This window comes from Osmerus eperlanus, chromosome 15, assembly GCF_963692335.1.
Source record: "Osmerus eperlanus chromosome 15, fOsmEpe2.1, whole genome shotgun sequence".
NCBI lineage: Eukaryota > Metazoa > Chordata > Actinopteri > Osmeriformes > Osmeridae > Osmerus > Osmerus eperlanus.
This window is the reverse complement of record NC_085032.1, coordinates 2929765-3182522: the sequence shown is the minus strand read 5'-3', so window position 1 is coordinate 3182522 and position 252758 is coordinate 2929765. Positions and strand designations below refer to the sequence as shown.

General features: G+C 44.0%; 8 protein-coding genes and 2 long non-coding RNA genes across 23 annotated transcripts in view; 5 read left to right on the top strand and 5 right to left on the bottom strand.

Moving 5' to 3' along the window:
• The first annotated feature begins 9198 nt into the window (after positions 1–9198).
• LOC134035328 (V-type proton ATPase 116 kDa subunit a 1-like) lies at positions 9199–28485 on the top strand. Its single transcript, XM_062480327.1, is given in 11 exon segments — positions 9199–9218; positions 9752–9866; positions 9868–10080; positions 10156–10264; positions 18522–18563; positions 18737–18870; positions 21193–21311; positions 21391–21595; positions 21729–21849; positions 27952–28065; positions 28308–28485. Coding segments are annotated over 11 exon segments (1308 nt in total). The 3' UTR covers positions 28424–28485.
• An 8876-nt stretch (positions 28486–37361) lies between these two features.
• LOC134035265 (melanoma receptor tyrosine-protein kinase-like) lies at positions 37362–132382 on the top strand. Its single transcript, XM_062480225.1, has 27 exons — positions 37362–37669; positions 95885–96036; positions 96115–96322; positions 96406–96543; positions 96664–96732; positions 96805–96923; positions 97178–97319; positions 97499–97615; positions 97687–97813; positions 97916–97989; positions 98079–98169; positions 98277–98479; positions 100598–100730; positions 100841–100931; positions 101010–101167; positions 110405–110443; positions 110626–110770; positions 110951–111073; positions 111170–111268; positions 113967–114152; positions 114794–114949; positions 115971–116046; positions 116545–116691; positions 116811–116908; positions 117038–117196; positions 131180–131273; positions 131381–132382. Exons 1-27 carry the CDS (start codon positions 37597–37599, stop codon positions 131728–131730), a joined length of 3567 nt encoding a protein of 1188 aa, XP_062336209.1. The 5' UTR covers positions 37362–37596; the 3' UTR covers positions 131731–132382.
• Positions 132383–132535: 153 nt separating this feature from the next.
• On the bottom strand, positions 132536–139305 carry rmc1 (regulator of MON1-CCZ1). Of its 2 annotated transcripts, none has more exons than XM_062480250.1 (19): positions 139113–139305; positions 138734–138810; positions 138548–138632; positions 138293–138349; positions 138081–138167; positions 137826–137966; positions 137560–137663; positions 137369–137458; positions 137079–137293; positions 136954–136998; positions 136751–136804; positions 136025–136153; positions 135795–135901; positions 135585–135704; positions 134754–134831; positions 134321–134425; positions 134063–134131; positions 133751–133976; positions 132536–133534 (listed from the first exon to the last, which is right to left on the bottom strand). In XM_062480250.1, exons 1-19 carry the CDS (start codon positions 139209–139211, stop codon positions 133476–133478), a joined length of 1947 nt encoding a protein of 648 aa, XP_062336234.1. In that variant the 5' UTR covers positions 139212–139305; the 3' UTR covers positions 132536–133475. The 2 variants fall into 2 exon arrangements, with proteins under 2 accessions (XP_062336234.1, XP_062336235.1); XM_062480251.1 differs by having other exon boundaries at positions 139184–139253.
• A 307-nt stretch (positions 139306–139612) lies between these two features.
• riok3 (RIO kinase 3 (yeast)) lies at positions 139613–146064 on the bottom strand. Its single transcript, XM_062479567.1, has 13 exons — positions 145628–146064; positions 144688–144803; positions 144445–144587; positions 144245–144352; positions 143992–144101; positions 142954–143097; positions 142740–142867; positions 141434–141616; positions 141173–141332; positions 141013–141093; positions 140776–140865; positions 140549–140656; positions 139613–140466 (listed from the first exon to the last, which is right to left on the bottom strand). Exons 1-13 carry the CDS (start codon positions 145661–145663, stop codon positions 140356–140358), a joined length of 1518 nt encoding a protein of 505 aa, XP_062335551.1. The 5' UTR covers positions 145664–146064; the 3' UTR covers positions 139613–140355.
• Positions 146065–146521: 457 nt separating this feature from the next.
• LOC134035395 (uncharacterized) lies at positions 146522–147008 on the top strand. Its single transcript, XR_009932357.1, has 3 exons — positions 146522–146587; positions 146681–146703; positions 146789–147008. It is a non-coding gene; the product is annotated as an uncharacterized LOC134035395 (long non-coding RNA).
• Positions 147009–152185: 5177 nt separating this feature from the next.
• LOC134034961 (clavesin-1-like) lies at positions 152186–158604 on the top strand. The gene is made up of 6 exons (XM_062479700.1): positions 152186–152520; positions 153231–153813; positions 153983–154157; positions 156019–156129; positions 156525–156748; positions 158422–158604. Exons 2-6 carry the CDS (start codon positions 153425–153427, stop codon positions 158501–158503), a joined length of 981 nt encoding a protein of 326 aa, XP_062335684.1. The 5' UTR covers positions 152186–152520; positions 153231–153424; the 3' UTR covers positions 158504–158604.
• Positions 158605–159539: 935 nt separating this feature from the next.
• unm_hu7910 (un-named hu7910) lies at positions 159540–198115 on the bottom strand. Of its 10 annotated transcripts, XM_062480246.1 has the most exons (30): positions 196392–196580; positions 188921–189082; positions 187179–187223; positions 184435–184503; positions 181784–181963; positions 180506–180550; positions 180352–180390; positions 179740–179787; positions 174381–174437; positions 173955–174017; positions 173835–173867; positions 173720–173761; positions 173333–173377; positions 172809–172850; positions 171947–171979; positions 171811–171846; positions 171686–171739; positions 171481–171588; positions 171027–171068; positions 170843–170928; positions 170642–170728; positions 170406–170556; positions 169950–170086; positions 169012–169110; positions 168852–168941; positions 168640–168777; positions 161719–161854; positions 161545–161636; positions 160912–161045; positions 159540–160789 (listed from the first exon to the last, which is right to left on the bottom strand). In XM_062480246.1, exons 1-30 carry the CDS (start codon positions 196438–196440, stop codon positions 160639–160641), a joined length of 2493 nt encoding a protein of 830 aa, XP_062336230.1. In that variant the 5' UTR covers positions 196441–196580; the 3' UTR covers positions 159540–160638. The 10 variants fall into 10 exon arrangements, with proteins under 10 accessions (XP_062336230.1, XP_062336226.1, XP_062336225.1 ...); XM_062480242.1 differs by lacking the exons at positions 159540–160789; positions 160912–161045; positions 161545–161636; ... (17 more) ...; positions 173955–174017; positions 174381–174437 and adding exons at positions 176566–178016; positions 178062–179221 and having other exon boundaries at positions 196392–196561; XM_062480241.1 differs by lacking the exons at positions 159540–160789; positions 160912–161045; positions 161545–161636; ... (18 more) ...; positions 174381–174437; positions 196392–196580 and adding exons at positions 176566–179221; positions 197853–198115.
• A 509-nt stretch (positions 198116–198624) lies between these two features.
• LOC134034879 (WD repeat-containing protein 48-like) lies at positions 198625–212569 on the bottom strand. Of its 4 annotated transcripts, none has more exons than XM_062479558.1 (20): positions 212416–212504; positions 211950–212085; positions 211445–211585; positions 210913–210991; positions 210679–210761; positions 209794–209923; positions 209555–209643; positions 209134–209235; positions 208826–209050; positions 208661–208735; positions 208396–208498; positions 208167–208264; positions 207951–208058; positions 207696–207792; positions 201151–201243; positions 200959–201064; positions 200794–200881; positions 200591–200667; positions 199939–200128; positions 198625–199839 (listed from the first exon to the last, which is right to left on the bottom strand). In XM_062479558.1, the coding sequence occupies exons 1-20, from the start codon at positions 212487–212489 to the stop codon at positions 199744–199746; spliced, it is 2190 nt and encodes a 729-aa protein (XP_062335542.1). In that variant the 5' UTR covers positions 212490–212504; the 3' UTR covers positions 198625–199743. The 4 variants fall into 4 exon arrangements, with proteins under 4 accessions (XP_062335542.1, XP_062335543.1, XP_062335544.1 ...); XM_062479559.1 differs by having other exon boundaries at positions 210913–210988; XM_062479560.1 differs by lacking the exon at positions 211950–212085 and having other exon boundaries at positions 212416–212569.
• Positions 207058–207677, bottom strand: LOC134034881 (uncharacterized). Its single transcript, XR_009932285.1, has 2 exons — positions 207453–207677; positions 207058–207343 (listed from the first exon to the last, which is right to left on the bottom strand). It is a non-coding gene; the product is annotated as an uncharacterized LOC134034881 (long non-coding RNA).
• Positions 212570–215249: 2680 nt separating the features above from the next.
• LOC134035327 (sodium channel protein type 5 subunit alpha-like) overlaps positions 215250–252758 on the top strand; it is a 214378-nt gene continuing 176869 nt past the window's right edge. Inside the window, exons 1-6 of the mRNA XM_062480326.1 lie at positions 215250–215773; positions 234908–235063; positions 242139–242285; positions 243308–243426; positions 245720–245809; positions 247325–247453. Of these exons, the coding sequence (XP_062336310.1) occupies positions 234944–235063; positions 242139–242285; positions 243308–243426; positions 245720–245809; positions 247325–247453 (605 nt within the window). The 5' untranslated portion in view covers positions 215250–215773; positions 234908–234943. The remainder of the gene's footprint in view (positions 215774–234907; positions 235064–242138; positions 242286–243307; positions 243427–245719; positions 245810–247324; positions 247454–252758) is intronic.

The following is a 252758-nucleotide window of genomic DNA, read 5'->3' as shown; positions in this document are numbered from 1 at the left end:
AACACAGACACACTTGTCAGAGTAAAGATCGTCGCCCAAGCGTCGCCCGAGTGTCGCCGAGTGGTCTTTCGGCCAAAGTAACTTTCCTATATTATTTAGACATGTAAACGTCCATATATGTTCATGAAATTTTACACGTAGATTGTTTGGTATGCCTAAAATAATACTACTTACACTTTGCTGGCGATAGCAAAAGAAAATGCTGGCAAAAAGACCGGAAACTGAGTGTCCAAACCCCGTTCGGGTTTGGACAATAGTAGTTTACAGCGGTCGGGATTGGACACAGTGACGTTACTGCATAGAAAAGTAATTAGTTACAAGGGAAAGTAACGTTTGCGTTACTTTTAATTCCTGCTTCTATTATCAAATTAACGCACACGGATAATTATAATATTTTAGTGTTGCAGTGGCACAGAGTGGGACAAGACGACTGTAAAACGTTATATCATTGTATTGTAGCGTCGGCTAGCAATTAAGAATGGAGAAGGAATATTGCTCTTGACTCTTTATTAACATACTCGGCCCTTCACATTGGACTGTTCGTATAGCCCTCAAACTAGCCAACATTCACCATCAGAGTTAGCACTCAACCTATCCAAAACACAGATTAACACCTTATACACATCAAAACAGAATGAACACAACAATAGAACTGTAAACAATGCTTATGTAACCACGCTAAAACCTTATAATTCTTAGCGTTTCTGCCTGCCGCAGTGCATTCTGGGTGCCAAGAGCATGGTCGCTACATGGCCCCCTTTAGCGTGTTGCTTGTCCACAGCAACTAAACGCTAACTCAAAACAAAGTCAGTAAAGCGACGTGGAAGCTGTGCCCTCCGTCTTGGTGCCTGTGGAGTGACAGTCTGTTGCCCACCCCCAACAGTTGCCAAGTCAGGTAGGATGGGCAGGGTGTTAGGTGGTGGTGAAGCTGCGTCGGGTGAGCAGGGCTGGTCCCCAACAGTATGTCGTTCAGCCAGGGGGCGGTAAGGTGCCAACCGATCCCGATGCAACACCACTATCCGCTTCCTGATGTTCAGTTTCACCCGATACACTACATCTGAAATCTGCTCCAACACTTCACAGGGCCCCACCCACTGGCTCGTGAGCTTAGGAGAGACACCCTTCTTTCGTATTGGCTGGTAGACCCAGACCTTCTCTCCAGGTGAGAATGCGCGGCCTCGACAGCGGGTATCATACCCCCGCTTCTGCCGTACTCCCGCGTCGGCCTGGTGCTGTCGAGTGTAGTCGTGCGCCACGGCCAGGCGCTGTTGCAGGTCCCGCAGATATTCGTACCCAGGTATGGTGGGCAGTTCAGTGTTGGGGGGCGTTCCAAAAACCAGGTCTACCGGCGTCCGCAGCTCTCTCCCAAACATCAATGCAGCTGGTGTGCACCAGTGCTCTCTTGTACTGCTGATCGGTATGCCCACAGGACCATCGGCAGGTGGCGGTCCCAGTCGCGTTGGTGTTGGGAAGTGACGATAGCTAGTTGTGCCACCAGTGTTCTATTAAAGCGTTCGACGAGCCCATCGCTCTGTGGGTGGAGGGGTGTTGTCCTGGTCTTTTTCACCCCCATCCGCTGACACACCTCTCCGAACACCTGTGCCTCGAAATTTCGCCCCTGATCGCTGTGAAGCTCTTGTGGAGCCCCAAACCGGCAGAACATCTCACACACCAGCTTCTCCGCTGTTGTAATGGCACTCTGGTCGGGGACTGCATATGCCTCAGGCCACTTGGTAAAGTAGTCCATTGCCACCAGGACGTACCGGTTTCCGGCATCAGTGGTAGGGAAAGGTCCAAGGAAGTCCACCCCAATCCGTTCCATGGGTGCCCCTACTTGGTACTGCTGCAGGGGAGCATGTGACCGCCCGGAAGGGCCTTTCCTGGCAGTGCAAGCATCACAACAATGCACAAACAGTTCAGTGTCCTGCCTGCACCCCGCCCAGTAGAACCGTTGCCGCAGGCGGTTCAGGCTCTTTGCCACTCCAAAGTGGCCTGCTCCCACGGAACCATGGACGGCTCTCAGCACCCGCTGACGCCAGTTCTTGGGCACCAATAGCTGCCATGTGCTGCCCCCGAGACCCGGGGCCCGCCAAATCCGGTAGAGCAGCCCGTTTCGCCTGGCCAGGGAAGCCCACTGTGAGTAGTAAGCCTTGGCCTCAACAGATGCGGCGGAGACATCTTGCCAAGGAGGGCGCACTCCAGTGTCAACCCAGCGTCCCACTGCAGCTAAGATGGGGTCGTCTGCTTGCGCTGCCTGCCACTCCGGGTCACTCACTGCTGACAGACACCCTTCTACTGTCTCATCCGTTCGAGTCATGGCCACCCGGGGAGCTTGGCGATCCCGTTCTTCTTGGCGCTGACAATGACGGCAGTCTGCTTCTTCACAGGGGCGGCGGGAGAGGGCGTCCGCATTGCTGTGCAGCCGTCCCGCCCGATGCTGCATCTCCATGTCGTAGCTCTGCAGTGCCTCGATCCACCTAGCTAACTGTCCTTCCGGTTCCTTGAAGTTGAGCAGCCAGGTCAGAGAGGCATGATCAGTTCGCAGCAGAAAGGACTGACCGTAGAGGTAGGGTCGAAAGTGATGAAGTGCCGAGACCACCGCCAGAAGTTCTCTCCGGGTAACACAGTAGTTACGTTCGGGGCGGCTCAAAGCCCGACTGTAGTAAGCCACGGCTCTCTCTCCGCCATCTCCCTCCTGGGAAAGCACTGCCCCAATCCCCACATCACTTGCGTCGGTATTGACGATGAATCGACGTTTGGGATCTGGCAGCGCTAAGACAGGGGCATCCGTCAAGGCGGCGCGAAGTTGAGTGAATGCCAGCGCACAATCATCGTCCCAGATGAATTCCCGCCCCTTGTCGGTGAGGCGGTGGAGGGGACTGGCGATGGATGCGAACCCTTGGACAAAGCGTCGATAGTACGAGGCGAGCCCCAGGAAGCTGCGTACCTCTCCGACGTTTCGAGGTACTGGCCAGTTTCTCACTGTTTCCACCTTTGCCGGGTCGGTGGCCACACCCTCCTCCTTGACCACGTGGCCCAAAAACTTGACCTCTCGCCGCAATAGGTCACACTTCTTTGGGCTGAGGCGCAGTCCGGATCCCCGGATCTCTTTGAAGACCCGGTGGAGGTTCTCCAAGGCCTTCCCAAAGTCAGTGGCGTGGACCAGCAAGTCGTCGAGGTAGACCACACACTGGCTCCGGGGAACATCTGTCAGGACCCGCTCCATTAACCTCTCGAAGGTGGCAGGGGCATTGCAGAGGCCAAACGGCATAACCCGGAACTGCCAGAGCCCTTGGCCAATGGTGAATGCCGTCTTGGGCTTGTCCTCAGGTGCCAACTCTATCTGCCAATAACCGCTCCGGAGATCCAGTGAGCTGAACCACCGTGATCCAGCGATGCAGTCCAGAGCCTCGTCGATACGGGGTAGAGGGTAGGAATCTTTACGAGTCACGGCGTTCAATCTTCGATAATCGACGCAGAACCTCCACGTCTCATCCTTCTTCCGGACTAGGACAGCTGGGGCGGCCCAAGGGCTGTTGGAGGGCTCGATCACACCTGCTGCTGCCATCTCTTTGATTTTTAGCTCGGCTGCCTCACGCTTGGCTAGTGCCAGCCGATGAGGGCGGAGTCTAATTGGTGCGGCAGAACCAGTGTCTATCGAATGTTGTACCAGCCCTGTTCTTGTGCATTCCTCATCCCGTGCCGCAAAGATATCAGAAAAGTCCCGGAGCAGGGCTCCCAGCTGTTGACTCTGCTGTGGGTCCAGTCCTTCACTGCTGCGCCGCCACAGGTCCTGTACTGCCTGGATTGTGACGGCAGAAGGCCCCGGAGCCACTGACTCGGCAGATGTAGCTGTCAAAGTCATTGTTGGAAGCTGGTTAGGAACTGCCCGAGCATGTGGTCCGATTGGATTGGATGACTGATCCGAGTGGTGGTGTGTAGCTTCTGCCGCAGGTTCCCGGAGTGGCACGACAACCAGGGCCGCCGGCTGAGCTTGGTCATGCACGTCCTCTTCTCCCTGGCAATGCTGAAGAGCCACAGTCTCTGTGTTAAGGTGGATGACATTCTTCAGCACATCCACCCGGGCCTTCAAACTAATCAGGAGGTCCAACCCAATGATGCAGGGTTCCTGGATATCAGCCAACCAAAACTCATGGGTCACAGTGGTAGAGGTCCCAGTCTGCACCCTCAAAATTCGTTTACCCCGCATCCCTGCGAGCCCCCCTGTCACTGTCCGGATTTTACAATCAGTAGGGGTCCACCCTGGCAACTGTTGGCCATTCGTCTCCGGCAGCACTCCAGGGCGCACAAGGGAGATGGTGGCCCCGGTGTCCACCAGAGCCCGGCAGGGAAAACCATCGAGGGAACAGGGAAGGTAAAGTCCATGAGCATGGCCCAATCTGCCAATTTGAGCAGTGCAGTTGTTGGGGACTAGAATTAATCCTGTGGGTGGCATTCTCCCCGCAGTGCCACCCCGCTCTAGTTTCCCGAGTGGGGAACGTTGAGTTGGCGTGGCGCCGGGGCAAGACATTCTCGTGCGATGTGTCCAGGTTCTCCACAGCGGTAGCAGGGCTCAGCCTGTCGACGCCTCTGGAACCGTTGTGGTGGTTGCTGTCGAGCCAGACAGGCAGTTTCACAGTCGCCCTCGTTGTCGCTGATATCCGCTTGGCGGATTCGAGGCTGGGGTAGAGGTGATGTGGACAGCACAGCCTCGACCCTTTCAGCTTCCTCCAACGCGGCGTTGAGGTTTGCAGGGGCCAGGATGCGTAAATGTTCTCTCAGCCGCTCGGGAGCAAGCCCTTGAATAAAGGCATTCAGTGCCAGCTCCTCCAGGGCTGCAAGGTCAAAACTGGGGTACCCACGCCGCGCATAAAATTGAATGTCAGCGGCATAAGCTCCCAGTGTCTCATCCTGCTGCCGGCGGCGTTGGGCGAGCTGGTTCCGCATACCCTGTGTCGAGGTTCGTTGCCCAAACCTTCGCTCTAGGGCTGTTGCCAAGGCCGTGAAGTTCCTCTGTTCAGCTGACGTCAGGTCCATCAGCACCTGCAGTGCCTTACCCTCTAGAGCCAGGGCTACGTGACCAGCCGTCTCTTCAGTGCTCCACCCATTATGTAGGGCGGCTAGTCTGACTTGGACGAGATAGGGCTCCGGAGAAGCTATGCCGGCATAACGCGGAAGCTTGAAACCCATTTTTGGCCGCGGGTTACTAGCTGCTGCTCCATCAGGAAGTGACTGGGCAGGAAGTGAAGTGACTGGGCAGTGACTGAGCCTCTCCGCTGAGGCTCGTTGAACAGCAGGGTAGACAATCTTTTCTGGCCTGTGTCCTCATGAAAGCCTCCACGTTGTAACGGGGAGCAGACTCTCCCGCCCCGGATCTTCTTCCGCTCTTCTCGTGCCGCGGCGGGCTGTTCCCGTCGTAGGGTTGGGCGGACTCTCCCGACGCTAGTCCTCGCATGCTGGGTCGCGCTACTGATGGGCCATCTTCTCCCGCCAGCTGGAGAGTTAGGAGCTCATTCCGCAGCCGCTGGACGTCTTCCTCCATCCTCCACAATTCTTCATCGAGTGTTCGTTTCGTTGTCATGGTGATCCCACTTCTGACACCAGTGTAGCGTCGGCTAGCAATTAAGAATGGAGAAGGAATATTGCTCTTGACTCTTTATTAACATACTCGGCCCTTCACATTGGACTGTTCGTATAGCCCTCAAACTAGCCAACATTCACCATCAGAGTTAGCACTCAACCTATCCAAAACACAGATTAACACCTTATACACATCAAAACAGAATGAACACAACAATAGAACTGTAAACAATGCTTATGTAACCACGCTAAAACCTTATAATTCTTAGCGTTTCTGCCTGCCGCAGTGCATTCTGGGTGCCAAGAGCATGGTCGCTACAGTATGTTGCTAATTACTTGCCTGAAGGCAACGGACTCAAATGTTGACATAGGTCGCATGTCTTGACAACTACCTGGCAATCAGTCTGTTTAGTTCTGACTGGCTTAGAGACTGGAAATACTTCTGTTTAAAATCAAGCCTCGGCTGTTTTGATGAAGTGGCTCCGACTGCTTGATCAGCGGAGCTAGCACTGGGTTCTTTTACGATTAGCTTTGTAGAAGCGTGTTGTTTTAGGTGCTTGTGAAGATTATAATTACTATTCCTCGCAGTGGATAAAGTTCTCGCACCTAAACACAAACTACAACTAACCAGTATATTTTTTTCCTTGATCTGGACAAGGGAAAAATAATGTCGATATTTCCATGACAAAAAGCTTGCATGGTCCGAACTGTCGGCCATTGTGTGAGCTAGTCTAAAATGCGGATTGATTCATTCATACACTGCGTCGCCGTAAACTTGTAAATTAGATGAAAAACAGGAAATTGGGGAATTCATGCAAGAAAAAAGTAACGACTAACGAGCCCATTTAAATTTCAGTAATGTAACTGCGTTATTTAATTAAAAAGAGTAATTAGTTACATTACTAGTTACCGCCAAAAGTTGTGGAGTGCGTTATTCCCAACTGGCTATTATACAGAAAATGTTCATTGTATAATTAAATTAATGTATTTTCTTTACAACTTTGTCAGGTGGGAAGTCATCTTCTCAACCGACTGCAGTCGAGATTGGAGCAGGCCTCAACGACAGCCCATGGATCTGGATTATTTGGAGTTAATTTGTTCAAGTGAAATGACTGATAACCTCACTTGAGGTAGATTTCATGGTCTTTGTTCCATGTGGCTTGATAATGCCATAGCATTGCAGATATAGACAACACTTTAAACTAACCAATTTTCAGACAATCAAGGATTAGCATGTTTACCTAACCATGTCTTTCCTGTTAAGTAAATATAGCTGTAATTAATGTCTTTTTTTTTTTGCTGAATTGTTCCACCCCCAACACTGATCACTTATAAGAAGGGCCATCAGGCTTTTGAATGAACATTGATATGGGCATTGATACACTGTCAACACTTCTCACTAGTCACTTTCAGCCACTTGTTGCTCTTTCAGCTACTGGTTGCATCAGCAATATTGCACTAATTGTAGGTAACACTTGTCTTAGGTTAGCTTAGGTTGTATATTAGACTTATATTGTATGTATATTAGAGGTTTAGTATACCGTTTTGTATATTATTTTGTATATTAGGAGGTTTATTTTATATTTTGGCTTATCATAGGTGTAATCTATGTTCTGAGTACTCATGTTATGTTATGCCTGGTTGTCTTGTCCTAAGAATTTCAGTGCCCAGTCTGACCCTGTGTTGTTCTGTGCATCTGACAATAAAAGACTGAAATAACAGTACTAATCACTATACTATACACTACACAATACTAATCCTCTTTTTAAGATGGTGCTATATTAATCACTAGTCTCATTTTAAACATTGCAGTCTAGGCCGTACATTTAATGGGCAACTCTTACTTGATAGAGTAAGGTTAGCATTATGTGAAATTGTTAGCAATATCCATGCTGCATAACCAGTATGTAAGAGGAGAAACGTATTACTCACACAAACACACAATCTCAGAGCACAAGAGCAATGTGAAGGTTATGAATTGACAAAATAAGTTACTCAAATCAAACGTTTGATCTTATTGATGTAACCTAGACCAGACTGAAGCTTGGCTAAGAATCAGAGGTAGCTAGGACAAAGGGGTCATGGACTCGGTATTCCCCACTATGGGTTATTCAATTAAATGAATGAGGAAGGAGACAGCGTACGAAAAGAATGCACTTTATTTTCTGATGTCTTGTTTAAAGGTAAAGATTTAAATAGATACATCAATCATTACTTAAGTTAGTGTGGCAACAATTCCCATAAAGTGCTCACACAAGCCACTAAGCAGCACCAAAGCTGCGGTTCGCCTACTATGCCTGCTACAACCGTACCACCAATTACCACACCGTACCGTACCACAGCTTTGTCTCCTGTCCATCCTGAACAGGTACAGTAATCTGCAAAAAGTGTGTACTTCATGGACAAGTAACACTGCGCCCTGACAGTGACTGTCTACCAACTCAGATACTATTGTACAAAACTGTATTAGGCTATATCACAACACAGTATCACATCGAAATAAAAAGGCATCTTTACCTGTTGGTGTTCTAGCATTTTTTTACATTATGAATTTCATTACGCTTTGGTGAGACCTCTAGGTACCCTGTTAGCGTTAGCCATCAATACATTAATTTTCCAACATGAAATGCAGTTTTACAGGTTTGTGTGTACAATTTAAAGTATAAACTCAGTACATTCTTGAAAGCAAATTTAGATTATGAAATTAGGATGCATGTTTGACTGTGGGTAACATTCAAAATGATTTTCGACAATCTTACAAACGTTGTTAGTGTGAGGAAGATCTCGAAGCGTGTAGTCAACCTTTGTGTGTCCATATCTGCTGCGGTCGGTGATCAGCATTCTGATTGGCTACTCAACAAGCAACGTGCTGATAGGACACCTTTTTGACCCGATTTTGACACAGCAAAGGATTTGCAGGCGCAGAACACGATTAGCAGGAGCAGAAAACGATCCTGCTAATCGTTTTCTGCGACTGCGAATGTTTTTCTGCGACTGCAAATTATTATTGACCCTAATTTGACTCCATACAATTTTGTCATCTTAAAATATTGGTGGGGACTAGTACCTAGCGTCCCCCCCTAAATCTACGCCCATGCTTGTCACAGTTGAATAACGACAGTTCAGTGGGTAAAATGGACATACAGTGAACCTCAAAGTCCATTGACACCTCTTTCCTATTCAAATATCAAAACAATTTTTGCTGTAAAACGGTCGATTTTGAAAAATCCCCCGTTGTGACGTCACGTCTGGATAAGAGCGTCTGCTAAATTACTAAATGTAAATAGATATACATACATAGATATATATATATTTATCTATAATCTGTGAAATCATATATATATATATGATTTATAGTATCTACTGCTGTACACTCTCTTACTTGTTTCTCGTCGATCTCAAGGCGGGCTTTGGTTTGTCGTCTCCCCAACGTGACGTAATGCAATGCATTGTGGGGGAAAGGAGAATCATTGCAAACCCCTGTAAAATAGTACCTACTTTTTCATATTATATTCCGTTTTGTGACACCCAACAACATCAAATACAATGAATAACAATTTAAATGTTTATTATCAACAAGCAAATTGTGCAAATTCGTTGGAAAATTAACTCTGCAACATGGCCTTTAAGGTCCTGGAGTAGCCTAGCCACTCTCCAGACCTTAATCCCATAGCAAATCTGTGGAGGGAGATGAAGGTTTGAGTTGCTAAACGTCAGCCTCGAAACCTTAATGACTTGGAGAAGATCTGCAAAGAGGAGTGGGACAAAATCCCTCCTGAGATGTGTGCAAACCTGGTGGCCAACTACAAGAAACGTCGACCTCTGTGATTGCCAACAAGGGTTTTGCCACCAAGTACTAAGTCAAATACTTATTTCACTCATTAAATGCAAATCAATTTATAACATTTTTGACATGCGTTTTTCTGGATTTATTTTGTTATTCTGTCTCTCACTGTTAAAATAAACCTACCATACAAATTATAGACTGATAATTTCTCTGTGAGTGGGCAAATGTACAAAATCAGCAGGGGATCAAATCATTTTTTCCCTCACTAAATCAAGAGCTGGCAGACCGGTCTGGTTCCGAGGCTAAGAGAACACAACTACTATACACATTCTTGTAGAGAATGGATGATTCTGTATATTTCATGTGAGGGTATGTTCCTGATAGGTTCCATTCCAGCATATATCCTTGCCCTAACTCAATGTATGCACGCAAGGAGATGAGGTCCCATGTCAACACTCGCATTGCGGACCTGGAAGTGGTAGGACATCTGACCCTTGCAGGTTCTGAGTCGTACGGAGGAGTTCAGGTCCAGTGTGTTGACGGGCGCCGCTGCTCAGCTGAGGGAATGGAGCACCAGGGTCAGGAGTATAAAGGCCATTTACTACACCCTCAACCTGTGTGACATCGACATGACACCCAAGCTGATTGTGGCTGAGATCTGGTGTCTTGTGTCAGACCTCAGCTCTGTTCATGCTGCTCTCATCAAGGGCTTGGTAAGTGGACACAGCCTCGGCCTGGGAACCAGCGGACCACGTCAGCTCAGACCTTATAGTTTTCTGTGTGTGTAGGAACAGAGTGGGTCCAGTCTGTGCCCGGTGCTCAACAGGATCCAGACCCAGCAGACTCCTCCCACCTTCAACCGAAACAACTGCTTTACATCTGCCTTCCAGAGTGTGGGAGCAACTTTCCTCCTATGTTTTTGTTCCTTTGGATTGCGCTTAGGTCGACGCGCTTTACAAGACTCAGACTCACTCCACAGATTCCTTTTCTTTGCTGTATTTATTTACCTTCAGTCTTCACAATCAGATACGTTTCCACAATTCACGAATTAACGACAGCAGAGCAAAGTAAAGATATAACAAAAAAAACAACTACCGACACACGTATCTGTTCTGAGCGGGTCTTGAAACAGCGGTCAAAAAACCGTATGACTACCAAACCAAAGGCCACTAACTGGAATGACAGCCCGTCGTTTTATACCCCAGCTGATGCAATTACCGCATTGCTCAGCTGACTGACAAAATGCCATGCCTCAAAATCGACTAACGCGCGCAATTCATAACAATTTTGTAAAGGCAAAAGTTTAACACTGAAATCATAATAAAGATAATTTTGGCTCCAACATTCCGGCCCCTAATAGTACATCACATGACTATTACAACAAACACAACAAACAGAGCCAATACACATGAAACAATAAAGCATACAACTTATCAGGGTCCTCTTCTTCTTGTCCCTCCTTTTTGCCTTGCATGTGAGCATACAGTCCATAGTGTGTGTGTGTGTGTGTAGTGAAAAGGAAAGGGAAAGGGGGGGTTATAGTCTGTTTTGGGCCTCAACCAGCAGGACCAACTTAGCGATGGGTCTGCGGAGTGTGATACTTTTTGTCCGCACTTGCACCTGCCGTACGAAACCCTTTGAAATCTGGCAAGACTTGAGTGATTTGCCCCATGATCCACGAGCCTCTTGGAGCAGTGTCGTTGATGAGGACAACGTCTCCTGTGGCGAAATTTCTCCTTTTCTTGGCCAATTTTTGTCGTTCTTGGAGTTCGGGTAAGTACTCTTTTGTCCACCGCTTCCAAAATAAGTCGGTAAGTATTGCACCTGGCACCATCTTCTTCTTCCGTAACAGTCACTTGGATTGAACACGCCAGGCGGTAGGTAAGGCTTGGATTTCAGCAGCAACAGATGGTTAGGTGTAAGTGGCTCCAAGTCCCCAGCGTCGTTCGAAACCGTAGTGGTTGGGCCTGTCATTTACGATGGCCTCCACTTCACAGAAAAGCGTGGTGAGTCCATCTTCATCCAGCACTTGTTGGTGTACCAGGGCGCTCAGAATGCGACGGACAGTCCATATTTGTCTTTCCCAGATTCCTCCATGGTGTGATCCTGTTGGTGGGTTAAATATCCAGCGTATTTCCTTGTTCAGAAGATCGTTGTGAATTTGAGTGTGGTTTAAACTTTGTATGGCTTCCTTTAATTCACGCTCGGCTCTAACCAGGTTGGTTCCGTTGTCGGATCTCATGACCTTGACGGTGCCTCTTCTTGCAATGAACCTTCTAATAGCGTTAACGCAGGAGTCAGTGTTGAGACTGTGTGCGAGTTCCAGGTGAACTGCTCTGATGTTTAACCCTCGTGCTGCCTTCGGGTCACATGACCCAAAGGTTCATAACGAACCATCGTTGTGTTTACCCAATTTTACCCAATACAAAAACAAATACAAATAATTTTCTTTTAACCTTCGCAATGTGGGGGGTCTGAGACAGCCCAACGGTTAAAAGAAAATGCTTCACTTTGTTTTTGTATGCGGTAAAGTTGTCGCAATAAGACGGTGGGTCACAATGACTGATGGGTCAGAACGAACCGAAGATAACACAAGGGTTAAACAGGTAAAGATCACACCATATCGCTTAACTGTGGTTCTTTTCTGTTTCATCTGGAATGGGCCAAAGAAGTCCACACCCACATTTGTGAATGGTGGATCGTCAGGGATGACCCTTTCTTCTGGCAAGTCTGCCATGAATTGTTCACCTTTCAGTCCACTGAGTCTCTTGCAGGTCACACACTTGGATATGACCTTTCTGATGAGTGTAGTTCCTTCCACTGTGCCCTACGTTCTCGTGAACATGCCTCATAAGGAGTAAGGTCACATGATGGTTCGTGGGTAAGATGACTGGGTGTTTAGCCTCAGATGGCATAGCAGATTTCGACAACCTACCGCCGACTCTTATCAAGTTGTTCTGAAGAACAGGGGAGAGCTTGTAAAGATGGCTGCTCTTTTTTATTGAAAGTCCTTTTTTCAGTGCAGTCATCTCCTCCATAAACGACACAGACTGACAAGAGTGAATGATTGCTGCTTCCGCTTCCTGCAGGTCTTTAACCGAGAGAGGTCCTTTGTTATTTCTGGTCTCCTTGTTAGTCAGACCTGCATTTGTGCAAGCTTTCAGCAAGGCTTTGACACGTAGGATCCATGCAACAGCTCTTTTGAGGCGATGCCACTGTGAGTGATACGTGAATAACCTGTTGACTGTGTCAATGCAGTCTTCCTTGGTGGCAACACTTACTGCAAGTACTTTCATGTCAGGGTTGCTGGCTGTGAGGCGCAAATCCGGAGTTTTGGGCCATTGAGACTCAGGGAGACAGAGGAACTCTGGCCCTGACAACCAGACTTCATCTCTCAGGAAGCGACTTGTGGAGAGGCCTCTTGATACACAATCGGCTGGATTCATGTAACCATTTACGTACCTCCACTGGGAAGCCTCCGAAGCGGATCGAATAACTGTGACCCTGTTGGTAACAAAGGTTGTGAATCTTTATGTTTCATTGTTTATGTATTTTAGGACTGATGTGCTGTCAGTCCAAAACACAGATGGTTCAAGTGGGAGTTCGATCTCTTCCTGCATCATCAGAATCAGAATGGGATTTATTCGCCATGAAAGTTTGCACAGACAAGGAATTTGCTTTGGCAGGAAGGTGCATACAGTAAACATATAGGGACCTAAAATTTAAATATGTGGACTATCTATACTAAGGGTACATAAACTAGCAGTATTAAGTGGGATTAGAATTAAATTAAATATACAATAAAATATAAGTTGCCGTAAATTACAATATAAAAATACAAAAATACAAATATTACAAAAAATACAAATGTACAAGATACAATTTTGTAATGCAGTGCAAAAAGCAGTGTGTTTTAAGCAGGAAGTCATTAGAGTCAGTGTGGTCCCTTGGCCTTGTTGAAGAGGCCAACAGCGGAAGGGAAGTAACTGTTTTTGTGGTGTGAGGTATTGGTCCTGATGGACCGCAGCCTTCTGCCGGAGGGGAGTGACTGAAACAGGGAGTGTCCAGGGTGGGAGGAGTCGGCCACAATCTTCTTCGCTCGCCTCAGGGTCCTCGAGGTGTGCAGGTCCTCGAGGGTAGGCAGATTGCAGCCAATCACCTTCTCAGCAGTGCGGATGATACGCTGCAGCCTGCTCTTGTCCTTGGCAGTGGCAGCAGCGTACCAGACGGTGATGGAGGAGGTGAGGATGGACTCAATGATGGCTGAGTAGAAGTGCACCATCATTGTCTTTGGCAGGTTGAACTTCTTCAGCTGCCGAAGGAAGTACATCCTCTGTTGTGCTTTCTTGATGAGGGAGCTGATGTTCAGTTCCCACTTGAGGTCCTGGGAGAGGATAGTGCCCAGGAAGCGGAAGGACTCCACAGTGTTGACTGGGGAGTCACACAGGGTGATGGGGGTGAGTGGGGCTGTGTTCTTCCTGAAGTCCACAACCATCTCCACTGTCTTAAGAGCATTGAGCTCTAAGTTGTTCTGGCTGCACCAGGTCACCAGGTTGGCCGCTTCCCACCTATAATCAGACTCGTCTCCACCAGAGATGAGCCCAATAAGGGTGGTGTCTTCAGGAGTTTGACGGACGGATGACTAGAGGTGCAGCTGTTGGTGTACAGGGAGAATAGCAGAGGAGAAAGGACGCAGCCCTGAGGTGATCCGGTGCTGATGGACCAGGAGTCAGAGACTTGTGTTCCCAGCTTAACGCACTGCTTCCTGTCAGACAGGAAGTCTGTGATCCACCTGCAGGTGGAATCAGGCATGTTCAGCTGGGAGAGCTTGTCCTGAAGCAGGGCGGGGATGATGGTATTGAAGGCAGAGCTGAAGTCCACAAACAGGATCCTGGCATAGGATGCTGGGGAGTCCAGGTGCTGTAGGGTGAAGTGGAGGGCCATGTTAACTGCATCGTCCACAGACCTGTTGGCTCTGTAGGCAAACTGCAGGGGGTCCAGTAGAGGGTCAGTGATGGATTTAAGGTGTGCCAGCACCAGGCGCTCGAAAGACTTCATTACCACAGAGGTCAGGGCGACGGGTCTGTAGTCATTATGTCCTGTTGGCCTTGGCTTTTTGGGCACAGGGATGATGGTGGAGGACTTGAGACAGGCTGGCACATGGCATGTCTCAAGGGAGGTGTTAAAGATGTAGGTAAACACCGGAGACAGCTGGTCAGCGCAGTGCTTGAGGGTGGCTGGAGAGACAGAGTCCGGCCCAGCTGCTTTGTGGGGATTCTGCCTCTTGAAAAGTCTGTTAACTTCACCCTCCTGAATGGAGAGAGTCGTCACTGTAGAGGGGGGGAGGTGGGAGGCCTCCTGGGTGGGAAGGGGTAGTTCAGGACTGTCCAATTGTCTTTCAAATCTGCAGTAGAACTCATTCAGGTCGTTGGCCAGGCGGGAGTCGTTAGTGGAGTGGGGGGCTCTGGGCTTGTAGTTGGTAATCTGCCTGAGCCCTCTCCAGACAGAAGCAGAGTCGTTTGCAGAGAATTGGTGTTTTAGTCTATCAGAGTACAGTCGTTTAGCCTCCCTCACCGCCTTGCTAAACCTGTTCTTCGACTCCTTGAAACTGTCTTTGTCCCCACTCCTAAACGCGGCCTCTTTCTCTGACCTCAACCTTCTGAGTTTAGCTGTAAACGAGGGTTTGTCGTTGTTGTAGCTTACCCTGGTGCGTGTTGGTATACAGCAGTCCTCACAGAAGCTGATGTATGATGTCACAGCCTCTGTGAGCTCATCCTGAGTATTGGTAGCAGTCGTGAACATGTCCCAGTCAGTGCAGTCCAAGCACGCCCGCAGATCCTCCGTAGCTTCACTGGTCCACTGTTTTGATGTCCTCACAGCAGGCTTACAGCGCTTTAGCTTCTGCCTGTATGCAGGAATCAGGTGGACCATGGCGTGGTCAGAGTGACCCAGTGCTGCTCGGGGGACCGCATGGTATGCTTTGCTGATTGTAGAGTAGCAGTGATCCAAGGTGTTTCCTTCTCTGGTAGGGCATTTGATGAATTGTCTATATTTTGGGAGTTCTTGAGTGAGATTGCCTTTGTTAAAGTCGCCTAGCACAATAACCAAGGAATCCGGATTTTCATGCTCCACACTCAGTATCTGGCTGGCGAGCACACGTTGAGCCTCGTTGACGCTAGCCTGCGGAGGCATGTAGACGCCAACCAGAATGAATGATGCAAACTCTCGTGGCGAGTAAAAAGATCTACAGTTAATAAAAAATGATTCCAGATCCGGAGAACAGTGCTGCAGAATCACTGTCACATCTTCACACCAGCCACTGTTAATGTAAAAACAAATACCACCACCTTTCGTTTTGCCAGAGAGCACAGGGTCACGATCCGCTCTCAGCAGTTTGAAACCTGCTAGCTGTAGCGCAGAGTCTGGGATCAGTTCACTCAGCCATGTCTCCGTAAAGCACAAAACAGAAGATGAATGAAAGTCTCTGTTTTTACACACCAGTAGCTGAAGTTCATCCAGTTTGTTGCTCAGTGAACGCACGTTGGAGAGAAATATCCCCGGTAACACTGTGCGTGCCCCACGCCGACGGAGTCGCACCAGAGCACCGACTCGTTTGCCTCTCCTACGACGCTTCGCTGCTAGGACAAAGCCAAGGGTGGCTTTGACTAAATAAATCCACAGGAGTTGTAGTCCTGATGTTTAGAAGTACTTCTCTTGTTAGAGAACCCCGGAAATCTTGGCAGAACACTGAATTAACAGACAAAACAAGACAGAAAAGAGCGCACCTAACGACCGAGGCAGCCTTCATCGGCGCCATCTTGGATTATTAAATCCGGTCCATCCGTACAGCTACAGTGGCAGCTGTAAGTTCCAGTCTCGGGATGGTCACAGATTTGAGTGGAGCCACTCTGGCCTTACCCATGATGAAAGAACAACAAACCATTTCGGCTTTGTTCTCCATTCACAGGTAGGTGACCGTCCCATAACCACTCTCGCTTGCGTCTCCAAAGTGGTAAAGTTGTGCCGTTACTGGTCGCCCAAAGTTATGCGGCCTGATGCATCTGTTAACCTTGTAGTCCTCTAACAGATGCAAGTCGTACAACCAGCTGGACCATTTTCCGTGGTATTCTTCGGGAATACATCCCATCCAAGTCTCATTCCAGTTAGTGTTTGTAGGATTTGCCTTGCAGGGAGAATGACAGGAGCTAGCATACCCAGTGGGTCGTAAATGATGCTAACAGTAGATAAAATACCTCTCCGGGTAAGTGGCTTGTCCTGTAGATTAAGTTTAAACTGGAAGGAGTCCGTCTCAGTACACCATTGTACACCCAGAGCTCTTTCGATGCTCTTAGGAAGAACTGGTAGTCCAAAGGATTCCCATTAAAAATAGGAATGCTGAGCGGTGGCAATGAAGAGAGTTTCTGTTGTTTCACAAGTGTATCTGTGATCACATTCTGCTTTCCCATGATGTTTATCAAGTTGCTTATGTTATCCTCTCCAGGGCTGAAAGACTGGCTACCCGAAGGACTATGGTGACGTTGAGTCCCTGTACCTTGTGGTGTAAACTGGTTCTCATCAGTGGCGGCATTGGTCATACCATCAGCAGAACGGTTAGCTGCCAAAGACCAGCTACATCCCTTTGAAGCAGCCTTTTTGGCATCTGGTTTGCCACGTTTACTCACTCTGTTCTTTGACATGTGTTTGTCAACGTCCACGTTTGAATTACTGTGTCCTGTTGCCATGGTTGTGCTAGCAAGCAGTGCTTTGCCTTGGGTAAACACACCTCTCATTTCATTGTATGTGCCATTAAATCCACTTTCCAGATATTCATTCATCCCATCTCCTGATGGGGGTAAAACATCATGTGGATCCTCATATCCCTCAACAATCAACAGTTTCGCAGCGTTTGCTGCCATTTCCGTTTCGAGCTGTTCCTTCTTGGCTGTTAGAATAGCTTCCTCCTGTTCCAGAGCTTGTTTCTGTGTCAGCCTGGAAGCTCGTGCCAACAATTCAGCCCTTATACTTTCCAACTGGAGCTTCACAGAGGCAATAGAAGATCGGGAGACTTGTGAGGACCTTTGTGAACCTTGTGAGTTTTTTGGGATGGATGTTGGGGCTTTATCCACCCAACTTGCCACTTCCTCAATGAATTCCTGTAAAGCAGCCGCTTTGGGTACATACCATTCCACTTTATCCTTTTCCATCTCCTCTTTATCTTTAGTGGAAAGAAAAGCTTGAAATGTGTCATTCCAATCATCCACCTCTTTGCATTGTGGAACAAACTCTGATTCCAATTTCATTTCACTAGTACCACGTTGCAAACATTTTCCATTAATTGCCTGATTTCGTTCATCTTTCTGGTTAATGCACCCAGTCTTGCACTCCTTGAAGCTTTCAGTTGCTTGAGCTTTTCCTCAAACACAGAATAGGTATCACTCTCATTTTTTCTTTTTTGAATTTCACTTTATGGTTGTCAAACTTTCATTGACTTGCCGCTAGTGTCCATTGTTTTTTTGTCCGGTGAAAATTGTGTGTTGAGATTACAGAGGCAGAAGCGTGAGCCGTGTTAATGCTCCAGTGATTGCTTGTTTCCAGCAGTGTTAAGCTGCTCAGCGTTTTGTCCACGTAGAAACCCACAGCACAGTCGACCGGTGGTCAACAAACAGCCAGGTTTTTTGACGAATTGTGGGAGCAACTTTCCTCCTACGTTTTTGTTCCCTTTTTTGTCCTTTGGATTGCGCTTAGGTCGACGCACTTTACAAGACTCAGACTCACTCCACAGATTCCTTTTCTTTGCTGTATTTATTTACCTTCAGTCTTCACAATCAGATACGTTTCCACAATTCACGAATTAACGACAGCAGAGCAAAGTAAAGATATAACAAAAAAAAAAACTTCGACTCACGTATCTGTTCTGAGCGGGTCTTGAAACAGCGGTCAAAAAACCGTATGAGTACCAAACCAAAGGCCACAAACTGGAATGACAGCCCGATGTTTTATACCCCAGCTGATGCAATTACCACATTGCTCAGCTGACTGACAAAATGCCATGCCTCAAAATCGACTAACGTGCGCAATTCATAACAATTTTGTAAAGGCAAAAGTTTAACATTGAAATCATAATAAACATAATTTTGGCTCCAACACAGCAACATTGATGCCTATGGGGTGGGCAAATACCAGGAGATAAACCCAGGTCAGCAGTTCACTACGGCACATCACCACTACACTACTACACCATACTCTACCACCATACCCTTCCTAGCCAACCACTAAGCCTTGTAACAGAAATATACTCTCTACTGTGTTTATTCTCATCTTTATCCCTGTAAACATGTATGTTGTATGTTGTACTGTATGCCCCCCCAGCCCCGTACACCACGGTGACATTCCCCTTCCTGTTTGCGGTCATGTTTGGCGACTGTGGTCACGGCGTTGTCATGTCCTCGCTGGCTCTCTGGCTCATCCTGCAGGAGCACAGCTTCAGGAAGCTCCAGAACGAGGTAGGCCCTGGGGAGGAAAGCTAGACCTTCACCAGTGGGGGAAACTTCTAGAACACAATGAACACAAGTCCTACACTGACAAAATATGAATGTTGCTTCTGCTTCTGCTCTTCACTGTCATCCAGACCACCTCTATTATAAGACTTGTATCTAGTGTTGTTTTTTGCGGCCTGTTTTAATTTGAGTTTTAGTCTAGTCTTTTTGTAAAGCTGTCGTTTTCGTTTTTTATTAGTTTTAATCACGTTCATACTCTTTTTAGTCCAGTCAAGTTTCAGTCGACTAAAAGTCTCAGTATTTTAGTCTTATTTTAGTCAGACTTATCCATGACTATTTTCTCCTAGTTTTAGTCAACGAAAACTGATGACATTTTAGTCTAGTTTTAGTCGACGAAAACTGATGACATTTAATCTCGTCAATGAAAATGTTAGGGTTTATTCTGTTTTTAATCAAACCAGAAATAGTCTAAGCAGTAGTCTCGGGAGGTTTTAATTGTTTTAATTTAAGTTTTAGTCTAGTCTTTGTGTCAAGCTGTCATTTTAGTTTTGATTAGTTTTAGTCATGTTCATACTCTATTTAGTCAAGTTTCAGTCGACTAAAAGTCTGAGCAATTTAGTCAGATTTTTCCATGACTATTTCCGTGTAGTTTTAGTCGACGAAAACTGATAACGTTTTGTCTAGTTTAAGTCAATGAAAATTGTATTTTAGTCTCTTTTTAATCAAAATATAAGTAGTCTAAGTCAGTGTTTCCCAACCCTTTTTCAGTCATGGCACTCTTAGAAAAGTTAAAACATTTTGTGGCACCCCCCCCCCCCCAAAATGAAAAGGACTTCACTCTGCATATCCCGAATTCTCCTGATTGAGGAACGTTTTTAACTCTTACCTCAGTTCGTAGAGTCGTGCTAAAACCTCGCCGCGTGATAGCCATTGAACGGACGTATGTAACAACAATCTCTGATGTTCCACTCCCATTTCCTCATATAAAATCGAAAATAGACGGCTCTTCAGTGGGCGTGCCTTTAAATTTACTATATCTACTGCTCTGTCCAGTACATCAGAGTTTCTTCGGGAGCGTCTTTGCTACCAGTGCCTCCCTATGTAAAAAGCACACCATCATTCTGTGTTTGATGTAATGCAAGTTTAGGGAGTGTCACAGTTCAAGCGAGCGCACAGGGCCCGCGAGCGAAATCTTTTGGCCTTTATTTGAGCGCAAAATCATTTTTTGAGCTTTAGGTAAAATAAACATAGCCGTTTTTCAATTGGTAAAACGTTGTCTAGTGAAGATGATGTCTTTTTGTCTCTTATTTTTCAGCCCCTTACGTTTCTTAGCCTGGTTTTCGATCGTTATACAGTATAGTCTCTACTAGCTAGCTTTCAATCTCAGTGTCACAGTCGTGTGTAAGCGAGACAAAGGGGGCAGAGTAAGGGCTGCACAGACTTTCATTTGGAATAGACCAACCGGCCTTGGGGAAAGGGGGGTCGGCCAACCATGTCGCTCAATCTTCTGCCGACATTTTATTAGTCGTTAAAAAAAGTATAAGGCAAGCAGCCCTCCGACTTTTACACGGCACCCCTGCTCTCATCAGACGGCACCCCAGGGTGCTGCGGAACCCCGGTTGGGAAACACTGAAGTAGTAGTCTCGAGAGGCATGTTAATGCCAAAACCATTTGTTTAAATGTATGTATTGGTCTAAAATAAGGTATACAAAGTCATGTTGTTGATGCCAAATTCAGTTCAGTGTCATTGCTATGTGAATGACAAAACTAGCTACAGTATTTGGCCAACAAGGGATGCTTAGTACATGCAGTCAGTCACGTAGGAACTAAGAACCCACTTTACACTCTCTCATACAAACAAATACACGCACTGTACACACACAGTAACACACATTAACCCACTTTACACTCTCTCACAAACAAACACACCCACGCTAGTCACACACGTTTGTCTCAGTCGTTTTCAGCTCCAGTGGCTAACGTTTAAAGCAGACATCTAAAGCTAACCTTAAAATGAGACACATTAACCACAGCCTCATGAGTTGGCTAATAATAATAACGCGACTAAACAAGACTAAATAACTTTATAACATTTTGTCTCGTTTTTATTTTGTAAACCACATTTCGTCTTGTTTTTATTCGTCAACAATATTGCATTATACATTTAATTATAGTCATCGTCACATGACCAGCATTTACGTTGCGTCTTGTCTCATTTTCATCACGTGATAAAGGTTTGTTGACAACGATATTTAGTCATAATTTTTGTTGACGAAAGCAACACTCAAGTGCAAGACTGTTATTCTTAAAGGTATTTGTTAATTTCAGGTCTGGAATGTTGCCACCAACAAACTATCATTCCTCAACCCCTACAAGATGAAGATGTCTGTGATCCTGGGAGTAGTCCACATGCTGTTTGGGGTCTTGCTAAGCTTGCTCAACTGGATGTGAGTATGGACCTTGATGCAGTAGGTCTGACACAGTGAAAACCCTGTCTGGATCTACATGAACGTCCTGTGTTTCCCGATTCTTCCAGAAGCACCAGGACATTATGCTACAGTTTGTCCCTGAGCTGATCTTCATGCTGAGTCTGTTTGGTTACCTCATGTTCCTCATCCTCTACAAGTGGTGCGCCCCCATGCCCTCTGAGTCTGCCCCCAGCATTCTCCTCTTCATCAATATGATGTTATTTGACTACAGCTCCCCAAATGCATTGCTCTTCAAAGATCAGGTACTGGAAAGTGGAATCGATGGGTGCTTTTTTAACGGTTGGCAAGGAATTCAGCAACAATGGTCACTCAACAAATTTCCTGTAAAAATGTGTCCCATTAAAGTTCATGAAAGTGTGTGCGTTTCTCTAACAGAAGCCTCTTCAGATCTTCCTGGTGGTCCTGGCTCTTCTGATGGTTCCATGGCTGCTGCTGCTCAAACCCCTGCTACTGTACAGAGAACACACACTGTCTCAGAGGGTAGAGAACACACACTGTCTCAGAGAACACACTGTCTCAGATAACACACACTGGCTAAGAGGGTTGAGAACACACAATGTCTCAGAGGGTAGAGAATACACACTGTCTCAGAGAACACACTGTCTTAGATAAAACACATTGGATAACACCGTGTCCTAACTGGATGCGAAGGGACGCGAGCGACGTGACTAAAAGCAGGTCGATCTCTGTTGGAATTGTAGAAGAACTTTACTTCTTCCAGAAGGATTATCAAAAATGGAGTGAGACAGAATATCTTTCAAAAAGTCAAGGTGGCTCTTGATGGTTTATTTCAGCACGGCAGTTGTACACAGGTATAGACAAAACGACAAAAGACAAAAAAGGCACTCACATTTCCTTGGACATCTCATTATATAGACAAAAAGGGATCAGACCCCCACCCTGTCTGATACAATGACCTAACCTTCTAGAAGGTTCTTTAACCAGTTCCTATCCACCCCAAAACTGTGTGCGCATCCCCTGGCTCTTAAAGCGTTGATCAACTTTTCTCTCCTCCAAAGCCCCCAGAAAGCCCCCACTCTCATTGTCCTCGTTTCATCTCAACTCCAGTTCACCCCAACTCTCAGTCTCCATCCACGTCATGCTTAACCCGTTCCTACATAGGTCTGTCACGATAACTACTTTTTGTTGTGCAATATATTGCACCAAAATTAATTGCGATAAACGATAGTATTGTAATTTTCTGACCATTGTATGCCACTGATTACATAATGACCCCCCCTCCCCCCCAAGGCGAGTTTTCACGACTGTTTGCAAGTCTATGTCGCTTCACGCAGTGAACCTGCGCATCGTCCGTTAATGTTTACAACGTTAACAGGGCTACTTGGTGGGTGTTATGTTTTAGGTGAGATGTTAGGTTAGTTGCCTCTTTTCGTTTCCACTGTTTTCAAACCAAGTCGACATACTGGCTCGTTCACGTTAATTGGCTCTCATCTCATTCGGCTTAATGACAAAATGTTCCCACACCGGAGCTGAAGATTGCGGCTTTGAAACCAAGTCCATTTTTAATTGTTCTTCCTAACTAGCTGTAGATCACGAAACAGAACACTTTATAACATAGTGGGTTCACGCCTTCTCTTCACCTGACGGTGTCCGCTCTGTGTGTGGAGACGCTAGCCTACGCTTTCGAAACAGAAAGCAGACAAGATGACAGAGGCAGCGGGATCGACTAAAATGTTGGTGACATTCGTTTTTATGTAAAAATGTATATAATCATTATTTTTTATTATAAAAATGATCAGTTGCAATATATCGCAGCACCAAAAATGATTGCTCTCATTTCCATATATCGTGCGATAAGTCAATATATTGACTATCACGACAGGCCTATTCCTACATCCTCCATCTCTCCTGAATCTGGCTTAGGTCAGCAGGACCTGTTACTTGGGATGCGTGACTTCTACTCCTAATGCGTGACTTTGACCCCTTGGGAGTAGATACAGCTACCAGATTCATCCCTTCAGACCCCCTCCTCTTTCGCGACAGGAGTCCATCCTGTTGATTCGTCTAGCAAAACCCCTGTTATGCAAGTTCTTACTTATAACAGGCCACACTTATCAAAACACACACTCTTTCCCCATCCTAAGATTGCCAAAGTCCGCCATCTTAGGCCCCAAAATCTCTGACCCCATGTACACTTCTCCGATTGCCACCTTTCCAATAATCAATTTCCCACCACAGAATGTCCTAACTGGACCTGAGCAATGCGATACTGTGCGACGCAGCACAACGTTTTGGCTGAACTTTTTGTCGGACACCCTGTTTCTATTTATTTTTTGACGCTTGCATTGAAATCTCTGTAAATACATATAGCAAATACACACTGTCTCAGAGAATACACACTGTCTCAGAGAACAAACTGTAGCACAGTCAACAGACAAAGCACGGTATCACACCTTCTCCTCCCCCCGACAAGGAAAGGGTCTTCCCTCTTTGTCCTTATCTCCCAGAGGAGAAGCTTCAAAGCTTCTGGCCCAGCATGGGGTCAGAAACAGAGGCCACATGGCCTCAGTATCAGACAAAGGATTTCTGAGGAAGAACCTTTCTGTTCTGGATTTACAAACATATTCTCAAGGACTACATGGCTCATGGACACTATTTCAATGACAGTAGTTGATGTGTTATAATGTGTACTTTTCTCATTTACTTAGAACGTTGTTTAATTGATGTTTGACTATAACTTCCCTTCAGGTATAGTTAAGTCAGTCAATCTGGATATCAAAATGTTTGTACCACACTAACAAAACCATTTATGAATGTTGTATTGTTATATTCTGAAGTTTAAGTATTCCATGGACAGTTGAAATAACGGAACGCAAAGCTAAGAGCCACTTCACACCTGGGCAGATCTCAGGACGACGCCTAGGTGGGGAGTAACTGACCAATGAAAGAGGTCACCTTCACGGGGACCCCCCCTGTTCTTTGGAGTATAAAACCCCCAAACGTATAATCACCCCCGCTTGTTCGTAGGATTAAACTGAGGTGAACGCGTCACTCTCTAACCTATTCCTCTCAACCTGCACATTCACTGAGCGCCCGGAACTTGACGAGAGATTCCGCTTTCTATTCGTTGGACATAACGAACCATTGACTCCTTTTCTTCAAACCGACAAAAGTAACTGCGATTTGCAATATTTCTTACTTGTGACATATTGGCATGTTGTGATTTAATTGATGATGTTTGATTGTATTTTACAAATGATTTAACTTAACCATCGTTAGGTCAGTTGGCATTGATCGTCCATTGTTACTAGAAAGGCCTACCTTTCCCCCTATACCTCTCTTCCACTCTCTCTCTCCCTCCCCCCTTCACACACGCTCTACACAGCCATTGTGTTGCTCGCTCTCATTAGAATCTAGCCACTGTACTACTCTAGCCAAACTAACCCATAACGTATCTGGTATTTGTTCATTATAATTACATTTTCCTAAATAAATCATTGTGTATAATATTCGCGTATCTCTCACGTTATCTGATCTGCCCTACTTTCATAGAATTCACTACTTAAGATTAGACTGATTATTACGAAGGCTATTATTCAATAAGGTTAAACAAGGTTTCCTCTGTCCCTTTAACAAATAAGAGGTGGTGCCCCCAAGAACTACATACTTTATTATAAATTAAGTATTGCTAATCTTAAACGAGCAAACCCCGCTACAAAACTCTCAGAGAACACACACTGTCTCAGAGAGTAGATAACACACTGTCTCAGAGAACACACACTGTCTCAGAGAGTAGAGAACACACACTGTCTCAGAGAACACACACTGGGCCTCATGTACTAATGCTTTTGCACCCACTTCAGGCGTATTTGTTTCGCAACGTGCGCATAAAAGCATGGCGAGGTATGTACAAACATGCCGCACTGAGGTAAAAGCGCAGACTGCCTGTCGCGGGAACTGAAAATTACAAATTGCGCTTTTCCGTGTCATGCATATGCATTCACGGGAGGGTCAAGGGGAAAGTGGGAGTTTCCCATAAAGAGATGGGATGGGATGCGTAAATTGCGCCTATTTATGTATTCCGTGGTATGTACAAAAACCGCCTGTGAAAGCGCACCTCTATTTTGCGGTGAACATTTTCCGCCTGTTAAAAGCAGGCGTAAACCAGGATGCGCATATGCCTCCTGGTGAAAAGGCAGCAGTAACCTGAGCAAGATGAAGACATAGGCCAAAGGATTTTTGCCACAAGGATCACACTTTTTGAGTTGAGTGAACACAAAATCATTACGCGTTACAGATTAAGAAGCCATGCAATATTACAGTTACTGGAATTTGTAATTTCGGTCCAGATTGCATTTTTTGTGTTGATGTGGAATTCCGGCCTTGTATAATATTTAAATTCGCTGTTACCTCATGAACAAGCACATCAATTTTGTTTTCACTAAATCTTTGTTTTCGCTGTTTTGACTTTGGTGGCTGATCCATGATAGAAAGAGAGAAGGAGGCCCATTCAATTGTGCGTTTAAATGCTCGCAATTTATTTACGGTATAGTGGGTGGAGGACGGCGCTGATTACCCGATGAACTGCAGGTTTTGTAAATACGACGTAAACTGAAGTATCACAGCGTGCGCAATCTGCGGGTTGGCCATAGCGCTAATAACGCTACGTTTGCAAATGTACAGTTAGGTCCATAAATATTTGGACATTGACACAATTTTCATCATTTTGGCTCTGTATACCACCACAATGGATTTGAAATGAAACAATCAAGATGTGCTTTAAGTGCATACTTTCAGCTTTAATTTCAGGGTATTTACATCCAAATCAGGTGAACGGTGTAGGAATTACAACACATTTTATATGTGCCCCCCCCCTTTTTAAGGGACCAAAAATAATTGGACAAACTAACATAATCATACATCTAATTGTCACTTTTAATACTTGGTTGCAAATCCTTTGCAGTCAATGACAGCCTGAAGTCTGGAACCCATAGACATCACCAGACGCTGGGTTTCGTCCCTGGTGATGCTCTGCCAGGCCTCTACTGCAACTGTCTTCAGTTCCTGCTTGTTCTTGGGGCATTTTCCCTTCAGTTTTGTCTTTAGCAAGTGAAATGCATGCTCAATTGGATTTAGGTCAGGTAATTGACTTGGCCATTGCAGAACATTCCACTTCTTTGCCTTAAAAAACTCTTTGGTTGCTTTCGCAGTATGCTTCGGGTCATTGTCCATCTGCACTGTGAAGCGCCGTCCTATGAGTTCTGAAGCATTTGGCTGAATCTGAGCAGATAATATTTCCAGAAACACTTCAGAATTCATCCTACTGCTTTTGTCAGCAGTCACATCATCGATAAATACAAGGGAACCAGTTCCATTGGCAGCCATACATGCCCACGCCATAACACTACCTCCACCATGCTTCACTGATGAGGTGGTATGCTTTGGATCATGAGCAGTTCCTTCCCTTCTCCATACTCTTCTCTTCCCATCATTCTGGTACAAGTTGATCTTGGTCTCATCTGTCCATAGGATGTTGTTCCAGAACTGTACAGGGTCTTTTAGATGTTTTTTGGCAAACTCTAATCTGGTCTTCCTGTTTTTGAGACTGACCAATGGTTTACATCTTGTGGTGAACCCTCTGTATTTACTCTGGTGAAGTCTTCTCTTAATTTTTGACTTTGACACAGATACGCCTACCTCCTGGAGAGTGTTCTTGATCTGGCCAACTGTTGTGAAGGGGTTTTTCTTCACCAGGGAAAGAATTCTTCTGTCATCCACCACAGTTGTTTTCCGTGGTCTTCCGAGTCTTTTGGTGTTGCTGAGCTCACCAGTGCGTTCTTTCTTTTTAAGAATGTACCAAACAGTTGATTTGGCCACACCTAATGTTTTTGCTCTCTCTCTGATAGGTTTGTTTTGATTTTTCAGCCTAACGATGGCTTGCTTCACTGATGGTGACAGCTCTTTGGACTTCATATTGAGAGTTGACAGCAACAGATTCCAAACACAAATACCATACTTGAAATGAACTCTAGACCTTTTATCTGCTCCTTGTCAATGAAATAACGAACTCCCATGAGGGAATAACATACACCTGGCCATGGAACAGCTGAGCAGCCAATTGTCCAATTACTTTTGGTCCCTTAAAAAGGGGGGGGGCCACATATAAAATGTATTGTAATTCCTACACCGTTCACCTGATTTGGATGTAAATACCCTGACATTAAAGCTGAAAGTCTGCACTTAAAGCCCATCTTGATTGTTTCATTTCAAATCCATTGTGGTGGTATACAGAGCCAAAATGATGAAAATTGTGTCAATGTCCAAATATTTATGGACCTAACTGTACGTACATGAGGCCCACTGTATCAGATAACACACTGTCTCAGAGAACACACTGTCTCAGAGAGTAGAGAACACACAACAGCCCCCCTCACCTGAAAAGCTTGCAATGCAGCTGTGTGGTCCCACTGAAGCCCAGGAGAGCCAAGAGGCTGGCGATGCCCTCTTTTCCCACAAACACAGCAGGGAACCCATGGTACCCCCCACTCCTCTCCACACCTCCTCACCTCTTATCAAAGCAATGTTGAAGACAAGTTTGGGCTTTTCTGTAGTGACTGAGTGGGTCCCTGTAGGTGAGTATGGGGGACGTGTTTTTTTTATCAGGCCATCCACACCATAGAGTACTGTTTGGGCTGCATCTCCAACACTGCCTCCTACCTGCGTCTCTGGGCCCTCAGCCTGGCCCATGCTGGTGAGACCTGCTCAGCACATTCACCTATTAATTTATCCATCCACCTATCCTTCCACACACTCAGACTGCACTGGTAACACATCACTCAAACCAAAATCTTAAACTAACACTAAACACTATACCAAAATGACATGGACCCTCTGTAGGTGGAACCCAAACTTAACTCTTTATAATAGCAAACTATGTTACCATGAATCCCAAGAGGAATGCTTCCAACCACCATGACTGTTGTTCTTTTACAGGGTTGAATTCCAGAACAAGTTCTACCTGTGCTCAGGTTTCAAGCTCACTCCACTTTCTTTTGAGCGCCTCCTCAATATACAGTGACTGGCAAATACACACACACAGCTTTGTTTAGCCCCATTTGTTTATCTATTTTCAGAGTGAGAAACATTTAGCTGGTTGTCACAGTATCTTGGTGATGACTTGGGAGATACTATGACCGCTGAAGGTGATCTGATGGAATGCTGAATGTCACACCTGTGATCTGGGGAGTGCTATCACCACTTAGTGTTTCCCTATGGTATAATAGCAGTAAACCTTCTCTTAATATAGAGATAAGAATACATGAAAATTGCCTGTTTGACTGCACTGTATGCCAATTTAGATTCCTGTTGTGGTAGAGATTAGTAATAGCTGCTTAACAAATGCAATAACTGGCGAAGGATTTACATACAGTTTCCACAAGAAGGCAGCACACAACCATCCCTCAGTATGGGTTGTAATAATAGTCCCCACAAAGGAAGAACAAAACAAAAAACAAAAAAACACACTATAACCTCTGTGTATCTTACAATTTGAATCACAATGAAATCCCAAACCAATTACAGACTATCTGTATTTGTTCTCCGTGTGAATGTTTCTCATGTGGAGTTTGTTGATGCAGGGCTGGGTTGAAGGCCAAGGGGAGTCTGCTGGGGAGGGTAATTGGTCTTGCAGGGGCCTATCTGAGATCAGGGGGAGATATCTGGTACTGTAAGTATTTGTTAACGAGTGATGTGAGATTAATCACAGTTAAATATGAACTAAATGTGAATGGTTGTGCGGTCTGACCCCTCCACAAATGACTCACTTCTGCATATATGAAGGACAGCACCTGACAGTGGTCTGTCTGGTTTCCTGGTAACAAGGTCTAGGGACCTGGAGCCGAGGGTACTGGCAACTTTCTGTCTGCTGCTTCAGTGCTTCACTACTCAACCCAGTCAGGCTTTCTATAGATGATTGGTGGAAGACTTTCTGAGGTAGTAGATGGAGGGTGAATGTGATTGTGTGTGCAGACTGTATGTGTGTGTAAGTTTGGCTTGCAGGTAAAAGCAAGTTGATTGACCAGGTTTAAAGGCAACTGACAGTGTTAAAGATTTATGGCAGGTGTATGTGTTCCGTATTGAGGGTTATTTGTGGGTGTGCTTGTGTGTATACGCATAGGTGTGTCTATGTGAACGTTTGTAAGCACTTAGTGAGTGTGTGTGCATTAGAGTATCAACATTAATATACACAAGAGTGTGTGGGCATGCATGTGGAACATAAAGAGGGCAGAGCTGCCACCCCCAACCCAAGGCAGAGAGGCAGAGGCTTCTCTCTGCTGTGTTGCAGCCTGAGGCAGAGGGAGGGGAGTCAGGGAGTGAGGCAGAGGTTTCACTCTGCTGTGTTGCAGCCTGAGGCAGAGGGAGGGGAGTCAGGGAGCGAGTCAGAGGCTTCTCTCTGCTGTGTTGCAGCCTGAGGCAGAAGGACGGGAGTCAGGTGGAGCTTTATGTAATATAACGTTGGACTCATATTGTTATATTTGCCGAAATGACAACCCAACAGGGCCGGATCTAGGGGGGTGCAGATTTCTGCCACGCCCCCCCAGCGCCTTCTGACTTTTTCTGCCATGCCTCTCCCCCCCCCAGCTCCTTTTGACTTCATCCAAAAATGTTATATGTTGAAGGTATGGAAAAGTCCGTTAGGGCTTTCAGTAGGCTAATATGCATTTATGATTCCCCAGTGATTGGCTGGTTGATAATGGGCAACTTAGGTTAGAGCTCCGCCTCCACGTTTACCGATAAAAGTGAAATCAACCTTGAAACTCTTGCCACTCACATGTTCTCAAAGTTATGTATATATCGGTTTTCTGTGGAAGGTTTTGTACGGATTTTCAAAACATACCGTTTTACAGCTACATTTTTTAATTGTGAGATTTGCATAGGATGAAGGTGTCAATGGACTTTGAGGTTCACTGTATGTCCATTTTACCCACTGAACTGTCGTTATTCAACTGTGACAAGGTAAATTCAGTTTTGCAGTCAATTAATCCTTTAAACGCCAATAAAGTGTAGCATTGGCGTTTAAAAAAAACTCTCTTTTTTCCCAGGGCTATTTCACAGGGTGCATATGGGTGCATAGAACAGCACCCGGGCCATTTTCAGCCCAACCAATGTTACATAGCCTATTCGGAGAGCTTAAGGAACAGTGTGAAATACCCCCAAAAAACAGTCAATGACCCCTTTAATATTAAACACTGCAATTTCTGTTTCAGTTTGAATATTTATTTGTTTTCATAGAAGATACACAGACTAGTAAAACGTTAACAGTACAGTAGTATTTTAGCTTGGTTAGTGTGGAAGAAGGTGAAGGTGCAGACAAAGCGTACCTTAAAAACCTACCTAACAACAATGGTTCTCAGTTGCCCTTGCCCGGACGCGGGTCACCGGGGCCCCCCCCTGGAGCCAGGCCCGGGGGTGAGGCTCGATGGCGAGCGCCTGGTGGCGGGGCCTTTTCCCATGGGGCCCGGCCGGGGTGGGGGGGGTGCTGGAAGGCGCTCCTCCCGGAGATGCCCTCGTCCTCCTGGGGGACTTCAATGCTCATGTGGGCAATGACAGTGAGACCTGGAGGGGCGTGATTGGGAAGAACTGCCCTCCAAATCTGAACCTGAGCAGTGTTTTGTTGTTGGACTTCTGTGCTAGACACGGCTTGTCCATAACGAACACCATGTTCAAGCATAAGGGTGTCCATATGTGCACTTGGCACCAGGACACCAGAAGTCTCAGTTCGATGATCGACTTTGTGGTCGTGTCGTCGGGGCCTGAGGCCGAATGTCTTGGACATTCGGGTGCACCCCTAAGACATTCATGTCTTAGGGGTGCCGGTGACATTGAGTCCGAATGGGCCATGTTCCGGGCCTCCATTGTTGAGGCGGCTGACCGGAGCTGCGGCCGCAAGGCGATCGGTGCAAGTTGCGGCAGGAACCCTCGAACCCGGTGGTGGACGCCGGAGGTGAGGGATGCCGTCAAGCTGAAGAAGGACGCCTATCGGACTTTATTGGCTGGTAGGACTCCAGAGGCAGCTGATGTGTACCGGCAGGCCAAGCGGAATGCGGCTTTGGCGGTCGCGGAGGCAAAAACCTGGGCGTGGGAGGAGTTCGGCGAGGCCATGGAGAATGACTTCCAAATGGCTTCGAAAAGGTTCTGGACCACCATCCGGCGACTCAGGAGGGGGAAGCAGTGCACTGTCAACGCTGTATTATGGTGGGGATGGTGCGCTGCTGACCTTGATGGGGGACGTCCTGGATCGGTGGAAGGAATACTTTGAAGACCTCCTTAATTCCACCAACACGCTTTCCGACGTGGAGACAGAGTCTCGGGACATCGGGGGGGGCCTTCTATCTCTGGGGCTGAGGTTGCAGAGGTGGTTAAAAAGCTCCGCGGTGGCAGGGCCCCTGGGGTGGATGAGGTCCGCCCGGAGTTCCTTAAGGCTCTGGTTATAGGGCTGTCATGGGTGACACGACCCTGCAACGTCGCGTGGACATCAGGGATAGTGCCTCTGGACTGGCAGACCGGGGTGGTGGTTCCCCTCTTTAAAAAGGGGGATCGGAGGGTGTGCTCCAACTTTAGGGGGATCACACTCCTCAGCCTCCCTGGGAAAGTCTATTCAGGGGTCCTGGAGAGGAGGGTCCGTCGGATTGTCGAACCTCGGATTCAGGAGGAGCAATGTGGTTTTCGTCCTGGCCGTGGGACTGTGGACCAGCTCTACACCCTCGGCAGGGTCCTGGAGGGTGCATGGGAGTTCGCCCAACCAGTCTACACATGTTTTGTGGATCTGGAAAAGGCGTACGACCGTGTCCCTCGGGGGCTCATGTGGGGGGTGCTCCGGGAGTACGGGGTGTGGCGTCCACAGTGATGCAGGCTATGCATCGGTCCGTCGTGGTGAAGAAAGAGCTGAGTCGAAAGGCGAAGCTCTCTATTTACCAGTCGATCTACGTTCCTGCCCTCACCTATGGTCACGAACTGTAGGTAGTGACCGAAAGAACGAGATCGCGAATACAAGCGGCCAAAATGAGTTTTCTCCGCAGGGTTTCTGGGCTCTCCCTTAGAGATAGGGTGAGAAGCGGTCATCCGGGAGGGGCTCAGAGTAGAACCGCTGCTCCTCTGCGTCGAGAGGAGCCAGTTGAGGTGGCTCGGGCATCTGATCAGGATGCCTCCTGGACGCCTCCCTGGTGAGGTGTTCTGGGCACGTCCCACTGGGAAGTGGCCCCGGAGAAGACCCAGGACATGCTGGAGGCTGGCCTGGGAATGGCTCGGGGTCCCCCAGGAAGAGCTGTTGGAAGTGGCCGGGGAGAGGGAAGTCTGGGCCTCCCTGCTTAGGTTGCTGCCCCCGCGACCCGACCCCCGGATAAGCGGCAGATGACGACGACGACGAGAGTGGAGGAATTAAATCTATACTGCTAATTCAATGCTGCTATTTCATATGTTCTATGTCTCTGTTGAGTAAAATACATCAACACCTCAGATATACAAGATGTGTAATTACAATGCTGAACATATATTCCAAATATAATCAATGCTTCAGATATAATAAGTAATAATAATTTACATTTAGCAGACGCTCTTATCCAGAGCGACTTACAGTAAGTACATGGACATTCCCCTGAGGCAAGTAGGGTGAAGTGCCTTGCCCAAGGACACAACGTCAGTTGGCATGACCGGGAATTGAACTGGCAACCTTCGGAGTACTAGCCCAATTCCCTCACCGCTCAGCCACCTGACTCCCTATAATGATGAACTTATATTCCAAATGTATGATTATGCACCAAGATGTGACTGTGTCTGTGAAAGTGCGAAGTGGGCCTTGCTCAGGAGAATGTGTCCTTTAGTGAGAAGAGGAATGCCATAAGTCAGCCTAACTGGCAGGGGTGAACGGGGTGATATGATTTGCTGCAGTCAAGGCCGGTGAGAGGTACCGGATGGTGGAGGCGAGATGGCCACACTATGGGACAAGGAGAGCATACAATGGGCCTCTCAACTCTTGAATGAGAGTCAACACCAGGAGATAAGAAGAAGATTCATTAGACTGTGGAGAATATATCCCTTTGCATATGGACATCATCAGACTTTTGGGTCTGGCACTTCCCTGTCTCTCGGTACCAACGTTACCGCTGCCTTTGGTGAAGGCGAGCAAGGTTTGAATTACAGCACTCCAATGCAGCCGGTTCTGCAAACGTACCCCATGCACATTTTCAGCCAAGGTCCTCGGGCATTCAACCCAAGTTGGTATTGCTCTCGAACTTGGTTTGAGTACTCAACCAAGATAGATGCGTGTTTCTGCTTCCCCTGTCGACAATTTGGAGCCAGAAATGATAAAGACATCACCTTCACTAGACAAGGTTTTACCAATTGAAAAACGGTCTGTTTCATCCGGTCCTTAACGATCCGAGTTCAAAGCTCAAAAATCGGATTTTTGAGCTTTGAACTCGGATCTGTAATCTTAGGATATGTGATATATTGCTACATTTTTTATGTATGCCTAACGATCCGAGTTCAAAGCTCAAAAATCCGATTTTTGAGCTTTGAACTCGGATCGTTAAGTAGTCTAAAAAATGTAGCAATATATCACATATCCTACCTTTAAATAACTGCAGAATACAGTGTATAACTAAATATATTAATTTAATACTGTGCATATATCATCATATGTCAAAAACTGGAAATACAGTCGTTGAGCTCCCGCGCAATCGCTACACTCCACGTCATCGTTATCAGTCCAGACTTAAAAGATTACTGTTCATAACAAAACACTTTTGTTTTCAAATTGTATCTCGACTCGCGGTATCACTGGCACAGTTGACGCCACTCGCACAGTTTTTTTTAATTGGTGATCTACCGGCCACCACACTTTCAGAGTTTTCGGGCTCCACCAATAGGCTAACAGTGTCTGAGAAGTTGTCATGCGCTATGATTCACTGTAAAGAACAATCACATGCCAGGGTCATGATGAGATACTAGATTAGCATTCATGAGGTGCTTTGCATTGACTATTTATGATTACAAATGGACGTGTTCAGGGCGGGGTACAATGCTGATTCACGTACGCACACTTGTGGGTAATCTGTGATTTATAAAGGGAACATTGCGTACAGGTGTGCGTACGCACGGTTTTATAAATCTGAATTTTTGTGTGCGTACGCCATTTTAGGCTTTTGGGCGTACGTACACTTTCAGTAAGAATCCTACGCACAGTTTTATAAATGAGACCCCTGGGCTGCGTTTCCCGAAAGCATCGTAAGCCTAAATTGATCGTAGAATCCATCGTACGACGAATCTTAGTTTTACGAGCCGTTCCCAAAGGCATCGTAGCTAAAGTGTCTCTTGAAAATTCGTAGCTCTTGAAAGCGCATAGATTAGCCTACTCCTTACGAGCATGTTTGGGAAACGCACATAAGAAATATCGATGGTTTCGTTTTTTGCTCGATCATTGCTACGAGCCATCATTATCGGGAAACGCAGCCCAGCATGGTTTGTCAGGGGATACCATTTTGGCACACATAGAAGATTTTGTAGAGGTACTTGGGCGGATAAGTGCTCTACAGAACACAGACATTGATCACAAAGTCTTAAATAGTTTGAGACTTATCGAGCACCGTGTTCGTGTGCAAGACGGCAAGTGTAGAAAGCCACCATGGGGATAAATAGATTCTTCCTTTTGCTGCTGTGTATCAAAGGGTTACGCGTATTTTGGTCATATTGTCTGGTTTAACAGCGATGATCTAAGTATTAATTTGTAAGATGTAGTTTTATAAGGGGCTGTGGTATCGTGGTAAATATGGCTATTGCCTTGAGACAACCCCAAATACGTGATTAGCCTACATTCGGGTATTGTCTGGTGTGCCCACGGTACCAGTTGTTTTTAAGTAAATGTATTTATTGATGTAGGTAAATGGATTCAGCTATATAATTATATGATAATATATTTCTATATTTATTGCCATCTTTTTTTAATTTCAGGGTTTATTTCATAGCCATATTTATTTATTTGTTTATGTATGTATCTATTTTTTGACCTATCTATTTATTTATTTAATTTTGACTAACATGGAATTCCATAGACACGGAGCAGGCTTGTTCAGATGTATAAGTTACCTTGGTTACGTAGCTAGAACTAAAATTACAATGTAGAACTAGAATAAGCCACCTTAATGGAACAGAACTCTCGCTGAAGTAAGCGAGACTTGTCGAAATAAGTCTGTCTTTTCCTTAATCTAAGTTGATGGAACACCCCTCAGCATAGGCGGAAATCCCGGGGGGGACAGGGGGGACACGACCCCACCATCCTGGGAAAAATATGATTTGTCCCCCCCAATAAATCACTGTAAACATAGGGAAATGTAAATAGTATTAATAATATACATTTAACATATTACAATGTAGGCTATGTGTTACAGCAGTAATTTTGGTGTCCCCCTCAGGAATTGCTCTTGCGAAAATGTCATATAATTGGCCCCCCCAAAATTGATAGCAGATTTTCGCCACTGCCCCTCAGGTGTCCACAAGGTTTATTGATGCAGTCTTTATTTATTTTGTGCAGCAAAAAAGGTAATTGCTAACTAGCTAATTTTCCTATCCTTGCTAGCTGGACAACATAGACAACTTACAAAGTTGCTGGAGAACTATGCCCTTCCAACCCTTGATCTTCTAATATACTTTCTATATGCACAATTTTTTTGTTGCTTTGGATAAAATACTTTCCGAAATTAATAATATGTCAAATAAACTGTACACTCTCAGTCAGTCCCTCACTCACTCACCACATACACATACACATTCAATAAACACACATATACGTTTACAGTCCACTTGAGCAATTAGTTTCAGTTCTGCCTAGCAACAGCATTCCTTTAACTAAATTCCTTTAACAGGCCCCTTTTAACTTTCATCCCATCCCATTGAGAGCACACTGTTCTCAGACCTCATGGACCAGGTAACAGACCAGGCATGGGTGGAAATTCTGGGGGGGATGGAGGGGACACGACCCCCCCAATCCTAGGCAAAATACGATTTGTCCTCCCCAATATACATTACAACGTAAGTAATGTGTTACAGCACTATGTTTTGTGTCCCCCCTCAAAAATTGCTCTTAAAAAAATGTAATTGTCCCCCCAAAAGTATATATGCAATTTTTGCCCCTGAGACCAGGTAACAGACAAGTTAACAGACTAGCTATTAGGCTTTCAGAAATACCTGGTCAGCAAAATGGTCTAACACAGAAAGCCTTTAAAACATATATAACACACCTAAAATGTTTAAATAATAAATGTGTTCATATATTATTAACCATAAATAATAGATATATTCATAAGAGTAGCGCTAAGTGAATAAAGAAAGTGGAGTGAAGCTGGAAGACTGACAACCAGTAACCATGGAACACTGCAAGGTGTGAGACATGAGCTGCTAAGCACATTCTTGGATCTGGTATTAATTCCGTGTTCATAACTGCTGTCCAGAGTCTGTATGTGATGATGTAATGAAGTCTTGGTAAGAGATGATGTCATCATTGCAGTTTGATAGGCTGTTATTGACTGTGTCCAGGTGAAGCTCTATTGTCAAATGGGTCCACTACATATTGTCAAGTTTTAGTGACTGGAAATGTAAATAAAAACCATGGACACATACAGTATCTCTTTATCTCATACCACAGTGTGTGTGCGTGAGTGTGCGTGTGTTGGACCCAGGGCTTTGTTAATACCAGCAGTACTGCACAACACAAATCAGCCCAGACCGTGACTGTAAAGACTTGTCTCCAGGCCATTTCTCTCTTCAGAATCTGGTTAATAAAACCTCTGTCTCAACCAGAAAGCCATGAAAAGATGAATGTTTGCAAACCAGACCACTCCAATTCAGTCACTCATTCAGCAATATGTGTCAAAGAAAAGAGAAACATCGTAAACATGTTTTCTTGTGAATGACAGGCACACGCCCTCGAGTTGCCAAGGCCTACATATTTACCTGCTCATCTTCCTCCTACGTCAGAACCTCGCAGCGCTCCTATTGACAGTGTGCTGACGAGTAGACGGAGCTGAGAGCAGAGGAGTAGGCAGTGCGACCGACTCTAGACAGGGGATAAACTACCAGGGTCCCGATAGAAGACAGTTCCGGCTGCTATTGGTACAAACACCTACGCACCGGACCCCAAAGCGGCCGGGGATTGATTCCTCAAAAATTTTAGAAGTGCGTGTGATCGAGAATATAGCAGACAATCGGAGTGAAAAACTAAAGTGGAAGAATGCGCCTGGAGTTGGGGATGGTGTTCGCTGCTCTGCTCTGCCGGGTTTGCTGCGTGCCCGCAGAGAAGAAAGGTAAGATTCCGTCTCAAGACGTCTGACGGCCAGAAACCAGAGTTTAGAAGTTTATATTATAGAATGTATATTTACTCCTGTCTCAAAAGCTGATTTTGAAGCCTACATAAAGGAGGCAAAAAATATCTCACCAAAAGTGAAGTCAACTTCTGGTCAGAAAACGTAAGTTTCTAATTATAAAAAGAATCGCATCATTTTAGAAGAAGAGTAGTGGGCCTAACAATTCAATTCCTAAATAAATATATGCTTGTGACAGAATGACAACGCCACGCAGTCAGAATGACATGTTTGTTCAAGGTTTCAAATATTTGAAAAGAGCTTTATTTATTCCTGAATGTGCTTTGTGTGAAAAGTGAAAACGTCCGCCATGTTCATACGTTGTCCGTGTTTGAGTTGTTACAGAAGCAGTATACCTTTAGTAAGAAGCTGCTATATGTGGCAATAGGGGGCCATATCAAACGGCCTGTAGGATATGCAGAGTGGGAGAGAGGAGGAGAAGGAGAGATGTATTGGTGCAGGTGTGCAAAGTAAAGCTGATGCTCTTTGTTTCTTACACACCTGTACACACCACATTGACAGAGAGAGAGAGAGACAGGAGGGACAGTCATTTACAACTGCATGATAGATTAACCATGAGTCAGTGTAAATATCTGAGCCCCTGCTTTAGCTGATGTCAGCCAGGTTAGCTCTACCGCCAGCCCAAGGGCTGCTCCCAGTGTCTGGGTGACTTGATTGGGGATGGTAGTCCGAGCCATCTTGCTCCGGCAGGTTCTGCTGTTGTGTCTGGGAGTCTCAGAGAGGGGACAGAGAGATAACTTTTCTCTTGTTTATCAGAGGAATGTGGCTGTTGCTTGTTACTCTCAGATACAATTCTCCATATAGATCCACTTTCTCAGAAATTACTTAACAATTAAATTACAATTATTTGGATGGACAGACTCTAATTTTCCTTCTATTTTCGGATGATTCCATTGGTCTAGGTCCCCCAGGCCAACTCAATCAAGCACACATAAAATGTTTAATATAGTGCTTGGTGGTGTTAACGTGTGGTCAACCTCTTTTAACCAGGGACCATGTTTCCATGGCGATTGCAAAGTGCTGTCCTGGAGTCTGCAGGTTCTTGAATATAGAATTTGAGGAATTCAGATCATTTGTCACTTGCTGTCGCTGGCATTCTCTCTCCAGGAATAGCAAAGCTGCCCTTCCTAACTCACTGGAGAAACTAGTAGGCAGACAAACCTCCCATACGCTGTAGCCAAACCTACTGGAATCATGGAGCGCAATGGATTAATTTAGCAGATGCTTTTATCCAAAGAGTTGTACTGGGGGGATTTTAACCTGTGACCTTTCAATCTGCAGTCAAATACTCTACCACTGAGATATGCCCATTGCCAATACTCACACTACTCTACTGTGGGTATTTGCCTGGTACTAAAACACTAGGGGCATGGTCACGCCCCTAGATTATAGATGAATGAATGAGTCATGTTGTTGTGGAATCCTGTGTCCAGTAGGTATTCTGTCAAACAAAACAATACTGAGAAAGGTTGTTTTGCTGTCAATATTAGACAAACAGCTCTCTGACTGTCACACAATTCCTCTCTCTTGGTCATTATACGACATTTACCTCCTGACTGCAGATGTTGTCTTATTAGACTGTTCTGGACAAGGACACAATGTCCAGGTCCAAGGTCAATCTGACTCAACACTGGCTGGGCCCCCTCAGCCAGCTACAGGCCTGCAAGGCTCCCACAATGCAGCTGTGTGGAGTCAGGATACACATAACTAGTCAAGCTACACATTAGCCAGACTACACATAACTAGTCAGGCTACAAATAACTAGTCAGGGTACAAATAACTAGTAGGCTACACATAAGTCAGGCTACACATAACTAGTCAGGTTACACGTTAAGCATTTTGAGAAGGCTTTAGGTTACAGGAGTGTATGTAGTAGTAAGTTACTTAGATGTCAAATTTATATTTCTTAACCAGAGACATACAAACAGATCTTGGGTATAACTTTAGGTTCATATATTTAGTTTAAAGATCCTGTAAAGTGGAATTAAAAACAAGTTTCAAGTTCACCACACCACAGAATAATGTGTTATTAACTACCCATCCAAATTCTAATGAAAAAAAACACAGACAAGTATGTTAAATTAGGTTTGGAAATCGTGAGAAAATCAGCAGTCTTCTCTGTTTGAGACTGGGGGGGAGTGTCGCCTGAAGGAGTTGAAGCTCGGCCCACCTACGACCCAGATAATGGACGCTACGTCAAGTCGAACAAAACAAGTCGAACAAATGTATTTGTTCAATGAGTGAAACATACAGACGCATATAAATGAAATGTTCCCCTGAGCTGTAACACAGGAGTAAAAATTGACACCAGAGACAGCAGACAATGAGCTCTCCAACTACTTCTAGCACATTAGCTACCATTTCACCAAAATACCATCATTCTACACAGAGTAGCCTAATATCAAGTTAGCGGTTTGCACTAACTCATAGCAGAGATACCTCTGGAAAAGTTATCTAGTATAATTATAACAAGCACACAGAACTGAGTGATGAACTACTGGCGGTGGTGGATGGTCCAGGTGCGACCGGAGGATGAACGGCCGAGGGGGCGATGCTCGGTACGGTTCCGCGCTGCAAGACAAGCCGTGTGTTGGTGAACCCCGTCTGTCTCTGGTCCATGTTAAAACTGTCCGCCGTGAAATGGTCAGTGCAGAGGCGTTTGTTGGAGTTTAGCTGATGTAAGCTACAATAACAGTACAGCAGGAGGATCAATTCAGTGATCTGACATAGATAGGTCGAAATGACCTAGATAGGTAGTTTTTTGGCTCCGCCCATTAAAACCTGATCTGAAAACGGAAGAGAAACTGTTCTTCGGTCTAACTCCACATTTCAGTGCGACAAAGTTTTAGCGCTTTGCACATGCTTTCAGGAACTCATTTCACACGTATATAATGTACTTAGAAGCAAAACATGGAATTTACTTTACAGGATCTTTAACTGGCTGCCTTCACTATGATGACGATAACTCAATACTTTTGTAATCGGAAGGTAATTGACAACACGTTTTTGATGTGGTGCATCAATAAACAATGCAAAAAACAGAGCAATTAATCTGTGATGTGCTATTGAGTGCTGAGAGGACAAAGTATTTATTGATGTTATGATTGACCCTCTGGGTAGGTCAGAGATGTTAGGCAATAAAAAGACTCGAGAGAGACAAAGCTGCTTATGCTCCTGACCACCGATGACAATCCCACATGCAGGACTGACTACTCTAGCAGCTGGGTTTTTAACTGTGAGAACTCTTTATCATTGTAAAAATTGCTAAAAGAAATAAATGTGCAGGCAAGAACATTGAACAACGCTGTTCTCCTTAGAATTGTTTCTGCAGGTGTGTGGGTTGGAACTTGATGTTGCATCACTTCGTCAAAGTTCTCCTGAGGACTGGTATGATGGATGGTCTGTTTCAACACTGCTGTGATTCATTCAATCATGCCGCGAGATTCAAGCAACAGCTCATTTCCAAACTGTGGTTCAGGCAGGAGGACTCAGTATAGTATTTACTTGATACTTTATTTCACACAGTACAACACATGATTGTAACACTTGATTTGGCATTATGGTTCTGCTTGCATCGGCTCCCTGCAGCACCCAACGGAGACACTGTCTCGACCTCCGAGCAGAGAGCAGCGACGCATTCCCCCTACGAAAGTAACACAGAACCAAGGGTGGAGGCCGGGGAGGCGGACGCAGCAGATTAAACAGAGCATCCTGTGTCGCACTAAGCAATGAAGAGTGCAGCGATATCCTGAAATAGCCCGCCCTGCTAAGAAGGTGTGCCCCTACTGCGTGATATGACACGCTGTTGTGATGCGCTGCTAGTGAGGCGCTATGTCTCGCGTCCCCTGCATGAACCAGCTCCGCTTGATTTTCTCCAATTGACCTTGTTAATTGTTCATTCTTTGTTGATTATCTCAACTAATAACATCTGTTATTACAGTAATAATGACCCTAACTACAATCCCAACCTTTACTGTATTGTGACGGATTGATCTGCATATTCATATGGTACCATAAGCACGTCAGCCCTGATAGTACATAAACTCCTTAAGGAGGCTAGGCGTGTGTCAGGTAACACTTTATAAGTACTGCTCACTTTGTGGTGTTACATGTTAGAGTCTGACACAGACCCTAACACACAGGAAAGTTTGATGATGTTGGCTGTTGAGACATCTTAGAGGCTGGATGTTTGGAGAGGAGAGACATGCTTCCTCTGCTGGGATCTCTGGGTGTGATCCTGCTCACACTGACCTAGACACAAATAAACCTTCTGCAGCAGCCTGATTGCATTGACTCGCTCACAGAATTTCTGTTCAAACTCTGTTCTGTCTGACTAGACTTGGGCAGAAGGGCCTGAACAAGTGCTGAAAAGCTGATTGTTTTGTTATAGGGCTTAATTCAAGACAACTCTAATCTGGTTAGGAAAAATTAAATCTAGAGACAGACTGCAGAGGTACTGCTCTCTCTGTGAGAAACATTCTGATTGCCCCGAAAGAATGTTGATGTCCTTGTAGGTAGAGAAGTGAGAGGGGGCGGGGGGGGGGGGAGAACGAGAGTGAATAGAGAGAGAGGGTCATAGGAAGCAAGAGAGGAGAAAAAGTGGAAGAGATTAAAAAAACAAAACGAGGAAAAGGGGGAGTGCAGGATGAGCAGGAGATCATCTGAAGAGGTTTTGAAATTCCTGTTGGGTGGTGTAGTCAGGAAGGATTTCCTGTGGACTGCAGACTTGCTTTGATGTGCGTTGTCTTGTTAAGTATTCAGAGCAGCTATATCAGTTTGTGTGTGTGTGACAGACGTCAGAACAGAGACAGAGACTTACCTGTCCTGTAATGTACCTGTAAATGTAGTTAGATTCCAAATGTAATTAGGGCCACCTAACTCCCCAAATGGGAGTCAGGTGGCTGAGTGGTTAAGGAATCGGGCTAGTGATCTGAAGGTTTCCAGTTCGATTCCCAGCCGTGTCAAATGACGTTGTGTCCTTGGGCAAGGCACTTCACCCTACATGCCTCGGGGGGAATGTCCCTGTACTTACTGTAAGTCGCTCTGGATAAGAGCGTCTGCTAAATGACTAAATGTAATTATTCCAACGCCTAATGGTTCCATATGTAATAATACATCAGGACCCTTTTCTCAAGACTCAGATGAGTGTGTGTGAGTTGCATGTCATTGCTTGTGTGTGTTCTTGCTTGTGTGCGTGTGTGTGTGTTAGGGCTGTCCCCACTCAGTTGACTGGTCGATTGTTTGGTCGATATGCTCTTAGTCGGCTAAGATTATTTCGAGCAGCCGTATGGCAGTGGGAGATCTGATTCCTGCTTGTGTAACCATTGCTGAATTAAAGAAATGTTCTACAGAAATTGTAGATTATATTATTTAAGACACAGTGGCGGCTGCTGGTCTTTCAAATAGGGGAAGCTCATTTTCGGCCAACATCATATACATTTTCCATTTATTTTGCTAGTTCACTGGCTAGTTCACCCATACGACACTAGCCTAGCCTACTGTATGAATGCATGAACAAACGAAACACGAAGGAAATGTGGGAATTAGGTTAAACTGAAACAAGGAATGTGGTGTATAATTGTATGAAATGTATGATGAAAATTGTCTAGCAATTTCGCCAAGCAAATACCAAGAAATAGGTTTCAGCAGTTTGTCTTTCGACTACACTTGCAAAATCCGCGATGTGACTGAGCTCGAATGGCTTTGGCGACTAAGGTCACTGTTGTAGTCATGGCCAAGCGTGCAGACTTGGGTTCATGTACTCACAATATCGATCAAAATACCACTTTTACACAACATTTGTGTAAAATTACTGAATATTTACGAGTGCAAGATTACAGTAGAATACATGTTACGCCACCGGTCACTCAACCAGTCGTTTGTAGGCTGGGCTAGCAAGCTAGCAGTGGCACAGAACAGTCGTGTACGTGCACCTGGATTTAAAAGTATAAAAACACACAGGGCAACCCGGCACCATGCATTATTAGTTTAATGTAATCTTTAAATTCAGGCTTGTCACATTACGTAACTTTGTTCCGAACAGAACTGGGTGTGCAGACACATACGATAAGTTTCTCCTCCATCTTGAAATTGTAAACCTAAAAATGTTTACCATGACCAACAGTTGCTACGTTACAAGAAACCAATCCGATTGGCCAACGCTAGCGTTTTCACACTCCTCATTTACATAAAGTTGAGAATCTAAGGCCGATATATGCTTCTGCATTTTTCGAAAAATGGACACATGGGAACGCCCTCCTCTACGGGGAACGCACTCTCCGAGAGCCCTTGGAGAGCCCCGGAGAGCTCGACGTGCACCTCCTGAATTTTCTAACTATCCAGGCCGAATTAAGGATTAACGATTTATACTTCTCCGTTTTTACGGAGACGGACACAGGGAACGCCCTCTCCGACGAGGAATTCCCTCTCCGTGCCCTCTCCGAGCCCCTCGGAGAGCTCTACGTGCACCTCCTGATTTTCCTGACTATCCGTCCGTCATTTTACGGATACCCCTTGGCTGTGATTGGTCCGTATTAAGAACCGCTTGCGTCAGGGGCGGGGTTGCCGTGATAAACAGGACGAACAGAATCCTTTGACCGCCATTGTTGTAAGTTTTTACAATTCATATTTCAGCTAAACAGTACATGTAAATCAGCATCTGAATTAAAATGTGACCAGAAATGGGCAGTGTAGTTGCTGAAAATGTGCGTATTTTATTGATGAAACGGCTAATTTGTAAATTTGCTCCGACTTCTCGATAACCTAGGTAAATAAACACTCGACGACGACTTACAAAAAACCGTTGCGCCACCTACTCTTCTGGCGGTGAATTGTTTTCAGCACCCACAGCCTACGGAGAACCATAAACGAAGTCTATCCGTCCATATCCGTGCGCCCATATCCGTGCGCCCGCCCATCCGTAAACGGAGACGCAGAATCATATTTCGGCCTTTACTTGCAACGCTCCGCTCCGCTCGCCTTCCCACAATGCCCTACGCAAGCGTCAATGCCTGGTTTCATTGAAAATGAATTGGAAGCCGACGCACCGCGCCGCCCGCTCCGCTGTAGTGGACACGCACTGTGAGCGTCCGTGCGCGGAACCTAATCGCAAAATTTATCCAATGACGTATAGTTTCGAAGCACTGAAAAAACATGTTCTAACGCATTTAAAATGTTAACACAATAGTAAATATTTGATCATTAATTTTTTGATATTTTAGGGGAAGACGAGCTGAGCAGAGCGTTGCAAGTTAGATTTTCTCAACTTTCTGTGCTGTTCTATGCCCCCTGATGCTTCCTGTGAATTTGTCCCGGGAAAAAACGCTAGTTTTTCTCCTTTTATGGTATGCTCAGAGAATGTCTAATATCCTGAAACAGGCTCTGGTATGCTCATGAATATATAGATGAGATGCGCGCTGATTGGTTGGTTTACAACGAGTGAAGCTGCGGAGCAAAGACGCAACACGACCAACAGCACTCACTGAAACAAGAAGGTGGAGACTTGAAATAAAAACGTACAAATAAATCTATTGTGTCTACATAACACTGTTTTCAACAGATTGACTAGATATCATTTGAAATGATTACGTTAGTTGTTTCCACTTCTGTTGTCGAAGCAAACAGGATTGACTTAGTTAGGTGGGTAACGTTAGCACTACAGCTTAGCAAACAAACTATCGTGATTCAACTCAGCTTCAGTTAGCTCTTGCTATCTTGCTGAAAAGTAGATCTGGACAAACATGCATCTTGAATTGTAGATTTACATGACAACACATGTAATTTATTTGAATGAAACACAGTCAGGAACATGAAATAACGCCCCATTGCCACTAAACTAAATCATCACACATTCTACCGATGCTAGATAGGCAGGAGGATACGTTAGCATTGCTAATAGCTGTTAGCGACAACATCATACTACAGCTTGCGGTTGTGATGAACATAAGGTCGGAACAGTCCTCTTTTCAGCAACAGCTTCATAGCAAATCCTGCTTTACATTGTCCCAGGTTTTCAAAACTGTCCTCGGTGAAATGGTTCGAGCAAATGTGTATTAGAGGGTCGAACTGCACAGGGATCTTCTCATAGACTCAGGGCTCTCAAGTTTTGAAGACAGGCAAGGGCGTTACCTGTCTCCGTCTCCGTAAAAACGCAGAAGTATAAATCGGCCTTTACGTACAGGGACATTCGGCCTTTTAAGTACAGGGACATTCCCCCCCGAGGCAAGTAGGGTGAAGTGCCTTGCCCAAGGATACAACGTCATTTCGCACGGCCGGGAATCGAACCGTCAACTGTCTGATTACTAGCCCGATTCCCTAACCACTCAGCCACCTGACTCCCCAATACATAGAAAAACACTTTAGCAACTCTTAAGGATGGCAATGAACACATAAGAGCAGCGTACCATCCTTTGTAGAAAGTAGTAGAAAGGATAGTAGTAGACTATAATAGTAGAAATGAAGGTAGTAGACTGCAGGCTATGTAGGTAGGTCTAGACTATGTAGTCTGCTGAAATCAAACACGTCCAAGCCCCCTCTGGATCTGTGGAGGCAGACTATGTTCATTGGAAATCTGGAAATCTGTGGCAGCTGTCCATACACTGTCAGATACGCGTAATAGAATAATTATATATTCTTAGTCATGCTGAGCAATTTTAAATTACTGTTGTAGCGGGGTTTGCTCATTTAAAGATAGAAATACTTAATTTATCATAAAGTTTCGGGGCACCAGCCTAATATTGGTTTAGGACATTAGGGAATCCTATATTTAATATGTAATAATCAGTCTCATCTTTAGGAATGAATTTGTTTTAACATCAGTGAACACGCACGTCAAAATATCTTTACATCTTATGAACAAGTTATATTATAGGTTTGATATGAGAGATTGGTGTCAATGAACAGAATGAAGTGGTTTAACTTAACGAAAGACAGAAATTGTACTATCAATGATTACATCCTTACAAATCATAAACAGAGCTCACGCCAATGCCATGTCAGGGAGGAAAGAGCATTAGCCATAGTTACGTTTGATCAGGGGTTGATCAATGAGGTTGAGGGCAGTTCGCGCCAAAGGTCCATTTGAAGAATCTGAAGTCAAAGCGTGGCTGCGCTGGGTCATGTGACTGAGTCTACAGGATTTCAGTCAAGTCGCAATTAGAATTGCGTTTTTGGTTCTTCTGTTGAAACGTCCAGATAGTGTCGCGATCACTATAAAGTTGAATCTCAGGAGAAGCTTGGCGACGTCCTTGGAACGCCAATCCTGATGGCGTTCATGCCATGGTCGGTTTCGCTGGAGTCCGAGATTGATGGTCATCTTGGAGCTTTATACAGTTCAGAGTTCTAGGGAGGACCTTCACACCTACCAAAGGTGTGATCTGGTCTCTGGCTGGTTCATAAGATTGTTCAAATATTGTTCTGGACATCTTGGTACAGTTACAAAATATAGTTGAATGATTGTTTTATTATGATAGCTTTGTGTAGATGCCAAGAATGACGTGGTTATCTTTCAGTAAGAAGGAGTAGTTACTAGAATCAGGATTTCAGTGAACACAACATTAAAACAAAGTAACAAACATGACACAAATATCCCTCTCATAATTCTCCACCTTGTACTGTTGTGGTAAAGGTGAAGTCTGAAGAACTTTCCTCAAAAGTTCTGATTAAGGTATGTTCTTTGTTCAACTGCTGCCAAAACGGATAGCAAATGGTTGTTGGAGACGTGTTGTCTCAAGCAGGCCCTTTGAAGCTTGCAAGCTAGCAGGAGGGCTGATTAGGTAGATTGGGGAGGTCCCCCCCCCCCCCCCCCCCAATTCTATGGTTCCTTTGCATCGGCGTTTGGTGGGTAATCAGCATACTGAGGGTGTCACAAGGGCTGATTAGGTTTGTCTGATGTGATTGAATCACTCTTCAGGTGTGGCAAGATGTTGGCTCTGCGTGGTCTTGTTGACCTGCTGTTCTGCCAAGCAAAGTGTGCTACAGTTTGGGTCACCTTCTGATCTGAAAGTTTGTGCTGGATCTGTGCAATAATACTTATTTCAGTGAATCCCCATTTTAGTCATGGTTATCTTTCCCTTTTATCCTAAAGCTCAGCATTTAGCCTATCAGTTTATAAATGTGTGTGTCAAAGTTATTTTGAAGTAATTTATTAATTTTGTTCAAGATGTGAAGATGTAGGTTGGAGGATCGTAAGGCCGGAGACGCTTGGTGTTTGTCCCCGGCTTGGGAAACCCAATTCAATTCTGGTTAAATGTTCAGGGAGATAATTGACTCGTTAATATCTGACTCCAATTTTAGAAATGTGCACAAGTGCGTTACCTTTAACCTTGAGCGCTAAACAGTTAATGACATGAAACTCTGGCGTAGGTAAAAATTGTCTGCTTGATCAGAGCATCGACCCTAAAGTATGCGTGTTCACTAATCAGTCGTTTATCATTACTATAATATGGATTTTAACCATAGTAGACCTAGTATGTAAACCAATCACTCAGAGGCTCCGGTAAATTCCTTCGGAGCGTGGAGATCCACCGTAAGTGACTCAAGAGGCCTTAAGTTAAAACCTACTTCAAAAGTCTGTTTATAATCAGTATTAACCGCATCAACCAGACTAGATCAAAGTTTTCACTGCCGTAGCATGATAGATATGTTGGTAACACTTTAGAATAATGGTCCGTTGTTAACAAGTAGCTATGCAGGAAGTAATAGGTAGTACTACATTAACACCGAATTTAATACTATTAACTAATATGGAACCAAGATTAACTAAGCAGTATGACAAAGGTAGTTCCTTGTTAGGTATTTGGTTATTACTAAATAAATATATCCTCTTGAGAACTACTTGTGAACTATGACCAATTAAGAAAGAATAACCAATTAATTACTAATCACAAAAGTAACATGTCTAAAAAGTGAACAATTTGGTTGTTTTACTCTTAACATGGTCATAACTTTTCAGAAGCTTGTGCCTCAAATGGGTTCTTTGTGGAAACCAGTTTATGAATATTATATCCCCCCAAATACGTTAGCTACAGGTTGAGATTGTGACTACTTACCAAAGGATGGATGTATGTTCTCTGTTTATTTCAAACTTAAACATGGTATAATACAAATAATGATAACTTGTTTAACATTTTTAATAATTAGAAAGTGATGCTGACACGCTTATGATTGGATTAGTTTACTATTATGAGCTCTTAAGTGTCAGTTCAATATGTCTCAGACTCCAAAGACCTACCTTTATGTTACAGTAGCCGCCTGAGGAGGACTTCTCTTTAGGATATGAATATAAACATTGATGTTCTCTTGTCAAAAACAATTTGCATCCTGCATTCATGTTGCGATAAGAGTAAAACCACATCTTCCAGATTACAATGTTTGTTAGAATATCACTAGTGCCTCAGAGAAATGTATGCCTGTACCGTATGTGTCAAATATAAAATTAGACTTATCATATAACTTATGAAAACCAGTATAACTCCTCACTAATTGGGTGTGCTTTGCCTTCGGCAAGGGCACAACCTTTGTTCTCTCACATATATATTTATTTATTGTGAGAATGCTGTTAAGCATTCTCACTATTGTTTTCCTGTTTCTCTTTATTATTATTGTGAGAATGCTGTTAAGCATTCTCACTATTGTTTTCCTGTTTCTCTTTATTATGTCAACTTATTAGTTCTTCCGCCGTTTTTTGGCCTTTAACTAGTTCTGCATACTTTCACCGATTCCTACAGTTTTTGTATCAAAACGTTCAGCTCCTTCAGGAGATGTTGGCTATGACTTTTGGTATTTCTCACTTTTATACTTTTTAAGACATTAAGGTTTTTGTGCAAATTATTCTCCCATTAAAAGTAATGGTAAATCCTTTCAAATCATTAAAAAGCTTCCTCCTCTTTCAAACGTAACTACTTCAGCATACTTTCAGCTAGAGACACCATTCAACCTTTAAAATGTTCACAAGACATTCAGCTATTCCCAAATGATTCAGCTTTTTCAAATATTCAGCCAATTTTGAATTATGACAGTTTGAAATACATTAAAATGTTTGCTCCTTCTTGATTTTTATGAAATTCAACTAAATTGTCAAACAAATTCCTCTAACGTTCATATAGTTTAACTTACAGAAACAAGTTATACCTTAAAATGTAGGGAAAATTGTCCTCTTTCAGCCAATGTAACTACTAAAGAGCTCACATTTACAGATGTTCAGCTATGAGCCTTGAAGCGAGAGAAGCCTTTCAAATTCTCTCACTAACTTCAATGGAGAGGTGGGTAAAATTCGTCAGAGAAAGCGAAAGAAACAAGATTTTGAAGCTGCCGGTAGAGTCGTATTTCTGACCGCACAGACATATAAAGGACATCTCTGGTTTCGGCAGAGTCTTGGGTCTCGGAAAATATCCTTATATTTTGGATTGGACGTATAGTTTTGCGTCTAGGTTAACTTGTTTGAGGTGTGGATTCTAGCTACATTAGTTATTCTCTCTGCCCAGCTCGTTAGCAATCACAGCTGCTCCATCGCCGTGGCAACCAAACAAACACGCACCAGGAAAGCAGAAGGAACACGTTTTTGAAACTGCAGGTAGAGTCGTATTTCTGACTGCACAGACATATAAAGAATATCTCTGGTTTCGGCAGAGTCTTGGGTCTCGGAAAATATCCTTAGATTTTGGATTGGACGTACAGTTTTGCGTCTAGGTTATCTTGTTTGAGGTGTGGATTCTAGCTACATTTCTCTTATTCTCTGCCCTCAGCGCGTTAGCAATCATAGCTGCACCATCACCGTAACGACAGACACGCACCACTCAGTCTATCACACAGGTGATTGGTACGTTTACTTGACCATGAGAAACCCGATTACTAGCAATTGTCGGTTTATGCCAATAATACGATTACTCCGTTTACATGTGTAATTAGTTATGCGATTACTCAATAAACGCGTCTACATGATTCTTTTTTATTAATCGTTGTATGCTCCACGGACAAAACTTTCACCATCATCCTTCTGCAACACAGTGTCGCCGTGTCTTCCTGTATCGGCCCTACTGCTGTATGTTTCATTCCATCAACACATTGAATTCTACTAAGAAAGCCGAGTAAACACACTCAATGATAGGCTACAGCTATTACTACCCCAACTATAATTTCAGCTGTTAAAACTATAATATTCTTGTTATGACTAGCTAGCCTACTTCTTCTGTTTAACAGTTCAGCTTTCAGCTGCTCCCGCATTGTAAGTAAGTTAGACTTTATTTATATAGCACATTTAATACAAGAATTGCAGCTCAAGGTGCTTTACATAAAATCAATAAAAACAATAATACAAGTGATAAACAACTCAAACAAAAATACAAATCCCAATAAGATCTCTGTTCAAGAGAGAAACCAACTTTAAACATGCATCTTAAAAGTAACATATACATTTGGTTCACCCCTGGTCTGTATATATAAAACCATACACTCTGTTAACAGATCCTTTCCCCAGGTCAAGAGTATGGGCCGTATTCTCTGTTAACAGATCCTTTGCCTCAGATCAAGAATACAGATTGTTTTACATATTTGTTTAAATACTTCACGCGACCAGAGTTCTTGTACGCTATCAGAGTTCGCCAACTCTGACCTAGACAAAGTAAAAATAGCAAGTCAAATAATGACCCAAAATACCCGCAAGGCTATTTAAGCTCTTAGCTTTGTTAGATGATGCAGTTCAGCTTCCACACTCCCTCTTTTGTGTGAATCACACATTTTTAAAATCAATTTCAGCTTTCAGCTTGCGGGTATTTTCTCATTTCTGTATTTTCAGCCATTTAAAAAAAACAATTTCAGATTTCAGCATTCCAACGCATTTTCAGCAGGAAATGCCTTTTCTAGTTTATCTTCTATTTCTTCCGTGGCACCTTTCAGCGCCTTCAAATCTTCAGCTATTAAAACCGTTCAGCTATCAAAAAATTCAGCAGTTTCAGGCCATGGGTGCTATGACTTTTCAGCTTTGTACCTCTTATGCTTGAATTAATATAAATCAATATTCATAATATTTTTAACATGGGTTTCCAATGGAGTTTTCTTTCAAATCCTCTCAAACTTCTTTAAACTTCTTCAACTTCCAAATCCTTCTTCTTCCTCAATCTTTCAGCTAGAGCCACCATGTAAACTTTAAAATGTTGACAAAACCCTAAACTATTTTTAAATAATTCAGCTTTTTGATATCTATTAAACTTTTTTCAATATCACTGATTATGTTTCATGACTTTTTCAAGCCGTTTCTGAGATTTACATGGGTGTTTACGTGAAACCCTAGAGTGCAGACTGAAACGCTTAGAGTGGAGGGCAGCTTCGGATTTCGTTGAAAAAATATTTCTAGTTTGCCAGCATTGCCACAATTTTCGCTCTTCATGCTTCGTTTTTGGATCAATAGATAGCTAATTTTGTGCTGGTTGTAGACAGTTGTCTGTTGAATCCAACAGACGTACACATTTGTTCAGAGCCCCACGAAAGCGAGACAAAGTCCAACTCTCGCCCCATAGAGACCAATGCAAATCTGGTGACAAAATCGTCAGAGAAAGCAAAAAGAACAAGATTTTGAAACTGCCGGTAGAGTCGTATTTCTGACCGCACAGAAATATAAAGGACATCTCTGGTTTCGGCAGAGTCTTGGGTCTCGGAAAATATCCTTATTTTTTGGATTGGACGTATAGTTTTGCGTCTAGGTCAACTTGTTTGAGGTGTGTATTCTAGCTACATTAGTTATTCTCTCTGCCCAGCTCGTTAGCCATCACAGCTGCGCCATCACCGTGGCACCCAAACAAACACGCACCAGGAAAGCAAAAGGAACACGTTTTCGAAACTGCAGGTAGAGTCGTATTTCTGACTGCACAGACATATAAAGAATATCTCTGGTTTAGGCAGAGTCTTGGGTCTCGGAAAATATCCTTATTTTTTGGATTGGACGTATAGTTTTGCGTCTAGGTTAACTTGTTTGAGGTGTGGATTCTAGCTACATTAGTTATTCTCTCTGCCCAGCTCGTTAGCCATCACAGCTGCGCCATCACCGTGGCACCCAAACAAACACGCACCAGGAAAGCAAAAGGAACACGTTTTCGAAACTGCAGGTAGAGTCGTATTTCTGACTGCACAGACATATAAAGAATATCTCTGGTTTCGGCAGAGTCTTGGGTCTCGGAAAATATCCTTAGATTTTGGATTGGACGTACAGTTTTGCGTCTAGGTTATCATGTTTGAGGTGTGGATTCTAGCTACATTTCTCTTATTCTCTGCCCTCAGCGCGTTAGCAATCATAGCTGCACCATCACCGTAACGACAGACACGCACCACTCAGTCTCTCAAATAGGTGATTGGTACGTTTACTTGACCATGAGAAACCCAATTACTAGCAATTGTCGGTTTATGCCAATAATACGATTACTCCGTTTACATGTGTAATTAGTTATGCGATTACTCAATAAACGCGTCTACATGATTCTTTTTTATTAATCGTTGTATGCTCCATGGGACAAAACTTGCACCATCATCCTTCTGCAACACAGTGTCGCCGTGTCTTCCTGTATCGGCCCTACTGCTGTATGTTTCATTCCATCAACACATTGAATCCTACTAAGAAAGCCGAGTAAACACACTCAATGCACACATCTGCTACTGCTATTACTATCCCAACTATAATTGCAGCTGATAAGACTATAATATTCTTTTTATGACTAGCTAGCCTAGGCCTACTTCTTCTTCTGTTTAACAGTTCAGCTTTCAGCTTCTCCCGCATTGTATTTCAGCTCTTAGCGTTGTTAGATGATGCAGTTCAGTTTCCACACTGCCTCTTTTGTGTGACTCACACATGTCTTGACATTCATTTCAGCTTGCGGGTATTTTCTCATTTCTGTATTTTCTGCAATTTAAGAAAAATAATTTCATCTTTCAGCATTCCAACGCATTTTCAGCAGGAAATGCCTTTCTAGTTCAACTTATTGTTGGAATGCTGCTTCAGCATTCCAAGTATTGTTCTTTGAATCTTTATTCAACTTATTATTATTGTTGGAATGCTGCTTCAGCATTCCAAGTATTGTTTTTTGAATCTTTATTCAACTTATTATTATTGGAATGCTGCTTCAGCATTCCAAGTATTGTTCTTTGAATCTTTATTCAACTTATTATTATTTATCTTCTATTTCTTCCGTGGCACCTTTCAGCGCCTTCAAATCTTCAGCTATTAAAACCGTTCAGCTATCAAAAAATTCAGCAGTTTCAGGCCATGGGTGCTATGACTTTTCAGCTTTGTACCTCTTATGCTTGAATTAATATAAATCAATATTCATAATATTTTTAACATGGGTTTCCAATGGAGTTTTCTTTCAAATCCTCTCAAACTTCTTTAAACTTATTCAACTTCCAAATCCTTCTTCTTCCTCAATCTTTCAGCTAGAGCCACCATTTAAACTTTAAAATGTTGACAAAACCCTAAACTATTTTTAAATAATTCAGCTTTTTGATATCTATTCAACTTTTTTCAATATCACTGATTATGTTTCATGACTTTTTCAAGCCGTTTCTGAGATTTACATGGGTGTTTACGTGAAACCCTAGAGTGCAGACTGAAACGCTTAGAGTGGAGGGCAGCTTCGGATGTCTTTGAAAAAATATTTCTAGTTTGCCAGCATTGCCACAATTTTCGCTCTTCATGCTTCGTTTTTGGATCAATAGATAGCTAATTTTGTGCTGGTCGTAGACAGTTGTCTGTTGAATCCAACAGACGTACACATTTGTTCAGAGCCCCACGAAAGCGAGACAAAGTCCAACTCTCGCCCCATAGAGACCAATGCAAATCTGGTGACAAAATCGTCAGAGAAAGCAAAAAGAACAAGATTTTGAAACTGCCGGTAGAGTCGTATTTCTGACCGCACAGAAATATAAAGGACATCTCTGGTTTCGGCAGAGTCTTGGGTCTCGGAAAATATCCTTATTTTTTGGATTGACGTATAGTTTTGCGTCTAGGTCAACTTGTTTGAGGTGTGGATGCTAGGTAAATGTTCGTTTTTCTCTCTGCCTAGCTCGTTAGCCATCACAGCTGCGCCATCACCGTGACAACCAAACAAACACGCACCAGGAAAGCAAAAGGGACACGTTTTCGAAACTGCAGGTAGAGTCGTATTTCTGACTGCACAGACATATAAAGAATATCTCTGGTTTAGGCAGAGTCTTGGGTCTCGGAAAATATCCTTATTTTTTGGATTGGACGTATAGTTTTGCGTCTAGGTTAACTTGTTTGAGGTGTGGATTCTAGCTACATTAGTTATTCTCTCTGCCCAGGTCGTTAGCGATCACAGCTGCTCCATCGCCGTGGCAACCAAACAAACACGCACCAGGAAAGCAGAAGGAACACGTTTTTGAAACTGCAGGTAGAGTCGTATTTCTGACTGCACAGACATATAAAGAATATCTCTGGTTTCGGCAGAGTCTTGGGTCTCGGAAAATATCCTTAGATTTTGGATTGGATGTACAGTTTTGCGTCTAGGTTATCTTGTTTGAGGTGTGGATTCTAGCTACCTTTCTCTTATTCTCTGCCCACAGCGCGTTAGCAATCATAGCTGCACCATCACCTTAACGACAGACACGCGCCACTTAGTCTCTCACACAGGTGATTGGTAGGTTTACTTGACCATGAGAAACCCGATTACTAGCAATTGTCGGTTTATGCCAATAATACGATTACTCCGTTTACATGTGTAATTAGTTATGCGATTACTCAAACGCGTCTACATTTACATTTATTCATTTAGCAGACGCTTTTATCCAAAGCGACTTCCAAGAGAGAGCTTTACAAAATGCATAGGTCACTGATCATAACAACGAGATAGCCACAAAACATTGCGAGTAGCCAAAACAAGAAGCACACATTGTGAACAACCAAAAATAAGTGCCAAAGGGAAGAACCATAAGAGCATGTAGTTAAACAAGTTACAATTAAACAACATGAACTAGTATAAGTGCAAGTGTACCTGTGGAAAAAGCAAGCAACAATAATAAAAACAATATATCACAGCGAGTACAAAAATTTAAGTCAGTTACCACTAACCACAAGAGCAACAAGTCTCTAAGCAAGAGTCATTGTGTCAAGTCAGTGGGTCAAGCGAACCATTCCTAAGTACCGTTGTACTCCCGGAACAAGTGCGTCTTGAGCCTTTTCTTGAAGGTGGAGAGACAGTCAGTGTCTCTGATGGAGGTGGGGAGTTGATTCCACCACTGGGGGGCCAGACAGGAGAAGAGCTTGTGTTGGGACCGGGCGGTCTTGAGCGGTGGGACCACCAGGCGGTTGTCTGAAGAAGACCGTAGGTGACGGGTGGGGGTGTAAGGCTGCAGGAGAGACTTGATGTAGACGGGTGCAGTCCCGTTCACTGCTCAGAAGGTCTACATGATTCTTTTTTATTAATCGTTGTATGCTCCACGGACAAAACTTGCACCATCATCCTTCTGCAACAAAGTGTCGCCGTGTCTTCCTGTATCGGCCCTACTGCTGTTTGTTTCATTCCATCAACACATTGAATCCTACTAAGAAAGCCGAGTAAACACACTCAATGGTAGGCTACATCTGCTACTGCTAATACTATCCCAACTATAATTTCATCTGTTAAAACGATAATATTCTTGTTACGACTAGCTAGCCTCCTTCTTCTGTTTAACAGTTCAGCTTTCAGCTTCTCCCGCATTGTAGGCTATTTTAGCTCTTAGCTTTGTTAAGATGATGCAGTTCAGCTTCCACACTGCCTCTTTTGTGTGACTCACACATTTTTGAAATTCATTTCAGCTTTCAGCTTGGAAATGCTGAATGCTATCATTGTTGTTTATTTTCGCCCCCCTAAGGATCAGTCAATATTTGGACTACATACACAACGGCGGTGTCAAAAGGTTCGTCTTGGTAGCGATTGCGTTGGTTGTATTTTTATTTACGTTCCGTTGCATCGTTTAAGTAGAAATTGCGTTTTTGTGGTGAAAAGTGAAGCTAACGGTGGCTAATTTGCTAGCCACAGTCACTGACGTTACTAACGTCAGTACGTCACTAACGTCACGAAAACACGCGTGACTACCTGTAGCAGAACATTCGTTTCGCATCTGTTAACTTTGGGGATAGCTAGGCTAACTATAGCTTTACTGCAAGGCAGCTTCAGGAACGCCACAAGCAAAGAGGCCAGGGTGATAACTATTTACTCATTTTACTTTGTGATGTGAAACACAATTATGAAATGTAATGTACAATATTAGCTGATATTATTAAGGAAGTAGGCCCACATCTACTTTTGGAAACAGTAGTCTACTATTTCACTGAAGCATTAGCATCATGACATTAGCCTCTGTTGCCCGGGCGACACATACTACAGTGGTCTATGATGCATCTGTTTTCAATCTTTAAAATAAACATTCCTCACAAATACATTTTCGTTGTAGGATTTATTATGACATTACATTACAAGTAAACGATTTGTGGGTGAAATTATCATTACCTGTGGTTTCAAACCAGTGTTGCTCACTGCAACGCTGTAGCCTACGCGAGACACTACAAAAACATCTACACAGCTGTAGGAAGTCAAACGGCGACAGAACATGTTCGGCACTCCCCTTACTTAAATCAAAAGTCTATCTAACTGCTAACCTTAACTTCATTGCCATAGCCTAACCTTTGTCAATCTGTTCATGAAAATAATTAATTTCATCCTAAACCGTACAACGGAACGTTAAATCCAATTCAACCAACGCAATCGCTACCAAGACGAACACAGCAGTAGTCTACTGTACTGTAGTAGTACAATTTACCGGGGCAGCTTCTCCACACAGGGATATATCGCATTTTGCGTTGTTACTGACAATGATCGCTACCAGTGAGCTTTTTATGAAAGCGATTTTCCACTAAATAAATGTCAAGCTTATTTACATTTTTGGGGGCATATTTTCAGTTAGAAGATGGTACTGTTTGAATCGCGATTCAATCTTCTACTGCCGGTAACGTCGTAGAATAATCTTCAAAGGGGGTTCTTTATTCATGAATGAATGCAATATGAGTAGGCTAAATGCCTTAAAATATCACGAGAAGGGAAAAACTTAAAAGGACGTTTACGTCATAGAGATTAGGTCAATTTTTACACCGGTCTGCCAAATGTATTCGTTTTGATTCAACGATGAGGCTGCCTCTTGCAGGGGAAATGAGAAGATCTATTTCATTCTACACTTCACTCGTATTTTCAGTTGTAAATGAGCAGCAAAAAAAAAAAGCTTTTAAATCTATGTAATCTTTATAAATAATAAGTATGCATTTTTATATAAAATATACAGAAATATCAGTTTTAAAAATGTCATTCAAAAACGGACCCCTGTGCAACCGACGCAAGCAAGCACACCCTACAATTTCCCCAGAAATTGTACCCTCTCTAGTTACTCATGCGTTACCTTGTCATCCTGCAGGAACTACTTGTGATGTGGACCATTATTTTAAAGTGACAAACATGTTAACTCCTCACTAATTACTCAAGCGTTACCATGTCATCCTGCAGGAACTACTTGTGATGTGGACCATTATTTTAAAGTGACAAACATGTTAACTCCTCACTAATTACTCAAGCGTTACCTTGTCATCCCGTAGTAACTGTAATCTGGACCATTATTTCAAAGTGAAAAACATGTTAACACCTTACTAACATGTCACCTCGCAAGATCTACTACATAAAACAACTGCAGTGATTGGGTAACATTTTTTTAAATTATATGCACTGGACGTTTTCCATGAAATCGTAAAAGAAAATCCTACATAATGCAAAAATTCACATGGGCATGCAAGAATAAAGAATTTTGTAAAATATGTCTGAATGAAACATTTTTTGTTTGGCACAATGATGAAACCTAGCATTTAACCCTTGTGCTGCCTTCGGGTCACATGACCCAAAGGTTCATAACGAACCATCGTTGTGTTTACCCAATTTTACCCAATACAAAAACAAATAAAAATAATTTTCTTTTAACCTTTGCAATGTGGGGGGTCTGAGACAGCCCAACGGTTAAAAGAAAATGCTTCACTTTGTTTTTGTATGCGGTAAATTTGTCGCAATACGACGGTGGGTCACAATGACTGATGGGTCAGAATGACCCGAAGATAACACAAGGGTTAAACAAAAAAAAATCTGTATTTTGGAATGAAACATACACATTCAACAAACTGTGATGAGAAACTGAATCAAACATAATGGCTAAACAAGTAATAGTACATGGGTCCGTGTACTTTGCGGCCAATGGATTTTCGTTTTGAAATTAGAAAACCAAAATCGGGAAACGAGCTGTTTCCCGACTACCATTTAGAAATAGGAAAACAAAAAAACGGAAAAAATCTGTGTATCATTCGTTCTCTCATTTTTCAATTGATAAACCAAAAACCAAAAATTATTCGTTTTTCCATTATTCAATTGAGAAACCAAAAACGAGAAACCAAAAACGATTGTTTTTCTTGTTATTCAATTGAGAAACCAAAATCCAAAAACCAAATCCAAAAACGGGGCACTGACCGAAAATGATTTTGAAATTTTGTTTTGGGTGACCCGGAAGTTGTGACCCAAATGACTTCTTTGTGTATTCCACTAATGTCTCTTAATCTAGATAGCCTACTCAAACAATCATGGAGTTTTATATTGTTTAGAGGAAGAAAACGTGCGGCCATGGTGTCGACACCACTGTTACTCAAAGTGGTTCTTATCGCAGTGCTGGGTTTATAGGCAAATATAGATAGGCTAACCTGGAAGGTCACCAGCCAATGTGGCTATGGTAACAATCAGAATTGTTACCATAGAATTGTTACCATGTTACACTCACCACATTTTTTCGGTGAAGATAAGAGAAATTATGAGTGCCACTGAATGCATTTGATCATTTTATTAACATTGTTGGCATGAAAAACACAAGTACAATACATACAACAAAATATACACTGAAAGTGCAAACATTCCATTTCAAGTTTGGGATCTATCTACATTCTTCCTTGTGTTTTCTGGTGGACGCTCGTTTCCATGGTTTCTCGCTCTGGTTACACTGCAAACTGCGCGCAGCCAACGGGCGTATGAGTAACAACTTCCGGGTCACCAAAAACACAATTTCTAAATCATTTTGGGTCAGTGCCCCGTTTTTTTATTTGGTTTTTGGATTTTGGTTTCTCAATTGAATAACAAGAAAAACAATCGTTTTTGGTTTCTCGTTTTTGGTTTCTCAATTGAATAACGGAAAAACGAATAATTTTTGGTTTTTGGTTTATCAATTGAAAAATGAAAGAACGAATGATACACGGATTATTCAGTGCCCCGTTTTTGGATTTGGTTTTTGGATTTTGGTTTATCAATTGAAAAATGAAAGAACGAATGATACATGGATTGGAAAACTACCCATTTTCCGTTTTTTGTTTCGATAATAGAAAACGAAAAAACAACCCGTTATCTAATTTTCTTTGATGTGCTTAAACATGGAAAACGGGAATTAAAATAGTGTGTGGAAATCTCCTTTCTCAATTTTGCATAGATTTTAGTGTTGTGACCCGGAAGTTGCTCCCACGAGCTTGACAGTCACATATTCAGGATGTCAGCAGAGGGCGCGCTGCCATTTGTATGGAAGCAAATCAGTGACATAATGTTTTGAATTTTAAAAGGCATTGAATACTTTGAATAATTTAAACAACACCGAATTCACATATATAAAAAAAAAAAATCTGACCCAAAAATTCAAGACTCGGAAATTCAGGTTGCTCAAATTCGAGCCCCCCCAAAAATTCGAGCTTTAAAATTTCGAGCCTATCAACTTCGAGCCTAAAAATTTCTATCTTAACAAATTTGAGCCTTATGGAACAATAGGGTCATTGTAATCAATAGGAAATCATTGTTTAACCCTTGTGTTATCTTCGGGTCATTCTGACCCATCAGTCATTGTGACCCACCGTCGTATTGCGACAGATTTACCGCATACAAAGACAAAGTGAAGCATTTTCTTTTAACCGTTGGGCTGTCTCAGACCCCCCACATTGCAAAGGTTAAAAGAAAATTATTTTAATTTGTTTTTGTATTGGGTAAAATTGGGTAAACACAACGATGGTTCGTTATGAACCTTTGGGTCATGTGACCCGAAGGCAGCACGAGGGTTAAATATGATTGGTATGAAAAGGGCATTGTGTTTGTGAATGATGTTATAGATGTCTGGTAACCTTTTGTAATATATAGCTTTCTTCGACAAATATAATTTAAACTGTACTTATAGAGAATACAACAAGATCTGTAAAGCAATACCGATACCATTATTACAGTTAGTTCAAAGCACATTGTTATATGTAAGAATAAGACCCTTACCAACTTTACCAAATGTTTTTATTAATGATTGTACTTTATTTGACAGTAAATGTAATAATACATATATTAGTGATGCTTTGAAATCTAAATATTTTTTTGATAACAGAGGATTGTGTGTACAGGTTCCGAATATGGTTGCATTGTCCATAAAAAAACTAACATTTAAAATTCATTAAATGGCCCATTTCCCCAAAAGTCAAAGAGACTCACTTTAAAATAATTTATAAAATATATCCGGTCGCTGACTTTCTTAGAAAAATATTCAAATTTGGTGTAGAACCTTCTTTATTTTGTGAGGTGGCTGATGAGACTCTGGAACCATGCTTCAGTCCGATGTAATCCAATTTTGCATTGAGGCTCGATTGCTCTGTGAGAAATTTTGTCGTTCATCTGCTCTGCTATGCGCCCTCTGCTGACATCCTGAATATGTGACTGTCAAGCTCGTGGGAGCAACTTCGGGGTCACAACACAAAAATCTACGCAAAATTGAGAAAGGAGATTTCCACACACTATTTTAATTCCCGATTTCCATGTTTAAGCCCATCAAAGAAAATCAGATAACGGGTCTTTTTTTTGTTTTCCGTTTTCTATTATCAAAACAGAAAATGGAAAATGGGTCGTTTTCCGTTTTTTGTTTTCCTATTTCTAAATGGTAGTCGGGAAACAGCTCGTTTCTTTTTTCTAAACGAAAATCCATTGGCCGCAAAGTACACGGACCTACATGGCTAACCCTAACCCAAATTAACTACTCACTCTATAATGAGTCTGGCATTGGCCACTACTGCGAAATACAACAGCAACGCAATTCCAAAGGGATGAAAATAATGAAGGATGAAAGAACAAATGGCAGGACTGTAAAATAACTTGCTAGATAACCCAATTCAGAGAACAGGAACATGGCCCAAAACGCTAGCTACAGTACAGTTGTTGCTAGCTGTAAAGCCAGGCTAGCTGTCGGCTAGCTTGTAAAAAGTCCCATTCATACAAACTGTATAGTATTGCAGTCGAAATTCGCACTAATTCTACAATTCGAAATTCTAGTGAAATTCACCTAGTCGTTATCTAAGGGATTATATTAGCCAAATACTGGATATTTACCATCCATACAAATGTGCCAAATGATTTCGCGCTTCAAACTCACTCATTGACGTTGCACCAGAGTATAGGTTTAGGGAAAACATGACATGGATTTCAGGATAAATAGGTTTCGGTAAGCTAAATCGACTGGATTTGGAAAATGGACCGGCCGGGATTTGATATTTTCTGAGCTGCAGAAAGACGTAATAGCAGTCACATCGAAATTTCCCGCATAATCATACAGTATGATCAAATATTGGGGAGGACGTGTCCCATAATCATACAGTATGATCAAATATTGGGGGGGGGGGGACGTGTTATAACGTTAATATTCATAAACTGGTTTCCACAAAGAACTCATTTGAGGCACAAGCTTCTGAAATGTTATGACCATGTTAAGAGTAAAAAAAAACACAATTGTTCACTTTTTAGACATTACTTTTGTGATAAGTTGTTGAAATGAGTTCATTATGTCCTCAATTGTATGTGATGTGGTGCTGTGCTGTTCCGTGGTCGGATGTTTGTTTGTGCCACGGGGAGGCGCTACCTCTGTAGCGTGTGTGTAGTGGAAGGCGCGTCGGCGTCATTTTTGTTTCAGTTGATATGTTCAATCACAAGCTGTCTGACCGTGAGACTGATGTGTCTGCAGCTCATACAATAAATATGCCAAGAACGGCTAAAAGGTGATCAACCTATCGTCCACTCTTTTCCTCTGAATACGTTAGCTGCAACAACAGTATAACTCAACATAAGTAATTCATTGGTTATTCTTTCTTAATTGGTCATAGTTCACAAGTAGTTCTCAATGAGGATATATTTATTTAGTAATAATCAAATACCTACCAAGGAACTACCTTTGTCGTAAAATAGCTATTACTTACTGCTTAGTTAATCTTGGTTCCATATTAGTTAATAGTATTAAATTTGGTGTTAATGTAGAACTACCTATTACTTCCTGCATAGCTACTCGTTAACAACGGACCATTATTCTAAAGTGTTACCGATACGTTTCAAGGAGAACAAGTAACTTAAAATGCACAATAATAGTTTATTATCTAAACAGTAAGATAATCAATACAATGATAATGAAATATCATCAAATACAAAACATACCTTCAGAGCAATGGTTAACAAAGGTATTCACAATGAAGACTAGGCGCCTAACGCACCGGAGCTGTATCGTAAACAGAACTCAAAATTAGTTTTAAAAACTTATATACACCCAAACCTGACTAAAATGGGGACACCGGTCATATGACTGAAAAGTTGTCTAACGCATACAAATTCAAATTGGATCATTAATCAAGGCTGCAGTAGACCAAGTGGTGCCCTTGCAAGACAAGGGAACATGTTAAACACGTTGGTCTGCTGCAAGCACAAACTCTGTAAACCCTGTACATGTACATGTTACAGTATTAAAATTATGACTAGAATGTAATACGTAAAGTAAGAAACAAAATCATATCAAACATCAGACATTAAAAGCTGTTTAGAACTATATTTACAAGAACACAACTTTTAATGATAATTTCAGAGTCTTCCTCGGTCCACCTTCCTCTTCAACTGTTGAGACCACCTTTCCAGAGGTGTGTCATTAAGGTGTGATTGTCATTTTAGCATTCATGCAAATCAACGACTGTCCCAGACGAGTGTCTGGGTGACCAGTGACAAAGGGGCTTCCAAAACAGCCCTACAAAGACAAAAACATTATTAGCCCACATCAAGTGCAATTAACCATTGCCTTCTTCAGTGTTTTGAATGTTATCCTACAATTTTCAATTGCTGCCACGTTCTTTTGGGGCTATTATTCTCAATCTCGTGTTGAGAATATTGAGCCATAGGCTACTGTCAGAACGGTTTCAGACAGCTCATCAAATGACACAAATTGGCCGGGTTTCCCAGATTCGATCGTTCTTAAGGACTTAAGAAGACTCTTAAGAAGGGGTCGGCTAAGAAGGAGCGCTAAGATAGGGGTGTTTCCCAGACGCGTTCTTAACTGCCTTCTTAAGATCCCGCCAAAGAAGCTTCTTAACCCTTGTGTTATCTTCGGGTCATTCTGACCCATCAGTCATTGTGACCCACCGTCGTATTGCGACAGATTTACCGCATACAAAGACAAAGTGAAGCATTTTCTTTTAACCGTTGGGCTGTCTTAGACCCCCCACATTGCAAAGGTTAAAATAAAATTATTTTAATTTGTTTTTGTATTGGGTAAAATTGGGTAAACACAACGATGGTTCGTTATGAACCTTTGGGTCATGTGACCCGAAGGCAGCACGAGGGTTAAGAAGCTCTTAGTGGGAGCTGTCCACCGCCGTGGTGTTGAAACTAAATCAATCGATGCCAGGCAAATCGATCACCCACCACTTTATCAACGCAGAAGTCCCCACACACAGGTGCAATTAGGCTCCGCGCGCGCGTGTGTATGTGGGATCACAGCTAACAGGTGTATTCAAGTAGTAATCAAGTCCATTAACGCATATATACCCCCCTGTGGCTGGGCACACACATGTGAGAATGGAGAAAACAACCAGCAAACGGAGCAAGAGATCACCCTCGTTTACCCCAGAGGAGATGGCCGTATTGGTGGACGAGGTCGGCCAGCACCGTGATGACCTATTTGGGGGAACAAAGGGCAAAAAAAACATAGTCCTCAAGAACCGAATTTGGCAGGCCATAGCCCAAAAGATGTCCCCCTCTAGTCCCTGTGGCCTGCGAGACTGGGGTGCTGTAAGGAAAAAGTGGCAGGAGTTCCAAAGCCAAACAAAAAAAAAAATGTGCAAAGGTGAGGCGAGAGACCACGGATGGTGGCGCACCATGTGCTACAACCCTCACTCCCGACGAGGAAAAAGTCTTATCGATAATCGGAAAGACGGCCTCTGAAGGCATTGGTGGAGGCATCGACCTTCTGGGGGACGAGGGCCTCTCAGGAAACAGTGAGGGCGAGGAGGAGGAGGACGAGGACGAGGAGCCATCTGGGAGCAGAGCGGCGACATGTACGTCCCCACGAGAGGACCACCCCCCACAACCGAGCCCTGTCCCCGCGCGCCAACCAGCAGGGCCCGGTGTCCGCATGCGGGGAGGCTTAAGATGGCGGCCCCCCATAACGACCTGCACCTGCAGCGAGACGCTAGTGCGTCTCGAGAGGGAGAAACTGGTGGTGCTGCGGGGGATAGAGGGCCAACTGGAGAGACAGACTGCCCTCCAGGAGGAAATGGTGCAGATAAAGCACCAGAGGTTGGAGCTGCACCATAGACAGCTGGCACTTGCCGAGGCGCAATTCAACCGTCCCTCCATCTCGGTCCCAATAATCCTCCCCCAGGTTGGAGGTAAGGGGCATTTCTATTTTTTCCCTCCGCATTGCACAATGTATCCCGTTCAATTTCACTAATCAATCTCCCTTCATTGCAGGTGATGCAGACGCCCAGTAAAACAGCGGTGCCACTGCTTTTTGTTTCCCTTTGTTTTTTTTAAATAAACTACTTTTCCCTTTCAACCATGTGTTGTGTGGATCATTTTGCGTCATTTCCTAGCTATCAAGACAGTAATCATAATACATATTGGGGGACACACATCCCCCCCAAATATTCAAATCTGGTCAAAATGTCCGCACCAATATATTGATATAATGTGCTACGACAGGCAACCACGCACGCTGTCCGAAATTAGCATAAATATAATTCGCCCCCCCCAATGTTGACTCCATGGCTACGGCCTTGAGCCCTATACATGATAGTTGATATGGGTTGTGTGATGATAGTGGGTTTATTGTTGGGAGTAGGGTGGTGCTGATATCGGTGATTGGTGACTGGTGGTGACGGGGTAGGGGCTGATAGACATCAAAAGAGATTGACAAGCTCCTCTCTGGTCTGGACACCAGCTTGGTGGAGTGCTGCTCGGGATTCGTGGGGGGCGAGGTTGGGGGCTTCGTCTTCCGATGATTCCCCATCTTCATCCACAGGAGGCGGCTCATCTGCTCCAACGCGCACTGCTATGTTGTGCAGCATGGCTGTGACAACAATCACGCGGCAACATTTCACAGGTGACAAGCGCAGCCCCCCCGACAAACGATGGATACACCGGTAACGACACTTCCACCTGCCAAACACCCGTTCAATGTGGGTCTCATTGAACCTCTCCTCCTGTGGTGTTGCTGGGTTGATCATCGGTGTCACGAGGTAACTCCGGAGAGGGTAGCCACTGTCCCCGAGGAAGATGCTCCTACCGAACTCTCCTCTGCCAGCCTTCTGCCCCACAGCTGAGTTGGCCCACACGAAGCTGTCGTGTGTGCCTCCTGGCCACCTGGCAACGATGTCCGTGATGAGGCCATTGTGGTCCACTGCCACCTGGGTGTTGATGGCAGCGTAATGTTTCCTCCCAATCCAGCACGGATCCACCAGGGAAGGATTGTGGATTGGGATCAGTGTGCCATCCACGACACCAATTACCCGGGGGATCCCAGCCATGGCATGAAATACACTGTGGACCTGGCGGACCTCGTCCCGTGTGGTGGGCATTCGGATGTGTGTCCGGGCATGGCGCAGGAGGATCGGTGTCACGGCTGCCACACTCCGTGAAACCGATGCTTTGCTGAGGCCGGTGCCGTCCCCCACCACCTCCAGGAAGCTTCCCACTGCGTAAAAACGCAGCGCGGCCAGGAGCTGCACCTCCGGGCTCAGGGCAAAATTGCAAATTTGCAAAATAAACTGTCTGGATTCGCGCACAGCGACGCTGTTGATTAGCGGCGAGAATATGCTGTGTTGCAGCCATGGTGTCTCACACGCGTGGACTTCAGCAACACCTTTATATAGACTAGCAGGTGGAGCCTCTCTTGATGAGGTTCCAGCCGAGTTCAATTACACCTGTCAGTTTCCCTGATATCTGTGAAATACCACAGGGTTGTTGATGTTTTTATAGCTAATGTAAACTCATATGCAGATGCCGAATGTGTGTGAAAACGTAATGAGTGATAGTAATGATGATTCATTTTATTTATGTGCTACAGGAACACATGGGCAATTATTTATTTTTATATCTTTATTTTTCTTCTTATGCTATTATTTTTCTTGTTCTGCAGCTGTGGGCGCACATTTATCATCACGCATGGTTTTAGTATTCCTTTGAGTGTCAGATATAACTTTCCCGGCTGCAGTGAGCGTTTGGTCGCTAAGAAGGCTGTTAAGAGTGGGTCAGGCTGATCTTACATTTCCTTCTTAGTGAAAGATCTTCTTAAGCTAAGAACGACTCTGGGAAACACGTCCTTCTTTCACAGCGCTCTTAGAACGCTCCTATGAAGCTCTTAGCGCTTAAGAGCTTCTTAACAAATCTGGGAAACCCGGCCATTATCAGTAGGCCTAACTGCATATAGTTATGTTAAGTAGATTTAGTAGGCCTACAATTTACGCATTTTAACGGTCGTAATGGTTTGACAAAAATCTCCCTTGGCGTGTTAATTGCGGCAACATTGCCCTTTTTGGGGACAACTCCAAAAAAACTCAAAAAATCTATTTACGCTGCTGAAAATAACACCACTCTGCTGGTTTACGCTTTGCTTTTTGCGACATAACTCCTCTTTTCGATGATCGCCTGATCTGGGCTGCACAGTCTAAGCTTATTGAGGTCTAGCTTGAATTAGCGTTGCCTGTTAGTGGAACGGAACGTTAGTGAAACGGCTTGATTAACCCTTGTGTTCTCCTCGGGTCGTTCTGACCCATCAGTCATTGTGACCCACCGTCGTATTGCGACAACTTTACCGCATACAAAAACAAAGTGAAGCATTTTCTTTTAACCGTCGGGCTGTCTCAGACCCCCCACATTGCGAAGGTTAAAAGAAAAGTATTTTTATTTGTTTTTGTATTGGGTAAAATTGGGTAAACACAATGATGGTTCGTTATGAACCTTTGGGTCATGTGACCCGAAGGCAGCACGAGGGTTAAAGGGGTCATTGACTGGGTTTTTGGGGTATTTCACATTGTTCCTTCAGGTCTCCGAATAGGGTATGTGACATTGGTTGGGCTGAAAATGGCCCGGGTGCTGTTCTAAGTGGGTAACGTTACAGTTTAGCAACCAAACTATATCGTGATTCAACTCAGCTTCAGTTAGCTAGATATCTTGCTGAAAAATAAAATGAAAAATAACCTGACAAAGATCTGGACAAACATGCATCGTGAATTGTAGATTTACATGACAACACGGGTTATTTCGAATGAAATAACGTGTTAGCCATTGCCAATAAACTAAGCTAAATCATCACACATTCTACCTATGCTCTTGCGTTAGCAAGCTAAACTAGTTGCCTACAGTCTAGGTGTTTTCGCTATATAGCTGTTCTTGCATTCCTTGCAAATCAGCGTTAATGAAAAGCAGATGAGCTAGAGTCTAGCTAACATTGACTCGATGGGCATGGCTGATGTTTGTTTATACCGTAGAAGATCTCTGTGCAGTTCGACCCTCAATTACACATTTGCTCGAACCATTTCACCAAGGACGGTTTTGAAAACCTGGGACAATGTAAAGCAGGATTTGCTATGAAGCTGTTGCTGAAAAGAGGTGCTTTTCGACCTTATGTTCATCACGACAGCAAGCTGTAGTATGATCTTGTCGGTAACAGTTATTAGCAATGCTAACGTATCATGTATCTAGCACCTGCCTTTCTCCAGTTCTTTCAAATAGATAATCTAGACAGGCGTAAGCAATAGGCTAGACTGCTATTCGTTTTCTGACAATTTTTTCGGAAGCTTCCCTTCTAATGCCGACTACAGCTAGTCTAGCTAGAGTCATTTGCTAAGTGAGGTATGTTGATGTGTTTTGAAACATATTTAGCATTCTACCTATGCTAGATACTGAAGGATTGAAATTTGTGTCTATTCCAATATGTAATGATGGTATTCAATGACACAAGTCTGTGTTCTAGAAAGAGTGGTCTGGAGTCGCAGAGGTCCCATAATATCAGCTTTAATACAGCAGTTGGAAATCAACAAGTACAGAGCTCTGGGGTTGTCTATGTTTCCCTACCCGCAACAGAGTTTGGGTTGGTTCACGAAGTCCAACTGGCTATCTGTCCCTACCCCAGCATATATTATACAGTGAAGTAAAACAAAAAACACAAGAAGAGGGTTGAGCTTGTTCTCCTGTGCAGCAGGGAGTTTTTCTTGCCTACACGTCCCACCTGCTCGGGTGCCGTCTCCACCCGGTTTCAAGGTTGTTTCTGAAAATGGAGAGATTAAGACACAAAGTACAGCATGCTTCCCACAACCTGTGTTCGAAACTCGTCTGGATTGTTCCTCTTTCTCCGCCTGCACCCCTGACTCCTCCTGCCCTGTGTGAGACACAATGTTTAAGCCTGAGCACACTTCTAAGTTCATAAGACAGAACTTTAAAAAGCACAATGCATAACTTTTGTAACGGACCTTTCTATGTTCTGCGGGAAGGGGGGTGTTTTGTCCCTCGGGAGTTGCTGTAGGCGTGGTGCTGGGGTAAGCGTGGGTAGAAGAAAGTGAGTTGAGTGGAATGCTATGTCTAAGAGAGAAGTGTCATAAAAATACAAGTTGTGCAAAGAGACCGTATCCGTGTTTATTGTCCACATAAAGTTATCTCGAAAGAACCTACAAAAAGCTCGGCTACACTTTATTAAGCACAATATATTCTTTAATACAGGAGACGTTAGCATTTCTAATAGGCTAACTGTTAGCGACAAAATCATACTTACAGCTTGCGTTTGTGATGAGCATACGGTTGGAACAGCACCTCTTTTCAGCAACAGCGGCTTAGCAAATCCTTCTTTAAATTGTCCAAGGTTTTCATTCAAAACTGTCTTTGGTGAAATGGTTCAAACAAATGAATAAATGAGTGTCGAACTTCACAGGGATCTTCTCATAGAAAAACATCATCCATGGCTGTTGAGGGTCAGCATTCCCAGTACAGGCTGGAACACTGCATTTACGATGGTCCATTTTCAATATACACTACCGTTCAAAAGTTTGGGGTCACTAAAAAATGTCCTTATTTTTCAAAGAAAAGCACTTTTTTTTCAATGAAGATAACGTTAAATTAATCAGAAATACACTATACATTGTTAATGTGGTAAATTACTATTCTAGGTGGAAACGTCTGGTTTTTAATTAAATATCTACATAGGTGTATAGAGGTCCATTTCCAGCAACTATTACTGTATGTGTTCGAATGGTACATTGCGTTTGCTAATTGCCTTAGAAGACTAATGGGTGATTAGAAGGATTAGAATTAGAATGCCAAAGGTCTGCTATGTTGTAATTGCTGCAAATGGAGCATTATTTGACGAAAGCAAAGTTTGAAGAACAAGATTTATATTTCAAATAAAAAGAATTATTTCTACTAATAATAATTAACCTTGTAAATGTCTTGACTATATTTTCTATTAATTTTGAAAGTTATTTGATAAATAAAAGTGTGAGTTTTCATGGAAAACACAATATTGTCTGGGTGACCCCAAACTTTTGAACGGTGGTGTACCTTAAAAACTTTCAAACTTTCTCCTTTGTTGTTCGCGTGGAAGTACATAGAGCAGCGCGCAGCTAAACTAGTGTCTGAGATCCTGGGCCAGAACACCAGAGGGCTGGTCTGTATGTAAATGTTGGGGCGTGACAAAGGTGATGAGGAATTTGTGACGTCAAAAATTCCGCTTTTTCAAAACCGATCGTTTTACAGCTCCAGTTTCAAGTTGTGAGATTTAGATAGGAAAGAGGTGTCAATGGACTTTGAGGTTCACTGTATGGTTTACCCCCCGAACTGTTGTTATTCAACTATGACAAGGTAAAATCGGTTTCGCAATCAATGACTTTTTTAAGTCTAAGTCGATGTTTACCCAAGTGAGACTTATTCGTGTAAGCGCGACTTGCGTTAGCGACGTTGATGGAACACCCCCCTGGGGGGTATTCGTCGTAGCTCGCTAAGCGGTTTAGCGAGCTAATTTTCAGGCTAAGATAAAAAACGCCCCTCTTTTTGGTTCTTGGAAGCAACTTTCGATAAATCAGCATAGTAACATATCAATTAGCACTGCTCCAGAGCAGGCTAACTTAAGTGTAGCTGGATAAGCTTGCCACACCCCCGGAAAATAACATGGCAGCTCCCTTTTTGAGAGACCCAGTTGACCAAGGAGCTATATTTTAGTTCGATTAGCTTTCCATACCAATAGAGTTCTTCGCGATTGCCAAGATCCTTTATTTCACACGGATGAGTTCTTGTTTGAGCGATATCGATTCAGCCGACAAGGACTCATTTATTTGCAAGACCTTCTCGGGCCGTACATTGCAAATATCACACGCCGCAGCAAGCTTTATGCTTTATTGAGCTTATGCTGCTGTATGTGAATATGTAACGCTATGTTTTACGAAATGTCTTGTCTTATCTGTTGTGCCTGTGCTTTTCATATGTTTCACTGTGGGAGAGTGGGAAACGTCATATCGATTCCTTTTTATGTCTTGACGTGAAGAAATTGACAATAAAGCTACTTGAAACTTTAACTGTGCTTCAGATTGCATAGCCTCGAGTTTTTTTGCGTCAGGTAGGCTATAGGCTACATTTTTATACAGTATAGGCGATGCAGAAAACATTGGCAAAGCCGCAGCATGCGTTGCTGTAAGAAAAGTGTACTTGGCGCTTAACCAGCTGATGAATCAATTCATCATATTCCCTGGCCATGTCCCAGTCAATGAAATCAAAGAGGGATTTACACATAGGCCTACATGCATATACACATATATAGTACATGATATAAGCGCAGTAGCCTACATATATCCTCATAATTGTCTATGAATTCGTATCAATTAGATACTCTTTGGCCTTGTTTTTATCTAGCCTACTTATTCTGAAAGAGTTGAGATCATTATTTTCGCTAGCAAGATCTCATTTGATTATTAATTTCCATTAAGCCTATACCAGCAGGCACATTTAAAGAAATGTGATCTGATTGATTGGGGTAATGAGGCACTTAAGATGAGCCTATACATTTCCCCAAAACTTTCGCATTTAGCTTATCGGCAATTTTTTGCCAAGCTGCTTGTCTTGCTCTGGCAGCGGTGGCGGTGTTTGACTTAGCCATGATAATATGCTTATTGTCTTCGTAGAGACTCATTATAATAGTTTGCTCGGATGGCGAGAATAGACTATCACCGCTCTCTCTTTCGTCTTTTCCGCCATACCGTTAGAAAATCACGGTTTTGGTGATCGACCTTTCCTGCCTTTTGAAGTAGGACGTGCATGTGCAATTTCCCTGATAAGTTTAGCCTGATTGAAATTAACCACATGATTTGGATGCGGATCAGCCGTTGACGAACCGATATTTGCTGTTCTCACTCATCTCGCTAATGTTAACGGGCTAAAGGGACAATTGATTAACTTAGCTTCAACCCTTATGATGAACGGGGCCCTGGAGTCCCAATGTTACAGTAATAAATAAAAGGACGAATTTCAGAAGAAATTTTAGAATTTCCAAACAAGTTACACTGGCCTCTCATACTTGCAATAGGCATAGTTGGGCTGTGCCCTGACAATAAATTATGAACAATACATGTTTTGCCAGGATAACTGGATCTGTAGACCATTGAATGTTTATGATGTCCATGTGTGTTTATACTTTTGACTCGGGACAACAATGTGATCAGACAATGTCAACAGACAATCAAATGCCGGGCTATGCATTTATAGACCAACTGCAGTCTAACCCGCAACGTGTGTGACATCTTTTATAACAAATAAAAATGTTCTGAATGATTGAAGGGTTGGACCACAATCATTCTAATGAAATAGTCACAGATTATCAACACGGAAATGAATGACAGATTTAGTGTTGTCACGATACCAACATTTTGACTTCGATACCAATACCAAGTTTAGAATCGCAAAACTCAATACCGAAAACATACTTGAAACTGAAATGATACTGATTCAAACAGACAGTCCACAAGTGTTGATAACATTTTTGAATTCAAAGTTTATTAACAGCCTTGTAAGTCAAGTTGCAAGTCTCAAACGTGTTTTTTAATTGCAATGCTGTTCGCAAAATTTACGATGGGAGTGTGTATTTTTTAATCGGCCGTTCTGTCTGACACTATAGAGCCACCTTGACATGTAGCTAACTCATAAGACACGGACGCGGTCTCTTTTTACAACTTGTATTTTCCCACTGCTCTTCTTGACATCGCCATTCGAACAGCCCAGAGCCATAGAAAAAGAGAGTTGCGACACGCTTTGATCTCGCCGACACGTGATCACGTGGTTCAAGTAGCTCGCTGTAGTTCCAAAAAACCCACTGCTGTCAACCTGTTTGAATGGTTTTCAATGCAGCTGGTTAACGGAAGTCGCTTTCTCAGGTAAATGACAAATGTAACAGGCTCGGTTAAAGAAATCCGAGATTCTGGCTATCTTCAGCAGACTCGTATCTACAAAAAGGAGTCCTCCCCAACGTTTTTGGTGTAGAATGGAGTGAAATACAACATTGTGAACACTCACTGCCAGTGAAACACCGAGAACACGTGGTTCCGGTAGCTCGCTGTAGTTCCAAAAACCCCACTGCTGTAAACCTGTTTGAATGGTTTTCGACGGGACAGACAGCACCACCATCTCGATTCACAGACATTTTTGGTATATTAACACATAATATCAATTGGTTACTGGTGTGTTGTATCATGAAGCTATATGTCTGATACTTTATTACCATTTATGTATATTACATGAACTTATAATACATAACGCAATATTGTGAAGCAGAGCTAGAAATGGCTATGCTAGCTACCATACTGTACCATACTGTACATACCAAACAGTAGCCTAATGAGGAATATATTGTTCTACTTAACGGTTAACCTTCGACTGTTGAAGTAAATGGGACTTGTTAATTTTACGGTTGCTAGGTGCGCTCTGTTTTGTCTTGTTTTGTCTGTTAATTCAGTGTTCTGACAAGATTTCCAGGGTTCTCTAACAAGAGAAGTACTTCTAAACATCAGGACTACAACTCCTGTGGATTTATTTCCCACTTTTCTGCTTCCAGCGGCAGATTTAGTGGGAATTTTTGCCAGCCGCGCTAGGCTTTGCCCATGCAGTGAAACGCCAAAGAAGGGGAAAGCGAGCGGGAGCGCTAGTTCGGCTACGCAGACGCGGAATCCGAACAGTGCTTTCAAGTTTTTTCCTCTCCAACGTACGTTCACTGTGCAATAAAATGGATGAACTTCAGCTACTGATGGTGAAAAACAGAGACTTTCTTTCATCTTCGGTTTTGTGCTTCATGGAGACATGGCTGTGCGATTTGATCCCCGACACCGCATTACATCTGGCAGGCTTTCAACTCGTAAGAGCTGACCGGGACACTGCGCTCTCCGGCAAAACCAAGGGCGGTGGTATTTGTTTCTACATCAACAGTGGCTGGTGCGTAGATGTGACAGTGATTCTGCAACATTGTTCTCCGGATCTGGAATCATTTTTTATAAACTGTAAACCTTTTTACTCGCCAAGAGAATTTGCGTCACTCATTTTGGTCGGAGTTTACATGGCGCCAGGTCCACAGGTTAAAGAGGCCCAAAGCATGCTCGCCGACCAGATTCTGAGTGTGGAGCGAGCAAACCCGGATTCCCTTGTTATCGTACTCGGCGACTTTAACAAAGGTAATCTCAGCCACAAACTCCCTAAATACAGACAATTCATCAAATGCCCAACCAGAGAAGAGAACACTCTGGATCACTGCTACACTACAGTCAGTAGATCCTACCACGTCGTCCCTCGTGCAGCACTGGGTCACTCTGACCATACCATGGTCCCGCTGATTCCTGCGTACAGGCAGAAATTAAAGGTCTGTAAACCTGTTGTGAGGACATCAAAACAGTGGACCAGTGAGGCTATGGTGGATCTGCGGGCGTGCTTGGACTGTACTGACTGGGATATGTTCACGACTGCTACCAATAGTCTGAGGCTGTGACATCATACATCAGCTTCTGTGAGGACTGCTGTATTCCAACACGCACCAGGGTGAACTTTAACAACAACAAGCTCTGGTTCTCAACAGAGCTCAGAAGGTTGAGGTCAGAGAAGGAGGAAGCATTTAGGAGTGGGGATTGAGACAGATTCAAGGAGTCGAAGAACAGGTTTAGCAAGGCAGAGTCATAGCTGAATACACAGCTTGTCGCAAAGGCCTGATGGTTTGCCCCTTTGACTGTGCACGTGAACAGCCCTTTCGCTGCTGCTGGGTCATTCCGTTAGTGCATGCACCCCTTATGGCTCCACTTGTACAGCCAATCAGAGTGCAGTCTGGGGATGCTCGCGCTGATGGTACCCAGTGGCGGGAATAGCAGATCAGTGGACTGACGATACAGAAGTATATGGTGTTGACATTTCAGTTTAAGGATTTGAGTGAGAGTGTTGGAATTGTGTGCGTTCAGATACCTAACCACACACACACGCAAATATAACCTAACACACGCACTCCATCCCTCTCAACTTTATAATAAATCTTTGGATTGTACATCATCTCAAGCATTTTAATCAGAGTGGCTTCTAAGAATTTCTTACCAGACAACATAGTCTCCATAACACAGCTATGACGATAATAACCATAGGCCAACTAAGTTTGACAGGCTTTTAACATCAGTGGACCAGAATTAGTAGTGTACAGTATTGAAGCATGTCAAGCCTACTTCACTTTATAAGTGTACTTCTTATTACGCGGGGGGTATCTGGAGCTGCCTCCGCCTTTCTTTTAAATCGACTCTCCGCCAAGAGACCCGCCCTTCTCTGACTCTGATTGGCCGTGAACCTGAAAGAAAAACGATCAAACCAACAATGGCAGCGAGTATTACCCAATCAGGGGCAGAATAGGATGAGTCTTCACAGAATTTGGGTGGGATGATTTGCATTGGATGCTGCATTTAAGACAACTCAGAAAATACGGGACAAAACCTGTCCCGTATTGATTCAAAACGGGACGCACTATTTATTCTCAAATACGGGACGATTTCGTATTTTAACCTTTTAAGTAGTGAGTTCTAAATATTACCGACGCTTCTACCAGAGTGAGTTATTTTTCCAAAACGGAAGCTAGCTAGTTTTAGTTAGCTTCCGTTACCTAGCAACCTAGCATAATACTCGTAGCAATGCTACTACCTGCTAGTGGTACTTGTTAGCCTCCTAATTGTAAATTTTGAAGCCATACTATAGCGTTTGTCATATAGTTTTTGTCTATCGGAAAATAGTCGGTTGGAATGTTCAGAATCACACATGTGTGACGGTACTCTGTGGGGCCCGCTTTCGAACGATCACATATGTGTGACGCTACTCCTTAACGGGTTAAGGGACGGGTGGCAACCCTAGGTCACGAGCGTGTGAGCTAAGGCCGTGTTCACACTTGACTTCTTTTTTTTTGAAAAAAGTGCTGCCTTCAGTGCCTTTTGAGCGCCTTTTGCCTTTTCAGAAAAGTACTGGGTGACATCAAGCGCCTTTCTGACGAGAATTCTGTAACCTGAACGGTAATCATACATTCTAGCGATACATTGTTATCCGTTATTTTCCGTTGGTTACTTATTGACAGCTAGCTACTATGGCGAATAAAATGCAATTACTTGCTTTAGCTTTGGTGTTTGAGGAGCCATAGCCTGGTAACTAAGGTAGAAGGTTACTAGGGAAGGTACACTTGTACCTACTACTCTCCTCGTCCTGATTGGTCAGCTGTCAAAAAGGCGCTTGACGTCACCCAGCGCTTTTCTAAAAAGTTGAGAAAAAAGTCGCCTTTTTCTGAAAAAAGAAGTCAAGTGTGAACACGGCCTAAGGCATTGCAAAGTCCGATCAATATGCAGATAGCCTACATCATGCAAACTTTATGAAAATCAATGCTATTAGTACTGTATAGTATTCCTTTCACTTGGTTTTTAGAAATAGAGGCCTATTCTAGGTGGAACATACTTTCCACATATGACTCAGACTCGCCAAATATACGTTGTTCTTTTTGCTTTGTGTTTTTAGTATGACTGCTTAAGTAGCCTAATGTGTCAGATTAAAGAAACTGTAAACTTGAAAACTGTAAATCTGGCTCCGTCGTTGTTCTAGCTCGGCAAAGCAAGCTAAATTAAATAAGCCTATAAATATGTTACTATTATAATGATGAGTATTGCTTTACTAATACATTTACATGAATGCATTTAGCAGACGCTTTTATCCAAAGCGACTTCCAAAAGAGAGTTTTACAAAAGTGCATAGGTCACTGATCATAACAACGAGATAGCCCCAAACATTGCGGGTAGCCAAAAACATGAAGCATACATTGTTAAAACTAAATACAGTTAGGTCCATAAATATTTGGACATTGACACAATTTTCATCATTTTGGCTCTGTATACCACCACAATGGATTTGAAATGAAACAATCAAGATGTGCTTTAAGTGCAGACTTTCAGCTTTAATTTCAGGGTATTTACATCCAAATCAGGTGAACGGTGTAGGAATTACAATACATTTTATATGTGGCCCCCCCCTTTTTAAGGGACCAAAAGTAATTGGACAATTGGCTGCTCAGCTGTTCCATGGCCAGGTGTATGTTATTCCCTCATGGGAGTTCGTTATTTCATTGACAAGGAGCAGATAAAAGGTCTAGAGTTCATTTCAAGTATGGTATTTGTGTTTGGAATCTGTTGCTGTCAACTCTCAATATGAAGTCCAAAGAGCTGTCACCATCAGTGAAGCAAGCCATCGTTAGGCTGAAAAATCAAAACAAACCTATCAGAGAGATAGCAAAAACATTAGGTGTGGCCAAATCAACTGTTTGGTACATTCTTAAAAAGAAAGAACGCACTGGTGAGCTCAGCAACACCAAAAGACCCGGAAGACCACGGAAAACAACTGTGGTGGATGACAGAAGAATTCTTTCCCTGGTGAAGAAAAACCCCTTCACAACAGTTGGCCAGATCAAGAACACTCTGCAGGAGGTAGGCGTATCTGTGTCAAAGTCAAAAATTAAGAGAAGACTTCACCAGAGTAAATACAGAGGGTTCACCACAAGATGTAAACCATTGGTGAGTCTCAAAAACAGGAAGACCAGATTAGAGTTTGCCAAAAAACATCTAAAAGACCCTGTACAGTTCTGGAACAACATCCTATGGGCAGATGAGACCAAGATCAACTTGTACCTGAATGATGGGAAGAGAAGAGTATGGAGAAGGGAAGGAACTGCTCATGATCCAAAGCATACCACCTCATCAGTGAAGCATGGTGGAGGTAATGTTATGGCGTGGGCATGTATGGCTGCCAATGGAACTGGTTCCCTTGTATTTATCGATGATGTGACTGCTGACAAAAGCAGTAGAATGAATTCTGAAGTGTTTCTGGCAATATTATCTGCTCAGATTCAGCCAAATGCTTCAGAACTCATAGGACGGCGCTTCACAGTGCAGATGGACAATGACCCGAAGCATACTGCGAAAGCAACCAAAGAGTTTTTTAAGGCAAAGAAGTGGAATGTTCTGCAATGGCCAAGTCAATCACCTGACCTAAATCCAATTGAGCATGCATTTCACTTGCTAAAGACAAAACTGAAGGGAAAATGCCCCAAGAACAAGCAGGAACTGAAGACAGTTGCAGTAGAGGCCTGGCAGAGCATCACCAGGGACGAAACCCAGCGTCTGGTGATGTCTATGGGTTCCAGACTTCAGGCTGTCATTGACTGCAAAGGATTTGCAACCAAGTATTAAAAGTGACAATTAGATTTATGATTATGTTAGTTTGTCCAATTATTTTTGGTCCCTTAAAACGGGGGGGGGGGGGGCACATATAAAATGTGTTGTAATTCCTACACCGTTCACCTGATTTGGATGTAAATACCCTGAAATTAAAGCTGAAAGTCTGCACTTAAAGCACATCTTGATTGTTTCATTTCAAATCCATTGTGGTGGTATACAGAGCCAAAATGATGAAAATTGTGTCAATGTCCAAATATTTATGGACCTAACTGTAAGTCCCAAAGGGAAGAACCATAAGAACATGTAGTTGAACAAGTTACAATTAAACAATTTAACAACATGAACCTCAAAAGTGCAAGGGTGTACCTGAGTGGAAAAAGCAAGCAACAAAAATATATTATACAGCAAGTACAATAATTTTAAGTCAGTTACAACTAACCAACAAGAGCAACAAGACTCTCAATAAGAGTCATTGTGATCCTGAAACATCAGGTCCAGCCAATCATTCCTAAGTGCCGTTGTACTCCCGGAACAAGTGCGTCTTGAGCCTATTCTTGAAGGTGGGGAGACAGTCAGTGTCTCTGATGGAGGTGGGGAGTTGATTCCACCATTGGGGGGCCAGACAGGAGAAGAGCTTGTGTTGGGACCGGGCGCTCTTGAGCGGTGGGACCACCAGACGGTTGTCAGAAGAAGACCGTAGGTGGCGGGTGGGGGTGTAAGGCTGGAGGAGAGACTTGATGTAGTCGGGTGCAGTCCCGTTCACCGCTTGGAAGGTCAGTACCAGGGTCTTGAATCTGATACGGGCTGTGATGGGAAGCCAGTGGAGGGAGATGAGGAGCGGGGTAACATGGGAGCGTCTGGGTAGATTAAAGACCAGATGGGCCGCCGCGTTCTGAATCCTCTGGAGAGGGCGGGTTGCGCATGCTGGGAGACCGGCAAGCAGCGAGTTGCAGTAGTCCAACTTTGAGAGGACAAGTGCTTGGACTAGCAGCTGGGTGGAATGCTCAGACAGGTATCTCCTGATCTTCTGGATGTTGTAGAGTGAGTCTACATGATAATAATATACATACATAAAATAACGTTCATTACAAAATGGTTAAATCTGCTTTAAAATAACGGAAATAAACTCAACAAACAAGCATCATGTATGTGTGCATTTGTAAAACTGGCTACAGCTAAAGCAGGCAACTGTAGATTATGAAGCCCTTTCTCCTTGTGCTCATTCAGCTCAGGTAAATCAGCGATCGGCTAATGTTCACTTTTGTGCTCGTGCCCTGTTCGTATCCGCAAGCACATTTCCAGGCAACTTTTCTCAACGAAAGCAAATAAATGGGGTGCTCGTTTACCCATTTTGGATTGGTTTCAAAATTAGCAAAAATATGGAAATATTATTCTATGAAAAAGCTTGTAGTATGAGCCAGGTTCGAGAATCGAAAAAAATTATTGTGGGAGATAGTTTTGGATATGTTAACTGGAGTTAACCCTCGTGCTGCCTTCGGGTCACATGACCCAAAGGTTCATAACGAACCATCATTGTGTTTACCCAATTTTACCCAATACAAAACCAAATAAAAATACTTTTCTTTTAACCTTCGCAATGTGGGGGGTCTGAGACAGCCCGACGGTTAAAAGAAAATGCTTCACTTTGTTTTTGTATGCGGTAAAGTTGTCGCAATACGACGGTGGGTCACAATGACTGATGGGTCAGAACGACCCGAGGAGAACACAAGGGTTAATAGAATAAAAACGACCGGACGAGCCGGGTACCGGAAATGCTATACCACCTACATCCACCGGGGCCGTTGCCTCAAGCCAAGGGGCGAAGGGTGGGGGTCTGGGAACAGCCCTCACTGACTTCACGTAATGCTTACGTCTGCATCATGCCTACGGCAACTCCCGAGGGACAAAAAAACCCTTGTCCGTTGATAATAGAAAGGTCTGCTACAGTAGGCTATCCTCAGGATTTGCAAGCTAGCTAAACTTATACTATATTTAAAATAATTTTGTAGACATAACAATGGATGAGTGACTAGGCTTTATTTATGGACATACTATCCACAACCGAAGTGTGTTACAAAATGCTGTAAGATCGCCTATACCCGTGCATTGCTTGGTATTGTAGCAACAATGCTCTTGGTACCCAGAATGCCCCGCGGCAATTTGAAAAGCTAGGAAGTTAAGGGCATTATCTTATTTATTCATCCTAAACAGGTTTTTTATATTGCGTGACTTCTTCAACACTTTAAATTTTGTAATATGGTAGAAAAGGAAAACTGTAAAAAATTAAAATAATAATACGTAATGCCTACATCGGCCCCTTTTCACCAGAGCGTGTCACAGAAGCATCTATGAATGTTTCCTGATAACTGTTATTCTATGGATCAGTTTCATATGGAGAAATATGGGAACTGTTCAGAAAAGGATTGTAGGTGAAAAGAAATGAGTCAAATCTGAATGAACTTTGATCTTGCCTGGACCCCAGCCCCCTCTTCTTTGTTGACTGGGGGGGGGGGGGGGGACGACCTTTGTAACCCTGTTTCTCAGAGCATTATTTCCTGTAAAGACAACCTCTACCTTCCAAACCTGCCCAGACTTGAGGGCTGTTGCCTGCCTGATGCCAGGCTGGATGTGTGTGAATGTGAGCTGAAGTAGAGAGCATGGTGACTTAACACAAGCTGGAGGGTCTGCTTTACTGATCTTACTTGACTACAGGTCAGGCCAGGAGTAGTCCTAGCTAAATGCTTGAGAAGAAAAAAGACAAAGAAAGAAGTTTGAGAAAAAGTTCAAAGCGGAGAGAGAGTCAGGGGGATGGCCTTGGGTCCCTTTCCCTCCAATGGATATCTCTCCCTCCAGTATGTAAAGACGCAGTTGAGTCAGCTAGCTCCAGACAGTAAACCTGACCTCTGTTACTCCCACTCCTCCTGTCTTCCTTCTACTCTCCCTCCCTCTTACTTCCCCCCTATCTCTCTCTAGTCCAGGGGAAACATAGCACAGACTTATAGAATTCCACAGGTCTCTGTTAGGGCCAGAGAGAGAGAAAGAAAGAGAAACATTGAGAAAGAGAGAGGGGGGAGAGAAATACTTTTGATTCTCTTTATTGAGACACTCTTTATTGATACCAGAAGTCGCTATTGGCTCTCTGAAATGTCGCTAGATAATTTGATTGTCATATATTGCATCAACTTTCAGATCTATAGCATACTTCGATCAACATTGGGAACACTACAACACTAAGAAGAGCAAACGTGATGTTCACAAAGCAGTAAAGGTTATGTTGCTACTGCTCAACAACGAAAACGGAGATTGCCAAAGTAGTGAAAAGTCGCCAGATTTGTCGCTAGGTATGATTTTTAAGTCACTGAATTGGAAACACGGGACGGAGATAGCCTGTCACGTGATGCATTATGAGTGAAATAAGACACTTCGCAAAAAAAGACAAAATGGCGGACGCAGCAGACGGAATCATTTAGACCTGTTGAAGATGTCTGTTGGAAGAATACAATACTGAAAAGTTCTGTAACTAAGTAATTTTGTATGTGTTTTTAAAGCTTTTTAATTTAACTCCAAAGCTACTTCCATTTATTAACAACTCCGATGCAGATAGCTAGTGTCAATGCAATGACTTATGTTGTCATCTACTCAATCGTTTAAGTCATTTTAGGGAAAAAGCAGGCCCTCAGTTAAATTAACAAACTTAATCCCTTGTGTAATAAATTCTGCTAAAATAATTACGTACTAACAGATCATTGACATAGCAACACAGCTCTTGCCTCAGGCTTAGCCAGGGGGAAAGGTGGCTAATTTTCCTACCCAAATTAAGTTATACTACTTTTACAAGAAAGGCTAATTACCGTATTTTCCGGACTATAAGTCACTCCGGAGTATAAGTCGCATCAGTCAAAAAATGCATCATGAAGAGGAAAAAAACATATATAAGTCGCACTGGACTATAAGTCACATTTATTTAGAAATGTATTTCACAAAATCCAAGACCAAGAACAGACATGTAATCTGGAAAGGCAAGTTATTCAACTACAAAATAGCACACAGAACAACAGGCTGAATAGGTGTCTGGTATGTTAACCTAACACATTAACAGTTATTCAGCTACACAATAGCATAAAGAACCCTGGTGCTACCAGGTGCTAGGGAGTCAGATGGCTGAGCGGTGAGGGAGTCGGGCTAGTAATCTGAAGGTTACCAGTTTGATTCCCAGCCGTGCCAAATGACGTTGTGTCCTTGGGCAAAGCACTTCACCCTACTTGCTTCGGGGGGAATGTCCCTGTACTTACTGTAAGTCGCTCTGGATAAGAGCGTCTACTAAATGACTAAATGTAAACGCTACCCTAGCTAGCTCCTGCCTTCAGTGCCCAAAAAGGCCTTCCCTGCCCCTCCCATTGTTTTGAGCATAAACATTCAAACACACACTCCCTGTTGTCTGCAGATTCCCTATTTCCCAGGGAAAACAAAAACTACACTAAAAAAGGAAACCCAGAAAGGGCTATAAGGCTGAAGCAGAGCCCTCACCACACCCAGAGGGAGGGAGGGAGGGAGGGAGCAATGTCTCTCCATGACTGGTATGTAGTATCACAAGACCTGTTTCAACAGCGCAGGCGTTGCCCCTGCAGAGCCCAGTCATCACCAGTCGTGTGTGACAGGAAAGGAGAGCTCAGCACTGAGAGGTGAACATGTCTCTGATGAACACTCCGATAACAACACAGATAGGAACACACATGCAAGCACACACTGTATGCACACAGGCAACCTCCACACAGCTCACAGAGCACACTCCACCACTCACTATGAGCATGTTGTGAGGTGGAGTGGCTCCAACATTAATACTCTCATGAAACCTGTTCTTTTGCAAACATCAAGAAAAAGGAGGATAGCCTGCTCACATGAGCATGTTTAGACAACTATTATCTCTCTGGGGATCTCTGTGTGTGTCTTATTATTAGAGTCAGATGATGTCAGAAGTCACAATGATAAACAGAAAAAAAGCTCCATAAGCATTGACGAGCAGACATATCCTGTCTTCTTTCTCCCTCTCTGTGCGTCTCTGCATACGTGACGAGAGGAAAAACAATTGAGCAGGCAGAAGAGAAAAGTCTGCTGTTGGGGGCCCAATATGAAGACAGGAGAGTGAGTTGAGGGGAGTTGGAGAGATGGTGTAAACAGAAGGAGAGAGAGTACAAATGAATGGACGGGTGGGAACAAACAGAGAGGATATATGAAGGAGGGTGACGGAGGGAGGAACCAAACTGGTCCTCACAGGAAATGAGTGAAGGAGGGAGAGAGGACAAAGGGGATTCCAGATGTTAGACTGTGAGACCAGCCAATCACTCAGCAGCGAGGAGGGTCTGGGGGCTGCAGCTGTATTGTCTTAGTGAGATCAGAAGTTGTGGGGGGCTCCATGCTCACACAAACACAGCAGAAATTACACACACATAAGCACACATACACACACACATTAATTTGATCATGTGGGGACACTGAGACATAAGCAGGACTGCCATATCCGTGGTTTTCTAGCTTTCTACTTTGACAACAGTGTCGTGGGTGAAAATGTATCGGGGTGGCAGGTTTTTGGGATACTTCTAAGTCTCACTGCGGCCGCCGCATTTCTGCCTCATGGTGGTCTGCCCTGGGAAAGAGGGAAACAGCACGGATGGGGAGATTGTGTGGGGAGAGTGGAGGTGTACATAAAGAGAGCTCTGCATGCATCAGCAGGTGTCAGCAGTAAGAGCGCAGGCGCAGTACGAGCGCTACGCGCAGACATGAAGAGTTCATGACCTACACACACTTCCTTTAGTAATGAGTCTCATCTCACTTTCATAAAGTAATTGTTGCTCTGTGTCTGTTCGGTGGTGATAGGAAGCAGCATATTTTTGTAATGAACCAATGAAATGTGAGAATAGCAGAAAAAAAGGAAAATTGTACCGTATTTTGACGCATTTTCTATAAACCGCATCCCACCAGAAGTGGAACTTTGTGTTTGTAATTCGTAGTTTAGGCCGCACTGGCATATAGGCCGACTGTTTATTTACCCAGGAACACTTTCACATTGGACAGCTTGGATTGCCATCTAACTAGACAACATTAACAATCCCATTCAAATGATCTAAATTACAGTCAGACCATAGCATTACACATATCAAAACAGAACGAACACAACAATAGAACTCCAAACAATGCTTATCTAACTAAGCTAATGCCCTTAACCATAGATATAGATATATATATATATCTATGCCCTTAACTTCATAGCTTTTCAGCTTGCCGCGGGGCATTCTGGGTACCAAGAGCATTGTCGCTAGCCTGGTCCTAACCAGACTCTCGTACATTTCATTTGTACAGAGAGTCTGGCCCCGCTCCATTGACAAGCGTTGACTTCCTTGTAGGCGGGTACTCTGTTGAAGTTTAAAACTATTGGATCTGCCCAGAGCCACTCTGATCTGCCATAACCAATCGCTAGCATTCGCCTTAGCCAATTCCTTCACCACTACTGTACCTGCTCCAGCTGCCGTAGCTGGAAAATCAAACTTTTCCCGAACCCCGTGGGGAGGAGAGCCACAACATCATGGCCACCAACAAAACTCAGCAAAACTTGTTCTTGCTCCGGCTTTAGTTTATAGATATTCGGCAGTGTTGCCACAACGGACCGAATGGCTTCGCTCGCATCTTTCTCCGCCGCCATTACGAAACTACAACACAAACTAGCGCACAACATCAACGTCATCGTTCTCAGCCACTCCCTCTGTTCGCTGATTGGCCGGTTGAAAATCAACCTGAAAAATCTGAGTTACGTACCGAATGGCCAGACCTAGTACAGAAGCAAAATCTAAATTGAGCGGAAGTACGTAGGAGGGCAGAGCCAGGCTACATTGTCGCTACAATACCAAGCAATGCACGACTGGGCGATCTTACAGCATTGTGTAACACACTTCGGTTGTGGATAGTATGTCCATAAATAAAGCCAAGTCACTCATTTAGTGGCAAAATCCATTGTTATGTCTACAAAATTATTTTAGATATAGTATAAGTTTAGCTAGCTTGCAAATCCTGAGGATAGCCTACTGTAGCAGACCTTTCTACGATGGAAAAGGGTGTTTTGTCCCTCGGGAGTTGCCGTAGGCATGATGCTGACGTAAGCATTATGTGAAGTCAGGGCTGTTCGAATTGCGATGTCAAGAAGAGAAGTGGGGAAATACAAATTGTGAAAAGAGACCGCATCGGTGTCTTATTGTCCACAAGACTTATGTCCGTAAAACACCATAGGGCGCCCGGTTGGGCCGGGTGACGTTACGATGTGTTAGTTACTGTTCCTTTAGGAGTTTCAGCATCAGAGGGGACAGCAGGTGTTGTAAACTGATGTGCGGCAGTTTGAATAAAGAAATGAAACGAAGCTACACGGCGTGATTACTGAGTCTTCGCAGACACAATAAAGACCATATCAAACTGGAACTAGAGAGGGTACTATTATTTCTGGGGAAATTGTAGGGTGTGTTTGCTTGTGTCGGTTGCAGGTGGGTCCGTCCACTTAAGCGTCTCTTCTAGTGACATTTTTCAAGCATTTAGCCTACTCATTGCGTAATTCATTAAGAACCCCCTTTGAAACAAACTACTGACTGTAACAACGTTGTCACCGGCAGTATTTCAGATGGAGTCGCGATTCAAACAGTACCATCTGCTAACTGAAAATATGCCCCCAAAAACGTAAATAAGCTTGACACCTATTTAGGGAGAATTGGCTAATTAAAAAGAGGTTTGCTACGAGCAAGCTAGTTGCGGTGGCTAGCCAAACTTCACTGAGTGAGGGGATTGTTTGAAAGTGCCGGAAATGAGAACGTTTCTTTTGACATAAAGTTTAGGCTGTGCCACTTAAGCCAGCGACTAACCTCACAAGCTTGAGTTTAAATACATTATTTAATGTTACATTAATTACTGTACATGCAAGTCTTGATTTGCTTAAATGTACATGTATGATGCTACTAGTACGCCACAGCACGATACTCGCTGTGCAACAGCACATCTATGCACGTTGTATCCATGCGTCGTTGCTAACGTGTGCTGACGTTGTGACGTAGGCTAGTACTGATACCCTTTGTTGACACTAGGCACTTTTTGCCACAAAAACTTAAAGATCCTGTAAAGTGGACCTGGAAACGAGTTTTAAGTTAGCCACACCACAGAATAATGTGTTATTAACTACCCATCCAAATTCGAATGAAAAAATAACACCGACAAGTATGTTAAATTAGGCTTTGAAATCGTGAAAAAATCAGCAGTCTTCTCTGCTTGAGACTGGGGGGGCGTGTCGCCTGAAGGAGCTGAAGCTCCGCCCCTCGCTGTCTAGTGCCGACCTCCGACCCCGATAATGGACGCTATGTCAAGCCGAACAAAACCGTATAGAATTAGAATTTATTTGTTCAATGAGTGAAACATACAGATGCATATAAATGAAATGTTCCCCTGAGCTGTAACAGTAAAAATGGACAGCAGACAGTGAGCTCTCCAACTAGGCTACTTCTAACACATTAGCTACCATTTCACCAAAATACCATCATTCTACACCGAGTAGCGTAATATAAATTTAGCGGTTTGCACTAACTCATAGCAGAGATACCTCTGGAAAAGGTATCTAGTATAATTATAACAAGCACACAGAACTGAGTGATGAACTGCTGGCGGCGGTGGATGGTCCAGGTGCGACCGGAGGATGAACGGCCAGAGGGGCAATGCTCGGTACGGCTCCGCGCTGCAAGAGAAGCAGTGTGTTGGTGAACCCCGTCTGTCTCTGGTCCATGTTAAAACTGTCTGCCGTGAAATGGTCAGTGCAGAGGCGGATGTTGGAGTTTATCCGAAGCTTTCCATGAGCGTGGCTCTTCACAAAATCTATCCACCTATTTTTCCTTTCATTATCAATAGGGAACTTAAATGGCGTTGCAGCGCAGCTGGAGTTCTTGCATCAGGGAAGATGCAGTTGCGGCTGGTGGGAGACATCCTGAAGCTAGCTAGCTAGCTGATGTAGGCTACAATAACAGTACAGCAGGAGGAGCCATTCAGTGATCTGACGTAGATAGGGCGAAATGACGTAGATAGGGCATTTTTGGCTCCGCCCATTAAAACCTGATCTGAAAACGGAAGACAAACTGTTCTTCGGTTTAACTCCACATTTCAGTGTGACAAAGTTTTAGTGCTTTGCACATGCTTTCAGGAACTCATTTCACACGTATATAATGTACTTAGAAGCAAAACATGGAATTTACTTTACAGGATCTTTAAGTTCAGCCTAAATCGTGCAACGGAACGTAAATCCCAATAGAAGCAACGCAATCGTGACCAAGACGAACATTTTGACACTGACGTTGTCTATGTAGTCCAAATATTGACTGATCCTTAGGGGTGGGAAAATAATAATAAGATATATGTGAGAGTTTAATTAGTCAAGCAGGGCTAAAGAGGTTCCATAAAGGCCAATTTCAGCTCACGCACTCCTACTAGTGCGCTAATTGCGCGTGCACCCTATTCTTAACCCTTGTGTTATCTTCGGGTCATTCTGACCCATCAGTCATTGTGACCCACCGTCGTATTGCGACAAATTTACCTCATACAAAAACAAAGTGAAGCATTTTCTTTTAACTGTCGGGCTGTCTCAGACCCCCCACATTGGAATGGTTAAAAGAAAATTATTTGTATTTGTTTTTGTATTGGGTAAAATTGGGTAAACACAACGATGGTTCGTTATGAACCTTTGGGTCATGTGACCCAAAGGCAGCACGAGGGTTAAACAGCCCGAGAGGTAAAACATGGATCATACAATCCACCACGGCAAAAGCAATGCACACGGCCACGTGACTTCTTCCAGAAAGAACGTTCCCTTTAAGCCGTGTACTATGACAGCTCTTATCCACCGCTTCATCAAAATAAAATGACACGCCATGATTGACGTGAACTATAGCTACGTAGGTCGAGGTCCTTTTTTAGACCTTTACTTCGTTGATTAAAAAACAGACACCCTCTAAACACATCTAAATGGACTTTTTTGACATCGTTTAAAATAAATAGCCTACTATTAATCGATACATTATCCAGTAGCCTAACTTTTTAACATGGTTTTTGTGTCAGGAAAATGGAGGATAGATGTCCTATGGATTTTAGGTTTGTTTTGCAACAGGCTACTGTTAACAATTATATAGCTATGATAATTATACTAATTTAGATTGAGATATAGGCCTATGCCTGATGCCTAAACATTTGAAATCACAAACTACCATAGCCATACATTTAACGGCTATGGTGTGTATCAAATCATTGTTCATCATTGTTTAATGCATTAGGCTAAATGTTGTAGGCTATTTATTATTTAAGTTGAATTTCTATAAATGTAGCCTACATATTGAACTGATGAGAATAAGAAAATGAGAATGTCCGTGGTAAATCATCGTTTTCCCGTTGGGTCAGTGTTACAGGAACGTCTGGTTAAGCAAGAACACGGTCTAAGCCTGACCATTAGCCTGACCCGGACCAGACTAGTTTCAAAGCATAAGTTACCATAGTAACTGAGTTCGAACTACGTTGAGCTAGCTTTATGGAACCGAATGAACTCGAAAGTAGTCCGACTAACTGACATAAGTCTGGCTTATTCGGTAAACTTGCTTTATGGAACAGGCCTCTGCTCTCAATGTAATCACAACGGAGAGTTCCAAGCGTCAACAAATGCTAAACTGAACTTATTGCTCATTTAAGATTGTGATGAAAAACACAATTGTGAGATTTAATGTACAATACGATGTACGCTGATATTATTAGTACATTTACTTTCAAAAACAGTAGTAAATTTTCGCTTGTTGACTGAGGCGTTAGCATAATTACCCTCTGTTTGACGACATATACGATAGCGGTCAGTGATACATCCGTTTTCAATCGTTAAAATAATAAACACGCATTTATTATGAGATAATATTACTAGTAAACAATTATTGGATACAATTATCATTATATACCTGTAGTTTTACGCCAGTGTAGCTCACTGTAAAGCTGTACGCGACGCGGTTTAGAAAAACTAACAATTCTATTGCTGTTTAGGAAGCCAAACGGCGACAGTAAAATCTCGGCCCTCCCCTTACAAAAATCAAAATTCCCAGATGAGTTTTTCAATTGGTGAATCAACCTGTCACTCAAATTAGAGCCAATCCCTGTGTGAATACCATCGCATATGTGGGCATACTTATAAATATTTTTTTTATTGAATAGAAGTATGCAGTGGCATAACGACATCTCTGACGTTGATAACAAACCAAACCGTTTAAAAATCGGTTGAAAATTGAGCAAGTTATGGTCATTTAAAAAGTACATGTAGCACCAACACAATGTTATGGGTGAGCGAGTTGACTGTAGCAAGATGGCTGCCATATGCGGACGTTCTAGACTCCGCCGTAAGACATCTAGTCTTTATATATATCTATGGCCGTTTGTATTTCACCTGACGATGAAACTAAAACCCAGGACCGGTGATGTGGTGCTCTCTGACTGTAGGCTCTATGTCTGCTTTAAAGATCCTGTAAAGTAAATTCCATGTTTTGCTTCTAAGTACATTATATACGTGTGAAATGAGTTCCTGAAAGCATGTGCAAAGCGCTAAAACTTTGTCGCACTGAAATGTGGAGTTAGACCGAAGAACAGTTTCTCTTCCGTTTTCAGATAAGGTTTTAATGGGCGGAGCCAAAAAACAGGTTACCTATCTACGTCATTTCGAGCAACTTTATTGCTGTAGAGGTAGCTACTGATAAGACTTTTCAGGTTATTCATCGCTTCACCGTCCGTAGCAACAGAGTTAATAAAGTAGCTAAATATGCCAGTGTGCGTTATTTGAGGCCACTTTTTCAGGTCGTCCTCCCATCCCTCGATAATAGAAGGCAGAGGTATGATCAAATTGTCCCGTTTCAGGTGTAACAGGCTGTGTTCCCACATGTTTTATTTCGCATCAGAATTAGATTACCGCAATGACTGTTTATGAGCGTTACCATGACAATCACCGCCTCCGGAAGTCGCGCCCATAATTCAGGAAATGGATCATGGGAATAAGGTGGTATCCATATAACATTTCATTGGGTTGCAGCTGTTGGATTTACTGAAATTATTATTAAATGTTATGTTCTACTATGGATGGATGGATGGATGGATAGTGTAACCGAGACGACACAGTAAATAATTAATCTTTCAAGTAATAAGCCCCTGTTCAAGTGTTGATCATTAAATTACTGCACGGTCTGTAGGCTATAGAGATCTTGGGACGAAGCCACTTTTTTGTTCTGAAACCGGGCTATAAGCCGTTTCGAAATATAAGCCGTACAACCACAAGAAAACTGTAAAATCGGGGTACAGGCCGTGGCTTTATTTCCGAAAAATACGGTAATCCCCTTGTCATTTTTACATTTTAATTATGGAGGCACTATTGGATAAATGTGTTAACCCTCGTGCTGCCTTCGGGTCACATGACCCAAAGGTTCATAACGAACCATCGTTGTGTTTACCCAATTTTACCCAATACAAAAACAAATTAAAATAATTTTCTTTTAACCTTCGCAATGTGGGGGGTCTGAGACAGCCCAACGGTTAAAAGAAAAGGCTTCACTTTGTCTTTGTATGCGGTAAATCTGTCGCAATACGACGGTGGGTCACAATGACTGATGGGTCAGAATGACCCGAAGATAACACAAGGGTTAACTCCCCACAAAAATATTGTTGGACCTGGCAACCCTGGACATGAATCACATTAATTCAGATCTATTCAGTAAAGACTTGAGCCAAGCCTGAACTACGAACCAGTTGAATAGCCTGTAAATGAGAGAGCTGAGGTAGGCTTGTTGGGTAGCCTACACACTACTGGTCGACTGATATGTGTTTTTCAATGGCCATAGCCAATATGTAGAGAGCAGCCAATCGGCGATTTATAATACCAATATCATGTTCTTTTTTTGCATCTTATAAAATACAATAATTTATTAACAATGACAATTGAGACACATTATTGATGAACTTAAGTGAAAACATATTCAGCCATCTCTAATTATGAAAATGTACTGTATATACTTACGAGGTCAGTATTTGGGTAAAAAATAAGTTTGTATTTTTTACCCAAATACTGACCTCGTAACCATGTTGCATAACGTTATGCAACATGCTTAACAACAGCAGCCAAAAGCCTATTCAGGGTTTGTTTGATAGTGTCGCAACCTTGAGCAGAGGAAGTCTACTAGGAATTCTGTCTGCCCAAATTACATTCTGCTGATGTTGACAAATAAACGATTTATAGGGTTTATTTTGTCTCATAGTGCCATTGGTTTTATTGTCTTATTTAGTTGTAGACTTGCAGCATTGAATATGCAAAAAAATATAATTTTAAAACGATGATTTTAGCGTTTAACTCGTTTTTGTGAATATGTGTGGGAATGAGTGAGTTCAAACGATGTAAGAGGCAAACATTTAGAAAAAGCAAAGGAAAAATATTGTTTTCAAAGACATAAAGGCTTCAAAGTTACACTTGCTGTCCCACAGCCATCCAAATGACATATCAGATCAATGTTTTACTCATTAGGAAGTATGGGAGCGGGTGACACCCATACAAACTGTTTTGAGCCTTATAGAGATAGCTGTATCTATTTTAGCTGGTTGAAGGCTTAATTGCTACCGTTAGCTGTACAAATTCCTAACTTACTTCTCGCAACTAATGTTACACGCATTTTCACGCTAAAAGACCAGCATTTAGTAAGTAGCATATAATAGCAAGTACAACGTAATCAAGAATCAGAAGTGAATAGTTCTACTAAAAGTGATTTGTACAAATGAATACATCCCTTACAAAAAATAAGTATATTAAAGTATACTATAAGTGTACTAAAATATGGATAGTACACTTTTAGTTCACTTTTGATATACTTTTAAGAAGTATGCTTAGAAAATAGTTCACTTTTGATATACTTTTAAGAAGTATGCTTAGAAAATAGTTCACTTTTGATATACTTTTAAGTATGCTTTGAAAATAGTTCACTTTTGATATACTTTTGTAAGAAGAATAACTAAATAAACTGAATTTGCCCACTTTTTAGGTCACTTAGTACACTTTAAAGTACACTTACTACACTTAAAGTACTTTAAAGTACACTTAAAGTATACTTTTGAATACTGTAAAGTAGCCTGTTTAGTGCACTTTCAGTTCATCAAGTATACTTCCTAAAGTACTTCAAAGTATACTTTGGAATACTCTAAAGTAGCCTGTGTAGTGCACTTTCAGTTCATAAAGTATACTTCCTAAAGTACTTCAAAGTATACTTTGGAAAACTCTAAAGTAGCCTGTGTAGTGCACTTTCAGTTCATAAAGTATACTTCCTACAGTACTTAAAAGTATACCTTGGAATACAGTTCATGAAGTATACTTCCTAAAGAGTCTCAAAGTATACTGGGCAATACTTTTAAGTGCACTTTCAATTAATGTAAGTACTTCAAGAAGTAAACTTAATTAATTAAATTTTACTATTACTTACTAATATATTATAATGGTTAGGAGCCCCTCAAATGCCTCAGATTATAAGTCACTTAGCAAGAACGGGGGCCCTTACATAGTTACACTGCAATTTCTTAGCTGAAAGAAGCTATTCACTGCACAAGTTTTGACAGTTGAAGAATCCAGCTCTTCTTATGAAACGTAACAGTAATTTAACTCATGGTTACAATGATAAACCACCACAACAATGACCACGCAACAAAACACTACATTCTAAGCAGACACATTTAAAAAACGAAATTCATGAAGTTACATTTGTATTTCGAACAAACGGCAAACTTATCAGCAAATTTTAACACTATTTACCGCCTTGCATTATGGGAATTGACCAGCCAATGAGCCAAGCTATCTTCATTTTTTCACGTTGTTATTTCGTTCTTCAGTCAGTTTGACAGTATAACCTTCAAATGCATAATGCAACCCTTCTGTCTGCTTCTTTCTCAAGTAGCTTTTTCTTTTTTTCCATTAATACTCCAATTGATAATTATTAGTATAAGATTATAGGGCTTCAGAATGTTTTGGCAGTAATTAAGGTTACAGCTTCAGTACCAAAAAAGATTCAATGTGCAAAGTGAACTAAAAGTGTACTATCCATATTTTAGTATACTTATATATGGATAGTACACTTTTAGTTCACTTTTGATATACTGTTGAGGAGTATGCTTAGAAAATAGTTCACTTTTGATATACTTTTAAGAAGTATACTTAGAAAATAGTTCACTTTTGATATACTTATAAGTATGCTTAGAAAATAGTTCACTTTTGATATACTTTTAAGAAGTATGCTTAGAAACAGAAAATGGTATACATTTCTTCTGGAGTAGGATGTACGTTTCCTATTATTATACAGCAAAACAGTCAAAATAATTTTTAAGTACATTACAGGTTACATTTTTTAGATCCATCTCATTCTAATTATTCATGTCTATGAAAATCTATTATGCATTGCACATTGAATCTTTTTTGGTACTGAAGCTGTAGCCTTAATTAGAACGCTGAGAACGCTCTAGAGCGCTCTGAGAACGCTCCTAAGAAGCTCTTAGCGTTAAGAGCTTCTTAACGAATCTGGGAAACCCGGCCAATGTGGGTAGCCGGTCACATGAGCGCAGAGTCTTCAGACCAGGGATGTTGTCACTGTCAAGTATCGCTTCCAGTCAACTTGCTAAAAACAGTTTTCCAAAAATAAATTTCAAGCTTATTTACGTTTTTGGAGGCATATTTTCAGTTTGCAGATGATACTGTTTGAATCGCAATTCCATCTGAAATACTGTTGGTGACAACATTGTTAGAATACGTGTGTTTCAAAGGGGGTTCTTTATTAATGAATGAATGCAATATGAACAGGCTAAATGCTTGAAAATATCACTAGAAGGGAAAAACTTAAGGGACATTTAAATCATAGAGGTTAGGACCGTTTTTACAACGGATTGCCCAATTTCTTTGTTTTGATGCAACTTTTCAACTGAGGCTTCATGCTTCCTGTGTTTGGTCTTTCATGTTTTTTTTACTTTGGAATATTTTAAGGGAGACTTTAAAACAATTTTTGTAAAAGTGTCCCTACTGTCCCCCCATACATCTAAACCACACCACAGAACCAGCATGCATCAGAACCATAAGTACCAGCATACAGCAGAACCATACAGCAGAACCAGCATACAGCAAAACCAACATACAGAAGAACCATAGAGCAGAACCAGTATAGGGGAACCATACAGAACCAGCATACAGGAGAACCATACAGCAGAACTAGCATACAGAGGAAACATACAGCAGAACTAGCATACAGAGGGACCTTACAGCAGTACAAGCATTCAGAGGAACCATACAGCAGAACTAGCATACAGAGGAACCATACAGCAGAACCAGCATACAAAAGAACCGTACAGCAGAATCAGCATACAGCAGAACTAGCACAGAGAAGAACCATACAGCAGAACTAGCATACAGAGGAACCATACAGCAGAACAACTAAAGGCTGAAATATACTTCACTCAAGTACATGTACGCATGCATCGAATGGCTGTTGCATGTATCCAGCGTTCGTTTGGTGCGTACTTTGTGCACATCTTCCTGGCCCTTAAATGTACACATATGCAAGGTGCAATAACAACAGAAATCGTGGGGCAGTATACCAAAATTCCTCTGATGTGCTCCAAGATAAAAACAGGAAACAGCGAAGAAGTAGTTGTTAGGTATGCTGGAGAGGTAGGCTGTTCAGAGCTGTTCTGACTGGTTCTGCTTCCCAGAGCTGCTGTCATTCTTAACCCTAACCTGGGTCGGATCTTTTACCTGCCTCATACTGGAGCTGCCAATGGGGTTGTGGAGGGGTTGTGTTTGGGCCTCCCCCTTCCCACCTGAGCCACAAACTAAGGTTCAACTAACTGAGTCTGCTACCTCTCTTCTTCTCTCCTTCCCTCTCCTCTGTGTGTGTGTGTATGTTTGTCAGTGTGCCAGGGCACTAATAACCGCCTGACCCAGCTGGGCATGTTAGATGACCACTACAACAACCATGTGAGGATGTACACTAACTGCACTGTTGTTCTGGAGAACCTGGAGATCACCTACACACAGCCCTACCATGATCTCTCCTTCTTACAGGTAGGCCTGCAAGTGTGGGCTTGTGTTTGTGTGTGCTGTGTGTGTGTACACCAATGAACTGTCTCTCCTCTCCTTCAGTCTATACAGGAAGTAGGGGGGTATGTGCTGATAGCCATTAACTATGTGTCGACCGTGCCTCTCTCCAACCTGCGGCTCATTCGAGGCCACACCCTCTTTGATAACCACTTTGCCCTGGCTGTCATGTCCAACTATGAGAGGAATTACTCCTCTCTTACCCTCAACTACACCAAGGGACTGAGACTGCTGCAACTCAGCAACTTGACAGGTACACACACTCTCTGCCTGCTGCAGACGTCCTGATGAGCACATTGAGGGTGCAGTGTTCTGAGTCTGTGTGTTTGTGAACAGAGATTCTGAGGGGGGGCGTGAAGGTGGCCAACAACCCCCTCCTTTGCCACCTGCAGACAGTCCAGTGGCAGGACATAGTGGACCAGGCCAGCGGCCCCCACATGTACATCAAGATACTGGACACCAACTCTTCTCTGTGTAAGGAGCACCAGGCACTTGCTGACTGGTTGATGGGACTGAACGATGGATGGATGGATACTAAATTAATTGATGAAGAAATTGTTGTGTTGAGTAGTAATTGTGTAGCGTGTGTTCCAGGTGAGAAGTGTGATGCTAGCTGCTTCAACAGATCCTGCTGGGCCCCTGGACCCCAGCACTGCCAGGCCTGTAAGTATAACCCTGTATGAGCCATTCCAGTTCCAGAACACTCTCACTCATCTTTCCCCCCTCCCCCCTCAGTCTCCAGGCTCACATGTGCTGAGCAGTGTTCAAGAAGGTGTCGTGGACCCAGACCCAGTGATTGCTGTAATGAGCACTGTGCTGCAGGCTGCACTGGACCAAGACCCACAGATTGTCTGGTAAGAGCTGCATGTCTACCTGTCTGTCTAGTGGTCTGGCTGCCTGTCTGGCTGTTTGCCTACCTGTCTGTCTGCCTGTCTATCTACCTGTCTGTTAGCCTGTCTGTTTACCTGTCTGTCAGTCTGCCTGTCATCCTGTCTGTCTGCTTGTCTGTCTACCGGTCTGTCTGCTGTCTGGCTGTCCGTTCTTCTTTCTTTCTCTGTGGTGTTTAGATTGATAAGTATGTGGTCAGCTAACCCCCGTCCCTCCTCAGGCCTGCAGGGACTTCCAGGATGGGGACACCTGTAAGGACGCCTGCCCCCACCCAATGATCTACGACCCCAACACCCATCAGCTGGCCCAAAACCCTCACGCCAAATACACCTTTGGAGCTACCTGTGTCAAGACCTGCCCTCGTAAGAACCTGCCTCCTTCAGCCTAGACCTGATAACCTCTGACAACTATGTGATGACCACCCTATCCTCTCTAGTCTAGATAACTATGTGATGACCACTCTATCCTCTCTAGATAACTATGTGATGACCAACTCTATCCTCTCTAGATAACTAAGTGATAATCACTGTATCCTGTCTAGATAACTATGTGATCACGGACCATGGTGCTTGTGTCAGGACCTGTAGTGGAGACACACACGAGGTGGAGAAGGGTGGAATAAGGAGGTGCAAGAAGTGTGAAGGCCTCTGCCCCAAAGGTACATGAAGGGAGAAGGGAGGGAGAGTCAGAGGGATGGAGGGAGTAATGGCATCTTTCATTGTCTTGCAGTGTGTAACGGAATCAAGATGGGCCACCTGAAGGATGTCATATCAATAAACGCTTCTAACATTGACTCTTTCCTGAACTGCACCAAGATCAATGGTGATGTGTCCATAGTGGAGGTTTCACTGAAGGGGTGAGACACTGGGACGAGGGAGCACAGATCACAATATCATTCATAAATACAGGGACATAGAACTTTCTATAATAATGCCAGTGTTCTGATTGTCTCTTCCAGGGACAACTTTACACAGACTCCTCCCATGGACCCTGCTAAACTAGACTACTTCAAGACTGTTAAAGAGATCTCAGGTATGATTGGTTCAGCTGTCAGGAAAATGTTGGTGTTAATGACAGTTAACCTAGACTGTATGTATGTGTCTGTGTATACGTGTGTGTAGGATTCCTGTTAATCCAGGCCTGGCCTAAGCACCTGGTGTCTCTGAGTCCGTTTGAAAACCTGGAGATAATCAGAGGAAGGACCAAGCACTTGTACGCAAGCACACCAGCTCCAACTCACTCAATACAACCCGTAGAACATTGCAATGAAATGAACTTCTGTCTCTTCTTCTCCTGTCTCTCTCTCTGGCGCCCCATAGTGGCAAGGTTAGTTTTGCAGTTCTGAATGTCCCCCACCTGCAGTACCTGGGCCTGCACTCGCTCAAGGAGGTGAGTGATGGGAACATGGTGGTGAAGAACAACCCACAGCTCTGCTATGCCAACTCCAACCACTGGCGGGCGCTATTCAGGTCAGATGAGCAGGACATCCGTCTGGCGAACAATGCCGAACCCAGTAGCTGTGGTACGTTTTCAACTTGAATGGCTGTATTTGTATTTAGAAAATGTACAAGATTGACCACAATTAATTGCGAATTTTTTACCTGTCAAAATGTACTGTAAAGGGACATTTTTCTATTTTGTATACCCTTATATATAAGTTTTAAACTAAACATACAAGCACACACACACAATTTAGCAGCCATAAAACTGACTAAACAGAAAGGTTTTTAATCTAGCTTTGAATGCCGAAACCGTGTCAACCTCCTTAATTGAAACAGGGAGTTTGTTCCAGAGAAGTGGTGCTCAATTTGAGAACGCCCTGCCCCCAGCAGTTTGTTGTTGTTGATTTGGGGAACCACCAGATAGCTTGCATCTTGGGATCGTAGTGTCCTTATTGAGTGATAGGGTGCAAGGATACCAGAGTATTTCCTAGAGGCAGCATGTAGAGAGAAAATAGCACAGGGCCTAGGACAGAACCCTGTGGTACTCCATATTTTACAGTGGAGCTCCTGGATGAGCAGCCGTCATATGGACAAATTGTGACCTGTCTGATAGATACGATCGAAACCACTGGAGTGCCGTACCAGAGATCCCAACATAGTTCCAGGAGACTTGGGGTTAGGGTTATATCCACAGTTTCAAATGCTGTGCTTAAGTCTAGGAGAACCAGGACAGAAATAGAGCCTGCGTCAGAGGCCAATAGTAGATAATAGGACTGTCCCCGACTAAGATTTTCTTTGCTCGACCAAGACTCAACTGAACACTTCTGAAAATCGACTAATCTAAAATATTGTTTGTTTAACATGCAAATCATCATAGCGCACCAATTAAAGGGTGCATACTGGAGACTTTTTCAGAACCACAGACAACTTACGGTTTTCAAGTGGTACATCATATTCAACGTTGAACTATGGAATATAAACTGTTGTTGGCAGTGTGCCACCCGGTACTTTGATGAAATGCTTCCATATCACAGATTTCTTAGCCATTTTGCCTAAAGGATTAATAACACGAACTGTAGACAAAGTATGGTAGAGTTTGTAGTTAGGCTAACAGCTACAATTGTGCTCATGTGCCATGTGCAAAAAAACAAAACAAAACGCAGATTAACGAAAGGGAAAACAGTAACACACAGTATAATTATATATTTTTAGAGTTGCTTTATTTGTCTTAAATAATATAATGTACAATTTCTGTAGAACATGTCTTTAATTCAGCAATGGTGACACAAGCAGGAATCAGATCTCACACTGCCATAGGGCAGCTCGACAACAAAAAAATCTTAGCCGACCAAGAGCATATCGACCAAACAATCGACCAGCCGACTGAGTGGGGACAGCCCTGGTAGATAATTGACTACTTTGGTAAGTGCTGTTTCAGTGTCGTGGTGAGGACAAAATCTGGACTGGAGGGGTTCATACAACTAATTTGAGGAGAGATATTCAGTGAGCTGTTGTACCAAAACTTTTTCAAGAATTGTTGAGAGAAGAATTGTATTTGCTGAGAAATCTTTACTGATTGATTGTTTAAAATCGTCAGGGACTTGGCCAGTTACAATAGATCCATTAAAAATACTTACCATGGGGGGGGGGGGGGGGGCAGGAGTAGGATTATTCCTCTTGAATATAGATGGTGGTTTCATGCAATCTATTTCAAATGTTTTGAAGGTGTTCACAGATTTCAGGCTGAGGTTAAATCTGGAATCAGAAATCATAGCAACACTGCCATTTTCTTAGAGGCACGAGGAATGTGTGAGTAAACAAAATCCGGAGGAGATGCTTCATTCAGAGGGGTATATTCATCAAGTTTTAGCCAGGTTTCGGTGAGTCCAATCAGGTCCAGACTGCATTCAGACATCAGGTCGTTAATCAAAACAGCCTTTTTGGATAGGGATATGATGTTTAGGAGTGCAATATTCCAGTATGAGTTTTTAGCAGCTTTAGTCTTAGGAAATATTTCCTCGGAAACAGTGACGCTGTTAGGAGCAAACATAATAGTATGGGCAACGGGGGAGCTCGGCTGAATACATTAAATTAGTATAATTCCTAACAATTGAAGGCCAAGATTTTTTGGAATAGGACCACCTCAATGGGAAAAACCACACAATCCTGATCTTCATAGTGTCCCTGTGTGTCCTCAGAGCAGCAGAATCGAACCTGTGATGCCATGTGTACAGCTGAGGGCTGCTGGGGCTCTGGACCGGACATGTGCTTCTCCTGCCGCAACTTCACCAGGAGAGGGCGCTGTGTGGAAACCTGCAACCTGCTGCTGGGGTGAGTCAGACCCCCCTGCTGGAGGGAGGAGGTACAGCAAGCTACACACTGACTAGGTTACAGGAGCATATATAGACCACCTGGAGACGGACTGTATGTGTGTGTTCCAGGGAGCCCAGAGAGTTCCTGAACAACAACTCATGTGTGGAGTGTGATACTGGGTGCCTGGTGCAGAATGGGACCTCCACATGCCATGGGCCTGTACGTCCTCTCACAAACACACACACACACTCACACGCACGACACACCTCCCCATCCTCCATCTCTCCTCCTCTCCAGGGTCCTGACCACTGTGCGGAGTGCGCCCACTTCCACGACGGCCCCCACTGTGTGTCCAGCTGTCCGCAAGGCGTGCCAGGAGAGAGAGACAGAATCATCTGGAAGTACGCTGACCACAAGATGGAGTGTCAGTCCTGCCACCAGAACTGCACCTTGGGGTGAGACACTTCTCTAGACACATGCAGACACACACTCACACACACGCAGACACACACACACTACTTTCTAGACACATCCAGACACACACACACGTTACTCTCTAGACACGTCCAGACACATCCACACACACGCTACTCTCTAGACTCATCCAGTCACACACACACTACTCTCTAGACACATCCAGACACACACACACATTACTCTCTAGACCAGGGGTGTCAAACTAATTTTCACCATGGGCCACATCAGCATTATGGTTGCCCTCAAAGGGCCAGTTGTAACTACGACGTAACGTCAGTAACGATGGAAAAACATAGGGTTTTAGTTGTAGCTTTTGTGAACATACGGGCCTATGCTGCTGCAATTGCAGTCTGCCTTTTAATTCTTGGAGGATAAGATTGTTCTCTTTAATGACCGTCATCGCCTTATAACACAAAATACATACCGGTTTTTCTCCTTGAAGCATTTGCATTCCAATCTTTATTGAAACTGCCTTCCATCCAGGGCCGGATGCAGCCTACTTTGACTGGGGGTGCAGTGAACATTTTGTGGGGGTATCATGATTACAGAAGGGGATCGTATTATTTTTTATATTGATAGGCCTACCATTTTTGAGACTGCTTATCGATCCGAGTGTTAATCAGGCGCGGAGCCACCAGGCGTTGTAAACATTCGGGGATTAGCCCAAACCTAGGACGTATTCTGGGTTTGTTGTGATGCTAGATAGGGACTTCGACACATAATGCGAGCGTGCATAGTGCGAGAACAATTTTTTTGTTGTTTTTCATTTGAGCGCAGAATAGCTTTTTGAGCTTTATGTAAAATAAACCTTGTCTTGTGAAGGTGATGTCTTTATCATTTCTGGCTCCAAATTGTCGACAAGGGAAGCAGAAACATGCTAGCTTGGCTGAGTACGAGTGTTGTTTTTGGCGGCCTGTTTTAATTTTAAATTTAGTCTAGTCTTTGTGTCAAGCTGTCATTTTAGTTTTTATTAGTTTTAGTCACGTTCATACTCTTTTTAGTCGAGTCAAGTGTCAGTAGACTAAAAGTATGAGCATTTTAGTCTTATTTTAGTCAGACTTATCCGTGACTATTTTCGTCTAGTTTTAGTCAACGAAAACTGATGACATTTAGTCTAGTTTAAGTCAATTAAAATTGTATTTTAGTCTCTTTTTAATCAAAACAGTAGTAATAATAAGACTTTATTTATATAGCACATTTCATTCAAGAATTGCAGCTCAAGGTGCTTTACATAAAATCAATAAAAACAATAATACAAGGGATAAAAGTAATAATAAAAATAAAAGTAAATAAATGTAACTCAACAACATACAAGCCGCAGTCTTTGCGGGAATCCAAAACACACAAGCCGCAGTCTTTGCGGTATCGAGACATAATCTTTGCGGTATCTCGAGCCACAGTCTTTTGGGTTTCCCAATATAAATAAAAATATAACGCACAAAAATACAAGCCGCAGTCTTTGCGGGAATCCAAAATACATAAGCCGCAGTCTTTGCGGTATCTCAAGCCACAGTCTTTGTGGTTTCCCAATATAAATACAAAATCACAGGCCGCAGTCTTTGCGGGAATCCAAAACACATAAGCCGCAGTCTTTGCGGTATCTCGAGACAGTCTTTGCGGTATCTCGAGACAGTCTTTGCGGTATCTCGAGACACAGTCTTTGTGGTATCTCGAGCCAGTCTTTGTCGTTTCCCAATATAAATAAAATGTAACTCAACAAAATAAATAAAATGTAACACAATCAATATAAGCAATAGTACAAGTCAAAACACAAGCCGCAATCTTTGCGGGAATCCAAAAAATCTATAAAAACAATAATATAATTAATAAAAGTAGTAAAACCCTTTTGAGATAAAATTAGTTCAATGCTTTGGTAAAAAGATAGGTTTTAAAGGGGTCATTGATTGCAGAACCGAATTTACCTTGTCACAGTTGAATAACGACAGCGGGTAAAATGGACATACAGTGAACCTCAAAGTCCATTGACACCTCTTTCCTATGTAAATCTCCCAATAAAAAAAGGTAGCTGTAAAACAGTCGCTTTTGAAAAATCCACCGTTGTGACGTCACAACGGGGCTCCACCTTTTTTTGCTCTAGTCTGTACCAGAGAATGTCTAATATGGGGAGAACCATAGATATACAGTACTGTGCATAAGTCTTGGGCACCCAAGATTTTTTACACAAATAATGTCTTATACTGTATTTCTTAAATTAAATGCAACAGCTTTTCTTGAATTACATGTTTTGATGAGGGCGGTGTGTACACGAGGGCAGCTTTTATTATTATTATTTAATCGTAATTAAGAACAACACAGGAATTGCGCAAAGCAGTTTATTAATTAGTAGGCGACATCTCTGGTGTCTCGTCGGTGAGGAGGCAGGATACTAATAGTGATGCAGAAAGTTTTGTACCGTACCTATTTGTAGTAAAAATAAACTAGAATTATAGTAAATCTAAATTTAATGTTGCTGCATTTTTTCGTTTAAGTGTATCAGATTTGAATGCAACGTTTAATCAAAGAAATATATGTAATATAGTTTTTTTATTTGTGCAGCAGTATAAAAGTGCAATTTTGCTAAACCTTTTGTTAAATTTTTAAATTTCATTATTTCTTAAAGCATTTTTCCTTAACCTTTTTTATAAAAATATATATAAATGTATATAAAGGCTAGATGTCTCGTCCGCATTGCCGGCCAACGGAGTCGAACGTCCGCACATGGCGGCCATCTTGCTACAGTTAACTCGCTCACCCATAACATTGTGTTGGTGCTACATGTACTTTTTAAATAACCATAACTTGCTCAATTTTCAACCGATTTTGAAACGGTTTGGTTTGTTATCAACGTCAGAGATGTCGTTATGCCACTTCCTTTTTTCTCTCGAGGCATCGACAACACAGCTGACAGGTTAGGCTCTCCCTGTCAATACACATGCTAGAAAGAGTTTTGGCCTGCTCATGTTGTTGCTAATGTTGCTAATGCGCCGACATTCTGATTTTGCATCGGATGCCATCAAGCAGGATCTCTGGTCGTAGTCAGTCCTTCACTAACCAATCAGCATTCATTAGCAGAATGCTAACGTGTTATGGGCAACAACGACTCATCCTGTAAGAAATCGAAAGAACATAAGTACTCGTTCATTCAACTTTTGACCTATAATCTATGTTGAACATGCAAAAACTACAATCAAAACTAAGATTTCTCAACGACAATCAGGCAAAAGAGCCAAATTTAGCCGTGTAGCTCCATAGACTCCCATTCAACATGCACTCGCTCGCGATCACCCCCAGTGGAACTGCAACCAAATTTGGTACTATGGGGCTTAAAGACCATATGGCAGGTTACATTTAGTCATTTAGCAGACGCTCTTATCCAGAGCGACTTACAGTAAGTACATGGACATTCCCCCGAGGCAAGTAGGGTGAAGTGCCTTGCCCAAGGACACAACGTCATTTGGCAGAGCCGGGGATCGAACCAGCAACCTTCTGATTACTAGCCCGATTCCTTAACCGCTCAGCCACCTGACTCCCACTCCCAGGTTAAACACTACTATTGATAAATGGGTACATGAAGCACTCAAGATATGTATATCATTTAAATTTTTTCCAAATGGTGTCTCCAAATGGTGTTAAAGACCAATTTTTGTTGTTTTTGGTGTTAGCATTAGCATATTAGCGCAATTTGGTGATAACGTCACGTTGGGGAGACGTGGAGGAGACTAGCCTCAGACTAGTACTAGAACTATGGCGACTGACTGCAACTCACCAGGACGCTTCACTCACTCGCTTCATTCTCCTCAGACCATCTACATAAAACATTTACACAATTTCTGCAGAATGAAAAACTTTCTGTTATGTACGGTAGGCTATTGCAGCTTCGTCCCAAGATCTTTACAGACCGTGCAGCTAATTTAATGCTCAACACTTGAACACGGGCAGGGCTGGACTGGCCATCTGGCATAGCGGGCATTTGCCCGGTGGGCTGACGCATTTTTGGGCCGAATCAATATAATTTATCAGCTTTTTTTGGGGGGGGTCGGGCCGGCCCATAAAGAACTGACAACGGCCCATTGGTAAAACATTTTTGGGTCGGGCCGGCCCATAAAGAACTGACAGCGGCCCATTGGTTAATTTTCTTTATTGGCACTGGCCTGACCGAATCAAATCCAGGAACCCCCTTCCCCTGATTTATAATATCGCCGCCCTGAGACACAATCTGTTGGCTAATGCGTATGCTGGTTTAGCATCGTTAAAGTTTAGCATCGCTAAAATGGAGAAACAACCACCAAAGCGCAAGGGGGGTGCAGAAAAGTTGAGGGAGAAAAATATAAAAAAATCTTCAGGCGAATGCCACAAAATGTGCCAAAAATTCGAACATGTTTGGGGGGGGGGGGGGCTTTAGCTGCTTCAACATCAGCATTACCTGTAGAGGAAGGAGGAGAGGTAGCTGGCTCAGAGAGGCAGAAACAATGTACTGACAGGGTCAGGGAAGAAGCCGAGGAGGAGGAGAGTGTCCATGACAGGGCCATGGGAGTGAGTGAGGAAAATATGGAAGAAAGAGTAGCCTAGTTGACGACGTGGTAAGGAGTGGGCAAATTAACAGGGACTCAGGAAGGGAGGGAGGCTGTGTGTGTGTTTCTGTATTGTATTTAGCAGACAAAATATGAATCTTACAATAATTAAAATGAACAGTAAACAGTTTTAAAAGTTGCTAAGCCAATATTAAGCAAAATAGTAATAATAACAATACAATCAAATATCAATATGTATATATTTTTTTATACCATAAATATACAAATCATAACTCTAAGAATTAATTAATTATTTAAGTGTAAGATCAACAGATAAGTCTTGAGACCCTTCTGGAAGGATCCAAAACTATCACATGAACGCTGAACACTAGGCAACTCATTATAGAATGCGTGCATATTTTAAAGGGGTGATTGATTACAAAACCGATTTTACCTTGTCATAGTTGAATAACGACAGTTCGGTGGGTAAAATGAACATACAGTGAACCTCAAAGTCCATTGACACCTCTTTCCTATGCAAATCTCCAAATTTTGGCTGTAAAACGCTAGCTTTTCAACAAAGCCACCGGACTGACGTCAGTCCGGGGACCGCCTTTTTTGGCTCTGGTCTGTATCTTTGTCACGCCCCAAAATTTACATCCAGACCAGCCCACTCACTGGTGTTCTTGCCCAGTCCGAGGTAGAGTAGATATCCGATGCTAGTTTAGCTGCGCGCTGCTCTGTGTAGGCTACTTCTAAGCAATTACAAAGAATAACGTTTTGAAGTATAACAAGGATATTGAAAATGGACCACGGTCGTAAATGCTGTGTTCCAGGCTGTACAGGGAAGGCTAACACTCATAGTCTTCCCAAGGAGCCAAACATTCGACAGGCATGGCTGCTGTTTGTCTATGAGAAGATCCCGGCGAAGTTCGACACTCAATTATTCATTTGCTCTGAACATTTCACCCAAGACAGTTTTGACAACCTTGGACAATTTCAAGCAGGATTTGCTATGAAGCTGAACCTGAAAATATGTGCTGTTCCGACCGTACGCTCATCGCAAGCTGTAAGTAGGCTACAGTATGATTTTGTCGGTAACAGTTATTAGCAATGCTAACGTTTCCTGTATCTAGCATAGGTAGAATACTAAATACGTTTCTAAACACATCAACATACTTTACTTAGCAAATTACTCTAGTTAGACTAGCTGTAGTCGGCATTAGAAGGGAAGCTTCCGAAAAAATAGCCAGAAAACAAATAGCAGTCTGGCCTATTGCTAACGCCTGTCTAGATTATCTATTTGAAAGAACTGGAGAAAGGCAGGTGCTAGATACAGGATACGTTAGCATTGCTAATAACTGTTACCGACAAAATCATACTACAGCTTGCGGTTGTGATGAACGTAAGGTCGGAACGCACCTCTTTTCGGCAACAGCTTCATAGCAAATCCTGCTTTAGCTACATTGTCCCAGGTTTTCAAAACTGTCCTTGGTGAAATGATTCGCGCAAATGTGTCGAGGGTCGAACTGCACAGGGATCTTCTACGCTACGGTATAGACAAACATCAGCCATGCCCGTCTAGTCAATGTTAACTAGACTCTAGCTCATCTGCTTTTTATTAACGCTGATTTGCAAGGAATGCAAGAACAGCTAGATAGCGAAAAAACCTAAACTGTAGGCATGTAAACTTGTTTAGCTAACGCAAGAGCATAGGTAGAATCTGTGATGATTTAGCCTAGTTTATTGGCAATGGGGCTAACGTTGTTTCATGTAAATAAATAACCAGTGTTGTTATGTAAATCTACAATTCACAATGCATGTTTGTCCAGATCTTTGTCAGGTTAGTTTTCAGCAAGATGTCTAAAGCTAGCTAACTGAAGCTGAGTTGAATCACGATATACAGTAGTTTGGTTGCTATAAGCTGTAACGTTCTACCCACCTAAGTCAATCCAGTTTGCTTCGACAACAGAAGTGGAAACAACTAACGTTATCATTTCAAATGATATCTAGTCAATCTGTTGAAAACAGTGTTGTGTAGACACAATAGATTTATTTGCGCGTTTTTATTTCAAGTCTCCACCTTCGGTGTTTCAGTGAGTGCTGTTGGCCGTGTTGCGTTTTTGCTCCCCAGCTTCACTCGTTGAAAACCAACCAATCAGCGCGCAGCTCATCTAAATATTAATGAGCATACCATAAAAGGAGAAAAGCTAGTGTTTTTTCCCGGGAACATTTCAGAGGATCTATCAGGGGGCATAGAACAGCACCCGGGCCATTTTCAACCCAACCAATGTTACATACCCTATTCGGAGACCTTAAGGAACAGTGTGAAATACCCAAAAAACCCAGTCAATCACCCCTTTAAGGACAGTCTGCAGGGAATGTGTCTGACCAGTCATGGTGGGCGTGGGCCGCCTGGGCCAAAAATGCCAGGGCCGATTTTTTGGTCCCTGTCCAGCCCTGAACATGGGGGCTTATTACTTGAAAGAGGAACTAGAGAGGGTATAATTTCTGGGGAAATTGTAGGGTGTGCTTGCTTGCGTCGGTTGCAGATGGGTCAGTTTATTATGAAACAAGCCGAACCCCCTTGATACAGGCTATTCTAACAACGTTGTCACCGGCAGTATTTTTCAGATGGAATCGCGATTCAAACAGTACCATCTGCTAACTGAAAATATGCCCCCAAACACCTAAATAAGCTTGATATTTATTTAGGGCTAATGGCTAATTCAAAAGAAGTTTGCTGGAAGCGATCATTGTCAGTAAAAAAAGCCAAAAGCGACCATTTCTGTCGATCTCAGTCAGTCCTGCGTGGAGACGCTGAATTGTATGGAGTTAGATTAGTTTCATAATTCACAAACAAACGTAACACGATTCGCAAATGTATTTCATGATTCACAAATAAATGTAACGCGATTCACAAATGTATTTCGTGATTCACAAATGTAACGCGATTCATAAATAAATGACCCCATTACATTTGTTTGCAGCCTGTAAAACACGAGTTACAAATTGGAGAACACGAGTTACAAATCGGAGTTACATTGAAAACTCATATTTTTTAGACTTTCTCTGGCCTTAAGACCAGCAGCACTGGGTTGCTGAGTGTAGGGTCGTAAATCTGTCCCATGATATCTGGGCCTTGTAGTCCATGATATCTAGGCCTTGTAGTTTTCTATCGAAGAAGCATATACACACAGTCTTCTCTCGCCCTCAGCCCCTATATCCAGATTTGCACTTAGGGCTTAATATCTTCTACATATTAGTGGCAATACTAATCAGTCAACAGCTTTGCATCTGGTTTTCAGTAATACAGCATATAAAGGTAAAAAAGTGATTAAGAGGTTCATTTTCAATCATATAATCCATAATCATTACCCATCTTCATAATTACAACAGTGTGATGTTTTTCTACAACAAATGCACGCTGTAAAGCAGACGTAGACGTATTTCAATACACCATTTAAGCTTCCGCGGGCCACATTAAATGACGTGGCGGGCCACATTTGTCCCGCGGGCCTTGAGTTTGACACGTGCTCTAGACACATACACACACAAGCGCACACATAAACACACACACTACTCTCTAGACACATCCAGACACACACACACAGTACTTTCTAGACACATCCAGACACATGCACACACACACGCTACTCTCTAGACACATACACACACACACACACTACTCTCTAGAGCCAAACACACACACACGCTACTCTCGACCAGTGATTCCCAACCTGTGGGAATGCAGGTGGGCTGCCAAACCAATGAAAAATTCATAAAATATATATATATATATTGATGGTAAATGATTTTTCAAAACTCATTAACTTAAGTTGTGCATATGCCAACAAGTCAATATAGCAATTTGCTATTGAAAGTTATGTTTTATGGAAGTCTTTACAATGTGTGCTTACTGTGGCGCTGATGGACACTTTGTCTTCTTTGATCCCTCAAATACATTTTGCTGTGAAAGCGAACTGTTTGGCTCCCGAGGTGTTGTTAAACGTGTGATCAGTGCGAATTAAGTGAACAGATGAGTTGGGGGCCCGTAAACTTTTTTGAGCTATGCAATTGGGCCTCAAAGTGGAAAAGGTCTAGACACATCCAAACACACACAGACACACTACTTCATATAGGCACATTCAAACGCACGTACACACACTACTTTATAGGTACATGGAGGAGGTCAGATGGCTGAGGAGGAGGTCAGTTGGCTGAGCGGTTAGGGAATCCGGCTAGTAATCTGAAGGTTGCCAGTTCGATTCCCGGCCATGCCAATGACGTTGTGTCCTTGGGCAAGGCACTTCACCCTACTTGCCTCGGGGGGAATGTCCCTGTACTTAGTGTAAGTCGCTCTGGATAAGAGCGTCTGCTAAATGACAATGTAAATGTAGGTACATCCAAACGCACACACACACTCACTAGTCTCTCGGCACATCCATACACATGTTCACTTACCAAGTAGGAAACAGCAGTTATGCCAAATGTACTTATACAGTGTTTCCTCTAGGATTTTTTTTTAGCAGTGGGGGCAGGTCTGTCCGAACCCCCCCCCACCACCACCACCACCCCCCACTCAAATCAACATAGAGGAAACACTGTTATATTTACTCATTATTTATTTATTTGACCTAATTTAAATGAGGAAAATTTGACCTCGAGTAAATGAGTTTCTCTCTCTCTCTCCCCCCCCCCCAGCTGTACAGGACCAGATCTGTCTGACTGCACCTCCAGAGAGTAAGACAATAAGCATGATATAAACAATGTGTATATATAATTCAACGTGTTTTAATCCTCCAGTTGAATGTTTTACCAGTTCAAAGCGAAGCCTGAGAGAGGCTTCATTAGTGGGGCACCCCTGGGGGTTAGAGGGTGGCATAGCAGGGATGTAAAGCAGAATACACTCTGTCCTCTCCCAGACCCCACTCCCACTCCGTTGTGGCCCAGTCTGTGGTGCTCGCCTTGCTGGTGTTTGTAGTCCTATCCCTTGGCATCTTTGTATTGCTAAGACGACAGCACATCAAGAGGAAAAGGACACTACGGAGACTGCTGCAGGAGAGAGAGGTGAGACACACACACATAGAAACATACACACACTTGGAAACATGCACAGCTACACACACACACATACTGTACCTAGAAACATTCACAGGTACACACAAGCCTAGAAACATACACACACTAAGAGACAGAAACACATGCACGTCACAACCCAGCCACCCACCCGCAGCCCTGTGTGTGCAGCTGGTGGAGCCCCTGGTTCCCAGCGGAGAGGCTCCGAACCAGGCCCTGCTGAGGATGCTGAAGGAGACTGAGCTTAAGAAGGTCAGGGTGTTGGGCTCTGGAGCCTTCGGGACTGTCTTCAAGGTACACAGAAAGCACGTCTTTCAGAGCGGCCCACTTGTCTAGCACAGGTCACTGCTGTGTTGAAGGATTGGAGTACAGCCTGCTGTTTGTCTGCAGGGCATCTGGCTGCCTGAGGGAGAGAATGTGAAGATCCCTGTAGCCATCAAGGTGCTGAGAGAGGCTACCTCCCCTAAAGCTAACCAGGAGATCCTTGACGTGAGTCAACCATACACTATGGTGTTTGTGTTGTGTCTGTGTGTGTTATGTATGTGTGTTATGTGTGTCTGTATTGTGTGTGTGTGTCTGATAGGTCTGTCACGATAACTACTTTTTGTTGTGCGATATATTGCACCAAAATTAATTGTGATAAACGATATTATTGTAATTTTCTGACCATTTTCTGACACTAATTACATAATGACCCCCCCCCCCCTCCCCCCCAAGGCGAGTTTTCACGCCTGTTTGCGAGTCTATGTCACCCCGTGAACCTGCGCATCCTCCGTTAATGTTTACAACGTTAACAGGGCTACTTGGTTGGCGTTGCCTTTTCAACGTGAGATATACCAGGTGTGGCGTGAGAGCGTGTGAAATGGTTGAAATGCGTGAGAGTAGTCAGCCATGTGTTTGTCAAAAGTTTGCAGCATATTTGTAAATGCTGTTTTTTCGACCGTGTTTAATGGTTGCATTTCTTTGTTTATATAGCGAGTTACGCTATGCGTGAGTGTGCGCCATTTCGCGCTGTCACGTTTATATTTGCACTGTCGCGAAAAGGCATCTGTAACAGATAACTGTATGGAAGACCCCTTTCCAGCTCTAGCTGCAGTTGTTGATCACAGGTTGAACAACTGGGTGGGCTAGTTATGTTTTAGGTGAGATGTTAGGTTAGTTGCCTCTTTTCGTTTCCACTGTTTTCAAACAAAGTCGACATACTGGCTCGTTCACGTTAATTGGCTCTCATCTCTCATTCGGCTTAAAGACAAAATGTTCCCACACCGGAGCTGAAGATTGCGGCTTTGAAACCAAGTCCATTTTACTTGTTCTTCCTAACTATCTGTAGATGTCACGAAACAGAACAGTGGGTTCAAGCCTTCTCTTCACCTGTCGGTGTCCGCTCTCTGTGTGTGTGTGTGTGTGTGTGTGTGTGTGTGTGTGTGTGTGTGTGTGTGTGTGTGTGTGTGAGACGATAGCCTACGCTTTCGACACAGAAAGCAGACATGACAGAGGCAGCGGGATCGACTAAAATGTTGGTGACATTCGTTTTTATGTAAAAATGTATATAATCATTATTTTTTATTATAAAAATGATCAGTTGCAATATATCGCGGCACCAAAAATGATTGCGCTCATTTCCATATATTGTGCAATAAGTCATTATATTGACTATCGCGACCAGGGCCAGGTTAAGGTCATCTGGGGCCCAGGGCAGAAGCCTCCCCAAGGAGGAAATGTGGAAATTAGGTTAAACTGAAACAAGGAACGTGGTGTATAATTGTATGAAATGTATGATGAAAATTGGTTAGAAATTTCGCCAAGCAAATACCAAGAAATAGGTTGCTGCCGTTTGTCTTTCAACTACAGTTGCAAAATCCGCGATGGGACTGAGTTTGAATAGCTTCGGTGACTTTTTGTAGTACAAAATTACTGTCAATCAAAAGGAGATGCAGTCTTTCGACAGACCCTCCAATCATCACGCGGAAGCTCGCCGTCCAGGCCAGCCCACTCCTCCATTCACCCCCAGAGACGCTGAGCATCCGAGGCGGGACATAATCTCAGCATTCATCCAATGACCGTATAGTTTCGAAGCACTGAAAAAAACTGTTAAAAGCAGCCCCATTGAAGTCCATGGAAGCTGAGCTTCAACAGGGAAATGCACTGTGACCCTATGGGAATGTATGAGAAAGAAATCAGTCAGTCGACCTGCTAATATATGTAGCTGATTCTGAAATAACTCGTCTTCGATATGAACGTGTTCTAACGCATTTAAAATGTTAACACAATAGTAAATATTTGACCATTAATTTTTTGAAATTTTAGGGGACGCTGAGCTTCCCTTGCAGTCTTAAACTGTTTCAGTTTAACCTAATTTCCACATTTCCTCCTTGATTAATATTGTTTTGTTAGATCGTTCGTTCATTCATTCAGTAGGCTAAGCTAGTGTCTAGGGGTGAACTAGCCAGTGAATAGCCAAATAAATAAAACATTTTTAGGATGTAGGCCGAAAATGAGCTTCCCCTCTTTGAAAGACCAGCAGCCGCCACTGATTACAATGTATCGCATACTGATATTTTGGTCTGTCATAATTTAATTACCAATCCCTCTCTCTCTAATATATATTGATAAAAATCATAGTAATAATAATATATATATATTTACAAATATTTTGCGTGGGGGGGGGGGGCCTCGGGGCTTCTGCCCTGGGCCCCAGATGACCTTAACCTGGCCCTGTATACAAACAACTCGATTGAACAATTTAATTATCAGGCTGTGGCCGCCTACTGAAAAGAACATAATAATAATATAAGATAAAGATAATCAGTGTGGGACTAGTTTAAGTCCACGTCTACTTTTTTGAAGGCAAAGACACGATTCAAATCGTTGAAGTCAATTTGGCGAAGCAGGTCAAACTCGTTTGACATCATCTTCATGCGAAGCCATTGTTGTTTTGCATGCTTTGATACCGGCAACGACACGTGACGCTAAGAGAACGTGGACTTCACTACGGGTGGGTAAATGCATCAAAAATATGTATTTTTTGTTGTTGTTGTTTTTATCTCCCATGCCGGGGCCCCCTAGTGGCCGGGGCCCGGGGCAGCAGCCCCTCCTGCCCATTGCACAAATGCGGCCCTGATCGCGACAGGCCTATGTGTCTGTGTGTGAGAGAGATAGAGCTCACACATGCAGCCCCCCCCTCCAGGAGGCCTATGTGATGGCCAGTGTGGACCACCCGTATGTGTGTCGTCTGCTGGGGATCTGCCTGACCTCCACGGTGCAGCTGGTCACCCAGCTGATGCCCTACGGCTGCCTGCTGGACTACGTCAGGGAGAACAACGAGCACATCAGCTCCCAGTGCCTCCTCAACTGGTGCGTCCAGATCGCCAAGGTGAGACAGTCACTGGAACCCTGATTACAGCCTACCCTGTACAGCAGTAGTGACCCTAATCCTGTGCAGCAGTACTAACTCTAACCCTGTATGGCTATTGGGTGGACTCTGTGAGGAAGGGTTAGAAACACCTTTAATTTACAGATACTCAAATACCCCATCCATCTATCTTTCCTCCATCCTGCTATCCCCGCTCCTCCCTATCTTTCCCAGGATTAGCAATGACTTTGCCTCAGGCAGGTCTCAGCCGTGTGTGTTTGTGTGTGCGTGTGAGATCACTCATCTAAGCCTGTTGAGGCTTTCTGTCAATACTGTAAACAAACACACAGACACACAGAACGTGTCTGGTATTAATGAGGTCCTCTGTGTACCCTGACTGGTCCTGGTGTGTTAAGCTCGGACAGGTTTAGCTGATCTCTAGGACGTCTTCCAGATCCAGGAACCTCCAGATGAATCCAGCTCAGAGCAGCTGTCCATGCAACATCAAGCTAGGAGCATTAAGGGAAATGTGTTCTTGTTCTGTGGAAGGTCACTAGGTTGATGGCTCACATACAAGATACTCATAAATAAGAGAGACACTGCTGTTGTGTTACCTTACCCTTTCACTGTGTCTTTGTCTGTGTCTTTGTGTGTTTGTCCAGGGGATGTCCTACCTAGAGGAGCGCCGCCTGGTGCACCGTGACCTGGCGGCCAGGAACGTTCTGGTGAAGTCGCCTCACCACGTCAGGATCACCGACTTCGGCTTGGCCAGACTGCTGACCGCCAACGAGAAGGAGTACCATGCAGACGGGGGCAAGGTCAGCACGCACACACACACACGCTCACACACACGCGCACACACGCAACCACACGCACGCAAACGCACGCACACGCGTCTTCTAAATACGTGTGCACATTGCGAGCGCGACACCTACGTGACACCTGTGTGTTCATTGTAAGTGTATGTAAATTGCTTGCGTGCGTTCAGAAGTTTGACATCACCGCGCAGGCATATGCAGGTGCTAGTGATCCCTTTGCATATTAACCAGTGGCACAGAATGTATGGGGTGTAATCAGTGTCAGCGTAAAGGCAGGTGTTATATGTGCTTTGAATCCTGTGTCAATGCAGCACATATAACACCTGCACACACCTGCCCGCCTAGACACGTGAGCTCTTTAGGCATGGGTTAGAATAGGTTACATCAAGGGATCGCTGTTCCCAAATTCGTTCTGTGCCACAATAAACATCCTCATCACTTGAAGCGCAGAGCCATTTTTCCCTACTCGTTGTCCGAAAATTAACTTGCCTTGGGTCAACATGTCATTCATGTTCGTGTTGTTAGTCGCATGTTCTTTGTAGTATGTCCATTGTAAGTCTATGTAAAATGCTTGCGTGCGTTCAGAGGTTTGATATCACCGCGCAGGCGTATGCAGGCGCTAGTCAGCACTTTGCATATTAACCAGTGACACGTATTACACCTCTTACGGAATGAGCCCCCCAGCACACACGCACGCGTGCACACACAACACACACACACAGACACACACAGACGCACACACATTCTTGTTTTACTATCCTAGTGAGGACAATTCACTCCCATTCACAATCATGTTATCCGTAAGCCCCAACCTTAGGCCTTAATGTAATTCTAACCATAACACAAATTTTAACCCTGAAAAATGCATTTGAAGTTATGGGACCCAGGAGAAAAGAGCCCCACAAAGTTATTTGGTCCCCACAAGGGTAGTTAAACAAGGCCACACACACAGTCACACTCAAACGTCATGTTGTAAGTGTGAGGGTGTTGCTCAGTGTTTCCCCCTCTACCATCCCGTCAGGTTCCCATCAAGTGGATGGCTCTGGAGGCCATCCAGCACTGGACCTACACCCACCAGAGCGATGTCTGGAGCTATGGTGAGCCACGCTACAGACACTGCAACACAGAGCTGGGGTCAACTTCCAGCCCTGACAACCTTCACATTCAACAATCAACACAGTGCAACATGTTTCAGATGTCTGTTCTTCTAAATTACTCTGTCAGCTTGAGCCCTGAGCCAGACCCCCAGTCCCTGACCCCCAGTCCCTGACCCCCAGCCCCTGACCCCCAGTCCCTGACCCCCAGTCCCTGAACCTGACCCCAGCCCCTGACCCCCAGTCCCTGACCCCCAGTCCCCGACCCCCTGACCCCCAGTCCCTGACCCCGACCCCAGCCCCTGACTCCCAGTCCCTAACCCTGACCCCAGCCCCTGACCCCCAGCCCCTGACCCCCTGACCCCAGCCCCTGACCCCCAGTCCCTGACCCCCAGTCCCTGACCCCCAGCCCCTGACCCCCAGCCCCTGACCCCCAGCCCCTAAGCCTGACCTCCAGTCCCAGCCCCTGAGTCTGACCCCCAGTCCGTCCTGCCCCTGCAGGAGTGACAGTCTGGGAGCTGATGACTTTCGGGTCCAAGCCCTACGATGGGATACCTGCCAGCGAGATTGCGTCAGTCCTGGAGAAGGGAGAGAGACTCCCCCAGCCCCCTATCTGCACCATAGACGTCTACATGATCATGGTCAAATGTAGGTCTGCTGTACATGATCATGGTCAAATGTAGGTCTGCTGTACATGATCATATATCAATGGAGATGTGTGTGGTGAGGTTCAGCTCTGGGTCAGGCCTGACATCTGCTGTTTCCAGGCTGGATGATTGATGCTGACAGTCGTCCGCGGTTCAGGGAGCTCGTTGCAGAGTTCTCCAAGATGGCCCGAGACCCTTCACGATACCTGGTCATACAGGTAGCTCCTTCTGGAAATATAACCTCTCTGAACTTGAACCATCTGCAACTTAGACTTTCTAGGAGCATAGTCTGTGTGTGTTCCAGAACCTGAACTTTCTCTAACCTGGTGTGTGTGTGTTGTGTTCAGGGTGACGAGGGTATGTTCCTGCCGAGCCCTTCAGACGCTGGCTTCTACAGGAGCCTGCTGAGCTCTGAAGACATTGAGAGTGTGGTCGATGCTGAGGAGTATCTACTGCCTTATAAGGGCATGAACAACAATCACACTGGCCTGCAGAATGCTGCCACGGTACACACACACATACATATATTTCACACACACACATCACACATATACCTCACACACATCATACATATACCTCACACACACACACACACACACATCATACATATTTATCTCTCTCACACACTCACTTCATACATATACCTCACACTATGAGGGGCCGTGAGGGACATTATTCAGAATACCCTCTCACACACACAACTGAAATGCTCTCACACACACTACTGAAAAGCTATACGCTCACACACACTACTGAAATGCTCTCACACACACAACTGAAATGCTCTCACACACACTACTGAAAAGCTATACGCTCACACACACTACTGAAATGCTCACACACACACTACTGAAATGCTCTCACACACACTACTGAAAAGCTATACGCTCACACACACTACTGAAAAGCTCTCACACACACTACTGAAATGCTCTCACACACACTACTGAAATGCTCTCACACACACTACTGAAAAGCTCTCACACACACTACTGAAAAGCTCTCACACACACTACTGAAAAGCTCTCACACACACTACTGAAATGCTCTCACACACACTACTGAAAAGCTATACGCTCACACACACTACTGAAAAGCTCTCACACACACTACTGAAATGCTCTCTCACACTCTACTGAAAAGCTCTCACACACACTATTGAAATGCTCTCATACACACTACTGAAATGCTCTCACACACACTACTGAAAAGCTCTCACACACACTACTGAAAAGCTCTCACACACACTACTGAAATGCTCTCACACACACTACTGAAAAGCTCTCACACATATGAAAAGCTCTCTCACACACTACTGAAATGCTCTCACACACACTACTGAAAATCTCTCACATACTAGTGAAATGTGCTCATATACACAACTGAAATGCTCTTGCATAATATTGTGGAATATAACAGTTCAGTGGTGAATACGAGGAAGTCCACACTAGGAAGTGTAATGGTTGTATTTATCGGTCTTCTGAATTAAACCATGACCAGAGATTCCTTGGTGTTGCACCTGGCGCCAGCCACTTTATTTGCCGCCCTACACAATACTACTTCCTGACAACCACGGTAGCCTAGTAATGACATTCAGTACATGACAGGAAGTGCATGTGCTTTTACTGGATTTGAAGTAGTACTTCAACCACAATGCATGTTCACCTGATCCTCTTTGTTTTTCATGTCCAAACTTTATTTTTTGAGGTGAGAGGCAATGAAGAGGATATAGTAAGTTTTTTTACTAGTGCTCTGCAATGCATTGAGTCATTGCAAAGTGAGGAGTCCAACAATTTCGGTCAGGAGAGGCTGTATAGAGAGCTTGGTGATCATACACAACTCTATCTGCATTTCTTGCTGTGTCCAGATATGATCATGATGATAGTGATGTGAGTAATCTACTAGGATCATTGTATAGATGCTTTCGCAACTTGCTTTATGAACATGAGGCCAGACAGGGATCCAGTGATGTGACCAATTTGATACCCCCAACAATCTTGACTGGCCATCCAGGTTGGCCCCGATACAGCATAGCCGCCATACATTAATTGTAGAATAAGGTGAACATTTGTAAAGTTGTAGACTTTATATATATATATTTTTATATTACTTTGGAGATCTACGTACCCTAGCTACTTTACCAATATTCACCCTATATTAAACTTAACTACACAATGTTGGTAACGAACAGCCTTTACATGTGGTTACCCTCATGAAAACGAATGAAAATAAACGGATTGATCTGTTGAGCTGGCATGCCCGTAGTTGTTTTGTTTGTTTGAGAGAAACGAGTTGTCACGCGTTCAGACACAGCCTACCGAGAGAGAACCCCCAAGTCGATTTCTAAAATCAGCGAGAAATTCAAGGAGATGGACGACATCAAATTAATTCTCGAAGTTGAAAAGCATAGGTAGTCGTATGACCCCCAGCAACAATTTTACAAGGACAACGATATATAGCCAATGCCATGTTTAAGTACCATGTCAGCGTAAAGGAAAGCTCAGAGTAGCTGAAAAGCTTGGTGACCGGCGCGGAGAAATGGGTGCCGGAGTGAACAGCTTTTGCTCAGTCGTAGCCGATCATAGCCGATCGTGGCGCTGCTTCCAAGGCAGCGTTAGACAGCGTTCTGATTGTCTCTGCTGAGGCCAATATGTTGAGTAACGCCGTTGCTTCGGCTAAATTGCTTGAAGGCTGTTGAGCACATGGTTGTGCTGATATCCTTGTGCACCTTCCGTTTCATCTGAGGCACCTTCCGTTTCATCTGAGACACCTTCCGTTTCAACTGAAACACCTTCCGTTTCAACTGAAATACCTTCCGTTTCAACTGAAACACCTTCCGTTTTAACTGAAATTTTCATGTGTGTATGAGAGCTTTTCACATGTGTGTGTGTGTGAGAGCTTTTCATACGTGTGTATGAGAGCTTTTCATATGTGTGTGTGAGAGCTTTTCAGTAGTGTGTGAGAGAGCATTTCAGTAGTGTGTGTGAGAGCATTTCAGTAGTGTGTGTGAGAGCTTTTCAGTAGTGTGTGTGAGCGTATAGCTTTTCAGTAGTGTGTGTGAGAGCTTTGCAGTAGTGTGTGTGAGAGCATTTCAGTAGTGTGTGTGAGAGCATTTCAGTAGTGTGTATAAGAGCTTTTCAGTAGTGTGTGTGAGCGTATAGCTTTTCAGTAGTGTGTGTGAGAGCATTTCAGTTGTGTGTGTGAGAGGGTATTCTGAATAATGTCCCTCATGGCCCCTCATATCACACACACACACGTCATACATATACCTCACACGCACACACACGTCATACATATACCTCACACACACACATCCTACATATACCTCACACTCACACACATATTGTACATATATATCTCAAACACACACACATCATAAATATACCTGTTTGTATAGCACTTTCTACAAGCAATGTCACAGAGGGCTTCACATACACCCATAGAACTGCCCCTCAACCAACCTAAACCCTCAAGGAAGACAAGGAAAAACTCCCAGGAAAAAACATTTGAGAAAGAATGTGAAAAACCCAATTCAGTGAGGGATCCCCTCCTCCAGAGACAGTTGATGAAAGAGAGGTGCAGAACACAGGCTAAACATTCATACATCAAGAAAAGTGCCAATGGGTGTTGAAACACAGAAATCCAAAGTTCAACTTGGATGAGAGTTGGCGAATGTCAGTTTAAGCAGTGGTAGCCACAGGGCTGGGGGTGTGTGATCGGCGCAGCATCACAAGACAGCCAGATAAATGGATGGACAGGAAGGGACTCCCTGTTGTCCGTCAAAGGAGACCAATGTCTGCTTGGCGACTACGTCTAGCGTTGGCAGATCGGCGACCAGGCAGATGTTGACAGCTTAACCCCCCACACTACAAGGGAGGTGTGGAGCGAGCACAGAGAGAAGAGAGCAGGATTAGAGAATGCAAAGGAGCAACTAAGAGTTATAATAACAGTAAGGGTGAAGTGTGAACTACTGCTGCAGTTAAGCAGACAAAAAAGGGTATTTCATATCAGAATCAGAATGGGTTTTATTCGCCACGAAAGTTTGCAGACAAGGAATTTGCTTTGGCAGGAAGGTGCAAACATTAAACATATAGGAATCTAAAATTTAAATATGAGGACTAACTATACTAAGGGTGCATAACTAGCAATACTAAGTGGAATTTGAATTAAAATAAACTATACAATAAAATATAAGTTCCAGTAATTTACAATATAAAAATACAAATATAAAAAAAAAATACAAATGGTACAAGATTGTGTAGTGCAGTGCAAAAAGCAGTGTGTTTTAAGGACATGAAGTCAGTGTAAACCCTTGGCCTTGTCGAAGAGGCCAACAGCGGAAGGGAAGAAAACTGTTTGTGGCGTGTGGTATTGGTCCTGATGGACCGCAGCCTTCTGCCAGAGGGGAGTGACTGAAACAGGGAGTGACCAGGGTCGGAGGAGTCGGCCACAATCTTCCTCGCTCGCCTCAGGGTCTTTGAGGTGTGCAGGTCCTCGAGGGTAGGCAGATTGCAGCCAATCACCTTCTCAGCAGTGCGGATGATACGCTGCAGCCTGCTCTTGTCCTTGGCAGTGGCAGCAGCGTACCAGATGGTGATGGAGGAGGTGAGGATGGACTCAATGATGGCTGTGTAGAAGTGCACCATCATTAACGCACTGCTTCCTGTCAGACAGGAAGTCTGTGATCCACCTGCAGGTGGAATCAGGCACGTTCAGCTGGGAGAGCTTGTCCTGAACCAGGGCGGGGATGATGGTATTGAAGGCAGAGCTGAAGTTCACAAACAGGATCCTGGCATAGGATGCTGGGGAGTCCAGGTGCTATAAGGTGAAGTGGAGGGCCATGTTAACTGCATCGTCCACAGACCTGTTGGCTCTGTAGGCAAACTGCAGGGGGTCTGTAACCCTTATTGATAATAAGTTACAAGTATGTGTGGTGTATTTAGGACTAGATCGACAGAAGACCAAATTCGGCTATGGAGTCTAGCATACACAATAATACCCGGAATCACAACACACAAATACTTTCCTTTTGGGAATCACAATCCCTTTTATTACATTAAATATGGAAATAAAATAAAAATCAGAATATACTCTTCTTGTCCCAATTATTGATTATCAGTTTCTTATTAACTGTTTAGTTTTATGCATTAACTATTACCTATTTGTTATTATCCATTTACTATTTATTAATATTATTAGTTACTATTTATTTATCTAACTTGCTTATTATTATTATTAATATTATGTACTAACGGCTATTCATTATCTATTAATTTCTCATTTTATTTATATATTAACGCAACTTATTTATTCAATAATATTACTCTTTCCGATATCTTTGAAATGTTATGCGCTACCACTTAACAAAACAGTTCCCAAATTCAAATGAAACATCTCACAAATATAATACATATCTTAACATCTCACAAATATAATACATATCTTAGCAAAACATTGTTCGAGTGACATACATAGCATAGCCAAGTTATCACTTACAATACTAGCAACGGCATTTCTTACCAATGCGGTACAAAATCTCGACTGCAGAATCTCCACAATGTGTGCAATCTTCAACTCGGTATACAGCAACTCAATGTGAAACGTATCCGCTAACTTATTTAAATCTTAGCTCCAGTGGAAAATCAACTCAATGTTAACTTATTGTTGGAATGCTGAAGCAGCATTCCAAGTATTGTTCTTTGAATCTTTATTCAACTTATTGTTGGAATGCTGCTTCAGCATTCCAAGTATTGTTCTTTGAATCTTTATTCAACTTATTGGGTGTGCTCAAGCCTTCGGCGAGAGCACAACCTTTGTTCTCTCACATATATATTATTGGGTGTGCTCAAGCCTTCGGCGAGAGCACAACCTTTGTTCTCTCACATATATATTATTATTTATTGTTTATTGTTTATTTTCGCCCCCCTAAAACTCAGTCAATATTTGGCCTACATACACAACGGCGGTGTCAAAAGGTTCGTCTTGGTAGCGATTGCGTTGCTTCTATTGGAATTTACGTTCCGTTGCATGGTTTGGGCTTAAGTTAAGTTTTTGTGGCGAAAAGTGAAGCTAACGGTGGCTAATTTGCTAGCCACAGTCACTGACGTTACTAACGTCACTACGTCACTAACGTCACGAAAACACGCGTGACTACCTGTAGCAGAACATTCGTTTCGCATCTGTTAACTTGGGGGATAGCTAGGCTAACTATAGCTTTACTGCAAGGCAGCTGCAGGAACGCCACAAGCAAAGAGGCCAGGGTGATAACTATTTACTCATTTTACTTTGTGATATGACACACAATTGTGATGTGTAATGTACAATATAAGCTGATATTATTAAGGAAGTACATCTACTTTCGGAAACAGTAGTCTACTATTTCACTGAAATATTAGCATCATGACATTAGCCTGTGTTGCCCGGCAACACATACTACAGTGGTCTATGATGTATCTGTTTTCAATCGTTAAAATAAACATTCCTCACATATACATTTTCGTTGTAGGATTTATTATGACATTAGATTACAAGTAAACGATTTGTGGGTGAAATTATCATTACCCGTGGTTTCAATCCAGTGTATCACTGCAACGCTGTAGCCTACGCGAGACACTACAAAAACATTTACACAGCTGTAGGAAGTCAAACGGCGACAGAACATGTTCGGCACTCCCCTTACTTAAATCAAAAGTCTATCTAACTACTAACCTGAACTTCATTGCCACAGCCTAAACTTTGTCAATCTGTTCATGAAACTAATTAATTTCAGCCTAAACCGTACAACGGAACGTTAAATCCAATTCAACCAACGCAATCGCTACCAAGACGAACACAGCAGTAGTCTAGTCTGTACTACTACTGTACCGTAGTAGTACAATTTACCGGGGCAGCTTCTCCACACAGGGCTATATCGCATTTTGCGTTGTTACTGACAATGATCGCTACCAGTGAGCTTTTTATGAATGAGCGATTTTCCACTAAATAAATGTCAAGCTTATTTACGTTTTGGGGGGCATAATTTCAGTTAGCAGATGGTACTGTTTGAATCGCGATTCCATCTTATACTGCCGGGTAACGTCGTAGAATAATCTTCAAAGGGGGTTCTTTATTAATGAATGAATGCAATGAGTAGGCTAAATGCATGAAAATATCACGAGAAGGGAAAAACTTAAAAGGACGTTTAAGTCATAGAGATTAGGTCAATTTGTACACCGGTCTGCCAAATGTATTCGTTTTGATTCAACGATGAGGCTGCCTCTTGCCTCTTGGGGAAATGAGAAGACATCCATTTCATTCTACACTTCACTCGTATTTTCAGTTGTAAATGAGCAGCAAAAAAAAAATGCTTTTAAATCTATGTCATCTTTATAAATAATAAGTATGCATTTTTATATAAACTAGAAAAGGCTGTTCCTGCGAAACAGCAGTGAGAATTCTGAAAACCTGAATGGGGATAGCTGACCATGCTAAAAAAGCTGAAAATAGTGACAATTTAGTAGAAAGTTATAAGCTGAAGCTTCAAAGCAACCGAAAGGTATTTTTGAAAGGGGCTGGAGCAGCATTCCAACAATGATTTGAAAGGATTTACCATTACTTTTAAAGGGAGAATAATTTGCACAAAAACCTTAATATTTTAAAAAGTATAAAGTGAGAAATGAGAAAATACCCGCAAGCTGAAATGAATTTCAAAAATGTGTGAGTCGCACAAAAGAGGCAGTGTGGAAGCTGAACTGCATCATCTTAACAAAGCTAAGAGCTAAAATAGTCTACAATGTGGGAGAAGCTGAAAGCTGAACTGTTAAACAGAAGAAGAAGTAGGCTAGCTAGTCGTAACAAGAATATTATCGTTTTAACAGATTAAATTATAGTTGGGATAGTATTAGCAGTAGCAGATGTAGCCTATGCGTTTACTCGGCTTTCTTAGTTGGATTCAATGTGTTGATGGAATGAAACATACAGCAGTAGGGCCGATACAGGAAGACACGGCGACACTTTGTTGCAGAAGGATGATGGTGCAAGTTTTGTCCGTGGAGCATACAACGATTAATAAAAAAGAATCATGTAGACGTGTTTATTGAGTAATCGCATAACTAATTACACATGTAAACTGAGTAATCGTATTATTGGCATAAACCGACAATTGCTAGTAATCGTGTTTCTCATGGTCAAGTAAACGTACCAATCACCTGTGTGAGAGACTGAGTGGTGCGTGTCTGTTACAGTGATGGTGCAGCTATGATTGCTAACGCGCTGAGGGCAGAGAATAAGAGAAATGTAGCTAGAATCCACACCTCAAACAAGATAACCTAGACGCAAAACTGTACGTCCAATCCAAAATATAAGGATATTTTCCGAGACCCAAGACTCTGCCGAAACCAGAGATATTCTTTATGTCTGTGCAGTCAGAAATACGACTCTACCTGCAGTTTCAAAAACGTGTTCCTTTTGCTTTCCTGGTGCTTGTTTGTTTGGTTGCCACGGTGATGGCGCAGCTGTGATAGCTAACGAGCTAGGCAGAGAGAAAAACGAACATTTACCTAGCATCCACACCTCAAACAAGTTGACCTAGACGCAAAACTATACGTCCAATCCAAAATATAAGGATATTTTCCGAGACCCAAGACTCTGCCGAAACCAGAGATGTCCTTTATATGTATGTGCGGTCAGAAATACGACTCTATCGGCAGTTTCAAAATCTTGTTCCTTCTTGCTTTCTCTGACTGATTTTACTCACCTCTCCATTGAAGTTAGTGAGAGAATTTGAAAGGCTGCTCTCGCTTCAAGGCTCATAGCTGAAAATCTGTAAATGTGAGCTCTTTAATAGTTACATTGGCTGAAAGAGGACAATTTTTCCTACATTTTAAGGTATAACTTGTTTCTGTAAGTTAAACTATATGAACGTTAGAGGAATTTGTTTGACAAATTAGTTGAATATCAGAAAAAAAACATTCATAAAAATCAAGAAGGAGCAAACATTTTAATGTATTTCAAACTGTCATAATTCAAAATTGGCTGAACATTTGAAAAAGCTGAATCATTTGGGAATAGCTGAATGTCTTGTGAACATTTTAAAGGTTGAATGGTGTCTCTAGCTGAAAGTAAGCTGAAGTAGTTACGTTTGAAAGAGGAGGAAGATTTTTAATGATTTACAACTTTTGTATCAAAACGTTCAGCTCCTTCAGGAGATGATGGCTATGACTTTTGGTATTTCTCATTTTTATACTTTTTAAGACATTAAGGTTTTTGTGCAAATTATTCTCCCATTAAAAGTAATGGTAAATCCTTTCAAATCATTAAAAAGCTTCCTCCTCTTTCAAACGTAACTACTTCAGCTTACTTTCAGCTAGAGACACCATTCAACCTTTAAAATGTTCACAAGACATTCAGCTATTCCCAAATGATTCAGCTTTTTCAAATGTTCAGCCAATTTTGAATTATGACAGTTTGAAATACATTAAAATGTTTGCTCCTTCTCGATTTTTATGAATGAGCAGCAAGCAGAGTGGCACACTCTGCTGGCTGCTCTTTTTCTGATATTCAACTAATTTGTCAAACAAATTCCTCTAACGTTCATATAGTTTAACTTACAGAAACAAGTTATACCTTAAAATGTAGGAAAAATTGTCCTCTTTCAGCCAATGTAACTACTAAAGAGCTCACATTTACATATTTTCAGCTATGAGCCTTGAAGCAAGAGCAGCCTTTCAAATTCTCTCACTAACTTCAATGGAGAGGTGAGTAAAATCAGTCAGAGAAAGCAAGAAGGAACAAGATTTTGAAACTGCCGATAGAGTCGTATTTCTGACCGCACAGACATATAAAGGACATCTCTGGTTTCGGCAGAGTCTTGGGTCTCGGAAAATATCCTTATATTTTGGATTGGACGTATAGTTTTGCGTCTAGGTCAACTTGTTTGAGGTGTGGATTCTAGCTACATTTCTCTTATTCTCTGCCCTCAGCGCGTTAGCAATCATAGCTGCACCATCACTGTAACAGACACGCACCACTCAGTCTCTCACACAGGTGATTGGTACGTTTACTTGACCATGAGAAACACGATTACTAGCAATTGTCGGTTTATGCCAATAATACGATTACTCAGTTTACATGTGTAATTAGTTATGCGATTACTCAATAAACGCGTCTACATGATTCTTTTTTATTAATCGTTGTATGCTCCACGGACAAAACTTGCACCATCATCCTTCTGCAACAAAGTGTCGCCGTGTCTTCCTGTATCGGCTCTACTGCTGTATGTTTCATTCCATCAACACATTGAATCCTACTAAGAAAGCCGAGTAAACGCACTCAATGGTAGGCTACATCTGCTACTGCTATTACTATCCCAACTATAATTTCAGCTGTTAAAACGATAATATTCTTGTTCCGACTAGCTAGCCTACTTCTTCTGTTTAACAGTTCAGCTTTCAGCTTCTCCCGCATTGTAGGCTATTTTAGCTCTTAGCTTTGTTAAGATGATGCAGATGATGCAGTTCAGCTTCCACACTGCCTCTTTTGTGTCACTCACACATTTTTGAAATTCATTTCAGCTTGCGGGTATTTTCTCATTTCTCAGTTTTATACTTTTTAAAATATAAAGGTTTTTGTGCAAATTATTCTCCCTTTAAAAGTAATGGTAAATCCTTTCAAATCATTGTTGGAATGCTGCTCCAGCCCCTTTCAAAAATACCTTTCGGTTGCTTTGAAGCTTCAGCTTATAACTTTCTACTAAATTTTCACTATTTTCAGCTTTTTTAGCATGGTCAGCTATCCCCATTCAGGTTTTCAGCATTCTCACTGCTGTTTCGCAGGAACAGCCTTTTCTAGTTATTATTTATCTTCTATTTCTTCCGTGGCACCTTTCAGCGCCTTCAAATCTTCAGCTATTAAAACCGTTCAGCTATCAAAGAATTCAGCAGTTTCAGGCCATGGGTGCTATGACTTTTCAGCTTTGTACCTCTTATGCTTGAATTAATATAAATCAATATTCATAATATTTTTAACATGGGTTTCCAATGGAGTTTTCTTTCAAATCCTCTCAAACTTTAAACTTCTTCAACTTCCAAATCCTTCTTCTTCCTCAATCTTTCAACTAGAGCCACCATTTAAACTTTAAAATGTTGACAAAACCCTAAACAATTTTTAAATAATTCAGCTTTTTGATATCTATTCAACTTTTTTCAATATCACTGATTATGTTTCATGACTTTTTCAAGCCGTTTCTGAGATTTACATGGGTGTTTACGTGAAACCCTAGACTGCAGACTGAAACGCTTAGAGTGGAGGGCAGCTTCGGATGTCGTTGAAAAAATATTTCTAGTTTGCCAGCATTGCCACAATTTTCGCTCTTCATGCTTCGTTTTTGGATCAATAGATAGCTAATTTTGTGCTGGTCGTAGACAGTTGTCTGTTGAATCCAACAGACGTACACATTTGTTCAGAGCCCCACGAAAGCGAGACAAAGTCCAACTCTCGCCCCATAGAGACCAATGCAAATCTGGTGACAAAATCGTCAGAGAAAGCAAAAAGAACAAGATTTTGAAACTGCCGGTAGAGTCGTATTTCTGACCGCACAGAAATATAAAGGACATCTCTGGTCTTGGGTCTCGGAAAATATCCTTATTTTTTGGATTGGACGTATAGTTTTGCGTCTAGGTCAACTTGTTTGAGGTGTGGATGCTTGGTAAATGTTCGTTTCTCTCTCTGCCTAGCTCGTTAGCCGTCACAGCTGCGCCATCACCGTGACAACCAAACAAACACGCACCAGGAAAGCAAAAGGGACACGTTTTCGAAACTGCAGGTAGAGTCGTATTTCTGACTGCACAGACATATAAAGAATATCTCTGGTTTAGGCAGAGTCTTGGGTCTTGGAAAATATCCTTATTTTTTGAATTGGACGTATAGTTTTGCGTCTAGGTTAACTTGTTTGAGGTGTGGATTCTAGCTACATTAGTTATTCTCTCTGCCCAGCTCGTTAGCCATCACAGCTGCACCATCACCGTAACGACAGACACGCACCACTCAGTCTCTCAAATAGGTGATTGGTACGTTTACTTGACCATGAGAAACCCGATTACTAGCAATTGTCGGTTTATGCCAATAATACGATTACTCCGTTTACATGTGTAATTAGTTATGCGATTACTCAATAAACGCGTCTACATGATTCTTTTTTATTAATCGTTGTATGCTCCACGGACAAAACTTGCACCATCATCCTTCTGCAACAAAGTGTCGCCGTGTCTTCCTGTATCGGCCCTACTGCTGTATGTTTCATTCCATCAACACATTGAATCCTACTAAGAAAGCCGAGTAAACGCACTCAATGCACACATCTGCTACTGCTATTACTATCCCAACTATAATTTCAGCTGATAAGACTATAATATTCTTTTTATGACTAGCTAGCCTAGGCCTACTTCTTCTTCTGTTTAACAGTGCAGCTTTCAGCTTCTCCCGCATTGTATTTCAGCTCTTAGCGTTGTTAGATGATGCAGTTCAGTTTCCACACTGCCTCTTTTGTGTGACTCACACATTTCTTGACATTCATTTCAGCTTGCGGGTATTTTCTCATTTCTGTATTTTCAGCCATTTAAAAATAATAATTTCAGATTTCAGCATTCCAACGCATTTTCAGCAGGAAATGCCTTTTCTAGTTATTTAACTTGTTTGAATGTTTGTTTCAATTAATTGATCTGTTCGTCAGCGTGGCTGCTCTCATCCTTGTCTTGGTATGAAAGAGAAAGAAGAACGAGCACACGCAAGTTTTATTAGGCACCTGTCTCTGATTGGTTACTGAATTGGGGGTTTCTGATTAGTTGTGCCAACTTAAGTATTTTTATTTATTTTCTTTTTAAAACAAAATCAAACCATCACTCCACTTCAGGCTAACATCAAAACAAACAGTGTAAAACAATCCATGAATATCATATTTTAACCTGGGTTACAGGTCCAGTAAAGGGTCTGTGATGGATTTAAGGTGTGCCAGCACCAGGCGCTCGAAAGACTTCATTACCACAGAGGTCAGGGCGACGGGTCTGTAGTCATTATGTCCTGTTGGCCTTGGCTTTTTGGGCACAGGAATGATGGTGGAGGACTTGAGACAGGCTGGCACTTGGCATGTCTCAAGGGAGGTGTTAAAGATGTAGGTAAACACCAGAGAACGCTGGTCAGCGCAGTGCTTGAGGGTGGCTGTAGAGACAGAGTCCGGCCCAGCTGCTTTTTGGGGATTCTGCCTCTTGAAAAGTCTGTTAACTTCACCCTCCTGAATGGAGAGAGTCGTCACTGTAGAGGGGGGGGAGGTGGGAGGCGTCCTGGGTGGGAAGGGGTAGTTCAGGACTGTCCAATTGTCTTTCAAATCTGAACTCATTCAGGTCGTTGGCCAGGCGGGAGTCGTTAGTGGAGTGGGGGGCTCTGGGCTTGAAGTTGGTAATCTGCCTGAGCCCTCTCCAGACAGAAGCAGAGTCGTTTGCAGAGAATTGGTGTTTAGTCTCTCCGAGTACAGTCGTTTAGCCTCCCTCACCGCCTTTCTAAACCTGTTCTTTGACTCCTTGAAACTGTCTCTGTCCCCACTCCTAAACGCGGCCTCTTTCTCTGACCTCAACCTTCTGAGTTTAGCTGTAAACCAGGGTTTGTCGTTGTTGTAGCTCACCTGGTGCGTATTGGTATACAGCAGTCCTCACAGAAGCTGATGTATGATGTCACAGCCTCTGTGAGCTCATCCTGACTATTGGTAGCAGTCGTGAACATGTCCCAGTCAGTGCAGTCCAAGCACGCCCGCAGATCCTCCATAGCTTCACTGGTCCACTGTTTCGATGTCCTCACAGCAGGCTTACAGCGCTTTAGCTTCTGCCTGTATGTAGGAATCAGGTGGACCATGGCGTGGTCAGAGTGACCCAGTGCTGCTCGGGGGACCGCATGGTATGCTTTGCTGATTGTGGAGTAGCAGTGATCCAAGGTGTTTCCTTCTCTGGTAGGGCATTTGATGAATTGTCTGTATTTGGGGAGTTCTTGAGTGAGATTGCCTTTGTGAAAGTCACCTAGCACAATAACCAAGGAATCCGGATTTTCATGCTCCACTCTCAGTATCTGGGATAAGTTCACTCAGCCATGTCTCCGTGAAGCACAAAACGGAAGATGAATGAAAGTCTCTGTTTTTCCACACCAGTAGCTGAAGTTCATCCAGTTTGTTGCTCAGTGAACGCACGTTCATACATATACCTCACATTTACATTTAGTCATTTAGCAGACGCTCTTATCCAGATTACAAATTACAGTAAGTACAGGGACATTCCCTGAGGCAAGTAGGGTGAAGTGCCTTGCCCAAGGACACAACATCATTTTTCATGGCCGGAAATCAAACCGGCAACCTTCTGATTATTGGCCGATTCCCTAACCGCTCAGCCATTTGACCCCCCTCACACTCACACATCATACATATACCTCATATACACACACAATTACTAACTCAGTTGTTGTTACCTCTGCAGAACGGCCATCCAATCAGAGAGGGCAGCATTGTCCTGCGTTACATCACTGACCCCACCCATAACACCCTCGAAAAAGACTGCTCCATCTTACCAGGTAACAGACAAACTCACAAACACATACTGCATTTCTTTCAGACATGTCAGCCTTGTGCACTTTGGCTGACCAAACACTGTCTCACCTCATGTCCCTCCTCCCTCCAGAGTACATGAACCAGATGGGAGGCTCCTCCAGGCTGTCAGAAGTGATGAACCCCAACTATGAGCAGTCAGAGCCAGCATGGGCTCGGTCCTGTGGGCCATCCCCTCTGGAGGAGCGGTGCCAGGAGAAGCTATGGGACCGTCTGGGGGGGTTAGCAGGAGCACCAGAGTATCTCAACACTGCCCGCAGCTCCCTCCCCGTCGCCATCGCTGAAAGCATGGACAACCTGGACTACCAAGAGGACTTCCTGTCCACTGCCTCACCCACAGGAAGTGGAAGTCTATGCCTGCCGGCAGCAGAGAACATGGAGTACCTAGGTCTGAGTGCGGTTCTGCATGCCCCCGTACACTAAGGGTCTCCCACGGGCTGCGGCAGAGGCAAGACTGAGGACAGCTGTCAGTGTGGGAGGTGGAAACCAAAACAAACTAGAGCCAGGACACAATGATTAGAAACTCTCAGATTTCCTTCACCAACACTCAAATTTAGAGATTCCACATCACCATAATGAGCCAAAGCAGAGACATCAAGGTTCTGGTACACTCTAACACTAATCAGGATTGTTGATGTTCAGTGTTTGTTGAGCCAAGAATGACTATGCAGGGAATGTTCATGTAAAAATGTTTATTTGTTGTTGCCAAAAATGTGAATGAAGAGATGAGACACTGAAACGCAGGGGCAGAGGATAGAACCCCCACACACTCTTCTTCTAGTGTTACTTGTTCTACTGTTGATACTTGCCCTTTTTCTATTGCATGATGTGTACCAAACACCACAGTGGACCCTTCCAAAAAATTAATAATCGTATGTGAGAACTGGACAAGGGTTCTGAATGTGTTGAACAAGCATGTAGGTGTTTGCATTAACTTACTTTTTGCACAGCAATGTCAATCAGAGGTATGTCTGCTGTAGTTTTAAACTGTAATACTATAAGTGGAAACTTCACTGGAGCACAGTAATAAGTAAAATATAGCCATTCCATGGCTTGCAGAATTGTCCATAAGCGATACTGTGAGTACTGACACTTAATCATGAGAGGTTTTTATTGTGGTTGACTCCCTTTTGGAGTGTGTGCTCCATGGAACCGGTCAGGCCACAGCTAGTAGTAGTAGTTAGGAAGCTCACTTGATACTACCACGTTCACAAACACAGATGCAGTCTTCTTATGTGACTGCAGCATTACACCATGCCCTAACTGGATGCAAGCGTACGACTGTCGCGCAGAACCGGACGCTCTCTGTCCACATTGAATCCGTCAAATTCACTTCTGTTACGTCATGCACACTAACCACGTTACTCTGACTTCATATGCTACAGAGCTTTCAACGTGAGCAAAAAAATAGAAACAGGGCGTCTGACAAAGTTCAGCCAAAACGTTGCGCTGCGTCCCGTCGCTCACGTCCCGTCGCTTGCATCCAGGTAGGACACGGTGTTAGAGGACACAAATACACTGATGTCACAATAGGACTCCAGGTCTCTCCTTCAACACAAGTTTATCCACGTAACACCTGTGCACTTCTTAAATTAGATGAAAACCTTCTGCTGTGATGCTAAATGTGATAAAAGGCTGTAAAATAAAGCCACACCTTAGATATGGACATGTACATGGACATCCACCAGCTTTATTCATAATTACTTATTACCTACATCATCCACACTTTCTTTTAGAGGTTTACAGGACAGTTCTGCTTTTAAGTCCATAGAAATGTGTTTCTCATTCAGTCTCACCATTGCAAGCGTGCACACACACAAATTGTTTTCTCATACTAATTCATACATTTGATCAAGTTGACCAATATGGCAACAAAAGTAATTGGGTTTCCACATATTTACACATGGGCTGGTTACAGTCACACCAGTAATATTATTAGACTTAAAATTGTTCATACATTGTTTGGAAAATTATGTACAGTACCTTAAGTTAATATTAGTGAAAATTGTTCTTCATATACTTTACAGAGTAGGGTTCCTACAGTGATGATGTCACAGTGATGTCATTATGAGACGGTCCTACTGACAGGGTCAGAGTGGGCGTGACTAAGCCTGTTCATCTGACATTATGTGTTGGTACATGTGATGCATGTCAGGCGGTGGCTGGCTTCATGCCTGCTCTCCAAACATCTGCTTGAAGAAGCTGACATGTTCCTCACAGTGTTCCCCTATGGACCAATCACAACACAGATCAAGGTGAGTCAGACAATTTAAAGTTGGGGCTGTGTAGCTGGGTCTGACCAGGGTTAAAGTTGGGGCTGTGTAGTTGGGTCTGACCAAGGTTAAAGTTGAAGCTGTGTAGCTGGGTCTGACCAGGGTTAAAGTTTGGGCTGTGCAGCTAGGTCTGACCAGGGTTAAAGTGGGGGCTGATATTTGGGTCTGACCTGGGTTAAAGTTGGGGCTGCCGCGCAGGCGAAGATTCCTCTGTTCGAAGAACCTGAAGATGGTGTAGAAGAGCATGCTGTCATCCGTGTGCCGCGCCGCATCCAGAAACTTCCTGGCAGAGATGTTGTCATGGCCACCAACGCTTCGGATGAACCTCAGCGCACCCAGAACCTGCTGCTTGGAGAGCAGAACCTCCACTATCTCATCGTTAGCTGTCGACAGACGCTGGACGGACACACACACACACACATTTAGCTATATGTTAAAGTCAATTAATCTAAAATATGTGCGTTGTGATGTGTGTATGCTACCTTCAGCATGTCCAGAGACAGCTGGTGAGCGGGGGGGTAGGTGCTCTCCAGTGACAGCAGCAGACAGGCCTGGGGAGTGGGACATGATTCACTTCACTGCTGTTACTGACCAACGGTACGCTCCTCTAGTCTCCATCTGTTTTGGTACTCATTCAGAGGAGCTGGAATCTCACTTAGAGCAGGTTGACTGAATCAGATTCACTGTAGTTGAATATGGCTGAGGTGTAGCTGAGAGGGATTCAGATGACAGGGCCTCACCAGGGGTTTGGAGTCGCTGAGGACGTGGTACTGCAGCAGCTGGTGCAGCATGTAGAGCAGGTTGTGCTGGACCAGCGTCTTGATCACCAGCTCATACAGGTAGTGCTGCTCAGAACAGGGGGAGGAGAGAAGGAGACAGATGGGTAAAATAGGGACGCAGGGGGGAGAAGGAGAGGGAGAGAGGAATAAATGAGGGGAGAAGGAGACAAAGGGGTAAATGAAGGGAGAAGGGGGGAGAAGGACAGGGAGGTAAATGAAGGGAGAAGGGGGGAGAAGGAGAGGGAGAGAGGTGTAAATGAAGGGAGCAGGGGGAGAAGGAGAGGGAGACAGGTAAATAAAGGGAGTAAAGGGGAGAAGCAGAGGGAGAAATGAGTCATTCAAAGTCCAGTAGAAGATGTAAATGATGAACAGATGTGTTGCCTGCCATGCTCACCTGTACAGTGATGTGGAAGTGGTTGAGCGAGCGGATGTACTCCATCAGCACTGCGATGATGAACTTATGACACACTCCCTGTGGAAACACAAGGGGCAGTGTGTGGAGTCTGCCAGCCTTGTGTGTGTGTGTGGTGTGGAGGGTGTATATGGTGTGGGGTGGTGTTTTGGTGTGTGTGTATGGTGTGTGTGGTGGTTAGGGATGCAACAATTCAACAAGCCCACGGTTCAGTTTGTATTGCGGTTTATGGGTCACGGTTTCAGTTTCGGTTCGTTATTGTTTAGCACATTAGTCTGACTCTTTTCTCGTTCCGGCAAGGGATATGTTTGGGTGATGCCGGCGTAGATGCCCCATCATGTTAGATGTATTACCGTTAGCATACTTTACACGCGTCAAGCAATGCTTACAGACTGTCTCTTTTTTATCGACGACCTTCTCTCCATCGCTATTGTAGTCAACACTAAATCCAAAATGTTGCCACACAGGTGAGTTAAAAGACAATGGTACATCCTCAAACGGTAACCTTTTGCATCCACATGCCATCTCCATTCCCCACACATTATTATCTTGCCTAGCTTCGTATGATTTGCCTCTCTCCAGTTCCTTCCAGTACATGACTCGTCATTGATATACTGACAGTTCATTGGACAGGTACTCTCCGGGAAAGGGTATGGGAAAGGACAGAGGGTGTTAGGTTCGGTTTTCCCGTAGATCCGAAAAACCGTGGCTTACATGTAAAAACCGGGCCGTGGTTTGTGTGTTGAACAATTTTTGCGGTTCGGTTTTGCACCCCTAGTGGTGGTGTGTATGTATGATGTGTGTTCCAGTCACCTTTCTCTCGGTAAAGGAGGAGAGGACATGGGTGTACATGTCTGATTGGTCGATGACTGCCTGGGTCCGAACTGGCCGTTTGTGAGCAGCACTACCTCGACTAGGGCCGGACTCCATTGCCTAGACAAACAACAACAACAGCAGCAGCAGCGTTAGCTAGTAGGTGCACTATGTTAGCTACGGTAGCATAGGTAAATAGATAGGACTCACCACAGTATAGGACTGCTCTGCTTCCAGATACTCTTTGTAAACTTGGTTGAGTTTATCGAACACTGTGGCCACCACTTGTACACTGCCCTTATCTCCCCCCACAAGCACTGAGGGACAGACAGAAGGAACGTTAAAGCTGACCCGCTAAACCTGACAGACCGATAAATACGCAGTCTGAGACCAGACAGACAAGTCTGTAGTCTGAGAGCAGACAGAAAAAAGGTACGTACTCTGAGAGCAGACAGACAGGATGACCATCTTGCAGTCTCGGCGTCGGAGCAGGAAGTCCATGAGTTTGCCCTTGTCCTGAAGGAGGTTGACTGCTGGGGGCAGCTTCACCTGTATGTACCACAGGTAGCCTGGGTAGGGGTGACGACAGACATACTATTAAAAAGGTTTGATAAAAGGTATTAACGTTTTTGACGGTTCTGAAATACCTACCTACCAAATACAATTCTATTTTGCAGGTGGTGGAGTAGGAATGAGAAAAATGTTAATGGATTTTGGAGAATGTTGTCATTGAATGCATATTGTGTAACAGCAATGACAAATTATTTAAAGTTTAGTCCACATACACTTCTGTTTTGCTGACTGTGTGAAGAGTTTTGAAAATGTGGCTTCAGTTTTGACCAATGCATCAAAGCAATCAAAAAAACTGTAAAGGTTATTTATTGAACTGTTGAAGGTCAGATATGAGATATTAAAAGTTAGATATGAGGTATTTAAGGTTAGATATGAGGTATTAATGGTTAGATATGAGTTATTAAAAGGTTAGATATGAGGTATTCAAGGTTAGATATGAGGTACTCAATGCTAGATATGAGATATTAAAAGGTCAGATATGAAGTATTCAAGGTTAGATATGAGGTATTTAAGGTTAGATATGAGGTATTAAAAAGGTTAGATATGAGGTATTCAAAGTTAGAGACTGGTTGCAGCAGCACAGGTGGTCTGACCTTCACTGGCACTGATGATGATGTCAGGCTGGAACACACTCCAGGAGGAGGAGTCTACAGGCCAGTGGTAAAGGTTCAAATGGCACAATGCTCACTAGCTAGAACAGAACATTTTACCAGAGGTTCTAAGAACCAAACAGAACTCTCACCAGGGGTTTTAAAACAGTATGTTGACATGGAGTCAAGATGCCACTAAAGGATACAGAGTTCACATGGCACAGGAGGCTGGGTGGGCACAGCAGCAGGCCCTGGAGGGGTAGGATGAAAAATACAATGTATTATGATAGAACCTTGAGTCGTGGCCTGCAGGCCCAGGTGTGTATGCTACCTGTGAGGGGGATTCTGTAGGGGTGGATGGACCGGGCTGGCAGGACAGGCTGGTGGACGCTGGGAGGACAGTCAGCCTCCCTCATCTTTATGTCGAAAACACTGGAGGTCTGGGAGCTCTGGTGATGAACCACCACTAGGTTGTCAACCACGTTGAGGGCAAACTTCCCCGTGGTGTTCAGCTTCAGCACGTTGGTCTTCTTACAGGAACCCTCCCTGCAGCCCACAGAACACAGAGGTCTGTATGTGTGCGTACGTGTGTGTGACTGGGACTTGTTTGAGCATATTTACCTTGGTAGGTGGTAGAGAACAACCTCAGCACTGGGGCTGTTTGCTGTTCTGGAGTGGTGCTTCAAGTACATCACATACAGCTGGCCATAACTGGACAGATGAGAGACGAGCAAGAGAGATTCAAGGAAAGTGAGTTGCATCAAACAACACATGCACCTATACACCTCCCCAACCCACAAACAAACACACACATGGTTGCCACGGCGATGTCCCTCTCTGACAGGCTCAGCTTGGCTGGCTTGGGCACCACCGGCAGTTCAATCTCAAACTTGTTCATCTTAGACATGGTTCCACTCTGGAGGACAGGTAAACAAGTCAGGTAAACAAGTCAGGTAAATAAGCCAGGTAAACAAGTCAGGTAAACAAGCCAAGTAAACAAGCCAGGTAAACAAGCCAGGTAAACAAGCCAGGTAACCGAATCAGAGCTGCTGAGGCTGTCCTGGTGTGTGTGCCGTACCTTGAAGGCGAAGGGCTGCAGGACGTTTCCCTGCACGGTGGTGGACAGCAGCAGCACAGCCGTCTCAGGACAGTAGATGTACCAGTTCACATTGATGCTCTGACTCTTCAGCAGCTTCACACTGCGCTTGTCTGGGAACACCTTTCAGGGGCGAGAATAACAGGTAAAAGATGACGGAGAGACAAAGAGAGAGAGACCGAGAGAGAGAGACAGAGAGAGAGAGAGAGAGAGAGACAGTTGGAACAGACAACTCACCTGGTAGAACTCTATCCCCTGGTCTGTGATGAAGACGATCTCGTTCCAGTTGGTCCAGCAGAAGCCCAGCACACTGGCGTTCTTAGTCTGGGCAGGACGAGAAGATCAAAGATGCTCTGTAACACATGCTAGCTATGTTAGATATGTGGATGGACACAGACATGCTAGCTGTGTTAGCGGTAAGGATGGAACCCATCGAGAAGCCTGCCTACCTTGCATTCCTGAGAAAACTCCAGATGGGGGAAATCTGGAACAAAATTAATAAAATCCTGCGGAAACACACGTGGTGTGATCAGATTAGGAGATGATACAAACCAGAGCTAAAATGAATCTTCTCTGAGTTGTTTACCATTGTAGTAAGTAACACAAGTATACACAAGGTTACACACTAAGGACGTGAGCTGGATAGAGCCATCAGTAGAGTGTGCAGCTGTTATGTGCAGTTATTAAAGGCAGATTTTACTCACCACAGATTTAGGTGTTCTTTGGACTGCAAGGATCTTATTCCCAATAGAAAACTTGATGCATTTCACCTCCCCTTTGTCGTCCATTCTGAAAAACAATAATGAGTAATCACTCAGAATTCTTAGACACAATAATTAGTAAGCCTTAACACTCTTCGTCTGCTATCATGTGTTAAGGTGAATTGGTACCTGAACGCTGCAGAGCTCTTATCATCTGGTCCTTTGACCACCACTCCTGTAGCCCCGCCTGACCGGACTGCAAACACCTAGAACAAAAACAAAACACAAACAATACAAGGAACATTTAAAAAATATGTAAACAAGGCATGAGCCTTTCCTCAATGATCAAAGTCAGACGACGAGGTGACCTGTCTGAAGCGCAGGTGATTTCTTTAAAGCGAATAGATGCTCTCTACCAACAACTCTACTGCAGTCCAACATAAACCGAATGTACACAAAACAGCACATCTGTTTGCTAGCGTTCTTGTCTCAGACTGAGGTCTTGCTACTTAGAGCTCCATTGCTGGATAACTTCAGCTGTCAGTAGGAATGGAAAACCGCTTGTTACCTGTTTATTAGCTTCGTCAAAGAACACATTATTGACGCTGGAGGCATTTTCAAATTGGACTGGGTTCTCACATAGTTCTAGGTAATGTCCCTCGCTCATAGTGAAGGCTGGATACGGCTGGAGGATTGAAGACTTCTAGACTTTGGAAAACAATTTCTGGACAGGCTACTTCCGGAACACAATCACGTGACAGTAGGCTTAAAAACCAGGGTTGCCAGGTTTGTACCTCCACCCTACAGCGTAAGGATTCGTTTTATAAGACTGCGTTCATTTAGTTCATTGATGGGACAAAACATGTAAATCTACAGATAAATGATCTTATATGTGTTGATGTGACATTTGTAAAATGAATGTTCAGGCATGTAATTTACAACGCCCACACTGACTGTATGAGACAGTTACACTGAGACAATAACACCTTAAAAATACTGTCCTGTATCTTTATCCAAGTGTTGATACATTTTCAAAGTTCAGAAAGGCAGCACTGAAACCCAACAGAATCTGATGCTTAAAGTTTATTGTTGTTTTAAAAAGTCAAGACAGCAAATAAAGTTAGATAAATTACACAAGTGTGATAGCAGTGAGTCATTCCAAACAATACAAACCAAAACATTCATTTCCACCCAATTGTATTAATCATCATGCTGTTGCAGTTACAACGAGCAGCAAACACCACACCCTTCAATAAGCCCCGCTTCTCATACAGAACCAGTCTCCATGTAGAACACCCTGCCTTCACTAACAAGCTCAGCCCTAGGTAACACTGGGAGAACGTTGGTGTTGTGAGAATGCATCAAACTCACTCCTGTTCCTATCCTCGTGCTACCACTGAGCTCTGTACCAACCAGAGATCGGTTTCTAATCACGTCATAAATGATGGTTTATTGAATCACTCATATGAAAAGCAGATTAATATAGTTGCCTTCCTAATCCATAATTCAGTCACTCCCCACTAGTGTTCTCCACACAGCCATGAGTGAAGATGGATAAAAGGATGGATGGAGGTTTCTTAGAGGTGCAGAAGAGAGTTAGGGTCAGGTTTCCAAAGAGGAGTATCCCCTCCATCAGGGATGGTTCAGATCGGATAACCTTTTAACCTCGACCTCCCACTCTCCCCTCCTGATGTAGCGAGACCCCAGGATTGGCTTGCCGCCAGCTCCTCCAGCCTCTGCTCCCTCCAGTCAGCAGTTCCCCTCAGGGTACATGAAGAAGCCGCCGTCATGGTGAAGAAGGGGAGCGTTCGCTAGTCATCTTCCTGGGGCAGGAGAGGGGGGTCTGCCTCCTCGCTGGGGGAGAAGCTCTTCTTGCCCCTCCTCTGGACGTGGTCCTCATTCCTCTTCTCCAGAGCCTCGATCTGAGCAGACAGACAGCGTTTTAGAGACACCCTGAGCATGGAGCGCATGGCTGGCTCACAGCTACCTGTCTCTCCTACATACCTGGGCCAGGAAGTCAGCCTCGTTGTCCCCGGTGATGTTCAGCCCGGTCACGGCATTGAACAGCTCATACACGTTCATGGCCTCGCAGACCCCACCCTTCTGGAAGAACTGGGGAGCAGAGACAAAACAAACACACCCCGGGATGACACTAGCAGCTGGACTGCTGGGCTAGCGGAGAATGTGGAGAACCGTCTACTGTGTGATCTCTGTGTGTGTGTGTGTCGTACCGTAGCCACGTTCCTGCAGTCCCTGAAGAGGAACTCCAGACCATGAGGATGGGTGGGCTCGATGGACTGACTCACGTCTATCAGCCACACCTGAAACACAGAAACACCACTATAGTCAGGACACTAGAGATCTCTCACACACACTGCTTCAGTCAGGACAGTAGATATCTCTCACACACACACACACACACACACACACACACACACAGAGTAATTTCCATCCAGAGTAGAACTCACCTTGCCATCGTGCCACAGCATGTTGTATTCACTGAGGTCAGCATGGACCAGGTTACACTGCTGGTACAACTGCTGCATCATCTGGGGACACACAACCAGCACTGTACACAAGACTGTTCAAAGGGAGGCTCGAGTGAGTGTGAGGGGTGAGGCCACTCACATGCAGGACCTGGAGGTAGGCCCTGGCCAGGTCGTCGGGGCCCAGATGGGCCTCCTTCAGCTTGGGGGCAGGGACATGGTCCTTCCCTATAAAGGACATCACCAGGATGTGCTTCTTCAGCACCACCACATCAGGACACGGGATCTCTGCTTTCTTCATTCTGTGGAGGGCAAGGGATAGATGAAGAGGAGAAGGATAGAGGAGGAAGAAGATAAAAGAGAGGAGGGGGAGGATAGATGAGGAGGTCTGTCAACCAGTCACCTAGCCAGGTTGTGCATCTCCTTCTCTGCCCAGAGACGGATAATCTTGCGAGGGTTGAGCTTGCTGAAGCGGTCCTTAAAGCGGTAGTCATCCTTGATATACTTGTCTCTGTTCCTGAACTCATTCAGTGTCGTCTTAAACACCTTCAACACACACTCCGATGGGACGGGGCTGTCTTCCAGACTGTGTGTGATAGAGACAGAGAGAAAGAGACAGAGAGAAATTTTCAATATGAGGATCAAAAATCACATTAGTAATTTTTGAATATTTTCTGGGCAAAGTTTGCAGCGAGCCTTGTACCTGGAGCTGGGTACCGCTTGTAACCAACAGCGGAAATCGCTGTGATCTAGCCATGTCTCGTTGAAAGTACTTTCCCATTTTCCACACGTAGCCGAACTTTAACAAACTCTGTGGAAGCGCAGACGTATTTCGCGGGCAGGTATTGCATTTATAACAGGATTTGTAGTTTTATCACCGTGTACATACCAACACCAATATCCCCCAGAAAGAACTACAACACACCGAACCAACGTTCTGAGGGCAGCGTTCTGCTGGTTTCGTTTGTAGAGCTCCGCTTTGTAGGCTGCGACTCAATACTTTTTTGCTACTTTGTCATAACTTTCTGCGGCCAGCGGTTCTGGAAATGAACGAGGGTAAAACCTTTTTTAGACCTGACTAAATGAAATTTAAGACCTCGGATGAAAATCTGGCCGTTTTTAAGACGTTTTAAGGCCTTAAATTTAAAGTTCTGAATTTTAGACTTTTAAGACTTTTTAAGACCCCGCGGGAACCCTGTATATAAGAAACCAAATATGGTCACATTTGCAGTTTGTCGTATTACCAGACTTGGTAGCCACCTGTTTGTTTACTACACAATTTGCATCATTGCTCTGCTTTGTCGGATTTCAAAAAGCCAAACCACTCCCAAATAACTGAAGACGAACCCTTTTTATCAATAATTTCTTCATTGGAAGTTGCTCCCTAGCCATGGCTATCGCTGCCACTGTTTTCGGCAATAACACTCATTTTCTGCGGTTAACATTAGCTACTCCACTCTAGGTGCTCAGTATATTTTAGTGAGCGTAGGCCACCATTTCTCCGCAACTTCCTGCTGCATCACAGAAATTAAATGGACTGCTGTTCCTAATTATTCTCTATCGACATTATCGATATTATTGAAAATGAATTAATGTTACGATATCTTTATTGAGGGAAGTCATTACTTCGATATTTTTTTTTAATCGATTTATCGCCCAGCCCTAAGTCAAAGTCCCTCTCTCCATCCATCCATCCCTTCCTCTCTCACCTCCCTCCATCAGCGTGGAACACCACAGACTCCTTCCCAGTGCTTATGCAGCCATTGATGTTCTCCAGCAGGCCAGCGTTCACCATCTTGTACATCAGCAGACGAGTCCTGGGGTCCACCGCTTGCTCCTGGGGGGAGGGGGCATTCCAGAGCCTCAGCACACTGGGTGTACATGTGTGTTTATATCTATTTGTGTATATGTATGTGTACATACGGCGGTGGAGTGTTCCTTCTTCTCGTGCAGGCGTGCGCTGCGTCTCTGCTCGCTGTAGCAGTGCTGCTTCAGGGCATTGTACACCTGGTTGGACAGCTTCAGATCCATGCCCAGACCATCCCCCACATGAACCTCTGGAGCAAACTGAAACACACACACACAGGGCAGGAGGAACATTAGAGATGACCAGGAGGAACATACAGGACAGTGACAGAGTAATGCAGTGTTTCCTCTATGTTGCCACGGTTAAATTTCTGCCACCACAGTATCAGAAATAGGGCTGTACAAAAGGCCGTCTATCAGCAGTGATTTTTAGAGTGCATGTCGGAGAATAGCACGGACACGCGCTTCACATAGGGAGCGGGCACGCGCGCCACTGTGCATCCTTGAGAGCGTATAATTTATGTTGTCAGTTCATTTAAGCCTGTTATTGTAATTAGTCTATAATTCTTGCAAATTCCAATTAAGTTAACTGGTGATTTTCGTTGTTTGTATGCTTCACCTGCTAGCTCAATGGAACATGGCTGTTGATTCGATAGCAATAGCTGAACGCCCTTGCTCACTTTTGTATTTTAGATGCATTATTATGCTGAAGTAGTTACACTGCATTAAGATAATGTAATTAATAGTGGGTTTATTGTTATTATTTGCTACAGAATGCTTGGCCTATATGTCAAGATCAAATTAAGCAGACAGTGTACACATGCTTCAGAGTGGCCTACCTTAATCGATAGGCTAGGCTACTGACCATTTTCAATAAGTTGTTACGTCAATTATTAATTGGCAGCATTTATGCCATTTAGAACATACTTTATGAGTGGAAGGGGTGTCTTTAAGTAGCCTAACCTTATTGCTTTAGGGGAAATAGCATGAAAATATGTGCAATATTACATTAGCTATTAGACAGTAGACTATTACATTAACCTGCTCCGAAATATAGTGAACTTCGTTTCGGCTGAGGGGGGTGGGTTGTTGTTCGGACAGACCTGCCCCCACTGCAAAAAAAATCCTAAAGGAAACACTGTAAGGGAGGCTCACGTTGTCCATGCGAGATGTGTTCTTCCTGCCACACAGCACCTCGTCATGCTTGGTGGTGATGTTCTTCCCCTTCCCACTGAAGCCCTTCTTCGGAGCGCTCTGGGGCTTGTCTGGGAGAGAAGTAACACCTTAGTGTGTGTGTATGACGGTGTGCGCGCGCGTGTGTGTGTGTGTGAGAGAGAGACAGACAGAGAGGGAGAGATAGTGAGAGAGGGGGAGCGAGAGAAACAGAAAGAGAGAGACAGTAGTTCACCAGCTTTGTAGGGGTCGTGGCGGGTGTCCTGCCAGTCCACCTCATCTTCTGAGCTGTCGCTGTCTTCGTAGGGATGCACCTTACGGTAGTTCTCAAATGAAATGGACACTGTACCCACACACACACAAACACACACAGAGGATCACACAGAGCCGCAGGGTTAACCCAGCCCATCCCAGCAAGCTAAGCTCCCCACTCACCCTTGCTCTCCCCGTTGAACTTCTTCTCTTCTATGCGAAGTTGGGTGTCAAACTCCCTGTCAAACTGCATCTGCAGCATTTGAGCAAGCATCAGGTCACTGTCTGTGTCCAGGTGGTCGGCTGGGTGCAGGACCTCATCGGCCCTGGGGAGGGGAGGTGCCTAGGTGAGACCACTGAGGAGATATCCAACCTGGTTCATGGACAGGAACTGTATGTGTGCGTATTTGCAATGGGATCACTTACTCAGGGAACCCTGGAATGTCACTGTTCTCATCTTCTAGTTGCATAGCCAGCTGCTCACTCATAACATCAGTCAATAAGCATGCAGAAACCACGGAGGGGGCAGGTCCCCATGGGCTCTTGGGACCAATCACATCACACCATTAAGATTCATGAAAAAGACCTACACAATATAGGTTAATGTGAGACAATAAAGGGTCATATTCGTTGATAAGCATGTTAAGAGGGGGGGTCAGATGGCTGAGCGGTTAGGGAATCGGGCTAATAATCTGAAGGTTGCCAGTTCGATTCCCGGCCGTGTCAAATGACGTTGTGTCCTTGGGCAAGGCACTTCACCCTACTTGCCTAGGGGGGAATGTCCCTGTACTTACTGTAAGTCGCTCTGGATAAGAGCGTCTGCTAAATGACTAAATGTAAGAGGAAGGCATCGCCTATGTACCAGATTTTTATAATTTAACCAAGCCTACCCTGAACTACTTAATCTTACCATCCTTACATTTAACGAACAGGGTGGTACTGGACTCCAGTGCCCAGTGACGCCACGGAGACGACCTAATGTTCCGCCTCAGACAAGTCCAGACATGTTCCCAATGAACTTGTCTTGCGCTTTATTGCTGTATACGGATAGCAAGTTGGTAGCTAACGTGACTACAGTAGCTAGCTAATTTGTTAACTGTGTGGGGCTTGTTAGCTACACCGTAGACTGTTGAGAATAACTTAGAATAACTCAGATCTGGCTTGCTAACCAGCTAAATACAATCTATCATGCTATGGTGAACTAGCCAGCCGACGACAGCCGTGTCCCAAAAAAGCTAAGCCTTTTATGGCTTCTGACCAATGAGTGTCTGTTTCACACACAACCTTCCAGGTTTTTATAGCTAGTAGCCAACTTAGTCTATAATATACTGTACAGTACGACATGAAAACAAACAGCTCTACTCACCTTTGGTCCTTGTGCAGTTACGCTTGTCTGATCCATGATTCGAGGTTCAGCCTGTGTATCTTCCAGTATTGTAATTAATATTATAACCGAGAAAACGTCAAGGTTTGCTTGCTAGAGAATTTAGCAAAGTTGCACGGTAATGCCTCGTCCAACAGTAACAATTTTCTACGGAGGTTTTGGCTATGAGCCACCAATAGCAAATTGTTGAGGTAACGTTAGTTCTAGTTTTACATGTGGTTAGACTACCGTTTGTACAGAACAGAACGTCGTTTTAGTTAAGTAGATTTATGTCTCTTGTATGTAATGTATTCGGGTATGGGCCATTGCGCCCGAAATAAACAATAAATAAATACAATGATCAAGGTAGCGTAAGTAAATTCGGCGGCCCGTCGTCTTCAAGAGAAATAGGAAATGACAGTTGCTTCCTTCGCATTTTGGAAGATTGCAACAACCAACGTTTATGAGGTGCATCACCGCCACCTACTGTTGGGGGATGTGAAGCGGGTGGCCTACACTTTCCCAAAATAAACGAGCAACCCCTCATTGTGTGTGAGTATCAGAATACTATATACAGTATGTATCACATTCCACAATCTCTGGACCAACTTGTCAAATGAGAGGATAAACAACTTTTCCTTCAAACATGTTTTGTTTCATTGCAGGAGGAACTCCAGCCTGCTCTGAAGTCCTTACAGGCGAAGCTGGAGGTCGTTAATGCAGTTAAACAAACCTGTGATCAAACAGCAAAACACATTAAGGTAAATATGTTGGGTGATAATATATCACTGTTTAGACATTGAAAACTCTGGTCACCTCAACCCCTTTATGAACCTCCATGTCTCCAGATCCAGACCCAGCACACAGAGGCAGATAAGGGGGGTCAGATGGCTGAGCACACTTTCAGACACAATCAGAGCCATAGAGGAGGAGCTGAGAGCTAAAGACATCTCATTCCTGCAGGTCAGGACTGATCTCTCCAAATTCATATGGAATGGCTAGCTGGGTGCTGGGTGTGTTTTTGAGTGTCTAACTTCATCTTCTGTATCTCCACAGAACTACAAGGACACAGTGAAAAGGTAACTGACTTGCCTCCTGTCTCTCTCTTCACTGTGGTTGTGAACCCAACCCCACTACAGCTCTGACACAAGAATGTTCTTCCAGAGCCCAGTCCACTCTGCCGGATCCACAGCTGGTCTCAGGAGCGCTGATAGACGTGGCCAAACACCTGGGCAACCTGACCTTCAGAGTCTGGGAGAAGATTCAGGACATTGTCACATACAGCGAGTATTAGATCATGTAGTAATACTCAATATAGTACTTACAGTATTCTGCATTACTGATCATGATCTGTCTTATCATGATAACTGTCCATAGACCATTCTTGACACTACAGAGTAGGCCTACATACTGTACATGACCATTACATGACCATTATTACGTTATCAAATGAACTGCTCTATCTCACACCAATATCAGGCTGATATGTTAAATACAACATGATACATACATGTAGAAAACCCCTGACATCCACATACATGATATGTTATCATTACCTTACACCCCCACCCGTCACCTACGGTCTTCTTCAGACAACCGCCTGGTGGTCCCACCGCTCAAGACCGCCCGGTCCCAACACAAGCTCTTCTCCTGTCTGGCCCCCCAGTGGTGGAATCAACTCCCCACCTCCATCAGAGACACTGACTGTCTCTCCACCTTCAAGAAAAGGCTCAAGACGCACTTGTTCCGGGAGTACAACGGTACTTAGGAATGGTTCGCTTGACCCGATGTTAGTTTCCTCAAGGATCACAATGACTCTTGCTCAGAGACTTGTTGCTCTTGTGGTTAGTGGTAACTGATTTAAATTTTTTGTACTCGCTGTGATATATTGTTTTTATTATTGTTGCTTGTTTTTTCCACAGGTACACTTGCACTTATAGCAGTTCATGTTGTTTAATTGTAACTTGTTTAACTACATGCTCTTATGGTTCTTCCCTTTGGCACTTACTTTGGTTGTTCACAATGTGTGCTTCATGTTTTGTCTACTCGCAATGTTATGTGGCTATCTTGTTGTTATGATCAGTGACCTATGCACTTTGTAAAGCTCTCTCTTGGAAGTCGCTTTGGATAAAAGTGTCTGCTAAATGAATAAATGTAAATGTAAAATGTAAATAAAACTTAAAACCAAATTACAATTAAACTCCAAATAAAAATACATTTTGTTATTTTCTCTTTCTCATTTTTAACCAAATTACATCTAATACCTTTATCAAAACTCTAAAAACCACTAGATTTTCCTATTTTGACTTAAAATGTTATCCCATATACCCTCAAAGTATATTCATAGTTTCTTCTTCAAAACATCAGTGTTTAAACCAATCACCTCTTCACATCCACAAAACGTTCTCTTGTTTCATTTCATAACCTTCCATGATCCTCTCTAAACCAATCTTTTATGTAACTTTCTAATCACTTCCTCATAATTTTTCACATACATTTCCTCAAACCATTCTTTGACCAACACAGCTGGTTAGCGTTTACCGTCTATTCACTTAATTTTGCTCTAGTATAACTCTTCCAATTGTATTAGAACCAATTTATAAACCAGGGGTATACCCTCTGGGATAACCTTTGTAAGATCTCAACGTAACGGGACTCTTTTAGCCCCCACCTTTCTCCATCTCTCCTCTGGATTTCTGTAACTTCTTGGTCAAAGAAAAAAAAACACACCACACTCCTCTCTATTTTTATTCAACACAATTTGACTCCACACAAATATGACTCGTTCAGGGACTGTAACCCTCTTGTACCGGAGAGGACAAAGAAGAAAAGACACACCACACTCCTCTCTATTTTTAGTCAACACAATCTGACTCCACACAAATATTACTTGTTTAGAGACTCTAACTATTTTGAGGACACTTAACCTCAGGGAATTTAACAATTTTGAGGACACTTAACCTCAGGGACTTTAACAATTTTGAGTACACTTAACCTCTTTGAGGACACTTAACCTCAGGGAATTTAACTATTTTGAGGACACTTAACCTCAGGGACTTTAACAGTTTTGAGGACACTTAACCTCAGGGACTGTAACCCTTTTGAGGACACTTAACCTCTTTGAGGACACTTAACCTCAGGGAATTTAACTATTTTGAATCATAAAAACGGTTGATTTCCCACTACTGTTGATTTGACTAGGTACGATGAAACATAGTAATCGTCTAAATTTGGTTCTCAGTTCCGAATAGCAGTACTTTGAATTAACAGGTGTCTGCTTACCTTTTTTTAATGTTGAGGCGCCTCTGACGATTACGTCTGCCTCCTCGTACCGGTGTATGGGTCTCTCTCCCGATCCGTCGGTCGGGCCGGAACCCTCTGGACTCCCTCTTTTCAGCGTCGGGGTCACCAGTTGAAGGACTAAAATTCTTTGTGTCTATTCCAATATGTAATGATGGTATTCAATGACACAAATCTGTGTTCTAGAAAGAGTGGTGTGGAGTCGCAGAGGTCTGATAATATCAGCTTTAATGCAGCAGTTGGAAATCAACAAGTACAGAGCTCTGGGGTTGTCTAAGTTTCCCTACCCGCCACAGAGTTTGGGTTGGTTCACGAAGTCCAACTGGCTATCTTTCCCTGCCCCAGCATATAATATACAGTGTAATTAAAACACAAAGATGAAAAAAGGGTTGAGCTTGTTCTCTCTTGCATTAGGGAGTTGTTCTTGCCTACACGTCCCACCTGCTCGGGTGCCATCTCCACCCGGTTTCAAGGTTGTTTCTGAAAATGAAGAGATAGAGACACAAAGAACAGCCTGCTTCCCACACCCAGTGTGAGACCCAATGTTTAAGCCTGAGCACACTTCTAAGTTCATAAAACAGAACTTTAATAAGCACAATGCATAACTTTACTAAGCACAATATATTCTTTACTGTCCCGACTAAGATTTTCTTTGGTCGACCAAGACTCGACTAAAACGTCTGAACATCGACTAATCGAAATAAAAAAATAAATAAAAAACGTACAAACATTTTCCCGATCTGACTCAATGGCTGCTGGACATTGCAGATTCAGCAGCTAATAGCCTAATAATAAGACTCGTATCACCAGTCCTGTTGTAACCGAATGCCGATGGTATTTAATATCTCTTACAATGTACTACAAATTAAAAATATTGTTTGTTTAACATGCAAATCATCAGAGCGCGCTTATCACTGCCTGAACTTGCAGCATGTGAACTTACGTAGAAGCTGCAGTGGGGAACGGTGCAACAGAGAAAGATTTTGTTGTCTTGGCCGGAGAAGATAATGTCATTCGATTTGGATGTGATTCTTATAATAGGCATATTCATTTTTCAACCCAGCGCGTTAGCATGAGCAAAGTAGGGCTAAGCCAATTTACGTTTTTCAGGTGGTAGGCTACATCATATTAGACGTTGAACTATGAAAAATAAACCGTTGTTGGCAGAGTTTGCATTCAACGTTTTTCGAGACACCCGGTACTTTGTAAATGTACTTTAATGAAATGCTGCCATACCACAGATTTCTTTGCCATTTTGACTAATAACACCGACAAAGTAAGCCATAGCAGAGTTTGTAGTTCGGCAGCCAATTGTGCTCGTGCCGTGTGCAAAATACCAAACCAAAACAAACCGCAGATTAACGAAAGGGAAAACAGTAACACATTTTCTTTTATATTATATATTTTTTGAGTTGCTTTATTTGTCTTAAATAATATAATCTACAATTTCTGTAGGACATTTCGTTAATTCAGCAATGATGACACAAGCGGGAATCATTTAGTTATTTAGCAGACGCTCTTATCCAGAGCGACTTACAGTAAGTATAGGGACATTCCCCCGAGGCAAGTAGGGTGAAATGCCTTGCCCAAGGACACAACGTCATTTTGCACGGCCGGGAATCGAACCAGCGACCTTCTGATTACTAGCCCGATTCTCTAACCACTCAGCCATCTGATCCCCCTGAATCAGATCTCACACTGCCATAAGGCAGCTCGACTAAAAAAATCTTAATGACCAAGAGCATATCGACCAGAAAATTGACTAGTCGACTGAGTGGGGACAGCTCTACTGAAAATATGCCCCCAAATGCGACTTTTTGGTCTCAGTCAGTTAGGGTCTAACCCTAACCCTGCGTGGAGAAGCTGATGCTAGCCAAACTTCACTGAGGGGATTGTTTGAATGCGCCGGAAATTAAAAACGTTTCTTTTGACATAAGGTTTAGGCTGTGGCATTGAAGACAGCGACGCACCACACAAGCTTGAGTTTAAATACATTATTTAATGTGACATTACTTACTGTACATGCAAGTCTTGAATTGCTTAAATGTATAATGCTGCTAGTACACCATGACACGATTTGATACTTGCTGTGCAACAGCAATGCACGTTGTATCCATGCGTCGTTGCTAACGTGTGCTGACGTTGTGAAGTAGGCTGGCACTGAGTTCCCTTCGTTGACACAAGGCACTTTTTGCCACAAAAATTTGAATTTCAGCCTAAACCGTGCAACGGAACGTAGCCTAAATAAAAATACAAGCAACTCAATCGCTACCAAGATGAAACTTTTGACACCGACTTTGTCTATGTAGTCCAAATATTGACGGATCCTTAGGGGGGCAAAAATAAATTGATTATGCAACTAGGTTTAGTAAGAAGTGAATAATATTCGTTCACAAGTAATAATTACAGGTTTTGTTATTTTGACTTTTTTGTACTTTACTTACAGTTAAGTGCAGTGTAATTGTTTGCCGTGATAATTAAATGCTAGTGTGAAATGACCATTTTGAATCATACAAACTGTCATGATGCATTATTTTAATCCAGGAATTTCTTTTAAAATAGTATCTTCTGGTTTACATGCAGGTCTACATGAGAATGTGATAAATGTTTGCAGTGGACGTATTTAGGCCAGGTAATTGGCTAACAAATTTGAGCAACACCCCCCCCCCCCCCCACCCTGTTGAAATTAACGTATTACTCGAAAAAAGATTAGTTCTTTTTACTGAAAGAGATTCAAAGAACCGAGTCAGTAAAATGATCCGAACTTCTAATCACTACCGCTTACACAACAAACAATACTCTCAACAGCTACCATAAAAGAAACCAAGATTTTGGTTAAATAAAGTCATATACACAAAATAAAAAATGAAAGGTTGCACAAATATTAGTAATTCCTTGACCTGTTACACTGAGCGTTCATTTCTGAACACTGGATGGGTACGGCGTCCAATTCCTGCTCGGCCTTTAACAAATGTATCTCATACAAATCCTATAAACTATGATACTACTACTAATAATATTACCAACGTATAGGCTATCAGTAGCCTATTATAATAATTAAAATATAATTATTTTTTATAAAATATTTATTATAACTATTATTATTATTAGTCGTTTTGTATGTCTTCTAGCACCGCAGTCTACATTGGCATGAAGTGTGAGCACTATTCCGGTGATCTCTCATCACATCTCCGAGCACATCCGTCAGTAATCTCCATCTCCGTCTCTCCTCCTCCGTGTAATCAGCCTCGTCTTCATCCTGTCCCGACGGTGATGCGCTGCTCCACAACCATCACCGGAGCTGTAGCGCCGCGCGTGGCTGCCAAGCGGTCCTTTTCATGGGTCAGAGCATCCTTCTAGTCCGGTTTGATGATCGAGCCTGAGACGGACCAGATGCCATATCGAATGTAAAGCAGTCCAGAATCGTCTTCAGTGATCTTTCTTCTGAGTATTTAGGTTTTTATTTGAACAATTTTCTCAAATTGGTGCGATGGTCCGCGCCAGCAGTGAAATGACAGGCCGATGTGTGCCGAGCGGCCAGACGCTCCGTCGGTACACCTAGCAGGTTTCTATAGGGCGTGCCGATAGGTGTGGGTGTGAGTATAACATTTGTCTTTCTAAACATGTATAATATTCGTGACGATATTCTATATTTTCTGTACCTGTTTTTCATTTTTGGACACGACAGGTTATTGGTGCGGGTGGCAGGTGGTGGTGGTGGCTGCGAGACGTCATCTGACGCAAGTGATATATAAACATCATATAGAAAGCCAAATCCGCTTCGCGTTATCTCTTTTTCATAGATCATTATTATTACAACTGAACATAGACCAACATGCGATGACTGCAGCCCGGATACATGCGAGCTATTTATCTGAACTAATGCATGTCGACCATCACTATGAAGCTGTAGGGAATAACTGGACTTTATTGACTACGTCAGCCTCGTTAATGTGCCAACTCTCCAGTGTCCTGGGGTACGGTGCGGTGAAGGCTAGGGATACTCTTTACCTGGTTAACCTTGAACAATGATTTATAAATTCCTGACCGTTCAACTGGCTTTTGAGAAAACGTCATTATGAATGTAATTTTAATTTATGCTCAGATATGCTTTGAGCTATTACTGTAGGTCTGTGTGACTCTGTGAGTAATAATATTGTACATTTCAAACTCTTTTGTTCTACTCTATTGTTTTGAGAAAAAAGAAAAGCTCTATAATTCCGCTTCTTTTTGAAAGAAATGTCCTATTCTATATATTAAAGGAACATTCCCCCTGACCCATGTTTCTGATCCATTCTGTTTGCAGGCTAGAGGTCAAAGGAGGAGCTGCCTTCATCCCTGACCCCTGACCCCAGGCTAGGGAGGAAGACAGACGCCGTGATGACCACACTACACAGGAGTAGGACAGCAGCCAAATTTGTTTCTTAAGTATAAGGTCCTGAACCCTTCCTAGACCCAGACAGAGAGACTGAACTGAGAGAGGCGGAAGCTGCCAGAACCATGACTCACCTTCACACAGGCCTGAGTCCTGACAGCCTGGAGAAGGCCCGTCTGGAGCTGAACGAGAACCCGGACACGCTGCACCAGGACATCCAGCAGGTCAGAGACATGATTGTCACCAGGCCAGACATCGGCTTCCTCAGGACCGACGATGACTTCATCCTGCGCTTTCTGCGAGCCAGGAAGTTCAACCAGGCCGAGACGTTTCGCCTGCTGGCCCAGTACTTCCAGTTCCGGCAGCAGAACCTGGACATGTTCCAGAGCTTCAAGGTGGACGACCCAGGGATCAAGCGGGCCCTGATGGATGGGTTTCCAGGAGTTCTGGAGACGCCTGACCAGCACGGACGCAAGATCCTCATCCTGTTTGCCTCTAACTGGGACCAGGGCAGGTAGGACTTCACAACCACAACCAAGATTATGAAGGAGGGGGATGGGGGGGGCACCTAATACAAATCAGTGACCATCAAAAATAAGATGGTGACCTAGGATAATATATTACCCTTAAATTAAATACAAAATGTATCAGATAATCTTGTCTGTGTCTCCTCCCCTCTCCAGGAACTCGTTCACAGACATCCTACGGGCTATCCTGCTGTCTCTGGAGGTGCTGATAGAGAACCCAGAGCTGCAGATCAACGGCTTCATCCTCATCATCGACTGGAGTAACTTCTCCTTCAAACAGGCCTCCAAGCTCACACCCAACATCCTCAAACTGGCCATCGAAGGCCTACAGGTAGGCATGTACACACACACACACACAAACACACAAACAAACGCACAAAAACACACACAGAAACACATCCATCCTTGTCTCTCTCTGTCTCCTTTCTTTCTCTTTTAAATTATTGTAAGTAGGCTGAGCCCTGTCCAGGGGACAGGGGTATGTATACAGTTAGGTCAATAAATATTTGGACATTCACACAATTTTCATCATTTTGGCTCTGTATACCACCACAATGGATTTGAAATGAAACAATCAAGATGTGCTTTAAGTGCAGACTTTCAGCTTTAATTTCAGGGTATTTACATCCAAATCAGGTGAACGGTGTAGGAATTACAATACATTTTATATGTGGCCCCCCCCTTTTTAAGGGACCAAAAGTAATTGGACAATTGGCTGCTCAGCTGTTCCATGGCCAGGTGTATGTTATTCCCTCATGGGAGTTCGTTATTTCATTGACAAGGAGCAGATAAAAGGTCTAGAGTTCATTTCAAGTATGGTATTTGTGTTTGGAATCTGTTGCTGTCAACTCTCAATATGAAGTCCAAAGAGCTGTCACCATCAGTGAAGCAAGCCATCGTTAGGCTGAAAAATCAAAACAAACCTATCAGAGAGATAGCAAAAACATTAGGTGTGGCCAAATCAACTGTTTGGTACATTCTTAAAAATAAAGAACGCACTGGTGAGCTCAGCAACACCAAAAGACCCGGAAGACCACGGAAAACAACTGTGGTGGATGACAGAAGAATTCTTTCCCTGGTGAAGAAAAACCCCTTCACAACAGTTGGCCAGATCAAGAACACTCTCCAGGAGGTAGGCGTATCTGTGTCAAAGTCAAAAATTAAGAGAAGACTTCACCAGAGTAAATACAGAGGGTTCACCACAAGATGTAAACCATTGGCGAGTCTCAAAAACAGGAAGACCAGATTAGAGTTTGCCAAAAAACATCTAAAAGACCCTGTACAGTTCTGGAACAACATCCTATGGACAGATGAGACCAAGATCAACTTGTACCTGAATGATGGGAAGAGAAGAGTATGGAGAAGGGAAGGAACTGCTCATGATCCAAAGCATACCACCTCATCAGTGAAGCATGGTGGAGGTAGTGTTATGGCGTGGGCATGTATGGCTGCCAATGGAACTGGTTCCCTTGTATTTATCGATGATGTGACTGCTGACAAAAGCAGTAGGATGAATTCTGAAGTGTTTCTGGCAATATTATCTGCTCAGATTCAGCCGAATGCTTCAGAACTCATAGGACGGCGCTTCACAGTGCAGATGGACAATGACCCGAAGCATACTGCGAAAGCAACCAAAGAGTTTTTTAAGGCAAAGAAGTGGAATGTTCTGCAATGGCCAAGTCAATCACCTGACCTAAATCCAATTGAGCATGCATTTCACTTGCTAAAGACAAAACTGAAGGGAAAATGCCCCAAGAACAAGCAGGAACTGAAGACAGTTGCAGTAGAGGCCTGGCAGAGCATCACCAGGGACGAAACCCAGCGTCTGGGTGTCTATGGGTTCCAGACTTCAGGCTGTCATTGACTGCAAAGGATTTGCAACCAAGTATTAAAAGTGACAATTAGATTTATGATTATGTTAGTTTGTCCAATTATTTTTGGTCCCTTAAAAAGGGGGGGGGGCACATATAAAATGTGTTGTCATTCCTACACCGTTCACCTGATTTGGATGTAAATACCCTGAAATTAAAGCTGAAAGTCTGCACTTAAAGCACATCTTGATTGTTTCATTTCAAATCCATTGTGGTGGTATACAGAGCCAAAATGATGAAAATGGTGTCAATGTCCAAATATTTATCGACCTAACTGTATGTGTATCATCCTGACAGTCATCTCTTCTCTGCTCTCCACAGGACAGCTTTCCTGCCCGCTTTGGAGGCATCCACTTTGTGAACCAGCCGTGGTACATCCATGCCATGTACACCATCATTAAGCCCTTCCTCAAGGACAAGACCAGGAAACGAGTAACTCTTCCTGCTTTCTCTAAATCTCATGTGTAAAACCTTTAGTGCAGTAGCTAGTTATCACCCTGCCTGCAGCAGTGAAAGTTGTTTGAATGTTTAGTTAGCTTCTCAGAGTCAGGGGGTGGGAATGCTGAGATGAAAGGGGTTTAAGTTTCAAGTCACTTCAAGTGAGCCAATTAGAAAACAGCTTCTTTCATAGAGAGGACACCTGGTAGCTTAGTTACCATGATCTTGAATCCTCATTTTAAAATCACATAGTCAATGTTATGGAATAATGGTTTGTGTATTTAAACAGTATTGTGTATTTTATCCCTCTCCTTCTCCTCCCTCCATCTCTCTTCCTTCCTCCTTCTCTCCCTCTCGGTCCTTCTGTCTCTCCCTCCCTCCTCCACCAGATCTTTCTCCATGGTAACAACCTGAACACTCTGCACCAGATCCTGCAGCCAGACTGCCTGCCATCAGAGTTTGGTGGGACACTTCCTCCCTATGACATGGGCATCTGGGCACGCTCGCTACTGGGGCCCGACTACCATGACGAGACCGAGTACACCCTCACCTATGATGCATTGCATGTCCGAGAGAACTACCCTGGAGGAGGAGAGAAGGAGCAGATGAAGAGGTGAGGGAGGAGAGAATGGGTAGACAAAGAGGTGAGGAGAAAAGAAGTAGATGAAGAGGTGAGGTGAGGAGAGAACGGGTATATGAAGAGGTGAGGGAGGAAAGAAGGGGTAAACTGAGGTGTGCACTTGTCATGAGGAGAGTTAAATCAAGCATACCTCTAAAATGAGAACCAGCATAATCAGAGCAGAATAAAATAGAACTGTAAAAAAATACAGTAGTATAGAGTAGAGCAGTGTAAAGTAGAGCAGTATAGAGAAGAATAGAGGAGAGGAGTATAGAGTAGAATAAAGTAGATCAGTAAAAAGTAAAGCAGTATAGAGTAGATTAAAGTAGAGCTGTATAGAGTACAATAAAGTAGATCAGTAAAAAGTAGCGCAGTTTAGAGCAAAAAAGAAGAGCAGTATAGAGCAAAAAAAATAGTACAGAGGAGAATAAAGTAGAGCTGTAAAAAGCAGTATAGAGCAGAAAAGAGGAGAGGAGTATAGAGTAGAATAAAGTAGAGCAGTAAAAAGTAAAGCAGTATAGAGCAGAGTAGAGCATCTTAGAGCAGGCTAGTAAGGAGCAGAGCAGTTGAGGGTCCAGACTCAAGCTGTCCCTCTTGTCCTGTAATGACCGTCTGCTGTCGGAAGTGGCAGAATGATTAACCAGCCTGCCTCCAGTCAGTAAACACATGTCAGTAAATCACTATTGTCCTGAGGTTAGAGGGAGGCATTAGGCATAGTGTGTATACATGTGTTTCATATGTTTCTTACTTTATGGACCATTAGAAAAGTGCACACACACACTCACTCTGAGCCATGGAAGACCAGGGCCATGCCAGAACATTCTAAACTAGGACTGGCTGGTTGGCTGGCGAGATAAATACACAAACTTCTTCCTTTTCTTAATTTAACCAACACTTGAACAGCTGTAATGACAGGCATTTCTACAGCATATTTTGGGTAGAAGGAGGTCTATATATATATAGTGCATCTGCGGTATTAGGACCATAGATGGTAGTCAGAAGGTCAGTTTCAGATCCCTGTCGGACGGTGGTACACATCATCACCAGAGAAACGAAGGATCAGAAGGAGGACAAAGGAGAGAAGAGAGGGAGGAAGGGCAGGGCAGCGGGTGAGGGCAGTGAGGAAGAGGAGAGAGGGAGAAGAGAGAGAAGGTAGATGTAAGGGCAGGGAGGGAGAGGAGAGAGGGACGGAGGGAGAGGAGTGAAGGAGGCCAGCCTGGTGAGGGTGTGGAGCACTAAGCTAAGCACTAAGCTCCTGAGTATCTGGTATTAACTGGGTCTCAGTCAACAGCAGATTAACAACAACAACAATCCTGATTCATCCTCCCCATATCCAGCTGGGGCAGGTCAAACTCACCAATCAGTGGCAGCAGTCTGAGCTTCCAATCACAGCGTAGTATTTTCTATGTAGTCTTTTCTTCTTTGCAAGGTTCTGTCTGGTCCTCAGGATTCTGTCTGGTCCTCAGGATTCTGTCTGGTCCTCAGGGTTCTGTCTGGTCCTCAGGATTCTGTCTGGTCCCCAGGGTTGTCTGGTCCTCAGGATTCTGTCTGGTCCTCAGAGTTGTCTGGTCCACTCTGATACTGACATGGAGCAGCTTTTGTATTACTCTGCAATAAGCAATATGACTCCTCTTGATATTAAAGCATTGTGTGTGTGTATGTTACAGGTCCCAGTCCGCTGTGGAGCCAGGGACACTAAGACAACAGGACAGAGACAACACTGCACAGCCTCTTCTGGCCCTGGACTGATATGTATCACATACACAATAACGAAGCTGGAATATCACACGCTTTCACACACACACACCACACATCTCAGCCTTGACTGTTCAGACCTTTGCCAGGTGACTATCTGGACTATCTAGAGGACCTAAATAGTGTTCATGAGCTGATGTATCTCATCTTCACACCTATCTCTCTCACACACACACACAATATCACACATTCCTCACCCCCCCTCTCACACACACTCCTATCTTTCTTTCTCTCATTCACACACACTCCTCATCCCCTCTCTGTCATACACTGCTCACCCCTTTCCATCTCTCACACACTCACTCCTCTCCCTGCCTCACACACACACACACACACACACACTCCTCACCCCTCTCCCTGTCTCACACACTCCTCTTCCTGTCACACACACACACTCACACACCTCACCCCATCTCACACACACACACACTTCTTTTCACTCAACCCCCTCCTCAGCCATCAGATACCAGCTGTTCAGATGTACATGAAGCCGATAACATAGAATGATGAAACATGTCTGTCTTACTACTACTGTATGATGAATATAATTATTACTGTCACTAGGAAAACAGAGTTCTTATGTTGTAATGTTCCAGAGCCCTGCAGCAGAATGCCAAATTCTACGGCCCCTCCTGTAGGCTGGGTTGCTGTTTTTATGAACGTAATTTATTTGAAGATTGTATATTCTCCATCAGGGCTACTCCACAGACCAATGACCTCCATCCTACAGCAATGGATTTGATTCCACTTTAAAAGAATGTATAGAAAAGCATTTCAAGCTGTGTCATGTGCTGTTTATTGTGTGTGTGTGTTCTCTTGTTTAACTACTTTTCCTGGGCTTCATAACCACATACCTTTTTCAGGGTTTGGTAAGGGGGTTAAGAAGAGAGTGGCAGGGTTGGAATTACATTACGCGTCAAGGTTTTAGTTGTTAGAGATAACCCCATTTTGAATGGGAGGGAATTGTGGGGCCCCATTAGGATGGAAAAACATGTGTGAGTGTGTGTGCATTGTATTTACAGAATGACAGTTTTGGACATTGGTAATGTTTTATTTAAGTGAAAAAGCTGTACAGTTGATGTGCAATTATTCAGTGTTAATTACAAATGTACACAAACATCAGACCCAGTGGATGGTGACAGGCTGAGCAGTTCCTACAGGACAGTGAGTTCAGAGACAGGTTGGATTTCTGCACATAGACGAAGCTGTGAGGCAGTGGATCTGGACACAACAGGGATAGCACTACTTTCTGGTCCATCTCCCAAGGCACATTGAATAATGTACTTTGTCTTCAACATACAAATACATTGTGTGTCTATTTTGGCATTATATACTCAACGTAAGCGTACAGAAAACACATTATTGGTAACGGTCAAAAGAGAATTGGCATGATGGATAAAAGGTTCATAATGTATAGAGAGGCCATACTGAGAGTCTAAACAGGTGCTTCTAAACTAGACAGGCCAACCTAAACCTGCTGCTGTGTTTAACAGCCACCTGGTCAGGATCCAGGGGTTATGAGTTGAATGGGTGTGAACCGATGGGCTGTACAGTTCTGCAGGTGCCTGCTATCTCCGACGATGTACCCTAGGTTGGACTCAGTGCTTAAGGAAGAAACAAGCCCTATTTTCGCTGGGTCTAACCAAGCTGACATTATCTACCGATACCTCAGAAACCAGTCAGCCACTAACCAGTCAGTCAGCAACCAGTCAGTTAGCAACCAGTCAGCAACTAACCAGTCAGCCACTAACTAGTCAGTCAGTAAGCAGTCAGTCAGTGAGTGATCCACCAAGTGGTAGGTTCTCCAGCATGGCCTCTAGGCAGCACAGTGCGTCCAGCAGGTGCTGACAACATGGCGTTTCAGGAAGCAGGTTCACACGCATACACCACCACACACACACGCACACACTACCACACACCCCTACACTTCCCTACACAAACACCCCTACACAAACACCTACACACACACACACACAGTCAGGCTCTGGGCTCCTCTCCAGGCCTCAGATGTCCCAGTCTCTGCTGTGAGACATCCTAACAGTGACCAGATGCCCCTGTCCCACCCTGCCAAGAGAGGCCCTGAAGCCTGCGTGTGCAGCAGTGTGCAGGTCTGGAGCTCTTCCGGGTGTCTAGATGGGAGAGAGCACCTTCCGCTGGTGCTGGCTCAGCTCTGGGTGCCACACGTCTATGATGAAGATCAGTCTGTAGCTGTCCGAGTCCTGCCACACTTCATGTTCAAACGAGTCATCAAAGATGAGCACCTTCCCCTCCTCCCAAACCCTGAGGAGACAGAAATCTAACTTCATACTACAGCATGTGTGTGCGTGTATGTGTGCGTGTTTGTGTGCATGTGTGTGTGTGTGTATGTTAATGTTAATGTGTGTGTGTGTATATGTGTGTACCTGGTGTCGTTGGTGCAGCGGATCTTGCATCCCTGCTTGGGGATGACCAACCCCAGGTGCATCCGCAGACGACAGTTAGTAGGACCAGTATGAGGCCACACATGGGTACCTGGCTGCATCACAGAGAACTTGATCTGGAGGATGACAAAGGAAGAGAGATCAGGAGAGAGATCAGGACAGAGGAGGAGAGGGAGAGAGAGAAAGAGATCAGGAAAGAGATCAGGACAGAGGAGGAGAGGGAGAGAGAGAAAGAGATCAGGAAAGAGATAGGGAAATTAGGAGAGAGGGAGAGAGATCAGGAAAGGTAGAGAGATCAGGACAGAGGAAGAGAGATCAGGAGAGGGAGAGAGAAAGAGATCAGGGATGGAGGAACACAGATCAGGAGAGAAGAGAGATCAGGAGAGAGAGAGATCAGGTGGGTATTCCAGGTAGCGGGTTTAGTGATAACTTTGAGTTGGTTAACCCTGAAAAGCGGCATACTCCATGGTAACTTACTCTGTGAACCTAACCTGCTCGCTAAGATCTGTGAATGTGTGTGTATGAGTACCTGAGTGTTTGTATGTACCTGTGTGTGTGTGTATACATGCGTCTGCATGTGTGTGTGTACATCTGTGCGTGTGTGTTTATCCGTACCTGTCCTCTTTTGCAGCCTGTGGCCTCAGAGTAGCGCTCCAGTAGAGAGCAGGTCCTGGGAACGCTGCGACACGCCTCCCCTGCCTTCTTCCCTGCTCAGGAGAACAGGGTTGAAGATACCCCTACACACTGAGGAGGGGCTGTGTCTGCATACGTACGTACGCATGTGTGTACCTTGCTGCCAGAGTGTGAACTGGCCCCACTCCCCCTTCTCTCTGAGGTTCTCCTCTTCAGGAAGGAACAGGCCTGTGGATGTGTCCATCACAGACAGAGCCTCGTCCCTGATCACACGCCAGTTCTTCTCTAGGGCCTGCGGGAGGGGGCTAACCATGTTAGACACACACACCCACACACTCCTTCTGCTGCCATACACACACAGGCCCTCATGAAAATGAATGTGTATGATCTAAAACAAGCATACTGGTAATGAGGTGTTACGTTGTTAAAAGATGTCTGTGTGTGTGTTTAATGATGTTTGTAGATTGAACATGGTTTTGGGCCACGGATGGTGGTAGCCTGTCTTGAATAATTATGCCATTAGTAGTGAACATGAAATGATTGTGGTAGCCTGTCTTTTATTTATCTTTAATAAAAATGAACTCCATGCCTTGACACCTGTGTTGTTCCTTCACTTTTCAAGCGTAAGGAACCTGTTTGTGCTGGCCCAAGTTCCCCTAGGCTTGAGGCCGATAACAATTGGGGGCTCGTCCGGGATTCTTCCCGTTTAGGAGCCAGTTCTGAGGAAGATGGCGACATCCGAGCCACGGCAGGTACTCCAATGGAAAATCCATAAGACGCTACTGCAGCTGAATGCGAGTCAGCTGTATCAGCTAGCTGTAACTTTGGACAATGAAGACGATGCTGAACTTTCGAAACTCTCTGAACTGGACCTGTTTTATCACATTTCGGATTACATGACAGGACCTAAAAGATGAAGGCATGTCCCGGCTACTCCATATGCAGGACACCATAAATGAAATGATCGCCATTTGTCCACCTGTACATTCAAGATCATTCTCACCTACAAACATTCCGTTACCTTCAGTCCACACCACATGCAATGAAAATACAGGCAGTCAGACACCACAAACGCATATTGACTCTGTAAACACGGGTGTTGTTAAGACACATACTGATCAGGTGGTCAGAATCACGGATGTAACAGCTCTCTTGCCTCGTAGAGAATTTAAAATCCAGGGTGGACAAATTTCAGATTCTGGGTCAGAAATATCATACACCCATATTGGTAAACAAATTGATGAGGCCATTGAAAACGGGATCACAGAGTCTGAGATTGTACGAGCTGTATTGAGGGTAACCAAAGGGTCTTTTTAAAGAGTACCTTACAAACAAAGATAACTTCACTGTAACTGAGCTGAAGAAGGTTCTTAGGACTCGCATTCGGGATAAAAGTAGTAGAGAGTTGTTCCAGGAACTGAGTAATACCAAACAGCAAGACAGGGAAACCACTCAACAGTTAGTGTATAGAATAATGGCCCTTAGGGAACGGGTACTGCTTGTAGCAGAACAGAATGATATCGACTTTAGTTATGACAAGAAATTAGTGCAGGGGGCTTTCTTACACACACATTACCAGGGTTTAAGTGAAAAGGATAACAACATCCGGCATGGCCTTAAACCATACCTCGCCATTCCCCAGGTCAGTGATGAAACCATCTTGGAACAGATAACCAGGTTGACAAGTGAAGAGGCGGAGAGGGCAAAGCGTTTCTTATCTTCCACAAAATGTAGGCCAGTCACAGTCAGTGCTGCCCAGCATCCTGGAGATACAACAATTAGCTCCCCAGCAGAGCCATCCATTGTATCTGAAGTTAGAGCGAATGCTGTCGCTGTTACGGAACTGTCAGCCCAAGTGTCTGCATTGACTAAAATCCTGGAAAAATGTATCCCCCACCAGCCTGACATGTCAAATTTCCCCCCAATGGTAGCTTCCACTTAGCCTGGTCCTAACCAGATCCTCGTACATTTCATTTGTACAGAGGGTCTGGGATCGCTCCATTGACAAGCGTTAACTTCCTTGAAGGCGGGTACTCTGTTGAAGTTTAAAACTATTGGATCTGCCCAGAGCCACTCTGATCTGCCATAACCAATCGCTAGTGTTCGCTTTAGCCAACTCCTTCACCACTACTGTAACGGAGCTAGCTGCCGTAGCTGGAAAATCTAACTTTTCCCGAACCCCGTGGGGAGGAGGGCCACAACATCATGGCCACTAACAAAACTCAGCAAGGATTTTTCTTGCTCCGGCTTTAACTTATGGATATTCGGCAGCGTTGCCACAACCGACCGAATAGCTTCGCTCGCATCTTTCTCCGCCATCATTACTGAACTACAACTCAAACTAGTGCACAACATCAACGTCATCGTTCTCAGCCACTCCCTCTGTTCGCTGATTGGCCCTACAAAAAATGTGTTTCTGAAAACCGACTAATACACCGAAATCGCAGACCTAGTACAGAAGCAAAATCAAAATTGAGCGGAAGTACGTAGGAGGGCAGAGCCAGGCTAGCTTCCACTGTGCAATCCCAGAGAACATCAAGGAATGGAAAATGTCAGAAATGCCAACAAAAGGGATATGATTCCTGCAGCCACTGTTTTTGTTGTGGACAGAGTGGACACCGCGCTGTAGGGTGCTTGAACAGGTCAGGGTCGGGAAATGGGAGGAGGTCATGGGAGAGGGACGGCCTGTGACTTGCCCCAATTCACTTCCCTTCTTGATTGTAGCTCTGCCAACACGGACAGCTCAACCATCTTACAAACCTACCTCAAAACCACTGATGTTAAACGGGGTCTCATTTATAAAGCTTGCGTACGCACAAAACGGGTCTGAAAATGTGCGTACGCCACTTTCCACGCAAAGGTTGTGATTTATAAAAAACAAACTTGACGGGAGAATGTGCGGTCCTCCACGCAAACTCTGACCCTCCCGTAGGCTTAAGGCTTATATATGCTTCTGCGTTTTTCGAAAAACGGACACATGGGAACGCCCTCTTCTCCGAGGAACGCCCTCTACGAGCTCTCCGTCAGCCCTCGGAGAGCCCCGGAGAGCTCGACGTGCACCTCCTGAATTTTCTAACTATCCGTCGTGAGCGACGGAGAGCTACGGAGACCCCTCACACCCTTGGCTGTGATTGGTCAGTATTAAGAATCGCTTGCGTCAGGGGCGGGGTTGCCGGGATAAACAGGACGAACAGAATCATCTGAATTAAAATGTGACGAGAAATGGGCAGTGTAGTTGCTGAAAATGTGCGTATTTTATTGATGAAACGGCTAATTTGTAAATTTGCTCCGACTTCTCGATAACCTAGGTAAATAAACACTCCACGCCGATTTACAAAAAAACGTTGCGCCACCTACTCTTCTGGCGGTGAATTGTTTTCAGCACCCACAGCCTACGGAGAACCATAAACGCAGTCTATCCGTCCGTATCCGTGCGTATCCGTGCGCCCGCCCATCCGTAAACGGAGACGCATATTGCGGCCTTTACGCGCATTTTGGAAGCAGTTGGAATTGGCGACGCAGATGACCGTACTGTAGTCAGACTGCAGAAAGTGAATGTGGGAAGAACATTACTCGTAATATTTATATATTTTGTTTTCCTTACACACGTTTTTTTCACTCGATTTCATAATTATCATGAAGATTAAATCCAGCAGTGTTATTTGCGCTTGTACTGACTGATAATTGTTCCATAAACACCTTGTACAATCCAACTCAAATTTTAAATCAAAATTCAGCGCTGTATGTCTCACCATCAGATTGTCCACTACGGGATGTAGGAGGGGGAGATGCCCGAGCCCGACTGCATGGAATACAGGATAACATCACATATCCTACCTTTAGATAACTGCAGAACACATTGTATAACTAAATATATTTCTTTAATACTGTGCATATATCATCATATGTCAAAAACGGGAAATACAGTCGTTAAGATCCCGCGCAATCGCTACACTCCACGTCCTCGTTATCAGTCCGGACTTCAATAAACTACTTGTTCATAACAAAACACAAATTTCAAATTGTATCTCGATTTGCGGTATCACTGGCATAGTTGACGCCACTCGCACTGTTTTTTTTTTATTGGTGATCCAACGGCCACCAAATAATGTGGTTTTCGGGCCTCCACCAATAGGTTAACAGTGTCTGAGAAGTTGTCATGCGCCATGATTCACCGTGAAGAACAATCGCATGCCAGGGTCATTAATATACTGGATTAGCATTCATGAGGTGCTTTGCATTGACTATTTATGGTTAAAAATGGGCGTGTTCAGGGCGGGGTACAATGCTGATTCACGTACGCACACTTGTGGGTAATCTGTGATTTATAAAGGGAACATTGCGTACAGGTGTGCGTACGCACGGTTTTATAAATCAGAATTTTTGTGTGCGTATGCCATTTTAGGCTTTTGGGCGTACATACACTTTTAGTAAGAATCCTACGCACAGTTTTATAAATGAGACCCCAGCTCATTGGAGGAAAATGTATTGTATTATGTTGTATTAATGGGGTGAAAACTGAGATGCTGTTAGATACAGAGGCCCAAGTGAGTGTTGTGGGCAGGGAGTGGGTGATGAAGAACTTACCATATACAGATATCAAACCGCTAGAGACTCTTCTCTCTGAACCTCTTTATGTTACTGCAGCCAATGGCTCTAGCATTCCATTTCATGGCTGGATTGATGCTCATTTACAAAATCCTTAGTTTTAGTCAGGGTAAAGCATCCATTCAAGTCCCTTTCCTCGTTGCACAGAGCAACCCCAACTACCCCCTGCTTGGAGTCAATCTCATTGTGGAGCTTATTCTGGAAGACATTGCAGGCCCTCTCAATTTGAGTGTTCTCTTAAGTGAGGCTTTAGACTTAAAGGTCTAACCGCAAAAACAATTGTTTCTGTTGTCCAAGAGGAACAAGTGGTGGAAAGGTCACAGGGCTGCCTCCTCATGACGGGAAAGAGAGGCCTCATCATCCCATCTGGCCAAGTGTGGGGGGTGAGGTTCAAGGTGCTAAATTGTCTTGAGGAAAGAACAATGTGTTTTGAGCTGCCATAGAAACAACTTTGCCTGAGGGACTAGAACTGTTCCCATCCATCATGGACGTGCAGGGTGCTTACGCCAAGCATGTAACCAAAAAAAGACTCCAGTTTGCGCCTCTGTGTGGATTTCCAAGAACTTAATCGCAAGGCCATTCCTGACCGACGCCCCTTACCCCGTATCCAAGACCTCCTTGACAACTTAGGGGGGCAGTCTTGGTTCTCCCTTTTGGATCAGGGAAGTGCGTATCATCAGGGATTTGTGGATGAGGGGTCACAACACTGCGCTGCTTTCAGCACGCCATGGGGGCTTTATGAATGGATCAGGCTTCCATTTGGGTTAAGTAGTTGCCCAGCTGTGTTCCAGAGGTGCATGGAGTCCGTTCTTGAGGGTCTACGAGATGATAATTGCTCTCCGTACCTTGATGATGTACTTTGCATCCTACGCCCCATCGTATCATAGATGTTAGAACACAGCCTGGCTCATCTCACTCAAGGAGTCAACCACACAGTGATCAGTCAGCATTAAGGCCTTTAGCAGCAGGGTTTCAGCCCCCTGTTCCACCAGTTAATCAGCTGGAGCAACCTGCACAAGTTCAGGGAGTGCCAGAAGCCTTTGAAAATGTCTGTGATGACCTTGAGGGTGTGGAGCTAGTGCAAGAGCAGTAAGAGCTCATGCCGAGAAGATCTGAACGCACAGTGAGACCAAGAGAAATGCTCACATATCAAAGCCTGGGTCAACCGTCATACCAACCTGTAGTCCACGCAGTAACGTATCACCCCCCTTTCCAGAATGACCTGTTGCCATACTCCTCGTATCTTGTGTGGCAGTCTCATTGGAGACCAGTTTTGTGGGGCTATTAGCACTGGGGAGTAGTTGCAAATAATCAAGATGTCAGGAGACCTCCTCTAAAAGTGGGGAAGACTGTAGCGGGCTATCCTCAGTGCCGCATGCCCATACACACAAACACACATACATGCATGCACCCTATCTTGCTTGGTTCACTCCAGTCCACTAGAGACAGTGAGATGTCATTGGATGCAATCTGCAAGGCAGGGAAGGATAAAAGAAGGAATTGGGGAGCTTTTGTTTGAACTCCATGCCTGTTGTTCCTTCACTTTTCAAGGTAATATAACCTTTTCTTGGGGGGTTTGAACTGCTGCAAATGAATGTGTATGATCTAAAACAAGCATACTGGTAATGAGGTGTTACGTTGTTAAAAGATGTCTGTGTGTGTGTTTAATGATGTTTGTAGATTGTGATTGAACATGTTTTTGGGCCACGGATGGTGGTAGCCTGTCTTGAATAATTATGCCATTGGTAGTGAACATGAAATGATTGTGGTAGCCTGTCTTTTATTGATCTTTAATAAAAATGAACTCCATGCCTTGACACCTGTGTTGTTCCTTCACTTTTCAAGCGTAAGGAACTAAATCAAATCAAATGTATTTGTATAGCCCTTTTTAGACGCAAGCATGTCAGAGAGGGACCCCCTCCTCCCTGTTTGTGCTGGCCCAAGTTCCCCTAGGCTTGAGGGCGGTAACAATTGCATGGCTGCTTAATCTGTAACGCGTAATGATTTCTTGTTCACTCAACTGAAAAAGTGTGATCCTTGTGGCAAAAATCCTTTCAGCTCGTCTCCTTGGCCTATGTCTTCCTTTTGCTCGGATTACTGCTGCCATTTCACCAGGAGGCATATGCGAAGAAACCCGTAACCCGGGTTACACCTGCTTTTAAGAGGCGCATAATTTTCACCGCAAAATAGCCGTACTTTCACAGGCGTTTTTTGTATGCAGAATACATAATTAGGCGCACTTTACGCATCCTCTCCCATCTCTTTGTGGAAAACTACCACTTTCCCCTTGACCCGCACCTGAATGCATATGCATGACACGGAAAAGCGCAATTTGCCATTTTCAGTTCCCAGTCCCAGTCTGCGCTTTTACCTAGCACGTTGCGAAACAAATACGCCTGAAGTGGGCGCAAAGCCCACAGTGTCCAGACCCAGACAGGGGTCCAGACAAGGATGCAGGAGGTAGCCTACCTTGACCAGGTCAGTGTAGCCGGTCTCCTGGGGTGTCCACCAGGGCTGTGCCTGCAGGCCCTTCACGTTGTACAAGGACCTCTGCCACACCGACGCAAAGTGACCCCTCTGATGGCCCCGCTCATACCACTCATAGGCCTGGAGGACAGACAACACAGTTACAGAGGGAGGGAGTGTGTGTCTGTGTGTGTGTGTGTGTGTGTGTAACTTACGCTGTTGTCTCCCACTCTCTGCAGGGCATCTCCTAGGTGGAAGTAGAACCTTCCATCGTCTGTTCCTGGGTCACCTGACTCCAGTCCCTCCTGGACAGCACAGAGCATGGGTTAGGAGTATAAGTGTGTGTGTGTGTGTGTGTGTGTGTATGTGTCTCACCCTCAGGTATGGGATGCTCTCTGCTATTTTGTTCTCTGACTTGAGGATGAAGCCGTAGTGAACCTTCGCAAACCCATCGTCAGGGGCAACAGCCAACACCTACCAGGAGAGGGCAAGAACACAACCATCAAACATTCTACAGCATCAGAATCTAGCACTCATCCTCCACATCAGGACCTAGCATGCATCCTCCCCTTCAGGATCACTCATCCTCCACATCAGGACCTAGCATGCATCCTCCCCTTCAGGATCACTCATCCTCCACATCAGGACCTATGCGAACAGCTTTATTCTGGATCTATTTGTGGGCGACTGATAGTGTATTTCTAAAACTGATACAGATTCTTAGGTGAGAGGAAAATCTGCTTAATAACTTATTAAACTTGTGAATTGGCTGATATATATATGTATATATACACATCTGCGATGTAGAGGCCATATCATTAATTGGTACAGCATTGTCAGGTTCAGTCAAAGTCCCTCCCTGAATGAACAACGAGCACAAGGCACTAATCACCTAATGTACTCTCAAAGGTTGCAGACAAAGTTTAGTCAGGCAGGCTCTGCTCCCTGATTCACTTGTGACAACAAACTGCATGAGGTTGATTAAGTCCTTTTACTATGCCTTTGTCCCCTTACGACAAACCTGAAGAAAATTATAGGTGTTCATGTGGCCGAATAGCTGATTAATTCACGACAGCCTTTACTAAATAATCGGCCAGCCGATAAATCAGTCGACCTCTAATGTTCATACTGTATTTATTTGAGGGCGGCGTTTAATCGAAGAAATACGGTATGTGAAGTATGTTAATACTTTATCCTGTATTTCTAATGTAAGTAACTAAGCTAGAACAGCAGTGTGCCAGTCCCAGAGGTCCTCCAGGCAGGGTACTGGTCTGAAGGCTGCTGGGGCAGCACAGGGAGATCTGAACACAGACCTCCTCATAGACCCTCCGGGCGCTGTGGTTGTCCCCCAGCAGCAGGTGAGACACCCCCAGGTCATTCTTCAGGCTCAAATCCTCAGGAAAGATCTGCACCAGCTTCTCCAGGGTGGCCAGAGCTCCTCGCATACGACCTGTGGATGGGAAACACCCTTCATCTTCATATGACCTAGGACAGGGTATGACCTTCACATGACTAAGGACAAGGGATGCCCTTTATATGCCCAAGAACCGGGGGTGACCTTCATATGTCCTAGGAAGGGGTATGACCTTCACATCACCTAGGACAGGGGATGACCTTTACACAGAATTACCTTGGATAGGATGGCATTTGACCTTTATACAGTATGTAATAGGATAGGAGAGGCTATGACAAGTATATGAGCAAGGATAGGAAGAGATATGACCCCTCTATGACCCAGGACAGTGGATGGCCTTAATCCAGCCTGTTACCTAGGAACTGCTGTCTCTCAGCACGCCTCTTGAGCGAGGCTCTGACGAGGTCTGGTGTGGCGCTGGGCAGTTCTGACGCCTCCCGGTACGTGTTGATGGCCTTCTGGAGCATCTCATTACTGCGCTGCTTCTCAGCCATATCATCCTCGGCCTGGGACACGGACACACATACACTTCCGTTACCCTAGTACATCCCTCGGTGTGTGGCCGAGGCTTGGACTCAGACAGGTGTGTACCTGAGCTTTCCCATAGCGACACCTGGGGCTGTGAGGGTACTGTTGGACTAGGGCCTCAAACGCCCTGACGGCCTCTTCTGCAATACCCTGGAGCAACACACAAACAATCACTGATAGTCCAATATCTACAGTACCAACACAGAAACAGTGTATTTCTGTAGTAGGGAACATTTATTTAGTCATACCCCCAGACAAGAATACCTTTTTCCGTAGCTTGTCTGCTGCCTCGATCTCTGCCTTGATGGTTTTATCAAACTTGTTCAGCAGTTTGGGCTTCTTCTTCTTAACTGATGGGAGGACACACTCTGTTAGGTGCACACGGTGAGCTAAATCAAGACCTAGTCAACACCGAGTGAATGCCTTGAAGTATCTGATGGACTCGAACCTTTGTCTATCAGCTTCTCCTCTGGCTGCTCTGAAACACTTCCTGTGAGGTAACAGAGGAGACAGCAGAGTGAGAACCGAGTGGAGCAGACTACTCTACCTGTGCTTCACACTGTCAACCACCAGAGGGAAAACTGGGGGTTCTGACTGGGCTGCACTCCAGCTGTGGAAAAGTCAACAATAACAAGTTCTACTAATCCATGTAGCCTGAGAGTCAGTGGGAGTTGGTGACCCTGTGGTGTCCTTGAACGAGGAAGCTGTAGGAAAGACAGAGGTCCTGAAGGAGCCAGGACATGCACAGCTACGGTCTTTGTGTGTGACAGCTGTACATACACACCACAGGCAACACTTCAGCATAGCTGTCAACAGCACGTGGACTGAGTGCTGTCTCCATACTGTCACACAGGCTACGGAGGTCAGGGGATATAAAAGTAGCACTGTGAGATGTGGCTCACCTGTTGATTCTGTGGCTGCAGGTTCAGCCTGGGGTTCTGCTGCTGGCTCCTGTTCTCCCTGGGGCTGGGCTTCAGAAGATGGCTCTGTGTGTGGTTCTGGTTCAGACACTGGTTCATAGTTTGAATGGTAGAGATAGAAACATTGGCATGGAGACACCTCTGACCAGCAACATAATGAGTTCATATGAGTGTGTGAGGGAGTCACCTGGTTTTTGAATATACTGTGATCCTGACTGGTCGTCATATGGCCCAGACTCCTCTAGAAACAGACAGACATGTTTGACACTGACCTTCGGGAGCAGAAACACTTCTACATTACACCACACTCACCTAGTGTCTCTTGTGGCTGGGACTCCTCCACCAGCACTGAAACACACAAGCTGACAGTTAGTGAAGCCTGGGATTATTGGGAGAGTAAGATTTAGAGTTCTGAAGACAAAGATATTACACTGTATCAGACTCTCACCTCCTTTGGTGTCAATAGTGTTCAGCTTGTCTTCTACAGAAGGAAGGAGACAGACATTCAATAGAGCTGAACCACATACCTTCAGGAAATGGACTGAACAAAGCAGTGATGTGTTCCTGACTGAAGTGGTGTGTGTGTGTGTGGTGATAATGACCGTCCAACCAACCAACCATCCATCAATCCATCCATCCATTGTGACACCCCCAGTGAGGGAGGAGGAGAGACCAAGGGGAGGCAGAGGATAAACCTGAGAAAGGTCATTGAGGGCAACTATTTCCACCTGCAGGCAATTGGGGGCCTAATTGGATGGCCTACAAACCCCGGAGATTGTGCCAGAGAGGGAGTTGAAGGCTACAGGGCGGTAGGACAAAGCACCATGCAGCACTGCACATCTAGGAACAAACCTTTTTTTCGATCTCATTATTATTGTTTTGCTTTGCAGGAGCCCTGGCAATAGGTATAAGAGCGGCTATTCTCTTCCCCGACTCAGCCCGGACTGGGAAGCACATTTAGTTTTTGGGGGATTTGGTAGCTTTAACATTGTGTTTTTTTTGTGAAAATAAAATTAATTTAAATTCTGTTTTGAAAATCTGCCTCCTGGAATCTGTCGTCCTACCCTGGGCATGCCATACCATCAATCCATCCATCCACCAAACCCTCCATCTAATCATGCATCGATCCATTTAACTACCCATCAATCCATCCATCTATCCCCTTAACCATCGATTCATGCATCTATTTAACCACCCATCTAGGCGTCCATCTATCCATTTAAATTACCATCCATTCATATGGTGGTACTGACTGTAGTGGTGTGTTTGTATGTACAGACTATAGTGTGTGTGTGACATTAAGTACTGACCGTAGGGGTGTTCATCTAGAACAGAATGTTTACTGCTGTCATCTGAGGAGAGACAGAGGTGAGGTGACATCCATCCATCTAATCATCCTTTCATCCAACCATCCATCTTTCCACTTAATCATCCATGTAACGACCCACCCAACCACCAATCCATCCACCTATCCATCCAGCAATCCATTCATCTAACCACCCATCTATCTAACCATCCATCCACCCACCAAACTCTCCATCCATCTAACTAACCCTCCATCCACCTATCTAATTAACCATCCATCTCACCATCCAAATAACCATCCACCCACCAAACCCTCCATCCATCTAACTAACTAACCATCCATCTAACCATCCATCAATCTATTCAACCATCCATCCACCTAACTATCCATCCATTTAACAATCATCCATTCATCCATCCATCCATTTAATCATCCATCCATTCACCCACCCACCCACCCACCCAACGATCCATCTATTCAACCATCCATCCACCTAACCATTAATTAATCCGTATAGTGAACACAGACCTGGGACAAACTCTTCCTCAGATGGTGGAGGCAGTGGCACAGCAGCTGGAATGACATGACAGACAAGATGAGACAGAGAGAAAGACAGACATGACAATACAGATGGAGAGAGAAATGAGAGAGACAGACAAGATGAGACAGGCAAACAGACAGAGACACTTGATGAGATAGACATGATGAGACAGACATGAAGAGACAGACTGACATGAAGAGACAGACTGACATGAAGAGACAGACTGGCATGAATAGACAGACATCCAGAGAGACAGTAACAGACAGAGATATAGACAAGAGTAAGACAGAGACAGGCCCACAGGAAAACAGAGACTACAAGCTGAGGTCTACCTCCATTCTGTGTACAACATGAAGCAGCTGAAATAAACAAACCTTGGATTTCAGACTCCAACTTCAACATCTGAGATCCATCCACTGTTGTAAGCAATGACATTCCCAAGTGTTAGAGGACACCCAAATGGACAAACAGAAAGATAGGCAGACTCACCATCATCCTCCACTGTGAGACCAGGGACATCATCTGAAAAGGTATTAAAACCCAGTCAGGAACCATAACCATGTGACTAGAAGGAAATGTTCTCGACAGGTCTCCTAGAGTTCTACTCACCCTGGACAGCCACATTATTGGTCCCTGCCTTGGGCTCCTCCCCATGGCTTGTTTCTGTCTCTTCTGAGGACAACAGAGTACCACTAAAGCACAAGTCTCACTTCAGAAACAGTTTAACAGCTTACCTCATGAGCTAGCTTTACAGACTTGGCTATGCTAAGTCAGGTTAGGCAAAGGCTAGCACAATGTTAGCTAGCATGTTCTCCTCAGTACCACTCCTGCCTTGAGCTAGCTCCAGACTAGGCTATGCTAAATCAGGTTAGACAAGGATAGCAGAATGTTAGCTGGCATGTTCTCCTCAGTACCACTCTTGCTTTATCTCCCAGGTAAGATCTGGAGCATCATTATACAACAATGTTATATGACCCTGAGTACAGGGGCTTATAGGTGCAACTTAGTGTGTATGTGACCCATCTGCTGTCTCACCTGGCTGTTGCTGGGGGTCTGCAGGCTGGACCACGGACACAGGCCTCCGTTTTAGCCCTGCAGCCACAGCACAGACATGTTTACACACACACACACACTCTATCCAGACTGGTCAGTTTTCTGACATTAACAAAAAATACAAAAAGTACAGTAGTTTCACAAGAGTAACTCAGTACTTTTTGTCATTCCTCAGGGCAAGACATTATGGATGTTAGTCAAATTAACAACAGAGTAGAGTACAAGTTAGAGTGCAGTATCGTACAGAGTTAAATACTGTAGAGTATACAGGGCCGGTCCTTCCCTATAGGCGACATAGCCGCCTAGGGTGGCATGAAGAGAGGGGCGGCATTTTCCGAAGTGCATCAATTAATTAACCCTCCCGCACAAAGGACGCCAACCGCGCCACGTCATATGTCCGTGTTGTGGTGCACCGATTTGCGCTCCTGGGGGGGGGGGGTGTCCATTGACAAGCGTTAACTTCCTTGAAGGCGGGTACTCTGTTGAAGTTTAAAACTATTGGATCTGCCCAGAGCCACTCTGATCTACCATAACCAATCGCTAGCGTTCGCCTTAGCCAACTCCTTCACCACGGAGCTAGCTGCCGTAGCTGGAAAATCAAACTTTTCCCGAACCCCGTGGGGAGGAGGGCCACAACATCATGACCACCAACAAAACCCCCCCCACAACAACAAGACCACCACGTCTCCTGCGCGTGATAAATCTTACCTAGGGCGCCAAATGTGCTGGGACCGGTACTGAGAGTATATTAGAATAGTAGAGTACAGGTTATGTAGTAGAGTACATATTATCGTAGGGCTACTACTAACGATTATTTTAATAATCAATTAATCTGTCGATTCTTTTTTCGATTAATCGATGAATTGGATAAAAAAACAAAAAAGCATTAATTTCCAACCCTTTATTCAAAAACAGAATTGACAGTGCAAATTCACAGTGCAAAAAAATCTTCAGAATGTGCACAAACAGGCACACATAACATTTTGAAAATGTTATTAATATTAGCGTGGATTTAATGCTATTTTCCAAGATGAGCAATTTATTTGAGTTTTGTTTAAAACTTTATTGAAAATTGAAAGGTTGTGGAAGTAGGCCAGACTTTATTAGAATAATCTGGTGTATATTTAATATTTTTTGACACAATTTTGAAAAAAGTTAAGATTTGCGAGGATTTAGCTATTTTCAAAGATTAGTGAATTTCTATCATTTTATTTGAAACTTATTTGAAAAAGTAAAGGCTGTGGAAGTATACCAGACATTGTTAAGATACTCTGGTGTCTGAGGTTTTATATTCCTAAAAATATTATAAAAGTCTACATTTTTCAAAATGGTATGGGTTGTTTTCACCCGGTCCCTAACGCGATGCTGCAAAGTAGCGTCTTCCGAATGTGAGACGAATGTCGAATATGAAACTAACTTCACCTCGGTCAATTAACACACTGTTTCGGTGTATTTAGTGTGAAATGCTCACACACCTTGGATGACTTGGGTCGTACTGATTTGTCTGCCTCCGCCATGTGTTTCAGAACAACGTTACTCAACGTCTCTCTGATGGCCTTTCCTCTACCTCCGCTCCGCGCTCAACTAAACTTTTTTTTTAATACTCAAACATCTCCGCGACATATTGAGTGTCGTAATAATCGCGCGACACAACGAATCGATAATGAAATTCGTTGCCAAGGTTTTTAATAATCGATTTTAATCGATTTAATCGATTTGTTGTTGCAGCCCTATATTATAGTGCAGTACAGGACAGATTATAGTGTAGTAGAGGACATATTATAGAGAGTAGTAGAGTACAGGTTATAGTGAAGTAGAGGAAAGATTATAGAGAGCAGTAGAGTACAGGTTATAGTGTTGTTGAGTACAGATTATCGCAGTAGAGTACAGATTATAGTGTAGTAGAAGACAGATTATAGAGAGTAGTAGAGTACAGGTTATAGTGTTGTTGAGTAAAGATTATCGCACACTAGAGTACAGGTTATAGTGTAGTAGAGAACAGATTATAGTGAAGTATTGAGTGTAGAAGAAAACAGATTATTGTATAGTAGAGTACAGAATAGAGTGCAGTAGAGTACAAATTAGAGTGTAGAAAAATACAGATTATAGTAGAGTACACATTAGTGTCTTGGCATTGATCAGGAAGGAGAAAAAGGAGACAGTGAGCTAGTTGATCTAAATGTTTACTAGAAATTAAGATGCAGTCACAAAAAAACAACAGCAGCATGAGTTATACTGGTTTACAGTTGGTGGTAGCTCTGCCTAGTGGATTCAAAATGAACATGCTGCAGTCTGGCATCAGCCTTCAGTGTTTCAGATAAAGTTCTTAACATCTGGAAACACATTGCAACACATCTGACAATACAACAATTTTCATTTAAAAAGGTGATACCAAAAAATAAATAATGATCAACAAGACATGAAAAGCATGTGAGATGATCTGAGTTTGATAACTGGCTTTAAACAATACTTTCCACATTCTGAGGGAACATCCCTTAAATGTTCATGAATCCTTGCAGATTAACTAGATATTATTAGATATTATCTGATATCAAGTCTCTTTTTTATCACTAACACAAACAAGCTTTTAATATAATATTTTCAATCTGACTAAATCATGCACTTCCATCTGCTCTGCCAGACACAAGGGACTGGAGGGAGCTTCCTGAACCAGATGTGCTCCTCCCAGCCACACACACACCAGGACATGATGACTAGGAAACAACCCAGAACTGACATGTCTCTTAGCTAATACTTGGCCAGACGGATGCTGGAAAGACCAATCAATAGTTCAGAGTTTAGCACCATTTGTCACATCGTCACCCTGGTCCAGAGGTGTCATTTCTTATTGGCCTTGGTGTTTTTCTGAGGTTTGAGGAGGTCTCGCACGGACACACCCTCACCTAGACGTCTCTCCTTAGTGGGCCCACTATCTCCTCCATCCTTGTTGGACCTCTCCTCTTCCTCCTCCTCCCCCCCTCCCCCAGACCTCTTAGCATGTGTTCCTTTAGGCTTCTTCTGAGGATCCTCTTCATTCTGCTTCTCCTCCGGCTTCATCTTCCTCTCCTCTCTCACTACTCTTTCCACCTCCACCATTTTCTCCTCTGCCTTTTCTTTGCTTGTGGCCTCCTTTCCAGTCTTCTCCTTAGTCTGCTGTTCTGCCTGCACCTTTACCATCTCCTTTACCATCCGCTCTCTCTCCATCCTTTCTTTCTCTATGGCTGCTCTCTCTTTTTCTGCCCCTTCTTTAGCAGCCCGTTCTTTCTCCAGTCTCTCTTTCACAGCCTTCTCCTTAGCGACTCTCTCCCTCTCCTCTTTTTCCTTAATTGCTCTCTCTTTGGCTAAGCGCTCTCTCTCCATATTTTCTACTCTCTCTTTTGCTGCTTGCTCTTTGGCCAAGCTCTCTTTCTCCAGGCGCTCCCTCTCTTTCTCTAAACGCTCTTTTTCTTTCTTTAACTTTTCTTTTTCTAATTGGTTTCTCCCCAATTGTTCCTTTTCTTCATTGATGCCCTTCTCTCTCTCCAAGTTTTGCTTGGCCGCTCGCTCTTTCTCTAGTCTTTCTTTCTCTGCCTTTTCTCTTGCCAGTGTCTCCTCCAGTTTCTCCTTCTCTGCCTTCACCTTTGCTAGTTTCTCGTTCTCAAGTCTCTCTTTCTCTGCCTTCACCTTTGCTAGTTTCTCATTCTCTAGTCTCTCCTCTGCCTTCTCCTTTGCTAGTCTCTCTTTCTCCGCTTTCTTCTCTTGTCTCTCCTTCTCAGCCTTCTCCTTCTCCAGTCTCTCCTTCTCTGCCTTCACCTTTGCTAGTGTCTCCTTCTGCAGTCTCTCTTGTCTCTCCTTCTCTTGTCTTTCCTTCTCTGCCTTCTCTTTTGCTAGTCTCTCCTTCTCTAGTCTCTCTTTCTCTTGTCTCTCCATCTCCAGTCTCTCCTTCTCCAGTCTCTCCATCTCCAGTCTCTCTTTTTCTGCCTGCTCTTTTGCTAGTCTCTCCTTTTTCAGTCTCTCCTTTTCTTGTCTTTCTTTCTCATCTTTCTCTTTTGCTAGTCTCTCCTCTTGACTTTCTTTCTCTGCCTTCTCCTTCTCCAGTCTCTCCTTTGTCTTCTTCTCTAGTCTATCCTTCTCTTGTCTTTCCTTCTCTGCCTTCTCTAGTCTCTCCTTCTCCAGTCTCTCCTTCTCCAGTCTCTCCTTCTCCAGTCTCTCCTTCTCTAGTCTCTCCTTCTCCAGTCTTTCCTTCTCCAGTCTCTCCTTCTCTGCGTTCTTCTCCAGTCTCTCTTTTTCTGCCTGCTCTTTTGCTAGTCTCTCCTTTTTCAGTCTCTCCTTTTCTTGTCTTTCTTTCTCATCCTTCTCTTTTGCTAGTCTCTCCTTCTCTTGTCTTTCTTTCTCTGCCTTCTCCTTCTCTAGTCTCTCCTTCTCTGTCTTCTTCTCTAGTCTATCATTCTCTTGTCTTTCCTTCTCTGCCTTCTCCTTCTCTAGTCTCTCCTTCTCCAGTCTCTCCTTCTCTGCCTTCTTCTCTAGTCTCTCCTTCTCCAGTGTCTCTTTTTTGAGCTTCTCTTTCTCTCTTCTCTCCTGCTGCTCCTTTTCATCTCTAAGCTTGGCCTCCTGGGCCTTCAGTGCAGCCTCCAGCCTCTTCTGCTCCAGCCTTTTCTCCTCAGCCTCCAGGGCCTGCTGCCTTTTCTCCTCCTCCCTGGCCATCACCTTCCTCACCTCCGCCAGGGCCATGTTGGCTATCTTCTTAGCTTCAATCTTCTCGTGGATCATCCTGAGCTGCTCCTTCAGGGCGGCCTTCAGCTTCCTGCCCAGGTGCTTGGTGGGTAGCTCTGGTGCAGTGAGCCCTGGGGGCGGAGGCTGGATTTAACATGTGACTTGCACGCCACTGCAGTACGCCATCGACATGCCCACATGCTTCTGCAAAACGATACTCCAGCTTCCAACTGAGCCGTCCTTCAGCTAGCATCTAACCTGAACAGCAGCATTCAGATAGCAAACAGACAATCATCCATAACTACATTCTGTCCATGCATGAGACCACTCAGGTTCAGTTTGGTTATCTCACACAGCAGCAGAGCCACAAACTGGACCAGGGGCACACATAGGAGAGGTCAACAAGATGTGACATCATGACCATGAGGCCAGATCCAGTGAGGACACCAGCCCTTGTAAGGACAGGAGTGGTTCTATGAACTCTCCCTGTGGGATTCACATAGCTAGAAACCACACACAAGCCTGGTCAGTCCTATTATATGTCATACTGTCACTCTTTCAGGCATTCTTTCACATGCATTGTCTTTCTAAGTAAAGCTGGTCAGTCAGAAACACGCCAGACCTCCACACAGGTAAAAAATCCCAGTACCTTTGGATTTGTTCTTTATAGAAACAACTTCTCCAGGGCCCTGATCTGCTAGGAGGAAGAACAGTGTAGTAACACAGCTTCTGGTGAGGGGTAAAGTTAGTACGGTCAGTACCACCACTCACACACAGGAGGCTTTGGCTTAGCGAACCTCTCCATGTTTTTCTTATGTGGGACCTGGGTTTGAAACCCACATCCTTCTGACACAGTGTCAAGCAAATTAGCAACCTCCAGCCTGAGCTGTGTTTTGTGGTCTGGATGAGACACAGGATTGTTAGGATGTGAAGCCACCATCCTACATGGCTGGGCCTATTACCACATCACACCACATCCCCACAAAACCACATGTCTGAAAGAGCAACACAAACACTGTATGTCTGGGAATCTCTCCCAGCTTTTCTTACACCCAGAGAAATCGGAAAACATGTTACACCCAGAGAACGTGGTCAGGATCAGGCTCTGGCTCTGTCTGGGGTGTCATGCTCATCACATGCAAGTCCTGGATCCAACATACATGATGTCTCCAACCCCAGACCACCTCAATAAACACAAACACACGTGACTTTATTAAAAAAGGGACAGAACGTTCATGCTGGAAAATATGGCCAATTATACCTTTATTTTTTACTTTTTTCTTAACAGCAATCTTGTCTTCTGATCATTTAAAGAGAAAAATGCCCAGATATTAGACACAGACACATTGGACTAGAATGGAGGCTTTTCTAACAACAGAGCACGTCCTTTACTAAGGTTAGTCCACACTCAGTACCTTTCTCCAGCTTCTCTCGTTTGGCGGTAAGATGCTTTTTCTCATCTGATAAGACAGAAATACTATAGTTAGCATGTAGCCATTATTGGGCTAACATACTTACAAGTTAGCATGTAGCCTAGCATTAGGACAACAAACTTACATCCTAGTTAGCAAGGAGCCTAGCACTGGGCTAACATTAAGCTGCTACAACAACAGTAATAAGAACAGTAATAACTAGGTCTATACATAAACAGAGTCAGCTTCAAGTGCCCAGGCGATCAGTATTGTACTCTGCCGTTGAAGCCTGACGTTAGTGACAGTTCCAGACAGACATAAACATGCTGCTCTGTGTCATTAGTCAAACATTCACCATGATGCCCTCTCAATGTCTAGTTCACTAGGTCACGTTGGTCATCACAATGACAGCACTCTGAGCTCAGCCTAACACTTAAGGACTGCTATTGTGCGCTGTTTGGGACTATGGGAACAAAAAGTGTAGAAATTCTACCCCGTTGGTGACTTGCTTTATTAGTAGGATTCAGAATGAAGGCTGCTGACGTGCACATCCACAGAGTAAGACTTTCATAAACACAGACTACTATCCAGTGCCACCAGTGTTGCGGGATGCAGAGCAGCAGAGACAGAGGGAGCAGGGAAGAGGCCATATTGCTGTTAATGGGATCACACACAGCAGAGGTTCCCAACTCACAGGTCTGGGGGCCAGCAACCTAAATACACTAACATCTACTCACTAGAAACCTGCTACTGTGTGGCTGAAATGTGAGATTCCATCACAGGTTTAATCACAGCGCTATGTGACAATCTGACAGATTAGTAATAATTTGTAAATGTGGTTGCAACGCATCTGCTAAATGAAATGAGTACATTATAATACAGTGTTATACAAGACATACAGACACAGATGTATGGAACAAAATTTCCTATAATGCATCATGCTATTATAGTCTTGCAGAATCTGACCAAAGTGTCCCAAGAGTCTTGTGTGAGTAAGGTCCAGGCTCCATTCTATACCAGGGCACACATATCATAGCAGCAAGGTGCAGCGGAGGCAGGAGACAGGAATGACATTACACACATATCCTCCATGACAAGACCAGTCTCCTCCTCAACATCCTGCTCCAATCCTCATTGGTGGCCTCAAGGCTCTGGAGCCATGCTATTGGTTCAGTCTTTTGTCCTGCTCTGCTACTGGTTCGGATTCGGAAGTCCTGCTCTGCTATTGGTTCTGAAGGTCCAGGATGACCCCAGTAAGCCCCGGGTCATCCTGAGACGTACCGCCCACCTCTGCCGCCTCCTCCCTTTCCTCTTCTTCTCCCTTCTCTACCGGCGATGTCACCACGTCAAACAGAAATGTGAAGAAGCCATAAAACCAATCGGAACCCTCTTCCGCTAAAATATCAAGCACTTCCTCTAGTGACTCAGCGCTGTCACCAGAGGAGCCCTCTCTGGCCAGGCCTGACAAGAGAGAACAGGAGGGAAGGAGTTATTTGGAAAAAAAGTGGAAAAAGATGGGAGGAAAGGAGGGACAGAAATGAAGAGAGCGGGCGTAGGAGGAGAGAGAAGCTTGTGTAAGTTGAAAAACAGCCAGAAAAAATATCAAAAAATAACAGGATTCAGTTTAGTAGGAGAATTTTCAACCACTTTCAGATTCTGACAGACCTGACCCCAAACCTTCCAACAGACCCTCCAGCTCTCCTTTTGAGACCTAGGGCACCCAGCGCAATTGACTTTGTACACCAACGCATGTATCATTCCTATTTGCACCCGACTCACAGCGGACTTTTCCCTCCACAGACGCACTGTAAATTAAAGGTAATGATCTGTTAATCTGTAAATTAGGGAATGAACTTGCGCTCCCGGGGGCGGTTCAGCAAAAAGAGGAAGCGTGTTCCGGCGCAAATGTTCCCTGGTGCAAATGTTTCCTGGTCCGCCACAGACCAGGAAAAACGTAGTCTAAAGTCAGTGCCGCGTTATTCAGATGCTATTTTAAGGGCGCATGCTTGGACATAATGTAGCGTGTGCACAACGTGCATACACTTCATCTACACAGACGTTTAGATGAGAGCAGTTCCCATTTTTGCAAACCATACATAATTACAAGGCAAAATATTACCACACGAGGGAAATCATTGTTGTGTCCATGAAGATGTGAAAAAAGGCATACATCTAGCGTACACATTTACCCAAATTATTCAGGCTAATTGCAGTAATGACGGATCAAACCTGTTTGACCAATAGTGGCAAGACACATAAGGAGGGGTTTCTCCCATCCCATCCACATGTCACTTCTCTGTCTTTTACGGCCCTGATGAGAACGACGGTCTCCTCGGCTGTGAACCGCTCCTGGCATGCGCCTGGCAAATCCGCCATTATAATAGCAATCCGCCATGGAACAAGCGCGCCTGATTTTAAAGGGAATGTGAGATGACGCTCTGATTGGTTTATAGCACGTTACACCCAAACCACACCTACGAGTGATGTAGCTACTTCAGACCAACACATTTTAGATTTGCGTCGGGCACAAGAGTCATTTATCCCGCTGGTATAATAGCAACAGCGCCCGAGTTCCGCCCACAAAGTTACGCTGCGTTCACACTGCAGCGTTTTTTAACGCTCTGCATCGCTTGCCTTCCCACAGTACACCACGCACGGGGGCGTGTTAGACAAGTTAATACAGAGTTGTAGTTCTCTAAGGTCACTGTTGTAGTCATGGCCAAGCGTGCAGATTTGGGTTCATGTACTCACAATATCGATCAAAATACCACTTTTACACAACATTTATGTAAGTGCAAGATTTTACTAGTGCAAGATTACAGTAGAATACATGTTACGCCACCGGTCACTCAACCAGTCGTTTGTAGGCTGGGCTAGCGAGCTAGCAGTGGCACAGAACAGTCACGTAATGTGACGACTAAATTTAAAAGTAGGCTATAAAAACACACTAGGAACAATGACGACATCGGTAACCATGCACCATGCATTATTAGTATATTAGTATTATTAATGTATTCTTTAAATTCAGGCTCGTCACATTAGTAACTTTGTTCTGAACAGAACTGGGTGTGCAGACACATACAAAAAGTTTCTCCTCCATCTTCAAATTGTCAAACCTAGAAATGTTTACCATGACGAACAGTTGCTACGTTACAAGAAACAAGAAACCAATCCGATTGGACAACGCTAGCGTTTTCACGCTCCTCATTTACATAAAGTTGAGAAAATCCAACTTGCAACGCTCCGCTCCGCTCACCTTCCCACAATGCCCTACGCGAGCGTCAACGCCTGGTTTCATTGAAAATGAATTGGAAGCCGACGCCGCGCGCCGCCCGCTCCGCTGCAGTGTGAACGCACTGTTACTTGTGTTTCAAGTTTGATACTTGCGTTTCAGATCGTTTAAATATGGCCCCTTGTGTGTGACAGCAATGTGCCCTGGTGTTTGATTGGGTGATCAGTTAACAAGGTTAATAGTGGAGGGTGGTGCTACCAGACATTATGGGCAATGTCAGTGATGTGGAGTAAAGTGGCATCCTGCGTCAAGGTCGCCAACTCTAGAACCATGAGCAACCATGGTTAATTGTATATTTTATTTAATTCTAATTCCACTAAGTACTGCTAGTTTATGTACCCTTAATATAGATAGTCCACATATTTAAATTCTAGGTCCCTAAATGTTTATGTTTATATTATGTTTATAATAAACCTGCCAAAGCAAATTCCTTGTGTGTGCAAACTTTCATGGCGAATAAATACCATTCTGATTCTGATTCTGATAGAAGCTCATTAAAGCTAGGCACTAGCAAAACTGTGGCTTGTTATCTATGCCACAGCTGGCTAAGTTAGGCCACTGCTCCTGAGCCAGCTGTAAACCAGGACAGGCATGCTTCATGATGCCACAGAGAAGTAGCTTCTAGAACAGATTGACTTGCCGAGGAGAACTTTGGCGTCCTCAACGTCAAAGTCCCCATCTCCGTCTGCGTCGTACGCCCACAGTTTACCTGAAAGAGACAGGGGCTTGTTAGCAGCTTGGTCCCGGCCCCTCAGTCTGTCATGCAGTTTGAGCAGGAGAAGGACTGGATGGCGTGGCGGTGATGTTAGAAACAGCATCAGCTGGAGAGTTCCTTATGGAGTCAAATTAGGGTCAATAATATTTTGCATCCGTAGAAATTGTTCTGTATCCGTAGAAAAAGATTTGCATCCACAGAAATAGTTTTGTATCCGTAAAAAAAGTGTTGGTCAAAAATATTTCGCATAATACAACACTTTTTACAGATGCTAATGTATTTCTACGGATGCAAAACCTTTTTACAAAAGCAAAACATTCTCTGCGGATGCAAAACTATGTCTACGAGTGCGAAACTATGGCCGTGTCAAAATCGGGCCAAAATGTTGGCCTATCAGCACGATGCTTGTTGAGTAGCCAATCAGAATTCTGCTCACAAACCCAGTCTCATAGTTCTGCGTATCTATGACTAGGGATGGGTATCGAGAACCGGTTCTTATTTAGAACCGGTTCCCAGTGAATCGATTCCTTGGAATCATCAGCCAAATTCTTTAACGATTCTGTTAACGATTCTCTGTGCCGTTGCGCATGCACACATTTTTATAGTTTATTCAGACTGCAGCAAACATGGCAACTAGGCAGAAGAGTTCTAAAGTTTGGTTGTATTTCACACGACAAAATGACAACAACGCCACTTGTAACGCTTGTAAAAAAGTCTATTTCGTCGAAGGGAGGAAATAAAACAAATATGAAAAAGCAATTGAACACACAGCATGGAATGAAGTTACTGGAACGTCATCTGTTCGATGCATGCAGCAGCGTAGCTAACGTTCGTGCTTCATCTCTAACTATCTAAGGTAGAGCTAAAGTGCTCAAAAGTGATCACAAACACTTGTTACTGTGTGAAGCAATTTGCCTTTATTGTGTGTAGTCGATCAAGTTATCTTCTGTCCCGTCGTTTGAAGCATACATTTTAGCTCCAGCATTCGTCTCCCATTAGTATTGATCTTATTGATCACGTTATCGGGGGGTGTGTGTTATCAGCAAACGTTCGCGTGTCCCATTATTAAACTGAGCATATCGATTTTTAATCCATTATTAAACTTAGCATTTTAATCGTTTAACCTTTTAATAGTCCTGTTAAATGTGCCTGAAAACGCCTAAACAACATACCCAAAGTACATTGAAAGCTGTTGTTGAACCATTTGGAGTACATGCATGTAAATGGTCTCTTTCGAAAGGTGACACTTATTTATCCTGTTGTTAGGACCCCTTTAAGTCCTACTGGTGTTGAGTAATAGAAGCTTGAACACAAGGAAACTGAAAGTTTCTATCTCCGACTAGATTTAGTTTTGAAAACAAAGGCCTGAAGAGGCCTAGAGGTGGTAGGTATTAGCTCATTTCAGAGCCAGTTAAAGCCAGTTTGAGAAATTCGTTTAGAACGAGTGTTTGTGTGTGTGTGTGTGTGTGTGTGGGTGGGTGGGTGGGGGTGCAGGACGCACAGACCTAGTTGGCTGTAGAGGGGAGAATCGATAAGGAATCCTCCCAAATTCCTGGGAGGATTCCTCCCATTCATTTCTATCAACAGAAAATACGTCTATATCACACGCAGAAATTCATCAACTCTTATCATTTTACGTCATCATCCAGACTCGGATTTTACGAAGATCACTAATCGATATTGACGTGTAATATTGAGATGATAGTTGTCTCGAGTTATAGAGAGTTAAATCAGAATAAATAAAATAAAAATCTCCATAATGTATTCCCATAATTGCCCACTCAGGATATCTGCCAGCCCGCTGCACTTCCATAGCTGGCAAGAATCAGGCGCTGGTTCATGCAGAAGACTCTGAGACCTAGTGCGTCATGAGCATGTCGTCATATCACGGAGTCGGGGCACACCTTCCTAACAGGGCGGGGTATTTAACAGGATAGACAGGATAAATTATGGAGATTTTAATTTTATTTATTCTGATTTAACTGTATAACTCGAGACAACTATCATTTGTGATATAGACACATTTTCTGTTTATGGAAATGAATGGGAGGAATTTGCGTATAAACTGCACGCAAAACAGGGATTTGGCGTATATATGGCACGCGAAATAGAAGCGTCATCAGCGAATTTGGCTGATGATTCCAAGGAATCGATTCACTGGGAACCGGTTCTAAATAAGAACCGGTTCTCGATACCCATCCCTAGTCATAGATACGCAGAAGTATGAGACTGGGTTGGTGAGCAGCATTCTGATTGGCTACTCAACAAGTATTGTGCTGATAGGCCAACATTTTGGCCCGATTTTGACACAGCCATAGTTTCACACTCGTAGACAGTTTTGCTTCCGTGGAGAAAGTTTTGCATCCGCAGAGAAAGTTTTGCATCCGAATAGAAAGTTTTGCATTCGAAGAGAATGTTTTGCTTTTGTAAAAAGGTTTTGCATTCGTAGAAATAGATTAGCATCCGTAAAAAAGTGTTGTATTATGTGAAATATTTTTGACCAACACTTTTTTTACGGATGCAAAACTATTTCTGCGGATGCAAATCTTTTTCTACGGATGCAAAATATTATTGACCCTAATTTGACTCCATAGTTCGTGCTCTAGCACACGCTCGCGACCACACCTGCTACTGGTAAACACTTTCCAAATGTGAGCTGGGACTCCTACCTTGTAGAACCTCAGAGAAGTTCCCTCTGAACTGTCTTGCCCTGGCTGCATGCCAAGTTAACACACAAAAACACGGTATTCAAAGGTTATGGACATCCGACACTCACAGAAAAAATATATTTTCATGTCAGCACTTCATGCACATTCAAGCTTACACCCAGAGCAAACTGATTGATATCAATGTGCATAGCTTATTACAACATCCTGTTTATCAGTGCAGTTTCCCACAGAATGTGATTATATTTGTGGCGGTATGCGGGGGCGGAGCCAGACGTTGTAAAAATTAGGGGCTCAGCCCCAACCTATGTCCTAGTATCGGTTAGATGCAAGTATAGATTGGGACTTCAACAAATAATGCGAGCGCGCACGTTGTTTTTGCATTAATTTGAGCACAAAATCGTTTTTTGAGCTTATATAACGTTATTTAAACATTACATTGGACTCATATTGTTATATTTGCCGAATTTATTTACATTTACATTACATTTAGTCATTTAGCAGACGCTCTTATCCAGAGCGACTTACAGTAAGTAAGTACAGGGACATTCCCCCAAAGCAAGTAGGGTGAAGTGCCTTGCCCAAGGACACAACGTCATTTTGCACGGCCGGGAATCAAACTGGCAACCTTTAGATTACTAGCCCGATTCCCTAACCGCTCAGCCACCTGACTTCCTATTTACCTATGAAAATTATTATATTTAACTTGAATGTATCAGTTTTGGATACATTTGTGCAGAGAATTATGATACGCCTACTAACTGTTCGTAAACTTCGGATTGATTCTCCGTCCGTCTTCTCAGAGGGAAAAAGCTCTTCGTCCCACACATTGATTCAGAGCGTGCACGGAGAGATGGGGCTATTTCACAGACGGGTCCATTGTAGTGACTACTTCACTCAGAGCAGCTGTTAATCATGACATCTCACCCCCTTTTTATATCGTCAAATAACTAAAACAAACTCATCATAAAAATGTGCACTTGAACAGACGACAGCATGATAAGAACTAGGCCTTCATAGAATGACAGGAACCATCTTTGTAAAAAATATTGGGGGGGTTGTCTCATGGAGGGGGCAGGACTTATGACCTATTCTGCAGCCAGGGGAGGATTGAGATGTTTTGGCTTCACTTTTGGGGAGCTGTCATGACGTCCATCTTTATATACAGTCTATGGTGCCAACAGAGAAAGAAACATGGATTGTGGCATTTTGCTTCCTTTGCTGGGCATTCTGAATGTTCAGAATACATATTTTTGGTTGGCTAAATATTTGTCCTCCTTTTTTAACTTTTTTGGAATGAAAATTAGGAACCGATAAGACGCGGAAACGATAATCAGAATCGATAAACTTCAAACGATACCCAACCCTAGTTTTAAGTGTGTAAAACAAAATAAAAACAGGAGAAAACGGAACGTAGGCAAAAAGGGGCTGAGCACATCAATGCACTGTGTGCAACTCTACAATTAAATACTTTGTTTGGCATGATAAACATAAAAAACAAAACACAAAAATAAGTAAATACCTTTGTGGCGGTCAATTTGTTATTGTGGCGGGCCGCCACAAATAAACCAATGTATGGGAAACACTGCAGTGTTGGGCTTCTGTCTCAACTTGGTGTGGTCAAGCAAGGGAGGAAGCCATACTGACGTGTGAGGCGAAGACACCTGTGGCGTGTACACTGGCTTTCTTGCATGCCTGAGTTTGTGTGTCACAATTGCATGCTTCTCAAAGATTAAGTGTCTCACCTATGACAGAGTCGTAGTCCACCAGGCCAAACCAGACCATGGCCACAGAGCTCCACACCCCCAGCAGAGCTAGCACCATAAACCAGGTGAACACAGAGTTCCTGGGGCCTCCTCTCTCTGGCTTCCTGCCATTGTTACTCTCCACTGGCACTTGCTTCACCTCTGGGGAGCAACACAGAATGTTACATAGGATAGACAAGATGTTTCATAGGACAATACATAGACAACACAGGAAGCTACACGGGATGTTACAAAGGCAACACAGAACGCTACACATTATGTTACATAGGACACAAGTAAGCATGCTTTATACCGCCACAACAACAGTGTGTAAAATCCCCTCAGCCCAAATGATATTAAAAGCTATTTCAATGAATACACAATTATTTTACATGGTGTTACTGTCTTTACTTACGTCTGTTCACTCATATCTAACAAGTCAGCTATCTATTTAACGCAAAACTTCTCAACTGCCTTGGCAAAATGTTTTAGGCTAGGCTACTTCATAATGCGGGCAAGATTTCACAACTTGGTGGACAGCCAAATAATCTATCTTTAGCTCATAGACTATGCTTTAGCTAGGTTATGCTGGGTACACACTAAAAGATTTAAAAAATGTGAGAGACCACAAACTTGAGGAAAAAAATCCTAGATTGAACCGTTTTGCTCCTATAGTGTGTGGTGTTTGTCCTCGGGGTAAATAGTTGAATATTTAAAGGCCATATGGCAGGTAAATGTTTCCAACGAATTTGCGCTATTTGCTTGTTGGTAATAAACATTTAAACTGTTATCCATTGTATTTGATGTTGTTGGGTGTCACAAAACGGAATATAATACGAAAAAGTAGCTACTTTTTGCAATGATTCTTCTTTCCCCCACAATGCATTGCATGACGTCACGTTGGGGAGATGACCGACCAAAGCCCGCTTAGAGACCATTGAAATCGATTAGAAATAAACACTAGGCTAGTACCAGAGAATGTCTAATATGGTCTCTGCTAGTACCATCAAAACATGGGACATCTAATTGGAAATGTGTTTACAACGTCGGGGAAAATATTTAATTAGGGATGATCTTGGGGGGATTTCTAGGTGGCACTGGCAAGTTAGCCCATAGCTAGCCCATAGCTAGCATTATGTATTCTTTCTAGATCTAGATAAGTTTACCGGTAGTACTACTTATCTGAACTACAGCTAACAACATGATTGTCCGGGACAAGTGGATTTTTTTGTTGGGCAGAGAAATGTATCTGCCCCACTGGACAAGTTTAAACTCAAACAAAATAAAATGCCATGTTACTGTACTTGCACTGGCCAGCTTGCAAATACTGAGGATAGCCTACCGAAGTTGCGTTAGGCAATGTCGTTAGCGATGCTAGCTAACGTTAGTTTGCTAGCTTTATATAACATTTCACTGGGTCTTGCAGCTGTTTGATTGACTGAAATTATTATGAAATGTTATATTCTATTAGCCATTTGCCTACTTTTGCAAGTCACAGTATTTCCAAGCCCTGATAGTGTAACTGAGAAGACGCAGTAATTCCTCTTTCAAGTAATAAGCCCCCGTTCAAGTGTTGAGCATTAAATTAGCTGCACAGTCTGTAGAGATATTGGGACGAAGCTGCAATACAGTAAATAACAGAGTGTTTCATTCTTCAGAAATTGTGTAAATGTTTAATATAACAAATTAAAAAAATTATAACACCACAATTGTTATCATTTGTATAATATTACAGCTCATCTTCGTTTGTCAAAGGCACAATCTTTACCCGGACGTGACTTTTGTGCATGGAAAAGTGAAACGTAAATGTCTTACAAGTGCCTCAAAAATGTAATGTCAGGCCCTGAATGAGCACTGTCACTAGATATAAAGAAAACGTTGACTTTCACTCGGTGCTATTCACTGACAGTAAAAAAAAAGTTGTATATGGGCACTGCTGTTCGTAGACTAGCTCCAGAGATCGTTGCTGCGTTGCTAAATGATAGCAACTCACCAGGACACTTCATCAACTCTTCACTCATTCTCCTCAGACCATCCATTTAATTGGCTTTGACGGCCATCAGGTCTCGGCAATTCCTCATTTGCCCTCTCATGTCTACTTGGTTCGAAATGATATGGCTGCAGGCCATCATACACATTAGTGGTTTTTGCCACCTCTTCTTCATCCCAGTCAGTCGCCATAGTTCTAGTACTAGGCTGAGGCTTCTCTCCTCCACGACTCCCCGTGACGTCATCGCCGATTTGCGCTAATGCTAACACCAAAAACGACAGAAGTTGGTCTTTAACACCATTTGGAGACATCATTTGGAGATATTTTAAATTATATACATATTTTGAGTGCTTTATGTACCCATTAATCAACAGTAGTGTTTAACCTGCCATATGGCCTTTAAGATCAGAAATCCTGATGTGTGGGGGGAACCCCGAGGACAAACCCGCGCACGCTCTGGAGTTTATCACGTGAAACAAAACAGTATCCAATCAGAAAGCAAGCTGAGAGAAGACGGAAGCATAACGAACGCAGTCATAGCACAGCACAAAGTTAAATGGATCTGGACAGCAGAGATGGAGGATCAGCTTGTCGATTTGTGGCAACAGAAAACTTTTATTTTTTTCCGTGAATTTTCTGTGAAAATCATTCCAAACACTATCATCGCAATTTCATCCTGCATATTGTCCGCCATGCTTATTCTGAAGTCTCGAGAGATTTAGCAGATTTCCTGTGTTCACAGTCGGGACACTGGTTGAAAATCTGTTTGTGTGTCGTGTCTTGTCTTTGTCACATCATGGCACACCACACACTATTGGAGCAAAACGGTTAAATCTAGGATTTTTTGTCCTCATGTTTGTGGTCTCTCACAGTTTGAAAATCTTATGAGATTAAAAAAATATTTTAGTGTGTACCCAGCATTAGCAACTGGTAGTTAGCAATGCAACACACAGTCGGCAGGTCCCTCAGTGACTACTTCACTCAGAGCAGCTGTCAATCCCAGCTGTCAATCATGACGTGTCACCCCCTTTTTACATCGTCAAATAACTCAAAAAAACTGATCAGAAAAAAATTGCATTTGAACAGACATCAGCATGATAAGAACTAAGCCCTCCTAAAATGAAAGAAACCATCTTTGGGGGGTTGGCTCATGGAGGGGGCGGGACTTATGACCTATTCTGCAGCACGCCACCAGGGAAGGATGTTTTGGCTTCACTTTTGGGGAGCTGTCATGACGTCTATCTTTATATACAGTATATGTTGCCAACAGAGAGAGAAACATGGATTGTGGCATTTTGCTCCCTTTGCTGGGCATTCTGAATGTCCAGAATAAATATTTTTGGTTGGCTAAATATTTGTCCTTTTTTTTAACCTTTTTGGAATCAAAATGAGGAACCGATAAGGTCCGGAAACGATCATCAGAATCGATAAAATGTTTACGATACCCAACCCTAGTTTTAAGTGTGTAAAACTAAATAAAAACAGGACAGAACACAGAACGAAGGGAGAGAGCACTGAACATTAGTGGTAGGGCTGCACCCTCTGTTTTCTGATTATTCTATTAATTTAACTACTAAAAATAAATAATAATAACAAACCCTTATTATCAGTTGCCTGGATGAAATACTGGACCTCAATTTAAAAAGAAAAAATGCAGTAACTAATTTGTTTAAATCTTGGTGGACAAATCTGTAATCTCATGATGGGGGGGACATTTACAGGAATTTGTTAAATGTATTGCTGATGAACAAGACGAGTTGGAGGTTGGTGGGGTTAATGACCTGATAATGACCTTTCTCTAAACGTTGTTGCTATGCATGCATCTTTAGATGATCGTGGGCAAGTTTTTTTTTTAAGATGTTGCTTGTTCTCTGGAGGAATACATGTTTTGATCTTACTTCATTGCAGGATGCTGATGCACATTAAGCTAATTGATGTATTCATAATAGATTACATTGATTATGTTGATGAGTCACTCTGCTTTAGTTTGAGGAGAACACAAAACATTGGTAGAGAACACAGAATGTTGGGAGAGAACACAGAACAACAAGAAAGAATACAGAACGTTGGGAGTCACGGAATGTTGGGAGAGACAGAACGTTGGGAGAGAACACAGAATGTTTGTTTAGAACACAGGATGTTGGGAGAGAACACAGGACAACAAGAAAGAATACAGAACGTTGGGAGAGAACATTTACATTACCTTTATTCATTTAGCAGACGCTTTTATCCAAAGCGACTTCCAAGAGAGAGCTTTACAAAAGTGCATAGGTCAATGATCATAAAAAACTAGATAGCCCCAAAAACATTGCGCGTAACCAAAACATGTAGCATACATTGTGAAAAGCAAATAAGTGCCAATAGGAAGAAACATAAGAGCATGTAGTTAAACAAATTACAAATGAAACAACATGAACCTCAAAAGTGCGAGAGTGTACCTGTAGGAAAGCAAGCAACAATAATATAATTTACAGCGAGTACAAGTAGTTAAATCTGTTAAAAAAACAAGTCACTCAATAAGTGTCATTGTGTTCCTGGAGGAAATAACCTAACATCGGATCCAAAAAATCTTTCTTAAGTACCGGAACAAGTGCGTCTTTAGCCTTTTCTTGAAGGTGGGGAGACAGTCAGTGTCTCTAATGGAGGTGGGGAGATGATTCCACCATTAGGGGCCAGACAGGAGAAGAGCTTGGGTTGGGAGCAGGCGCTCTTGAGAGGTGGGACCACCAGACGGTTGTCAGAAGAAGACCAAAGGTGGCGGGTGGGGGTGTAAGGCTGGAGGAGAGACTATGTAGGCAGGTGCAGTCCCGTTCACCGCTCGGAAGGTCAGTACCAGGGGCCGGTTGCACAAAACACCTTAAGTTTTTTCCTTAATTATGACACTCAAGGGTACATTTCTCGTTAGCTAAGGGATTTACTTAAGGGTGTTGCACATAATCCCTTAACCCTTGTGTTATCTTCGGGTCATTCTGACCCATCAGTCATTGTGACCCACCGTCGTATTGCGACAACTTTACCGCATACCAAAACAAAGTGAATCATTTTCTTTTAACCGTTGGGCTGTCTCAGACCCCCCACATTGCGATGGTTAAAAGAAAATTATTTTTATTTGTTTTTGTATTGGGTAAAATTGGGTAAACACAACGATGGTTCGTTATGAACCTTTGGGTCATGTGACCCGAAGGCAGCACAAGGGTTAAATAGTTTCCTTAGGTAAGGTGAAACGGGATTTACTACATTGAACGTGATTTCACAGCAGTCAAATTTGACCGTTTCCACAGAGAGCGCGTTGTTCAGTTGTATCGCTAGTCTAGTGCATCACCTTAGTAGCTAGAGCTAGTTAGATAGAGTTAGTTAGATCTAGCTGGTTTATAGACCTACGAAAAGAAGGCAAGAAAACCAAATTGGTCAGAGGAGGAAAATATTGTGCTTCTACAGGAATACAAAAAAAGAAAGCAAATACTAAAACGTAAACGTGATCCACAAATAACTGCAAACAAAAAACAACGAATGTAGGACGAAATTGCATCAAAAATAAACTCGAGAAGTTCGGTGAAGCGGTCAATTCAAGAAATAAAAAATATAGCTATATGATTACTTGACTGTTATGTCCAAAAAAGAGAACCAATTTCAGGAGGGAGTCCAATAAAACTGGTGATATCAACTTTACTTGTAGGTTTTGTTGCTACACATTAACGTTTAAGTGAGAGCTAGCTTACTTCTTAGGTAGATCAAAATGAGATCAACAGTTACACTGCATTTACCGGCATGAGTCTAAGCTAGCTACTTTATTTACAGCGGTAGCCGACACATAAATAGCCTTCATGTTTAGACTGCAGCACAGTAGCCTAACAGAGTGCTATAGGTGTGGGATGGGTTAATTTATCTCCATAAACTCAGCCATGTTGCGCTAAAGAATAAGTCAGAGGTACCTTAAGTTTTCTTCCTTACTTTGTTTGCTAAGGTCTTTCGTGCAACGCTTTAACAAACTTTAAGGGAATCCTTAAGTATACGACCAAGATAAGGAGAAAACCTTAAATAAAAAGGAACATTTAAGGAAACCTTAAGGAGAAGACTTATAGGTGCTTTGTGCAACCGATTATATTTTAAGGAAACCTTAACTCTGACTAAGGAAAATCTTAAGGTGTTTTGTGCAACCGGCCTCAGGGTCTTGAATCTGATACGGGCTGTGATGGGTAGCCAGTGAAGGGAGATGTGGAGCGGGGTGACATGGGAGCGTCTGGGTAGGTTGAAGAAGTTGCTGCATTCTGAATCCTCTGGAGAGGGCGGGTTGCGCATGCTGGGAGACCTGCGAGCAGCAAGTTGCAGTAGTCCAACTTTGAGAGGACAAGTGCTTGGACTAGCAGCTGGGTAGAATGCTCAGACAGGTCTCCTGATTTTCCGGAAGTTGTAGAGGTTGAATCTACACGGCCGGGAGACTGCAGCAATCTGGGACGAACACAGAATGTTGGGAGAGACACGGAATGTTGGAAGAGAACACAGAACAACAAGAGAGAATAGAGAACGTTGGGAGAGGACACAAAACAGAGGGAATGCAGAATGCTACAGTAAGAACATAAAATGTTAGGACACACAAACACACTGGAGGAGAAACGAAGATGCGTCTATAAAACAACAGTACCGAAAAAACCTGAAAGTGGTGAAATGATGCAGAGGAACAATGGTCACTGTTATGAAACAGCACAAACACATGCACACAAACTTTGGATAATTTTTGGTGGAAACTCCCATAATTAGCAATCATTCCACTGCCAGTCCACCTCTCATAGACTGGCCTCTGAGTACACTAACAACAGAGATTCATGTCAAGCCGAGGGATCAGTGTGAGGGGCAGCGGGCATCTCTAGGCTACATGACAGCATTCCCATACTAGGAGAAAAGGGAGACCACTATCAGAAAAGCATGGTTCTGCAGCACGACTGGGCTCTGTACATGACAGAATGACCTTGGAATAGAGACTTTGGCAGCACACTATGTGACATGACCTGACCCTATTGAGGGAGGGAGGGAATGAGGGGCTGTGAACAGTTGGTAGGAAGCCTGACATAGAAATATTTTGATTATGGAATGACGGACAACAATACTCATCAACCAGAAACGGCGAGGAACAACGCAAGACTATGGTAGGTCATACAAAAACTACAGTACACATACTGTAGCACTGCTCGTGTAGCCGGGGTGGTGGTCAGTTGTGCTGGTCTTAACTGGGGGTTGGGTTTGTGTGCAGTGGACAATTTCAAAATAGATGGCCAACACATGGACTGGACTGGCGCATGCTGCATTTAGCCACTCCAGTTAGGCTGCTTGACAAGGTTACACCAGACGCTGCTTGGCATGTTCTCTCTGTGTATAACCTACAGGTGCTACTTTCATGCCTCCTGTGCTCCCCAGGTCCTCCCAGACTACCCTGGCTGCTTCAGCCACCCTCAGAGCCCTGGTACCCGCTCCTAGCAAGCCTACCTGCTACCTCCTCTACCGCCGACACCTCTTGGGGTCCAACTTCCTCCATTGGGGCAGACCAAGGATCAGAAAACTCCCCCAGGGTCAACACAACAACCGGCCAGCCACAGACAAGTTCCTGTTGGCTGCAGAGCTAGAGAGCAGTCAGTCGGCAGAATGACGATACTCAGCCTTCTGGTTAGATACAACCTGATACTCAGCAAGCTTGAAGGAGAGGGCTATTCTTAGACCTGCCAAACTCATATGGGGAGGGCAGGCTGCATGTTTGGATGTGTGAGTGTGTGTATGTGTGAGAGCATGATTCTGTATGTGTGAATGTGTATAGTGAGAGCATGATTCTGAATGTATGAATGTGAGTGCATGTCTGAGTATGTGTGAATATGTTTGAGGGACTACTATGCTGTATTAAGCGACAGAGACAGTCTGAGGACAGAGCAGGAATTATCTGACAGTCTATCTGACCTTGGATTATATCCAGTCACACACAGATTTCATGATCGGCCATTTAGTGACAGTGTTTCATCATGTGCTCATGTGAAATCTGGTGGTTCAACCTGATCTTCAATCACTTGGGCAACCCTCTGAGGATCATGTTTATTGGCTGTAGGTCAAAATTAGGCAGAGGTGCCACGTCTGCTGTAGAACATTGTTCCTATCAGGTCGGTTAAGTCTCCCCAGAGACACTGCTCTCTGCAGTGATGTGTACCGGTCTCCCAAAGCTGTGGGCTACAGCATGAAACCAACCACACACATGCTGGGCTCAGCTGAATTACATTATAAAATACTTCCCAGGTTAGAGGGCATACATTAAGAAACATGCTAATAGCGCAGTGTTTTCTCAGTTCCTCTTGGTCAAGCACTGACACCTCACAAACTGAGAACCTGCGGTTGCGAAAGTCTAGTTGCAGACAGGGAACTAGCCAGGCTCGGTCTCTGATAAGCAACACTTCTTATTTTCTTTAATTTGTATACACTCAGGTAAGTTTATGACTACAAAGCAAAACACACACACGTGCACACTCGGGTTTACCACATCCGTTTCTCCAAGTGTGGTCTTGATGAAATACTGTGCACTGGAGAAAGATACACTGTCATCGCAGGAGAGGGAAAGAATTGCAGTGGTAGCAGGCCAGATCAAATAAGAACGTTACTTTCTGTTTTACCTGGTATTATCACAGGTGTGTGACCAGATTTTAGAATTATTCTTCAAAAACGTGGATGTTGACGTAGCAAGCTAACCGGCTACATCTCTTATAATAACCAGCGATTGCTAGCTTTCTGTAGCGTTCAGTGTGTTGTCAGCATCACCAGCAAACCACAAGAAAACGACACTATCAAGAATGCAGCTAGAGTGAACTAGTGCACTAGTTCCAGTGTTTGCACTAGTTCCAAGTACTGGCCAGCTAACATATCGTGCTATTCAGGCTAGCTAATGTAGCTTTTCTGGTGAAGGGTACTGACCTTTTTTGGCAGGATTTCTGGAATTCCTCTTACTTGGAGCCATGTCAGTAAAGGGCAGCTATACAGTTGCTAGATAGTCCACATATAATGTTGCTATAGCTAGAAACGCAATTTCGCAATGTTTTACGAGATATTTGCTATAAATATATATGTATCTATATGTATTGTCTGCAGTGATGGACAAGGACATCCGAGGTTTCAATTTTAACCCAAATTCACGTCCGCCTCTTGGATTGTGACACGCTAAGGTCCATGGCAACCACAACTATATGATTGACATAGATTTGTACCAGTCCATAACAACAACAAAACATCGCGGGAGGAGCCTCTTTGTGGTGTAGACCAATAGTCTTTCGGAACAGTGCCCAAGTCCCACCCTGACCGTCAACGGGAAGAACGTGGCAGAGAGAGACGGAAGTTTTCACAGCAAACAGCGTATCCAACCCAGTCTCATCCCAACTCGTCAAATATAGACGCACACCCGCCAGCGAAGTTAACACTGTTAAGTATTTCACAATCTTAAGACCACACTATCTGATACAAAAATACGTTCACTTTCTCATGGAGACATATCCGCACACTTAAACTAGGCTGTTGATGTATGTGGAATATTTGATTTTGGGAGCCTGGCTTTGATGGGGATGACCATACCATACATTTGAGTACCAAAATCCGGGGGCGCTCCATAAGTGGCAGAAAACTCCCTGAATGTAGTTTCTGCATAAATTCAATCCACACTCAACCTTTCAAACACTGACAAGTTTAAGTAGGATTTGTATTTAATTTTTTGGGACTAAAATTGAAGTCTTTATTATAATACAGCTGCTATAGGACACTGTCCATTAATTTACATTATTGATGTGTTCCATTTCAGTTTGGACAACAACACAGCCCAGTCAAGATAATTTGTATGAATGCAAAACAAACAGAAAGAAAGTAGTTAATGATTCTCTTCACACCCCTCTACAACATTTTCCCTTCTGGCTCTCAGCTGTGTGCAGTGATGATGTCACGGATGATTTGGAGGAAAGGTCTAGAACACAAAGGGCAGGGTTGTAGTATTGGTAACCCCTGACTTGGTGCCTCGGTTCTTCAGGGCCACTCTTAAGGAACATTTTTATGTTGCTAAAAAAGGAAAATAAAACAACATCAGATGACCAGGAAGTGCCAAGTTTCTACAAAATAGTTACAGAATATTTACAAAAATAAAAAGACAGCATCAGTATTTGATGGAGGATGGAGGAGAAGAGGATGAAGAGAAGACTCACTACACAACCAATCACTCGCCAGACAGACAGACATGTGGCCAACTTGACTATCTTGTATGTGCTTCTACACTGACTGGATAGGTGTCAGCAGGACGGTACTCTACCATGTCCTCTTGGAGGCCAGTCAGCATCCCCTCATCATTCTTCTACCTCTCCAGCTCTGTTGATCCAGGTAGTTGTGGAACACGTGTGTGAGAAAAGACAGACAGTCAGGAGAGTGCTGGTCAGCCACCATGTTGGTAGCAGTCTATTCTGGCTCCTCTCTCAGGCTGACCAGCGCCACCTCACTTGTGGAAAATAACACAAACAAACCAGCCCATGAAAAATAAGAAAAAGTGCCATTTGAATGTCTGCTGTCCATTTTCTGTACACAGACACTGTCATACCTATCCTGGATGTGTCTTTCTTCCTTGACCCCATTTCTCTCCTCTGAGCTCAGAGCATGGGCAGGGTAACGGACATGGGTGTACTGAGGGAAGTAGCAGAACAGGTATCTCAGGATGCAGAGTCATAGAGTCCTGACTGCTGCTACTGGTTTGCGATGCCTTCGAACCGTGTGGTGCCAGAAAAGGAGGAGTATGAAGAGGAGGGTGTCAAGCTGCAGTTGGGTGTTGGTGCAGGTCTCATGTGGACTTCTGTCTGTAGTGAAGAGTAAGGTCTCCTCCACTCTTCCAGATGAAGTGCTTCACGGTTCTCAGGTCCATATTCGGATCCAGCAGCTGAAAGAAGAGAACACACTCTAGTTACACTCGGCTTAAGTACCTTCTCCTTGATCTATTTAAACGATCAATACCATGAACAACCAATCAGACCCGCACCTGGTCCTGACAGAGCAGCTCAATCTTTTCCTCCGCCATGATGGACACGTCCTCTTCCTCCTTGGCCTCGCTGGGCTTCTCATTGGCCAAGGTGCCCGTCTGCGATTCACGGTCCAGGTTGATGATCTTCTCATATACATGCTCCATCACCTTCCTCACCTGCAGCATGTCGCTGGCTGACAACCGATCCCTATGGAAACCCCCACACCATAATATAATGATCTCCACACCATCATATTATAACTATTAACAGAATATCAACTGCACTCTAATGATCCACTGATTAAAGGCAGGGTAGGTACGTTTTGCGAAACTAGCAATAACTTGAAGTTTGAAAGTATCCAACCCAAAATATCCTACCCCCTCCCTTCTAAACCATTCCACCAAAACACATGAACACACTGCCTGACTACTGATAGGAGGAAGGTAGGTAGGTTGACAGGCAAGTAGCCCATCTAATCATAGCATTCAGTCCGAACTCAATGATTGGTTGTGTTTATAACAGTCCTAAGATGGCCATAGATTTCATATAAATTTATTTTTTTATTGCCATCAGGCTGTGAAGTTTAAGGTTAGGTTTAGTCTCCAGAAATGTCTGACTCAGTCTACAGTATGGTACGGTAGTGATAATGCAGATGGTGCTGCTTCTTACTTCTTCAGGGTTTTGGCTCCAGATGAAGAGTGAGGTTGGAGATAGAAGGGGATCTTGTTGAACTTGGGCATGTTTTTCTGAGAGAGAGATTGGATACATCACTAAATTTATCAGCACTGTCTTAATGGGTGATTATAGAAGGTTCTGTGTGTGAGAGAGTCCCATGTATCCGTTAGACAGAGCAGGGATGGATAAGGACTCACATCCACAGTGATGTCGATTACCCACTGAGGCACTGTCTCGTTGAGCAGCATCGACTCTGTCTCACCCCCCGAGTCTCGACACAACAGCCTGCAACACACACAGGCAGGCATGAGCAATCAATACCAGCCTGAGAACGAAAAAGTGTCAGTGTGTGTGTGCAGTACCTGAACAGAGTCCTCCCTCCAGCCTCTCCGAAGATGACAGGAGTGTGAGGAGGAACCTGGAAGTAGCCGTTTCCCCTCTGTATCCTGCTCTCGTGTTCCCCATTAACTGACAACACACACACACACAGTCAAACCTGGAACTGCAGGGATGTGTCTGAGCATGCACGTGTGAATGTGAGTGTGTGTGCTCACCGTGGTTCATGTCCACATCCTCGTCCAGGGGGTTCATGTGTGTGCGTGGCCAGTACTCCAGCAGGGCCTGGAGCAGGAGGCCTCCCAGGTTTACTAGCACAAGAGGACTGTACTCAGACCTGCAGTGTTTCCTCTATGTTGATTTTAAAATACATTTAAATTTCTGCCGCCACGGTATCAGAAATAGGGCTGTACAAAATTTTAGGCTGTCTATCAGCAGTGCTTGTTAGAGTGCATGTCCGAGAATAGCACGGACACGCGCTTCTTGTTTTGGCTTCTTCTGCAGTTGAGATTGCGTGTGCGTCCTTGAGAACTGTAAAGGCCAATTTATACTACTCCGTTTTCACGGACACGGAGACAGGGAACGCCCTTTCCGACGTGGAACGCCCTCTCCGAGCCCCTCGGAGAGCTCTACGTGCACCTCCTGATTTTCTTGACTATCCGTCCGTCATTTTACGGATACCCCTTGGCTGTGATTGGTCCGTATTAAGAACCGCTTGCGTCAGGGGCAGGTTTGCCGTGACCAACAAGACAAACAGAATCCTTTGACCGCCATTGCTTTAAGTTTTTACAAATCATATTTGTAAAAACTTAGCACTTTGTGCTTATTTTATTGATGAAACGGCTAATTTGTAAATTTGCTCAGACTTTTCGATAACCTAGCTAGCATCGCAGTGCAGCGCCACCTACTCTTCTGGCGGTGAATTGTTTTCAGCACCCTCAGCCTTCGGAGTACTATAAATTCAAAGAATCCGTCCGACTCCGTCTGTCTGTCCGTAACAGAGTCGGAGTAGTATAATTCGGCCTTAAGTCGTATAACTTATGTTATCAGTTCATTTAAACCTGTTATTGTATTAGTATAGTTCTTGCTCATTTAAATTAAGTTAACTGGTGATTTTCGTTGTTTGTATTCTTCCCCGGGCTAGCTAAATTGCACGTCTGTTGATTCGATAGCGATTGCTGCCTTTGCTCACGTTTGTATTTTAAGTGCAGACATCCCAAGTCTACCGGAAGGTCCGGGAGTCTCCCGCATTTCAATAGCGGCTCCCTGACGCCCGCAAATGCTCTACAATCTCCCGGAAATCGGGTATTTTGTATTTCGGGCGAGCGAGAGACTGTCCAATTGTCATTTCTGGTAGAGATAGGCAGTGTGCGAATTACGGGGGGGTTTGACCCCCCCGATTAAGGCTCGGACCCCCAAAAGAGGTAAAAACCACAGGTCGGGGGGGTCGATACATTTATATATCGTTCTTACCTGTAATCGTAAATATCACAATATAGTATTCATTCAATAACAGGTTGGCGATACACACAAATGTTGACTTTATGGCTGGGAATATCACACACTATTACACTGACTGCCATAGTCAAAATTCACTCAATAAACACAGCGCGAGTGACCAGTGCCCAATAAAACTCAAGAAACACCGCGCGCGAGTGACCAGGCAGTGTGCAATACCGAAGCTTGTTGAATCACCTCAGTGTAGCGGTGCGTTCTGCGTCGTGATAAAGTGAAAGAAAGGCAAGTTTGCTATCTAATACCACAACAATCTGTCACGAATGTATTTGTAATGGCAATTAGCTGTAGAATATTCACAAGAATATTAATGATAGAAACATGGTTAAACACCAACTTAAAAGATAGCTATCGCTAGCTCTATATCAAGCAAGATAGCTTCATTTGTCTGTCTCATTGCTTGTCAGAATCTGGAGAGATTTCCAACAACCTTATTTTGTGATGAAAAGTCAGATATGTAACTGCAAATTTTGTAAAGATCAAGATTATTTCAGAAAGAAATGACTACAAACAATAGTGTTTGTAGTTTTAGTAGTGCGTTGTCGTGCCGTTTACTTGGTTGGGGCGGCGGCAGGGGTGAACTTCGTCCCGGGGGGGGTACTGAGTTGACCCCCCCGATTGTCATTGTATAATTCGCACGATAGGTGCATATCAGAGCCTGTTTAACCCTTGTGCTGCCTTCGGGTCACATGACCCAAAGGTTCATAACGAACCATCGTTGTGTTTACCCAATTTTACCCAATACAAAAACAAATAAAAATAATTTTCTTTTAACCTTCGCAATGTGGGGGGTCTGACGCATGCTTACAAAAATACAAAATTGCTTTACTTTGTTTTTGTATGCGGTAAAGTTGTCGCAATACGACGGTGGGTCACAACGACTGATGGGTCAGAATGACCCGAAGATAACACAAGGGTTAAGGAGAGCCTGGCCACTCCCTATTAAGTCCCATTGTACCGAATTTTGTTGCAGTTCCACCAGAGTTCCACTGGGAGTGATCGCGGTCGAGTGCAGAATGAATGGGAGTCTATGGAGCTAAACGGCTAAATTTGTCTCTTTCACCTGATTGTCGTTGATAAATCTCAGATTTGATTGTAGTTTTTGCATGTTCAACATGGATTACAGGTCGAAAGTTGAATGAACGAGTACTTATGTCCTTTCGATTTCTTACAGGGTTAGTCGTTGTTGCCCATAACACGCTAGCATTCTGCTAACGAATGCTGATTGGGTTAGTGAAGGACTGACTACGACCAGAGATCCCGCTTGATGGCATCCGAAACAGAACCAGAATGTCAGAGCATTAGTAACATTAGCAACAACATTAGCAAACCAAAACTCTTTCTAGCATGTGTATTGACAGTGAGAGCCTAACCTGTCAGCTCTGTTGTTGATGCCTCGAGAGAAAAGTGGAAGTAACCAGAGCTTGCCGTCAAGCAGTATCTCAGGCCGTACAATGTGTATGACGTCAATGACATTTTAAAAGGCTTTTTAGAACAGAAAGGCGACTTTTAAAAAATCTATCACCCAGCGGTGTGTATTTTTTTTTACCTCCCCTTTCGACTTCAGAATTAAAATTACTAGACAAAAAATTATATCCTGAGAAATGTGGATTTTGAGGGGTATAGCCCCATAGACCTCCATTCATTCTGCACTCGACCGTTAGCGACGCCCTCATATGGAACTAGAGTGTAACTGCAACCAGTTCAGAGGGCGCTGACAAATGCATCCAATGGAGACTGGATATGATGCAGCTCTGATGGAAGTAAAACATGCACAGTGAACTGCACATTTATGCCAGGATCCTGTTTGTGGACTTCAGCTCTGCCTTCAACACCATCATCCCTGCCCTGCTTCAGGACAAGCTCTCCCAGCTGAACGTGCCTGACTCCACCTGCAGATGGATCACAGACTTCCTGTCTGACAGGAAGCAGTGCGTTAAGCTGGGAACACAAGTCTCTGACTCCCGGTCCATCAGCACCGGATCTCCTCAGGGCTGCGTCCTTTCCCCTCTGCTCTTCTCCCTGTACACCAACAGCTGCACCTCCAGTCATCCGTCTGTCAAACTTCTAAAGTTTGCGGACGACACCACCCTCATTGGGCTCATCTTTGAAGGGGATGAGTCTGACTATAGGTGGGAAGCTGACAACCTGGTGACCTGGTGTAGCCAGAACAACTTAGAGCTCAATGCTCTTAAGACAGTGGAGATGGTTGTGGACTTCAGGAAGAATACAGCCCCACTCACCCCCATCACCCTGTGCGACTCCCCAGTCAACACTGTGGAGTCCTTCCGCTTCCTGGGCACCATCCTCTCCCAGGACCTCAAGTGGGAACTGAACATCAGCTCCCTCACCAAAAAAGCACAACAGAGGATGGACTTCCTACGGCAGCTGAAGAAATTCAACCTGCCAAAGACAATGATGGTGCACTTCTACACAGCCATCATTGAGTCCATCCTCACCTCTTCCATCACCATCTGGTACGCTGCTGCCACTGCCAAGGATAAGAGCAGACTGCAGCGTATCATCCGCACTGCTGAGAAGGTGATCGGCTGCAATCTGCCAACCCTCGAGGACCTGCACACCTCGAGGACCCTGAGGCGTGCGAGGAAGATTGTGGCCGACCCCTCCCACCCTGGTCACTCCCTGTTCCAGCTACTCCCCTCTGTCAGAAGGCTGCGGTCCATCAGGACCAAAACCTCACGCCATAAGAACAGTTTCTTTCCATCTGCTACTGGCCTCTTCAACAAGGCCAAGGACTCCCATTGACATCCATTCACTTATTTAACTATTATAAGTCCATCTAATGGCAATTCAGTATGCATAAGCCACTTTATCTCAGTACCCGATTGCACTATGTTGACCATTCACGCTGCTCATTCTATTCTTATTTTTATATATTTTTTATTTTATATTTAAATTGTTGTATTCTTAGATTGTTTAGTTCTTAGAAATAGTTGAAATGTTGTACTTTTACTTAATTTAAGATCTGTATATGTTTAGTGTTTTGCACCTCCCTGCCACAGTAAATTCCGTGTTTGTATAACATACATGGCGAATAAACCTGATTCTGATTCTAATCAGAGTAATTTAAGGGGCGAAGCATGAAGCTTTCTCACTTGCGAGCAATTTTTGGATTTGATCTGATTTAACATGCTTGAACATCTCTGATGGAAGTAAAACATGCGCAGTGAACTGCACATTTATGCCTAATCACAGTAATTTAAGGGGCGAAGCATGAAGCTTTCTCACTAGCGAGCAATTTTTGGATTTGATCTGATTTAACATGCTTGAACATGATTGTAAACTTCATCATGTATCTTCTGGTGCATCGATAGGAAGGCCGCACTGACCATGGCTCTGCATTCACTACTTTTTTTTGTTTGCCTTGTTCACACTTGACTGAAATTGTTAGTCAAATCTCACATCTGCTCCTCTCTTCCATTACCCTTGGACCCCCTTCAATACACATACCCCCCCAATTGATCTACAGATGACGCCATCTCCTTGACAGTGCAAATGCCCTTTCCTAACCTGGAAAAGGGGACACACACATGAGGATACTGTTTATAATTGATTACAGCTCACCAAGCTCATCCCCAAGCATAGGATCCTGGGTCTTAAAACCTCCCTTCACTAGGGGATCCTGCACTTCCTTATAGGCAGACCCCAGGTGGTAAGAATAGGTCCTTCTCTGCCCTGACCCTCAGCACCAGAGACCCTCAGGGCTGCATACTCAGTCCTCCTCCTCCTGTATGCCTTGTTCACAAACAACTGTGTGGCCACATGCAGCCCCAACATCATCAACAACGACAACACCACCATTCTGGGCCTCATCTCCAACGACGATGAGACTGCCTACAGAGAGGAGGTCCCCGTCTTGACAACATGGTGCTAGGACAACCCCTCTCTCAACGTCTGCAAGATTAAGGAGATGATCGTGGACTTCAGGAAGTGTCAAGGGGGATGGAGGGGTGAGTATCGATGGAGCTGAGGTGGAGAGTCTCCTGCTTCAAGTTTGTCTCTGTGTTTGTCAGTGGTGACCTCTCCTGGTCTAGGCAATCATTCTTTTTCTTTTGTTGTCCTTTTCTTCTGCCTCTCTGTAGCTGTTTGCTTGCCATGTAAGAACAATGTAATTGTCCAGAATGTGTACAGTGCACTTGACAAATAAACCACTTTGACATGCATATTTAGCATACGCCATGTTTATGAAGCCTTGAATACACAGAACTTTCCTACATACGACACCACATAGTCTGAGATATATGCCAGTAGGGGTGGAACGGTACATGTATTCGTACCGAACCGTACGGTACGGGCATCACGGTTCGGTGCATGAAATTACAGAGAATACACGGTATAAAAATAAAACTTGCGTGCAAATTAATTAATGTAATGCGGAACTACTGTTAGATACTCGTGTTCTTTCAAGATCTAATCTGAAGCTCTGATTGGCGCCGTGAGTCAGAGATAGGCTAGCGAGCAGCACTAAGGACGAGTATGGCGAGTGGTGGCGACCCACGAGAGATAGAGGACCTGCCGGACGTTTTAAGATTGCAAGTTTGGGAAAACTTCGGTTTCCCATTCAGTTAGAGTAGTACAGGCAAAAAAAATTGTAGAATAAGCAGTGCTTTTACTGTCCGTTCACTGCGGACGACAAGCGAAAAACTCACTTGCGCACTTCGATCCTGTATTCTTCAACATGTACAGTAGGCTACCAGTCAAAAGTTTGGACACATTTTCCCATTTAAGTGCCTAGCCTCTTACTGATATCACCGCACGGCACTGGTTGTGGGGTATGTGACTGGAAATACATCTAACATGCTAACGCATATAACGCATCTGGCGTGTGCTAAATGACAAAAAATATCCGACGCCATCACCCAGGTGTGCCAATCACTGGAACAAGACAAACAAATATTTTCAACTTCTCCCTACAGTGCTTAACCAGCCATTAGATACACATACAAATAGGGCCAAATAAATTACTGACGCAATCGGAATTTACATGTCATCTTCAATGCGCCGTATTCACTCGTAGAGGAACCTGGTTTGTTTTGCTTTTCCCTCCGTTGTACCAAACTCGTACCGAACCGTGATGTCTGAACCGCGGTATGAACCGAGACTTCAGTGTACCGTTCCACCCCTATATGCCAGGTTTCATTAATGAAGCCTCTGGGTTCCAACCCTACTCTGTACTACCACGTGTTAGAGCCCACAGCTATGCTGGTATCCGTGTTCTACTACTCACATTTGGGGTCTGACGCATCGGGACTGGAGAACCCTGCGTCCCTGGCTGACACCCAGGCAGCAAAGCAGTCGCTCTCATCCAGTGTGATGGTCAGCATCTGACACACAAAACAAACACAGACATATTTGGTACTCAGAACACTAAACAAATGCACCTCGACTACAGACAGATATCAGGGCTACTGGAAGTCAGTCCTGGCCAAATAAAACATTATCATTTGAGTAACTGATTATATTTCCTTGACAAATTCATTACCCCCGTCTTCAGGTCCACAGAGAACCAGTTAGGAACATACACCATTTTAAACTTCCGCTTGATCTCCTCATCAAACTCCATCTTCCCCAGATCCTCCAGCTTACAGGCCTGGGGAGGGGAGCAGAGTAGAGTACAGCACAGCTGAGTACAGGAGACAATTAATGACACCTTTATCCAAAGCGACATACAGAGAGAAGATCAGATCTCCTCACACACCTTGAGAACATCCCAATAGGCCACGTTGTTGTTGGTGTCTTTGGTCAAGATGTGCCTCTTGTCATTGAGGATGTGGCACTTAATGATGCTAGCTCCACCTAGTGGACACGTATGGAAACAACACACAGTCAGATTTCAATGAGAACAGAAGGAATGAAAAGAATGAGGAAACAATGACACAGAGCAGGAACACCAGTAATAGTGTGTGTGTGTGTGTGTGTGTGCCTACCTTTTATGACCATTTCAGGCTGAGTACAAAGGGGAGTTAGGGGGGTGCTACAGTCGTTGTCATAATCTCCCGACGCCCGGAAGTTGTGGATGCCCTTCAGAGACTGATGCCCCCAGGCACCGGAAACACCACATCAAGTTATCATATCAGGTTACAGGAAACACCACATCATGTTACCGGAAACACCACATCAAGTTACCATATCAGGCTGATTTGCAGAGAGACTTCCCTTGCCTTCACTGTAGTACCAGGGGGCGGGGCTTACCCATTTGTTGATGGTGGACTTGGTGGTGGAGACCCAGATGCTGCTGGGGGGGTCAGCTGACCTGTCCAGCTCCATCTAAACATGGACACACACACACACACGGGTCAGAGGTGACAGACAGAGCCATAACTACAGGTTCCTGGATGGAGGGCAAGGTCTCCCCACCTTGAGAACAGGGGCCTTCTCCTCACAGATCAGCAGGCGGATGTCGGGGTTTCGCAGGTCTGTGCAGTACACCTTCCTGTCTCGCCCCCCAGAGTACACGTGTGTGAAGGCCTCGTTGGCCTGTAGAACCCACACACCCTCATCGTGAACGCGGTAGGTGGCAATGCATCGCTGTTGCCCTAGCGACCACAGACGGATGGTCCCGTCGGAGCTGCCGGAGAGACACTGGAGGAAACAGCAGGAATGTTCTGGTGTGTTGTTTAGTTTGGTCTGGGGGGAACATGAACACCCTGACTGTAGACACTGACCTGCGTCCCGTCTCTGCTGAGCACCAGAGACTTCACGTTGTCTGTGTGTCCCTTCAGCTTCACCAGCTTGGCACACGTCCTGGGGTCCCACACTCTCAAGACCTGCCGGCACACACACACATACACATCCACAACACACACGCACACATATCCACAACACACACATCCACCACACACACACATCCACCACACACACATCCACAAGACACACATCCACCATACTCACACACATGCACACACATCCACCACACACAAACACATCCACAACACACACACATCCATAACACACACACAGTCCACAGCGTCACACAGGAGCAGCATCACACACCACAAGGCTACAAGCCCCCAGCCTGGGAAGGACAGGGACAGATACCTGTCTGATGATCACCAGAGGAGACCCTTATCTGAACTTTGACCCTACCTTCTCAGTGGAACCCGACACGATGACAGTGCCCATCTGGTTCATGGACAAGCTGTAGATGGAGTCCTTGTTGCCACTCAGAGAGGATGCTGTGAGGGGAGATGGGGGATCAAACAAGGCCTGAACTTTGTCTACTTACTAGAGACAGTGTTGTTGGAGGCTGTGAGGGGAGGTAGTTTGTCTACTCACTAGTGACAGTGTTGTTGGAGTCTGTGAGGGGAGGTAGTTTGTCTACTCACTAGTGACAGTGTTGTTGGAGGCTGTGAGGGCGGTCAAAGTGTTGACATCCCACAGGAAGATCTGTCTGTCCAGCCCTGCCGAAGCCACTAGCTCCTTATCTCTGGCATAAGCTAGGGCTTTCACATAGTCCTGAACACACACAATAATAACTACTTACTAACCGAGAGTGAGGTCATGCCGGAAAATATCAAACTGAGGCTTGAACGTATCGGCCGAGTAAGCGAGTTATTTTTCGATATTTGACAGTTGCTATGTATAATTGACCGCTGTCAAGGGAAGTGGCCTTTTTGCCTCGGATTCATGTCTTTCGTAGCACTCCGCAAGTAGTCCAGTAACTTTTCAACCCCAGCGTATTCCGTTGCTTAGCGACGTCAACTGATATGAAGCCTACCGGAATAAAACGTAGCCTACATACCAGGCAACTATGGATGAGTTTCCGATTAACTTTAATAATTTTGGGAAATACGGCGATTTAAATACTTGGTTAAAGGCTGAGTTGTTGCCATCGCCAGTGAAGAAACAGAATGCCAACAGTTGTTGCCATCGCCGTTGCTATGCATTTTCAACGTCTTTGGCGAAGTATTTCTCTGCTGATCAACACTACGAATGGTAACATATAAATTCTAAAAAGACACACTGTGTTAAGTTATTGGTTCGTTTTGGCAAGTAACCGTGTAATAAGCGGGATAATGTATAGAACGCCGGTCATTATCGGGAAAATAAGCCCATTCAGGGCGAGCTACACCCCTCCGCGAAGGGGCTTATTTTCCCGATAATGACCGGCGTTCTATACATTATCCTTACTTAACACCACTGTGAAAGAATGTCCTTATTCTATCAGTGTGTCAGTTAGTTTGTGTGTGTGTTTGAGTAATCAGCTGTACCTTGTGTGTTCTCAGTGTGGACATGCAGAAGCCCTTATGGGCGTTCCACACCTTGACTGTGGTGTCAGAGGAGGCAGATATCACTGGGAGAGAGAGAGAGCACCAGAGAGAGAGGAGACCAATGAGAGAGAAAGGAAGGGAGAGATACCAAGTAAGAAAAGAGGAGGAATGTAAGTTAAAGGAGGAGGAGATAGAAGTCTTGAAGGAGACATCTGACAGAAAAAAGAGACTCACATGTCTTTCCATTGCAGCAGAGGACGATGTCGTTGACCCAGTCTGTGTGGTGCTCCATGGAGGCAATGTACGGGTCCTGCTGCAACACGACACAAGCAGATACAAACTCCATCACACATCCATCCACTCATCCACATACAAACCCCATCACACATCCATCCATCCACCTTCCATCCATCCAGATACACACCCCTCCACACATCCATCCATCCAGATACAAACCCCATTACACATCCATCCATCCATACAGATACAAACCCCATTACACATCCATCCAGATACAAACCCCATCTCATATCCATCCTTCCAGATACAAACCCCACCACACACATCCATCCACAAACCCCATCACACATCCATCCATCCAGATACAAACCCTACCACACACATCCATCCACCCATCCAGATACAAACCCCACCACACACATCCATCCACCATCCATCCAGATACAAAGTCCACCACACATCCATCCATCCAGATACAAACCCTATTATACTTCCTACACATCCATCCAGAGTTCAGAGTGTGTACCTTGTGCTGGTTGACACTCCATATCCTGATTATGGAGTCTCTGCCGGCGGTGAAGAGGCGGTTGAGGGCGGGGTCTAGCTGCAGAGCATTCACCCCGTTACGGTTATACTTCTCCACCTCATCCCTGATTACATATGACACCTGGGGTGGCAGGGAAGAGGGAGAGAGGAGAGGCAGATTACCTCCATCTCCTCTCTGTTTACAACAAGGTAGAGGCAGTGGTGCAGCTTCACAGTCTGATGCTGAGGAGGCCTGTTCTGATATGGTCTTCAGTTTATCAAAGTGTCATCTGTTTTCTGCATATCTACATCAGTTTAAACAAACCTTCAATCCATTCACAAAGAAACCAAGTCCTGAGGTAGATCGAATGGATGCACTGAGCCAAACCTCAGCCAAACTGATAGTTCGATATCTGTTGTGTGACTACTATCGTTGGCTAATTACATAAGTTTGTTGACGTTTCTCATGTAGAGTAATCATCTCTGGATTGACGTAATGCACAGACCTTCAAGGCTAATGATTGTAGAACTGCACGCTTGACAGATAAGCAAAACACAATCCTCTGACGCTGACTGGCCAGACAGCAGTTCCTTTTCAGATTAAGGGGGCGTGATGCGGCATCCCTTCTGACGTCGGAAGATCTTTTCCTCGCAACAACAAAAAAAAACGCATGACATTTCGACCATAAAATGCGGTTTGGGTCGAATAAGTACCATTTTATAGTGACAAACGCATTCCGGTGGCCACCGGTATGCCGCTAGCCTAGCTAGCTAACTACCTGCCGGCGTCAGCGAGACCAGAGGCAGGGAGGGAAGTGACCGGCTGCACTTGCCCAACACGCTTGTGATGTTAAGAGATTTGCATGGACTAGCGACCCGATGTCGTGTCTCCATTATTAAGGATAGTATATGTATGCACAAAAATGAATCCTCATCGTGCATGCCACTGCATGACGCCATAGATCGATTTACCTGGACTTTTCTCCGCCCAGCAGAATTCTGTCTGTGATGTGTCGCCATCTTGCATGTTGACAGCTTGACGTCATATTTGAACGGTTGCCAGCTCCAACACAGTAGAACCCCGTCGAGGTGTACAAACCCCCTTTCTGAGCACCGTTGTTGTACATTCCACCAGAGCATGTTTCTCAATTTAGGGAAGGAAGGAAATCGACAATTGCGACATCTCTATCCTTGAGGGTTCTGCTGATAAATACCCCTATTTTGTATCGAACAAAGATGAACCAATATTAATGGACGTATCCAGCTCAACCTGACAATCTGGCAGTACAAACCTTGTCATAGAAATATTGCACACTGCATATTGCATATGCGTTGAATAAGTTGAGTGAGTGAATGAATGAATGAAGGCTTCTGCTACACTGGTCCCTCCTCATCTGATAGTCTGTCTTCCCCACTGGTGCTGCCTGCCATGACCACCCAGCCCCCAGCCACTCTCTGAGCCCTGACTCTTCAGTCAGCTGCAGCTCATCTTGGGCTGTGTTAGGAAGGATTTGCTGGAAAGGACATGGTCCAAGCCCGCCAGCAGACAGTGGACAGGATGTGACCCGGTACAAATGATGCCGTCTGGACAAGCTCTGTGTCACTAGATGAGCTAATAATGAAATAATGACTTCATTATGTTGATTAATGGTGACATCTTGATTAGTGGTGTGGGGACATGATCCACTGGCTAATCAGACTGTAAAGGTCAGTGTTGCTCTGCAGGTTTGCCAACAGTTTTTCAAAACATCAATGAACCCAGGGAGTCACAGGGAGTCAGGTGGCTGAGTGGTTAGGGAATCGGGCTAGTAATCTGAAGGTTGCCAATTCGATTCCCGGCCGTGCCAAATGACGTTGTGTCCTTGGGCAAGGCACTTCACCCTGCTTTCCTCGGGGGGAATGTCCCTGTACTTACTGTAAGTCGCTCTGGGTAAGAGCGTCTGCTAAATGACTAAATGTAATGAACCCAAGCAGGTATTCATCTCACAACCTTTTACTTGACTGACCACTGGGCTGGTCCCAGGAGCAGCAGTCTGGGATTGAAAGTCATTTCACTAAACTAGACCAAGGAGGCTATAGGGCGGTCGTTTAAATTCTGTTACTCTCACAGACACGTGGCGAGGTGAAGCACAACTGTAGTCGCATCGACCGTAAGTTTTGCGTCCTCACGATCTTTCCCCACACTGGGCTTCAAACTCGGGCCCTCTGACGCTTCTACTATCTAGTTACTTTTCGATGGTAGGTGGTTAAAACTGTGTTTGTAAAGGTGATAGTTAGCAAGTCAGAGAACCAGAGTTCGATGCCCGGTGTGGGTAAAGATCGGGAGGGAGCAAAACGCGACTTAAGCTGTTACAGAAGCACAGATGTTCCCATCCTGAGTGTTCCTTTTCAGACCATCAGAGGGAACTCTAGCATTGCTTTAAGCATAACTTCAAGCAACCCCACAACTCACAAAATATCTCTAAAGAGGGCATTACATCCAACCTAACATTTCTTTCATCTTTATTTCCTGAAATTGCATTTTATTTTGTTTTTCATTTAAAGGTCTATCTTTTCACCTGTGTTGTACTTATGTGACTCTTTTGTATAAGACTATGAAACTCAAGTTGAATTTAATGTGATATAGATTTAACAGGCCTAGGATATGTGCAGAATTTAGAAGTGAACCAAAACAAAGTTATATCTAGTCATTTAGTCATATAGCAGATGCTCTTATCCAGAGCGACTTACAGTAAGTACAGGGACATTCTCCCCGAGGCAAGTAGGGTGAAGTGCCTTGCCCAAGGACAACAACGTCATTTGGCACAGCCGGGGAATCGAGCAATCAATATCTAGCATCATGTATGTAGCATGTAGGCCTATTCAACAAAACATTTGCATGTTTCTACGTCTATTTAGTGAACTACATTCGATTATTACAATTTCTTAAACTCAGTTTATTTTTATTTTTTGAGTTTAGCATGCTTTGTGTCTCAAACTGATTTTTCCGTGTTTCTTTTCATATGTTTGTATAACAACGTAACTGTCTGCAGGCTATAAAGTTAGGCCTATATATTTAATTATAGCCTAAACGGTGACACATAACTAAGGCAGGGATTTAGCATCTTGGAGCTGACCTACATCTATGAGCTATATATTATTATTACAAACAGGTGGTCTTCTACTAAAGTGATTATTTTATTAATGAAGGAAAATTGACATGGACTATCCATTATGCATTATTCTCGTCCTTGTTCTCTCTCTCTCTCTCTCTCTCTCTCTCTCTCTCTCTCTCTCTCTCTCTCTCTCTCTCTCTCTCTCTCTCTCTCTCTCTCTCTCTCTCTCTCTCTCTCTCTCTCTCTCTCTCTCTCTCTCTCTCTCTCTCTCTCTCTCTCTCTCTCTCTCTCTCTCTCTCTCTCTCTCTCTCTCTCTCTCTCTCTCTCTCTCTCTCACACACACACACACACAACACAATATAACACAACACAAACACGGAAAGAAAGAAAGGTCTGAGAGACAGATCCAGAGAGAGAGAGAGAGAGAGAGAGAGAGAGAGAGAGAGAGAGAGAGAGAGAGAGAGAGACTGTTGATTCCGAAGTGACAAATCCTGACGCCATCTCCACATTAAGCATGCAATATTTCTGGTTTATTCTTTAATAGTAAAATGCTGTTTTCGCAATCATTATCTAGTAATGTAGAACTAACTTTTGAATCATATCTCCAGACTACACTGCACGCGTCAGCGGAGGTCGTCTAAACAGTGCCCAGCAGACAAATAGGGGTAGGCGTTACCAAAAACATCTGACTTCCTCACTCCGCCACGCAAGGGCAATCAAATGGTCGGGATGCGTTTTCAGAGAGAGAGGTAAACGGAGACACGCAAGCGGTCAATCTCACAACGATACAGACCAGAGGCTTCGTGCGCGCTTTTGGGAAGTTGTTAATTGGACTAAATCAACATTTGTTTGGAATTTGCTGAGGATAAGAACGACTTTTATTCTGTACGTTTGAGATTACAATCGTTATGTTAAAATCTGTTGGGATATGCATGAACGATCACTTGGTTAACTCAAATATGGACCAGTGAAAATGCCCGATAAAAAGGAATGAACAACAATATTTTCAACAGATCCATCCTTTGGTGCGCTTGGAATTTGAACTTAACTTTTACACGCAATTCGCACGCAGTTGGGCCTAATTAAATTGTTGATCTATTCAGCTAGGTCTGGGATTTTCTAAAAAGTGATTTGGAAATGGCTTCTCTTCGGCACTCACTGTCAGTCCACAGATATGCCCAAATTAACTGAAATAGGCTGAGAGAAGGAACACAGTGAACACAGGAGTTTCACATGTAAGTATTTACCTCAGTATTTTCTGGAAATTCTTCCTACTGACTCCGCATCTCTTGTTGTTTCCGTAACAGTAAAAAAAAAAACATAACAGTAAAAATTAAAAAAAGAAGAACAAGAAAAAAGGTTTTAAGTTAAACACCCGATGTTTGTGGAGGGCGACAGTTTTTTTGATAATCTCTTTGTGTTTAGACAACCAAACCAATGTTCTTTTTAATTAGAAAGCATATACTCAATAAGCTTAGGACTATCTACAAATATGTTTTTGTTCATTCAAATCCACTTTTCTTTTTTCAGATGTCAAACTAAAGGTTGTGTTTATATGTGGTTCATGTCTACAGATAAGATATGAACACGGTGCAGAAAATGAAACAGTTCATTTAGAAGGTTTTTGCCCTCAGAGCTCTTTCTTATTGTTCGGAGTGGCGCGCGTCGGGGATAAGCTGTCCCCCCGGTAATCATGTTTACCTCTCGCACGCCTCTCTTTCCCCGGGCTGATGACACCGCTTCAAATGATGAGAGTGCGACAATGACTTCAGGCGAGTCGTCCGCCACTCAGTTTTTGTAACATAGGGTACTGTACACAAAAGTATGCTTCAAAATAACGTTGGTTATTTCGACAATGAAGGAGGTTAGAATTACAATTTCTGTGTGACGACTTTTGTTTATTTCTTATGTGGCTCCAGTCTTGCTAACGCGTTGGTGCTATAGTCTTAAGTGTTTCCTTTGTTACTTTTGAATAAACACATGTTAGCGTGACTTTGCGCTGCCTTCAGGGCGCGCGGCAGACTGGCCAACAGGTGTCCGCTGGCTATGCGCCTATACCGCATGCATTGCATTTGTCCCTCTGCGTTGCTTTAAAAGTGACGGTGCTTGCTGTTTGTTCTGTGTAACATCGAGCCGTGGTTCTCCTGAATACCTGACCTTTCCTGCTGTAAGGCTGGGCTGAACAGTCGCGCTAACTGCAACGGCTCGACCCGGTGCGCGTCTCGAAGCAACGCGTGAGGCAGACGGTCTTTTGAGCGTTCAAGGTTCTGAAGTCAGTACAGTGATGTACGTAATGATTAAAACCAGGAACACGCACTACACACTACTTATTGTTCATCTTGATAGAAATACATAGGCTATTTGATAAAACATGTTGTAGATTAGCCTACGTTGTTATTCGTATTATTGCCGCTGCACCTCCTACGGATAAATATGTAAGATTGGGTCTACAGTGATTAGAGAGGTGCTGAAGTTGCTGGTCAGTTATTAGGCCTACTGGCCGTACAGCCTGAAGTGGAATCTAGAGGCGCACGGGGGTTGGTTATAAAAAGCGCCTGATTAACAGTCTTTATATTTGAAAATCAAAACATCAATTCAACAATTCAAAACATCGTCAAAGCCATTGGCAAGAGAGCCACAACTCACTCAACCTGCTTCTGTGTATATTTATATCTTTACATTATGAGTTACAGCAGAAGTCCATGTTCATATCACATAATGTTCTAGCTTGCACACATGGACTACGTAGCAACGAAAGAGAACAGAAGTTTCACATAGCCTACCGTTCAGAGTTAGCTTATTGAACACATTAAACGTGAAGCGCTTATTCTTTGGTTACATAATGAGCTACAGGGGCTTCCCCGGTTTACCGAGCAACAGGTTGATGTTAGGAACACAACGCCTATTCTCCTGGGATTGAGCTGGAAGGTGCTTCACATGGTAGCCGGTGGTTTATGACTGGGGTGAACCCCGGGGTCTGTTAGGTAACTCAACCCAGCCTGTGGGATATGCCTGCATCTCAATCATCACAAATATATCTGAAATACAGTTTGCCAGTCAGTGCCAAAACCCTGCTCTCTGGTGTCTAGCACAGCCTGTTCTGGTCTCTGTCCAATGCCAGCACCATCAGTTTAACTGATACACAGCAGAGAGACTAGCGGCCTGTTCCACACCAAGAGCTGTGCTCACAGCATAATGAAAAAGCCACCAATGTGGTGCAAGATCTTCTGTCAACAGCCTTCCGTTCTGCTTTAACATGGAAGCCAGACCGCTCCAGGGTTAAACTAAGACTGGTTGTCCGCCTGGGCTTCAGAAGCTGTAGTGTCAGGTGTTGTCTGGCTGTATGAAGAACAGTGGGTCTGTACTGTAACAGCTTCTGGTGTTGTTGTTAGGGTGTAACGTGGTTGGCCAGGCGGACCTTGGTGACATATTTGTTTTCCAGATCAAAATGTTGTTGTGACAAGTGCCCTTATGCCTCTTATCTCAATCTGAGATCCCCCTTTATGTCTGTCTCATTATCGTTAAAGTCTAAAGAAGTCGTTATTGGTCAAAAATCTGTGAATTCTGCTCTTCTGTGTGATTCACAGAAGAGCATATGTAGGCTACATGGTTTCAGCTTTTACTGTTATTATCTCTGCCTGTTTGAAAGCTCTGAGGATGAATGTGTTTTTGTGTTACACTGTTCAGAACACTGTCCCTACTTCTTTCCTGCCTCTCTCTCTCTCTCTCTCTCTCTCTCTCTCTCTCTCTCTCTCTCTCTCTCTCTCTCTCTCTCCTCTCTCTCTCTCTCTCTCTCTCTCTCTCTCTCTCTCTCTCTCTCTCTCTCTCTCTCTCTCTCTCTCTCTCTCTCTCTCTCTCTCTCCCTCTCTCCCTCTCTCCCTCTCTCTCTCTCTCTCTATTGCGTAACATTCAGACGTGGCTGGGCAGGCAACAACTGGCATCTCGGTCTTTCTCCTCACGTTAATTCCGTTCCGGTGAAGTGCCTAAATGTATTTGTCAGATTGCCGTGTTTTCAAAGACCCAGATGTACTGTAGTACTGGTCCTGTGTGTCTGGGGCAGTATAGAACAGTAGGACTGGTCTGGGGCAGTATAGAATAGTAGGACTGGTCTGGGGCAGTATAGAATACTAGGACCGGTGTGGGACAGTGTAGAACAGTAAGACCGGTGTGGGGCAGTATAGAACAGTAGGACCGGTCTGGGGCAGTATAGAACAGTAGGACTAATCTGGGGAAGTATAAAACAGTAGGACCGGTCTGGGGCAGTATAGAAGTGAAGGACTGGTGTGGGGCAGTATAGAACTAGACAGATATGTGTAGAACCAGGCAGTGTGTGCAATAATTTGTGTTTGTGTGTGTGTGTGTGTGTGTGTGCAGGTGTGTGTGCGTGTAAGGTAGGCCACACATGAATGCCCATGTTCGGCTGGCTGGGTCAGCAAGACTAGCTGAGGGCTGAATTAGCATAGCCCCAATCCCCACATAACCATCAACATGTAAGGATTATCCTGACTTCAAAACACAGTGAGCTTCCTCTTGCCTGGTGATGCAGGTGTCTAGGCTGTGGAGATGTGGGGCACTCAGGGGAGTTGTCAGTCAGATAGGATATTGACCTGGGAAGGGACAGTGAGCTGGGATGTTGGACTGGGAGGGGACAGTGAGATGGGATGTTGGAGTGGGAGGGGACAGTGAGCTAGAATGTTGGAGTGGGAGGGGACAGTGAGCTAGGATGTTGGCCTGGGAGGGGACAGTGAGCTGGGATGTTGGCCTGGGAGGGGACAGTGAGCTGGGATGTTGGCCTGGGAGTGAGACTGTGTCACACTTGGACAGCTGATGGTTGGTGTATTGTCTCTGTAAACTACTCTAATAACACTGCAAACACACACACACACACTGACACACACACTCTTACCCACACGCTCGCACACACACACACACAAACACACACACAGATTGTCAAGAGTCTCTGGAGCCACTTCCAAACGTCAGTAGCCAATAGCTGTCCACCTGGTGTCACATGAGAGGCAATCATCTGCTGGTGACGGCGATGCCGGGGTATAATTAGTAGCACGCTACGATCAGAGGCAGCCATGATCATGATGATGCCTTATAAACACACAGACACAGACACACCCTACTTCATCAGACGGGAGCATTTCAAGAGATTTATCAGGAGATTGCGTGAAACGGGGTGATTTGTGTTTGGGTACTGAGGGGGGTTGTGAGCCTTGAGAACCACAGGACCCATAGTCTGCTCTCCCTCCTCCATGGGCTACTGGAGGCCTGTGGGTCTGGGAACAATGCAGGAGGGATTCCTGGGATATCTTCTAGGATTGTCATGTCAGGGTTTATACTCTTTTACTGGTGACATCACCACAGGACAGGCCCTAATAGAACCGGAGCACACACACACATGCACACATACAAACACACACAGAGAGACACTTACACACACACGGAGACACACACACAGACCCTGGCATGTGCATGCTGTGGCCTTGGGCCAGTGCTGTCATCCCAGCCAAGCTGTTGACCAAATCAGTAGAGCTGACTCCAACTGCTGTACCTCACTGTAGGCAAGGAAGACGCACCCTCCAAAAGATCTGTGTGTGTGACAGAGAGCGACAGAGAAATGTAGGGAGAGAGGTGGTGAGAGATAAGGAAAGAGGGAGCGAGATGGGAGATAGATGGAGGTGGAGAAAGAAAGGGACAGGGTGCCAGAAAGACATGTTTGAAAGAGAGAGAGGTGGAGAGATAGAGACAGTTAGACATATTTTGTGGTGTCAGCTTGTTGAGACAAACCCATCACCTCTGTGTGCCTGACTTCTGAACCCTTTCTCCCTGCCTTCCTTGCTTTCTTCCCTCCTACGTCCTTCCCACTGTCCTCCCTCCCATCATCTTTCCTTTCCCTCCTCCGTCCCCCTCCCTCCTCCCTGGTCCAGTTGTGAGGAGAAGTGACAGAAGAGGAGGAGGCAGACTCAACCAGGATTAATGGAAGTAGGTCGCAGGCTGGGAGGCTGGGAGGCAGAGAGCAGTGAGGAAGGACGGATGGAAGGAAGGAAGGAAGGAAGGAAGGAAGGAAGGAGGAAAAGAGTGAGAGGAGGGAAGAAGGAAGGTAGACAGATAAGAATAGGAGGGAACACAGAGGAAGAGGAGTGATGAAGGAAGGCAGAGAAAGCAGACAGGAAGCAACAAGTGCAGGTAGACAGGTTGACAGACAGACAGGTAGAAGGAAGAACAGGAAGAACAGGAAGACAGGCAGTGAAGGTAGGCAGACAGACATGCAGACAGGTAGTGGAGGTATACAGGTAGACAGGCAGATGTGTAGTGAAGGTAGACAGGTAGTGGAGGTAGACTGGCAGTGCCGTGAGACAGGGAGACAGCTAGACAGGAAGTGCAGGTAGAGGAGGTAGGCAGGTAGACAGGTAGTGCAGGTAGACAGCTTTACAGGATGTGCAAGTAGACAGGCAGTGAAGGTAGACCAGATATGCAGGTAGACAGGTAGTGGAGGAAGACAGGAACTGCAGGCAGACAGGAAGTGGAGGTAGACAGGAAGTGCAGGTAGACATGAAGTGGAGGTGGACAGGTAGTGCAGTGAGACAATAGAGGTAGACAGGAAGTGGAGGTAGATAGGAAGTACAGGTAGACAGGCAGTGGAGGTAGGCAGACAGACATGCAGACAGGTAGTGGAGGTATACAGGTAGACAGGCAGATGTGTAGTGAAGTTAGACAGGTAGTGGAGGTAGACTGGCAGTGCAGTGAGACAGGGAGACAGCTAGACAGGAAGTGCAGGTAGAGGAGGTAGACAGGTAGACAGGTAGTGCAGGTAGACAGCTTTACAGGATGTGCAAGTAGACAGGCAGTGGAGGTAGACCAGATATGCAGGTAGACAGGTAGTGGAGGCAGACAGGAACTGCAGGTAGACAGGAAGTGGAGGTAGACAGGAAGTGCAGGTAGACATGAAGTGGAGGTGGACAGGTAGTGCAGTGAGACAGTAGAGGTAAACAGGAAGTGGAGGTAGATAGGAAGTACAGGTAGACAGGCAGTGGAGGTAAACAGGTAGTGGAGGAAGACAGGTAGTGCATATGGACAGATAAGATAAGATAGACTTTATTGTCCCGAAAGGAAATTTGTTTTACAAGAAGTGGAGTTAGACAGGAAGTGCAGGTGGACAGGTAGTGGAGTTAGAGAGGTAGTGGAGGTAGACAGGTAGTGGAGGTAGACAAGCAGTGCAGGTAGACAGATAATGGAGGTAGACATCAGCATAGCAGATGGATGGGGCTGGTGAATCAATAGAAAGACTATTAAGATGATGTACATCTTGACGGAGAAGATAGGTGTAGGAGGAGCAGGAGGAGCAGGAGGAGAAGGAGTAGGAGAGGAGAAGGAGGAAGAGTGGGAGTAGCAGAGGAGGAGCAGGAGGAGGACTTTCACTTGCAATTCTATTTTATTCTTAGCCTCGGTTTTACCATTGTCCACAAAATGCTTTGGCTACACAATAGTTGCTTTCTTGGTCATGGCCAATTAAATCATTGGGTGTGCTTTGCCTTCGGCAAGGGCACAACCTTTGTTCTCTCACATATATATTATTGGGTGTGCTCAAGCCTTCGGCGAGAGCACAACCTTTGTTCTCTCACATATATATTATTATTTTTTTAATTTCTTTTTGCCCCCCTAAAACTCAGTCAATATTTGGCCTACATAACAACGTAGGTGTCAAAAGTTTCGTCTTGGTAGCGATTGAGTTGCTTCTATTGGAATTTACGTTCCGTTGCATGGTTTAGGCTCAAGTAAAGTTTTTGTGGCGAAAAGTGAAGCTAACGGTGGCTAATTTGCTAGCCACAGTCACTGACGTTACTAACGTCACTACGTCACTAACGTCACAAAAACACGCGTGACTACCTTTGGCAGAACATTCGTTTCGCATCTGTTAACTTGGGGGATAGCTAGGCTAACTATAGCTTTACTGCAAGGCAGCTGCAGAAACGCCACAAGCACAGAGGCCAGGGTGATAACTATTTACTCATTTTACTTTGTGATATGACACACAATTGTGATGTGTAATGTACAGTATAAGCTGATATTATTAAGGAAGTACATCTACTTTCGGAAACAGTAGTCTACTATTTCACTGAAGTATTAGCATCATGACATTAGCCTGTGTTGCCCGGGCAACACATACTACAGTGGTCTATGATGTAGCGTTATCTGTTTTCAATCGTTAAAATAAACATTCCTCACATATACATTTTCGTTGTAGGATTTATTCTGACATTAGTAAACGATTTGTTGGTGAAATGACCATTACCTGTGGTTTCAAACCAGTGTAGCTCACTGCAACGCTGTAGCTTACGCGAGACACACTACAAAAACATCTACACTACAGTACACAGCTGTTTAGGAAGTCAAACGGCGACAGAACATGTTCGGCACTCCCCTTACTTAAATCAAAAGTCTAACTACTAACCTGAACTTCATTGCCACAGCCTAAACATTGTCAATCTGTTCATGAAAATAATTAATTTCAGCTTAAACCGTACAACGGAACGTTAAATCCAATTCAACCAACGCAATCGCTACCAAGACGAACACAGCAGTGGTCTAGTACTGTACCGTAGTAGTACAATTTACCGGGGCAGCTTCTCCACACAGGGCTATATCGCATTTTGCGTTGTTACTGACAAGGATCGCTACCAGTGAGCTTTTTATGAATGAGCGATTTTCCACTAAATAAATGTCAAGCTTATTTACGTTTTGGGGGGCATATTTTCAGTTAGCAGATGGTACTGTTTGAATCGCGATTCCATCTTCTACTGCCGGGTAATGTCGTAGAATAATCTTCAAAGGGGGTTCTTTATTAATGAATGAATGCAATGAGTAAGCTAAATGCCTGAAAATATCATGAGAAGGGAAAATGACGTTTAAATCATAGAGAGTAGGTCAATTTTTACACCGGTCTGCCCAATTTATTCGTTTTGTTTCAACGATGAGGCTGCCTCTTGCAGGGGAAATGAGAAGACATCTATTTCATTCTACACTTCACTCGTATTTTCAGTTGTAAATGAGCAGCAAAAAAAAAATGCTTTTAAATCTATGTCATCTTTATAAATAATAAGTATGCATTTTTATATAAAATATACAGAAATATCAGTTGTAAAAATGTCATTCAAAAACGGACCCCTGTGCAACCGACGCAAGCAAGCACACCCTACAATTTCCCCAGAAATTGTACCCTCTCTAGTTTGAATTGTAATTTGAGATTGAAAGGTTAGGGCTATTCGAGTGTGTGTGTTTGTGTAAAAGAAAGAGAGAAGGAGGGAAAGAGAGAAGAGGGCTATGACTGACAGATGTTCCTCTTGATTTGCTTGTAATTACAGATCATTAAGCTGTAACCCCCTGCCATCCTCCCACACACACACATCCCCCTGACATGCACTGTGCCTACCTGTGTTTTAAACATGAGAGAGAGAGAGAGAGAGAGAGAGAGAGAGAGAGAGAGAGAGAGAGAGAGAGAGAGAGAGAGAGAGAGAGAGAGAGAGAGAGAGAAGGTCCTCAAACAACGTCTAGCATCATGTCACCAAACTGAAACAGGAAGTACCAGCCACACTTGGCACAGAGGGACTTCAATGTTGCAGTTACACGCACAGACTATGGCTGGTCTAGGCAGACTGATCCTCAAGCAGAGAAAATCAGTCTCCTCACATGCTCTCCAGGAGTCGTTCATATTTTCGTGTACACTCTTCATCCCATCATCCCTTCATCCCTCCATCTCAATAGATGTGGATGAGGATGGGGAGATAATTACCCACAGTTCAGTTTGGGCCCAGTTCCTCTGATGAACAAGGCATGTGTGATGTGTGTGTTGTGTGCAGTGTTGGGGGAAGTTACTCAAAAAAGTCATATATTTGTTATTACTTCTTATTATTCAGTAAGAGTAGTGTGATTAAGTTACATTATTACTTTCTGTACAAAGTAATATTACTTATTATATTACTTTTACTATTACTTTTAATAGTAGCGAGTTTGACTTTGTAAAAAATTAGCAAGAACATTTTAGACACAGTAGGCTACAGACGCAAAATTGTGTTTCTTTAAAGAAGAACGTTTATTTAAAACAATCTTAAACATCAAAAAGGCTTATAAATTAAAAAAAATCTATATATTTGTGTAAATAAATTATACTATGTTAGCAGCCACTTGTGGAAACGGGTCGCCATCTCTCTTAAGGTTTAAAGTGGATTTTTCGCTAGCTTCCAGCTTCGTTTCTCTGTGGACATTTTCAAGGTGTTTTTTTAAGTTTGAAATGCTGCTTTTGGCAGTAGATAGTATTTTGTTGGGGCACAGTTTGCGGTTCACTTTAATGTTTTTTCCTATATCTGCATTGAAAGCGAAATAGTGGGAATATTTCCACGCCGAAAACGTAACACGTTCTGCGGCCATGATTGCTGTTGTGTTTGCCTGCAGCGTGAATCAGAATCAGAATGGGTTTTATTCTCCATGAAAGTTTGCACAGACAAGGAATTTGCTTTGGCAGGAAGGTGCAAACATTAAACATATAGGAATCTAAAATTTATATATGAGGACTAACTATACTAAGGGTACATAACTAGCAAACTGAGTGTACATGACTAGCAATGGAATTAGATTAAAATAAATTATACAATAAAATATAAAATAAAATATAAGTTGCAGTAATTTAGCAGTGTTGTTTTAAGGGCATTAAGTCATGAAGTCAGTGTGAACCCTTGGCCTTGTTGAAGAGGCCAACAGCGGAAGGGAAGAAACTGTTTTTGTGGCGTGTGGTATTGGTCCTGATGGACCGCAGCCTTCTGCCGGAGGGGAGTGACTGAAACAGGGAGTGACCAGGGTGGGAGGAGTCGGCCACTATCTTCCTCGCTCGCCTCAGGGTCCTCGAGGTGTGCAGGTCCTCGAGGGTAGGCAGATTGTAGCCAATCACCTTCTCAGCAGTGCGGATGATATGCTGCAGCCTGCTCTTGTCCTTGGCAGTGGCAGCAGCGTACCAGATGGTGATGGAGGAGGTGAGGATGGACTCAATGATGGCTGTGTAGAAGTACACCATCATTGTCTTTGGCAGGTTGAATTTCTTCAGCTGCCGTAGGAAGTACATCCTCTGTTGTGCTTTCTTGGTGAGGGAGCTGATGTTCAGTTCCCACTTGAGGTCCTGGGAGAGGATAGTGCCCAGGAAGCGGAAGGACTCCACAGTGTTGACTGGGGAGTCACACAGGGTGATGGGGGTGAGTGGGGCTGTATTCTTCCTGAAGTCCACAACCATCTCCACTTTCTTAAGATTATTGAGCTCTAGGTTGTTCTGGCTGCACCAGGTCACCAGGTTGGCCGCTTACCACCTATAATCAGACTCGTCTCCACCAGAGATGAGCCCAATGAGGGTGGTGTTGTCCGCAAACTTCAGGAGTTTGACGGACGGATGACTAGAGGTGCAGCTGTTGGTGTACAGGGAGAAGAGCAGAGGAGAAAGGACGCAGCCCTGGGGGGATCCAGTGCTGATGGACCGGGAGTCAGAGACTTGTGTTCCCAGCTTAACGCACTGCTTCCTGTCAGACAGCAAGTCTGTGATCCACCTGCAGGTGGAATCAGGCACGTTCAGCTGGGAGAGCTTGTCCTGAAGCAGGGCGGGGATGATGGTATTGAAGGCAGAGCTGAAGTCCACAAACAGGATCCTGGCGTAGGATGTTGGGGAGTCCAGGTGCTGTAGGGTGAAGTGGAGGGCCATGTTCACTGCATCGTCCGCAGACCTGTTGGCTCCGTAGGCAAACTGCAGGGGGTCCAGTAGAGGGTCTGTGATGGATTTAAGGTGTGCCAGCACCAGGCGCTCGAAAGACTTCATTACCACAGAGGTCAGGGCGACGGATCTGTAGTCTGTAGTGTTAAAGATGTAGGTAAACACCGGAGACAGCTCTGGAGAAAATTCTGTTAACTTCACCCTCCTGAGTGGAGAGAGTCGTCACTGTAGAGGGGGGGAGGTGGGAGGCCTCCTGGGTGGGAAGGGGTAGTTCAGGACTGTCCAATTGTCTTTCAAATCTGCAGTAGAACTCATTCAGTTCGTTGGCCAGGCGGGAGTCGTTAGTGGAGTGGGGGGCTCTGGGCTTGAAGTTGGTAATCTGCCTGAGCCCTCTCCAGACAGAAGCAGAGTCGTTTGCAGAGAATTGGTGTTTTAGTCTCTCCGAGTACAGTCGTTTCATCAAATCAAAGGCAAACAGTAGGATACTGCGCCCAGGAAGTGTCGTTTAGGCAAATCTGTATTTATAAGGCTATTTTACTCCTTTATTGAATTAATGCAGTAACTTGGACAATTAACGCATGTTACTCAAATAAGTAACTGTAATAATATTACTCAATGTCAAAAACTAACGTGTTATATTACTTTGTTACTCACTTAAGTAATAATATTATGTAACACGTTATATTACATAACGCGTTACCCCCAACACTGGTTGTGTTACCCTACTCCCAAACCTGCATGTTATTCTAGGTTGTATGCAGCGTCTGAGCCCTTGGCTTTAGCTCCACAAGTTAGCCCTGTGCAGGGCTGATTTCCCAGAGGGCTCTGGGGTTAGTCCCTGAGCAGCTGGAGGATGACTGACCTAGGTGACCCCAGGGGAGGTCAACTTGCTCAGACAGACAGACACACACACACACACCCACACATGCACACACACGGCTACACACACACCACACATATGTACACACATGCAGGCACACACACACATGTCCACAGCCAGTGTGTGTGTAAATTGAGTTGGTTAGTTCAGTTTAGTTCATTTAGTTAGTCTCTACGGTGTAGTTCTGTCCATATGGGAGAGAGATTCTCAGCTTTCCACTGTGTATGTTGTGTGTGTGTGGTGAGAGAATCTTCCAGAGAGAGCAATTACACAACACGACAGTGCTCTCAGCCTGCTTAGCACCAAGCTGTTCTGATTCACACACAGTCAAGCCCTAGGGAGTGCACCATCGTCCCCAGGTAAACTGTGCAACACACACACACCTACACAAACACACACCCCCACACACACACATGCTCCTCCACTCCTTTTTCCACTGTCTTATGTTCAGGCTTGTCTATAGACTGCTATGCCAAGAGATAGGGGCCCTCTCAGGGCAGTACAGCTGACCCAAAAGCTCTCTGGCTGGGAGGGCTAGATCATACTAGAGATACTGCTGGGGTGAAGCACACACACACACACAGGCTTGCACTCAGACATGCACACAGACATATCCTCAGCACAGTCAGGATAACAGTCAGTGGTGGGTACAGCTGTTCTCATGATCTAGTCCTCTAAAATACCCACTCACATACACACAATGCAATGTGGTGATCATAGAGGGATTACGGGAGATGTTTGTGTGGAAAAAGAACTGACCTGAGGGGCTGACCTGAGGCATGACCTATCAGGCTGAATAATGCAGGCAGGTAATTGGACACGCCCCTTTGCAACCTATAGCCATTGTTGTCTCATTGGTGTAAAGAGCTGTGATGTCACACTTTGAAGCCTACATGCAGTAGGTCAAATCTGTGACCCAGAATCAGATTCTCTCGAACAGCATTAGCTGAGTGCCCATTGAAGTTTTGTGTCTGCGTGTATGTGTCTGTGGGTTTGTGTGCGTGTGTCTGTGTGTGTCTGTCTGTGTGTTTGTGTGCTTGTATCTGTGTTGGTGGGTTTGTGTGTATGTGTATGACACAGTGCTGTGTGTGCTGGGCTACCTGTTAAGATGTTCAAGATGGGGAGGGGTCAAAGGGAACCTGACCAGGACCCTGTTTGTGTGTATGTGTACCTGACCATGTACCTTGATGTGATAATGTGTCAGAAATTAGATTCAAATCTGCCATGAATAAACGCATGAACGTATGAAAAATGAGGCCTGTCCTTCAATTAGGTCCCAGACAGATGGCCTGCTGCTTCTCAGTGTGTGTGCTTCATATCATTGTGTGTTCAATGTGTGTTGACGTGTGTGTATGTGTGTGTGAGAGGGGATGTGAGCTAAGGCAAGGGTGTGTGTGTATGTGAGTGTGTGACTGTTTGTGTGCATGAGGGAATATGAGCTAAGGCTAGTGTGTGTGTGTGTGTGTGTGTTACTGCGTGTGTGTATGTGTGTGTGTGAGAGAGGGGATGTGAGGTAAGGCTAGGGTGTGTGTGTATGTGAGTGTGTGTGTATGTGACTGTTTGTGTGCATGAGGGAATATAAGCTAAGGCTATTGTGTGTGTATGTGTGTGTGTTACTGTGTTTGTGTGTGTGTGTGAGAGAGGGGATATGAGCTAAGGCTAGTGTATGTGTTTGTGTGTGATGAGATGTAAGCTAAGAATAGTGTGTTGTGTGTGTGTGTCTGTGAGGGGATGTAAGCCAAGCCAACCCCGGTGAAAAAAAAGTATACTTTAGAGTATTTCAAGCATATTCACATTTTCAATAGTACATTTTAAATATACTAAGAAAAAGTGTACTATCTGTGAATATATAGGTAGGTATACTACCATCATGCTTTTCCAATTTTAACATTAATACTTTGAACACACTTTTAAAAAATTACTACAGTACACTTTTAGTAAATATATATTATAAAAATATATACTTTAAGTAAAACGTATATGTAATTTCTAAAGTGTACAACTGGAACTTTGTTTTTAAACATATTATTTGTATATTTTAAAATGCATGCTAAAAATAATCTTTGTAACAATGCACTTAAAGCTTACTTTAAAAATAAACATTTTAATATGCTGACATTTTTGGCTATTTTTAGTTACTTTCGAAGTCCCTTCATTAATTCAGCCTTCAGTGTACTGGTAGCCTAAAAATAATACATTTGCTGTACTGTAGTGTGTAGTAGAGTAAAGTACTTTTTTTTTTTTTTACAGTTTTCTTGTGCTTTTGCGGCTTCTATTTCGAAGCGGCTTACGCCTGGGACACACTGGCTGCGAAGCGCCTGGACGCGCCGCGCAGCGCCATGATCGGCTACGACTGAGCAAAAGCTGTTCACACCAGACGCGCATTTCTCCGCGCCGGTCACCAAGCCTTTCAGCTACTCTGAGCTTTCCTTTACGCTGACATGGTACATAAACATGGCATTGGCTATATCCCAGCATTGATCCTTATCTACGTTGTCCTTGTAAAATTGTTGCTGACATACAACAACTCCCTGTGCTTTTCAACTTCGAGAATTCATTTGATGCTGATTTTAGAAATCGACTCCAGGGTTCTCTCTCGGTAGGCTATGTCTACGTGTGGGTTGTGTGCAACGCGTGACAACTCGTTTCTCTCAAACAAACAAACAAACAGACCTGCAAATTCCTCAGAGTAAAAAAGGTGACAGTGTCGCCCGGGGTGTGCCCCCGGCTCGATTTTTTTATTTATTTTAATATGCAAATGAAACATTTCTGAGCGTGACTTAAAGGCCATATTGCAGGTTAAACATCACTGATGATAAATGGATACATGAAGCACTCAAGATATGTATATCATTTAAAACATCTCCAAATTGTGTCTGTTAAAGACCAGTTTTTGTCGTTTTTGGTGTTAGTATTAGCATATTAGCGCAATTTGGTGATGACGTCACGTTGGGGAGACGTGGAGGAGACTAGGCATAGATATCCATAGACATAATATAGATATCTATGGAGACTAGCCTCAGATTAGTACTAGAACTATGGCGAATGACTGCGACTCACCAGGGCGCTTCACCAACTCCACTCTATCCTCGGACCATCTAACTACATAAAACATTTACACAATTTCTCCAGAATGAAACACTTTCTGTTATGTACGCTATTGCAGCTTCGTCCCAAGATCTCTACAGACCATGCAGCTAATGTAATGCTCAACACTTGAACACATGGGCTTATTACTTGAAAGAGGAACTAGAGATGGTACAATTTCTGGGGGAAATTGTAGGGCGTGCGTCAGTTGCAGATGGGTCCGTTTGTTATGAAACAAGCCGAACCCCCTTTGAAACTAGCTATTCTAACAACGTTGTCACCAGCAGCAGAAGCGATCATTGTCAGTAAAAAAAAAGGCGAACATTTGGTCTCAGTCTAGAGCCCTGCATGGAGAAGCTGCATGAAGAAGCTACGAGCCAGATAGCCTAGCTTATGTTGCTAGCCAAACTTCACTGAATGTGCCAGAAATAAAAAACGTTTCTTTTGACATAACCTAGTTTAGCCTGTGGCATTAACCCTTGTGCTGCCTTCGGGTCACATGACCCAAAGGTTCATAACGAACCATCGTTGTGTTTACCCAATTTTACCCAATACAAAAACAAATAAAAATCATTTTCTTTTAACCTTCGCAATGTGGAGGGTCTGAGACAGCCCGACGGTTAAAAGAAAATGCTTCACTTTGTTTTTGTATGCGGTAAAGTTGTCACAATACGACGGTGGGTAACAATGACTGATGGGTCAGAATGACCCGAAGAGAACACAAGGGTTAAAGACAGTGACACACCACACAAGCTTGAGTTTAAATAGCTACATTATTTAATGTGACATTACTTACTGCACATGCAAGTCTTGAATTGCTTAAATGTATGATGCTGCCAGTACACCACGGCACGATAGATAGTAGATAGTACTTAAGCTACTAGTACTAGTAGTAGTACTGTGCAACAGTCTATCCCATATAGTGCTAGTTCAATCCAGCCTAGCACATATATTCACGTCGTATCTACTGCGTCATCTCAGTTAAACTATCAGGGCTTGGAAATACTGCGACTTGCTAAACACACAGTTGCCTGCAAGACCCAGTGAAATGTTATATACAGCTAGCAAACTAACGTTAGCTAGCATCGCTAACGACATTTGCTAACTCAACTTCGGTAGGCAAGCTGGCCAGTGCAAGTAACGGTGCGTTTACAGTGCGTGTCCACTGCAGCGATGCGAGCGACAACATGTTTTCCATTCATTTTCAATGGAGCCAGGCGAATCGCTTGCGTGGTGCATTGTGGGTAGCGACGCGACCGAGTTGAGATTTTCTCAACTTTATGCAAATGAGGAGCGATTTTCGCTAGCGATGGCCAATCGGAGTGTTTTCTTGTTTCTCGTAACGTAGCAACCATGGTAAACATTTCTAGCTTTCTAGGTTTCAAGATGGAGGAGAAACTGATTGTTTGTGTGGCTGGATACCCAGTACTGTATGACACGTCTCTGTATTCGTACAGAGATGTTAATATAAAAAATTATGCATGGCGCAAAGTTGCCGAAATTGTCGGTGCTCCTGGTGGGTATTTTGTACTTTCAAATTCAGTCTAGTCACATTACGTAACTTTGTTCTGTGGTAACTAGAGCTAGCTAGTTAGCCCGGCTGGGACTCCCTAGTTGTATCGACAGATTAGCAGACACTTCGAGTAATATAACACAACGTGTTTACACATGTCAACGTGTATGTCTATTAAACAGTTTTCAAATAATGTTTTTCTAGCTGAGGATTGCAAAAAAAAAAGGAAAAATTTAAGGGACAGCTACAAGAGGGAAAAGAACAAGGAGAAAGAGTTGAGCAGGAGTGGAGCAGGCCTGACAAATCATAAACCTTGGAAGTATGCTGCTGTGATGGGGTTCCTGGCTCCATTTATGGAGTACAGGGACTCCAGCAGAAACTTCCAGAGGCCTGCCACCACATTACCGGTTACATAGAGTGCGGATGGCATTTAATCTTTCACTCGGTCTAAAAAAAGTGGGGAAAAAATCATATTGTGTGCAATAGATAAGATCATGTCAGATCTAGAAAGCTTATCGCATTTTTGCTTAATGTGTGTAAAAGTTGTATTTTGTCTGTCACTTGGCCATGACATTATACGAACTACAGCAGTGACTTTAGAGAACTACAACTCTGCATTAATCTGTCTGACACGCCCCCGAGCGTGGTGCACTGTGGGAAGGCGAGCGATGGCAAGCGATTCGCGTCGCTGCATTGTAAACGCACTGTAACAGTTGACGCTGTGTGCTTAAAGATTCTGACGCAAGTGCTAAGATTCCGATTGGTCAAGAGAAAAAGTGCTAAGATTCCAATTGGCCCAGAGAAATGTCAATTATAAGAATTATCCAATAATGTTTCGCAATTCTAAGCCTGCATGGCATACAGAAGAAGGGCAGCCTACACCCCTCCCCACCCCCCCCCCAAAAAAAACTCTCCGGTTCTACACGATTCACTTAAATGATCAAATTGACCAAGAAAACGGCGATTGTCGCCGAAAAGCGACAAGTTTGCAGGTCTGAACAAAACAACTACGGGCATGCTAGCTCAATGGATCAATCCGTTTATTTTCATTCGTTTTCATCAGGGTAACCACATGTAAAGGACGTTCGTTACCAACATTGTGTAATTATAAAGTCTACAACTTTACAAATGTTCGCCGTAGTCTACAATTAATGGAGTAAAATCTTAATAACATGTTTTTTTATTCAAATATATCAACTAATATGGTGTATTTCATCATCCTGCAGCCGATTTCGCAAGCGTCTCACGAAAAAATTCGACCAGCTGCCGAAACGATCAGGAGCAGGCAATGCGATCGCAGGCGATCGCAGGCGATGCGATCGCAGGCGATGCGATCGCAGGCGATGCGATCGCAGGCGATGCGATCGCAGGCGATCGCAGGCGCTTCGCAGGCGATCGCAGGCGCGTCGCAGCAGATCGCAGCCGATCGCAGGCAGTGTGTCCCAGGCGTTATAGTCCGGTTTTAGAACAAAAAAGTGGCTTCTTTCAAGATCTCTATTTAATGCTCAACACTTGAACGGGGGCTTATTACTTGAATGAGGAATTATTTTCTGTGTCGTCTCAGTTACATTATCAGGGCTTGGAAATACAGTGACTTGCTAAAGTAGGCAAATGGCTAGTAGAACATAACATTTCATAATCATTTCAGTTAATCAAACAGCTACAAGACCCAGTGAAATGTTATAGGCTAGCTAGCAAACTAACGCTAGCATCGCTAACACTACTAATTCAACTTTGGTAGTGTGACCGAGCTCTTTGTAAGTTCGTTTTAGATATAATTGTATATGATCATGTGGACAATAAGACACGGACGCGGTCTCTTTTCAAAACTTGTATTTTACCACTGCTCTTCTTGACATAGCCTTTCGAACAGCCCTCACTGATTTCAGCATCAAGCCTACGGCAACTCCCGAGGGACAAAACTCCCTTGTCCGTTGTCACATAGAAAGGTCTGCTACAATAGTCTATCCTCATGATTTGCAAGCTAGCTAAACGTATACTAAAATAATTTTGTAGACATAACAATGTATTCTGACACTAAAGGAGTGACTTGGCTTTATTTCTGGAGATACTATCCTCAACCGAAGTGTGTTACACAATGCTGTAAGATCGCCTATACTCGTGCATTGCTCTTGGTACCCAGAATTCCCTGCGGCAAGCTGAAAAGCTACTAAGTTAAGGGCATAAGCTTAGTTAAATCCTAAAATTCGTTCATTTCAACGGGGGGGGGGGGGCAGACGTGAACCATCATTCACGTCTTACTAAAACAGCGGCCACGCGAAAGGGAATGAAAAATACTCTCTACTAAAAAATACAATGCGGGTCACGTGAAAAAAGCATCCAAAGACTCGTAGAAAGCCTGAGTCGGGAAATGAACGAATTGTTTGTTTCCTCTAGCTACCAGTACAGAGCCTATGCAGGTCACGTGAAAAAAGATCCAAAGACTCGTAGAAAGACCGAGTCGGGAAATTAACGAATTGTTTGTTTCCTCTAGCTACCAGTACAGAGCCTATGCAGGTCACGTGAAAAATGATCCAAAGACTCGTAGAAAGACCGAGTCGGGAAATGAACGAATCGTTTGTTTCCTCTAGCTACCAGTACAGAGCCTATGCAGGTCACGTGAAAAATGATCCAAAGACTCGTACCCGAAGACCGAGTCGGGAAATGAACGAATCATTACTGTTTACTTGGACGAGCCTATGCAACAGTCCCGATGCGCGGCCACGAGAAAATGAACGAATCACTCTTTGAGAGGACTCGTTACTCCCGAGTCCTTGTAAGGATTCGTTCAAAATGAACGAATCGTTCACAAACGACACATCACTAGTATGAATTTGCAAGTAAACCATCGTGAGCATAGGACCGCTTAACGTTGGCTGCGCAATGGTAACGTTTGCATTAAAAGTGTGTGTGTGTGTGTGTGATGGGATGTGAGCTATGGCTAGTGTGTGTGTGTGTGATGAGATGTGATCTTATACTGATATTATCATGATTCATCTGAGAACCTGTGGTCTCCCTGGGCTCCCAGCCTGTTCTCAACATCACCATGAGAACTTCAGGAGACCTTCAGGAGCTATAAACGTGGCAGCGAATAATCCCATATCTCCCTCCCTCTCTTCCTCCCTCCCCTCCAGAGTGTCTAGTGCAGGACAGACAGACAGGATGAGAAGATGGCCAGCCTGCTGCTACCACCGGGACCAGGCAGCTTGCACCGGTTCACCCGCGAATCTCTGGCTGCCATTGAGAAGCGCGTTGCTGAGGAGCAGGCTCGGCATGCCAAGCACTATCAGGTCTGTCCTACATCTCTGATAGGGTGGGGCTAGGTCTGTCCTACATCTCTGATAGGGGCGGGCTAGGTCTGTCCTACATCTCTGATAGGGTGGGGCTAGGTCTGTTAGAGTGGGGCTATGTCTGGCCTACACCTCTGATAGGGTGGGGTTGATAATAATTAATAACAAAAATCAGCAAATAATTAGCTGGTTGACAGGCAGTTTACCCCCTATTCCAGAGGCATTGTTAGACATAAAACTCTACTGAGGTACATATTCATATCCCTTTTTTTTCTTTCAAGCTTGCTGCGCACAATACACTACTAAGCTATAGAAACTCCCCTTGCTTAACCCACTGTACAACAGTTCAGGGATGCAAGTTTGATATCATCATGTGAAGCACTTTGTGATTTTTATCTGCGAGAGGTGCTATACAAATAAACTTTACTTACTTACTATCAGCTTTGGCAGGGACATCAATAGTTAATGCGAGCGTGCATTTGAGCGCAAATACTGTTTTTTTGAGCTTCATGTAATATTGTTTTTATGTTTTAGTCAAATTATGATGATCAGTAGGCCAATCATTTAGAAACTTTCTTTAGTTTTGTAATGTTTTCTTAGCCTACCTCAATTCTGATTTGTGTGCCGAGTCCTACACCTGGATTTCTGTGTGCGTGCTGCAGTTTGGCAAGCTCAGAAGAGTGCGCTAACATGGAATTCTGCGGGCATTAGTTTGTGTTTTCGGTTAAACTGCTTTGATTTTACAAGCTTTGATTGGGATACTGCTTTTTTTTAAATTTAGATTATCAATCTAAATTAATGCACTGACTAATAAAGTAAATTGTTAAAACTCAAACTTAAGATTTTACTGGGGCACAGCAGATTTATACTGGGGCACGTGCCCCAGTAAAAAGGGTCTAATGACGTCCCTGCCCTATTTACACTGGACGCGTTTGCAACGCGTTATGGCTAGGACCCGACTGTCGGAGCAGATTGTTAGCATACCCCTTTGGTGTGACTTCATCTGTTGTTCCCACCAAACTGAAGATCAGATCTACTGGGAGGTGAGGATGTAGACTCGTGCCGCGTACAGTTGTACGCGTGCACTCTCTGGGGCAAGTGATCTTTCCATCTCTCCTTCTCCTTGTCTGTCAGTGTCCTCAACATTTGTAGGAGAGTCCGATAAAATCTCTCAACTGGGTTCCCCTGAGGGTGGTATGGTGACGTTCGGGAATGACCGATCCCAGCAAACCGTCTTAGAGTTCTGAAAAGTTCGTTCTCAAATTCGCGGCCCTGGTCATGGTGTAGTTTGGCCGGATAACCGAAGCGTGGAATATAATCTTGGAACAAGCGCTCAGCTGCAGTCCGCTCCGATTTGTTCTTCGGGTAGGCTTGAGCGAACCTTGTGAAATGGTCCATGACCACCAGGAGGTGGGCGGTTGTGGTTCATTCTCCACCGTGGACATGTATAGGGCAGCAACCCAGGCTACATCCTTCTTCTCTGCCATTTGACTCCCTTCCCACGCCGCTTGTACTGCTCCCGAGGGTAATCCTTCAGTGCATTCAGACTCGAATGCTTCTATGTCCAGGGGAAGGCGGGACAGAGTATCTGCATCGATGTTGCTTTTCCCTGGCCGATACTTGACTTCGAACCGGAAGTCAGACAATTCCCCAACCCACCGATGGCCTGCTGCGTTGAGTTTGTGCTCATCACATACGTCAGGGGATTATTATCAGTATACACAGTGAAGTGCGGGGCGTAACACAGGTAGTCCCGGAACTTCTCGCACACCGCCCACTTTAAGGCCAGGAAATTGAGTTTGCTGCTGTGTAACCGATAGTTCCTCTCCGCCGCCGTCAACGTCCTAGATCCGTAGCCGATGACCCTCAACTTCCCTTCTTATCGCTGGTACAGGATGGTCCCGAGACCCATTTCGGATGCGTCGGTGTGGAGCGCAAAGGGCAAGTTGAAGTCTGGGTATGCCAGTACAGGTGGGTTTAGTAGCATGCTTATTAGCTCTTCCAAGGTCTGTTGGTGTTCCCTGGTCCATTCTATTGGAGTCCTGGACGGAACTTGTGGCCCATTAGATTTCCTCCTGTTGTGTGAATCCCGTGCTGTCTCAGGCTTTGCTTGTAACTGCTCATACAAGGGTTTTGTGACCCTGGAGAAGTTTTGGACAAAGGCACGGTAGTAGCTGAGGAACCCTAAGAGTCTCCTTTTCACTCCCACCGTTCGGGAAGTCTTGCCCGTTAAGGACCGAACAGCCTCCAGGTCCTTGGGGTCAATCCACACTCCCTCAGCCGACACTAGGCGTCCAACGTACCTGACTTCACTGCGGAACATCTCACACTTCTCAGGTTTCAACTTGACGCCATGCTGCTGGAGTGCTCTCAAGACTTTACGGATGCTCTCAACATGTTCCTTGAACGACCTCGCATAGCATAAGACATTGTCCAAATATGGGATACAACACTCATCCCTGAGCGAGTCAAGCATTTCCTCCATGTTGCGTTGGAAGGCAGCAGGCGCATTGGATAGTCCAAAGGGGATACGGACCCACTCATACAGCCCCCAGGGTGTGATGAATGCTGTCATGTGTCTGGAGCCCTCTGCGATAAACCCTTGGTGGTAGGCTTTGCCTTGGTCAAGGATGCTGAACCAAGAATATCCTCCAAGTGTGTCGATCAGATCCTGTATCCTGGGTAGTGGGTGTCGATCAGGGATGGTTTTCTTCAGGAGACGGTAATGAACGCAGAACCTCAGCTTGCCATCTTTCTTTCGGACGCAGACCACTGGAGCAGAATATGGTGACTTTGATTTAACAACCCACCCCTTTGCTAGGAGGTTTTGTATATAGCCCTTTACCTCATTGAACAGGGGTTTCGGTACTGTTGAGTACGCCCTTTGGACTGGAATATCGTTACTAAGCGTGATTGGCATTTGCAAGCTAGGTATGCACCCAATGTCATCGTCGTCTCTGCTGAACACCCTGGACTCCTCATATAACATCCTCCGGGCAGTCTCTTGCTGGCTATCATTCAGGTGCTCTAGATCGACGGGTGGATGCCATAACAATGTTTTCTCCTGGTCCCCTTGGGTGGTCGCAGCTTGGGTCCTTGTTGTAGGTCTCAACTCATTCGCCTGCCCAGAATCCACTATCCTCTAAATACTCTGTAATGTTACAATTACTGTGCCTCGCGGCAAAGTTCCGTTAGTCCCTGTGCTATTTCCGATGGGGATGGATACCCAAGAGTCCCTTTGGGGTCTTATCTCTAAGAGGCCTTCTCCAATGTCCAAGCACTATCTTCATGAGGTTCAAATAAGAACACTGAGTTTGACTGCGCCATCTCTGAAGGAATTCTGCACTTCACACCAGGCCACCTGTCCTGCCAGTACTACAGCATCTCTCTGGCCGACTTTCAAGCGTTCGTTTCCATAATCTTCCTCCACTGCCCGTACCACTTTGACTAGAGCTTGTACCTTTTCGTTCGAAACATTAATGGCTCCCGCCAGCAAGGAGGTTAAGTGCGTTAGGTAAGTGTTGGCAACAGTCGTTCAGACTGCCCTTGAATCAGTTCTTCCACTAAGTTGAAACCCAAGAGTGGTCTCTCAATTGGCATTTTACTCAACAGGAATGGGACATTAATGGAAAAGCTGGGGTCCTCATTTCTTAGCAAGTTTACAGCATAGACTTCCAGATCGTCTTCAGATCCAAGGAGCTCCCGAAGTGGCCTCACCTCTGTATTAACATGTCTTTAAAAATTCCTGGCTTGATGATTAGCAGCACCCCTCTGACAATATCGGCCTCGCTAAAGTTCTCCCGCCGACAACTGTCTATCTGCCGGCACACGTTGTTGTATGTGATATCTGATGAATGATCCCCAATATGGCCCACATGTATCTTAAACTCACGTGGTTGAATGTATGAGAGTCCTCTCATGGGGAATGCAAAGTCATGGACTACCCGTTTGGGTGGTTCAGTTTGGCCTACAGGTGGTGTGGTGTCGCCTTCTCATGTTACAGGTTCAGCCCGGTCAGTGTTTTGAGTGGGTGTTGCCTGTACCTCAATGGCATGTGGATGTGACACAGATGTAATGTGAGTGTATGCATCAACATCAGATGTATGTACCACATCGCAAGTCTGTTTTGCTGAACTTCCAGTGTCTTGTAACGCTAACAGTTCACTCATATCTTGGTCCTCGGCTTCAAGCAGGAGATCATTCGATATGAAAGCATTGATATACTCGAAACTACACTCACTGTCCTCCAGATCTAGTTCAGATGAGTCTGTCCCTGGCATTGATTCAATAATCTTGACGACGCGGAACAGTTCCTCGGCAGGTACTGTGACCAGGTCCTTCCTGATGGCCCACATCAAGCGTTTCATCGTACTATCTGCCATGATGTAACTTTCCGTCACCCTCTGTCACTGCCTTGATCTCAAGGTTAAGACAGCAGTCTTCTCAACTATCCTGGTTTGTTCTGTGTCCCATTGCCGCAGTAGACGTCGCAGCTGCTGTCCTCAGCCCTCGCTTCAATGTCTCCCTGGTCCCGCGGTTTAGTAATTTTTGGATCAGTCTCCACACGTCACGTGGAACTGATCCCGGACGAGCCCCCAAGAAACTGTTGCAGACCTCGGCTCAGGAGGTCGGACTGGCAGATTACTGTTACCTGTGAATACAGGAGAGAATGAATGAAGAGAATGAATGAAGAGACCGGGGAGTCGTGTCTGTACTTTCACAGCTCTTGCATACATGTGAGCACGCAGTCGTGGAGACACTCCCCCATACTGAATTTCCCGGCATTCTGTCGATCTCAGCAACCTATCACAATAAAGTATTCGCTCATATTGTCCTTAACCTTTTAAGGAGTGAGTTCTAAATATTACCGACGCTTCCACCAGAGTGAGTTATTTTTCCAAAACGGAAGCTAGCTAGCTTTAGTTAGCTTCCGTTACCTAGCAACCTAGCATAATACTCGTAGCAATGCTACTACCTGCTAGTGTTACTTGTTAGCCTCCTAATTGTAGATTTTGAAGCCATACTATAGCGTTTGTCATATAGTTTTTGTCTATCGGAAAATAGTCGGTTGGAATGTTCAGAATCACACATGTGTGACGGTACTCTGTGGGGCCCGCTTTCGAACGATCACATATGTGTGACGCTACTCCTTAACGGGTTAATAAAAGAGAACAATTACTTTTATAACAGTATTTAGTCATTTCAAAAACAATTGTGATTTCTTGTGTGTATCACATAAAGTATTTCTATCTTAAACGAGCAAACCACGCTACAGTACCTTTTCTATTCATGACGGAGGTCGCGTGCATGCCGTAAGGTAAAATACCAAATAAAAGTCCAAAAATCGGGGGCCTGTTCTATAAGCGAGTTACAAAATAAACGGGAAAATAACTGACATGCGTGGCTTAAATTTGCTTTATGGAACATGCCCCCGGTCACTTCAAATTAAAAGTGGAACAGCTTGATTTTCAGCCCCACGGAGCGAGATAGAGAGAGCATACGAGAAGTTTGGACCAACATCAAAGTAAAGAGGCAACATAAAAAGGTTAGTATTCATTTTTACATGTTGCCCTCCTCTTTTACAGTTTCTCAAAAGAGCAATTTCGATTTTGGTCCCATTTACAAAACAAACTTCTCATATGCTCTCTCTCTCTCTCTCTCTCGCTCCGTGGGGCGAAAATCAAGCTGTTCCACTTAGCGCTCCCAAAATCTAGGCAGCAAATCTATTTCAAGATTGTAGGGGGTCAATATTGACCAAACAACCGAAACTAATTCCCCTATGGTTTGAAGGAAGATGGGAAACTGAACAGTGTATTAACATTAACCAAATAATCACTGAGGAGAAGGTCTCAGGAGATCAAGAATCCACAGATGCTTCACAATTCCGTTTATACCCAAGAACAACTAATCACATCACAATCTTGACCCTTACTTATCAACATGACTAGCAATGCTACAGTAAGTTACACAATGATGTGTGAGAGCCATCAAGTTGAGGGTCCATCCAGTAACTCCATATTTTACCATATGAGAGGTGGGGGCAGGTTGATACAAGATCAGCCTTTATTCTTCTGGCTACGTACACCATCTCTTGGTCAAAATAGAAATTCAGCAAATTCAACAATTAATATTCATATAGGCTATTGTTCCTACAATTAACATCACATGTGACCATGCATCCTCCTGTAACTGGTGTTCCAGTAAATATTTTTCAAGATTAGCCTTTATTCTTCTACCCTAAGTAGGCCTACACCATCTCTTGGTCAGTTTTTGGTACTTTCTTCATGAGGTGCAGTTTTTACAACTCAATTACTTGTAACTGGGAATACCTGAGATTGGATTACATTTCACCGTTCCACATGCAGAATTTACCTGCCATTAAATGAACATCTCACTGTATACTGCATTCATGCTCTGTTCAACAGGATCAGAATGTGCAAATCGTTTTTTATATTCATTATTCTCATAATGTCAGTGTAACTGACAATTCCACACAAGCCTGTAAATAAAAGTACATGGGAAGAGAACTACCAGTAGCTACCATACATAATTATCTGCATCCATTTCTGCGGCAGCAGTCAATGTCTCTTCGTCATCTTAATCATCATCATCATCATCCTTTGATGAAAAACATTCGGTTGGGGGAAACTGCTACTACAAGTTGAAATAGGCACCAATTGATATTTACTTTGTATCATGTCGATATATGGTTAAAACCAAGGTGACGTCGAGGCTACAATCACAAGCGTATAGCCTAAGCAAAATATGTCTTACCTGTTTGTAGTATATTTTCATATTTAATATAACATTGAACATGCTGTTGCCTTTTAATAGTTCTCATGCCCGCGCTTAACTCAGAGATGACGTACTCCGAGTTGAGTTAACAAATTCAAATCAGCTTTTCTGGAACTTTGTCAGCTTTTCTGGTTTTCGGAGTTTCCCATTTTAGAGTAACTCAACTCAGAGTTCAGGGTTAGCCTCAGAGTTTGTTAAACCCGCTACCTGGAATACCCCTCTGGTGAAACTACACAGACACAGAGCCTGTTGACTGGTAAACATTATGTAACCCCCCCAGGAGGACCTGGGAGATGTGGACGAGCTCAAGCCTCGTCCAGACCTGGAGGCGTCCAAACAGCTGCCCCGGATCTTTGGGGACATCCCGTCTGGGCTGGTGGGGGTGCCCCTGGAGGACATTGACCCCTACTACCATAAGAATCACAGGGTGGGTGTGGAGGACTGGGACTAGGGGGAGAGGGGTGTCTCTGTGTAAGTTTGTTTTGCTCTTGTCTTGTCTGATACCGGGATGGTCTAGGAGACAGAGGGAGGGAGAGGAGAGAGGGAGGGAGAAGAGACAGGGAATGAGAGGAGAGGGAAGTGATACTGGATAAGTGCAGCAGGGATCGAAGCTTTAGAGAAACGGACAGAGAGGAAAAAGGAGGATTTAGTCCTTTAGTAAGATGGAGAGGGGGATGAGTGTCAAAAGAGTTTATAGAATGGGACAAGCAAGGGATGGAAACTTGAAAAACAGACGAGAAGAGGGATGGGAGTTTGAGAAGGAGGAGAGGAGAGAGGGATGACTGGTGAATGGGGTGAGTCACATGAAAAGTGCAGCCCCGGCTCTTTCTCTTCCTTTTTTTCTCTCACTCTCTTTTCCATCTCTCTTTTTTTCCCTCTCATTTGTTTTCTCTTTCTCTCCTGCTTCAGTCACATAAGGAGAGGAGAGGAGAGGGGGAGAATGTCTGATGTTGACCCTCTAGTGAATCTGACTCTGGTCTTTCATCTAGACATTGTCTGTCCGCTTTGACCACTGGCTTTACAGCAAGCTCTGCTCCTCTGGCTGTTCTGTGTGTACGTGTGTGTGTGAGTGTGTGTTTGTGTGTGTGTCTGAGAGAGAGAGGGTGTGTGTGTGTGTAGAGTGTGGGGGAGGTGTCACTGTTAGTTTATTGCCTTGCTCTTTAACCGTGATGCATGTTTCTCTTCCCTTCTCCCTCGCCATTTCTATTTTTCTCTCTTTCTCTCCCTGCCTCCCTCTAACTCTCTCCCTTTTCTCCCTCTTTCCCCTCTCCCTCTCCCTCTTCTCCCTCCTCTCTCCTCCCCATCTCCATCCTCTTCCTCTCTCCCCTTCTCCATCCTCTTCCTCTCTCCCCCTTTCCATCCTCTCCCTCTCTCCCTCCTCTCCCTCTCCTTTTCTCCCTTTCTACCCCTCTCCATCCTCTTCCTTTCTCCCTTCTCCCCTCTCCACAGACTTTTATAGTGCTGAATAAAGGGAAGGCCATCTTCCGTTTCAGTGCCACTGCAGCCCTTTATATTTTTAGCCCTTTTCATCCAGTACGAAGAGCCTCAATAAAGATATTAGTCCACTCATATCCTTTTGTTGTCTAAAGACACTCAATGCACACAATCACATACACACTCGTAGTACAAACACACACCCACACACATAATGGTGCTGTTTCCGAAAATGTAGATTGTGAGAATAAATTTGATGGACAATTATTTAACATGAGGAAACCCAGAGACTGTGTCAAGGTTGCATCAATGCTACTGTGGAGTCAGATGGCTGAGCAGTTAGGGAATTGGGCTAGTAATCAGAAGGTTGCTGGTTTGATTCCCGGCTCTGCCAAATGTTGTTGGGTCCTTGGGCAAGGCACTTCACCCTACTTGCCTTGGGGAAATGTCCTTTTACTTACTGTAAGTCGCTCTGGGTAAGAGTGTCTGCTAAATGTAAATGTACTGTCTCTATCCATGCTGTCTTTTAAATAACAGCCTCTACACTAATAGGACCATTCCATTGAGTTGATATTAGTTGTATCTTACCATGTGATGTTGTGTTGTGATGTGTTGTTGTGATGTTGTGTCGCATTGACTTGTTGTGTGTTCATGTGATGTTGTGACATGTTGTTGTGTTGTGATGTGATCTGATGTTGTGATGTTATGTTGTGTAATTGTATTGTGATTTTGTGATGTGATCTGATGTTGTGATACTCTTTATGTCACAGCATCCTAAACACAAGCTGTTAATGTGACTGCATGTAACAATATAAATAACCCAAGCTAGCTGTCTAGGAGGCCCTAATGAAAGGTCACAACACTGGAGATGAAAACTGAATGACCAGATTTTTTCTGTGGCGTATTTACTGGAGGTTATAGCTTAAATATTCACACAGTGTTATGGAATATTTACTGGAGATGCTGGCTGAAGGATGAACACAGTGGTGCAGTAAATCCAGTGAATTTATAATGGGCTCAGGGCTGTGACTCAGGCAGTGTTGTTTTTTGGGCCATTCAGCTGTATAATGTTGGTGTGTGATGAACTCTGCTTCTTCATAATACTGTTACTGTAAGTCATGACACATCACACTGCTGCTTAGGGCTGTTGGGAAACAGACATTATGGGATTTTACTCCAGGGAGTAACTGTAACCCTGGGTGAAAAGATCTGCCTGGCTCACTGGATCTCAGAGGATGAAACTGCCAGTCAGCCAAGCAGCCAGTCAGCAATGTTGTCAGCCAGCAAGTCAGCCAGTTAGTCAGTTAATCAGTCAGTCAGCAAGTCAGCCAAGCTGTAAGTCTGGCAGTCAGTCAGCCAAGCAGCCAGCCAGCCAGCCAGCCGGTCAGCCAATCAGTCATGCTAGTGAGCATGTCATTCAAGCAGTCAGTCAGTCAGCCAGCTAAGTAGTGTGCCAGCCCGTTAGTCAGCCAGTCAGCCACCAAAGCAGTCAGACAGCCAGTCAGTAAGCATGGGAAAAAGCTGGTCCTCTCTCCTCCATCTACCCCTCCCCTTCACTCCTCCTCCCCCTCTCCTCCCTCATGTCCTCCTGCGTCCTCCACCCCCTCCTTCCCTCCTGCAAGTCCACCACCTCAACATGTCTGTACGCCGTGGCGCCAGAGAAGCAGGACTGTGTGTGTGTTTGTGTGCTAACACTAGTAGGTGTCTACTGAGTAGGGAAAAGCACTTTCTCTCCAGAGAAGGGTGTGGACTCTACACACTCTCACTCCTCTAAGAGCACAGAGAGGGGATTCTCAACTGTGTGTCTATGCACACTGATGAGTCTCAGCCATGATCAGAAGAGACCTGAAAAGTAACAGTTAAGAATTGTAAACTAAGTTTTCCCTCCTACCCACTTCCTCCGTCCTCCATCACTGCAGGTTGGAGCTCCACAGGCTGTCTAATGGGCTTCTAATAGAGGGGTGTGGCCAGGGCTGTCAGTCAGCCAGACTGTAGAGTGAGCTGGGAGTGTGTGTATGTGTGTGTGTGGGGGGGGGGGGGGGGGGGGGGAGTAATGCTGTTAGCTCCATGGTGGTGTATTCCAGCAATAACATCAGAGGTATATTTATCCATGTCACTTAGGTCCCCTTCGGTCGCAACCTGGAGAGACATTGAAGCTGGGTAGCTCTGTCCTTCTACAATATTGATTAGTGTAATTATCTCTGAATCAGATATCAATCATTGTGATAGGTTTGCATATGGGAGACTTGTAGGGTTGGATGCAGGCTAGTCCACCTCAATGCACAGCAGGCAGTAAATTCAGAATGACTTCCTGTGAGACACCATCTTTCTCAACTCACTTCCTGTATCATCAAGCACATGGACAGATACATGTGCATTCATGTAAAGGTTATTACAGAGTGATATACTTCCTTGACCCGACTGCACGTTATTCAGCTTGTTCATAATGTGCACCATCCTGACCAACTGCTGCTTCATGGCCATGTCTGAACCTGCCTACTGGGCCAAGTACCTGGAGTAAGTCCATTTACAACATACTGACAAGTCCACTTGTCAGTATGTCTCTCTCTCCACCATTTACTGTCTATCTGTCTATCTTTATGACTGTCTGCATGCCAGCCTAACTGTCTTGTCCCTTCTCTCTGTCTTTGTTTCTATGTCTGCCTGCCGGCAACAGATACTGAATTTGTGATGTGCCGAAAGATTTTCATGCCATTTCACACTTTAATTAGCAAATCTTCTGGAAATCTGTGACCAATTCAACGGGTTCACTGACATTTACAGTAAATTTGCCAACTAAGCTAACTAAATTAACAGAGCTAACTAAACTAACATAGCCAACTAAGCTAATAGGCACTACCCTGCAAAGCTGTCATCTCTCTGCACCTTTTTTTCAACGTTGTCGTAATCACCCTCTGACCCCTCTTCTCCTGACATCTGAACTATGCCCTGTCTGTCTGTCCTGATGTGATGCTTTGCCAGATGTTTGTTGCCTTGTCTACCACAATTAGCAAGTAAGTTGTTATTAACAAATCTAGCATCTCCAACCATGGCACTGCTAACAGTTAACACTAACAGCACTGTGCTTATGCTAACGGCACTGTGCTACATTGTGTGTGCTGTGTACTAATGCTACATGTGGAATGCAACAAGGATATGGTTTTGCACATGCACCTTTGTCTAGGACTTTCATTAAAGGAATTTGTTCTCTCCCACAGCATACAATACAGGCAACTTGATTTGAAGAAGTGGACTATAAATAATTCTCTCTCTCTCTCTCTCTCTCTCTCTCTCTCTCTCTCTCTCTCTCTCTCTCTCTCTCTCTCTCTCTCTCTCTCTCTCTCTCTCTCTCTCTCTCTCTCTCTCTCTCTCTCTCTCTCTCTCTCTCTCTCTCTCCTCTCTCTCTCTCTCTCTCTCTCTCTCTCTCTCTCTCTCTCTCTCTCTCTCTCTCTCTCTCTCTCATAAGCTGTTCAGTAACATTATGGATTAGCTGTATGGCTGTAGTATTCCTCATATGGATGAATGGGGTTGTAGCCATAGTAACTACAGTAAGGTGTTCCCCAGTAGCCTGGCCAGGGCACCAGTGTTTTCCCACTGCTAGCAATCACAATGAGAACAATTATTATAGTCCGCCAGTGGGAAATGTTTGTCTGTCATAACCCCTGTTAACACTCCTCCACCTTGAATGACCGCAGCCATCTTGGACAGCTACATACACCACACCTTCATCTTCTTCACTCCAGCTTGCTGATAGGCTCCCAGCATGTAAAAACTGCAATGCTCAGTGTGTCCTAACTCATGGCTTCATCCATCTGTTTTCCCTCTCTATATATATTGTCTTTCTTTCAGTCTACTCTGGAGGTGGGGGGCCAAACCAAGGGTGTGTTCTCTCTATTGTCTAATAATGTGTTTGTCCTCAACCTACCACCCCTCTTTCCTCTCTCAATCCTTCAACCTCCCCCTTTCCATCCTTCTCCATCCCTCACTCTGGCCTTCACCCTCCTCTCCCCTCCCCCCCCCCCCCCCCCTCAGATACACATTCACAGGCATCTACACGTTTGAGTCTCTAATTAAGATCCTGGCAAGAGGCTTCTGTGTGGGTCCCTTCACCTTCCTCCGTGACCCCTGGAACTGGTTGGATTTCAGCGTGATCGTTATGGCGTAAGTGTTTCGTATCCTGTGGCTCTCTCCTGATCACTTTGTCCCTGCAGATTGAGTTCATCTTTAATGTACACAACTCTTTCTGTTTCTGTCTCTGGAGCAACATCCTCATATTCATCCCTTCCTTCCAAAGCAAACACAAAATGTCAAAATATTGATGAAAACCCAGTTGACGCATTTGAATGCAACTCTATTAGTGATTGACATATTGAAAATTGAGGGCATTGGTTTTATGTACTGACAAGTTCCATGGGGGATCAATACTGAGCTGATAAAGTATTGCAACACTCAGAGAAGATGGATGCTTTCCATTTCTCCTGATCTAATCAATACCTGGCTGATGAAGAAGTTAGTTAGGCTGGTCTTTACACCGTCACACCAACTTCACCTCAGCCCCATACCAGGACAGACAGTTCACAGATTCCATCTAACTACATTCACTTCATCATGACAGATTGTGCAAGATCATGCCCAGTAGTCTATAGCTCAGTAGTTTTCTATAGCTAATTAATCTGTACAGCATTTCTATAGCATCTCTATAGTAGTCTCTATAACCCAATAGTCTCTATGACCCAGTATTGTCTAGTGCCCAGTAGTCTCTAGAACCCAATAGTGTCTATAGCCCAGTAGTGTCTATAACCCAGTAGTCTCTATAACCCAGTAATGTCTGTAACCCAGTAGTGTCTATAACCCAGGAGTGTCTATAACCCAGTAATGTCTATCTCAACATGCCTATTGAGCTGCTGCTCCAGTGGAGGGGGAACACAGCACAGCATCACTGCTGGTTAGTGCTGACTTATATCACCAAGCTCCAATGAACCCATTAAGGAGCAAGGAGAGATTGGACAGCCTACTGCTGTGCCCCCCCCCCCCAAAACCCCACCCCTCTTGCATGATGGAGTGTTGATCTCTATTTTGGCCTCACAGCTTCATCCTCAAACGTATGCACACGCAGAGACATACACGCACACGCAGAGACATACACACACACATGCAGACAAACACGCAGCCGCCCACACGCACACTGACACCCACACAGGGACACAAACACCTCTCCTTCAGGGGCCAAGCGTCCTTGATCCGAAGGCCTTGCCGTGGTCAGATGGATCTTTAGCAGGACAGGGAGACATAAGTCACCCTAACCCCCATCTCCTCCCCTTGGCTGCAGGCGCTGACAGAACACCCCTCTCACCCCCTTCTGCCCACAACCCCCACCCCCCTCCTCAACACCGGCTTTATTAAATCCAGACTGATGAACAAACATGTTCAGCAGATACCCCTCTCCCCCATGTCCACTCTGCCCCCCCTTATAATAAATGCCTCCATCCCCCTTAGGGTTCCCATGGAGACCAAGACTTCCCCCGCACCAACCCTTCCACACCATTATGGTTCCATAGTTATTTATTTAACCACATACACAGGGTAATCACTATCTCATGAACATGTCTCTGCCTGACAGACAGTGCTTAGCTAAGCTAGGCTAAGCCAAATGTACATTTATGCAAGACAGACAATGTTAGGCCAGGCCAGGTTAAAGCTCTGGTTTACTTCCCTCTCCCCATCCTGGTCCTCCCCTGCTGTAATTCAATCAGCCGAGCACTCAGAACACATGAAATATGACATCGTAATGGAGACTGTTAGCTTCATGTGACTTGATTTACTTCGGACAAAAATGGCAGCCGCTCACACAGATTGGCGCCATAGAGGCCTCCATCACACATCATCTCATCATGGCAGCAAGTGGGGGAGGGGGCAGGGGTGGGTGCTCTGCCCCTACCAAGGTCGTCAGGGCACAGCTTAGACAGCTCCAGGAAAGGAAGCATTGTGATGGAGGGATGGGGATGGGTGGGTGGGAAGGAGGAGGTGTAGTGATGGAGAATGGGTGTGGGCAGGAGGAGGTGTCGTGATGGAGGATGGGTGTGGGCTGGAGGAGGTGTAGTGATGGAGGATAGGTGTGGGCAGGAGGAGGTGTAGTGATGGAAGATGGGTGTGGGCTGAAGGAGGTGTAGTGATGGAGCCATGGGGGTGGGCAAGTGGAGTTGTAGTGATGGAGCGATGGGGGTGGGTAAGAGGAGGTGTTGTTAAAAACTGTTAGTGTCTCCCGTTCTTCCCTTATTTTAGGTCAAACAGGATGTTTGACAGGTTACAGGTTTTGCCGTCCCCCAGACCCAGTACCACTGACCACTACTATTGGATGCTTCTGGTTTCTACTCGAGTTTGTCAGAGCAGGGACCCACCAGGCCCTGCCTACATTCCTGGTCCTGAGAGCTCTCAAAACAGCCTCAGTGATCCCAGGTGCAAGGCCCTGTCCTCACACTACAGGTGTCCAGAGACGCTGTTATCTGTAGTTTAATTTGACATTCAGGGAATTACAAAACACGTTTACTGATACCATTTGTATACCATGTGGATGTGCTGTAATATCTGTAAAACTATGAAGTGATCTACCCCATAGTATAGTCTCAATATCCCATTGCTATTAGCCAATTGGATTTCGAGGATGGAACTGACTGTAGTAGAAATCACGTATAGTTAATACACCTCACTCTAAATTGCAAAATAATTTTGGACACCTTTTCTGCTTGTGCTAGCAGAACATTTCATTGGGTTACAAGCTAGCTTTTCCCGCTTGCTGAATCTTGTGACCTCTATCCCACTTGCCAGCAGGACATAAGTACTCGTTCATTTAACTTTCGACCTATAATCCATGTTGAACATGCACAAACTACAATCAAATCTGAGATTTCTCAACGACAATCAGGCGAGAGACAAATTTAGCCGTTTAGCTCCATAGACTCCCATTCATTTTGCACTTGACCGCTATCACTCCCAGTGGAACTAAATTCGGTATAATGGGGCTTAATAGGGAGAGGACAGGCTCTCCGTAGACGGGCTCTGGATCAACCCTCACAAATGTTATCAAACGGTTTTTAGATTTTCGAAACCGTTTGTCTGGTAGCCTACAGCCAATCAAAATTGGCAGCAGTGCCGCCAAACAGGAAGTTGGGTCGTATCTCAGCAAATCTTTGATGGATTCACACCAATAGAGCTCCGGACGTCACAGGACTTTACTGTTTAGGTCGCCATTTTGGCAGGAAAGTAGTGTCAAAAATGAACGGCGCCAGCACGGATTTCAACCTGTCTGAGTTCACTGCGCACTTCAATTCAAAAGACATAGGCAGCTATAAAGCAAAACTTGATCGATGAAACATTAGTGATCCATATAATGCTCCCGGAGTTATTTTTACAACCTTTACGAGTGAAACTGAAGGCTTCCCTGACCTTCTGTATCCAGATATTTACAACTCTATCAACTTTTATTCGTCCTACTCTGGAGATTCTTTGAAAGCCTACAAAAGACTAATCAGCTGGATTAGTGAGGAATATTCAGCTTTGAAGTCTACCAGTGTAATGTTAATGCAGTCAGTTTTATAACTTGTATAGCTAGCTAGCGTTAGCTAGTCTGTAACGTTCGTCAACAGTTAGCTACTAACGTTGGCTAACGTACATTATAACAGTGCACTTTTCATCACAAAAATGCCATTACATATTTATTACAGATGAGTCATTCCAAGAAACTTAATGATCCTCAGTTGAAGCCATGGGTGGTTGTCAGGAATTATGGGGTTCTTCTCTCTGGATCTTAAGAATCCTATAAAATGCTCTCCCTCTATCTTTTCCCCGATGGTTCAGGCATCCCGGCGCACAGCAGCTATCCACCATATTGAATCAACGTTTATTGAAATAGGCAGCAAATTAAACTATGTATAATATGTATGTAAGTATATATGTATGTACACTCTGGCGCTCCACTTGGCTCTCCACTTTCCTGCCAAAATGGCGATGACCGGTGCATGCTGGGATTGCGTGACGTCAACTCCCGTGCTGCCTTCGGGTCACATGACCCAAAGGTTCATAACGAACCATCGTGTTTACCCAGTTTTACCCAATACAAAAACAAATAAAAATAATTTTCTTTTAACCTTCGCAATGTGGGGGGTCTGAGACAGCCCAACGGTTAAAAGAAAATGCTTCACTTTGTTTTTGTATGAGGTAAATTTGTCGCAATACGACGGTGGGTCACACGGCTGATGGGTCAGAATGACCCGAAGATAACACAAGGGTTAACAGAAACAACTAGTGATGGGAAGTTCGGATCATTTTACTGATTCGGTTCTTTGAATCTCGTTCAGTAAAATGAACGAATCTTTTTTCGAGTCATTCGTTCATTCCAACGGGGGGGGGGGCTATTCCGTCCACTGCAAACACGTATCATATTCTCATGTAGGTTAGTGCATTTTGCATTGAAGCTCGAGCCTTAGTCATCTGCTCTGAGCAGATGAACGATAAAATTGACAGCATATATGCGCCCTCTGCTGACATCCTGAATGTGACTGTCAAGCTCGTGGGGGCAACTTCAGGGTCACAACACAAAAATCTACGCAAAATTGAGAAAGAAGATTTCCACACACTATTTAAATTCCCGATTTCCATGTTTAAGCACATCAAAGAAAATCAGATAACGGGTCGTTTTTTTGTTTTCCGTTTTCCATTATCAAAACAGAAAATGGAAAATGGGTCGTTTTCCGTTTTTTGTTTTCCTATTTCTAAATGGTAGTCGGGAAACAGCTTGTTTCCCGATTTTGGTTTTCTTATTTCAGAACGAAAATCCATTGGCCGCAAAGTACACGGACCGTTTTCTCTAGCTACCACTACAGAGCCTAGGTCACGTGAAAAATGATCCAAAGACTCGTAGAAAGACCGAGTCGGGAAATGAACGAATCGTTCCCTCTAGCGTTTCCTCTAGCTACCACTACAGAGCCTATGCAGGTCACGTGAAAAATTATCCAAAGACTCGTACCCGAAGACCGAGTTGGGAAAGGAACGAATCATTTCTGTTTACTTGGACGAGCCTATGCAACAGTCCCGATGCGCGGCCACGAGAAAATAGACGCACTCGTGTTTGAGAAAGAGAGCATGCGCGACTACTGAAAATTGCACTTTTTAATGCACGGTCTGATCATGCGCTTATTTAGATTAAAACCTAGTGTATCCTATAGCTTACTTATCGGTCACACAGTAACTTAACAAACTTAACACAAATCGTTTTATTCGGTGTGTGAAAAAACAAAGAGAAAGTAGGCGATCTGCTGGCCAATTCTCTCGATGGCCACTCCGGGCCTGAATACTATCATTAAATGAGCAATATTTTAGGGGGTGCTTGGTCTTTCTTGCGGGTGCTGAGGCACCGCACCTGCTGGCCCCTCCCTAGCGCCATGCGCATGGGGTACGTTTGCAGAACCGG

What these genes read in the sequence shown, in the direction of transcription:
- LOC134035265 (XM_062480225.1), top strand. Translation starts at nt 37,597, where the DNA reads ATGCGCCTGGAGTTGGGGATGGTGTTCGCTGCTCTGCTCTGCCGGGTT. An exon ending in CAAGACCCACAGATTGTCTG is followed by an intron (nt 96,924 to 97,177) that starts GTAAGAGCTGCA and finishes GTCCCTCCTCAG; the next exon opens with GCCTGCAGGGACTTCCAGGA. An exon ending in ACCTGCAACCTGCTGCTGGG is followed by an intron (nt 100,731 to 100,840) that starts GTGAGTCAGACC and finishes TGTGTGTTCCAG; the next exon opens with GGAGCCCAGAGAGTTCCTGA.
- rmc1 (XM_062480250.1), bottom strand. Translation starts at nt 139,211, where the DNA reads ATGAGCGAGGGACATTACCTAGAACTATGTGAGAACCCAGTCCAATTT. An exon ending in AAGAGCTCTGCAGCGTTCAG is followed by an intron (nt 138,633 to 138,733) that starts GTACCAATTCAC and finishes ATTGTTTTTCAG; the next exon opens with AATGGACGACAAAGGGGAGG. An exon ending in TCCTGTGCCATGTGAACTCT is followed by an intron (nt 136,805 to 136,953) that starts GTATCCTTTAGT and finishes ACTGGCCTGTAG; the next exon opens with ACTCCTCCTCCTGGAGTGTG.
- riok3 (XM_062479567.1), bottom strand. Translation starts at nt 145,663, where the DNA reads ATGGATCAGACAAGCGTAACTGCACAAGGACCAAAG. An exon ending in GTTCAACGGGGAGAGCAAGG is followed by an intron (nt 144,353 to 144,444) that starts GTGAGTGGGGAG and finishes GTGTGGGTACAG; the next exon opens with TGTCCATTTCATTTGAGAAC. An exon ending in ACACATCTCGCATGGACAAC is followed by an intron (nt 143,098 to 143,991) that starts GTGAGCCTCCCT and finishes TGTGTGTTTCAG; the next exon opens with TTTGCTCCAGAGGTTCATGT.
- LOC134034961 (XM_062479700.1), top strand. Translation starts at nt 153,425, where the DNA reads ATGACTCACCTTCACACAGGCCTGAGTCCTGACAGCCTGGAGAAGGCC. An exon ending in AGGACAAGACCAGGAAACGA is followed by an intron (nt 156,130 to 156,524) that starts GTAACTCTTCCT and finishes CTCCTCCACCAG; the next exon opens with ATCTTTCTCCATGGTAACAA. An exon ending in GAGAAGGAGCAGATGAAGAG is followed by an intron (nt 156,749 to 158,421) that starts GTGAGGGAGGAG and finishes TGTATGTTACAG; the next exon opens with GTCCCAGTCCGCTGTGGAGC.
- unm_hu7910 (XM_062480239.1), bottom strand. Translation starts at nt 196,440, where the DNA reads ATGGAGGAAGTTGGACCCCAAGAGGTGTCGGCGGTAGAGGAGGTAGCA. An exon ending in GGACGCCAAAGTTCTCCTCG is followed by an intron (nt 181,964 to 184,434) that starts GCAAGTCAATCT and finishes CTCTCTTGTCAG; the next exon opens with GCCTGGCCAGAGAGGGCTCC. An exon ending in TATAAAGAACAAATCCAAAG is followed by an intron (nt 179,222 to 179,739) that starts GTACTGGGATTT and finishes CTCCGCCCCCAG; the next exon opens with GGCTCACTGCACCAGAGCTA.
- LOC134034879 (XM_062479558.1), bottom strand. Translation starts at nt 212,489, where the DNA reads ATGACGTCAAGCTGTCAACATGCAAGATGGCGACACATCACAGACAGA. An exon ending in TGTCGGGTTCCACTGAGAAG is followed by an intron (nt 209,236 to 209,554) that starts GTAGGGTCAAAG and finishes GTGTGCCGGCAG; the next exon opens with GTCTTGAGAGTGTGGGACCC. An exon ending in AGTCCACCATCAACAAATGG is followed by an intron (nt 208,499 to 208,660) that starts GTAAGCCCCGCC and finishes TGGGGGCATCAG; the next exon opens with TCTCTGAAGGGCATCCACAA.